General features: G+C 38.9%; 14 protein-coding genes, 1 non-coding gene and 1 pseudogene across 19 annotated transcripts; 7 read left to right on the plus strand and 9 right to left on the minus strand.

Annotated features, from left to right (window-relative positions):
• The first annotated feature begins 13052 nt into the window (after nt 1-13052).
• Nucleotides 13053-15869, plus strand: LOC104592465 (Core-2/I-branching beta-1,6-N-acetylglucosaminyltransferase family protein). The gene is made up of 2 exons (XM_010251848.3): nt 13053-14757; nt 15030-15869. Exon 1 carries the CDS (start codon nt 13505-13507, stop codon nt 14738-14740), a length of 1236 nt encoding a protein of 411 aa, XP_010250150.1. The 5' UTR covers nt 13053-13504; the 3' UTR covers nt 14741-14757; nt 15030-15869.
• A 10036-nt stretch (nt 15870-25905) lies between these two features.
• Nucleotides 25906-30650, plus strand: LOC104592635 (uncharacterized). The gene is made up of 2 exons (XM_010252074.3): nt 25906-26759; nt 27280-30650. Exons 1-2 carry the CDS (start codon nt 25945-25947, stop codon nt 27299-27301), a joined length of 837 nt encoding a protein of 278 aa, XP_010250376.1. The 5' UTR covers nt 25906-25944; the 3' UTR covers nt 27302-30650.
• Nucleotides 30651-41482: 10832 nt separating this feature from the next.
• LOC104592466 (protein LURP-one-related 12-like) lies at nt 41483-42595 on the minus strand. Its single transcript, XM_010251849.3, has 2 exons — nt 42208-42595; nt 41483-42065 (listed from the first exon to the last, which is right to left on the minus strand). Exons 1-2 carry the CDS (start codon nt 42436-42438, stop codon nt 41643-41645), a joined length of 654 nt encoding a protein of 217 aa, XP_010250151.1. The 5' UTR covers nt 42439-42595; the 3' UTR covers nt 41483-41642.
• Nucleotides 42596-52159: 9564 nt separating this feature from the next.
• On the plus strand, nt 52160-53059 carry LOC104592467 (putative calcium-binding protein CML25). The gene has a single exon (XM_010251850.3). It carries the CDS (start codon nt 52237-52239, stop codon nt 52861-52863), a length of 627 nt encoding a protein of 208 aa, XP_010250152.1. The 5' UTR covers nt 52160-52236; the 3' UTR covers nt 52864-53059.
• A 4845-nt stretch (nt 53060-57904) lies between these two features.
• On the minus strand, nt 57905-60295 carry HP6 (histidine phosphotransfer protein 6). The gene is made up of 5 exons (XM_010251852.3): nt 59665-60295; nt 59050-59180; nt 58669-58812; nt 58415-58487; nt 57905-58301 (listed from the first exon to the last, which is right to left on the minus strand). Exons 1-5 carry the CDS (start codon nt 59731-59733, stop codon nt 58248-58250), a joined length of 471 nt encoding a protein of 156 aa, XP_010250154.1. The 5' UTR covers nt 59734-60295; the 3' UTR covers nt 57905-58247.
• Nucleotides 60296-91707: 31412 nt separating this feature from the next.
• On the plus strand, nt 91708-169389 carry LOC104592469 (uncharacterized). The gene is made up of 20 exons (XM_010251853.3): nt 91708-92853; nt 101844-102324; nt 107436-107523; nt 107614-107795; nt 120901-121037; nt 124591-124657; nt 125712-125877; nt 126003-126117; nt 135813-135888; nt 136002-136184; nt 139062-139222; nt 140202-140307; nt 140686-140896; nt 141006-141292; nt 142335-142456; nt 155811-155955; nt 156066-156158; nt 167480-167553; nt 168142-168195; nt 168271-169389. The coding sequence occupies exons 1-20, from the start codon at nt 91850-91852 to the stop codon at nt 168569-168571; spliced, it is 4053 nt and encodes a 1350-aa protein (XP_010250155.1). The 5' UTR covers nt 91708-91849; the 3' UTR covers nt 168572-169389.
• A 187-nt stretch (nt 169390-169576) lies between these two features.
• Nucleotides 169577-171974, minus strand: LOC104592470 (uncharacterized). Of its 2 annotated transcripts, none has more exons than XM_010251854.3 (2): nt 171225-171974; nt 169577-170305 (listed from the first exon to the last, which is right to left on the minus strand). In XM_010251854.3, the coding sequence occupies exons 1-2, from the start codon at nt 171290-171292 to the stop codon at nt 169798-169800; spliced, it is 576 nt and encodes a 191-aa protein (XP_010250156.1). In that variant the 5' UTR covers nt 171293-171974; the 3' UTR covers nt 169577-169797. The 2 variants fall into 2 exon arrangements, with proteins under 2 accessions (XP_010250156.1, XP_088749734.1); XM_088893608.1 differs by having other exon boundaries at nt 169577-170376.
• Nucleotides 171975-172273: 299 nt separating this feature from the next.
• Nucleotides 172274-174642, minus strand: LOC104592471 (palmitoyl-monogalactosyldiacylglycerol delta-7 desaturase, chloroplastic-like). The gene is made up of 5 exons (XM_010251855.3): nt 173804-174642; nt 173530-173670; nt 173300-173440; nt 172758-172864; nt 172274-172679 (listed from the first exon to the last, which is right to left on the minus strand). The coding sequence occupies exons 1-5, from the start codon at nt 174362-174364 to the stop codon at nt 172481-172483; spliced, it is 1149 nt and encodes a 382-aa protein (XP_010250157.2). The 5' UTR covers nt 174365-174642; the 3' UTR covers nt 172274-172480.
• A 5369-nt stretch (nt 174643-180011) lies between these two features.
• Nucleotides 180012-184206, plus strand: LOC104592472 (protein POST-ILLUMINATION CHLOROPHYLL FLUORESCENCE INCREASE, chloroplastic-like). Its single transcript, XM_010251856.2, has 8 exons — nt 180012-180421; nt 181006-181126; nt 182515-182599; nt 182696-182774; nt 182971-183084; nt 183169-183281; nt 183436-183546; nt 183660-184206. Exons 1-8 carry the CDS (start codon nt 180328-180330, stop codon nt 183777-183779), a joined length of 837 nt encoding a protein of 278 aa, XP_010250158.1. The 5' UTR covers nt 180012-180327; the 3' UTR covers nt 183780-184206.
• Nucleotides 184207-188865: 4659 nt separating this feature from the next.
• Nucleotides 188866-190581, minus strand: LOC104592473 (phosphatidylcholine:diacylglycerol cholinephosphotransferase 1-like). Its single transcript, XM_010251858.3, has 2 exons — nt 189938-190581; nt 188866-189835 (listed from the first exon to the last, which is right to left on the minus strand). The coding sequence occupies exons 1-2, from the start codon at nt 190337-190339 to the stop codon at nt 189386-189388; spliced, it is 852 nt and encodes a 283-aa protein (XP_010250160.1). The 5' UTR covers nt 190340-190581; the 3' UTR covers nt 188866-189385.
• Nucleotides 190582-199346: 8765 nt separating this feature from the next.
• Nucleotides 199347-201899, minus strand: LOC104592474 (putative clathrin assembly protein At4g32285 pseudogene; annotated as a pseudogene). Its single transcript, XR_016079886.1, has 2 exons — nt 201683-201899; nt 199347-201559 (listed from the first exon to the last, which is right to left on the minus strand). The product of XR_016079886.1 is annotated as a putative clathrin assembly protein At4g32285 pseudogene (transcript).
• A 7776-nt stretch (nt 201900-209675) lies between these two features.
• Nucleotides 209676-209748, plus strand: TRNAR-CCG (transfer RNA arginine (anticodon CCG)). Its single transcript has one exon. It is a non-coding gene; the product is annotated as a tRNA-Arg (tRNA).
• Nucleotides 209749-211548: 1800 nt separating this feature from the next.
• On the minus strand, nt 211549-213899 carry CBSX4 (Cystathionine beta-synthase (CBS) family protein). Of its 2 annotated transcripts, XM_088893196.1 has the most exons (4): nt 213399-213899; nt 212597-212948; nt 212237-212469; nt 212007-212145 (listed from the first exon to the last, which is right to left on the minus strand). In XM_088893196.1, exons 1-3 carry the CDS (start codon nt 213836-213838, stop codon nt 212257-212259), a joined length of 1005 nt encoding a protein of 334 aa, XP_088749322.1. In that variant the 5' UTR covers nt 213839-213899; the 3' UTR covers nt 212007-212145; nt 212237-212256. The 2 variants fall into 2 exon arrangements, with proteins under 2 accessions (XP_010250162.1, XP_088749322.1); XM_010251860.3 differs by lacking the exon at nt 212237-212469 and having other exon boundaries at nt 211549-212145; nt 213399-213898.
• Nucleotides 213900-214753: 854 nt separating this feature from the next.
• LOC104592477 (protein TOPLESS-like) lies at nt 214754-225360 on the minus strand. 2 transcript variants are annotated; one of them, XM_010251861.3, is made up of 26 exons: nt 225210-225360; nt 224883-225047; nt 224588-224767; nt 224321-224434; nt 224071-224229; nt 223777-223954; nt 223567-223690; nt 222955-223067; nt 221937-222105; nt 221723-221832; nt 221552-221621; nt 221331-221404; nt 221104-221199; nt 220932-221027; nt 220690-220817; nt 220321-220555; nt 219938-220102; nt 219764-219862; nt 219412-219558; nt 217121-217228; nt 216859-217038; nt 216636-216764; nt 216321-216416; nt 215883-216071; nt 215519-215685; nt 214754-215412 (listed from the first exon to the last, which is right to left on the minus strand). In XM_010251861.3, the coding sequence occupies exons 2-26, from the start codon at nt 224960-224962 to the stop codon at nt 215232-215234; spliced, it is 3387 nt and encodes a 1128-aa protein (XP_010250163.1). In that variant the 5' UTR covers nt 224963-225047; nt 225210-225360; the 3' UTR covers nt 214754-215231. The 2 variants fall into 2 exon arrangements, with proteins under 2 accessions (XP_010250163.1, XP_010250164.1); XM_010251862.3 differs by having other exon boundaries at nt 224883-225035; nt 225210-225349.
• A 19803-nt stretch (nt 225361-245163) lies between these two features.
• Nucleotides 245164-247319, plus strand: TMM (Leucine-rich repeat (LRR) family protein). The gene has a single exon (XM_010251863.3). The coding sequence runs from the start codon at nt 245747-245749 to the stop codon at nt 247223-247225; it is 1479 nt and encodes a 492-aa protein (XP_010250165.1). The 5' UTR covers nt 245164-245746; the 3' UTR covers nt 247226-247319.
• Nucleotides 247320-250602: 3283 nt separating this feature from the next.
• Nucleotides 250603-252791, minus strand: LOC104592479 (auxin-responsive protein IAA5-like). The gene is made up of 5 exons (XM_010251864.3): nt 252588-252791; nt 252099-252396; nt 251751-252004; nt 251542-251650; nt 250603-250982 (listed from the first exon to the last, which is right to left on the minus strand). Exons 2-5 carry the CDS (start codon nt 252386-252388, stop codon nt 250928-250930), a joined length of 708 nt encoding a protein of 235 aa, XP_010250166.1. The 5' UTR covers nt 252389-252396; nt 252588-252791; the 3' UTR covers nt 250603-250927.
• Between the last annotated feature and the right edge of the window lie 6272 nt (nt 252792-259063).

Consider the following 259063-nt stretch of genomic DNA (forward strand, 5'->3'; position numbering starts at 1 on the left):
TCTCCCTGGTGGCGAACTGTTTGGTGGTGAGCTCCCTGGTGGCGAACTGCCTGGTGGTGAGCTCCCTGGTGGCGAACTGCCTGGTGGCGAGCTCCCTGGTTCAGCGCAACCCGACTACCCTCTATATGAGGTGATTTCCTCTCCTTTGTAGGCGACAGGAGCCGAGGGACCTGCGAGAACTGAATCAGAGGACCCGGGGGTATTTTCCCGGCGGGGACTCTCCGATGCCTAAGTTAGCATTCTGATTATAGAGAGCTTGGTGTGAAATGAGAGCTTGGAGAGAAATGAGAGAGCTAGAGGGCAGGGGTTACCATCCTCTTCCCCCCCCCCCCTTCCCCCTTTGGGGGGTGAGGTCTTTATATACCGGAGTCCTCGCGGGTTAGGTGGGTGAAAAGCCTCCAAACGGTAAGACTCGTCACATCCCGTCAGAATCGGGGTACGGTGGTGAACTCCTCGAGGTCGTCAGGCTGGCGCTTGTGCCAGGCGGCCAGGTCGGCACCTGGGCCAGGTTGTCAGGGCGGCGCCTGCGTCAGTCGGCAGGTCGGTGTCTGGGCCAGGTTGTCAGGTCGGCGCCTATGTCAGTCGGCGGGTCGGTGTCTAGGCCAGTTTGTCAGATTGGCGCCTGTGTCAGTCGGCGGGTCGGTGTCTAGGCCAGGTTGTCAGGTAGGAGATCTTCCTGCGATACGCCAAACTATTCCTGTACCGAGCTACCCTACAAGGGGCGAGCTGCCCGGGGAAGCTATGACGAGCTGCTTGTGGCGAGCTCTGCCGAGCTGCCTGGCTCCTTGGTGGCGAGCTCCTTGGAGAGCCGCCTAGCTCCTTGGCGAGCTCTTTGGTGAGCTACCGAGCTCCTTGGTGAGCTACCGAGCTTGCGGGGTACGCCGCTATGGTTCATCGGTGGGCATCTTATGGGCGGCTAGGTCGGCCACGACAGATCATGTGCCAGGCCAATCCAGGTCGGCCGGGTCACACAGGCCGCTCCAGGTTGCGCGCAGGCTGCCCGTAGGCCGCGCCAGGTCGCATGCAGGCTGCCCGTAGCCCGCTTGCAGGTCGCGCCAGGCCGGCCAGACCGGTGCCTGGGTGGGATACCAACTTGGTAAGTTGTTGCCTGCGTGTTTGCCTAGTTGTCACGAGGTGCCACGTGTCGCAATTTCACTAGAGGGCCAAATCTGCCCTCATCAATTGCCCCCCACTCCCAAGCTGAGAGTAACTCAGCAAAGGGAGTAGATTTCTTTTGGCCCGTAAGTCGACGAGCTAGTAAGTGTTGATCCAATTCCTTAGGCTTTGGGAGCTGCCTGTATGTGGCGAGCTGCCAGTAAGGCGAGGGGGTCTCCGCCAGTTCAGTAGTGTAGCCCTTAGGCTCTGGAGCAACTTATAGTTCATTTTGCTGATTTGCTCCTGCTAAGGAAGCGACTGGATATTTAGCAATAGTATGGCCCATAGGCTTTGGGAGTGACTCGTAGTCTACTCTTCTTTGACTTTTGCCCGTGCTGGAGAGGCGACCGAGCCTTAAGCAGTAATGTGGCCCGTAGGCTTTGGGAGTGACTTGTAGTCTATTCTTTTTTGACTTTCCCGTGCCGGAGAGGCGACCGGGTCTTAAGCAATAATGTGGCCCATAGGCTTTGGGAGTGACTCGTAGTCTACTCTTTTTTGACTTTTCCCGTGCCGGAGAGGCGACCGGGTCTTAAGCAGTAATGTGGCCCGTAGGCTTTGCCTGTGAGGTGTCGAGCTATGATTGTGCTGCATCAACTTCGTAATGCCGGTCACCGACTCCTACAAGAAGCTACTAGGAGCTCGACCTTCGGGGGCAGCACTACTAACTTTAGGTCGCCAGCTCACACGGGAGCCTTGGAAGGCTCGACCGGTAAGGGCGCCTATGTAGTCTGTTGGCCGTCAACTCCCGCGGAAGCCACGAAGAGCTCATATTTGTAGGGGGGACCTTGCGGAGAGGACTGATGAGGCATTATCTGAATTGAAAGTAAGGTTGGTAGAGCTACTTAGTTTGCTAGCTCCCTGCATAGTCTTTGAGTTCATAAAAAATGTAAACTATAAAGCGATAGCTTCAATTTCTAAAAAGTGAGGACTTAGCTTTGGTAAGATGAGAACTTAGCTTTTGTAGGATGAGAACTAAGCTTTTTGTAGCGTGTTCCCACAGACGGTGCCAATTGATGTAACCGTTTCTGGTCACGTACCGTTTTTTGTGATGTATAATTTTTTTTGGCTAAGTACCTCGTTATTTGACATGGTGGTGACGTGCCTTGGTGATGAACTACTTGGTGGTGAACTCCCTGGTGGAGAACTGCTTGGTGGTGACCTCCCTGGTGGCGAATTGCCTGGTGGCGAGCTCCCTGGTGGCGAACTGCCTGGTAGCGAGCTGCCTGGTGGCGAGCTTCCTGGTGGCGAACTCCCTGGTGGAGAACTGCCGGGTGGTGAGCTCCCTAGTGGTGAATTGCTTGGTGGTGAGCTCCCTGGTGGCGAACTGCCTGGTGGCGAGCTCCCTGGTGGCGAACTGCCTGGTGGCGAGCTGCCTGGTGGCGAACTGCCTAGTGGCGAGCTGCCTAGTGGCAAGCTGCCTAGTGGCGAGCTCCCTGGTGGACTCATCATTTGACCTGTTCCTAGGCGGTCTGCAACTCAGAGGATGCTGGAGCTCCCTGGTTCAGCGCAACCCGACTACCCTCTACATGAGGTGATTTCCTCTCCTTTGTAGGCGGCGGGAGCTGAGGGACCTGCGAGAACTGAATCAGAGGACCCGGGGGTATTTTCCCGACGAGGACTCTTCGATGCCTAAGTTAGCATTCTGATTACAGAGAGCTTGGAGTGAAATGAGAGCTTGGAGAGAAATGAGAGAGCTAGAGGGCAGGGGTTACCATCCTCTTCCCCTCCCCCCCTCCCCCTTAGGGGGGTGAGGTCTTTATATACCGGAGTCCTCGCGGGTTAGGTGGGTGAAAAGCCTCCAAACGGTAAGACTCGTCACATCCGTCAGAACCGGGGTACGGTGGTGAACTCCTCGAGGTCGTCAGGCTGGCGCTTGTGTCAGGCGTCCAGGTCGGCGCCTGGGCCAGGTTGTCAGGGCGGCGCCTGCGTCAGTCGGCAGGTCGATGTCTGGGCCAGATTGTCAGGTCGGCGCCTGTGTCAGTCGGCGGGCTGGTGTCTAGGCCAGTTTGTCAGGTCGGCGCCTGTGTCAGTCGGCAGGTCGGTGTCTAGGCCAGGTTGTCAGGCAGGAGATCTTCCTGCGATACGCCAAACTACTCCTGTACCGAGCTACCCTACAAGGGGCGAGCTGCCCGGGGGAGCTATGCCTTGTTGCTTGTGGCGAGCTCTGCCGAGCTGCCTGGCTCCTTGGTGGCGAGCTCCTTGGAGAGCAGCCTAGCTCCTTGGCGAGCTCCTTGGTGAGCTACCGAGCTCGTGGGGTACGCTGCTATGGTTCATCGGTGGGCGTCTTATGGGCGGCTAGGTCGGCCAGGTCAGATCATGTGCCAGGCCGATCTAGGTCGGCCAGGTCAGATCATGTGCTAGGCCGATCCAGGTCGGCCAGGTCGCGCAGGCCGCGCCAGGTCACGCGCAGGCCGCTCCAGGTCATGCGTAGGCCGCGCGCAGGCCGCGCCAGGTCGCCCGTAGGCCGCGCCAGGTCGCGCGCAGGCCGCGCCAGGTCGTGCGCAGGCTGCGCCAGGTCACGCACAGGCCGCCCATAGCCCGCGTGCAAGTCATGCCAGGCCGGCCAGACCGGTGCCCGAGGGCCAAATCTGCCCTCATTAGTACTTATTCCTCAAATTAAATAAAATGATTATAAAAATATTCGAGATTAAAATATAAGGCCAAATATGTAATGTTTTGTTTGTAAGTATACTTTTATAATATATGAAATATGATGGTATTGATATGTGTATGCATATTTTAATATATTTTGCATATACATTACAAAATTACTATTTTCTTTTTGCATTTTTAAGAAGGAAATATATTAAAAACATATTCATCTTTAGCTGATACTCATGCTTAATCAATTATTCTATTATATTTCATTCTTGACATGCATTTAAAACAAATGAGTCAAATAAAAGACAGAAAAATTTAAGATATGGTACAATGTTGAAAAGAGGATGCCAGAAAAAAATACAAGAAGAAGCCAACCAGTCCATTGTTGCATCAGAAATATCTAATCAAAAGATATAGCCTGTTTGGATGCCCTGTGAAAGAAATTATTTGATTTCACAGTGGCCTTCCTTTGACTAAATCTTGAATATGTAGATTGAAGGTTTGGAGACCCCATAACTTGCTACATATCTTATCTATCAAGCACTAGTAATATTAATTCATCCCTGATTAATTATCTAAAATTAAAAATATGGGTAGAAGTAGTAAGAAATGAATTAAGTATGAACAATTTAGCAATGGATATATAGTATTAAACAGAACAATTTAACAATGGATTATAACCCACTTGATATAGTCAGATGATGATATGATGACAATCGGATCACAGATTCTAGCTAAATATCAGACCAATATGTAATTTAATATTAAAATCCCTTACCTTAGCTCATTAATAAATAATTTATAGAACAAGGCCTTTTAAGAACAATTGTCCAACTCCTCACCCAATGGTTCTCCTCTATGGCTTATTCATAAGTTTTTGGCCCCTTTCAAAAAATTCCTGACTCCGCCCCTGCTGGGTGGTTACAGGAAATAGCCCTTAAAGACTTTTTCTCTTCTTAAATTTAAATGATTTTTTACCAAAAAAAATGTGCATTAGCTTTAACTAGTGCCAAGGAGATAAACTGGAATGACTCTCAGAATTGTTTTAGACAACTTTTATGAATCATGGAAACCATGATATAAGTTAATGGGGGGTTCAAATGTATGACTAATGACAATGAAATTTCCCAATTAAGGGGGACTATCTTAATATGGATCGTTCTGTTTTTCTAAAGCTAAAACTAATGTCCATTAGGGGCGTTTCCCAATGTTGTCGTTTTTGCCAGGATAGCTTAATTTCCAGGACCAAAAAAAGTTCCATGAAGTGTTCTTTTTATCCTGTTCTCAAAATATATTTAGAAAAAGTAGGATTCTCACAAAACAGGGCTGTCAATGGGTCCTGTCTGAGTCAGGTTTAGGCAAGACCCCAACCAAAACTCGGCCCCAAAGTATTAGATATAGAACTGATCTTACTGTTATACAGCCTGATTATTTTGAAAATTGGGATCTTCTGCTAACAAAACATGTTCCAACACCCTATCAACATGATCTAACATGACACATCTCACTATCAGACTAAGAACCATCATAAAAGTGGAACATGCCATGTATGAGATGTGTGGTGTCTGATCATGTTGGTAGGGTATTGGAAGGTGTTTTATTGGTAGGAGATCCAGACTCATTATTTTTATCTTTTCTTTTCTTTCCCTATCTTCTTCCAAACCAAACAAAGTGTTAAAAGCTTTTAAAAATGTAAATTTTAGAGATTTAATCACAAATGAACTATGAAAGAAAACAAGTCATACGTACACACATACATAATCATTGAATGACATGGATAGCCAATATGCATTATTGGATTTTGACACCACTAGCATGACCAAAAATGGGCAAGAATGAATAATATTAATGTGTTTGGTTAGTAAATTTTTGTTATAGGCCTCATTCTTTTTAAAATGAAAAATCAGCTTATGTCACAAAAATTGAGGTAGCCTGTGGCATTAAAAAATAATCACGTCCCATCTTACTCATTTTCATTCTTTAAAGAAACTATATCGCCAGCCTAGGTCTACAAAACAATTGCCATAGATGTATATAAACATCTATGTTGACCATCAGCCATCCATGCAAACTTATATTAATAGACATTGGCCATCAGCCATATGCCAGTAAACATCTATATTGACAGTTTTGCAGGCCTAGACAAACAGTTTATGACCACCAGCACAAAGTTTATCAGAAAAATGAAAATGAGCAACATAGGGCACTTGTCAGTTAAAAAAAAATGTTATTTAGAAAAAACATATTTGATTCATAGCAATGTTTTTTCAATTTGCCCAATTTTGACCATTCTTGTTCATTTTAAAATTTCATCTTAGGTAAAAATAAAAAAGAATAAAAGTTAAATCAAACATGACCCAAATCTCAATAATCAGAATTGGAATTTAAATCCTTGAGAGCATGAATTTTTCTCATTAGGCTTTGAAATGATTTTCCTCTCGAAGAGAATCCACCGGGTAAGACCCATTTCCCCATTCCTAGATTACGATAGACTGAAAGAAAAAGAGCTTAGAAGGGAAAAGGATAGCTACTAAAAGGAAATGGTTCATGGTACGAATTATAGGAATCCTCATAAAATTTGTCCTCACAACACTTGCTGCCCTGCATTGAAAGCATCTCCCTAGACGAAAAGATATAGATAGAAAATGTTTCAAATGCAGACTATAAGTATTGTGAGGACAGTGTGAGTACAAATTTAATAAGGACTGAATCAGTCTGGAATGAATTCCAAAAAGCAGTGTCAGATTTGACATATTCCATCGCTGAACCCGAATACATGTACCTGTTTTGTACCCTAGTGGGGCTCCCATGGCCCCATCCCCGTTCCCACGGGGATTGGGGATTCCTGAATTTGAATGGATTGGGTATGAACCGACAAAAACACACGTCTGAATGATTATGGAGAGAGAGCATACTCTGATCTTCAATATCTTTTATATATATAAAAAAAAAAGTTAGAATAAATCAAGTATTGGTTGTCCTTATTAGCTTGTGTCATGAATACGTTCACATTTTCTTACGAGATATTGCTAATTATCAAGCATTTCAGCTATATATGATCCATTATGTCCAGAATTATATATTTATTATTTAATTAAAAACCAAAAAGCAAATTAAAACATGGATTCCAAATGGGCTTATCATAGAACTGTGGTACTGTTCTGGGGTTGGAATATTTGAATGGCCTAGGAATTGTCTGAATGGCCTTCAGATTTGTCAGATGTAAATAGGCCCAGGTGTGAGCCCACATCATTATCCTTTGCCAGCACATACTCTTGGTCAAAATTTTTTAAGATCTTTGGTCAAAATTTGGCCCATCCCTCTAGACGTTATATTTTAAGTTGGGCAAGCGCATCCAAAATTTGGGTCTCACGCTTGCCTGGCCAATATCCCTATGGAGACAAATTAGGGTCCAAAAGGACTTACGCCATGTTTGCGAGTATTTATTTAAAATAAGAGCTTATTTGGGTTATGTATTTATTGGTATTTAGATAATAAGTTCAAAATAAGTGTTTATTTTAAAAATAAGGGCCTATTTTTTAAGTCTAAATTTTTAGATTTTTTTAAGTATTTATATAATAAGCATTGATTCAATTTTTTTTCTTTCAAAATTATTCTTAGTTGAATTTTAAAATACCACTTGTAAAATTATTCCTAATTGAATTTTACAAAAACACTTTTATGAAAGCACTTCTATTAAAGTATTTTTATGAAAGCATTTATACAAAAGCATTTTTATTAAAGTACTTTTACAAAAACAGTTTTAAGAAAGTACCCTTATAAAAGCACCTTTACAAATTTACAAAATTACTTTTATGAAAGTACTTTCATAAAAGTTTTTTTATAAAGATAATTTATTAAAAGTGCTTTCAAAGGGTATAATTTGAACATTTGAAAGAAAATGAAGGGCAAAATAGTCACAAATACTTATTTAAGTGCTTATTAGAGAAAAAGACTGTCAAACACCCAATATTAAATAAGTGTCTATTTTAAAACATAAGCTCTTGAAAAAATTGGGTGTCAAATGCAAATAAGTGCTTATTCTAATAGGCACTTGTTTCTAATCACTTATTTAATAAGAAGTTATTTTTAACTTAAGCACTCCCAAACATGGACTTAAACTTTTTTCACTTTGCAACCTCTGTTTAAATCTGCAAATTGGGCTGAGTTAGGTCAGATTGAACTCATCTCTAACTTGACCAAATCCAATAACTTGGGTTGGGTTGTGGTTAGCTTAGCCCTGATTTTTCACTTTTTGGATTAAATGTTCTTATTAGACTTGCAAATTGTGATGGTGGGGGGTCAAGGTTAACTAACTTTAGTACAAGGATAAAGCTAGGGTTGTTCATTTATTTTTTTAGACCACTAAATCATTAACAAAAGGAGTTTACATTGGCACCCCACAGCGCCTCACAACACATCCCAATCGTGTATTGAGAACATCTCTCAATGATAAGTACGGAAGATGCGAGTTCGGCTTCAGTCAAGGCAAAGCCTGTTCAAACAGCCTTTACTGCCTTGCATTGAGAATACCTCCCTAGTTGTGTGCTTTATTTTATAGGGAGATATTCTCAATGCAAGGTTGCAAAAGGGTGTTAGAAGAGTGTGGGCACAGGCTTGCCCCAATGGAAGCCAATCTCGGAAGATGCTCCCAGTACATGCTGAGATGTGCATGTGGGGTGCCTGTAAGGTGCTAATGTGAACTCTAACAAAATGGAGGTTAATGTAACCTGCCTTCTCCCAAAATCCAACAATTGAACATACAAGTTCGTATATATATATACGCTGTTTTAAGTTTTTAACTGTGAAGATACCCGAAGGGTTTAGACCCCAAACTAATTGATCATCACTATCTTTAGTTGTGATGTGAATCTCTTTAATTCGGGATACTAAGTCATTGTGCAAATTACTGCTTAATTTTTCTAACGCCTAGGATTTTGAATCTCTGTTTATAATTGCTTCCCCTTTGGTTTTGTTTTTCTTGGTTTTCTTCTATATTTAAGCAACAACATTGCCTCTTTTGAAATTTCATTATTAGAGTTTGAATCTATTCCTCACAGAGCGTGCCTTATAACAATTTTATAGCATGTTTCAGGATGGTTATTAAAATCGAACCAGTAACCGAATCGATCAGGGGTCCGATTACAGGTTCGAATGGTCCAACCGTTTGATCTGAACGATCGGCCCATTTTGACAAAAAAAAATTGAAAAATAGTCAAAACCAATCGAATGGTTTAAACAGTTAACTAACCGATTCAACGGTTTATTGATCAAAACTAACAATTTTAGGGGAAAACGAAACTGATCAAATGACTAGTTCCTGAATTTTCTAGTCCAATCATCCGATCCGATCCGGTTTTAAAAATTATGTGTTTCAATGACATTTACATGCGGACCATTACTTGTAAAACTTTTATTCATGAGAAGATATTTTAGATACACGGCTGAAACATACACATACTGGGAGATCAGCACACTCAGATCCGAACTCGAATATAAACATAGAAATTTCCTTCCTTAATACCTTTATTAAAAAGGAAGTCGGCACATCTATTGCCTTCTCTCAAAGTAAGAGAAAAGGAAAGGCACATGATAGCACTTGTTTTCTTTCCCGAGAATATATGTTAGATTGAGGAAGTTTCTCAAAAAGGATGTCGATCAAATACTGTTTATAGTGATCCTGCTCAACTAATGGACCTGGGGGTGTTCACATCTGCGACTCACAAGGGAGTGCCCCACAACGTCCCACAGTACATCCCCGCTTTGCATTGAGAATATTTCCCGATGATGATATCATCGGGTCTGATATTATCATCAGGAGATGTTTTTAATATACGGTGGGAATGGGCTGTGGGACATTATGGGGCACCCGCTTGTGGGGTGCAGAGACATAATGTCAAACCTTTAGAATTGGCAAAGAGGTTGTACCAGTCTAAACTTTAATTTTCACTCTGCAAATTTTTTGTTATTATAAATTTTGTTATGTAAATAGAACTAACAATTAAGCTGCACACATCCTAGCCTACACTGGGCAAGACTACTACATATTTATCTATGTTCTATTTCCAAAGTAAAAAAAGGAAATGATCATTTTAAATACAAATTTTCTCAAGCAAAAAAAAATTAAATACAAATTTTTTGTTATGTAAATAGAACTAACAATTAAGCTGCCCACATCCTAGCCTACACCGGGCAAGACTACTACATATTTATCTATGTTCTTCTATTTCTCATGTAAAAAAAAGGAAATGACCATTTTAACCTTAAAAATTTATTATTAAAAAGAACATTTTTATCTGATTCAAGTGTTGAAAACTTTCTCCCAATGTGGAAAAGTTATTTACCTACCTAAGATATGGGTATCACTTACCTGGGTAAGCGGTATCAAAAAAAATAAACTTTTCCTAATCCCCACATTAATCTGAAAAAAAAACATAGAATTTTTGTTCAATGGGAACCAAAATCCAATTGACCAGATTTCCCCATCAGAATGGTTATGGCTTTTATTTTTATTTATTTTCTTTTATATTAATATCGTTATATTTCATCTTTTCATCAAAACCTATTGAACGCCGTAGAAGTAATATCTATCAGTAAATGAGTTCATTTTAAGGCAAACAAAACAAAAGTTGGTAGGGTGTGGAATTGCTACAGTAAAGTCCTCCAATTTGCCACGTGTTACACTTCAGCTAATTAGGATAATTGTGCTGATTCATTTTGTGCTTACATCAAATACAAAAACCTCCCCTCAAATTTTTGACAAACCTAAACACCTTCCCATTAGTTGCACTTTAACAAAAACCTCCTTTGAACTTTCAGAAAATTTGACAAAAACCTCCTTTTCGTTATCTGGTTACCAGACGGAAAGTCGTTAATGTTACAAAATTGCCCCCGACTGTAATTGTCAGAGTGTAAACACAACGCTCATTCAACAACCTACGGTGCTATATTATCTCGCAATACATATTATCAAAGCTCTATTCCTGCCTTTGTATATCCATCCAATTAAAACGTGACAACCTTTACTCTCTTCTCTCTCCGCTGATCTCTCTCTCAAAGTCATAATATGCCTGTGTCTGCGTGGTTTTGCAACGGAAAATCCTTCTCAAAGGCATCTTTAAGAGGAGTGAAGAAGTCATCTGCGTCTGCGTCTGCGTCGTTCAAAAAAATACAAATAATAGAATCAAAGCATGAAATAATGCAAAAGAGGAGGAGAGAAGGCGCCTTTGGCTACCCATAGCAAGACAGACAATGTAGTGTTGTAGCAATTCTAAAGTGTGTTTACAATTGTAAACTTCAGCAAAAGTGTTTAGAATGACCGCATATTGTAGCAATTCTAAGAGATGAGAGGCTGTTGCCGAGCCTGCTGTTGTAGAGGATGCTTCATCATTCATTAATGTTTCTTCACCAAGCCAAAACTCAGTGACTTCCATCTGGTTGATGTCAACAAGCCCAAAACCCCTTTTCAGTTTGAAAATTCTCTTTTATCTTCTCTCTCCTCCTCCTTTCTTTCTAAGAATGCATCCCAACTAATGGCATCGTTTGCTTCTTTTGATCACTCATTCAACCCTTCTCTCTCTAGAAGTTATGCCCTATCATGACCGTGACAGAGACCCAATGTTGAGCAAATACAGTAATATATATTTTCAGTTTCCCATTATGTGTTTATTATAGTCTAATCTCTAGAACAGTGATTAGACTCTTCTTATGATTGACAACATAAGTATATGGTTGAGCAACCAAAAAATGAAAACAGAAAAGCTAAGGTAACTTGTTTGAGGGTCAAAGAGAAAATTATGAAACGGGGTTCAATTTTAATTTCCAGGAGAAATAACACTACATCTGCATGTAGTGTTTGAAGATTGACACTGAAAACAACACCCAAGAAAGTATGTTTAGTTATAGCTGAGTTTTCCAGCTCTTCTGGTTTTCAAGTAAGCTCATGTCACAACAACCCAAAATTAATATTTAATTGTCAAAAATTAGAAAATGAATTCGAATTCATCTTGATTATAGACTTGTAGTTAGGTATTTAAATGAGAGAAACAGCGGAAATGCCCATGGTGTTGTAGGAATGGATATACTGTGACTGTGAGATGGGAGAAACTTCAAAGTTCAAACTTCTAAATTTGAAAAATCTCGACTTAATTTGTAGTTTGCACTGAAGTGGTTGTAGGGGCTTTCTGTTAAATATAAAGCACATAATACAACAATAGGATCTACAGTTTTATAACTTGGGCAAAAAAGGGTCGACTGCCGGTCGTTTCAAACTGGGTTGGTTGATAGGGAATAGAGATATGGAAAAAAACTAGAAAAACTGGGATTTTTTTCTTCTATAGTTTTTTTTTTTTTCATTGAATCACAGGTAAAAATATGTTTTTTCCTTCCTCACTATAGAAGAGAGTGATGAGTTGGTGAGAGAGAGAGAGAGCTCGTCGTCATCCCTCTCAATTCAATCCATAGGAGAGAGGACAAAGACTAGCAGGTTTTGTGTAGGGGTGTAACGGTATTTGAAAATCTGATTTTGAATTTCAGATTTGGTATAGTCGAATTTAATTCGGATAATTTGAATATCTAATCGGTCAAATTCGGATATCCTATTCATACCAAATAATTAATCGGATTCGAATTCAGATATGACCTAATTCGATTCGATAAATATCCAAATTCGATCAATTATTTAATTCTTATATATAATATATAAAATTTTTAAATATTTTATATAATTTATATATATAATAATTAAATTATATATTTATATACTTTATATCAATAAAATATTTATTTTATATATTTATTAATTATCTAAAATAATTAATTAGTTGAATTCGAATCGAATATTCGAATATTTAATCGTCTTCGAATTCGAATATTAATTTTCAATATCCATCGGATATCGAATCAAATTCAGATATCGAATTTTTTAATCGAATTCGAATTTAGATATTGCTTGATCCGATTCGAATTCAATCCTAATTTTGTAGTGTGAATGGAGAGAACTAAATTAGGGTTACTTTAGTAATTTTGTATGTAAAGTTAAAATAGGTATTTGAAAAAAATGGCGCATGGTCTAACGATGTTTTGTCTAGAAATGCAACGGAAGGAAGGTTTTTTTTTTTTTAATTTTCTCAAAAGAGAAGTATTTGTTAAAATGAAATTATGGAGAAGATTTTTATGATTTTCAAGAAGTTAAAGGAAGGCTTTTGTATAGGAACCTCTACTGATTCATGCACAGTGGCAGGGAATCAGGTATCCATTCAATTGTGGGTCCCATTGGTTGGCATGCCGAACCGAAACTCATTAAAGTGTCACTTAAATCTCCAAGAGTCATGATTCAGTGGGAGTAATCGCACCAAACACTGTTTACTCTAGTGATTGACGCAGATGATCGCATGCATGACCAGCAAGTGCCCTATAGGGTCTGATACATCCATTTTACCTTCAAGTGTACGGAATAATGGCGTGTTCGTTGTTGATTGGTCACGCAGCCGTAATCGTACACTTGGGTTCGCAGCAGATCCCGTTCTCTTTGCAAAATGGCAAGTTTGCCGAAATAAAATTAGGTCACTAAAGTGGCCCCCACCAAAAGGCGCGATTGGAAAAGTAATTCATTATCCACCAAACCCCACTTTACCCAATACCCACCCCCTCTCTTGTCTCTCACTCTCACTCTCTCTCTCTCTCTCTCTCTCTCTCGTTTGCAGACGGTAGTGACTTAGTGAGGGGTTCCAGCCAAGCATAAGAAAAGATGCTATCTCCGAACCCTTTTTCTCTTTTATGTGCTATTCTTCTCTGCCTACCTCTTGCATTCATCTTCACAGTTACCAGCCCCAGCAGCAGCAGCAACAGCAGCAGCGATGACGCCGGCGCCACCACCACCACCACCAACGGCAATTATATTCGCAAAATCCAGGTAAGGAATATCGTTCCATCCACAAACAACATTGAGCAAAACAAGAATAGCGAAATCAAAAGCACAATTGTCAGCAGACCGCAGCCGCCGCCAGCAGTTATTCCAGAAGACGACGAATCTCTGTTCCGCATCGCCGGCCGAGTAAACCGAAACCCATCACCCACTGGAGCAACAAAGAAATTGGCGTTTATGTTCCTGACTACTTCGGATCTCCCATTCGCTCCACTATGGGAGCGCTTCTTCCTTCCAAATCAAACCCAACAACAGAACAATAGAACGAAGCTCTTCAACATCTACATCCACGCCGACCCATCTTCTCACTACGACCAACCATTTTCCGGCGTCTTCTCCGGGCGCACCATCCCCTCCAAACCCACCCAACGGTTTACCCCATCTCTTGTCTCCGCGGCTCGTCGCCTCCTCGCTCACGCCCTTCTGGACGACCCCTCCAACGCCATGTTCTCTCTCCTCTCCCCCTCCTGCATCCCCCTCCGCTCCTTTGGCTTCACATACAGAACCCTCATAGGATCCGATAAGAGCTTCATCGAGATCCTCAAAGACGAACCGGGCAGCTTCGACCGATACGCTGCGCGTGGACCGGACGCGATGCTCCCCGAAGTACCGTTCGAAAGTTTCCGTATAGGATCGCAGTTCTTCGTCTTGACACGTCGGCACGCCAGGCTTGTGGTGAAGGACAGGCGTCTCTGGTCTAAGTTCAAGCTGTCATGCGTACAGTGGGACACGTGTTACCCCGAGGAAAACTATTTCCCTACCTTACTCAGCATGCAGGACCCACGTGGGTGCGTGCCAGCAACTTTAACTCACGTGAACTGGACGGGCCGTTACGATGGTCACCCTTGGACGTACCAGGCTTCTGAGGTTTCGCCGGACCTGATCCTCTCGCTCAGACAAGCTAGGCCCAGATACGGTGACGATGCCAACTCGACTGCCAATGGCTCCGACTCGTCTGTGTCGAAACGGCACGACCCTTTTCTTTTTGCCCGCAAATTTTCGCCGGATTCTTTACAGCCGTTGATGGAGATAGCCGACGACGTCATCTTCCGAGACTGAAAAAGTGACTGTAACTAGTAAGTTTTGGTTGCAGCCTTGCAGGATTTTTATATATAGAAAAGAAATACAAAAACATGCAAGTGTAATTGTGGAAACCCCTCTCTTTGTCTTTATTCTCTGAGTTCTTTTTAGTTTTTATCAACACTTTTAACTCGGAGTCAACTCGCCTGACATGACCGAACGAATCATCGATTAATTTATAGATTGACCAATATTCTACCAAAAGCACGCGTTTCCTGAGTCGGAACGGTGATTTTATATTTTTCCTGCTTTTAATGGTTTGTTTCAGTTCTGTCTTCTACACGGCTGATGACTGATGACAACTGGATTTGAGTAAAGAGCAATACGGAGTCTGACACGTAGGATACCTGGTCCTCGCAAACTTTCCACGTGTAGAAAAGGCGATCAGACAAGCTTTAAATGAAAGATCAATGGCGGGGATTAATCGTCGGCTGATTACGAGACATCGTACACGACGACCATGCGATGATTCATTGAGACATATGGGCTGTCGGAGTTCCTGGGACCTCAGAGCCCAGACCTCACTTGGGACTTGGGAGAGCCGATGTCGGAGAGCGATTCCACTTTCCACACTTATAACACTTTACGCCATCTTGACCGGTTCGGCCGTGCCGGTTAAAAAAGAAAGAGAATCGGTTCGACCGAGAATAGGAAGCCGGTAATTTTGGCAACAACCGCATTTAAAGCAGAAAGCTAGCGTGTAGTATACCTATATCGTGGAAGATTGATGAGTGGTTAGTGGTGGGTCCAGACCATCCCCTTTATCCCAAGCATCAAATCGGATGGTATGTTGCTATGGTGTACATACATGGTCAAAAAAGCAATCAACCGCACTGGTACCAAAACTAGAATCCTGTCGGTGCGAGGTGGGGCCAAAAGGACTGTAGGGCCCAAAAAGTTATCATGTATTAAGAAGGATGATGTGATGTAAAACTGCAGGATAAAGCAACATCCAATAGGCCCATCGTTTAGCCCAAGACCAGTTTCAGTTTCTTTTAGCTGATTATTATTTTTACATAGATTTTCCCGTTTTTACCTGATAATTATCAGGATCAGCCCGGCCCATGTAACTTAACAAGCCCAAAAAAAAAAAAAAAAATCTCTTTTCAAGATTTATTCTCTCATTAAAGCATTATTGAAAGCCCAATTGTGGTAATGGAGTACGCACTTTTGGAAATTAAATAAAAAAGGATAATTAACAAAATGAAAGCAACCCTTTTGACTTTCGCAAAATGGACGTGGCCCATAAATCCTACTTCGCTCCAACCGTCCAACTCTCTGCTATGGGTTTCTGAATTACCAAAAACCTCTGTCTCTCAGTCTCTCTAAACAAACTACAGCTTTTTATGAAATTTAACAGATTATAAATATTTTCCGTCAATCTACTTTTACAAAAGGTAAAAGTAGTTATGAGGATTAAGAAATAAAAGGGAGAATGACCGATCAGCCCAGATCAAAATTTTATAGCCCCAAAGTACAGGGGAATGCATCTGACCGTGAATTCATGTCAAATTCGTACCTCTCCGAAAATATTTTAAAAGTAAGTACTATTATCATTTATCAATGCATTTGTACTCAATATAGTGGGCCTACCGCCTACAAATCAATTATTTGGGCTGGCCCGTACTTTATGCTAAATTTGTGGTTTATGTCCTATCTCTCAGATGGGCTGAAAGTGATCCATTTTCCTTCCTTCTTCCATTCTTTCCCTACCGACTGAGTCTTAGACTTTGATGCCACCTTGATTCATATTCTAATTGATTATGCAAATTGAATTGTCCACAAGGATTAAATATACCCAGAACTCAATACCTCAGTAGTAAAAGTACTGAGTCCGTATTCCATCTAGTGGCCGTGGTCCATATATTCACTAATAATGTCTATCTCATACTTTAGGGCTATGATTCCCTTACATTGAAACATGTCTCTGATTAAATAAGGGCAACTGGATATGCAAATACCATTAATCTAAAATGTTGCCGTAGTAGTTTTTGTATCAAGCTAAGTGGAAATGGATTCTGCAGATTTCAAATTTTGCCCAAAGAGAAGCATTTCTAAACAACTAATGATTTCCCTCTGAAGGATTTTAAATTCTTTTTTAAGGTCTCGTTTGTTTTTTATGAAGCCAATTATTTGGACAAATGCATTTATTCAATTTTTTAATTTTTCAGGTAAGTAAGACAATGGCCGTTTTAACCGTAAAAATCATTATTAAAAGGAGTAATTTTAGGCCATTGAAAATTTTCATCATGTAGAAAAGCTATTTATTCACCAGAGAGATGGGAGATGGATACCACTTACCCAAGATAAGTGATATCTAGGAAAAATGAATCTTCCATAAACCCTACATGAACCTGAAAAAAGAAGTTACATATATATCTCGGTCAATGAGAATCAAAATCTCATTTCTAGTATTGGGTCTCTAGTGCCACTTTCAATGCCCAAGTTCCACGAATCAAAATGCAGCCTAAAAGAGAAGCAGAAAATTCATACACAATAAATTACATTCACATTTAGGAGGGGAATAACAGTTTTAAAATGGAAAAATAGTTTTTTTTCGGGGGGGGGGGGGCTCCATGAAGATCTCTTATCCCATAAATTCCACAAATCATTTTTTTTTTTGTTTTAAAAAGCTCATTACAACAGCAGAAATTTGGCTCATCATTTCCATTGTAGTTCCTCAAATTCCACTATTGATCTCAGCCTTAATTAATCCTGCCATTATGCTCCATCAAAATCCATGTTCTGTCAAAAGCTTTGGGGATACAATTTATTGCAAAGGCTGTTGCTTCATAAAGCTGATTTCGAAAGCTATAAATGAACTTGTTGGAATTAAACAAAGTGACGAAGGTACAAAATTAACTGCCAGCTGATATATGCTAAACATTTTCAAGTTTCTAAATGATCACGTAGAAATGGATGAAAACAAATAACTAACCAAAGAGCAATGGAATTTTCATCAAGACTGTTCTAAAAAGAGCAAAAAGGTGGATGAAATACTTGAGAGTGAAAATTTTCTTCCCCTCTCACCTCGATACAAAAGGAGTCTAAATGCAGATCTACTAAAACAAAATAGTTATAAAGGGCATCATATTATCTATGACTCTTGGGTACAGGGACATGAGATTCATGGTTGATACATGGTGTGACATGTCGCCTGATGTAGAGCAATCTGGTAGCTCCCTGTTGGATGGCAGCTTGGATGCCGAGTTCACTAGTTTGTTGGGTCGACCTACAAAGAGACAGTGTCAGAGTGCCCAAGCTACTTTACCCAAGGTGGACACTCCGATGCTTAAGGTAGCGAACTAGAGATTTTGGAGATTGATAAAAAGCGAAAGACCTAGAGAGTTGCGAAAGCTAAATTGCACATAACTTCTGAGGTTGGAAGTGAGACCTTTATATAGGAGTTGCTAGCGTGAGTTTCACGCACAATGTCCGAGATCTCCGGGAAGACGTGACTGGCCGATTTGAAGTCCTCAGAGGTAATTGCGCATGTAGACTAGGCTTTTGTGCCTTCCTCCGGAATATTTGTTGTGGGAGTTGACTTCCGGGAGACCCTGGAATGATGGGATGCACACATAGAGGAGGTTGACAAGCACGTCTCGCAAGTTGCTACCTAGACCTTAGTTAGGTCGACAAGTCCTCGAGGAAGGTCTCGCTCATCGCGCCGAGGTCCCTTGGACTGGTAACAACGAGGTACTACAAGTCGGCATTGGATGAGGCGCTTCTAGTCGCCCTATCAAGGTGCTCGAGTTGTGTATGAGGTGCCCTGGACTAATTCCGGGGTGATCTCCTTGACTTGGCGAGATACGCATATGTCCATGTGGCGCTGAAGTGTCAAGCGGCAAAGGTGGATGCCATGTGTCGCTAGGTCAGTAGAGGGCCAAATCTCTCCTCATCAGTTACACCCCACACTTGAGCCGAGGCTAGTTCGGCAAAGGGTGTAGCTTGTTTGAAGATGAGGCCCGAGGTGACCTACTCTAGATGTCGGTCAAGTCAAAGTGTGATAAGTGCGGGTAGGTCATCTATGGATTTTTAGTCGAGGTGCAAGGTGCGTGTACACCGAGGTGTTAAGAGAGAATTTGAGAATTTGGCCAAGTTTCTGATGTGCTTGAAGTAGTAGGTCGAGCAGATAAAGCGAATTGGCCTATTAAAATTTCAGCTAAGTCAAAATGTTTGTCGAGGTGATTAAGGGTGTATTTTAGGCTGAGGTGCTAAGAGTGAATAGGCTTGCCGAGGTGCTAAAAGCGAGTTGGTCTGTTATAAATTCAACTAAGTCAATGTTGCCGAATTCATTCACTCATGCCAACTTGAGGAAGTCATTGGCTTAAGGGGCCTTTGTGCTAAAAAGCATTCTGGCTTCCCTTTCATTTTTAGATGATGTGCTCATAGCATAAGTCAACTTGACCAGGTCGCCAAATCGAGCGGTCGTCAAGTGGGAGTTGTGGCTGGTTGAGATATTGTAGCCTACTACTACCGACCTGCCTGTTATCATGTTGATCATTTAGCCAGTTGCTGGGTGCATGTTGATATTGTGGATGTACAGTGCCAGCTCCAGAAACTTATGGCCGTCAACTCCCAGGGGAGCCATGAAGGGACCTACAGGGGCGATTTTACAATCTGTTGGCCGTCCTCTCCCACGGGAACCATGGAGGGCTCAACCTGTGGGGCGACCTCATAGTCTGTTGGCCATCAACTCTCACAGGAAGCATAGAGGGTTCGACCCGCGGGGGGCAGCCTCATAGTCAGGGTTGGGAGATTTTGTCCGGGTGAGACCACTGGAACCAATACGGGCAAGTCGTTCGGATTCTGCCCCCCTTGTTATGGCATCGTTGATACGTGTGTTGTTATCGGCATTAGACGGTAGGTCGGTGCCACGACTACACTACGTTAGTCCTCAAAATCATTGGTCGTCTACTCCTACAATAGTCACAAGGAGCTCAACTTGCAGGGGCGACTCTACTAACTATAGGTCGCCAACTGGCACAGGAGCCTTGAAGGGCTCGACCCACGAGGGCGACTCCATAGTCTGTTGGCTGCCGACTCCCATGGGAGCTACAGAAGGCACGACTTGTAGAGGCGACCACGCGAACAGAGTTGATGAGGCTCATCCGAGCTGATTACTACTAGGTGAGAATTTAAAATGAGAGTGAGAACCTGGCTTTTAAGTAGCGGTTCCCACAGGCGGCGCCAATTGATGTAGCACGATCTGGTAGCTCCTTGTTGGATGGCAGCTCAAATGCTTGGCTAGCTAGTTCACCAGGTCGACCTGCAAAGAGACAGTATCAAAGTGTCTGAGCTGCTTTATCCGGGGTGGACACTCCGATGCTTAATTCAGCGAAACTGGAGATTTTGGAGAGAGCGAAAGAGCGAAAGAGCTAGAGAATTGTAGGAGCTAAATTGCACATATCTTCTAAGATTGGAAGTGAGACCTTTATATAGGCGTTGGCTAACGTGAGCTTCACGCACAACATCCAAGATCTTCGGGAAGACGTGGTTGGCCAGTCTGAAGTCCATGGAGGTAGTTGCGCACGTAGACTAGGCTTTTGTGCCTTCCTCCAGAACATTCGGTTTGGGAGTTGACATCTGAAAGACCCGGGAATGACGGGATGCACACACATACGAGGTTGGCGAGCACGTCTCGTAAGTAGCCACTTGGACCTCAGTCAGGCTGACAAGTCCTTGAGGGAGGTTGCTCTTCACGCCGAGGTCACTTCGACCGGTACTGACGAGGTACCACAGGTCGGCACTAGACGAAGTACTGCTAGAAACCCTGCCGATGTGCCCGAGCTGTGTATGAGGTGACCTGAACTGATTTCGGGGTGCATCTCCTTGACTTGGTGGGATATGTGTCTATCCGTGTGATGTTAAATTGTTAAGCGGCAAAGGCGGATGCCACATGTCGCCAAGTCAGCGGAGGGCCAAATCACCCCTCATCATCGCCCACACCCAAAAAAACCAATTTCTAAGTGATTTGGTTTTTCCTTTCCCTGAAGCTTTGAAGTTGTATATAACATTTACGTTATTTCCAACAACACATTTATAGTTACTTTAGGCTAAGTTTGGAAGAAGCACAAATACAAATATGTTCTTAATTTGGAAAGAGTATAAATATAAACTTGTAGAGTGCAAAACCTTGTATTTTGTATTATTTTGTATACATTTACATTTGTACTCTTTCCAAACTGAGCCTTAAGGAAAAATCTATGGTGCATCAGTATGCAGCTAAAAATGTGAATCACATCTTTTAACGTTGTTAAAGTCTTAATGGTAAGTATATCTTGTAAAACACTAAAACGTAAATTGTCTGGGTAATCTTTGCATCTACAGCATTTGTTGCCAAGATTCAAGAAAGACTAGTATAGTCGTGGTTTTCTCAATTTATCAATGATTCAAAGAAGACAAAGGCAGTATTCATCATTTTAATAGTTAGCCCACGAACCATTGTCCAGGGGCTTAGCCCCCCGCCCATTTTCTTTCCCTTTTTCTTTTTTTCGCTTTCTTTTTATTTTCTTTCTTTTTCTTTTCCTTTCCTTTCTTTTCTTTTCCTTTCCTCTCCTTTTTTTTTCCTTTTTCTTTCTTTGTTTTTTTTCTATCTTTTTACATAATGTGTGCATGAGGCGCATGAGCTGTATGCCTCTAGCACGCCTCATGAAAAAAGCGTATGAAGTGTAAGCCTCAGAGGTGTCAAGCACCTCTGGCATACGCCTCCGAGTGTTTTGGGACGCCTCACACCTCCAAGCATACACTTCCCATACCTTTTGGTTGTATCATATCCTGAAGTCTCAACCATGTTGATGTTGTTAAGTACATATACTCAACAACGTACTAGATCTTTTATTCCAGAAGGGAGGGGCTTGCTAATTCTAAATAACATAATAAAGTTCTTTACATATTTTTATGTCACTCTGAGCATTTGGGCAGAGAGATAGATAATTTTTTTCTTTTATGAGTTCCTCCCGTCATTAATGAGGTGAGCTTAGGTTATGTTTGGTTTGAAGGAAACGGTAGGAAAACATGTACAAGATTTGTAAAAGTTTCCCTATCTTTCCCTTCCTTTTCCTATTTTTTCCTTCAAACCAAACACAACCTTAATGATTTCTCATTAGACTTGGGTATCAAAAGATACAAGAGTTTCGAACAAAACAAAAACTCTGTTTTCAAATATTTGAATATAGTGGTACCTTTCAAGGAATCTATGTTAACCCTGTATGTGATTCTACTGCAATTGAAATAGGGGAGTAGTCTCTTTTTTCGGATTATTTGTAATGGGCCATACATACATTAAAGGTGGAGCTTTCAATCTTTTGAACATTTTTACCATGAAAAACTGGTGTTTATAGATGATTCTAGAACAAGTTATCCTAGGCAGGATATGAAAAGTGACCAATTAGATTTTTCCATAAGGACATCTTGTAAGTAGAACAATCTTAGCAAACGGCTTGGTGAATTCTTAGATCAGAGTCCCATAAGGACATCTTGTAAGTAAAACAATTTTAAATGTGTAAATTTTGTGTATTGCTTTCATATCCCTTGTTTGTCTTCCCTTCTCTAGATATTGATTTATTTTCTTTTATCAAGCTTGTCATAGCCAAAGAATCCATTTATAAAGAGCCATTCTCTGTTCTTGACACCTGAATACCTAATAATCAGGGCTTAGGGAGGTAGGTGTGCATCCTAGTCTTGATTTGTTTGGGTGAGCAAGGTTTGAAGAAGTGAACTTGTATTGTATGATCTCAACTGTTTCCATGGTTCAAATTATAGATATGATATGGGGTGTATTTGGTGTATTGTATTGGATTTCAGGGTCACAGATATGCTAACACCCCTCCTAAATATGTACAGGCCCAATTTTCCGAAGTTTTTTCTCCAACTGTATCGCCCCTTTGAATCGTGTGTATTGATACTTTGAACCTTGATTATCTCACAGGCCTTGAAAGTTTCTTGGGATATCTGATTTGATGTTAACAGTGAAAGTTAACTTCTTGGATATACCCTTCAACTCTAAATAATCACCCAAACTGATGAATAACTTATTTCATGTCACAAAAAATATTAGATTGTATCCTTTTCCATAAATAATGTAAGGAGACAATGCCCACATGACTCAGATTGAAGCCTATATTATCCTACCTAAGAGATTTCCTAGTCAAAGATCAACTTAACTCTTAACATTTTTTATCAGTAAACATAACTCTAAATTAAATAATAATTCAAACAAGAACTGAATGGACCAATCCATTCCATGGACAGTCATGAAAATGATATAACAACGTAAGAAGAAACACCACAAGCTATGTTGCAAAGGTTCTTTAGACAATGGATACTAAAGCTAACCTGATGCAAATCCTCACACACTCTTATTTCCTGCTCTTCTAACCACCTTATTAATTTACCTTAAAATAATGCTGCCTCAGGAAATTTTAATTGGTCAAACCACTAGAGGCACATTTTGGGCATACCAAGGTACAAACTAAAACTGTAACTTTAATGCATATCTTCTCTGTTTACATGCATGGTGTATATGCATGCTTCCATGATAAAAAGGGCAGCCCAGTGCATGAGGCTCCCGCCAATGCAGGGTCTGCGGAGGGACATGATGTGTATGTTAATATCAATTATATTACTTTTATCAAACACTACTCTTGGAAATGTAGCACCAACTCTAGTCAATAAAGTCAAGAAATGATGAAATTGTAATGAAGTAAAAATATTATACATTGACATGAACTACAAAAGATTTAGAAAATCTATTTTACCTTCTGTAAAGTACTTTGTTTCTATCAACTTTTGATTTTTATGTTCTATTTATTTCCGTGATTATTAGTACCACTGCAGTGCTTAATATGCATTTACTCTGTATACTTTTACAAGGTAAAAGAGAGCTCAGCAGGATTGCTGTTGAGATTGTAACGGCTTGAGTTTAGCCTTGGTAGAAATTAATCTGTACATCAAATTAGGCAAATAAAATTACATAAAGTAGTGGTTTACGGGCCGAAATTTGGAGAGCAAAATAATTTCTTAAGTGAAAGTTCCAAGTGGTGATATCAGAGGTTAAACAATGTTTCCAATGGGTATAAAGTGATGGTGATGGGGGTTACAATTAGGACAGAACAAGCCTAAAATAAGTTGGCTGGTCTGAAGCGCATGACTGTGGAGTAGTATTCATAAAGCAAGGTGCCAACCAGTTGGTCGTAGCGGAGACTTAGGATCGAATCCCGCTTGCACCTGGGTTGAGGGATGGGCTACCCCCGTTGTGTAGCCCTTTAAAAGATATACGAAAAAACGAATAGTATTCATAAAGAATTGGGAGAGAATAACAAGAACAGGGTTAGTAAAGCATAAGCTTATTGGAATCAGCACCAGAAAGGGTCTCTGGATTTGTTGGAATCTCTCCAAACACCCCTCCAACTAACAATTCAAAAAACAATGAACCACAACGAGTCAACACTAGACTCCACACCCCGAATAGATAATAGAAAACCAACAAAAAATTGAGAAACAACAAGAAAGGACTCCAGGTAAAAACTTTCAAACTTTGCTTGATCTCTCTGCTCCTTCAGGCTCTAAATTGGGAATAACTTTACTCTTCAAATTCCCTTTCTTTGCTTTCTTCACCTTCTTCCTAGGTCTGCCCCCAAAAGCCCTCCTTTTAATCTTGCAAATAATTTAGAAACCTGAAAAGTGTGAATGTTCTTTTTATTTCTGAAACGCCTAGCTGCATTAGGCCTCTTATCCTTTCATCATCAGCCCCAGCAACTCCAACTGAAAAGTGTAAATGTTCATTAACTCTTTTATCATCAGCCCCAACAACTCCAACTAAACTCAGAATGCCTTTATCCTTATCCTTTTTTTTTTAACTTAATGTCAGCTTTACCATTCTCAGTCACAGGCCTCTTGTATTTTTCTTCCACTTCTTTAAAGATTTTCCTTGCAAATTCCTCTCCTATGAAATGCAAGCCCAGGATTTTATCCCTCTGCAATGCTTTAGTGTTTACGCCCAGTAGATGACTGGTAAAATTCATGTTACTAGGGCTATGGTGATCTGATTAATGAATAAAAATAATATCTCCCATGAAAATCAACCAACTTCACTATATGAAACAGAAGAAGAGATTATCTGACAACCAAGCTCTTAATCGGAAACAGGCTTCTGGTCTTAATATCCACTCGTTAGTCATTACCGTGAAATTTCCTTTTGTTGTCTTTTCCAATTTCCACATCACTTCGTGGCCATGTTGTTCAGATATGGCAAGCACATGGCAGGACATGGCTTTGGATGTGGAATTTATACTAAAATTTGAAGTATCCCACACAATATAGCACCCTTGTATAGGTATCCAGGTATCAAAGACTTATGGTACATTCCTTCTTTCCTAGAACCTACAATCCAGTTAGGCCATCATGAGAACGTAGCTGCTATATTGCCCTAACAGGGCTTCGTTTACCTAAGATCCTGAGCATCTCTATTTTAACCATAAGAGGAGACTCAGCAAACAATATAAAATGGTTGGAAGTGAAGGATAGTGGTCCATGGAGGTCGGGTCATCTCTTGTCTGAAGCTAGAGATACGGTGTCTTCAATGGATGTAAACTTTTATTGGGTCCCTATAGAGTTAAATTCTATAGCTGACGGGTTAGATAAATTTCATGCTCACTTGGATGTAGTGTATTGTGATAGATCTTGCAGGGTTCCCTGCTCCTTTGATTTGTACATTTTTCTTATGTACTCGTCTTATTTCTTTTGTATAATATAATCAGTTGCTTTCTCTCAAAAAGAAAAAAAGAAAAAAAAAAAAAAAGAAAAAAAGAAGAAGAATGTAGCTGCTATAACCATATCTCGAGGAAGACCACATGAGTTTTGAACACAGGAAAAGTGTAGAACTCTATATGTAGGTTATTCAAAACTATATTCTTATGCAAACTTCCAAAGGAGAGAAGTCATCAAGCTTACCCATCCTGTGGAGAATAAAATCCAAGTGGTCTAGAGACTCCAGCTCGTTATTCCACCCTCATTACTTATCCCTCTCCCTCTTTATCTTTATCTCTAACTCTACTTATTTCTCCTTGTACTTCATCTTATCTTATCCTATCTCAAGGTTGCCACTTGTACCAAAACTCCTGTAACATCCTTAAATACTGTTGAATATATTGAACGAAATATACAATTGACCTAGATTTTACATGGTATCAAAGCTGCAATTATCCCAGGCTCGATCCATGCCTTCCAGCATCCCTTCACAAATCCAAAATCTAGCTGATGCGTCAATGACCACCGATGACCCTAGAAGCCCATATTACCTTCATCATTTTGACAATCCGGGAATGATCCTTGTTACCAATGTTCTCACTGGTGAGAACTATGCTTCTTGGTCTCGTGCCATGAAAATGGCATTATCAGCCAAGAACAAATTGGGCTTCGTAGATGGGAGCATTGAGAAACCAGACAGCACCTATGCAAATTTTGGATCTTGGCTGAGAGCCAACAATATGGTCCTGTCTTGGATCTTAAATGCAATTCATAGAGATTTGGCACCCAGCATTCTTTATGCAGAATCAGCCCTCGATGTTTGGAGTGATCTCAATGAACGTTTTTCACTTCGCAATGGCCCTAGGATTTATCAGTTGCAGAGGTCTATAGCCACACTACAGCAACATTCTCAATCTGTTGCAGTCTACTACAACACCCTCAAAGGACATTGGGATGAGCTCACAACTCACGCACCACCACCATCCTGCACTTGTTCGGGTTCGAAGGAGTTTTCCACCTATCTTCAACAAACCCAACTTATGCAGTTTCATATGGGACTAAATGACACATACTCCAATGTTCGGTCCCAAATATTGTTGATGGATCCACTGCCTTCCATTAGTAAGGCTTGTTCATTAGTTCTGCAAGATGAAGCACATAGACTTGTATACTCTCAATCCAGCATCATTGAAGGAAGTGATTTGATTGCAAAGGCACCTGATGAGAAAACATCCACTGCACCTGAGAGGTATGTTATAAATTAAATGATATCCCCCTCACCTGAAAGGGAATCGTCGTGGAAATAACAACAAGCCACGACAGTAAAGCACAATAGATTTATCAGGAACCTCCAACAATGCCTCTGTTCCTTAGTTAACTCTCGAACAGTACGATAAGCTCATCAAGCTTCTTAATGAGGTTAAGTCTGGTCCCTCCATAGCAAACTTCGCAGGTACTTCTTGCCTTCTCTCACAAGCCTGGTCTAATACCAGCTGGGTCATTGACACTGGAGCCACCGATCACATGGCTTCTACCCAGGAAATTCTCAAGAACACACACACCCCTACAACAACCCTTGCACCCATCACTCTACCTGATGGTATTATTTCCAAAGCAACCTCCATTGGTTCTACTTCCCTTAATGAGCACATGCATCTTGATACTGTTCTTCACTTGCCCAACTTTAAATTTAATTTATTATCAATCAGTAAACTCACATGTGCTCTCAATTGTTCAGTCACTTTCTATCCTAACTATTGCCTTTTCAGGATCTCACAACCAAGACGGTGATTGGACGGGGAAGTGAACGTGGCGGCCTCTACTACCTTGACTGTGATCAGCCTAGCTCCAACCAACATAACCCACTTGCCTCCATGTTCACCAAACATCATGACCCCAAAATTTGGCATCAACGCCTAGGTCACTCTTCTGTGGCTCGTTTAAATAAGTTTTTTCAACTATTTCTTTCTCTACCTAGTATGAATTCGCATTCTCATTGTGATTTTTGCCCTCTTGCAAACCAAACTCGCTTACCATTTAATGCAACTACGATTTTCACTCATGCACCATTCGGACTTATTCATTGTGACAAATGGGGACCTTATTCTGTTCCCTCTCTTTCAGGTGCTCATTATTTTTTTTTTCTATTGTGGATGACTACACCCGTTGCACATGGGTTTTCTTAATGCGCTTCAAATCTGAAACCCTTTCCCTCTTCCATTTTTTTTCTGCCCTTGTTGCCAACCAATTTCACACAACCATCAAGTCCCTTCGTAGTGATAATGGACTTCAGTTCTTTTCTCAGCCCATGTTGGATTTTTTGAATTACCATGGTATCATTCACCATCATAGCTGTGTTGCCACACTACAACAAAATGGAGTGGTTGAACGAAAGCATCGCCACCTCCTCACCGTAGTTCGGGCTCTTCGTTTCCAAGCCAAACTTCCCCTTCAATTTTGGGGGGACTATGTTCTCACTTCAGCCCTCTTAATTAATTACACACCCACGCCACTAATAAATTGGCGAACTCCATATGAGCTACTCCATGAGAACCCACCCCGCATTGACCATCTTCGGGTCATTGGTTGCCTCTGTTATGCTTCCATTGGCCATTTGTCCCATGACAAATTTGGCCCACGAACGTGTCGCTACATCCTCATAGGCTACCCACATGGTCAAAAGGCCTACAAACTCCTTGACCTTGACACCCATAATGTTTTTACTAGTCGTGATGTGGTCTTCCATGAACATATTTTACCCTTTGCACAAGACTCCTCGTTACCGACTGCAAGCGCCCCACCAACCCTTCCCTTACCTGTCCCTAAACAAGCTTCTGATGGTAATGAGAGTTTACTTCGTACTAGCACTTTAAATTCCCCATCAGTTCCTGAACCACTTCAGACCTCATCTGAACCCACTACTATTGTTCTTGACCCTCCTGACCCACCTGTGCGCCGCTCCTCTAGAGACCACTAGGTACCATGCTACCTTGATGACTACTGCTGCCACACTCAGCAAAACTCTAGTCCATCACCATCACACACACCAGGTACACCATATCCCATTTCTCATTATTTGTCTTACTCCCGTGTTCACCCAAAACACATGGCCTTCCTTTCCTCAGTTGATACCCACCTTGAGCCTACATGCTTCTCCGAGGCTATCAAGGATCCACATTGGCGTGATGCCATGGCTTGTGAAATGAAGGCTCTTGAGACCAATAATACTTGGACAATCACTAACTTACCTCCCGACAAACATGCTATTGGGTGCAAGTGGGTATACAAGATAAAATTTAAGGTTGATGGTTCTATCGAGCGCAACAAGGCCCGCTTGGTAGCCAAATGTTTTACCCAAGCTGAAGGTATAGATTACACTAAAACTTTTGCACTTGTTGCAACAAAAATGGGTACAGTACGTTGCCTACTTGCAGCGGCAGCCATTAAGAATTGGCATGCCTTCCAACTTGATGTGCACAATGCTTTCCTACATGGAGATTTAGATGAAGACGTCTATATGCATCTTCCACCTGGTTTTGCACGTAAGGGGGAGCAACGTGTGTGCAAATTAAACAAATCCTTATACGGGCTAATACAAGCCTCCAGGAACTGGTTTGCTAAATTCTCTACTGCCCTCCTTGAGGTAGGCTTCTCCCAATCCAAAGCTGATTACACTCTATTTACTTATCAACATGGATCCTCGTTTACTATTGTTCTTGTCTATGTCGATGATGTTATCTTGGAAGGAAATGATGATTCTCACATATCTTAGCTGAAACAATTCCTTAATTCAAAGTTTCACCTCAAGGACCTTGGTCCCCTCAAGTATTTTCTTGGCATCGAAGTGGCCCAGTCCGTTTACTGGCATCTTTCTTTGCCAACGAAAATATGCACTTGATATACTTCATGATACTGGTCTCCAGGGTGCAAAGGTAGCAGATTTTCCTCTCCAACAACAAAACAAGTTGGACACCGATGATAGCCCCTTCAGGATCCAAGCCCGTTTCGGCGACTCATTGGGCGCTTACAGTATCTCACTATCACACGCCCGGATCTAGGGTTTGTTGTTAATCACCTTAGTCAATTTCTCAGTACTCCACGTACCGCTCATTGGCGTGCTGGTCTGCGCATTTTGCGCTACATCAAAGGAACAGTGGGCACTGGTATTCTATTGTCATCCTCAAGCAAGCTGACTCTTCAGGCTTATACAGATAGTGATTGGGGTGGCTGCACCGCCACTTGACGCTCCGTCACTAGGTACTGCATCTTCCTTGGTTCTAGTCCAATTACATGGAAATTTAAAAGTAGTCATTTGTATCATGTTCTTCAGCAGAAGCGGAATACCGTTCTCTGGCCCACACAGCTTGTGAAGTGCAATGGCTCCATTATTTGCTTCATGACCTCGGCATCTCCCTCCCATCCACCACCATTTTTTTGTGACAATCAGGCTACTATTTCCATGGCAAATAATCCAACCTTCCATGAGCGAACAAAACATATAGCATTGGACTGTCATTTTGTTTGCGAAAAGGTTCAAAATGGTCTTTTTCAGCCAGTCTACATTAATTCTTCCTCTCAAGTAGCTGACATTTTCACCAAAGCATTGGGCAAAGAAGCCTTCCAGCGCCTATGTTGCAAGTTGGTCCAATCTATTTTTGTTCCAGGTCCAACTTGAGGGGGAGTATTACGTGTACATCACTATGTGAAACTAACACAGCTGGAGACTCCAGCTCGTTATTCCACCCTAATTACTTATCCCTCTCCCTCTTTATCTTTATCTCTAACTGTACTTATCTCTCCCTGTACTTCACCTTATCTTATCCTATCTCAAGGTTGCCACTTGTACCAAAACTCCTGTAACATCCATAAATACTGTTGAATATACTGAACGACATACACAATTGACCCAGATTTTACAAATTTAGCTCATGTGTCATCAAACAGCTCAAGGCACATTGAATCAATAGAAGTACCACATTTTTTTTTGGCCATAACTTCTCTTTCACAGATTCCACAGTCATCTGAAAGCAGTGAGTATGGATACCAGATATGTTAGCATACACAACAGTTATGTACAAAGACTTCAACTACTATATTTAAAACGGAGGGAGAATCATTGAAGACACACTCTCAACATAGTTCAAACAGCATGCAAAAGCCATACTTTCACAGGTTCCACAAAATAAAGTAGGCAAGGATTATAATATAGAAGAAAATGAATAGAGTACATCCAGCATACCAAACTGGAAAAATACTAACTGATGGAGGATGATTTGACCCGACCTACTGAGATGATGACACGTGGACCTGACTCAGCACGAGCAACAGCTCAGCAGCCTGGCTTGACCACGACCAAGTAACAAGCCTGTAGAACAGCTCACTACGTCATAGCTCTCTATAGGGGGAGCTCGCTACGACGCGAACTCCAGATCCCCCGAGCTACTAAGAAGGGAATACTCCAAGATTATTTTAGCTCGCGAGCTAGGGAAACCAGCTCGCTCCAGCACCTCAGCAGCCTGTCTGCATTGGATAGTTTACCGTCCCCCTCACCATGGACGGAGTCCCCAGTTTGAATGTGCCTCTTACAGTGGCACCCGCCATTGCTCCGCTCCCTTCTACAGTAGGAGCAACCTCTGCTGAACCCTCGGTTGTGCCCCCAACGGCCAACCCGAACCAACTGGAGGACTTAGTGCAATGCATGCGGGCCATGCAGGCTCAAATGCAATAGTTTCAACTCTACCAACAGCAAGTGCTACATCAGGTTTCCCAGTACCAGTACCAGCAGTAGTTTCCCTCTCTTCCTCAGGCCCAGATGTCTTCCACCTCGGCACCCACCCACGAAACAGGCCAAGCCAACCCGTCGGAGTGAGTGGCCTCGTCGGGAAGAAGCCTCCTAGGTCCAAGATCCGGCCAAGAGCCACGCCTCTTCCCATAAGCAAGAAAGAGAGGCTGGCTGCCCCCTTGGCACCCGCCTCGCAGCCTGTGGGCGAGTCAGGGGCCTCTCACCCAACAAAGCCTGTGTCACCACAACCTTCGCAGTTCGAGCTCCCGTTAGCAGACAACCCGTTCGAAGTCCTGGCAGCGGGCTACAGACAGGGCCCTTCGGTCCAGAGTCGTCACCAGTAGTCCGAGCCTTTCAAGCTCGGCAACACCAAGGCGTCGAGCACCAACGCCGAACCAACAAAGCAGTAGCGAAGGCACCGGTGAGCTCGCCGAACTGCTTCCAGAGCCTCTCCCGAGCTCAAAGTAAAGGAGGAGGTATGCTCGGTTGAAGTGAAAGCTACCCCCCTCCTCTCGGTTTCTTCCCCGTTATCTCTAGAACTCCTTGTTGTCCCCATGCCAAAGGATTTCAAGCTCCCTCCTCTAGACAAGTATGATGGGTCTTTCGATCCAAATGATCATGTGGACGCCTTCCAGTCCCAGATGCACCTGGGACGGGCCAGCGAGTCTTGCATGTGTGTGGCCTTTTCCACTACTTTCAAAGGAGTGGCCCGCACCTGGTACCAAAACCTCGCACCTGGCTCGGTAAGAAGTTGGGCGCAGTTCGTGCAGGTTTCACCTCCCACTTCGTCACCAGCAAGAGATGCCCGCGAACTAAGGAGAGCCTCCTCGACATAGTGCAAAAGGAAGGGGAGTCCATCCAGAGATATATCAAGCGGTTCAGTGACGCTTGCTTGCAGATACCCGACCTGGATCCCGCAGTTCGCCTCACAACAGCCAAGCGAGGTATCACCCATAAGGAGTTCAAGTGGCACATAGTTGTCAACCAACCCAAAACCGTAACCGAGTTCCTTAAGCTCGCGGATCGGTTTATTAGGACTGAGGAGGAGATCAACCAGAAGGGCGAACAGGCCCCAGAAAAAAGAAAGAGGGAGCCTGAACCCCCATCTCAGGGCGATAGCAGAAAGAAGAAGGACATAGCTCGGGGGGCGAGGCCAGTTCAGCCCTCCCGAGCCCCAGCAGCAGAAAGGGACTACACGCCCCTCAACAGAAAATGGGCTGAGATCCTCATGGCGATCAAGGATGCTCCGTACGTGAAGTGGCCACCTCGGCTGAAGGCCGACCCTAGCACCAGGAATAAAAATTTGTATTGTAGTTTTCATAAAGATCACAGTCATAGTACCGAGAGTTGTAAAAGCCTCCGCGATGAGATAGAAGAGCTCATCCGTCGCGGATATTTACGAAATTTCATACAAAATAATAATAATAATAATAAAATCATAATAATAAGGCAGGTCGACAAGGGAAGTAAAGTAGAGACGCTCCCGAGTCCAGCAGGCAAGCGGAACCACCGCAAAAGCAGCCCCCCGAGGAGAGACCGGTTCGGGGAATTGTCCATGTTATAGTTGGAGGCTTGATCGTGGCGGGCTGCACCTCAGCAGCAGCTCGCGTGTCAGCTCACGAGACCGGCATGGAAGGGTAGAACCCTCCGAAGAGGCCAAAGACAGAAGATCCCATCTTCTTCACAGAGGACGATGCACGCGAGGTCCATTACTCCCATGATGACGCGCTCGTCATAAAAGTGAAGATCAATGACTTCGAAGTCATGCGAGTCCTCATCGATTCGGGCAGCTCGGTGGACATCCTCATCAAAGCGGCCTATGACAAACTTCAGCTTCAGGAGAGCGACTTAAAGCCTGCGAACACTCCCCTGGTGGGCTTCAACAGAGAGGAAGTTCGGCCCCTAGGAAGTGTGACAGTACCTGTGAAAGTCGGCACCTGGCCCAGCATTGTGAGGCTCAACCACGACTTCTTGGTAGTCGCGACTCCCTCCCCATATAATGCCATAGTAGGTCGGCCGATTACCCATGCTTTACGGGTTGTGGTGTCCACCTACTACTTGGCCATGAAGTTCCCCACGGGCTTTGGCATCGGGGTAGCGCGAGGCGACCAGCTTGAGTCTCGTAAATGCTACGTCGCAGCCCTCAAGGGAAAAGCCAAGGTGGCCAACAACCTCGAGCTGGAGCGACCTACGGAGCAGAGCGAGGAGCGAGTTGCGCCTACGGAGGAGACCGTCTCTATCCCAACCTTGGCAGAGGACCCTACCCGAACACTTGAGATCGGTGCTTCCATCGAGGAGCCCTTGCGATCCGAACTGGTACGCTTTTTACTTAAGAATTTAGATGTTTTTTCTTGGTCCGCGGCGGAAATGCCCGGCATAGACCCCAGCATCATAACTCATAAGCTTCATACTGATTCTGTAGTCAGGCCCGTTAGACAGAAGAAATGCAACCTATCCCCAGAGCGGTGGAGGGCAGTTGACGAGGAGGTCGGGAGGCTCCTTGCAGCCAATTTTATCAGGGAAGTCCATTACCCGAGTTGGGTGGCCAACCCCATTTTGGTAAAAAAGGCTAATGGTAAATGGCGCATGTGCGTCGACTACGCCGACTTGAACCGAGCTTGCCCAAAGGACGGTTTCCCACTCCCCAGGATTGACCGCTTAGTGGATGCGACCTCGGGGCATGAGTTGCTGAGCTTTCTAGATGCCTACTCAGGCTACAATCAGATCAGGATGGACCCAGCCGATGAAGAAAAAACTGCCTTCATAACTGAGCTCGGCTTGTACTGTTACAAGGTCATGCCCTTCGGATTAAAAAATGGCGGGGTGACCTTCCAAAGACTTGTAAATAAATTGTTTGAGCCATTGATTCGCCAAAAAGTGGAATGTTATGTAGACGACATGGTCGTCAAAACCCAGCTTTCTTGCGACTTAATACAAGACTTGAACTTAGTTTTTGAGATTCTGCGTAAATTCAATATGAAGTTGAAATCGAATAAGTGTGCCTTTGGAGTCACCTCGGGTAAATTCCTAGGGTACATCGTGAACCGGCGCGGTATTGAGGCCAACCGAACAAAATAAAGGCCATCTTAGACATGCAACCACCCCGGAAAATGAAGGAAGTTCAGAGGCTGAATGGTCGAATAGCCGCCCTGAGCCGCTTCATGTCCAAGTCGGCAGATCGCTGCCTGACTTTCTTTAAGGCAATTAAAAGCAAAGGGTTCGAATGGACCCAAGACTGTCAGCTCGCGTTCGACGAGCTCAAAAAATACCTCGCTAGTATACCGGCCCAAAGAGGCCGATGTTTTAAAGCTGTACCTCTCGGCTAGCGACGAACTGGTCATCTCGGTACTAATAAAAGAAGTAGATCAGGTCCAACGACCTATCTACTATGTTAGTAAAGTGCTGCAGGGAGTAGAGACTAGATACCCAGAGATAGAAAAACTGGCCTACGCACTGGTTATCGTAGCTCGAAAGCTCTGCCCGTACTTCCAAGCTCACACTATTATCGTCCTCACCGACAAACCTCTAAGGCAAGTCTTCCAAGCTCACATTGCCCCCTGATTCCCGCATAGGCATTTAATATGAGCAGTCAATCAAGTTTGAGTTTCGGTCAAATCAACCCACCACACTCCATGAACTCCTCGCGCTAAGGAAACACTCTTAGCTTAAGGAGTGGGGGGCAATTGATGGAGGATGATTTGACCCGACTAGACCTGTTCATGGGCCGGGTGGCCCGGCCCGACTCCCGGACGGGCTTGAACAGAATTTTTGGCCCGCGGGCTTAACCTCGGGCTAAAAATCCCGGCCCGCATAAAACTCAAGCCAGGCTCGGGCTTTGCTAAAATAGCCCGGCCCGGCCCGACTTATAGTTAAACTTAAGTAAATCCGGCCCGACCTATAGTTAAACCTAAGTAAAAACCCTATGTGATGTCTATTTGAATAAATTTTTTGATTTGAGATCATTGATTCACTTTTAGACCCATTGTTCATTTAAATAGGGGAAAAAAACATTTAAATTAAAATAGAAAATGTCAAAAAATTTTGAATTTCTTTTATTAGGTCGGGCTTCGGGCTCGGGCTCGAGCTTCGGGCTTTTCCTCAGGGCCGGGCTCGGGCCCAAGTTGTAGGCCCGTTGGTCGGGCCGGGCTTGGGCTCGGGCCTAATAGTTTTCTGTTAATAAAGAGTCAAAGCCCGGCCCGAGCCCGGCCCGGCCCATGAACAGGTCTGGACCCGACCTACTGAGATGATGACACGTGGACCTGACTTAGCACGAGCAACAGCTCAGCAGCCTGGGTTGACCGCGACCAAGTAACAAGCTTGTAGAACAGCTCGCTACGTCATAGCTCTCTATAGGGGGAGCTCGCTACGACGCGAACTCCAGATCCCCCGAGCTACTAAGAAGGGAATACTGCAAGATTATTTCAACTTGCGAGTTAGGGAAACCAGCTCGCTCCAGCACCTGGGCAGAACTGTCCCAAAGACCAACCTTGCTGAGGGTCACCTCGTCAGACTGCGCTACGTCTCTCGACTGACGGCGCAGTCCCTACCCAATTGATAGTCTTCCCCTCGTATCTCAACAGATGGTGGCGTGCCTGTCCCTTCGGAGACGTGTCACTCAGCCGAGCAGGCAGTACGTTGTAATGATCACCTGCGCAGCCCTGGCAGGTAACGGCTGCAACAGGAGCCCAGTGGCGATTATGCCTAATTTAACAAGAACGCCCCTATAAAAGCCCTTAAAGCGGAGAGATAGACTCTCTCTCGGAATAAGATCTGAACTTGCACTCTTACCTACTCACGAGCTAATCTCGAGACGTAGTGATCTAGCGCAATCTACACTCTTAGCCTTTTGCATTCTCTCTTCTTCCTCCCCAACGTTCTAACTTAAGCTTCAGAGTAATCCCGCCGGGAAAATCCCCGGAAATCCTTCTTCTTCTTCTTCTCATGTGTCGTTCGTTGCCAACAAGGAGCCAGTCAGCAGCCAGTTAGGAGTGCCCGGATCGTTCCGCATCACTAACCTCAACTACTATTGGATCTTTTGGAGTGATAAGAAACAATTCATTACTTCTTTTCTTTCACTGCCAAAAATGCTTGCAAGAACAATGTAGTTTAATTCTTTAATTGATACAAAGTTTGGAAAAAGTGATGCCCTTACTTAAAAGGTGGTTTCAAGTAGATTTTATAACCTTTAAAGTTTGAAGTAGAGGAACCCAAGAACTTTGTAGTTTAGAAAAACAAATTCAAGGAACCTCTATTGCTATATAAATCAAATACCTGACTTCCATAGGAGAGAATGTATAAAATCTACATACAGTGGACTTCTATCTTTAATACCAAGAAAAAAAAAGACATCTATCTTTTGTGCAACACACATGTTTCCCTACTTGGCTGTGTAAATAATTCAAGGGTCATTGGTAAAATGCCAGGCTGATGAGCGTGAGATCGTGGTTTCAAGTATGAGAGAGGCCACTTTGTGCAAAATATGGCAAAGGTTAGGTCTGTATCCAGTCAACTAAGCTACTTCTTTTCTTTTGAAAAAACTACTTAGAATCTCCAAGATTGAAATTGAACATTTTTTTATATTGAGAAACAGAGAAAAAGGGCATGAATACCCAAAAATTTAATTCCATTGAGAATCTATGGGAAGCATCATCTTTTTACCAAAATATAGTAGGTGTTTGGCATCGGTGCTAGGAAAACGGTGATGTGTATGTCTGAGTTGTAAACACCATTTTTTGTCTGCCACATAGGCTGTCTTCTAGGAAAACAACACTAGTTTTATTTGCTACCAGTGTTGTGGAACCGTTTCCAGCATTGGTCTATATTATCCAACATCCAAGATGATGCCACATCATTGCACTGCTGGCAGCAACATGCTGTTTCCTGAGAAAACATTTGAATTTGGTGTTTCTTCATGATCACACTTTTCCGATTTCCAAGGCATGGTTTGGAGCAATGTTTTTTTCTGGAAAAATGGTACCAAATAAGAGGTTGTAATCAAATTGCCGATGAACTACAAATAGATAAATGGTTCCAACTAGACTAGAACTTTGAATTATCACAAATAGCAGATCCATTGCTCATAGAGGTGTCAATTGGACTGGATTTGGCCCAATGTGAGTCCATTACAAGTGGACCAGGTCCAATCCAATCCAATGAATATTTTGAACCATTTTGGGCAAGTCCAATTCAATGTGTGGACCATTTAATCTGTTCAAATTCGTTTTAATTTAGATTGGTTTCAACCCAGACCCTGTCCATTGACACCTATGTTCTTATCTTATATCAATGGACTAAATATTGACTTAATCCAATCCAATATAAATTTATTACGGATGGACCATGTCCAATCCCATCTAATAAATATTTTGGATTGGATTTGTCCAACCCAATATGTCTTGTTGGCCCGTCCAATTCATCCAAATTGATTTTGAACTGGATCCCGTCGAAAACCAATATATTGACACCCTTAATTGCTCATATCTCAATGCCATGAAGGTTTCATATAATTTCTAGGTTGTCCAGTAGCAGCTCTATAAGAAGTATGAAAAAAACTTATTTTTCTTTTATTGGAAGAAACTTTAGATGCTTTATAATATGCAACTGAAGTCAAATGCTTGTATCAAGCATATTTATTTTTAATTTATTATTTGTGATATTTGCATGTGAATTATGTATTAAACAATTGGTAAATAAAATGGCAAACTTTTAGGATAGATAGCGTAAATATGGTGAATCAAGACCTCATGTAAATCACAAATCACACAATGGTAAATTGTGTAGCCATGTGGCAGTCATGGTATAGACCTATTAATGGGCCAGGTATCTTGACAGTCCGGCCTGGCCCAATCTAAGTCAGGCTTGGATAGGATTTCAGGCCTGCGGGCTCAGGCTCGGGTTTTGTTAAAAAAGCCCAACTCGAGCCCGAGCCCGACTTGATAATGTATTATGTACTAAAAATATATTTTATATAATATATATATATATATTATTATTCTTCTCTTTGAGATCTTTCATTATAGGTCTTTTAATATAAATAAAATATTTTTAATTGAATAAAAAAGAAAAAGAATTTCAAAATTTTGGTTGGATTCGGTCTCGAGCCTGAGCAAATTCTGTTAATGTAAAGGCAAAGCCAAACCCGAACCCAACTCAGCCTAGCCTGGCCGATGAACAAGTGTAATATAGACTGGTGTATGTAATAATTTATTTAAATATAAGGTTCATGTAAATGAAAATGGTCAAAATCTTATAAACATAATATAATGCTTTATTAATGATATCATATTTAAAATTATCTTGCGCATGCAATACACAAAATCATTGCCTTTTAAAAACACACCATTTTTTAGAACACTTTTCTTGTGATGGTATGATCTAAAACACACCACAGCACAGTACACTTTTTCCAACCAAACAACCCCTAAATTAACAATTTTTGAGAATCAAAATAATGCAATGGCATGTTGTGAAGTTTGAATTACAAGGCAAGAGTGTAAAACTAACCCAAATTTTAGGATACTGGTATGCAATTCCTAAAACTTACTCCCACAGAATGGAGCTCGCATCGTCCGGACAGAAATTTTTCTGTCCCATCCAATGGAAATCGAACACACCGTTATCCTTCCTCTTACATTTCAAACTGACAGAGTCCAGACATAACGGCAGTTTGGACTCCAAAAATTTGTGAAATTCAATTAGCCCGCTCATTTATATTTTCTCTCTTCTTTTCTCCTCCCTCCCTCACCGTCCCTGAATAGCTCCGAACTGCCTCCATGCAGCCCGAATCTCCACGCCGTCAAACCACCGTTGCTTCTCATTCCCTCTCTCTTCTCTTCTCCTCCCTCCCCTCCGCCCCTCACAAACTGAATCTCCACCCCCCACACAATACCATTCAATCTCCACCGCTCACACAATACCACCCCTAACCTTCGTCTCATCTCCGGCAACTGCATAATTCAGCAGTACCCGACCACTCATTTCTCCACTGATGAATCAGACAATCAGAATGCTCAAAATACAAGCAAGAGAACCAGTCAATGTAACAGAGCACGATAGGAACCCAGTTCGAGGATGGGCAATTAAGTACAGACAAGAAACAAATCCAGTCCTATACATTCTCGTTGTTGCATCATCGTTATCTTGTCAACATTATAGAAAAATGTTTTCTGATGTAACTGTTTCTAGTCACGTATCATTTTTTGGTTAAGTATCTCGTCACCTCGTCTGCTCCAAGTGGCGGATGACTCGGAGGCTGAAGTAGAGCTCCCTAGCGTAGCGCAACCCGGCTGCTCCCGAGCTGAAGGTGATCTACTCATCTTTGTAGACGGCAAGAACTGAGAGATTTGCATGAATTGAATCAGAGAGCCCGGGGGTGTATACCCGGCGAGGTCACTCCGATGGCTAAGTCGGCACTTAGTAGTGAGCTAAGAATGATATTAGAGAATGAGAGAGTAAGAGAGCATGGGTTACCACCTCATTTTCTCGCCTCTCCTTGCCCCTGGGGTTCTTTATATACTGAAGTCCTCGTGGGTTTGGTGGAGCAGTTCCTGGATTCCCACTGTGATGGGACCTGCTTTCGTGTTAAGTGGGCATAAAACCACCAACCGGTAAGGTTGCCTTTTTCCGCCTAAATCGGGGAGTGGATGAGTTAATACAGCCGTTACAAGTCACAATTCCATAAAATGCGGGGTACGGTGGTGAGCTCCTCGGGGTTGTCATACGGTGTTCGGTCTGATTAGGAGGCGAGCTGCCTGTGCAGTGCCGAGTTGTCTAAGTTGCCAAGGCTACATGATGGTGAGCTGCCTGTGGCGGATTGCCCGTAAGGTGCCAAGCTGCACGATGGTGAGTTGTCTGTGGCGAACTGCCTGTAAGTGTCAGGCTGTCTGTATGTACCAGGCGTCATAATGTCATTGAAGAGACAAATCCGCCCTCATCATTTTCCAATATTCAAAAATTAAAAAAGAAGAATTCCAAAACCAACCTCTCAGCCGGGTTGCATATGAGACTAGTGACATTGAATCAATGCCTAGCAGTAGTTAAAGTAGAGTTATCATCTAATTCTCAGCCTGAGGTTGTGAATGGATTGCACGAATACACAAGAAAAGGCAAAAAATCAAACCAAACATTTTGTTTATGTGAATTACAATTTTGGCTTCCTGTTGAATTACATTGACCGGTATTGTGTGGGCAAGGGATATTCAAGCTAAGTGGGGGTAATTTGGCGGAGTTCACATCTGCACCCGATAAGGGGGCCATGCCATCTTCATCATCAGGAGAGATGTTCCCAATACAAAGTCGGGATGTGCTGTGGAGCATAAACGTGAACTCAGTTTAGTACTGTGTAGGGGCGGTGGAAAGGGAAAAGAAAAGAGGGGGGATGAAAACGGCAGGATGGACTCTAATCACAACGTTCCACAACACATCCCCACAGTGTATTGCTCGTGATCATTTTTAATACATCATTGGGAATGTTCCCAATACAAGGCAAGGCAGGGATGTGTTGTGGGGCGCGGATGTGAACTCGTTGCCAATATGGACGGCACGCTGCTAATGAGCTGTGGAGACTAATAGCAATCTCCTCTAAATGAGTATAGATGGCTTGATCTCAACTCAGAACCTGGTTAGAACTGTCCAATTCAGCCAGGTTTGGAAACTTATAGATTATCAATGTGACTGTAACCGCAGGAGGCTTACATTGTTCCGGCCAAGCCAGAGGTCCAGGCCGTAAGCCGTGACAAGCTACCAAAGCCAGTCGTCTTCCACGACGACCGCCTCATCCAAAAGCCAACTCCACTCATGACCTTGCTAACTGTACTTTGGATCCCTGTAGCAAATTGGTTCTACACCCTAGGCATAAAGCTGAAATAATCGATGTATTTAATGTATAATTTATACGCAGTTAGAGCCTTTCTGACAATGGTTTCTTCTTGTTTAGTTTTCTCCATTATTGTTCTTAAACTCAATTCATCTCCTCAGTTTCAAATGAAAGGGGGAGAGAGTGACATGTTTGGTTCTCATTGGATGGGACAGAAAAAAATTCTATCCCTAGTGGACAGACGATGAGAACTCCACAGACTGAGTCATGTAAGACCCACATTCTACAAAGTCTCGGTTCAGTGGGACCACTTTGGGCCCTCAAGAATCCCAATCGAACGGTTATGATTTTAAGTGAAAATATACAATTTGTGATGTCATGGGCCGAATCAGTGCAATCACTATTCTATTAATATAACAAAATAAAAGAACAAAAACGAAGAAAAGGGTAAACTTTTAAAAGTAGAGGGAGGTCAAGGACTCCACACATCAAACCGATTAGTAGTTACAACTTACAAGAACAAGAAAAAGAAAAAATCACGGTGAAGCAACCTGCGCCGTTGGATCGACATTTTCTCCATCCAGGAGGTAATCCCCAATAATACCATTGATCTGATCGAGAACGAGAACCAAGCCCATCGCGAATGCAGCATCAAAGCCAGGCTTGAGGCAGAGCCAGAAAACGTCTCTCCCAAGCACCACGTTGGTGTCGGCGTCAACTTTTCTTTTGATCTGCGCCACCACCTCCTTCTCCTTGTTGTTGTTGGAGGTGCGGTAGATTGTGCAGCAACGCTGCCGGAATGAGCCGTCGATCAGGTACTCCTCTCCTGGGTTGTCGAATACCTCTACGTTTACGCTCGACCGTCTGATGATCGACGATCTCCGTACGCTGAAGACGGGCTTCTTCCTGCTTCCCTCCTCCTCTATGAATCCCTCCCATCTTTGATGGAGACTCGGTCTCTGAACAACAGAAAAGGAAACACATTGGTTAGTATCTCTACTTCTGACTAAGGTTTGTGCCACGGCAGGAATTAATTCCGAGTTGACTCGTGTTTGTGTTTGTGTTTCAGACAGACAGACAGAGAGAGAGGGAATGGGGGACCTTTCTTCGGACGGTGAGGAGACAGTTGCCAGACGCGTCCATGAGAACGACTTCGTCTTTATCTCGGACATCGGGACCGTAAGAATCGACGCGGAAGAGAAGCTTGGCTTTGGAATCGTAAACAGAGAAACCGTCGCCGGCGAAGAAAAGAGATGTCTTGAGCACCGTAAGCTGGGTTTCCTCTTGGTAGCAGAAACCCTCTCGAACCAGAACTCCTCCTCTCATTTTCATTGAACAATTTCTATCGTTTCTTTCAAATCTCTTATACCCACGAATAATTAACTCAATCTCCTAGAGTGAAGAAGAAGAAGAAGAAGAAGAAAAGATTGAAACCGAGGACTGGGAGTTGAGAGAGTGCGACTGCCAACTGCGACTTATATGTAGGAATATCGTCACTTGTGGATGTGACGTTGTATTAATACTCGGTGCCCACGCGACACTCTCAGCGCTTTCACAAACCTCTATGTCTCTCTTTCTCCCCTTACCTTCCACGTTTCACTTTCAAGTATCGTAGGGCTACTTTACGCTTCGTCCGGAATAGACGGAATCAAATCGGGACCAACTGATTTCCATCTACAAAAATTATTCCTCGACTGATTACTGATTTTAATACGAGTAAGGGAGTGAATTGATTTTTTCATGCAATTTGATTCGTTGTACACGTGGTTTGATTTGCTGCTTCTCTCGTAAAACAAGCAACTATACGGTAGAGAAAAAAAGTTGTGGTAAAGCCCAAAAAATGTGAAAACTTTAACATAATGAAAAAGTGCAAATTCCTTATTTTCTATTTATTATGGTTAAAGTTAAAAGTGGAACCCCAAGTTTAATTTAATAGAAATTCAAAAGGGTGAAACCAGGGGTTTCAACGGATTTGAAATACCTGCTATGGATGACGGATGAAATCGTATCAGGCATCCTACTTTTTGAGTTATCTGCAGAATGTAGATATTTGTGGATAGGCTTCTGTTTCCAACTTTTCATTTTGGCATGTTGATCCAAAATTACAGTCATACTGTTTTAATTCCTTACATGAGAATGTAGTTGAAATTCCTCCTAGAGCGGAATTCATCACCACCCCCTTTTACCTTTTTTTCGTCTCAAAGCGAAAACCATAATAAAACAACAATTACGGATCAACACTGTGACAACTGGAACAATTTGTGCGCTGTCTTAACGAGGGCAAAACTTGGAACTCGGTTAAGTGGTATGCAGTAAAGAGCCCATGAATCCCGGCCACCGCACCTGTCTTCACTCACAACTCACCGTCCATCAACTAAAAATCCAAAAGTTGTTAAGTGGGGTTTGTTAACGAAAGAGATGGAATCATTAAATTTTAATTTACAAATACTTGTATTGGGTAAATCTATTAAACTACTCCCTTAGTCTTTATTTTTAGGAAATTGACTAACTTAATCCTTATTATTTAGATATTATCTTAAGGTACCTCAAATTTTGTGACAATTGACTAAATTCTCCCATAATCTTAGCATCCATGAGTGTTTTATCATAATCTATTTACATGTGACATCTGGAACTTTTTATTTTTTAAATCCAATGTTTCGTTATCATTTTTGCCTTCCATCATTCTTCAAATTTTTAAAATAAAATTCAACATCTATCTTGCGGACAAGAACACAACCTTAACTAGCTAGCGTTAAGATGGCATCTTTAAAATCTAGTTTTTGGGTGAGAGATGATCCTCTTGTTCATCTGTGTTCAAAGGTATTTGTAGTAACAGAAAATGGAGATGACCTCATGTGGTTTTTGGGTTGCATATAGGGGTGCTCAAATTTGGTTGATAAACTGAAAATCAAACCGAATAAACTAACTCGGTTCAGTTTTTGTTTCTTTTAAAATTTGGTTTTCGCTTTTGGTTCGGTTTGGTTAATCTTTCCAGCCAAATCGAGCCAAAAACCGAATCAGTGGTTGTATTTAATTAAGTATATTAAATATATAACATTATATCCAATACTTTATACTTATTAATTAATAATTATTATCTTTTTAAATGGGTAATGATTAATTGACAATTCCCCATTATGCTTTGGTAGGCTGGGCCTATTCCAGTTTTTAATTAATAATAGTTAATTAAATAGCCTAGAGGCTCTAAACAACTATAGTATTAAAATATAGATTAATTATTAATTATTCATTAATTGTTTGTGAAGAATGAGTATAGTTGCTTTAATAATTAGTCATTCAAATGTTCATTAGTTGTATTAATTGTTCATTAAAACCTAGACTTAAGATTAATAGCTAATAGTTCATTAATCATTAAAACGAACCAAAAACTGAACCGAACTGAACTGAATTCGGTTAGGGTTGGTTTGGTTTGGTTTTAAATTGTAATCCAATTCGGTTCGGTTGGGAGAGGTGGTCAAACCGAATAATCGGTTAGGGTTGGTTTGATTTTAAATTGTAATCTAATTCGGTCCGGTTGGGAGAGGTGGTCAAACCAAATAATCAGTTAGGTCTTTAGTTCTAACCGAATTGAACCGAACCAACCGATTTGTACGTCCCTAGTTGCATATGATTTCGTTAAACATCTGTATCAGTTGGAAAGATTTGCTAACAAAAAAAAATTGTCATGAGAAAAAAATCAGCAAGATGTTATTCAAATGTTACGGATTTTTCCAAATGTTTTATTTTAAATAATCTTTTTCTTCTTTCTATTAACGGATGCTAATGACAAGAGAGGATTTAACCAATTATTATAAAACTCAAAATATTTTAAAACAATTTTTAAATAATAAAGATAAACAAATTAATTTCTTAAAACTTAAAGATACCATAAATCGGAATCATGGTTACTTTAGAAAATTTTTCCTTTTATAAAAGAGTTGAGTCGATAAAGCGAAAAATGAACTTTTGAAAACTCGGACAAGCCTTTGAAGTTTGAACAACTAAAAAAATAATTACCGGCTTTAGAAGGCATAGGAATTTGATTGATAATACCCCAAAAATAAAGGGACAACGTCGGTTGGCCGACAACTTTCCATTGTCTCGCGGCGAAAACCAAACGGCACCTGAAGGTATTGGAGTCCAGAAGGTCTTACGCTGTGAAGAATGGGCTGCATGCAGGCCCAGTCGATACGTGGCCTCTTTACAGCGTCTAGAGGATCTGGACCAAAGTATCGATTCGAATCGTATAGTGCTCTGTGTTTGGGTTCAAAATGGACACCACATATGTTAATTTGGTTCGTAGACGCGATAGGGACGCACTGAGAGTCATTCATCACTCAACTTGTCTACGAACTGTAATGGCTCCAGTTCAATAGAGCTTGTCCAAGGCTCCTCACATCTTGGGGTGGGTTGAAGATTAAGGCTTTCGTTTGGCGTATCTTTCTGTGTGGTCTGTTGATTATTTATAAGTTTGATAGATTGTGATTCGGTTTTTTTTTCGTTTGATTTACAGTAGATTTAACTGTTAAAAGTTGATTTGCCGAAAAGATACACAAAGCTCAAAAATGAGTGCTTTTTAAAATGCTTCAAATAGAACTTTTGTATTTTTTTATTCATCTCCGTGCAAAAAAACACGTCTTAACCACACAGACTTCAGGCTGATCAGATCTTAAATTCAATACGTCTTTCAACTGTCAGAATTACCAAAAGGTGTTCTAAAAAAATTTTCAAACAGCCCCTAAGAATTAATTTCAAATTTGTAGATATTAGACATGCTTTAACGTAAAATATCCGGTTCCCTTGTTGCGGATTCTGACAGGCTTTTGCCCCTTTCGCTCAATTTGTCAAACACTTGCACTAATTGACAGCCGAAATCTAAAGGTTCACAAAGTTTGTGGCCCATAACTCATATAGTCATAAGCCCATATTAAAGGAATGCCTAGCAAAAAAAGACAACTACCGATAAAGAAAAGTATATTAATATTATTTATTTTTATTTGTACTAGTTAGATTAACCAATTTTTTTACGGCCCATTCGATTCACAGGAATAGAGGTTTGGAATCGAAATCAAAATGAGCTATTCCGATTCTAATCATTTGATTTGGTAGAACCGAAATTCTATTTACATTCTTGATGGAATGGCATTCTCCCATTTGAGGAAATAGACATTCTCTCCCCCTCCTTTGCAAATGAAATTCCACTCCAGCTGATTCCCATTTCAATTCCTATCTAAACCAAACAGACTGAAAATAGATCATTCCAATTTCAATTTCAAGAGATTTTGATTTCAATTCTGACTACGAACCAAACGGACCCTTAATTCTAAATATATATAATATAAATATTTTAAATTTTAATCTTCAAAAAATAAATATTTTTTATATTTCCTCTATGCACTATATAATAAACTTTTTAAATAACAAAGTCTAAAATCATGTATACATAAATTGTGGCAGTTGACAAAAAGGAGTGACCCAAAGAGAAAAGAGAGTGGGCACAATGCCTATTGGGAGGAATGGAGGAAAAGTAGAGCACATGGTGAAACGCTTGTCAGAGGAAAGACAGTACCATTATTTGAAGGTTTTCTCCAAAGCTAGAGGCATTCTAAACGTGAAGCAGGCCCACATGGGGTGGTTGTGGGCCAAATATTCCTGATGGGTGGGGTAATGAATGGGCCTTTGCCCACATTAACAAGTATATTTTTGCGACTTCGAGCATGGAACGGTGGTTAGCTTCTTTCTTCCAAAACCTACCCATTTATTTCACATGGAAGAATAATATATTCAACCCACATATACATTTCCTTTCATGTTGCAGGAAAGATATTGTTCTAGCCCAAAGATTTTTGGATCTCTTTTCTCAGGCAACATGATGCCGTTTTCAATAAGAACCCTTTGGGTTGGTGAGTGGTGACGTAGCAGGAAGGAAGCATACATGGGGAAAAGATAGATCACCACCGTTCTCTTTTGGAAGGATTTTCAAAGAGAAGTATATTCAACTTATTGAAATTGTTCTTGTGAAATGATGGCCTATTTATGGGCACAAATGGTAAAATCACAAAAAATAGTAAAAAACCCTAATACCATTCATATTTCCTAAAACAATGTATTTTAATAAAAAGAAGACTTCCTAATCAAATTTTGCTAAAATGGTTAAGCTACGTGACATATTATAAAAGAAAAATGCCCATTATTAATCTAAAGAGTTAAGAGTTATTTTCTTCTTTGTCAATCGTTTTAACATATCATGTCGAAAATAGATGCTCAAATCAAAAGATATGGATGTCTTAGGCTTCAGTCACTTGTTTTGACTACTTTTCTTCTTTCCTTGTCTCCATACATTCTCCCCAAAGTTATAATACAAAGGGCTTTTGCAAGAAAATTAAAAAGGCTTGCCAAATTAATAAAACCGGTCACGCTTTCCAGCAAAAGGGAGAGTTTTTTTATTTTTTATTTCTAATCAAAATGACCTTAACCCAATGAAGCCCGATTTTCTTTTTCTTTTTTTCAATCTTATTCTCCCCTCTCCCTTTTCTCATTGTCTTCATCATGACTCACTATCTTCTATTATCTTCGTACATGTATGTAGACCTGTTCATGGGCCGGGCTGGGTTCGGGCCGGGCTTTATATATGTGTCAATAGAATACACTCAGGCCCAAGCCCGACCCAACCATTGGGCCTAGGTCTTGGGAGGCCCGAGCTCAACCAGAAATTTGAAAACATTTTTTTTTCTTTTTTTATTCAATAAAACTTGTTTTATTTATATTAAAAACCTTCAAAATTCAAAAATAATAAACATCTTACTATTACTTGGAAAAAAAAGAACAAAGAAAAGATATTGTATATATATTTTTTATTAAATAAAATATATTTTTATTATTTAATATATAGTATCAAGTTGGGCTCGGGCCGGCATGGCCTGAAAAAAAGTGGGCCCGATGCTTTAGGCCCGAGACCAAGCCCGCGGGCCTAAAATTATGACCAAGCCCAACTTATAACGGGTCAGGACGAGCCAGCTCATCAGGCTACCCGACCCATGGATAGGTCTACATGTAAGCATCTCTCTCTCTCTCTCTCTCTCTGGTTGAGCTATTGTTCAAGTGCTTTTTTTCTTAATTTTTATGTATTGGCTTCTAGGGCCAAGTTTGGATTATATTAAGATTGAGAACTAAGTTTATATAAAAAATAAATAAAAAAAAAAACTAACGGGATTGAAGATATCGTGATTCGAAGTTTGTATCAACAAGGCTCGTGATTGAGATGTCACAATTTAGGCTAAGAAACTATTTGCTTTATGTTAAATAACAAGAAGGCCCTATCTAATATTTGGTTGTATGTGCAATATTAACAAGATATCTTAACCACTATAGTTAGTAATTTAGAGGTGCAAGGAATCATTCGGTCTGTATAATGTCCAATAGTTGATGATTACAACTTAGAAACCATCTCACACTAAATTGACCAGATGATTGCTTGCAATTTGGAAACATCACTTATAGTTGCAAACATTTATCCCCCAAATAATCTACTTGTAGTTACACCATCAAATGTATCTAAAACCCCATAAACAACATAGTTTTTTATGTTTCTCATATGTGTACAAACCATCCAGTATAGGGCAGACCGGATAGTGTTTTACAAACTTAGAAACCGATGGTGTGCAATCTGACACTCCTTGTTGGTGGATAGCTCAGACGTCGGATTTGGTAGGTTGCTTGGTCGAGCTATAAAGAAAAAGAGAAAAGATCAAAGTACTCAAGCTGCTTTACCCAGTGTGGGCAATCCGATGCTTTAAGTTAGCGAACTGGAGTTTTTAGAAATCTAGAAAGCGAGAGAGAGCTAGAGATCTTGAGTGCTAAATCGCGCGTACCTTATGAGGTTGGAGGTGAGGCCCTTATATAGGTGAGATGTCGTGAACCTCACGAAATGTGTCCAGAATCTCCGGCCTATCTGGTTTGGAGGTGGTTTCATGCTTGGAGGTGGACTCTATGTAAGCAGGTAATGTTTATCCAATCCTGCCCAAAGCGGGCGGGGTGATAACAAGCTCTTCCAACGTGGCATCGTGATCTTAGGGATTTCGAAGGTGATATTCTACTTAAGGGGGAGGTCGCTCGGCACATTAGGCAGGTCGCTAACCAAAGTCAGGTAAGATCGGTGGAAACAGGTCACCTCTTAAACTAACATGAGGTCTTGCCTAGCTGTTTGGAGTTCGGCCTACCGTGGTGGTGCCCAGGTCATCAATGTAGTTGTGATGTGTCTGAAGTGCTCCTAGGGTCTGCTTATGTGGTGTCAAGGTGTCACTCTATTGCTCTACAACGCCACGTGTCATGACATCATTGGAGGACCAAATTACCCCTCATCAACCATCCGACATCACCAAGTCCAGATGGTTTATTGCAGTTTTGAATCATCAACTGCAATTGCAAATATCTATCACTTAAGTGATAAAATAGTATTTACACCTTCAAATTCTTCTAAAGCCCAACAAGCCATAAGGTTACATATGATTTTCACTAGTGTATAGATCATCCACTATGGGGAAGACCGGATGGTGTTTTATAGACTTAGAAACCATCTGATATTACATAGGTAAGATGATTGCTTACAATTTTGATTCATCAATACGTAGGTGATAAAATAATAGATAAATCCTCAAATTCATCTAAAATCTAATATACCACAATGTTGTATATGATTCTCAAAAGTGTACAAGCAATTCGATATGGTGGAGACGGGATGGTGTTTTAGAGACTTAGAAACCATTTAGTATTAAACAGATCAGATGGTTTCTTATAATTTTGAATTATCAATTATAGTTGTAACATTTCTAATAGTATTTATACCATCAAATGCATCTAGAACCTAATAGATTACAAGGTTCTATATGATTCCCATAAGTGTACAATCCATTTGGTATTGAACAAGCTGAATTTTATAGACTTAGACACCATGCAACATTAAACAAACTGGATGGTTTCTTGTAATTTTGAGTTATCAATTGTTGTTGAACATTTATCACCAAGGGATCTAATAGTATTTATACAATTAAATGCATTTAGAATCCAATAAACCACATGGTTCTATATGATTCTGATCAATGTACAATCCATCTGGTATTGAACAGACTAGGTGGTGTTTTACAAACTTTAGCACCCATTAGGTTTGTAAATGGGTGGTGTTTTACAAACTTTTGTTTTGCTTAATCCATTAAGGTTTGTTATGAGCCATTGTTAAACAAGAAAGAGATGGGCACAAATTACGCCTATGGTGATATCTGGTTTAAGGTCCGCAAAAAAGGAAACATCAAGAAATTGGTCATCAGAAAAATCGTCTTCTCCAATTCCAGTGCCAGATTCAATAACATCCAATCCATTATCATTGGTATATAATCTTCCAACTATATCAAAACATGTGCATAATGTATCCATCATTAGGCTTAAAGAGAAAAGAAGGCACTAGAAATAATCATGAGTAGAGTGGCTTGAAACTCGGATCAAATATTGACCAACACTAGTAGTAGCTTCATAGACTTCGGGTATAGCAGCAACTAGAAAAGCAATAGCAGGGAAACGAATGGCACCGGTGGCACTTCCCCCAATGACCCCATCCGCACACACCAGATGAGCAAAGTACTCAGACTTTAATTGTAACAGATCTCCCATTACTTCCTCTGCACCAAGACTCCCTTCCAAATGATCCACGAGGACTTCACCATGAGATACCTGTACGAAGAAAATAGAGAACCTCACAAATGTAAGAGAAAAACTCACATCCAAAAGATGGAGAGGGAAACTCGCACAAGCAAGAGCAAAGGCCATAAGAATGAGAAGACGAAGAGAGTGAAAAGAGGGAGAAAACAAGAGATTGGGTAGAGAGAGGAATATGGTCTTATGGGTGGGTTTTAAATGAAGGACAATTTGGTCCTAAAAAATTAAAAATCTCTCCCGCTCACTATTTTTGCAATTATTTTTAAAACATGACAGAATTTGTCAAATGAACAAAAGCTTGGTCATTTAATATGCAAGAAGCCCTAATTCCATCCCTTAAAAGCTGAACTAATATTAAAAAATGTAATTCTTATTAAATAGGAGAGTATCTTTATTTGGATGGTAAAGAAGGGAAGACAGTACTTTTTAGGCCACCAATGTATGTTGTACAGTAATCCCACTATAAAATGAAGAAAAAGTCAAAAGAAAAACAATGTTGACATATGTAAGATTACCATCTCTTAGTACATTAGTATTTCGCATGCACGCACCAGGGGGGTTAAGTTCCTTTGTCAACCAGCAAATTGATCACAATTTCCACATTCATTTGCCATTATATTTGGGTCCCATGGTAATCTAAGATATAAAAGAATATCAGTTACCTTCCTATAGTATTATACCTGTTCACCAATAATGCTCTCTCCCTCCCGTCTCTCTTTTTATCTGGATAACTTGTATCACATAGGAATTTTGAAAACCCACTTATTTACACAAGTTTTACCTTTAGCCCTATTCGTTTTTTGGGAAGTTATTTATCTAGGTGAATGCACTTACTCGGATAAATGCATTTATCTATGTTCTTTTATTTTCTAAATAAATAAGAAAATGATCGTTTTACCCATAAAAATTCATTATTAAATGGGACAATTTTGTCCCATCCAAATGTAGCGACTTTATCCCGACATGGGAAATTTATTTATCCACCAGATAAATGATACCCACGAAAAATAAATTTTCAATGGACCCATAAATATGATAAAATAACATGGGTATCTTGATCAATGGAAAATAAAATTCCATTGACCAACTTTCCCCTCTCACAATTCAAAAAAAAAAAAAAGAATGGGCCCTTAGGTAAACATACTTAGGAAAGTGAAAATGAATGAGGCCTAAAATGCCACAAGGTTCAGCCAAATCTTACATAGTTTTTCTTCTTCCACTAATTAGAAACTCTTCTGATTTTTTTTTTTTTTAATTTGTGTATGAATCCCGTGGCACTACAAAAAACACGTCAGGCCATATTGTCATTCTCGGTACAATTTAAATATGACCGCTTAACATCCTTGCCGCATATTGGTCGAAAGCCTAGATTTTTTTTTTTTTTTTTTTGAGTATCAGCCTCTCCCACAATCTCTAATCATGGGTATTCGATCTCTTTTCTCTCGTAAGAAGAACAGCAAGTCAGTGCCGAACTCCCCTCCAGAAAACTCGGTTTGTTCGACGTCGCCGCCCGTGGGCTCGTTTATGAACTTCAGAACCCGAATCCAGGAGCTGGAGCATGTGTTCAGGAAATTCGATGTGAATGGGGACGGGAAGATTTCTTGGTCAGAACTAGGTTCCATCATGGGGAGCTTGGGACACCTTGCAACGGAAGAGGAGTTGCAGAAGATGATAAATGAGGTTGATTTGGACGATGATGGGTTTATTGATTTTAACGAGTTTATTGAGTTGAACACGAAGGGGGTTGATTCAGTGAAGGTTATGGAGGATTTGAGGAACGCGTTCCTGGTCTTTGACAAGGATCGAAATGGGTCCATATCACCGGAGGAATTGCAGACAGTGTTGAAGAGTTTAGGGGATGATAAGTTATCGATTGTAGAGTGTAAGGAGATGATTCGTGGGGTGGATTGCGATGATGATGGGTTGATTAATTTCGAAGAGTTCAAGATTATGATGATGGGTTCTGATAGAGGACTGCGTGAGACACAAGGTGCGATGGAATTGGAGCCCATTGACAACTTGGAAACGTCTGATACGTCCAAGTGAAAGACAGGGCAACTTGTCTGATCTGAGTGAGTCTTTTCGTTCTTGTTTTTGTTGATGAAAGATAAATCTGCAAGATATCTTCTGAGATTTAGTTAGAATCGTAATTGTAATTGTTCTCTTACAAGCTTTGTACGTTTACACTACATATATAATAAAACTGAACCACGCAGCTGTGTGTGCGTGACCATTACAGCAACTCTGCATGATCACTGTATCTAATTTATCTTTAATTTCCGGCTATAATTCATCGCAAACAACGACGACGACACCGCCACAAACAGTGAGATGAAGATGAAGAGTGATGAATGATAACGTGTTCATGTAGTTACCCCAAAAGTAGAAATAAAAAAACGTGTTTATCTAATGTCTTTCTCCTGTTTGGCTTACATAAGTCCAGCAGGCCGAGATTCGATCTTTTTTTTCCTTTGGTTCGATTACTCTAAACAAAGAGTAAGGATTTCCTGCCCACAAGAACTCTACCTATGTAACATCACAGCCACACATGGAGAATATCTCATCCTCTTAATAGTATTATGCACGAGAAGATGTTTTCAATGCACGAGGGTAGTGTGTTGTGGGTAGACGTGGGTAGAGTTCTTATGGGTAAGAGACCCGGAGTCCTTAACGAAACAAGCTTCAGGCAGCTCAGGTCTTAATACAAAAGCTCAATGCTTCTTTTGATCGTGAATCAGAACTACTAGAAGATCTTTCCAAAAAGATTTTCCAAATAGTCCCATTTTCTATGATTCGTTTTTGGGTCAAAGCCCAGCCCAAAAGTTTGCTGCTTGTTTCTTATTCAGATCAGGCTTGGGGTTTTATTTAATGGCTGGACCCGGGCTCAAGAATAGGTCCAATGTTTCAACCCAACCCAGCACAGCCCGTGAACAGTCTAATTGCAGTAAGAATAGGAAATTGGGTTTGTTTGGGCCTAGGCCCGTGTCCACTCCGTCCAAACCCAGGCCAGTTAAGGTCTGATGAAGGAGAAAGAAAAGTGCTCTTACGTGTTTAAATTGAAACAGTTATGAATTGTAGAAAATCTCAATTGATACTACAATTAGCACTCCATGTGAGTAATGATAGGCCTAGTAAAGCCTGATCAAGACTTGATTTGAAGGGGACCCAGAAGCACCCAACCCAACTTACAACAGTGGTTGGAGGATTGGAGGCAGGGGATTCAATTAATGTGAGTTCATTATAAATGGATCAGGTCTAATCCAATCCGATGAATATTTTAGATCGGGTTATTTAAATTTGTTTGTTTTAATTTAGATTAGTTCTAACTCAAATCTGGTCCATTGACACCTATGTCCTTATATTCTATCAATAGATCAGACATTGACTCAATCTGGCTCAATCTAATATAAATTAATTATAAATAGACCAGGTCCAGTCCAATCCAATCCAAAAAATATTTTAGACCGTTAAGTCCAGATTGATCCGTCCAATCCGTCTAAATTAATTTTGGTTCAAACGGATCCAACTCGAAACTGTCCATTTATATATACTCTCTTTCTCCATGAAACAAAGCCATAATTTGTATTCAAAGTTTCATCACATGTTGATCAATTGCGTATCTCTCAATTTCATGCCCTTATCAGAAGGAAATGAATCATTTTCCACAAAAGTTGAATAGTTGGTGGGCATGCTGAAAAGTTGCACGTCGTTTTGCTGGTAAATTTTGATTTTGAGTGACTGACGGAGACCGTTCACCTTTATTTTCATGGCTCATGCCACTGTTAGGTCCCATCTCACCACAGTCTACCGCATTATATTTATGTAAAGAGATCCTCCGTCGTAGCCATGGATATAGTTGTTTTACTTTAATTAGTTTCTTTATTTTGTCTTCATATGTTCAAAATTTTTATATAATATCCGGCCGTATCAACCGATATGTATTATATTGAGTTTAAAAAAAGAAAAAGGCCGATACACCCCTACAAACCAACGTATTTTCAACCTTGTTCATATTATAGATGCATCTTCAATGTAATGAAGAATAAGCCATGTAATATTCAAGCAGATGACGAAATACGGATTTCCTATTTGAGTGGGTCACGAAGAGAGTTTTCTACACGATCTACTTCCTTTTCTGCAATGTGGAATCCCAAGGGACTCTTGTTAGCTGAAGTATTATTAATTAGCCATGTGTATTGTGTAAGCAGGAAAAAACGATCGAGGTCTGCCATTTGAATTTTGAAGGACTAGAAATTAAAGCCGGTGTTTTAATGCTCGGATCGGAGTAAAAACCAGAATGCTTTTCGGGTCCTAGTTTTATTGGTTTATTAGGTGATTTGCACCCATCCAACCACCAAAGCTGTCATTTAACCGGGACTCAGAAAGGCCACTGGTCCTAATTTTCATGGTCTGACCATCCGGTCCGGGATGAGTCTTAAAAACAATGATTAAAGCTTCCACCAAAGAAACCAAAGTTCCATATACTTTTATACATGGTTTTGAAAACCAGACCAGACTGGTTGACTCAGGAACTGTTGGGCAATTGGTTCTGTTTTACCATAAAATCACTTTTAGGTCAAAAGCTGCTGATTTGGTCAACAATCCACTGACCCGGGTGGTCAAACCATTGACCCAAACAACAATTTTTAGCCTTTATTTTATTTATTTTTTTAAATCAAAATGGGTCATCTATTTCAACCGGAGGTTGGACCGTTCGGCCCAAGAACAGAACACCAAAACGGCTCCGTATCCAATACAGTTTTTGAAACCTTGCTTCTATATATGACAGATCTATAGTGCTGTCATTTTCTGTTGATTAGTAGTTATTTATAACATATTTTCATAACTTCTAATATAATTTATAACTAATGGTATTCGTATTCTGAATTAAATTTAAAGTTCAATCTAATTAAACCCAATGGATAAGATTCAATTTGAATGCAGATATTAGTGAATCAATTTGTACCATCTCTTGATACAGTCATGAGACATGAATGATCCTTCCTTTTTTGAAGATAAAGAGAAAGAAGCTCAGTTTTGACAGAAGTAGCACTAGCACACTTAAAATGAACTAGCCAACGAAACAAAGCCACAAGTTTTCAATTAAAGATTTTTGGTCTCGTGCATTCTTTCTCCTTGAAACTGGAGCTAATAATAGCATCCTTTGGTCTAAAGATCTAGAAAAGCTGTAGGATGGGTGGTAAGCCTGATCCCACTTTGTTGGGGGAAAGTAAGTGAGTGATCCATCTGATCCTACTTTTGTATCGACGCACTGTTGGATCTCCAGAAATTCGAGCTTAATGAATCAGAAATCTCCTGCTCAGTGCAAGAAAAAATAAATAAAAAAGCTGATATTGGATAATAAGCATAGAATTTAAGAGGCCATGTGGGTAGCATTCAGGAACCCTGATTTCTTGCAGGATTATATTGTAGTGAGAATCCAAGGCATTTGCATGGTTTAGATTCTACGTTTAGCATATAATAATATATTCATATCTATACTATATTCTAAAATGCAGTTGTTCATGTCAGTTTACTCTCTTCTTCTTCTTAATCTCTTCAGACTTTTGTTGTCTGAAATTTTTGAATTTAAAATTAAAAAAAAAAAAAAATCAAACACAGGCTACTTGCAGCCAATTCAGTTTCCTTTTTATTAAGAAACTGAACGTAATCATTCCCTTTTAGTATGGGCATCTTTTAACACCAGCCCATGCATCTCAGTGGTTTCTTCTATTCTATACCATATTCTAAAATGCAGTTGTTCTCCTCAGATTCTTCATAAATTCGTTTTAAAAATAAAAAGTTAAATATGAGGCTGTTTTAGCTCACCCACAACCAATCAGGAACCATCCAGGCAACTGGTTTCATTTTACTCTAAATCTGGTCTGTCCAAAATCCATTGAAGGAATAAATGACCTGTTGATCAGAGCAGTCGAACCATCAACCCATTTAACCCATTTAATGTTTTTTGGGCCTTTATTTTAATTTTTTTTAATTGTTAATTGTTTAGTCAAAATGAACCATCTACTTGAACAGGATGGTCGAACCGTCAACCTGAAAACCAGTAACAGTTCCGGTTCCGGGTCATTCTTTAAAACATTGATTTGAATCAGGATGCAGACGAAAATATGGGATGACGGAAAGGATTTGTGAATGCAGTAACAATGCTAGGGACTATAAATTGATCGAATTCAACTACATCCACATCCATTCTGATTATGAAACATTTGAATCCAAATATGATCCCAAATCAGTATGTCAAATTTGCATCCAGCTTATTGTATTTAGAATAACATTCAAACCAGGGATAATCGGATTGTGATTCGAATCAGTATCGGACTATAGTTATCCATTGATATCCCTAACGTGAATTCGCATGGGCACCCCACAGCACATCACAACCGTGTATTGGGAGCATATCTCTTCATGACAATTGACAAGTACGGAAGATGTTCCCTGTATACGGTGAGATGTGAATGTGGAGCGCGTTTTGGGTGCGCCATATTTGAACTCCCCTAATGTACGCCCTAGTTTTCTGTACTACTGTTTGGATCCAAGGATAAATTTTCCACCATTTCTAACAATTTTTTAATCCACAGACTAACTGGTCGTTCGAAAATCTATCAACTTAGCAATTACATTCTACATTTACTGATTTACACTTCCACCCCTAAAAATCCAAACAAATCCTAGAGTTTTAATTATAAAAACTTGACTCCATTGATGTAAAATAATTGAAATCTCAGTTATTAATTAACAATGGAGCCAAGTTGGGTCACGTATCACGATTAAGTCGTGTTTCTTTTTGTTTTTTTTTTTTTCATGAAAGGACTTGAAATGGATTTCAATTCTTCTCCTACTCAATTCAATGGATTCCATTCCCCTACAGACAAAGTCGCAGTAAAAATTATTGCCCCCCACCACCACCACCCGGGCCTATCTGCATTAATTTCCATTTTCAGTATAGCACAAATTCTCCACGTAGGCCCAAACTAATCAAACCTCTATTTAAACCCGTTCGGGTGGTTCCTTGAGGCCTTATGGCTATGGCTTCGCGCTAGGAGAGAGAGAGAGAGAGAGAGAGAGAGAGAAACAAGTATTGGTGCATTTGATGCTCAATAACTGAGTGCAACGAGTGTTGTAAGGTGAAGCACCAAGGAGTAAAGACTTAAAAAGCCATTAAAGATTACACATGGATCATCATGATGTTAGAAGACAGGTGCAGCTTAAGCCTCGAAGTACTACTTCTCTGCATTCAAACTTACAATACAACAGGCATCAAAGAATAACTCTACAATAAAGAGAAGGCAGAGCGAGGCATTGGGCATGGCCTTTCTCTCTCTCTTCTTCTTCTTCTATTGTAATTAGGCGAAGGTGGATGCAACAAGAAACACGACCGTGCGAACTTCAAGCGTCGTCGAACCTTTGTTTCAGTCCTGTATCGGATACCTAACTGCCGCTGCCATAGCTCGCTGCTGCTCTATCTGCGTCGTCATATGATATATGATAATAATAAAATATCACAACTTTGTCACTCACGAATCATAAAAGGAAAAGCGTTTTTTTCTGTTAAATTATATGATTAAAGCTGTCTTACTTGGAAGAGTTCGTGCAATTTATTTTTGAGATAGCAGTATTCGTGCTCCAACAGCTCCAAAGCTCGCAAGCATCTGATACCCAGATAGCAGAAAAAAAAAAAAACACATTTTTATATAAGTCGATATATATATATATACATGCAAGAACGCATTAACAACGTCTCTCTCCCTCTCCCAATTCATAGAGTGACTGCAAAAAGAGAAAGGGAAGAGGGTACAAGCTAGCTAGCAGCACGAGTTCTTAGAAACTCACCCAGCTCTGTTGTTCTGCTCAGAAGCGGCGCGAAAGGCTACACATACGTTTCTGACCCTCTTAGCTCCTATGCTAGAGCTGCTACCCATAAACTGGTTCAGATGGATTCCTATCTTCTTGTAGTCCGAGAACTCTTTATCCAACCTGTCCATCATCAAACATGCATACCCACATAAGGTGATGTCTCTTCCATAGTGCAGTATCCACTCTCTAATCTACTTCAATTCAATATTATTATAAAGAAGAAGAAGATGAAGAAGAGGAAGAAGGTGGGAGAATTTTGGAGGGATGGAGAAAGATGATACAAAAAGACAATGAAAATAAGTAAATTACGGGATTACCGTAGTTAGTAAGGACAAAGAGAAAAGAATCATTTCTTACAAGAGTTCTCTGAGATTTCTTAGAAGCTTCTCCGATTCGTTGAAGAAAATGGTCACTACCTCATAAACAAAGTTGGGAGAAGTCTCATCTTGAAGCTGCTGTAGCTGCAGGAACTGCTCGTCCAGGACTCCCTGAATCACAATTCAAAATTAATTATCAGCCTGCAGGAACTCCTCTTCTAATTCTAAATCCTAAACTGTTTGGGTGATTATATCTGGTAAATAATCAACTCAGAGAATGCATGTCTGGGTGCCACATGAAATGAAATATTTCAATTTAAGTTTTCTCTTGATAACATCATCTAAGTGTAGTCTGTTTCGATTGCTAAGAAAAAGAAAGAAATGAAGGCATTCTCTCTCAAAAGAAGGAGATGAGGTCATGCACCCGGGATGACCTCATTTTTTAATTTATACTTTGTTTCTTGAAATGACCTCATTTCTGCAACCGGAAATGACACCATTCGGATGACAAAATTATGCTCTCGAATGCAGTGCAAAACCGCTATGAGATTTTAAGTCATCAATCATCATATATATGGCACCCGAACAATGAACATGCTTTAATTATCCAAACGAAATAAGCAAGAAGATCGACACAGAAGCAAAAGATGATAACCTGGTGGAAGAGTAACGCGAGTAGGCGATTCATGTCGGCACGCAAGCGATCCGCGCCCAACCCAAGCATCCACAGCGGTAGACCCGTCTTGGCTAAAAGCTACTTTGATCAAAGACGGAAGAAACAAACAAAAATTTGATGGCAGTTCTTCTTTGTTTCTTCCTCGTCTGTTCTTTCCTTTTCTGGAACTGTGTTTAAGCTCTGAGGGGCGCAGAGAGGAGAGATGGGTTCCAATTTAAAGGGTGGTGATGGGGAGAGTCTGCGACTCTGTTGTGGGTGTGGGTAGGATAGAAAAAAAAAAAAAAAAAGAAAGTGGTAAATTTGGGAGTGAGCGTGCAATGGAGACGAGATCGAGGTGAATGTGGGGTATCTACCAGACCGGCCGCAGAGAGATGGGGTTAGGGACGGGGTGTGACCTGTTGTCACCCGTACTCGGTTACCTCGCGTGCTGTCCCTACTGCAGGTGCGGCGGTCACCTTGGCCCCGACCACTGCCTGCAGCCGGTAATGTCAGCACACAACAAAAACGGCTACTTTTCATCTTTATTTGCTTTGTACATGCTCTCTACCATTACAAACTCTTTGCTCGCTTTTCTTGCACTTTTGACCTTCTCTTTTCCTATTAAAACCTCTCCTTTTGCGACCCTTCTCTCTCTCTATATACCCATCCTTGAACTCTGGGAACCAACTGGGGAGGGATAAGCGCCCGAGAAACTAGGCTTGGTACAGGTGGGTGATGATTCTTGACACGTGGCCATATGGGTGGGGCTTGATTTGTTTTTTCTGGGTCCGGGGTTCTTTCAATGAGGCATGGGGAGCTCCATGGCAGCATCATGAGACCTTTTGACGCATGATGAAATGGAGAGTCAAGTGGTGGGGATGAAATGAAGCACAAAATTATAGGAGCTAGGTATTAATTATGTCTTACAACCATAATTAACCATAGATTATGGACCCAGTGAGAGGTTTTTCATTTTGATACATTAGTGAACTGGGTTTGAACTTTCAAGGTGCCAGCTAATTCATATGTAGAAGTTTCAACTTTTTAATTAATAACTGATCCAACTAGTTATATATATTACTGGCTTATAAGCATATAAGTCACAGCAGGTACCAACCATATTGCATTGGTAGATGTATTATTGAGTCAGGCATGCAGTAAATATGAAGTTTGAATGAGAGAGGGTACCTGAAACTGATTAGTAATTAGCTAGATTGAATTAATGTCATAGTAAGTACTCATATATTCAGAATGCCCATTCAATTGACCCACTAAAAATTGTCCAGATATTATTATCATTTTTTGTGGATTAATTTTTGAATTTTGTTTGGCCATCTGGCCAGATCTAGTTCTTCTTTTGGTAAAATATGAAAGCCATTTAGATCTAAGTTGGTACAAGACTTTTTCCTTTCTTGTGAAAAAGTATGCCTGAATGGGCAGGACTCTTTGCTTGTCTGAATTATGACATGAGAGCCCTGCATCCAAGTATTCCTTCACTGTTGCATTTTTTACCAATACCTCTTAAAAATTAATATATTGGTGCTTATACAAATTAGTAGGAAAATTAAGCCTTAGTCTGTGTTTGGTTTGAGGAAAAAGGTAAAGAAAGGAAGGGAAATATATGAAAACCCATATAAAGTTTGTGAAAGTTTCCTTGCCTTTTCTTTCATTTCCCTATTTTTTTCCTTCCTTGGAGATTAATTTCTTCACTATGTATGTTTCCTGAACGTGCTTTGTGCTAAGCCGGTAGCCAAAAAAGAATGACTTGATGAATAATTTACACAGCTTCTCATAAAAATTACTTTCTGATCAGCTGAGAGTATAGGGATCGAAAAATTCTGGTCCAGGAAAGAGGGAAAACTTAAAAAATGGGATTAGGGGCTTCCTAACCTAAGTATTGTCCTTTTGTGAATTACAGAAGTAAAAAGGGGGAAAAACAAAAAAGAAAAAAAAAAGAAATGTTACTTGTAAAATAAGTATTTTTTTGCGGAGAAATACGCTGCATCTTAATGCAGAATTCTGAATTCTACTGTAGACTTACAAAAATTCAAAATGTCAAATACCCCCATTCTATACATCAATAGCCGCCCATAAATTAACATTAATTCCGAGCTGGCACCTACCCTAACTGCTAGTTGGGCCTAAGAATTCTGACATTGGACTGAACCATTATTCTTCCTTTTTTTTTGTGCTAGTTATTTTGATGTTGTACTTGAGTTTGCAAAAGTACAAAAAGCATGTCCAAATTAATAACCCCTTGTTAATTTTATCACATCTGATTTTATTTCCCCTTTATCTTGTATATACCATCATTACACGATAAAATTATTAAATTAATGGATCATTTTCTGATACATATATTCCCTATTTATATATTAGTGCTTTTTAATGCATAAACACCTCATATCAGAAAAATATATTCATACATACATTTGAATATTTATAGGTTCAAAAGTTAATTAATCTTCTACTTGATTAACATACTCAATATTATTTATTCTATTTTTACTTCCAATCAATAAAAATTGTTGGTGATATCTGAAAGTGTAGCAGTCCACGTGCTATAACCAAAGGTAGAACCTTTCCCCGTTATACTCAACAGACATAATTCCCTCTCCTTCTTTACGGGAGTGGTTTCTCTAAGGGCATGCAATTTTTCCAGTAGAATCCATTTGATAAATCAAACCCTAGACATACATGCTCTTGAGTTGCTTGCAACCAAAGAGTCGAGACTTAGTGGGCCTTTTTTAAATATGAACTGACACAATAACAAATTCAACCTGGAGACTCATTGAAACCCTATCAGTTTACATGATTACTTAATTTCTTCAAGAAATGATGGATTGAGGAAAACATCAAGCATTATATTATTGTGTCATATGTGTGGGCCCACAAATGGGCTTTTCCACCCTTTATTGTACTCCGCCCAACACCCTAATCTTGAGAATGGGTATAATTCTAGTTTTCTTTGTCAAGCAAATATATATATACTAATATATGTATGTCTTTTTGTCCCAACTTGAGAGAGACCTTGACATTCTCGGTTTTTGAGTAAAAAAGAAAGCATGCTTTGGATTGACGTAAGCAGACTCATTAATACAAGGAAACTGTATTTTTGATGTGTTACCCTAAATTAAATAAGCAAATGAGGTTTTGTCTCTATCTATTGTTCCCTGATAATCAACTTTTTTTCTAATTTTCTATATACATCGAGTGATCTAATCTAATCTAAACCTTAGACCAGGAGAATGTATGTGTTCCCATGTCTAAGTCTATCCTTAATTTGGCAATTTATATATCTACCCAGTCTCACTCACTCTGATATTATATTAAATTGACCTCGAATGGCTCACACAGAAAGGAAGAAGAAAGCAAAGCATGCTTTGGTTTGACGTAAGCAGACTGTGGGAGCTGGGCCAGGAATGGTTTGTTTAAAGCAAACACTTTAGAGTTTTGAAGGCGACCATACCCATGCAGCTTATGTGCATAGGCCTAGCTAATGATCATGCTTTGTCCTCCCGTGCTTGCTTACTATAGCCATTAAACACTGATTCCTTCTAAAACCCCCTTTTCCTCTCTTCGAAATTCCAAATTCTGGGTGATAGGCTAATAGTTAATTTTTTCTTTCATGGATCATAAAGTTGAATAAATGGTGTATGTGTGGCAGTTTGTTTTTTCTTCTCTTCATGTAAAATTGTACCATGGCGCTCTCCCTCTCTCTCTCTCTCTCTCTCTCTCTGCATTGAAAAGTTATGAGGTCATTAGGGTAGCGATGTTTTAGTAAGATAGTGACTGACTCATTGCTCGAGACACACTAACGCATGTGTTGTCATTTTTTTTTAATCTTTGACAAGTTTGATTCCCAGGCTTCTTGGTTCTAGCCTTCTAGGGCAGAAACTACAGCCCAAATGGCTCGTCTAGGGATAGGCTTTTTATTCCAGCCATTGAGCCTCATGAGCAGCTCTTATTTGCTTATTGAGGATTCCTAGCTAAGTAGATAGCTAGTTTTTTTAGGTAATAAATGATTGAAGTATATCAACATTAACTGATTATTCTCCTCGTGATAATATATGTAAACTCATTGTTGCATCAACGTGTACTAGTTATTGCATCATGGGTTGTCTTAATTATCACTCAATAAGTTCTTTTACACGTCGCAATCATCAACCAAAGATGAAGGTGCTTCAAGGGGGTTTAGCCGTTTAGGGTTTGATATGACCTTTTGCCCAAAAGAAGCTATTTATTTTGAGGGAAGGCAACAGACTCCCGAGACTTATTGAGTATTAGCCCAAAAGAAGCTATTTATTTTTACTGTAAGCATGTTAAAGAAACTTATTTTAGGGTGTTTGCTAATTTGAAAACAAAATCATATATTTGAAAACACCCCCCTTCAATAAGTTTTGAGGAATTGGTCAATGAAAAAGTTGACCCGCTTTTTTATGTTAGGGTTTCAATAAATGTGGATCCCACGGTAAAACAATTTTCCTTCACATGGACCACCAAATGAATGGAAGGAAAATATTAAAACTAATGAGACAAAATTGTTCAATAAACAAGCTTTGAAAACAAAAAGGTACAAGGATAAAAAATGGTAGTAACAAAGACTTGAGAAATACTTATCAGAATGCAATTACTTATACAAATGTTACCTGAAAAATACTTATCAGGATAAATATATTTACTAGCTAGTTGGTAAGGTTTTCTGCTGGTCGTAGCAAAAACTTGGAATCAAGTTCCACCTGCATCTGAGTTGGAGAATGGGCTACTCCATTGTATAACCCTTTAAAAAATATCAAAAAAAGAGATATTTACTCAAATAAATAACTTACCTAAAAACGAACAAACCTAAGAATAAATTAAACAAAAATTTAGTACTTGGTTAGATATTTACAAGATGTACTATTGGGGTGTGTTTTTGCCCCAAGCATAACCCAGCTCTTTGGTGATTATGACGCTGCCATGTTCCATGCAACCTTTTGATTAAGACTCTCTATTCTAACTAAGAAAACGTGTAGACAACAAAGCCTTGACAGTAGGAAGGTCGCCTTTGCTTATTAGATATTAGCCTGGAGTGAGTAATAAATTATGGCTAGATAAAGACAAACATAGGTGGTATTTACTCCATTGGAAAATGGTAAGTTGGTCGTGAGAGCTGAGAAGCATGATTTAAGGCCGGTTCCTAGCATTCAAGCCAGTCCAAACTGTGCTTTGAAGAATGAATAGTCCCGTTGAACAGTGTAGATGCCGAGGACGGGTCCCATTTGATGGTCCTCTTCAGTCTAGACTACTCTAATAATATTGTTATTTGCCCAACTGCCTTTAATTAATTGCCAATATATATATATATATTAGTTCTAAAAAGAGCGACCTTTTCAAAACTGGACCAATGGGATGGTTTGGAGTTTGAACTGGATGCCATGAGAATATTAATGGCGCCCGACAACAGGTTGAGGTCAAGTAATACCAGATCCTAGCTTTGTCCACCCCAGAATGAAACTGGATTGATTAAATAGCTAGCCTGAAGCCCTGAACCAATTGATCCAGCCAGTCAACCTGCTAAACTGAAACTACATTTATTAAAACTTCTGCATCGATTTTATTTTATAGGCCAATTAACATCTTCTCGTTGGCTCATCTCAGTCTATTGGTTCAAATAGATCTAGAAAAAGGAAAATTTAACTGCTGGTGGTCCAACCGAATTAATTAGAGCAACCCAGAAAAAGCAAATGGGAATCAACTTCTTGGTCCGGGTTTCCATCGCATAGTAATGTGTATATCATGAAAGTGATCAGACTGATACGACAAGCCTTTTTAGGTTTGAGCCCGTGCGCATGGCACATGTCATTACTTTCCATATTAGTTCAAGTGTCAATCCTTTTGATGGACATAATCTTAATCAATTAGACAAAAGCCAACGTTACATCTACGGATGGCAATTTTTTCCATTATTATCCGTTATTTGCCTTTCCTGATGCAGTGGGGTCAGGAATGGAGATTACATTGATAGAGACCGGGTCCGAATGGGATTGATAGTGATACCCGATTAAGGACTGGGATGGAAAGGGGGTGTGCCCACCCCCATCCCCACCCTAACCCTAACCCCGATCCTGATCTCAATTATATATATATATATATATATATAATATATTATTTGTATAATATATTTAAAAGATTTTCTAATTTTAGATTTAAGCAAATTTATTTTCTAAAAAATTTTTAATTTAAAAATTTTAGAAATTTGGATCCCTAATGAACATCTCTATGGGGGATTAGGAATGGAGAGTCATTTTCCTCGCCAGTGGGCATCAAAATCAAATATGGGTATTTATTCTAAAATTAGAAAATATAATTCCTACCTCAAATCCACCCTCATTTCTAATTACATCAAGAAATGGTCGATTCATGACTTGATGCTAATTTAAGAATTGCTTGTTCATCAGTTTTTACAGTAACTACGTAGGCTTTCCCCATCACCCTGCCCATGCAATGCAAACATGTTGCATGTCTCGTGGGGGCTGTTGCCAAGAATAGATTGATATCCCAAAAGACCTGCAGTATAAAGAGAACATATGTGAAATGGATATATGACAAATTCAACACAGTTGTAGTACATTCAACTTTCAAACCTTAAAGTTCCCCAGACGCCTAACCTATAAATAGAAATACTCTTGGATGTGTGTGACTCGTCCTTCCGCAATTGGTGATTCTTAAGCTGTAGCCAACGAGTTAACTTTGGCTGTCGGTCCCCAACAGCTAGCCTAAGCTGTTGAGAGAGTTTTTGGACTCTATACGTTAACCCATTCATGCCCATGTTTAACTTTTTTATGGGGTGCAATTACTCTTTTACCCTACTCATATGGAATTGTGTCGTGTCGAGTTGGAGTGAGCATTATTCCGTTAAAATTGAAAAACCGAATTGAAAATTTTGATTTCGGTTTTTTTTTTTTGATTTTGACTTTTAGAATTAAAAATTCAATTAATCAAACTTTCTATTATTATATATAATATATAATATATAACATAAAATATTTTATATATTAATATATAATAAAATAAAATTTGATTTCATAATATATATTTTATAATATAATACATATATTATAATAGAGTATATATTATTAAAATTCAGTTTAAACCAAGATAACCAAAAATTTTGGTTTTAATTATTTTATTTTTTCTATAATCCAGTTTTGGTTTAATTTTTATTTTTTATTTTAGTTATTAAAATTTCAATTTATTCAATTTGATTTTTAACTGAATAAATCGAATACTCACACTAATGTCGATGCTCAAGAGCCTAGACTATTGACCCCCAACAGTGAACTACCATAGCATGATTGTAATCAACATTTACGAAAAATAAAACCCCCTCCTTCAATTCCCCAAATTGGTGGAAGCATCTATTACACTTAGGATATCTGCTTCAATCCAACCCTTGACCGGGTTTATATAACTGTACAAGTAATCATCAGGGCTGGCAACTCGGGTATAGTTCAGGACAGCCTTTATTAGTCCCATCCTGATGATCATTAATTGGGACAAAATTATAAGCTTAGAACCGTTCTGATTAATAATCCAGTCTGACCAGATCGAAGTGGATATCCCTACATTTTTTATAATATAATTTTAATAAATGACAGTAAAATAATAATTAAGTTATTTATAAATATAAGTCAAGTGTTTTTAATCAAAATTATCTTATACATTATCTCCTAAATTTATATTTTTGCACATAAAATTCTATAAAAATACAAAAAAAAAACTAAGAAACCTTTATATATTAGTAACAAAATAATTGGTTTGGGTTTGAGTTGGTTCAGAACATGGTTTTTAAAATCGAACCGGTGATTAAACCGGTCAAGGGTCCGGTTACCAGTTCAAATGGTCCAACTGTTCATCCCGAACGGTCAACCTGCTCTGACAAAAAATTAAAAAAATTTAAAAAACGGTTTTGAGGAAAAAAGCGGTTTTGAGCGAAAATGGAACCAATCAGGTGACTGATTCTCGATTTTCCGGTCCAACCATCCAATCCGGTCCGATTTTAAAAACCATGGTTCAGAACAAGCAAGACCATTTTAGCCTCCTCCGATACATGGCTACCAATAAAATGTTTATTTTTTCTTTTACCAGCTTTCTTTAGTTACACTTCTTCCTCTCCTTTCTTTTTTAATCTTGAACTTCATTCATTCATTATATTTGTATATCTAGTTCTCTCATTTTTTTTTTCTTTCTCTCCATAATCCAACCACCATGATCATGGAGTTATTGGAAACTCCATTTCACTCCATGATGCCAGTAATATTACTCTAAAGAACCTGGTACAAGCAAAAAGACCTAGTTGAAGCACTAATTAAAGAAACAATGGATTTCAAAGAATTAAAATCTAGCATGAAATCAGATGTCATATGGGCAACAGATCAGAGCAAGGAAGCTAATGTCTTCTTGTGTCGATTCTTAATCTTTCCAATAAATAATGAAGAAAAATCTAAACAATCTAAAAGAATGGCAAGTGGGGAAATCTAAACAATCTAAAAGATTCGGCATATTCCATTTTTGGTAAATCGACCAGATCCCTGATCAAAATAAACAAATCACTTATGAGCTTATGGCTATGACAAAAGTTAAATCACTGAGATAATCAGAAGGTGCATGGCACATGCAATACTTCATGTAGAAGTACTTAGGACTTAATTATCTATCAAAAAGATGCTTATCACTTGATTAAAGCTCAGTTTTGGAAGGAGTATAAATACAAATATATTTTGTATGTATTAACATTGTATATATTTGTATTTATACTCTTTTCAAATTGAGTCTAGGACTCAATTTGTAAAGAGTATAAATGTAAATATATAGAGTGCAAAACCTTATATTTTGTATTATTTTATATATATTTACACTAAATTTGAAAAGATTATAAATATAAAATGCAAAATCTTATATTTTGTATTATTTTGTATGTATTTATATTGTACATATTTGCCTTCTTCTAAATCCAAATCCAGCTAAGAAAAAAAACTGAGAGAGAGAGAGAGGGCAAATGTACTTTCAAGGCCGGAGTCCAAGTATAGTAGCTATCAGGTAGTGATGTTTGTAATATTAATTAAGCTTTTGAGCAAACGAATGTGTCAAAGACTATAGATGAAAAACCGAATTGGTCCATTTTCCGGCGGTCTTGATGATGAATTACCAGGTTTAACCGGAAAAGAAAATACGCCTTTCTAGTTCGAGTCTAGATTAGCGCTGAAGACAAAATCATGTACCCAGACAGGCTAGCCCGCCTAAGGGTGCGTGATTTTTTTGTCTATAGCCCATCCGCTTCTTTCTGGTTTGTACCTAATTCAATGTTTTTTATGTCAATAATTTGAGAATATTTTAATGAAAATTTAGGTATTTTAATTATATTAATTCAAATTTCAAAGTGTGACCGAAACCATCTAATGTTGTTAAGATCAAGTTTGACGTAGGCAAAACCATAGATGTTAATTTAGGAGGTCTTCTCCTACATAAATGGTTTTCCTCGTTGTGGTTTCAAGAAAACTGGGCCCACAAATGGTTTGGAAAGACATTATTTTCTCACAACAAAACACATAAATGGGCCCACAAATGGTTTGGAAGAAAACTGGGCCCACAAATGTATTATTTCAGTTTCTTTTTTATTTTTTATCAAAATGAAACCAGTAAATATATTATTTCAGTTTCTAGTTTCAAAAACATCATTTCTTATATAATGGTAAGATATTATAAACCATACGATATTCAGATAAAGATTTGGGTGCATGAACATCGGTTTAACGTTAATTCTTGTTTTTATTCTTTATTATTCATATAGTGGACCATGTCCATTTAACAGGGTTTTTTTTTCAAGCAAAAGAGTGATTATTAGATTATATTGTGAGTAAAGTTGTACAAGGTAACATATGTTCATAGTAGAGTGTCTTTGATATTTTACAAGCATAATAAGCTAAAAGATGAGCTAAAGTGTTCTTAATTCCAGTATATAAATGAATTTTAAATCCCTAAACTGACTTTGGAGATTCAAGACCCGTCCAAAATGCACTATAAAGGGGTTGGTAAGATCAGTATAAGCTTCAAAAAAAAAAAAAGCAAGTTGTAGGAAGCCATGAAATTTAGTTTTGCGTCCAAGACACCTAATAAGAATCCAAATCAGCCTTGTGGAAATGAAACTAAGGCCCCGACACCCCGTTTGGTTTGTGGAATAGGAGTCTGGAATCAGAATTGTGCAGTCCAAAAAATTCCTTTTCCATGAAACCCATTATAGTAGCACGAGAACGCGGGAAAATTAACAGTTGACGAAGTAAATTTACTGAAATATGGTTGCCATATCGAATATTGATGGATCCATTTTTTTATCTTATCCAATTATAAACAGGAAGGTAATTATTAATTAAATTAAGGTTCTGCGGTGGCAAATTGCTAGAATTCAGTAGAAACTTGAGCCATGGCGTTTCTAGGGTCATGATATAGCCGAATAAAAAAGTGCTTCTTGATTGTTTCCACTTTCCAGTAGGACCAGTACTATTGAATGGATTTTAGCCATAACAATATACTAGTATAGTACATTGTGATCGCTTTCTGCCGACATTAGAGATTTAGGAAAAGGAACGTCGAAACTTCATGGTTCCTTGAGTGCCGGTGGGAAAATACCAAATTATCGATGAATCTATCGGTGGTGGTCTTTATGTTGGAAGGGAATTGGAATTGCAAAGGTTCTGGCTAGCTATAACCAAGTATTAGTACATACGTTTGTGCTTCACTTTGTCAACATTATAGAAGGAAACTTCCTGGTTCTTTCAGTACTACTGGTTGGGAAATCCAAGCCTCCAAGGAATTTTGTAGTCATGTTCTTATATTGAAGTGAACCATATTTATTGAAGAGGGGGAAGGGTTGTAATTGAACACCCAGCCCTTAGCACCCAAAATTACTGCTGAAATTTCTTTATACAGTTTCTAGTACAAGAAAAAAAATATATAAGTTTGTAGTATGGGTTTAATTATGATACCGGAAAGATATCATATTTAAGAAACTTGTGACTAATCAACTGGTATCAGAAATGTAATAATTAATCAGATGGTATTTATCAAAATTCATAGGTGGGCTTTGATTGGTCCAAACTATTTCAGAATTATGTCTTTTCTGCATCATAGATTTTCTCATCCATTATTTTAGGCTGTATTTGGTTTAAAATGTAGGGTTTCCCTATCTTTTTCTTTCAAACCAAACGCAGCCTTCACTACACTGACGTTGTCCTTTTAGACTGGACTGGGCTTGAGATGCTTCATTTAGACTGGACTGGGCTTGGCATTCACACACAATTGAATAGGTGTGCTTTGCTACAATTTGGGCTAGAGCTGTTTCATTTGGACTTTAAGGGACCAAACCAGAACCAAGGTCTGCTATGCTTCAAACCCATCTTTGGAACAACTCAAAAGATTGGAATTGATAAAAGATGCTTGAGATTCAAGCTTGATAATATGAATCTGAACCAAATAAGGGCTTGGATATGGAACTAAACTGCAAGATATGAGTCCGATTTGGACAGAACATTAATTGTATATTCATATAATTGGATATAGTTGTATCCACCTCCACTACTTCGACCCATTTATGCCATGTATCCGTCTCTACTCAAACTCTTCAAATGTTGTATGTAGTTTGCCAATCCAACAGCTTATATATATATATATATATATATGCGTTATTGAGTAATTTAGAAAACATTTTGGATTTGCAATAAACCCGATTCCGTTTTTAGAAACCTACTAGAAGCGACCCATATGAATATGATGCATGGACTAATGTCTTAAAAATGCCCTGTATTTGGTAGGGACCCAGATTTTTTTTCTTAAAAACAGCATTAGCCCATGTATCAAAGCATGAAGCCATAAACCATCTATTTTAATTGATACGAATTGAATAGGGAAGGAAATTGCGATGATATTTAATGGGAAATCTATTCTGCCAAAGACATGATACCGGAAAACGTTTGACCAAGTTGATTGATTACCACTTTTTTATATACCAGTTGATTATTTACAAGTTTTTTCCTGTCATGGTTGAATTTTTATCTATTTATTTATTTTGTTTACTTTCCTTTTGAGAAAGAGAAAGGAAGAGATTGTTGTTAGGAGATTAGGCAAGAGATTCTGAGAGGAAGAAATAAGGGTACAAGTCGGGCGCCCAATTTGAAGATTTTTCAGGGCTCATTGAAATCCCAACTTAAACCCGCCCAAATTGCACTCCTAAGAAAAGATAAATGAATGAAAGTAGTGGTAAAATTAGGTCTACGACCCATAACCTCCTCAAATATGTACAACTGGTTATTGCCTTTAATCACATGTTTATAATTTTATTTCAAAAAATCACAAGTGTCAGAATTTTGGAGGTCCTTTAAGCCCCAATAGGGGTGGCAATTGGGTGGGTATCCTTCTAACCTGCTAATCCTTTGATGACCCATTGAAATAAAATTAAATGGTCTAGGTTCAATTCAAATACATCTTGACCCAACCCAACCTATTCAATTCATGCAACACCTTCAATTTCATGAAAATGCATTGACTATAACTATTAACTTTTATTAATCACGAATCCAAATGATTATCTTCACTTAATTCTCCATATGTGATGTGATTTGAAGCTAGAACTTATGTAAAACACAAACATTCTTACCATCAAGCCACTGTGAGTTGGAAATTGACTATTTGAAAATCGAGACGGGATCTGCTCCTCACATTTAGGCGCCTCACATGCACATCCACCATGCATCGGGAATATCTCCCGTGATTAATAACTTAAAAATACGGGAGATGTTCCCAATGCATGGTAGGATGTGCATGTGAGGCGCCCTCTGTGAGGAGCAGATCCGGTCTCTTGAAAACCCTACAAATTGTAGATTTATGTGGGTCATGCTTGCTTTAATGATCGGCCAAACTCCAGACTAAAGGTTAAAAGAGTTGTAAAGGGAACATACTGCACTTGTTCTTAGTGCTGTATAAGGTTATATTTGTAGGGGTGCAACTTCGGGCTCGGTCTTGGCCCAATTCGAGTTCAAGCCCAAGTTTATCAATCCAGAACCAAACTGCCAACACAATTCAGGTTGAGCTTGGATTCAAGTTGGGTTGTTCCGTATCTGAGCAGGTTGGTCAGATTTAAAAGATTTTATAATTATATTTGTATATATTGAGCTTTAAATCCCAACCCACAAGTATAATGAACGAAAAAGTACGGACAAGTCCAATGCAGATTTCTGAATTCCACTACAGATCTATAAATATTCAAAATGTTAAAAACCCCCACTCTATACACTAATGCCCGCCCATGAATTGGCATTAATTATGAGTTGGCACCCACCCCAACTGTACTTTGGGCCTAAAGATTCTGACCCTGGGCTGAACCGTCATTCTCCCTATAATGAATTAAAAATAGGGTGAAAGACATAAACATACCTTGAAGTTTCAAAAATTGACTTGAACATACTTGAAAAGTTCTTAAATAAATTTAAATGTACCTTTGTTTGGTGACTCCACTAGACTTAGGTGGCATTTGAAACCACTTTTCAGACCTTTGAAGTCTAAAAATGTTGCTTTTCAGACACCACCTATTTTTGGGTTGAGTCTAAAAAGGGATTTAAAATGCATTTTCATATCTACACTTGTAAGAGGTGGGCCAATGACTTAATGCACTCAAATGCATTTCAGATTGCGTTAAAAGACAAAAATGCCTATACTTGTTATGCCCCTCATTCTCCCTCTGGCATTCTCTTTTTCCCCCTCTCTTCTTCTTCTTCACTCGACGATGAACCAATGGTGCAAACTTCTCCCTCCGCCCTTCTCTCTCTCTCCCCCTCTCTGTTCTTCTTCTTCTTCTTCTTCTTCTTCTTCTTCTTCTTCTTCTTCTTCTTCTTCTTCGACGACATTCTCTAAATCCTCTGCTTCACAGATCCACAAATCCATCTCGGTTGGGAAGTTTAAGAATGTCGATGCTGCTCCTAACGACATGATGGCAAAGGCACCACAAATTGGTTACGGCAATATCCCTTCAATGGCAACTTCGACTTTGACCTCTATGATCGAGTTCATATCCCGCGCAAAGGAAAGAGGGAAATCGATCTACACTTCTTCCATGATGAGCCGCTTGTCTCTCCCCTGTCTTCCCACCACTGCCGTTACAACTCTTAGCAATGGCGGTTAACACCCTCTCCCTTGTCTTCCTATACATGCTTTCCAATTTAATTCTTATTTTAATAAATTATTTTTTTTATTATTTTTTTTATATTTTTATTTGTATTAATTATTTTAATTTTTATTATTTATTAAATATTTTAATATTTTTAAGATATTAATTTGCTAGTTATTAAATATTTTTATTACTTCATGGACTTTATTACTATTTTCATTATTATTTTAACTTTTAATAATTTATTTTTACTTTATAAATTTATATGTATTTTCAATTTTATTCTTATTTTAATAAATTATTTTTTATTTTTATAATTTATTCATATTTTAAATATTATTTTGAACTTAATCAATTGTTTTTTATGAAATAATTCTAATTGAACTCAAAATTACCAAATAGTCTATTTTAAGGGTAAAATAATAAAATTAGGGAATTTCATATGCTGAAGGTTTGATCCAACACAAACAACCTTCTTTATTCAAAGCCTCTAAATGGTCGAAAAACATTTGTGTCTCTTTTTAGATTTCAAACACTTTTAATATCTTTTGTACTTTTCATATTTCAGATTTATCAAACGCCACCTTAATTCTCAGTTTGGAATTAGTACAAATACAAATATGTACAGTACAAAGACATACAAAACACAAGATTTTGTACTGTACATATTTGTATCTGACATCATGTCACCATTTTTAAATTTTTAAAAACCCTATTCTGCGTTTTGCGTCTAATTAGGCTATGTTTGGAAACAACGCAAATAAGTGTGAATGCAAATATGTAGAGTGTAAAACGATTCATATAAATTGCAAATTTGGGTTAGTTTTGCACTGACAAATTTACCTTCTTACCAAATAGGCTCTAGCTGTAATGGATGCAAACATGAATTCCAACAAAGATTATGTTTTTTTTTTTTATCAAAAGCTTACTTGAATGCAAATTCACATCTTGTTTATTGATGTACTTTAACTTATATCTTATTATCAATATAAATATGCATTGATCTGTCATTTGTCAATGCATAAATGTAATGTTGCCAAATACAAGCAAAAATTAACCAGAATAAATGTAATTTGCATTGTTTCCAAACGCAGCCTTAATTGTAAAACAATCTGCAGAGTCGACCCTGTTTTGCCTTTTAATGTATTCATCATTATTACCATCCACAATAATGACGTAACAAAGCAAGATTTTTCATGGTTCTTAGTTTCTTCACAACAAGATTAAATTTTTCTAAAATTTACTAATGCTCACTAGATACAGGTCTTCCATCGATCTAAGTCGTGGTTTATTCTCAAATTAATCAAATGGAGACATCAATGGCAACAAAATAATAAAAACTAAGGCAATTATACCTGTGAAGAGTGAAGACAATGAGGCAACTGAACACCAGAACACCACCAAACTCACCTGGCTCGAAAAGAGGCAACGTCGGCACCAATCTATAATTGTCATTTGAGAAGGGATACTGAGCTGTCCGTAGAGTGTCATCTTGTTCCTTGAAGGCGCCCTTGGCCCTCCTTTCTCCGTATCATTGACATGGAGCCTAGGAAATAAGGGGCCCATGATCAGCTTCTCATCTCTCCCCCTTTCGTCTTCCCTGAATCTCTAATCCTTCAACTCAAAACCCACTTGAAGACTAATTCAGGATTAAAAAAAATGACAACAAGATCCCATGTACCGAACTAAGAACAACCATTCCCAATAGCCACAGCCAAAAATCTCACAGACCCAGATGGCAAAAATCAAAAGTCTTTTGATGAAAATATGGGACTTTCACAACGACCTAATCTCAGCCTGCCTAAAGAAAATTTATCTTTTCTCTGAAAAACGAAGATAACAACCAGAAACCATTGAGTTTGGTAGAAATGGAAGAGTATGAACGGTAAATATCTAGAAATAAAGGAAACAAGCGAAAAGAGAGTTAAAGAAAATTGAGGTTCGAGCAGTGAAGATAGGGGTGCAAATGGATCAGATCATGATCCGATCCGAGATCCGACCTTATTTGGTCAAATTTGGATCGCCCTGTTTGGATCTTTGGATCGGATTAGCTCCTCCCTATCCGATTCAATCCGAGATCAGACCCTATTCGGTCAAATTCGGATCGCCCTGTTTGGATCTTTGGATCGGATTAGCTCCTCCCTATCCAATTCGAAAAAAGATCCGATCCGATATATTATATTTATAAATATATATTTTATACTATATTTTTATAAATTTGTTACATTATTTATTTTTATAAAAAACATGTATATATATGATGAAAATAATTTAAAAATTGTATTTTTTGTTTTTTACTTTATTCAAATTAGTATATTTTATTTTTCTTTTAATAATTAATTAATTTTTACTCAGATCGAATCAGATCTGAAGATCCAACTTATCGATAGGATTCAAATTCAAATCTATTCTATCTGATCCGATCAGATCTTCGAATCAGACATGAACAGTGTCGGATCGGATTCATATATACCTTGATTTGAATCCAATCCGATCCATTTGCATCCCTAAGTGAAGAGGGCTGAATTGGTATTCTATAATATAGAGTATCCTCATCTACAAAAAAGGGGATAGGAAAATGTGTTGGACTCGTGGGGTCTAAATGGAAATGGATAGACTAGAACTAGAAGTATGTATTTGGTGATGAACTGATTTGGGTCTGCATACAAAACACAATGGCCAATGGCTTGGCCTTTGGCAAGTGAGTGATTTCATCCCTATTCACATGGATTCATTGCCTATCAAGTCATGATTAAGCTTAATTAGTAATTGCATTTATATATATTATACTAGTGGGCACCCATGCAATGTGCAGGCTTTGCTAAGCAAGAGCTAAACAATAGAAATATATAAAAATATACAATTGTTTTATATTTTAATTTTTTAAATATTTAATAATTATTTATATTTTATATACTACTTTTAATAATCTTTTTTACAATATAAAATCTAAATATGGACCTTAACCTAAACCTGAGTTGATGCCCAAAAGCTAAATTTGTCAAACAAACCTAATTTTCACCCAACTCTAAATATGGACATTAGCTTAAACCCAAATTGATGGCAAACCTAAATTTGCTAACTAAAACCTAACTTGTGCTCAGCTCTAAATATGGACCTTAGTATAACCCCAAATTGATGCCAAAAACCTAAATTTGTCGATCAAACCCCAAATTTTACCCAACTGTAAATATGGACCTTTTTTCTAAATACAAATTGATGCCAAAAACTTAAATTTGCTAACCAAAACCTTACTTCTACCCAATTCTAAATATGGACCTTAGTGTAAACCCAAATTGAAGCCAAAAACCTAAATTTGAAGCTCAATAACTAAAAAAGAAAATAAAATTATTTTCTACTATTTTATATGTAAAGAACTATAAATAAATAAAAGCTATGGTGAACCACTATTACTTCATTTTCCCTTAAAAATGCATTTTTGAACAATAACTCACATAAACCTCATTCTCCTCTCATTTCTTACATTACTCTCTTCAATAAATAATTCTTAAAACTAACTCTCTCTCTCTCTCAACTCTAAACCCTTTATGCTCTCAATAAAATAAATGGATTAGGTCAGGTCAAGCAAGGGCCAATCCATGACCAACTCTAAATATGGACCTTAGCCTCAACCCAAATTGATGCCCAAGGCATAAACTTGCTAATCAAAACCTAACTTGTGCCCAACTCTAAATATGGGACTCCGGATCTCCTACCCATGAGAACTCTGCCCACGCCTACCCCAATACACTACCCCCCGTGAATTGGGAATAGACCTGTTCATGGGCTGGGTGGCCCGACGGGCCGGCCCGGCCCACGGATGTGCTTGAACGTGGTTATAGGCCCGTGGGCTTAAATTTGGGCCAAAAAGCCCGGCCCGCAATAAATTCGAGCTGGGCTTGGGTTTTTTCAAAATAGCTCGGCCCGGCCCAACCTAATATTAGACTTAAAGTGAGTAATGTGATTATGTCCATTTGAATAAATTTTTTGATTTAAGAATGAAAACTGTGTTTTAAAATATAAAAGAAAGGGGAAAAAATCCATCTTGTAGGCCCATTGATAATTTAAATAGGAAAAAAAACTATCTGAATTTTTAATTCTAATTTGAATAGGGAAATTTGTTTTTTTTATTAGGTCGAGCTTCGGGCTCGGGCCCAAGTTATAGGCCCGTTGGTCGAGCCAGGCTTGGGCCTAGCATATTTCCCTTAATGACAAGTGAAAGCCCGGCCCGAGCCCGACCCGGCCCGGCCCATGAACAGGTCTAATTGGGAACATCTCCCCTTACAAAATACTTTGCAGGGGATGAGATGTTCTCCATATGTGACTGCCATAAATGTGGGCAGAGTTCTCGTGGGCAGGAGATCTAGATTCCTAAATATAGACCTTAGCCTACTCCTAAATTGATGGTAAAAACCTAAATTTTCCAACCAAAACCTAATTTGTGCACAACTCTAAATATGAACCTTAGCCTACACCCAAATTGATGCTAATAGTTGAAACTTGTCAACCAAAACCTAACTCCTATCTAACTCTAAATATGAACTTTAGTCTAAACCCAAATTGATGCACGAAACCTAAATTTGAAACTTAATAAAAATTTTATTATTTCTACTATTTTTATGTAAATAACTATAAATATACATATAAACTTTGGTGAATCAATGTTACTTCATTTTTTCCTTAAAAATACATTTTTCAAACCCACAACAACTTACATGAACCTCCTTCACTCATTTCTCAAGCATGTGGTTATTTGTTTTTAAAATAAATGATTAAAAATATTAAAAGTCAAAATATTGAGTCACAATTGTCTTAATAAACTTGGTCATTACTCTTTTCAACAAGATCTCTCTTTCTTTCTCTCTCTCTCTCTCAATAAATCAAATGGATTGGGTGAGGTTAAGGGCCAATCTATGACCACCTATAAACATGTACCTTAGCCTAAACACAAATTGATGATAAAAGCCTAAATTTTTCAATCAAGCTAATTTCTACCCAACTCTAAATATGGACCTTAACCTAAACCCAAGTTGATGCCAAAACCTAAATTTGCCAATTAAAACCTAGCTTCTACCTAACTCTAAATATGGACTTTAGACTATATCTAAATTGATGCCAAAAACTAAAATTTGTCAATCAAAACCTAACTTTTACCCAACTCTAAATATGGAATTTAGCCTAAACCTAAATTTATGCCAAAAATATAAATTTTAAGCTCAATAACTAAAAAATGAAAAGAAAATTATTTTTTTCTACTATTTTATATGTAAAGAAGTAGAAATATATAGAAACTTTGTTAGATTACAATTGCTTCATTTTTCCCTTAAAAAATACATTTTTTGAAGAGTTGCTCACATAACCTCCTCCTCTCATGTTATGCATGTGGTTATCTATTTTTAAATTAAATAATTAAAATATAAAAAGTTAAAAATAAAAACCCTCTTGAGTCATAATTATCTCTAATAAATTAGATAATTACTCACTTCATACTTAAAAAACAAACACACACACACAAATAAAAACCCTCTTGAGTCATAATCTTTCAATTCTCAACCCTTTCTTATTCTCAATAAGGCCTTGTTAGTTTTTTGGATTTTGAAGGGGGGGAGGGGAGTTGGTTAATGGGATTGTGGATCCCATTAATTGATTTTCTCATATTCTTTTTTACAAATTAATGCAGGACCCACGAAAAAGTCACTTTCCTTGGGTATTACTTACTAGGGTAAGTGATAATGGGTAACTTTTCAGCCACTTGGGGGAAAGTTGCCAACACATGATGGGACAAATGGTTATTATTTCACTTAGGAAATAAAATAACATAAGTAAATGTGTTGGGTAAATGGCCAAAAGAAAAAGAAATGAAGCCTAAATTAAATGGATTGGGTGAGGTTAAGAGATAATATATCCATGACCAAATCTAAATATAGACCTTAGCCTAAACACAAATTAACGAAACCTATATTTGCCAACCAAAACCTAATTTGTGCCCAACTCTAAATGTGAACCTTATGCTAAACCCAAATTAATACCAAAAACTCAAAATTTTTAACCAAAACCTAATTAACTTATTTTGAGCCCATGCATTGAATGGGTTTAGTTGCTAGTTATGATAAAGCTCAAATGTGGTTCGCATCTTTTCTCCTTTCTCTATGTTGTCATGTTGCCATTGGCCGAAATGCCTTTGTTGGAAAAAGTCCCCATGCTTCCCCTTTTCCAATGCCACAAGATCCCCATATCCTAAAAATATGGCTCTCAATCCTTAGCACCCAACCATGGACGAAGAGACACTTTTCCCTTCGGCTTAGTTTGGAAGGAGTACAAATACAAAAATGTAGAGTGTAAAACCTTATATTTTGTATTATTTTATATATATTTGTACTATACATATTTGTATGCATACTCTTACCAAATTGAGCCTTTAGGACACAACAAGGACCAAAGTATTAGTATCGGGTGTTGTATTGGACAAGTCAAATATGAATAAAGATATGGATACGCTTTGGTAACGCATGGATACGAACGAAAGATATAGAAACACTTGGATACGCTACGAGAGTGCATACAAATCATATAAATACATTAATAATACTAAACTAAAAGCTGAATTATCTATGAATAAAGTATAAACACATGAGAAATGCATACTTCAATAGGTTATATGAAGAGAAGCATTGCAATAAACAATATCGAGACTCGAACATTCAAACATCATACAATAATTATCACTTTCAATTTTTATAATTATAATTTATAATTTTTATTATTTTTTGTGAATATTTATTAATGTAATATTTTTATATAAATAACAACTCTTTTTTAAATAATAAACATATTTTTAACATATATTGCTTTACATTAATTGTAAAATAAAACATATAAATCATTTAAGGTAGATAAATAAATTATTTATATTTTTTATTATTTCTTGGGGAAAATAAATCTTAAATTATTTGCTTCAGTTTTTATAATTATACGTTTCCATTTTCCATTAATTTTGTTGGGAAAAATTATTTATTTAGTATTTTTATATGGTAACTCTATTTTTTTCAAATAATAACTATGTTTTCATTTTTTAACATATAATTATGTGTAAATTAAAATATATAGATCATCTAAGGTAGATGAAATATATTTTTTTTTATAATTTCTAGTTTTTATTAAATGTTTTGGAAAAGTTAAATCTTAAATTATTTATTTAAGTTTTTATAATTATATTTTAATCTTTTATTAAAAATAAAAAATAATCAAAATATAGTCAATATATAATTTTATCAAACTAGACATGGATATACCTCCATATCGGTACGTATGAGACTATATCTACCGATACAACACAATACAGCCCGATACAGAAATGTATCGTACTATACACACAACTCATGAAATACGCATCCAATCATAATGTGTCCCGTATCCACCATGGATACAGCAGGGCGCATCATATCAATACATTAATCCTTGGGACACAACTTGAACCTTAGCTTCATTAGTTGCACCCCAACACTTCCACAAACTACACCTTCATCTGTTTTGATGCGTTCAACAATCTTAGTTAGCTTTACCGAATCTTGCGTTTCTTTCTCCACTAGAGCAGGACGACCCCATCGGGAACCACCACATTTCTTATGGTGAAGAGCGAGGATGGAGATTACATACCTTGGCATGCATTTTAGAGGGTAGGAGATTAGGATTACCTTGGTAACCACGAGAACATTTGAGAAGTAAACAATTTCCATCACTGAAACCAAACAAGTAAGGAACTGTGATAGTGCCATATTGATATATATTTACAGCTAGGTTTTGCCATCGACACCGTTGATGGTATCGCCATTATTGGCCACCACAATAGGAGCTGAAGAAACTGAACAACCAAAGACATAGTTACCAAACTGTGCTCTCTTATTTAATTGTCTCATTTTTTGTTTTAATCAAGTTTTTTTTTTTAATTTTATTTATTTATGGATAAATTTTTTAAACTATCCTTATGATTTAGTTAATTAACTAAGTATGCCCTTACTGTTTGACTATTATCTAAGACTATCCTTACTATTTTTGACAATTGATTAACACTATCCTTACCGTTAACATCCGTTAATATTCCATTAAAACTTGTACACACGTAACATATAATTTTTTTTTAAAATCCAATTTTATCCTTCATCCCCACCGTCTGTCTTCCTTTCAACAGTGGCAAGCTGAACTGTTGTGTTCTGTTTCAAACCAAGCTGTTGTCTTCCTTTCAACATCTCTGTACACACGATTGGGGTGTTGTTATTGTTTTTCACTGGTTTTGATTTTAGTTTATTTTTGCTATTTCCGTGATAAATACCTTAAAAAGAACACAGAATTACAGTTTCAGCGTCAAATTCGACAACTCTAGGTAAAAGAAGAAACCTTATAAAAAGGTTTTTTTTTGTACCTTTCATTTCTTTACTGAGAAGCCATTCTCTTTGGATGTGAACCTACGTTTTTTTAGAAGCCAAAACACCAGCTCCCCTGTTATCAAAACAGAAGAACTCGAACCTTAGGAGGCTGAGGAAGAGAAAGAACCGACTAGCTTGACGGTGATAGGACAAAGATTTTGAGAGAGAGGAGGAGGGAAGAGATAAGAGAGGAGACACTGGTGAAGGATTGAGCGGTGATGACGAATTGAAGAAGATGAAGAACTGGAGGAGCTTTCAATTTGACATAAGGGCAAAATAGACATTTCAGTCCTTCCATCAATCTTTTAACGGCAATGACAATTTTTCAAAACAGTAAGGCTAGTGTTAGACAATAATCAAACAGTAGGGGTATACTTACTCAATTAGCTAAACTATAAGGGTAGTTCAAGAAATTTACCATTTATTTATTAGGCAAAGCAAAGTATAGGCATCAATGACTTGAAAAGTCCCTAAATATAATTTGTATTTTTTTGTTTCAAAAAATTAATAGGGGTAAAATAATTTATCCTCTCCATCCACCTAAAAAGTAACGAAGGGGTTCACAAGTCCCTTTATCCCCAAAAGTAAGGGGAGATTTAAGGGCAGGTCAAAGTTTATGGCCTTTTTAGAAGACACTCGGGTGGTTTAAGGGATTTACCCTATTAGTTAAATATCTTTCCTCCATATAATATAAATATAGATATATGTATGGAGTCTGAATCTATTCTTCACACCAACCTCACAACATGTTCCAATCGTACATCGGGAACATCTCCCATACTTGTATGTTATTATTCATGGAAGATGTTTCGAATACATCATGGGATGTGGCTGTGAGAATGGTGTGGGAAGCCATCTGTGAAGAGAAAATCCCAATTCACATGCATAAACCCTTTATAGTTATATTTACTTTTTGCACATGTGAGAGAGAGGATTTATTAGTCTTACGGAAATTTTTAAGAGGGTGTTTGGCATGGCTGTGTTTCTATTTTTCAGTGTTTATACTTTAATTATTATGATACAATGCATAATAATTTATTGTTGTTTTAAATACACAATGCCATTAGGCTCCACTAGGCACCACATAGGACACCCAAAGTGAAAACACCCCTCTATTAGGAGAAATAATTTTGTGAAGCTTCCTCCAACACCTCTATGCACCTAATTCTATACAAATGGCAATAGAAGAACTTGATTTTGTCCAATCAAATAGGATTTCTAGAAGGCAAAGCCAAAACATCTATGCGATGCCTAACTGGACACCAAGAACAATTGCAATGGAAACACAACTCAGCCATTCCTAACACTGCCTAGTTGATTAAAAAATATTAAAAAAAAAAAGAAACAAGGCTTTTAAAACCATACCAGACAGGGAACCGTTCTGGGTCCAGTTCCCAGTTCGAACGGTTTGACTATCTGGTCCAAACGGACAGCCCATTGACAAAAAAATTAAAAAAAAAAGCCAAAAAGCATTGTTCAAGTCGACAGTTTGATGGTTTGATCGCCTGAGTCAACGATTTGTTAATCAAATCAACAGTTTTCGGCCAAAAAGTGATTTTGGGGTAAAACGGAACCAGTCAAATAACCGATTCTCAATTTTTCCGGTCTAACCATCTGATCCTATCCGGTTTTGAAAACACAGAAAAACCTGTTCCCGTATCATAGAAGTTTCCCTATCACTAACATTGAATTAAATGGAAGCCAATAGAGAAAAAAGAAGTTGGATCACATACAATGAAATGTATAAATTATTGTACTAAAAGTAATATACATTGATGACAGTCCAAAACAAATTAAGTGATAAAAGGTTGAAAGGAATGTTTGTGACAGTAGTGAATTGGGTAGGAGTGGTAAATGGAAGAAAATATTCCCATTTATTGATTCCTTTCGGAAGTACTAATTTCCTGCTTGAATGAAATTTCCTAGTTGGCTTTAAAAAAAAAAAAGCAAAAAAGGAAAGCCATGTTTTGTCAGTCATTTTCTTTTAATTGTTGTAGAATATGTATTTTGAGAAATACAAATGGTTTCTATAATTTGTAATAAAATAGTCAATTCTCAAATGATTTTTCTTTTTAATTTAATGTTTTACTTCTGTATAAATTTAAAAAATACTTAAAATCTCTTTTAAATTGTTAGTGGGTAGACATCAGATGATATCAAATATAAACCTTGGAACCAAATTCATTTCTCTAAATTTTACTAGATTTCAGGAAATATTTTTGTCAAATATTCAGAAATTATGGAAAGTTAATTTAAACAAATAATTAATGCACTTTCTTTTTGAAAACTAAGGATATATGATTTTGTTATCATGCCGTTTGATTGCTCATTGGTTTACCATTTTATGAATGGCAATGGTTAGGGCATCTAATAAAATGTCTTCATTTTTGTTTTTTTAGTTTTTACCATTTTATCTTCACTTGCACATGTGAATGGCATGTGCTCTTGCAGTAGTAATGAATAGAGTGTTAAGGATCACTCTACTGTTCCTCCAACTCCCAAATAAAATAAAAGAAAAGAAAATTGTTTATTTTTTCTTTTACAAAGATCTGTAATACATCCAAACTTCCCCCCCCACCCCCCACCAAAGAAAAAGAAAAGAAAAGAAAATTTCTGAATCCACCACTGGTCCAGTCTAATTCAAATTAGATGAATGTGATAGCCATGTAGTAGGCTGTGGAACCAATGGCAACAACCTGCACCTCTCATAAATGCTAAGTGAAAAATTGAGTGATTGTAGGACATATACATTTAAGGGATATTATCAAAATTTTATCATGACTTTTTAGTATTTCTCTTAAACTTACAATGACTTTTTAAAACCTCTAAACGAGTCCTTATCTTTTTTTTTTTTAGAAAAAAAACAAAGCATCGTATTAGTGAATTTAAGAGAAATGCAAAAAGATCATAGTGAATTTTAGATAATATTCTTACATTTAATGACCATTGTGAGATGTTATCATTAGTTCCACAGTACCCATATACCCATTATTACTTTTGGCTAATTATCTCCCTTTTATGTAGCAGCATAAAAAAAAAAAAAAGAGAATATCTCATACTTGACTTTTACAGTAAGGCGTACGCTAACCAACGAATATTAATTAAAATACACGGGGTGGGGACCGTTGGGTGTCACTAATTAGTGTACATCAGTACATTCATTCAGGCCTAAGGGACCATTTGATGATAGATGAAGTTGCTGAACCGAAAAACTTTATTACTTTGTCAATTGGTGGATATATATACTAAACGATACAATAATCTTATTCATATTATAAGGCAAAACAATAAGATCAGCCATTTCAGCTATTATCTGGATTGTACAATGTTTTTTATTCAAAAAGCAATACTTTCATATCAGAACGAGTTGCAATTGTTCTTTTGTAATTCATTAGAGAGCTCAAAAACCTGCTACAGCTAGCAACTTGGTCGCCAACGCCAACTTCCTGAAAAGTTTCATGCTAGGTGTCGAGCCTTGAACCAGAAATAAAACTTGACAAGGAAATGAACTAGGTACAACAAAAACCGCCTGCGACCGATTATAATTATTGCCGTCAAGTCGTCAACGATCTTCGAATTTTATTGATTATAATTTGCATTCGATTAATCATCGAATTACATGATTTAACTTAATCTGATTCAATTAAATCCAAATTTGATTATTATTATTATAATTATATAATGCAAATTTTTTAATTCACTAACTATCCTCTTATTATTTATATATTGTTTTAAATATCTTCAAATTTTTTTGATAATTGACTAATTACGCCCCTATTGTTAGGAGGGTTCGGTCACGATCCGTCACAATCCGCTCGCATGCCACACCATGTAATTGTTTTATTTTGAGAAAATGGCAATACTATCTTTTTCGTTACAGGTATTGATTTGTCCTTCAATTCTACCACCTTTCTCTTCTCCCTTCCCTTCCTGCTTTGGCAATAACGTCTGTCGCTGTCACTTGCTCACCCAGCCAATTACGTTTACTTAATAAAGCTTCTCCTGATCGGCGATAGTAGTAACAAACTCGCCCATTCCCTCTTTGTAACACATTTTATTTCAATTTTTTTCGTCTTTTTTTTTTTTTTACTTTTTCGGATTGTGATTTAGATTTGGAATTCTAAGATCTTTCTGGCATCAATGGTGAGAGTTCTACAACTGTTATCCTATTATTTCATTTCATGCTAGTTCATCTATGCGGATCAAAGAGTCCAAACAGTGGATCTTCCAATTGTAGCACCAATGGCCTTCTTGCTTACGGTACTTGCAACAACGTCACCATTGTTGACTCCCGGACCATGAAACTTGTCTCTGTCCTCCCTATGCCCGCTTCTTCTACCTCGCCTGTGCGATTAGAAGTAAACAGGACAAATAGAGGAGAGAAAGAATGTGCGGTGAGATGTAAACAAAGAGAGAAGAGGTGTTTCTACAGCAAAGGTTGATGATCTTATTGTTGTTATGTATTCAATATATATACATTGAGAATTGTGATTCTACATGATTACTAGGAGTTTGATTTATACAAGAATAGCTACAAGTTCGGGCTTATCTAGAATTACAGTCCTATCTTATCTAGGATTTACATAGTTTAAGTCTTATCTTCACAACAACGAGAGTCCGCTTGGACTGGTGCACTAACATGCCCCCTCAAACTCAGCGACAAGGGAACAACGTTGAATTTGCTATGTAATTCTAGAAATCGAGTTCGATGAAACCCTTTGGTGGGGATGGCAACCAACTGATCTGTAGAAGAAAGATGTCGAACTACCAATGCTCCACTGGTGACTCGATCCCTGATGAAGTGATAATCCACCTCCATATGTTTTGTACGGTCATGATAAATTGAATTTGCAACAAGATAGGTTGCTCAAACGTTATCGCACCAAAGCAAGGGTGGGGAGGAAATAGGTATGTGTAATTCTTTTAGCAGAGATGTGAGCCAGATGGCTTCAGCTGTAAGATCAGCGAGAGCACAGAATTCAACCTCTATGCTGGAGTGAGCAATAGTGGCTTGTTTATGAGCCCTCCAACTAATTAAATTTTTGCCAAGAAAACAGCCATTCCTCTAGTTGATTTTCAGTCATCTGGACAACCGGTCCAATCAGCACCACAGTACCCATGAATGGATAGGTTACCGGTGGAAGTGAAAGATAGAGAGTGATCAATTGAGCCTTTTAAATAACGAAGAATGTGTTTAACAAAACTCCAATGAACATCAGTGGTCTATTGAAGGAATTGACATGCTTTGTTCACACTGGATGCAATATCTGGCTTGGTAATGGTAACATACTATAGAGAGCCGACAATGCTACAATACTCAGAGGGATCTTCGAGAAGCTGCCCTTCATACTTGGAAGGGGAAGAATGTGTAGGGAGAGGTGTAGCAATTGGTTTTGAATCTGCAAGATGACACCTATGAAGAATGTCAAGTATGCATTTGCACTATGAGAGTTGCAATCCTGAGGAGGTGGAGTGAACCTCTATGCCAAGAAAGTGATGGAGTGTCCCAAGATATTTGATCGCAAAGGAGGAGGCAAGGTGATTTATGACTAATGAGAGAGTGTATTTGTCATTTCCAATGAGCAACAAGTCATCAACATAAACAAGCAAATATATAAGAATGCCATCGTGACTATAAATAAAGAGAGAAGAATTAGAGTTAGAGGCCATAAAACCGAACTCAACCAATTTGGAGCTTAGCTTAGAGAACCAAGCACGGGGTGCTTGTTTCAAACCATAAAGAGCCTTCTATAGCATACAAACATGAGATGGGTATTGCAAATCCTCAAAGCCTTGATGTTGGTGCATATAAACAGTTTCATGTAAATCACCATGCAAGAAAGCATTACTAACATCAAATTGTCGAATCCACCAGCCCCTATTTAGAGAAATTCTAATAATAGTTATGATAATGGCTGATTTTACAACCGGGCTAAAGGTATCCCCGACATTAATGCTAGGTTGTTGAGAGAACCCCTGAGCGACCAACCTTGCTTTGTAACGTTGAATGGAGCCATCAGAATTTTGCTTAATTTGAAAAACCCACTTGGAGCAAATAACATTCATATGGAACTCATATGGTACGAGAGTCCAAGTACCGTTTTCCATGAGGGCATCAAACTCCTCACACATAGCTCTGCGCCACTCAACTTGTTTATTCACTTGAGAAAAAGATGTTGGTTCACCAAGAAAAAGGAAGGGTGAAATTCAAAATAGCAGTTATTGTCTTTAGCAAACTTTCTGACTAATAGAAGGTTTTTGGTAATATTAGGAACATGAAGAATATTGATAAGATGAACGAGCCTATTATTGATAGAGAAAGAAGAGTCACCGATATGAGAAATAGCCAAACCTATACCATTACCAATACGAATTTGATCAGCCCCAGTATATTCAGATCTGCTCTATAGGTTGTTCAAATCGGCTATGACATGATGAGAGGCTCCAAAGTCCAAATACCATGCTGAATCGGTGGAGGATTGAGAGCTACTTGCTTGAAAAGCATGAGCCGGGATAGATGGTTGTTCACCAGTGAAGAAAACATCAAAGCGATGATAACACTATAGAGCATTGTGATAGAGCTTATTGCAGAGTTGGCATTGCACTGCATTTGGATTGCTATTTTGGTTAATGTATTGGAAGAGATGGCTGTCGATGGAATGTTGGTTGAGGATCTTTTTTGTCGCCTTGGCTCTGATACCATGTGTGATTAGAAGTAAATAGGACAAACAAAGGAGAGAGAGAATGTGCGATGAGATGTAAACAAACGAGAAGAGAGAGAGAATGTGCGGTTAGATGTAAACAAGACAAACAGAGAGAAGAGAGAGATGAGGAAGAGAATGTTTCTATAGTAAAGGTTGATGATCTTATTGTTGTCATGTATTCAATATATACATTGAGAGTTGTAATTGTACATGATTACTAGGAGTTTGATTTATACAAGAATAGTTACAAATTTTGGCTTATCTAGAATTACAGTCCTGTCTTATCTAGGATTTACATAGTTTAAGTCTTATCTTCAACAATGAGAATCCTCTTGGACTGGTGCACTAACATCCCTTATCACTCTCACCCCTTTCGTCACCTCCGTTCATTAGACCTTGCATTCCCTTAGTTGCGACCTCCTCACCCAAGAACCTTCCAATTCTCACCTTCTTATCGTTGTCGATGACTGCCAAGGCCATATTATTGGGTATCCCTCCAAGGGCATCTTGTTGGAGAGGAGGAATGTAGCTCGGTTAAAGTAGTTGGGGGAGACTTTAGCTGAGAAGAAGTTGTTGCATAGGAAACACTTTAGCCCCATTCATCAAATCTTAATCATCGTCGTCGTTGTTGTTGCCATCATGGACTTGAAGAAATCTCATCAGATATGGCAACTGAAAAGATTTGTAGGTGTTCGAGTAGAGTGAGTTTCTAAAACAAATCCCATCAGATTTGTTCGTGTTTTCCCCTTTTTCTTTAAGCTCGTGTAGGCACAACATTTTCTTAGTCTGCAAAGCGAGAATGGCAGCAAGTAGGGGTGGATTCGAGCCAAGCTGAGCCGAATATCTAGCTATTCAAGCTTGGCTCGCTCATAAACTATTAGGCTCGAGCTCAAATTGAATTAGAGACTTGGGCTCGAGCTCGACTCGAGTAAAAAACTCGGAAGTTCGACCTTGGCTCGGCTTGAACTCGGCTACCTTTGATTGCAGGTCTCCCTTAGTTGCTGAAGTGCCGTGTTGAGGTCTCCCTCAGTTGTCGAGGTGCCAAGTCGAGGTCTCCCTTAACTACTGAAGTGCTGAGCTGAGGTTTTCTTAGCAGTTGAGGTGTTGAGTTGAGGTCTCCCTTAGTTGCCAAGGTGCCGAGCTGAGGTCACCCTTAGTGGCCAAGGTTTTGAGCCGAGGTCTCCCTTAGTAACCGAGGTGACATAGGCTTGTGAGCCTCACAAGCCGAGCTTTATTAAGCTCGAGCTTGGCTCAATTAGCAAACGAGCCTATATATTAGGCTTGAGTTCGGCTCAAAGCTCAGTTTAGACCAAGCTGGGCTCATGGCCACCCCTAGTAGCAAGAACAAGTCTGTTCAAGTTTCTTTAACCTGGATTTCGTCCTCGGTCAACTAGTATTCAAGCCATGGCAATTTGGGGCGTCGCTACAACCACTAGAGCTCTTTGGCTTATCCAACCATTTGATTGGTTGAAGAAAATGTTTTTGGAGAAATTTGAGTAAAAAAAGCTCACATAGACCTTTCTTTACTAAAAAACTCTTTGTCTATGGAACACGGATCCTCTCTTCTTTCTCTATGGAACACGTCCACGAGCCGCTGTATATGGAAATACAACGCCTCCCCTTAATTCTTTTCCTGCATTCAGCACGATCCTTTTCATTTTAGGCATTTTTGTGCATTGGGTTTGAAGATGCATAGTTAGCTTCTTCATATCATCCACACTTTGAAGACAAGCGTCGAAGTCTAGATTGTTACATTCCACTTCCCTGGTGGGAAGTTGTTGATGCTACCAACAAAGAACTATCTAGTGGCTAGGAGGAAGATTGAAAGAGGAAAGTAGTTTTTGAAAATTTTGATCATTGGGTTTTATTTTGAAAATTTGAGAAACAGTTAAGGGTAAATTTAACATTTTATTTTTTTGTTAGCACTTGACAACGTAGAACTTGGGGGTACTTTAAGACAATATGTAAATATTAAGGGTAGAACTAGTCAATTAGCAAAACCATAAAGATAGTTTAATAAATTTGTCCAATTATATATTATAAATATGCAATTTATATTATATTACATATATAATAAATTTAATATTTAATATTTATATTATTTTATTAGTTAAAAAGTAGTTATCTTATTTAATTTTTATTTATTTCAAAAAATGACTTAGAGATGGATTAAATTCGAACCCAATCTAGCCCAATGGGATTCGAATTCGATCTGAGTTCTTCAAAATCCAATAATCAGATTGCATCAATTTTCATTAATAGGATTTAGATTCGGATTTTGCTGAATCCGATTCGAATCCAATCCATTTAAAAGTCCTAATTAGGATCATAACCGTCATTAACCACCCTAGCATGCCCTAGATCGCCTCTCCTCTAGTGTCCGATCACATGGAGACGAAGAGGGAAGGTTACAACTCAAAACTTGCAAGCACGTAATTACCACACCACTTATTTCGCTGAACACGTTGGTTATATTACCAATCAGCTACAAAGCACGTCCAGATCATCGAAGGCACGTCACGTTAACGGGCTCCATAACCTTTTTTTTTGTAATTTTGTTCCCTTTTCTGATTGGATTTTTCTTAATTTTGAAATAAAAATACAGACCCGTTAGCTGACGTGTTTGTTTCTGATTGGTTATACAGTAAAATTTTCAGCAAATTAAGTGCAGCAGATGCGGACCGGACCAATTGACTAACATCCAGGAAAAGGCGGGTAATAAGCAAGACACAGAGCAAGTCAGCAGGGTTGCAGCTTGCAGCAGCACGGACAGCTGAGCTGAGTCGTCTTTAGTCTTCCCATCGTAGTCCAACTGGATCTCCCACCTTTCTCTCTTCCCTTCCCTTCCTGCTCCGGCAATAATGTCCGTCGCCGTCACTCGCCTGCCTCAGGACACATGTGGCTACATGCTCCCAGGCCCACCCAGCCGAAACAACGGTGGATCTGCAGACTGTAGCACCAGCGGCCTTCTTGCTTACGGCGCCGGCAGCAGCGTCGCCATCGTCGACTCCCGGACCATGCAACTTGTCTCTGTTCTCCCTATGCCCGCTCCTTCTACCTCCCCTATTGCCCTCGCCCCCTTCGTCACCTCCGTCCGCTGGACCCCGCAACCCCTCCGCCGCGACCTCCTCACCCAGGAACCTTCCAATTCTCACCTCCTCATCGCCGTCGGTGACCGACAAGGCCGTATTGCTATCTGGGACTTCCGTCTCCGGCAGGTCCTCGTCTGGATGGAATTCGATCCTCCTTCATCGTTTTCTTCTTCCGATAAATCTAAACTCGGAATTCAGGATATCTATTGGATTCGTGCCAAAGCTGACTCTTGGATTCTCGCCTCCATTAGTGGTCTCTCTCTTCTTTCTCTATGGAACACGTCTACCGGCCGCTGTATATGGAAATACGACGCCTCCCCTGAATTCTTCTCCTGCATTCAGCGCGATCCTTTTGATTTTAGGCATTTCTGTGCGTTGGGTCTGAAGGGATTTCTTCTATCTGTTATGGTCCATGGAGATGAGGAGGGCGACATAGTAATTAAGGAACTTAAGGTCCCGACTGCTACTGACTTCAGTGAATTGCACAAGGTTGAAAAAGATGGGGGTGCTAATTCGACAACAACTTCTCCTGCGCTTGCAGTGTTTCCTCTATTTCGCGTGAGGTTCTCGTTTTCACCGCATTGGAGGCACATTTTGTTTGTTAGTTTCCCCAAAGAGTTGATAGTATTTGATTTGCAGTACGAGACTTCTTTATCATCTGCTGCTCTGCCTCGCAAATGCGGCAAGTTTCTTGATGTCTTGCCGGATCCAGACAATGATTGGCTTTACTGTGCTCACTTTGATGGGAAGCTCAGCACCTGGAGGCGGAAAGAGTGAGTGCCCACGCTTGGACCTACATTGTCTTGTTTGTTTCCCATTTCAGAATACCAATTACTATAAATGATTTTGCTTCTGATTGAATTATTCTTGTAACTATGAAGTAAGAAGGTTAACTATATTCCCTTATCATCCGACCTTCCCCAATGCCGCCATTCTATAACTTAGGCCGTTTTCTTGTTTGTATGTGGCAAGTCTTGTGATATTGTTCTTCCATTTGAATGGTGTTTCACTTCTAAGTTGAGATATGCAAACTCAAATGTAAGGAAATCTATTTAATAAATATTTAGAACTGATAAACTAAAGATAGGCTGAATGCAAAGTTAGAACAATGGAGAGATGCTCTCAAATCAAAAGGTTGTACATCTGACTAAAATAGAATACATGTATTGCAATTCCGGTGAAAATACTAGTAACAGTGGTTTTGCTATTAAGGTTGGTGATCAGGGAATACCTTGAAGCTCAAACTAACTACTCTGTAATTTGGGTCAATCATCCATAACGGGAGAGAGAGAATAAAGAGGATGTTGCCCATAGAATTAGAGCAGGGTAGTTGGAGTGGAGAGATGCATCAATGTTCGGTGTGACTAACACATACCACCGAGACTAAAATGAATGAGTGTTGAGATGAGGATGAATGGTGTGTACCATGGGGCAGAGTGCTGAGCGATCAAGGACCAATTCAATTATGCTTTGTTCCTATTATGTCTGGTTGGCATGAATCCTGTTTAACTATTCTACTTTATTTTTCAAAAAATTAGTGTAGCTGGAATGAGGATGTTGAGATGGATGAGTGGCAAGACTATAGGAGTAGCTCCACTTATTGGCAAAATGAGGAAAAGTTGACTGAGTTGGTTTGATCATGTCATGTCTATAGACAACTAATGATTGCACCAATCTAAGAAACTTGCTCATGAGGGAAGCTGTGGATATCATTGATATTGCTAAATATCAACAGTCGCCTTTTAACCATGACATGTCATGTCCCAAAATTTGGTTAGCTACATGAATTCTGTCATAGCATGATGTTGACATGCAGCCAACCAGATATAATAGTGAAACAGGACATGACATGACGTGACCAACTCATTAAGTGACCTCTTTGGTTGTCTATAGACAGCTTGTCTTTTATCCATGACATGACATGTCATGTCTGTAGAAACTTTCTCATGAGGGAGCTTTTGCTAAATATCGTTGATATTGCAAACCATGGTTCAGAGAAGATAAGTTGGTCAATTTTCAGTTTTTTTTTGATTGGAAACAATAACTTCATTAATATAACTTAATAATAACTTTCCAGATTTAAGTACAGCTGTCAACCCCTAAGTAGGTGTTGGGCCCCCAGTAATCTTTCTTACAAAACTGCCCAGAACATTCTCTTCCTCACAGTCCCTTGTTTAGCCAATGTGTCAGCTAAACCATTAGCTGATCTCCTTGTCCCTTTGAAGCATGCACGATCTCCCTTGTTATGTTGAGGATTTCCTTTATGGACTGTCTATAAATCCAGGCTCCCAACTTACTAGATTGCAGCCACTCAATCAACAATTTAGAGTCTCCCTCTATCTTACACCTTGAAGCAAGGCCATCACCTCCGCTCTCAATGAGTCCCCCACTCCTATTGGTCCTGAAAACAAAGTCATAATTCTGCCATTTTCATCTCTGAATACTCCTCCTATACCTGAAGGGCCCGGGTTATCTTTAGAACTCCCATCGAAGTTCGATTTCACTCTTTGTTGTGTTGGTGGGGACCACAATTCCTGCACAATAGGTTTCATGGAAGTTGTAGATGCCACTACTTCCCAATTCCTATAAATGTCTTCAACTGAGAAGTCTTTAAACAAATCCAAAGTTTTCAACCATTGAATAGTCATAATAATTATCCTTTCTACAATTGCCTCCTTGGATTTCTCCACTCCTTTAAAGATTCTATTGTTCCTTTCTTCCCAAACTGAGCATAAGATAGCTGCTCTTGTGGCTCTCCACATTAATCTTGCATGTCTCTTCGGTTGCCTAAAAAAGCTTGGGTCAAAAAGGCTTGCCACATCTGGGGGAGGTGTCCACCTACAACCAAAGATAGAAGAGAACCAGGCCCAAATAAAGCACACAAATGAATAAGAAATTAATAGGTGTGTGATCGTCTCACCAGATTCCAAACTTAGGCTACAAACATGGGGTGATAGGCATACATTTGGCCTTTTTCTTCGCAACATATCTAGAGTATTGATTTTTTGGAGAACCACCTCCCAACAAAAAGCCCGAATTTTTGGGGGTACAGGCTGACACCAAATCTCCTTTGAAGGAAAGCTCCTTATAGGGTTTGATGATTGAACGAGGACATAAAAAAAAGAGGAACAAGTGAACATGCCAGATGGGGAAGGTTTCCAAATTCTACTGTCCAAACAAGATTGATCCAGGTAGGTTAACCCTAGAAGGTTTTCATCCACCATTGCCATTTCCAACTCCCTTAGACCTCTCCTCAAACCCAAGTCCCAAGAGTTATCAGTAAAAACTGAAGAGATCACTTTTCTTTTATTTCCAGAAAGTGAATAAATAGAAGGGAACCTTTCATTAAGGGGAATGTCTCCAACCCAAGCATCTTCCCAAAACAACACTTTATTTCCTGCACAAGTATCAAATTTGATGTAAGGAAGGAATGAAGGTAAAATACCATGAATAGCTTTCTAGGGAGAGCATCGGGAAGCCCTGGGGTCGACTCTTGCATCCCAACCATTGTCTGCCAATCCATGAATGCTAATAATCACTCTATGCCAAAGTCTGTCCTGTTCCAATGGCAATCTCCATAACCATTTCCACAATAATGCTGTGTTTCTTAGCCTAATATTTCCTATTCCTAGGCCCCCTTCATCTTTACTTCTAGAAACCACCTCCCACTTCACTAGGTGGTCTTTTGGTGTCTCCTGGCTCCCAAAGGAAGTTCCTCATAATCTTCTCTAGCTGGTTTGCCACTTTCACCGGTATCCTAAAGGTAGATAGGAAGTACACTGGTAAGTTAGCCAAAGTTGACTTTATTAGGGTTATCCTACCTCCCAAAGAAATGTAGTTTCTCTTCCAATTCGCAAGTCTCTTTGTAAATTTCTCAATCGTTGGATACCAGAAACTATCCATATTAGGATTTCTTCCCAAAGGTAGTCCCAAATATTGTAATGGCTAATCCCCTACTTCACACCCCAATAGTCCAGCTAGTCGAATCACCTCTTCACTCCCTAAATTTACTCTTGCCACACAACTCTTGCCCCAATTAATCTTAAGGTTGGAGATCCTCTCAAATTTATGGACTATCCTTTTTAGGTTCATGAGTTCTTCTGTTTTCCCTTCACAAAACAAAATAATATCATCTGCAAATTGTAGGTGTGTAACCACCACTTCATCCCTTCCAACTCTCCAACCTCTAACCACGTTGTTGGCATCTGCCCTTATGATCAACTCACTCAACACATCAGCTACCAGAGTAAAAAGGAAGGGAGATAAAGGATCTCCTTGTTTTAGGCCCCTTTTGGTAGGAAAAAAATCTTTTTCTACTCCATTTACCAGAATTGAAAAATGACATGAAGAAATGCACCCTTCACCCATTTACACCATCTCTCTCCGAAACCTCTACTCTTAAGAATTTCCAACAGAAACTCCCAATCCATCATGTCATAAGCTTTCTCTAAGTCCAACTTGCAAACTAGTCCCTTTTGTTTTTTCCTTCTTCTAAACTCTACACATTCATTGGCAATGAGAATTTGATCTATTATTTGTCTCCCAAACACACAAGCCCCTTGATTTGGAGAAATCAACAAGGGAAGAACATATTTTATTCTTAGGGCTAAAACCTTGGAAATGATTTTGTGCATGCTTCCTATTAGACTTATGGGCCTAAAATCCTTCGGTTGGATTGCATCCACTTTCTTTGGTATCAAAGTGATGAAGGTTTCATTTGCACCTGAGTTAAATTTGCCCCTCTCATAGAGCTCATCAAACACCTCCATCAAGTCACTCTCAATTATTTCCCAACAATCTTGATAGAAAGCCATCGTAAAATCATCAGGTCTTGGGGCTTTAGATCTCTCCATCGAGAAGACTGCATTTTTCACTTCCCGAACCTCAAATTTCCTTTCCAAGGAATCCAACAACTCTCTATTCCCAACCCTCCAGTCCAGGCCCTCTAAGTTTTCTCTTGACCTCCTTGGACCCTCATAGAGTGTTTTGAAGTGATTCACAAAGCTTGGGCTATGTCCTTATCTCTTGTCAATACTTGCCCATTCCATTCCAATTTCAACACTGAGTTTTTCCTCTTTCTACCATTTGCCAACATATGGAAAAAACTGGTATTGCCATCCCCTTCCCTGTACCATTGACATCTAGATTTTTGTCTCCAAGTAACCTCCTCTTTTCTTAGAATGTCTTCCAGGTCCTTCTTTAACCCCCATCTCTCTTTCCTCTCTTCTGAACTCAAACTTCTCTTAGCTTCCTCACCATCTAGCTCCTCTATTCTACTGAGAATTTCCTGTTTTCTTTCTTCAGTCTTTCCAAAACTCTCTTTATTCCACAACTTAATTCTTGCCTTCAGCAATTGCAATTTCTTATAGAATCTATAACCCTTCCATCTGAAATCCACTTGATCTTTCTCCCACCACTCCTTCACCTTTGGCAAGAATTCAGGGTGCAGAAGCCACATATTCTCAAATCTAAAAGGGCAGGGGCCACCCCCCAATCTCTCTTGGGTCAAACTTATTGGGCAATGGTCTGAAACAGGTCTTGGCAGTGCTGTAACTACTAATCCCCGCCAAGCCACTTCCCAATCAGTTGTGAATAGGAATCTGTCTAACTTACAACAAGTGGGAACCTCTTGAAAATTTGACCAAGTATAATTTTCCCTCTGAATAGGTAAATCCCGCAACTCAAAGGTCTCTATGAAGAGGTTAAACTTCCTCATACTCATTGTAACCCGGTGATTTGGGTTGTTTGATTCACTTAAAAATCTTATGACATTGAAGTCTCCTCCCAAACACCAGGGGCCCTCCCATAGACCTCTCACTGCTGCTAACTCCTCCCAAAGTCCCTCCCTTTCCTTATAAGAGGTGGGTCCATACACATTAGTTAAAACCCATTCCCAGTCATCCATCCTCCTCTTCAACTTAATGGACACTGAATACTTCCCAATTAACTCCTCAGTACACTCCATCTCAGCATTTTTCCACAAAGTTATAATTCCCCTTGAAGCTCCCCAAGATTGTGCGTATGCCCAACTTATGTCTCTCACTGACCAAATATTTCTTACTCAATTCCTATCTAACTCAGACAACTTAGATTCTTGAATCAACATAATATCTGGTTTTTCTCTTCTCAACAGATCCTTAATCACTCCTCTTTTTCTTGAGCTTCCTAACCCTCTCTTATTACATTCCAGCTTATCAATTTCGTGGAGACCGTGACAAAATACCCCTTAACCAAACAAACCACTCACCGCTTCTTCTTTTCCTTTTTCAAACACCCCCTTTATCATAATCCATCTAACATTTTAGCTTTTCCCCCTCATTTCTCTGCTTTTTACACCAGCTCCTTTAGACCTAGGCTCCTCTAGCTTCTCTTTCCCCTCTTTCTTTCTATTTGGACCCTTTTTCCTTGTTTTCCCCATTTGTTTTTTTGAACCAGCTTCTGCATTTAATCTACCATCACCCTTTACTTCCTCTCCAACAATAGGATTAGGAGTGTTACCCTCCTCATCCCTTTCAATCTGTTCAGCCATCTCTTTTCCTCCACCTGAATTCTAAACAGTTCCATAATCATCTCCCAAATTCTATCCCCGATTTCCATGTCTACAGTTTCTGAAAATAAATCTCCAATCACCTCTGTTCCCTGCATTTGATCATTTTGATTGGCAGACTGCAAGGTTGGGTTAGTCTCCCCTGTAGGCACAACATACACAGGACTGGAAGAAACATTAGTAGCAACAAAAATCGGGTTCAAAAGAGACTTTTGTAAACAGGTAGGATTTACTGGAGGATTTGGCGACCCTTTAACCCCAATATTTGGGCTAAAGTCAGAGGTGTTACCTTCAGAATCACCCTCTAGATAGTTAGCCGTGGGAACAGGGCAGTTTATAGCTCTACTAAGAGTTTCTGGGTTGACTTTACAGCCCCTACTAATATCCTGTATTTGGTCTTGTTCTGAACATAGATCTCCGCTATTTTTTGTCTTAGATTTTACTTCCCCCGAGGTGGTGCCTAATCTTCCTTCCCCTTTGTCGGACTGGACTGAGAGTCTAGGAAGTGTAGTAGAGAGATCGTCATCAAACAGTAGTTTCAAGCCTTCTTCCGCTTCTTCCCCAAGTCGAGAGTGGCACTTACTTTGAATACTTCCAAGGCTAAAACCTTCAGAATTCTCTCCTTCCATACTGTCCTCTAAAGATCCGCCCTGAATCTAATGTTTCATCTCTGTTCTTTGTTCTATTGTACCTTGGATTCAGCTTCTCTGGACTAGTAGAGTAGGAAACCAGTCTCGGCACCCAAGCAAGCCCCAAACTAGAGCTTCTCATCGAACCTGCAGCTGGAGAATTGTGTTTGGAGAAAGAAATCGCCACCGCAACTTCAGTTTGGGATGATGATACACCCAAACAATGGTCCCCCAAAATTCGACCTCTTGTTATAGTCACGTGATCACTTAAGTGATCACATGACTTCCTTTTTAATGGGCCAGGCCTAATCAGCCCAGCAGCGCCCCATTATCTACTAAAGTCACGTGTCTATTTAGTTTTTCTCGTGACTGGGCCAAACCATTTGAAGGCCCACCAGGAGTTACTTCTCTCCCATTTGTCCCCACCCCTGGTCCTTTGTTTGAATTTGAACCTGCCACACCTCCACCTTTTGATTTCATTAAAGCCTGACCGAAGGTTTTGCACCTGCCCGTTGAAATTCCGACCTGCTGCTTCGAATTACCACACTGAGAGGTAGCTTGATTTACACCTTTCAATTCTCAGTCTTTTCAGTTTCCTTATTCATGAAACTTCCTAATTTTCTCTGTTCTCTCTTTCCAAGGTTTCCTCGAGACCAGATTTTGGCCACGCCAGCTTCATCTTCTCCAGTCCTTCCTTCCTTCCACCATTGAGCTTCCACAGAGGAGGCTATCCAGGCTTTGAACATTTGACCATCTGAGGAAACATCTACAGAATGTGGGATGAGTTCTGGCTTTGCTCCATTCACCTCTATATGCACAGCTCGGAGATCTGAGGCATCCACAGTTGAGAGTTCCCCACCAGACAACTTTGCAATTCTGTTAAAAACCTCATCCGACCATAGATGATAAGGCAGCCCCAGATTTCTCATCTCAATGCTTTCTGTTGGGTTTACTGTTTTCTCATTACAACTTGGGGACCATCTTCCTACCACTGCCATTCCTTGCTTTGTTACTGCCGACACAGCTTCAAAGTCTGGCCAGGGATTTTCACAGAAAATCACAGCCTTCTGCCCATCAATAGGAATAATCTGCAGCATTTCTGATACCTTCAAAATTTGTTGAATCTCTTCACCCAGGGTTTTCCAATCTGTAACATCCTTACTCATGGATAATACTAATTTGTTCTCCCATTCTGTTTTGGCTTTATTGATCCACATTCTCATTGACCCTAATCTTTAATCAATCTGAACATCCTTATCTGTATTGGTTCCCTTATTTTGTGTTTCCTTCCAGTCTGTTAATTCCATCTTCTCTTCAAGATTCTTCTGACCCTCTTCCTTTCTGATTGGAGAACTTCGTCTTTCATATACTAACACCAGAAAATCCTGCATTGCTTGTATTTGTTTTTCCCAACCCGATGCTTCTCTCCCTTCAGGGAAGCAAGTGAACTGTTTCATACCATCTCCATAATATTCGTATATACCCACAAATCTTCCTTTTTTGTTTTCTCTTCTTTCAGCAGCATACCTTCTTCCTTCTTCCACAAGACTACACTTCCATTCTATTGTTCTCAAAGTTCTCTTCGCTCCCTCCAGGAATCCCTGAAGCCAGGATATTGCTTTCTCTTCTAGAATCAGCGAAGCTTTCCACTACCTTCAGGGCAACTCCTCTTCTTGTCCAAACTTCTTCCAAGACAAACTTTTTTGCCTCAATCTTCAGAACTCTTCTCCATCTCCTTACTGGTGCAAACTCCATCCTTATGCTTCACTATTAGGGGAACTGTACTCAGATCCATTCAGCCCCTTGCTTTCAAGATTTGCAAAATCCCCTCTTTTGAAAACATGGTCCCATCAATTTCCCTGAAATCATGTCTATATTTCCAAGGGAGTGAATTGATTTTCTTGGTCCATGAAATGACTAATTGTGAATCTCCTTCAACTTCCAATTCCCTAACTCCAAGCTGTACTGCAAATCTTATTCCTTGTAAGAGCCAATATTTCAGCATGAACCAAGTCTCCAAAGCCAATTGGTCCTGAAAACAAGGTCACTACCACTCTTCAGTTGTATCTAAATACTCCCCCTATGCCTGCTCTTCCTGGATTGCCCAACGAGCTAATTTTCAGTTTTCATTAGCTTTGTTTTTTCGCAGGGCTCTCTAACCTATGGAAAAGCGTGGTTACATGTTAAGTACAGCCAGAATTTTAACTTTTTTTTTTGTTTTTTTGTTTCCATATAACCTTTTATCTTTGTAGATCTTCTTCTAAAGACATTGCATCACTTTCATGGTGCTTGCTTAAAATACATGGTTTTTTAAATCTCAAAGGTGAATATATGCAGCATTGCAACTCTATTTCTGAGAAACTATTTTGGTATTTAATAACTAGAGTACCTGTTCTATATGTTGTATAGAATTTTAATGATAATATTTAAATGAGGTTGCATTTTTCCTAAATTGGAGATATAGTATGATTAATTTATTCTTTTGTGCATCCTTTTTCCTTTTAAAAAACATATCGAGGCACTGGCATATTTTTAATGCCTTTTCCTTCCCTGGACTCAGGGTATACTTATTTGCTTCTTGTTGCAGGGGAGAACAGGCATATACAATGTGTGTGGTGGAAGAACTAATGCCCTCAATTGGCACATCGGTTCCTTCTCCCATTGTTCTTGCCGTCATTCGCTGTCAATCAGTGTCAACACTACAAAATGTTGTTGATCTCTATTCTAATTCACCTCACACTTCACCTTTTTGGGATTATGACACCCATTTAGATCGTTGTAGCAAGTCTATTCTCAATTTTATGGCACATTTGTTATCCATCACTGATGATGGGAAAATATGGAACTGGCTTCTGACTGCTGAAGGGGCTAGAGATGCTCAGAAGCCTATCATGAATCCAGGGCTTATTGATGCTGGTGAAGTGAGAGTTGAAGAAATACATACTAACAGACTAGATACTTCCATCCATGAACCTGTATCAGATGCAAATAAGGAATCAGAGTCTGCACAAAGTAGTTCTGGTCACACGTGCAACTCAACTCATACCGTTGGAGATTTGTCTTTTAAGGTTGGTAAAGAAACTCTTTTCTAGATCAGTTTTGCGTCTTACTTCCATGTCTTTCTCTTTTGGTATTTAAGGGGGAATGAGTAGAAATATCTAACATGTGTAACATGAACATTGTTGAAGCTGATTTTTTTTTGATAAATAAAATTTCATTAAAAGTTCATTATGGGTATAATAAAAACTGTTACAAGCATCCCAATGGGAAGCGTGAGGTGCAGCCTCACCCTTTAAAAGAAAAGAACCGTCACAAATTTACAATTGGGCCCAATACAACTGATCCCCAGTTACTCCTTGTTTGGCTAAGCAATCAGCAAATGAGTTCTCCCTTCCCACCCATTGTATGACTAAATTCATATGTTGTGTCTCCCATTTGAATTTCTTCAATTCATTTCTGTAGCACCATATCACTGAATCTGAATCTCTAAGCCAACCCATCACCACCTTAGAGTCCCCCTCTATCACCAAGCACTCCACCCCTATTTCCCTTGCAATCTGTACACCTTGTAGGACTGCATATAGTTCTGCCCTTATAGAGTCTCCAATTCCCATTGCTCCTGAGTAGAGTGCTCTCAGATTCCCATCCTTGTCTCTGATGGTTCCTCCAATTCTAGAAAGTCCCGGATTGCCTCAACTACTCTCATCAAAATTCAGCTTCATGAATCCTTCCATGGGTGGCGTCCAAGTCAATCGTAGCTTAGTCTTTTGCAATGAACTAGAAGCTACTGCAGACAAATTCCCCCACATGTCATCAAAGGAGAAACTTTTAAACAGATCCACCGTTTGTAGCCAATGTATAGTTCTAGCCAAAACACAGTCCATAATTTGCTGCTTATTTCTCTCCTTCTCTTGGAAGATTATGGCATTTCTTTCTTCCCACAATGTCCAAACCACTACTGCTCTAGCACATCTCTACATCATCCTTCCCCTTTTCTTCGGCCAAGTAAATGTAGATGGATCAAACAACAATTTAATCTCCGTTGGCATATTTCACTTGCATCCAAATAAAGAGAAAATCCACTCCCAAATTTCTGCAGTAAAAGAACATGAAATAAATAAGTGAAAACAAGATTCACCATCAGATTTACACATAGTGCACCAATTTGGGGAAATACAGAAACGGCCTTTTCTTTTGCAAATAGTCAAGAGTGTTGATTTTCCCATATCCACTTCCCAACAGAAAGCCTTGATTTTAGGGGGGATCAGCTGAAATCAAACTTCCTTCTAGGGAAACAACAGAGAGGAAGAGGGCTGGCAAAGAGATTTAAAGAAAGAGGCACAAGAGAAGAGACCTTAGGATTTGGTGACCAAACTCTCCTGTCTGGTTTAGAGGATTCAAAGCAAACAATATCCAAACGTGAGAGAAGCTCTGCCAAACAAGAGGCTTCTTCATCCCTCAGCCCCCTTCGAAACCCAAAATCCCAGTTAAGATTCAAAGGTGAAGTAGAAAGGACTACAAAGCTCGAAATCACCTTATTTTTGTGTAAGGAAATGGAGTATAAAGAAGGAAACAGGTCCTTTAGGGACCGGTCGTCAAGCCAAACATCTTCCCAAAAACGGATTAGGTTTCCTGAACAAACATCATACCTGATAAAATTGAGGAACTGAGGAAGCACATTGTGGATTGCTTTCCAAGGTGTTGCCAAAGTAGTCCGATGTGATACACCAACATCCCAGCCGCTTTCCAATCTCCCATGAATACTATCCACTACTTCAGTCCACAAATGTTCCCGCTCCAGTGGCCACCTCCATAACCATTTTCCTAGAAGAGTTGTATTTTTCTTTCTCAAATTCCCAAGACCTAGTCCATCCTCTTCCTTACTTTTACACACAACACTCCAATTGATTACGTGGTCTTTTCTTGTCTCTCCTAGTTCCCAAAGGAAATCCCTCATAATCTTTTCTAACTTCTTTTCTTCCCTTGGAGGGGTCCTAAAAACGGAGAGGAAGTAGATAGGTAAGTTAGCCAAAGTAGATCTTATCAAGGTAATCCTCCCTCCCAAAGAGATGTTAACTCTTTTTCCAGGTGGCCAATCTCTTACTACATCTTTCTACAACTGAGATCCAGAATCTACTCTCCTTAGGGTTGGCTCCTAGGGTAGGTCCTAAATAGGTCAAAAGCCAAGGGGTAATTTTACACTCTAAGCACTCCGTGACCAAACTTAAGACACTCTCTTCCATATTAATCCTTGCTACACAACTTTTGTCCAAGTTGATTTTCAGATTGGACACCTTTTCGAACCTTTGAACCAGTTCTTTTAGCTTCCTCACACTCCTAGGGTCTCCCCCTTCACAAAAAATTATGATATCGTCTGCAAATTGGAGATGAGACACCAAGACCCTGTTTCTACCCACTCTCCAACCCTTCATCTTCCCCATCTGCCTTAGAGAGTAGCCTACTAAAAACATCCGCCACTAGGGTAAATAGAAAAGGAGAGAGGGGATCTCCTTGCCTTAAACCTCTACAGGCTGGAAAGAAATCTTTCACCACTCCATTAAGAAGGATGGAAAAATGACAAGACCGAACACAACTAAATACCCAATTACACCATCTCTCCCCAAATTCCCTTTGCTGCATTACTTCTAGTAGGAAGTTCCAATCCACCAAGTCATAAGCCTTTTCTAAATCCAACCTGCATACAAATCCTTCCTTCCTAGATCTCTTCATTTCTTCTACACATTCATTAGCTATCAGGATTTGATTCATAATTTGTTTCCCTTGGACGAAGGCTCCTTGGAACTGGCTTATGAGAGGGGAGGATTTCTTTAAGCCTCAAAGACAGGACTTTGGCTAAAATTTTATAGGTACTGGTCACCAGGCTAATGGGTTGGAAATCCTTAGGTTGATTGGCCTCAGATTTAAATTGAACTTTGATGGGAGCTCTCTTGGTAACCCGGGTGTGGCTGGAATAGAGAAATTCAGAGAGAAGGATATTGGCTATCTTCTCAGGACCAATTGGCTTCAGAAATTCTTTGAAGGCTGAACTGATGGCTTTATTGCAAGGCCTCAGGTTAGCTAAGCAATTGAGGTTTAGGATGATTGAGGTGGAAGGAGACTCACAAGTAGTCATTATCCTGGGCTAAATTCAATAGGCATATTCCTTGGTCCCCAAAGTATATTCTAAGGGAAGTGGAAACGATTGCAAAAGAAATAGTGGTTGAATTTAAATGGGTTAGAAGGTGTGCAAACAGTTTAGCTGACTCCCTAGCTAAACAAGGGGCTATGAGGCAAGAACTGTTTTGGGCATCCATGTAATTTGGAATAGCAAAGCGAGTTAAAAAAGTTATACTTATCATTTCTCCATTCCAAATATTTATAAAATCACTTTTCTGCCGATAAAAAAAACACATTGTTGAAGCTGATAATATGTGGGTTTCTAGTCTTCTAGCTCTTCATAATTCATTCTTTTAACAACTTGAGTATTAAAGTGGTATTTAATACTTCAATCCATGATCTCCCAAATCATTTCTCACTACTTCAACTCATGAGCTTTAACATAAAGGGAAGTCAATATGAAACTTATTGGTTTGCATTTGGATTGGTGGATTTGCGGGTGCAGAAATAGAATTGGTCTCCCAAAATTATGTGCTTTGCCACAACTTGGAGAACTACAGAATTAGGGATGTCAGTGGTTTGGGTTAAGTGGTAAAACCCACATTTACTTGACCCTATCAGCTTAGGGTTGGGTCATCCTTTATCGGTTTTTTTGGTTGGATTTGGGATGAGGTGAACCCATGCTAAACCCGACCCTATGACATTGCAGCATTGAGATATTTGTATTATACACTTGGTTGAGTATAGGTGTAATATATTTGTATTATACACTTGGGTCAGGTTCAGTACCCTCTCTTCATTTAGTCAGTTCAGGTAACGTTCAAGTTGGAGTTACTTTGCATTAGGTTTGAGTTGAGCCAAACCCATACTTGACATCCCTATACAGAATGCATGCCTATCTTTGCAGTTTGATCCGGACATAGACCTAAGGGACCTACTGGGTCCCATCTTTTTTATCAGCTCCAGATCTTTCTCTAAAGTAATGAAGCTAGGATTGACTGTTTTTTGTGTCCAGACCCAGCCTGGGCCTGCATCACCATACTGAAACCAACCTGTTGACATCCCTATGCAGAATGCGTGCTATATTTGCAGTTGGATACAGACATAGCCCTAAGAGATCTACTGGATCCAATCTTATTTGTCAGGTCTAAATCTCTCTTCAAAGTAATGAAGCTAGGATTGGCTGTTATTTGTACCAAGGGTGATCATTTCTAGCCCGGCCCAGAAATTTCCAGGCTTGGGCCTAGATTTTGTGTCCAGACTCAGCATGGGCCTGCATCAGGCCCAGAAATTTCTGGGCCAGGCCTGGCCCGCAATATAATACATGTGTCTGTGTGTGTAGACCTCTTCATGGGCTGGGCTTCTTTAGGCTTGGGCTTTGGTCTGGGCCCATTCAAATTTTGGCAAAAGCTAAGCCCAGGTGTATAATATTTTATATTTGAAGTCATAGGCCGAAAGCCTGGACCAGCATGGCCCATGATTACCCCTAATTTGTCAGTCCAACATAATGGCTCCTTTGGATGTTGATTATGCAAACAATGCAGAAGCCTCTAGTGCATAACTTGGGCTCTTTCTTGCGAGGCCCAAACCTACTATGTGTAATTAACATTTAACTTTCAAGTTTCAACTATCCCCAGCTAGAGCTTTATTTATTTTTTTCTCTTTTATATTCCGAAATTTGATCTTTTATGTATTAATGGCTATGATCACCAGTATAGTGGTGAGGACTGAGTACAGGACTACAAGTTTGATCAGATTTTTGTTTTCATTGATTTTATGGTTATTTTTGGTTTTTGAAACACTCATTTTTTTATAGTTTTTGTGTTCTTCCTCCTCCTGGTCAAGATTGCATACAAGTAGTGATGTTTCTGCACCCTTTTTTCATATCACTTGGTTTTCAACTGGTCCACAAATTTTATCACCATGTTTATACTACTATTTTTAACAGTTTTTGCTGTTTTTGTTGTTGGATGAGGAAATTCTTGTGGTAATGAACTATCTACTGACTTGCAATTCTATATTTTTAAGTTGCTTGTTTCTGTTTTTAATTCACTTGTTACAGATCGACTTAGTTGGCCAGCTTCATCTTCTTTCTTCAACAGTCACAACGCTAGCTGTACCTTCCCCTTCTTTAACAGCTACCTTGGCTCGTAAGTCCAGTATATGTAGCTTCTGTATTCTATTCATCTTATGTTTACGACAGATTTCTGTTAGCCTTTAAATTGAATGATTTTGTGAAGGTGGTGGTAACAATCCTGCTGTAGCTGTACCACTGATCGCTTTAGGAACTCAAAGTGGGACAATCGAGGTCATTGATGTTTCTGCCAATGCTGTAGCAGCGAGCTTTTCTGTTCATAATAGTACTATTAGAGGATTAAGATGGCTTGGGAATTCTCGGCTTGTTTCATTTTCATTTGTCCAGGTATATGCTGTTAAACTAAGACTTCTCCAATCATTTTCTTGATAGCATCAATACTTCCATTCAAGGTTTAAAATGTTGATACCAATGAAAGTGTCAGTCACCTAAATATAGTAAATATGTTGGAAACATCATATGGAAATATTGTAAAAATTATAGACATGGTGCAAACTTTGTAAAATGTGCAAAATATAGAATTCTTTTTTATGCAATAATAAAAAAATGCATAGGTAGACTATTTTAAATTATGACCTTGTTCCAAATCATGATATAGTCAAAACTACATGATCGAGTGAGTTCAAGAAAAATTTAAACTCATAGAAAGTGTAAATGATTCTAATAGTTCAACCAAATAATTTATTATACAATAGAAACTACGATTTAACTTCAAGTTTGAAAAGAATTTTGAGCTGGCTCAAAGTGGTAATCATGTCTGTTGGGTGGGCAGTGACACTACTACAAAACATATCTAAAATATTGTCACCAACTTACATCATAATACTATCTCTAGTATTCCATGTAGCACTGATAGTGTTCATTGATGAACATGTTGATTCCAAGGTTCAAAATATCGATATGCCCAATACGCTAGTAGAGGCGTATCGGGCAGTATCGATATCTTTTTTTTTTTATTTTTTATCAAATCTGGTTCAGAGAGGCCGGTTTAAGGTCCGTCCACCCCCTGAACCGGTCGAAATCCCGAAACATCCCCTGGACCCGATACGATACGTATCGGCCGATATGGCCTGATACATATTGAAATTTTGAACCTTGGTTGATTCTAGTAATTTTATGTGTTGCCATGTTGGTACCCATGGAAATGGAAATATGCCATGTATTAGAGTTCAGCCTGCCTGTTAGATTGGTAACAGTCAAGGAAAAGAGAGAAGAGAGAGAGAAAGAGAAAGAGAGAAAGGAGAAGAGTAGAAGAGAGGACAAGGAGGAAAAGGTCTGGTTTGAATGAGAGAAAAGTCAACCCTCCCATTCGGCTGGATCTGTTTTATATTACTAAAAATATTGTGGAAAAGTCACATGTGCCCCTACTTAAGTTAGGGAGATCTAACATAAACTTACACATCAGCACCTAACCATAAGTACAAAGATAAATACCCCTACATACTCGACACTAACACTCCCCCTCAAGCTGGAGAGTATATATCATATAATCCCAGCTTGTTACATATGTAGTCCACTCTACCCCGACTCAATCCTTTAGTAAACAAATCTGCCCACTGGTTCCCTGTGTTGACATATGCAATGTCTATCACTCCACTCGGCACCTCTCTAACAAAGTGACAGTCAACCTCTATGTGCTTGGTTCTCTCATGAAACACTGGATTAGAGGAAATATTAATTGCAGCCTGATTGTCACAGTAGAGCTTCATCGGAGTATCAACAGTGTATCCCATCTTCTATAGAAGGTTCCTTAGCCACACTAATTCACAAGTAGTATGTGCCATAGCTCTATATTCTGCCTCTGCACTGCTTCTTGCCACAACTGTTTGCTTCTTGCTTTTCCATGTCACCAGATTACCCCCAAGAAAAGTGCAATAGCCTGTGGTAGATCTTCTATCAGATACAGAACCGGCCCAATCAGCATCAGTATATTCTTCAAATTCAAGTTTTCCACCACTTCTGTATATCAAATTACGACTAGGAGACCCCTTTAAATACCTTACAATCCTTAGAGCCGCAACCCAATGTGGAACCAGAGGTTTCTGCATGAACTGACTTACCACACTAACTGTGAATGAAATGTTTGGCTGAGTGATGGTTAGGTAGTTCAGTTTACCTACCAGCCGCCAGTATCTACTAGGGTCTTCAAACACTTCACCCATATCACTGCTCAGCTTAGTGTTTGTTTCCATAGGTGTTTCAGCTGGTTTAGCACCTAACAAACCTGTTTCTTCAAGCAAATCAAGAACATATTTCTTCTGACACAAGTTAATACCATGCTTAGACCTTGCTATTTCTATCCCCAAGAAATACTTCAATTTACCAAGGTCCTTTGTTTGAAAATGTTCTTGCAGAAAAGTCTTCAATCTATCAATGCCCATTTTATCATTTCCGGTAGTGACAATATCATCTACATACACCACCAATAGGATCTTCCCTGCGTGAGAGTCATGACTGAAGACTGAATGGTCAACTTGGCACTGTTTCATACCAAACTTCTTTACCACCTCACTAAATCTGCCAAACCATGCTCGAGGAGACTGTTTAAGCCCATAAATGGCCTTCATTAGTCAGCACACCTTACCATCCTCCCCCTGAGCAACAAATCTTGGTGGTTACTCCATATAGACCTCCTCGAGCAGATCACCATGCAAGAAGGCATTCTTGATATCAAGCTAATAGAGAGGCTAATCATACATCACAGTAAGAGAAACCACAACACGAACTGAACCAATCTTAGCAACTGGGGAGAAAGTCCCTATGTAATCAATACCATAGGTTTGGGAATACCCTTTGGCAACCAGTCTAGCTTTCAGCCGCTCTACACTACCATCAGGTAAATACTTAATCGTATAAACCCATTTACAACCAACAGCCTGTTTACTAGGAGAAGAGTGGTGAGTTCCCATGTATGATTATGGGCCAGAGCTGAGAGTTCTTCTTCCATCGCACAACACCATCCTGGAGAGGCAAGGGCTTCCTGAACATCCTTAGGGATAACAACAGAGGATAACAAAGAGATAAACAGGCGATGGGAAGCGAAAAGGTGAGTCAGTGAAACATAATTAGAAATAGGATGAAGGGTACAACTGCGTTTACCTTTCTGCAAGGCAATGGGAAGATCAAGATCAGATACTGGGGTTGGGGCTGGTGTGGGAACAATTGCTGGATCTATCGACGATGATGGAACTGGAGGAGGAGCTGGTACATGTGGGCGATGTGTATACACGTGATGGATAGGTGGTGGCACCGGAGGTAAGGACTTGGTCATAGTTGGAACAAGAGGAACAAAATCCACAACTGGAAGAGTAAGGGGAGGAGGTGATGAAGAGGAAGAAACATCACCGAACCCCAAGAAAAATGGAGTAGACTCAAAGAAGGTAACATCAACACACACAAAGGAACGTCGAGAGCTGGGATGATAACACTTATACCCTTTCTGAGTTCGGGAATAGCCAAGGAAGATGCACTTAATAGATCGTGCATCTAACTTGTCCTTTCCTGGCCCCAGATTATGAATGAAGCAAACACACCTAAAAACCCAAGGAGAAAGAGAAAACGGAGACAAGGTAGGAAACAATGTGGTGAATGGAGAATGACCATCAAGGATAGACGTGGGCATCCGATTAATCAAGAAGCAAGAAGTAAGCACTGCATCACTCCAAAAAGATTTGGGGACATTCATGTGATGCATGAGGGATCGAGCTGTTTTCAAAAGATGACGGTTCTTTCTCTCAGCCACCCCGTTTTGTTGTGGGGTGTAGGTACACGAAGTTTGATGGATAACGCCATGTTGGTCTAGGTATTCTTGAAATGATGAAGAGAAATATTCACAACCATTATCGGAACGAAAAATTTTAATGTGAACACCAAATTGGTTGTGAATCTCAGCATAAAATTTTTGGAAAATGGTAAACAATTCACTCCTTTCTTTCATTAAATAGAGCCACATCATCCTTGAATAATCATCAACAAAAATGACAAAATATTTATATCCATTGTATGACATTACTTTATAAGGACCCTAAACATCTGAATGAACCAAAGAAAAAGGACTCGACATACGATTATCAACTCTAGGACTAAAGGGAACACGATGATGTTTCCCCAACTGACACGACTCACAATCCAAAACAGACAGATGACTCAATGAAGGAACCAAAGACTTTAAAACTTTCAGTGAAGGATGACCAAATCTACAGTGCCACTGGAGAGGAGAAAGAGACGATTGGAGAGCTGTTGACGTACTTCCACCACCATCAAGATAATACAATCCACCAGCTTCATGCCCTCCACCAATCTTCATCCCCTTGAGATCCTGAAAAACACACGAAGAGGGGTAAAAGGTAATGGAGCAATTAAGAGACTTGGTCAATTTACTAACTGACATAAGATTAAAAGGAAATTTAGGGACATACAAAACTGAGGATAAGGATACAGGATCCATGTTAACATTACCAACACCACAAATGGAAGATGTGGAACCATTAGCAAGGGTAACAGATTGTGATGTTGGGTAATGAGAGAGGGAAGAAAACACACCTGGAATTCCAATCATGTGATCGGAGGCTCCAGAATCAATAATCCAGGGATTGGGTGTGGATGCCAAATAAGCCATACCTGAGTGTGCGAGAGTGGCCGTGTTCTGCTGAGATGTGGCCTGAACAAACCTCTCATACTCATCATGGGGAACACTCATCATCTCCTTCCTAGTAACATCTATGGATGTAGAAGGTATCTGATCAGCTGAATGACTCTCCTGTTTGAAGTTACTGTCACTAGTCACGGCATGATTGGCCCAAGTTGAGGGTGGACCATGCAAGTCATAGCAATAATTAATGGTATGTCCATCCATACTATAGTGTGTACACCTCCTCGGACCCGAATTACGTCCACTGCCACGGTCTCTCCCTGAATCTCGACCTCCAGTACGACCACCACCACAGTTATATGTAGGTCCACTACCACCACTCTGGCCATATGCCGGTCCATTGCTGCCACTACGGCCAGACTGAGCTCCCTGAGCTCCACCTCTAACACCACGACCTCTGGATACCGCAAAGGCTGATCTATCAGAAACATTAGGGTTCTCGGTAGATCCAATGGAAATCCTACTAAGTCGAGCAAACACCTCTTCTAAGGAAGGGAGAGCTGACCCTCCTAGTATCTGAGCCCGCACTGGTTCATATTCAGATTTCAGCCCCACCAAAAATCGAGTCACATCAAGTTGTTCCCTCTGTTGTTGTTGAAGTGAGGGGGTGATAAACATCCAATTCATTACTGTAGAGAAGATGGGCCGAATGGCCCATAGGCTGTTTATCCTTTCTTACTGTTTATGTTCCTTTCTGTAATGGGCCTTATTCTGGGCCCATCCTTTCTATGTTATGATCTTTGTAATTTCTTGCCCAACTAAGGGCCTCCTTGTAATTATTCAAATTTAACTTAATAAAATAGTGTTAGGGTGTTAGAGAGAGAGTAAGGTTCGAAACTCTCATACTCTAAACCCTTATTGCCACCATCTTCTTCTTCACCTTCTACTCCATAGAAGAAGTATTTTCTGCTGTTGTTTCGATTTCTTTTGATTTCGACATCTATTCTAAACAGTCCTACACTCTCAAGGACTGTTTTTCTTCTTGGTATCAGAGCAGGCCTGAACTTGGCTTGGGCTCTCATGTGGGTGTAGTCCAGCTGACTACATGAGAGTGTTCTAGGGCTGGAAGCTTCAGTTTGTGCCACCTAATTCTTGGAGGTCATTGGAGGGTGCCCAAGACTCAAATCTCTTGGAGAGTGGTTCAGTGACCAGGAAGAATCAAAGAAAAAGAACAGTTCGGTTTTTGATTTGGAGCTTAAGTCAGAGATTGTAAGTTGTGTTCAGTTATTTCTGGGTTATTTTTCTGTTTTTGGACTATTGAAGTGTCCGAAGTTTCTTTGAAAACTGTACAACTATTTGGCTGTTTTTAATTTGGTTTAACCCAGAGATTTCTGGGTTGTTTTCATTCCTTTTCTGGACTGTCAAACTGCCGAAACATCTTTGGATTCAGTGCTGCGAGTTGTTGCTTCTATTTGGTTGTTTTTGGGCCTTGTACGGACTGTTCCTGAGGTGTTTCTCATCTTTGACAGTGGGGTCTTCTCTACTGCCCACACTGTGTTTGTAAAAATGCCTCTTCATCAATTCAGACTGGTCTTTGCTCCTTTTGGGGTATTTTTTGATGAGTACCTAGAATTTCTGATTAGAAAATGTGCTTCGACTGGGTGCACAGTGCTTGGAGGTTTTCTGATTACTTCTTGAAAGCCGAACCAACCTGTTTAGTGTCTCGTGTAGACAACAAGGTGCTGCTTCAGACTTGGTTCTCATAGCTTCCGGGTGTGGTTTGGCTTTGTGTATTGCTGTTTTGAGGCTGGTTTAACACAGTCCTTGCTTCATCCTCATTCAGTACACTTGTAGAAGTCGGCTGAAATCCTATTTGAAGTGGTTACATGATGGACTCCTCAGAGATTGAAAACAAGAATGTTACTGAATTTGGACAAGTTCAGGGGACTCCTGTTGATTCTTTATTGACTGTGACCACAGTCAAGCTGGATGGAACTAATTATTTGGCATGGTCACAATCGGTAAAGATTTATATATGTAGTAGAGGAAAGTGAAGTTTTATCTCCGAAAGCAAGAAGGCTCCCTCAAAGGATGATCTATCCTATGAGAAGTGGATGCAAGATAATTACACTGTTATTGGGTGGCTTGTGAACTCAATGCAGTCACAGATTAACCAACACTATCTATGGATGAATTCAGCAAAGGAAATCTGGGACAGTGTTGCAGAAACCTATTCTCAAAAACTAAATGTGGCTAGAGCCTATAAATTGAGAAGTGATGTGAAGAATTTAAGGCAGGGGGAGAAACCTTAAGCTGTATACTTCTCAACCCTGAAGTCTCTGTGGCAAGAAATAGACCTAATAGAAGCTGTAACTTGGGACACCACCAATGATGTAGAGACCTACAGGAAACTGGTTGAAAGAAATAGGGTGTTTGAGTTCTTAACCAGACTAAACCCAGAATATGATATCACAAAACAGGATATTTTATCCAAGGAGAGTGTCTCATTGTCACAAGCATATGCATTGGTGAGCAGTGAAGAGAGCAGAAGGATTGTCCAGGTTCAAGGGGCTGGTATTAGTGATCACTTTGCGAATATGGGGGTTAAACCCAAAGGAGTTGCAGGGACTTCTAGTGGCTCTGGGAAGAAAGAGGTTATATGTGAGTACTGCAAGAAGCCAAAGCACACCAAAGACAAGTGCTGGAAATTACATCCTAACTTCCCATTCGGTTTCAGAAAAAGCATGATAGTAAAAGGACAGGGAGTGCAAATGTGGCTACTAGTCCAGATAGTGACAAGTACTATACTGAAGAGATGTCTGCTTGTGCACAGTTGGCAGCAATGAAACAGAATATGAAAAGTTTGGGAAGATGATCAGTCATCTAGAGGGTGTGACTTCTTCCAACCCTTCAGGAAATTCAGCTTCTTCTGCATTTGCTCATTCAGGTATAAGGGCTTCTGCCAATCATGCAACCACTTTAGGTAATCTTAAGATCACTTGGATTATTGATTCAAGTGCTTCTGATCATATGACCAACCTTTCTACCTTGCTTGTTTCATATGATTTGCTTCCTGGACGTGATAAAATCACCTTAGCTGATGGTTCTCTTGCCCCTATTTTTGGCAAGGGAACCATCAAGGCTACAGATTCCTTGTTCCTACCTTCTGCCCTTCATGTACCTAGACTAAATACAAATTTGCTATCTGTAAGTAGTCTAACCAAGTCATTAAACTGTTGTGTAACCTTCTTTTCTTCCTACTGTGTTTTTCAGGATCTGGAGTCTCGGAAGGTGATTGGGAGTGGCCATGAGGCGAACGGAATATACCTGCTTGATACTCCGGGACAATGCCCTGATCATCCTGGGAATGTTGCTTTTGGGTCTGTTTCTTCAGAGTCTATTAGTCGAATTATGTTGTGTCATCTTTCTTTTTCTGCTTTGAGTCATTTATTCCCTGAATTATTCAAGGGAATTAGTTTGTCCAGTCTTCATTGTGAATCTTGTGAGTTGTCAAAGCATTATAGAAACAATTATTCTTTGAGCAATAAAAGATCTTCTTTTCCTTTTAATATTGTGCACTCTAATGTGTGGGGGCCTTACCACTTACCCTTTATGGGTGGCTACAAATATTTTATCTTGTTTATTGATGACTTTTCTCGGTTCACTTGGATATTCCTGATGAAATCCCGTGATGAAGTTCCAAGACTTGTAAGACAATTCCATGAATTTGTTCTAACCCAGTTTGATACCAGGATTAAAATTTTCAAATCTGACAATGCAAAAGAATATTTTGAGAAGAACTTATCCTGTTATCTCTCTGACATGGGGGTTATTCATCAAAGTTCCTGTGTTAGGACCCCAGAACAGAATGGAGTTGCTGAAAGAAAAAATAGGCATATTGTTGAAGTTGCAAGAAGTATTTTGTTTGCCTCACATGTTCCTACAAGGTTTTGGGGTGATGCTGTTCTCACTGGTACCTACCTTATAAACCGTATGCCATCCAAGGTTTTAGGGTTTAAGTCTCCCTTCAATCTCCTTCATCCGGACAAGGACCTTTTTCCTATTCCTCTTCGTGTCTTTGGCTGCACCTGTTATGTACATGTTCCAAGTGTCCAAAGGCATAAATTTGAACCAAAAGACCACAAGTGTATCTTCCTTGGTTATTCCCCCACACAGAAGGGTTACTGTTGTTTTGATCCAAAGACTGGCACTCGGTATGTCTCAACGAATGTCACCTTTGATGAGCTTTTTCCCTTTCATGGTTCCTCTCTGGAAGGACATTGTTCACAGGGGGAGGATTTGTCACAGGTGTTTGCTCTTCCTCTTACTGTCCCAGTTGAGTTTTTTGATGAGTCTGCTTCTCCTTCAAATGAATCAAGGAAGGATCAGTCGTTCCATTCTCCCTGTCCCAGTGTTCTTCCTCCTTTATCTCCTCGTCCTATCCTCAATCCCAAGGTGTATCAAAGGCAAAGATCCAGAAATGAGCAGGTTGTTTCCCCTACAATACATGAGCCTCATGCACTTCCAGTCACAGATGAGACAACAGGTACTGTTTCAGCCCCCTTGGAGCCATCTTTCCCTAACCTTGATATTCTCATTGCTGTTAGGAAAGGAAAACGGAAGTGTGTTGCACATTGCATTTCCAAACACTTTTCTTACAGTCTGCTTTCCCCTTCATACTTTGCCTATCTCTCTTCTGTTGCCTCTAACCCTATTCCTAGGTCTGTGTCAGAAGCTCTTAATATTCTAGAATGGAGGGATGCTATGAGATCTGAAATTGATGCCCTACACAAGAATGACACTTGGGAAGTAGTTGATTTACCTGAAGGGAATGATCCAGTTGGTTGCAAATGGGTCTTTACCATCAAATATCAGGCTGATGGCACCATTGAGAGGTATAAGGCCAGGCTGGTTGCAAAAGGCTATACACAAACATATGGGATTGATTATCTGGAGACCTTTGCACCTGTTGCCAAGATGACATCTGTGAGGGTTCTTCTATCTCTAGCTGCTCACTCTGACTGGCCCCTTTATCAATTGGATGTAAAGAATGCATTTCTGAATGGTGAATTACATGAGGAGGTTTATATGTCTCTTCCTCCAGGGATGTATGGAACAAATATGAAAGGAAAGGTATGCAGGCTGAATCAATCTCTTTATGGACTAAAACAGTCCCCTAGAGCATGGTTTGAGAGATTTAGAACAGCACTTGTTAACTTTGGCTATGTACAGACACAGCCCGATCATACTCTTTTTGTGAAGAGGAGTGGACCTCTGGCAGTATACCTCATTGTGTATGTAGATGATATTGTTGTGATTGGTAATGATGTTTCAGGAATTCATGATCTCAAATCTTTCCTCCATACAGAGTTTGAGATTAAAGATTTGGGGGAATTGAGATACTTCCTTGGCATAGAAGTTGCTAGATCCAAGGATGGGATTCTTATCTCCCAAAGGAAGTATGTTCTTGACTTGCTCTCTGAAACTGGGAAGATGGGTGCTAGACCACTTGCTACTCCTATTGATATGTCATAAACTCTCTGCTTCAGATGGAACGTTGTTAGAAGACAAAGGAGTCTTCCAGAAACTTCTTGGGAAACTTCTGTACATATGCATGACTCGGCCAGATATTGCATATGCTGTCAGTTGCATTAGCCAATTCATGCATGCTCCCCGAGACACTCATATGGCAGCAGCAGAGCGAATCCTGTGTTATTTGAAGGGCTCCCTAGGAAAGGGAATTCTGTTTGCCAAGTATGGTCATATGAAACTTGAAGCCTATATTGATGCTGACTGGGCTGGAAACATTGATGACAGAAGATCTACTTCTGGGTATTGCAGCTTGGTGGCTGGTAATGTTGTTTCTTGGAGAAGCAAGAAACAATCGGTTGTTGCTCGATCTTTAGCAGAAGCAGAATGCAGGGCCATGGCACATGGAGTTTCGGAACTATTGTGGCTAAAATCATTGATGGAGGAACTAGGGGTTGAGCATGACAAGCCAATGATGTTGTACTGTGATAATCAGGCCGCCATCAACATTGCTCACAACCCAGTACAACATGATAGAACTAAGCATATTGAAGTCGATAAACACTTTATTCAAAAAAGGGTCTCTTCGGGTGAAGTATGTCTTCCTTTCATCACATCTGAAGGACAATTAGCAGATTTTCTCACCAAGGGCATTCCCAAGGCAAAACTTCTGCATGATACTGGCAAGCTTGGCATGATTGACATCTATGCTCAGCTTGAGGGGGAATGTAGAGAAGATGGGCCGAATGGCCCATAGGCTGTTTATCCTTTCTTACTGTTTATGTTATTTTCTGTAATGGGCCTTATTCTGGGCCCATCCTTTCTATGTTATGATCTTTGTAATTTCTTGCCCAACTAAGGGCCTCCTTGTAATTATTCAAATTTAACTTAATAAAATAGTGTTAGGGTGTTAGAGAGAATAAGGTTCGAAACTCTCATACTCTAAACCCTTATTGCCACCATCTCCTTCTTCACCTTCTACTCCATAGAAGAAGTATTTTCTGCTGTTGTTTCGATTTCTTTTGATTTCTGCATCTATTCTAAACAGTCCCACACTCTCAAGGACTGTTTTTCTTCTATTACGAATGTTTCTCATACTAGCATAGTACTACTCCTCAAGACTCTGATTACCCTGTTGTAGATTAAAGTATTCCTGATACAACTGATATACTTTGGTTGTATTGTCTTGGCCCGAATACAACTTCTTAGCATGGTCCCACACTTCTTTGGTAGTATCAAGAAACATGAAATTTACACTAATCTTTGGTTCCATACTATTCCATAACCATGTGATAATCTGTACATCTATTTGCTCCCAATCATCATACTCATGAGAATCGGTGGAGCGTTTTTCGTCCCTTGTGTGTTTCACCTTCTTCTTTGCCTTAAGAAAGACTTCTACAGATTTAGCCCAAGGTACATAATTTTCTCCATTCAGCTTAATGGAGGTCATTTGAACATTCAGGTAGTTAGTAGGAACCATCACACTAGTCTTGCTATCACTACTGTCTCCCATTGCTGAATTCGGCACACTAGACCACACTACACACTGATTTCAGCACTTACTATTTGCTGTAAACTGCACTCTTTACACCACAAATCCTACCTCACGACTACCTGAAACTTCACCACACTGTTTGAGGAACACTTCCCCTTCGAATCACACTGAAAACTGCACAAACCCTAGCACACTGATCACCCGAAAATCAGACCACACGAATAAGCCCTCTTCTCTTCATCGATTAGGGGAGGGCTTCTTAGAAACTGCAGCAACCGACCACGAACACCACAACTGGAGGCATAGAAACCTCCAAGGGAAGAGGGTGAACACTCATTTTCAGCCCTTTCCCTTATCTCCAACTGATGGCGAAGAAAGCAAGAGAAAACCCTAGATTGGGTGCGCAGAGAACAGAATTCTAGGCAGATCCGATTTGCTCAGTTTAGCTCTGATACCATATTAGAGTTCGGCCTGCCTGTTAGACTGGTAACAGTCAAGGAAAAGAGAGAAGAGAGAGAGAGAAGAGAGAGAGAGAGAGAGAGAGAGAGAGAAAGGAGAAGAGAGGACAAGGAGGAAAGGTCTGGTTCGAATGAGAGAAAAGTCAACCCTCCCATTCAGCCAGATCTGTTTTATATTACTAAAAATATTTTGGAAAAGTCACATGTGCCCTACTTAAGTTAGGGACATTAGATCTAACATAAACTTACACATCAGCACTTAACCATAAGCACAAAGACATAAATACCCCTACATACTCAACACTAACACCATGGAAATATTAGGAAATATATGGAAATTTTAAGCCATGCTTCTATTTTCATTTAAATTTTGACCCATGTAGTGAAAGCATTTGTGTGGGCTGCTCTAAGGTCATTGCTCACCTATTTAGTATCCCAATTGCCTAGTTCAGGGTCTAGGCAGGCAGTGGGCCAGTGGCTAAGTGTAGATGTGCAGGCATCTCCTTAAGTGGAGGATGCTAAATACTAAGGAGTGAGGTGATTGTACTGTTTACTTGGTGAAAGAAAAATGGGAAACATTCTTTTACATTTTATATCAAATAATTTCTTTAAAGCTTATTTAGATGTACGTGATTGCTTTTCAGGTTTTCCTTTTAATAAAAAAGAGTCAGTATGAGGGGTTGGGATTTGTGAGTCTTATAGAATGTAGACTTGTACATCTTTTTCTTCTCTGTTGTACTTGAAAGTCAAGTCAAAGGAAGATCATGTACATATTCAGTTTTCAGGTTGCTATACTGCATGCATGCTCTTTTTTTTTTCTCTCTTTTCATTATTTGGGAACACATCATTTTTTTCGCAAATAAAATAATCCACTTAATAGGGTATGCACTTTATTCATTTCTTGTTTGTTTTTATCAAATAAAAAAAACCTTATGTATGATTCTGTAAACTAAGGTTTTAGCTTATTTGAATATCTATGACAGTTTTTTTTTTGTTTGATTGGCTGACAATTTTTGAAATTTTAATAAATAAAATATGTTGACTTATGACTGCTTAGGTTGCACCTCAGTTAGAAGGCCAAAATCACATTGGCATTGCTTCTGATGCCTTCGTACTAATTTTGACTTTCCCATTACTTGTATTTATCTTACAAGGATAACTTTTTAATGAAATTTTGTTTGCTTATAAAAAGAAGGATAACTGATAATTTTCCTAACTACTTAATATAATGGTTTATGCATTTCGTTCAGTTCAAAGTATTCATATTGCTCTATGTTTAACAGGTACTTTAGTTTTATAATATGTTATTTCCATAATCTTGTTATTTACTTTATTGAATACTTTTGATTAATTCAGGTGAATGAAAAAGCTGGAGGCTATACTAATAGACTTGTTGTGACCTGTGTTAGAAGTGGTCTTAATCGAGCATTTCGGGTCCTACAAAAGACAGAACGTGCTCCAATAAGAGCTTTAAAGGCGTCTTCCTCTGGAAGGTTGTTTTTGGATCATAACCATGGTATTTATAAATTTATTTGTTGGATAAACTTATAGCTAATAAAATGCAATATTCTCGTTGTATAAGTTTGTGCTCCTAACTTTCTCTCTGGATGTAACATGGATTCCTTCATAGTATAATTTCCTTTTTATGAAAATGGAGCCAATTACCATGTTGTTCATGATGCATTATAAATGGTTCAATCAACTGGAAGGAAATGTTTGTAGCATAGTATTATTGTTCTCACCAAATTGATGATCTTAATGTATATCTAGTACATCAAATGACATCTTCATTTGTTAGGGGATTATTTGGGTTTGGACTCAAATGTTTGTAGCATAGTATTAATGTTCAACTGTTGGAGATATGGAGTGAGTGGGCAATGTTTCTTGTAATTGTGAAGTGGGGGCTTAGTTCTCTGGGTGGATTTTCTAGGCTTGGTTGTTGGGTAGGTGAACTGGGAGGGTGATAACAGATTTGGCTGTTTGGCAAGTTAGGGGATTAAGTATGAGCTTTGATTTGTAACCTTATGGGCACTGTTGTGGGTAGTTTCCAGGTATTTAGAAACTAAGATCAATAACAAATTAGTAAATGACGATTTACTGATTTATTATGCATTTTGATGTTTTTACAAAGTTATCTGATATTTTCTTTTCTTATTTTTAATTCTGATTTATTATAAATTCTAATATATTTATTTCACACTAGTAAATAGAAATACATTTATTCTGATTTTTTAAATATTAAAGTTATAATACATTATGTTTTATTATAAATTTAATAAACTGATTCTCCTTTTTGTAGTATTAAGATTATGATAAATTCTGAATTCTTATAAAAATTAATGAATTTATTATGATGTTTAATACTAAATTTATAATAAATTATGATTTAGTATAAAATTTAATAAATTTATTCTGATTTTTTGTATTAAATGTAGAATATGATTTATTATAAAAGTTAATAAACATTTTCTGATTTTAATAAATATTTTAAAAAATACTAACTAGTTAATATTTTATTACTTGAAAAATATTTTATGTTTTATATTGTAAAGTAATTAATTTATTCTTTTGTTTTATATTTTGTTAATTCTTTTTATAAATATTTTATTTGAAATATTAAATAGAAATTATTAATGGAATTATTTATATTAATATTACTAATGTGCATTAGTCGACATCCTGTCGACATGATAGGAAAAACTATCTTTTTTTTGGTTATTTGGATTGATTTGGTCGACATTTCCGAAATATAGGAAATGTCGACTGAAATAATGTAATTTTTATATTACCACCCATTTTCATGTCGGTGAGCCTCGGCATTGACATATGTCGGGCAACATTAGCGACATTTGGTGACATTTGAAACCATGGCCATGAGTTTTGGTAGACTTATTTACTAGGGATAAGGCTCAGTCTGCTGAATACCTCCTGAGACGTGGATTGGAGCGGATGACACCTGTAGTTTGTGCGGGACATGCCCTGAATCTATCCACCATCTTTTGATTCATTGCCCTTACACCTACCAGGTTTGGCACCATTTCATTAAGCTGTTTCACTTAGTCTGGGTCCCCCCTCCTTTGTGGGTGATTTGATCTCAGGATGGAGGAATAATTGTTTCTCGGACAAAGGCTGTTTTCTGTGGAATAGCTTGCCTTTTGCAGTTTTCTGGGTGGTGTGGAAGGAGTGCAATCAAAGGATTTTTTAGTCTAAGTCCGTTGCAGTGGAGGCTATTATAGGGAAGGTGGAGATATTGGTTTTGAGTTGGACCAGGTGGTCAAAGTTTTTTGTGGGTGTGCCTGCCAGCTAATTTTCCAGTCATTGATGGTCCATTATTATTATTATTTTTTTTGCTATACAAGCTTTCATTGTACATGATCTTTACATAGTTAAAGGCACACTTCTTTTTGTATATGATTGAGGGTTTCTCACCCTCTTCTTCATTATTAATACAGTACACTTCTTACCACTTATCAAAAATTCAAGGCTTGAGTAAGAGGGGAAGATTGGTGTGGAATATTATGCCAGCAATGGTTTTTGGGTGCATTTGGCAGGAGAGGAGACAGGATTTTCAAAAAACAAGGGAGGCTCTGTAGATTCTGTATTAAAAAAAATATTGGGGAAAATGTTCTCTTGGTTATCAATCTATAGATTATTTACAGATAGAAATTGTAATTTTTATTTTATTTTATTTTTTTGTATATGGGAATCTTTTTGTAAAGAAACAGGGGCTGGGTAGCGGACCCCATATAGTTGGGATAAGGTTTGGATGATGATAATGATGATACATCTATACTTTGCCTTTTCTCAAAAAAAAAAAAAAAAGACACTAATGAATGATATTTTGTATTCACATGCTTGTGTTGGAGGTTTTTTTTCACATGATGAAAATTTCAAATCGGCACTTTCTTTGAATGAAGTGCTGATTTTGTTAATAGATCACTTGCCAGTGTTCCTTTGAGGGCAGTTCTTTTTTGTTTACATGCTTTTTCCCAATGTTCATAGAACCAGACCAGGCATAGAACTGGAGAAGGGAGAAAGGTTCACAGGTCAGAGGTTCAACCAGGGTCAAACCGGAGGTTGGACCATGATGATGTGGTATATATGTATATACTATGGGTCATAAAATACTATATATAATATATTTTACAACTTTTTATATAATTAAATATGGGGGATGGATGGTAAATTCTTTAATTTTTAAAGCAAATGACTAGGGTTCAAGCCTTTTAGTTTACATTTTCTTTAAAATATGTGTAATAAAGTATAAATGCAATAAAGAGATAAAATTCTAATGGATGGCTAAGGACATTGAGATAAAATGCAGTTGGATGAAGAGAACTGCTAACTCATTTGCTGATGGGTTAGCCAAGCAAGGGGTGAATAGGGATTCTTTGTTTTGGGCTCATTTCTAATCTTGTTTTATTTGTTTTGCTTGTGGGGGAGTTAAGACAATTTACCTCCCTCTGCTTGTACTTAAATTTCCCTATAGTTCTTTATTGTGTGTGTGTGTGTGTGCACACACACACACACACACAATAAAGAGTCATTCGGACTAGTGGTAATTAAGCATTATATGAAAATAATTGGTCATGGGTCAAGTCTTGTTAAACACATTTTAAAATTTTAATTATTTAATGGATTGGGTGGTTTCATGAAACTGGAACCGGGTCACCAGTTTTCTGGTTAAACCGGCCGGTAATCTGGTTTTCACTGGTTTTTTAACAAATACGGTTACTGGGGGTGTGATTGAACCGGCCAGGGCCCCGGGTCATGGTTCAACTGGTCCGACTGGCTGGTTTGGTCCGGTTTCCTAAACACTGCTGTTTCCTCTAACATGGAAAGAGTATTCTACTATTGAAATGCTGATTTTGTTAATAGATTACTTGCTAGTGTTCTTTCAGGGCAGTTGCTCTTTTTTGTTTACATGCTTTTTCCTCTAACATGGAGAGAGTATTCTGCTATTATATTGAGATTTTATGATGGTTTACTATTTGGTCCACTTTTATGCCTTGAGCTAATTGCATGTATTTTCTTATTTTGTTGCAGGTATCTTGTTATTTTGTTACGTGATGCTCCTGTGGAGGTGTGGGCTATGACTAAGAGTCCTATTATGGTATTTTAACTCCCACTGCTTCTTTTGTCAACTTCTTGTTTCTGTAACTAACCAAACTATCTCAAACTATTGTTGTGATGTCCCCTGGAAGTGGTTTGTGAACTTTCTATTCCCAGGCTTTAGGATAATTACATCTGGGTGCTGTAATAATCTAAGAAAGCTTCTCAACGGTGTCTTCTGGAAGTGTCACATAAATTATGTACCATGGTCGAATTTTGGGCCTCAGAATACTCTTTCCTTTGTAGTCACAGAATTCCTCAAAATAAATAATAAATTCTTTATATTTTATCCTACTGCAGCTTTGAAAATTTTTGGTCCTATTACAACACTTGGCACTCTAACAAACTGCTAGAGATGCCCTAACTTCTAGAGAGCCTAAAAGAAGCCTTGGGTAAAAAGATAAGTATCCTGAAAAAGGTTACACTAAAATCCAAACAACTAAACAATCTACTGTGCAAGTCTGAATCTCCCCACTGCTGGAAAAAGTTGGGATCATCTCAAACACTGAAATTATACATCTAATTTAGCTGCTGGAGGAGAGTTTGGATCTGCTAGCAACAAAACAATGCTAGGCACATCATCATTTTGTGCCACCTGTCCTCAAAACGTGAGAAAATGTACTTCTGCACATTGTTTTTTCTTCTTTTAAAAAATCACGTGTTGAGGGCTGGTGGCACATAACTGCAATGTGCCTAGCGATTTTTGTTACTAGCAGATCCAGATTCCTTGGAGGATGCTATACTATCTTTTGCTTTAATTAAGCCTCATATGGTGATATTTCTTTGTGGGTAATATGCAACAACAGGCATATCCAACACACAAGAATATGCATATTTGCATGCATGCATATCTTGATGCATAAATATATATTTGTTCAGTGTACAAATGCATGTATATCTGAATGCATATTTTCCCTGATCATTCAGGTCTAACGTGCATTCTTCCTATTATCTCAATATTCTTTCTCTGATCTTAGTTGCATCATTTACAATTTATTTTTATTAGACTCATCTTCTCTTTCTGCAAATTTATTATCCTTTATATGCCCATGTAGCTTAGATCATTGGCTCTTCCATTCACTGTATTGGAGTGGACACTTCCAACAGTACCACACCCAGTTCATAATGGACCATCTAAGCAATCATCTATTTCCTCCAAAGAGCACTCTGATGTGGCCTCACCTGCAGCTTCCCCTACACAAGCATCTTCCTCAGATTCTAGTAAGTTTGTTTCGTTTGATGAGCTTGGACTTTATTAAATTCTCTAGTTGGTTTCCAGTTTATTGCACCTATACTTTGCTACAGTTTCACATATCTTGCAACTTAAATGTGACTATTGTTTTCAGAAGCAACAAACTTAGAGGCATCCACTGATGATGCCGCTGAAAGTTTTTCATTTGCACTAGTCAATGGTGCGCTTGGAGTTTTTGAGGTTCATGGGAGAAGAATTCGAGATTTCAGGTAAATTTTTTTTTCCTCTTCAGTGGGGATGAGTTCATCATAAAATTCATATTCTTTGTCATAATTTTATGCTTGTTTTCATAATTATTATTTATATTTTTTATACTATTAACTGGTTGTGTAGAGAACATTGATGTGGGCCCCACAGCTGTGGTCCCACTTTGTCCGTAGGGTAGAATGTATCTAGTCACAGCTGTGGTTATTTTGCTATTCTGTTATTTCTAGTTTCAGTTTTATATTGTTTGTTATTTGTTAGCAGTTATGATGTAAACATCAAGGGCAGATATGTCCTTTCATGTAACTAGCATAACCTATATATATTAACTTAAAGTGGCGGCGGCAGAATATTGACATTCTGTTCTTCTCCTCAAAATCTGTGTTCTATTGCTCTTTCACCACTCTTTCTTCTACTTCTTCTTCACTTTCTCTTCTCATCGAACCTGAAATCTTTTAGTGGTCAAGACTGAATAGCAGTCTTGAAAACCTACAGGTTGAACAAGTTATTTTCATTTTTTTGTTTACTGTTTAATTATACTTATATTTTTCTTATACTATTAATTGTTTGTTCAATCATTTTGTCTAAAAAGGGTTTAAGTTATCACAAACAGATCTTGTATATTTATTTATTTATTATCAAAACAAGCTAGACTATGGAATGTAAAGACATTTATAAGTTCCCATCTACTTTTCCCTTGTGGATTGGAATTGATGAATAGTCAAACATAACGATTACTGATAAAAAAATAGTCAAATACAACGATTACTGATAAAAAATAGTCAAACACAACTATATAAAAAGAAAACTTTTTTTGATAAATGAATGATGATTTTATTAATAAAAGGAAGTATACATTCACCCTAAGAGGAGGCACGAGATTTTACCTCCCCTTGGAGACGAGAACATAACCATACTCTTAACAGGATACAATGGGATCAGCCATAGCATTTTGGCTTTTTTTTTTTTTGATTGGAAATGGTAACTTTCATTAAGGATATCAAATAAACATCTTACACTGTCAACCACTGAGACAAAGAGTGTTGACCCCAAAATAACATCAAGAATTACAGTACAGCCCAAAAGAAGTTTTCCATGAAAGTCCCCTGTTTTGCCAAGTATCTGCCACAGAGTTTGCTGATCTCCTTACCCATTTGAGTGTTACTCCAACTTCCCTTGCCAAGTAGATTATTTCCCTTATTTGCTGTCTAAACATCCATACACCCAACTTCTTTGTTTGCAGCCACCCTATTAACAATTTAGAGTCCCCTTCCACCTCCAAGTTCTGAAATTCTCATTGCTCGGCAAATCTCTGGCCTTGTAGGAAAGCCAAAATTTCAGCTCTCGTAGAGTCTCCCATTCCTATGGGACCAGAGTATAGTGCCACCATTCTGCCCCCCATCCCTAAAGACTCCCCCATTTCCCAAGGGTCCTGGATTACCCATGGAGCTTCCATCAAAATTTAATTTTACCCTTTGTTGTGCTCTAGGTGTCCAAGAAGGCTGAAGGACAGGCTGTCTGGTTGAAGAGTTTGCCACTACTGACCAACCCCTTTGTATATCATCCATTGAAAAGTCTTTAAATAAGTCACTTTCAGCCAATGCATGACTTTAATGGCTATGCAATCAATGATTTGTTCTGTTGGTCTTTGTGCCCCTTGGAATATTTTGTTATTCCTTTCTTCCCATAAAGACCAAAGAATGGCTGCTCTTGTTGCCCTCCACATCACTCTTCCCCTTTTCTTTGATAGTAGGAAGAAACTTGGGTTGAAAAGACTTGTCACATCCGGGGGAGGAGTCCAACTGCAGCCAAATAAGGAAGAAAACCAATTCCACACACAAGAAGCAAAGGGACAAGAAAGTAAAAGATGTGTTACTGTCTCACCATTTCCCAAACAAAGGCAACAAAGATGAGGGGAGAGGCAATGATTCGGCCTTCTTTTTTGTAAATTATCCACAGTATTAATTTTCTGGAGCACCACCTCCAACAAAAGGCTCTTATTTTTGGGGGTACAGGACTACATCAGACTTCCTTTATAAGAAAGGAGCCTCCTGGGTGTGAGGATTGAAGGAGGGCGAAGAAAAAAGAGGCGCAGGTATAGGAGCAAAAGGGGGACTCTGACCAGATCTTGCTGTCTTGACAAGAGAGGTCCAGGAGAGCAGTATTAAGAAGGGAGATTAGTTCATCTATTAAGCCCATTTCATATTCCCTTAACCCTCTCCTTAATCCTAGATCCCAAGAGTTTTCATTAACAAGCACTGAAGAAATCACTCTCCCTTTGTTGAGGGACAAAGAATAAATAGGTGGAAATCTGTCTTTGAGAGGAATGTCCCCAAGCTAGATATCCTCCCAGAAACGTACTTTGTTACCCATTTTGGCTGTTATATTATGTTATCCTATAAAACAAGGTTTGGGGCAAGGTTCAAAATATCGGAATGTATCGGTCGCCTCCCGATATACCCCTATAGTGGGTGTTTTGGGGTGTGGCCTGGTTCGGGGGGTAGGCAGGCCTTAAACCGACCCTTCTAAACCAGTTTGAAAAAAAAACTGAAAAAAAAAGCGATGCTTGATACAGACTGATATGCCCCAATTGGCGTATCGGCCTGTATTGATATTTTGGACCTTGGTTTGGGGCTGGGATTTTTTGTTTTGTATTTTATTAAGATGAATAAATAAAGTAAACTAACAAGTGGATACAAAATAGAGTTCTCCTAGAAGGTGCGGGTTGCTGCCTTAAAAACAAAGTAAAATTACAATTGAGCCCAGAATAAGTGATCCCTGTTCACCCCTTGCTTAGCTAGTAGGTCAGTCATCCCATTTGCTGACCTCTTTTCTCCCACTGAACTCTCACTGTGAGATTAGAAGGAAGCCACTTGAATCTCCTCATTTCTCCCCTAAAAGACCAAGCTACTATCTCCGGTTCTTTTAGCCACCCAGTTACCACTTTAGAGTCACCTTCAATGATCAACCTCCCAAAGTTCAACTCTTTTAGCAACTTGTGCTCCCTGTACAGCAGCTTGCACCTTTGCACTAACCACATCCTCCACTCCAATTGGGCCAGAGAATAAGGCAACAACCTATCCCTCTTCATTCCTAAATACACCCCCAATACCAGAAGGTCCTGGATTGCCAAGGCTGCCACCATCAAAATTGAGCTTTATGAAGCCTTCTTCTGGGGGCTTCCAGCCTACAACAAGTTTGTCCTTAACCGAAGAAGAGTTTGCAACAGATTCCCAGTTTTTCCATATGTCATCAAAGGAGAAAAGTGAGAATAAATCCACAGTTTTGGCCTAGTTAATAGCCCTATTAGCAGACATTCCTAAACGGTAGCTACATCCATTTCTTTATCATTAAAAATCCTGTTATTTCTTTCCTCTCAAACTGTCCATACTAAAGCAGCCCTAACACATCTCCATAAAACTCTACCCCTTCTCTTAGGCCACCTGAAAGTTGTAGGGTTGAAAAGCCCCCTGATTTGCAGAGGTATTGTCCACCTACACCCAAAAGGACCAAAAGATTTTTCCCAAAGATTTACAACAAAAGGGCAAGAAATTAGAAGATGGTAACAGCTCTCTCAATTTGCTTTGCAAAGGAAACACCAGCTTGGGGAGATGCAAAAGTTGGCCTCTTCTTTTGCAAGGTATCCAAAGTGTTTAATTTTCCCAAGAGAGACTTCCCAACAAAGGGCTCCAACCTTAGGGGGAATGGGCTTAAACCAGACTTCCTTCCAAGAGAAAGGTTGAGGGTTAGGGACTGAGCACAACTGGGAGAAAAAAGAGGCACAGGAAAAAAGACCCAGAGAATTGGGAGTCCAGATTCTAGCATCAGGTTTAGAAAAGTCCAAACAAACAAAGTCTAGGGTTTTGAGTAACAAAGCAGCTTGATCAAGTTTAGAGTCTCTTAGATCTCTTCTGAAACCCAAATTTCAACTGAAGCCAGAGGACTGGGAGAAAGAAACAAAAGTTTGAATGGTGTTCGCTTTAAAAAAGGGAGATGGAATACAAAGATGGATAAAGGTCCTTAAGGGTGGAAATACCAATCAAGGTCTCTTCCCAAAAGGGAATCCTATCACCAGTACACACATCATACCTGATAAGGCTGAGAAATTGGGGAAGGATACCACGAATAGCCTTTCACGGGGAGTTTAGAGTAGCCCGCCGAGACACTCCAGAATCCCAACCATTTCCTGCATAACCATGAATACTTCCCACAACCTTATGCCAAAGCTTCTCTCTCTCTCTCTCTAATGGCTATCTCCTTGCTCCTTACTTCTAAACTGGATCCCATCTTACTAGGTGATCTTTCCTTCCTTCACCAAGCTCACAGAAGAACTCCCTCATGATCTTCTCTACTTTCAATACCACCCTTTGTGGCTGTAGAGATAGTTAGTAGCTCTTTAGTGTGTGTGTGTGTGTGTGTGTGTGTGTGTGTTTGGTTCCAGCCCCACACTTATTTTATTTTATTCTTTATTTCTTTTTATTACAGTTGGGCCAATTGGGCCTTGTTTATTTTTGTTTATTTGTCTTTTATTTTAAGTAGGGGTATTAGAGTAACTCCCACCTTTGTAAGGACATAAATATATATAACATCTAGTGGGGTGGCAGATCTATCTAACCAAATCCCTTTTTCTTCTTCTCTTCTCTCTTCTCTCTCTTCCTCTTCTTCTTCTCTTCGAAGCATAGTTGACTTTTTTTTCTTCTTCCTGAATTACATCAGAACAAATTTTGTTCTTTTATTTTATTTTATTCAAGTGTGGCATCTTGAATACTGAGAGGAAGAAAACTAAAAGGTTTGCTAAAATAGACTTAATCAGAGTAATATGACCCCCTAGAGACACATAATTCCTCTTCCAAGCTGACAGTTTCTTGGCACATCTTTCAATAATTGGGCTCTAAAAGCTTCCTTCCTATGGGTTGGCTCCTAAAGGCATACCTAGATATTTCAAAGGCCACCTAGCGGTAGGATAACCTAAGGCTTCTGCAACCTCAGCCATCTCCTCCTCTCCCAAGTTCAATCCCACTACACAACTCCTTCCAAAATTGATCTTTAACTTGGAGACAAATTCAAACAGTTTGATCACCTGCTTCAAATTACTTGCCTTCTGAGGATCAACACTCTCAGAAAAGATAATTGTATCATCACAAAACTGCAAATGTGTAACAACTGTGCTCTCTCTCCCAACCTAGCCTTTAAAAAGTCCCAAGCTATCAGCTCTTATGATAAGACTATTGAACACCTCAGCTACCAAGGTAAATAGGAAAGGAGAAAGGGGATCCCCTTGCCTCAAACCTCTAGTTGCTGGGAAAAAGTCTCTGGCCACTCCATTAACTAGGATTGAATAATGACGTGTCTTCAGACATCCTTTTATCCATCTGCACCATCTCTCTCCAAACCAAAAAATTTCCAAAGTGTTCAAGAGGAAGGACCAATCAACCATATCATAAGCTTTCTCCAAGTCCAATTTACACACAAAACCTTTCTTTTCCCTTTCTTTAAAATTCTCCACACATTCATTAGCTATCAAAACTTGATCTGTGATCTATCTACCTTTAAATGAATGCCCCTTGGGAATGGCTTATCAAACCGGGAAGGACTGGCTTTAATCTTAAAGATTACACTTTGGCCAAGATTTTATAAATACTTGTTACCAGAGGTTAATTGGTTTGAAATCTCTCGATTGATTGGTACCTCCCTTCTTTGGGATCAAAGCTAGGAAAGTTGAATTTATTCCTGGACTAATAAAGTGTTCCCTAGAAAACTCCTCAAAGACTGACCAAAGGTCTGCTTTAATTATCTCCCAACAATCCTGATAAAAATCCATAGTGAAACCATCCGGTCCTGGAGCTTTAGATCTATCCATTGAAAAGACAGCTCCCCTTATCTCCTCCAAATCAAAATCCCTTTCCAACACTCTTGCTAAATCCGGATTCAGTTTTGGCCAATCTAGTCCTTCTAGAGTAGCACCCGCATCCTCTTGTCTTTTAAAAACTGATTTGAAATGAACCACAAAACAATTATGAATCTCTTCTTGATCGAATAGAGTTTCTCCATTTACTTCTAATTTCTCCACAAAATTTTTTCTTCTTCCGTTAGCAAGTGCATGGAGAAATTTAGTATTCCCATCCCCCTCTTTGATCCATAGGTGCCTCGATTTCTGCCTCCAACTGATTTCTTACCTCAACCAAATTTTCTTCTTAATCGAACCGATTTCTGCCTCGATTTCTTCCTCATTTCTTGAACCTTGACTTTCCTTGGCATCCAAATGCTCAATTTGAGAAGTTACCGATGCAATATTAGATGTGTTCCACAAGGGCACTTTTGTCTTTTCTCCTTTTAAGTTGTATGGTCGCCCTAGTATAAATATAAAGGCTGGCGCTGCCAGCCATGGTTTTTGTCTCTCTCAACTTCTTTTCTCTTCTCTCTTCTTCTTCTCTTCTCTTCTTCTTATATTACATCGGCTGAAAACAGTTGCCAATAATTTCCTCTCCTCTATTCGTCCAAAATGATCTTTGTTCCACTCTTTGAATTTGCATTTAAGCCTTTGTAGCTTCCTATGAAATTTTACACCTTTCCACCATACACCTTGCATTTCAGCTCCCCACCATTCGTCTATCTTATGGACAAAGTTAGGGTGTGTAAGCCACATTCTCAAACCTAAAAGGTTTTCGGCCACTTGAAAAGTCTTTAGTTCCAATGCTAATTCGGCAATTGTTAGAAGTAACTCGTAGTAAAGCTCTTGAATGAAAATAAATCTGTCTAGCTTTGAGCAACTAGGGAGGATTTGTAAATTAGACCAGGTGAATAAACTCTACTGGGTGAGAAATTCCTTTAGCTCACACTCCTATAAAATCATTAAGCTTCCTCATAATCGGGGGCAGAACTAGGGGGTGGTAGAGAGGGGGGGCATGGCCCTCCCTATGCCTTGACAATCCCCACAATAGCCATTTCAATCTTACCTATATTTTGGTCCCCCTACCCATGTTTATTAACTTTTGGCCCCCCTATCTGTGTTTATTACTTTTTGGTCCCCCCTCAAGAAAAAATCCTAGCTCTATCCCTACTCATACTAGTAGAGACTATTTAATTGGGATTGTTCATCTTGTTAGTGTCTGACGACATTGAAGTCTCCCCCTAAACACCAAGGTCATTCCACAGACCCCTAATATCAAACAGTTCTTCCCACATTTTACCTCTTTCTTTATATCTATTGGGCCCATAGATATTTGTCAATACCCAAGTAAACTCATCATCCACATTCTTGAATTTTAGGGAAAGTGAGAAATGGCCTATTAGTTCTTCCAAGGGCTCCACCATCTCAGTCCTCCACAATGTTACTATGCCCCCGGAAGCACCCAATGACGGTATAAAGGACCTTCTTATATCTCTAGATGTCCACACACTTCTCACCCATCTTTTATCCATATCTGCAACTTTTGTTTCCGGTAGCAACACTATATCAAGATTCTCCTTTCTAAGTAGATCCTTTATTTATTTATTTTTTGATCAGTCTAAATAGATCCTTTATTACTCGCCTCTTCCTAGCACAGCCCAACCCCCTAACATTCCAGCTAATTATCTTCTTGTCAACTTATATCGAACCACCACTTAGCCTTTTTCCTCTACTTTGGACCTTTCCTTCTTTCCCCCCTTGCACTGAATTCTAGTTCCTCTGCTACATCAGATTTCAACCTTTCTACCTCAGTCAACTTTCTCTTTCTTTGAGCCTCCTTCTCTCCCTTCTTTTTGGAATAAACTTTAACGTCCTAACTCTTTCACCTGAAGGCCCAACTCCCCAACTAATTCCACCAGAGGTTCTCCTCCATGCTCCTTGAGCTCCCCAATTAAGTCCCTTTTCATCTGATCATTTTCCTGTTTATCCGATATCTTTTCTAATGCTTCCCCTATTTCTTCATTCTTAAGCAAGTCCTCAAAGAAATCACACACTAGTTCCCAAATTTTTTCTCCCTGGTGCCCCTAGGCTTCCTCCACCTCCCCTTCTATTCTGACTTCTCCGCCCCTCATACTCTCTTCTTGTACACCTGCCGCTAATGGTTGGGACTGGAGTGTAGTGTCTCTGGTTTGGGGGCTGGGATATACTCATGATTCCTTCTCTCAAAACCCTTCCCTTTTCTTCTCCCTTCTCTATTGATCTGAAGCAAGGTTCAAAGTATTGATACGAATACGATACACCCTGTGTTGGGCGTATTGTATCGTATCTTAGGATCACTGATATGTTGTTTAAAAGGCACTGATGTGATAACCCTGTCAAAGCTTGACATCAAAAAGATAAATAAAAGTGGAATTTTGGTGAAAACAAAACTCTCAATATGCAGATTTGTTTAGTTAAAGGCATTGATGTGATAGCCCTATCAAAGCCTGACACCAAAAAGATAAATAAAAGCGGAGTTTTGGTCAAAGCAAAACTGCATATTGAGAGTATTGATACTTCGAACCTTGATCTGAACTCTCTTCTTCTATTTTCTACTTAAGATTTTAATTAAACAGTGAGGATTATTGCTGTTTTTATTTTACTATACAAAAGGAGAGGAGAGGAATTTTGCTCACTTAATTTAGAAAAATATGGCAGCCAAATGAGGTCAAGATCTTCTATGGATGAATGGACAATTGCAGAGGTGTTAAAAAGGCTTTTATCCATCCTTGATCATAATCATGCAGTACAGTCTGGGTTTTGGCTCTAGAGTCAAATTTTAAAGTGACCCCTAGTGTGAATAGTGACCAACTAAAGATGCCTTCCTCACTTTTTATGCTATTGCACTTGATAGAGATGTGGTGGTCACAGGTTTTCAGGCAGCCATATAACATCATGAACTCCAGAGAAATATCAATCTGTGGGAGATCAGAGACATGACAATGCTGATGCCGAAGTTAGAAAGCAAATCCCACGGTAGTTATGCTTTTGGACCATTCTGAAAGCTTCACATCTCTGTCCTTCTCAAACCTTCTTGCTCAAGTTAGGGGGATTATTTTTATTGTACGGATGTGAGACCCCCAAGCATCCACCTAAATGGCCTTTATGGTTTGGACTACCACTTCAGGGAAGTACCCAAGGATTAGTAGGTATAGAGAGTTATAGAGGCAGATTGGCAGATGCTCTATGCATGTAGTAGCTGAGACTTTCAATCATCTTTTTTATCCATTGCAAATTCTGGACCTTACTCTTAGCTTACTTTGGAGTTTTTTGGCATAAGGTGGTGTTTTCTACAATTAATAAGATTGGCAAAGCACTATGGAATATTATTCATTGTGCTATTGACATGGGGTGGAAGAAATGCTAGAGTTTTTTTTTTTTTCCCTTATTCTTCTTTTTCTTTTTAATCATTGAACCTTACCTATTGAAGCGGTCTTAGAAGTTGGTATGCATAAACACATGGTTTCTTCTTTGATTGCCATAGCCAAGGACTTCGGGGACAGATCTCCTTTTCAAGGATAGCAATTACTGTAGAAATGATTGTTCAGATTGACTGATTATCATATTTTTCAATACATGCACCATTTTATTCTGTGTTACATTAGTGAGAATAAGAGCTTCTCATTTACTTATTTCATAATTTTCATTAAAAATGAATTTCTGCTATATGATTGTTATGAAGTATGTGACGACTTTTTCCTAAGTTAATAATTGATTTTTTACTGTGTCATCTCATGAAACCTGTCTCTTTTTTTCCTTTTCTGGCTTCAGACCAAAGTGGCCATCAACATCATTTGTTTCATCAGATGGATTAGTTACTGCAATGGCCTATCGCCTTCCCCATGTAGTATGTATCAGATGTTTTGGACATTCTTGCATTTAATTGGTATTTTTTTCTTTATAGAAATTGATCCTTCAGTCTTACAAAATTTGTCCTTGTTGAACTGTAAAACTTATCAGGTTATGGGGGACAGGTCAGGGAACATACGATGGTGGGATGTAACAAGTGGCCTTTCTTCATCATTTAACACTCACAGGGAAGGAATCCGAAGAATCAAATTCTCACCTGTTGTTGCTGGAGATCGAAGCAGAGGACGTATTGCTGTACTATTTTATGATAACACATTCTCCATTTTTGATCTTGTAAGCTTAGGATAAACTTGCACTACATTGTTTAATTTTTATTTTGTGCTACTTTTTTCCAATATGTTTTCAAAGCAGAATTCAACAATGGTTAATAATACCGTTGTTTAAACCATTCGGGTTATAAGACAATGTTCATCTTCTCTTCCTCCATCTCCTATGGTTTGCTATATGTAATGGTTTTTTTTATCAGTAATTGGAACTCAATTATTAATATAAGACAGAATATTTACAAACTTTACACACAGTCCACTTTTAGGCTAGACATTCCGGCCTAGCCCCTTTCAATTATATACTTCACATCTGAGCCGAAAACAACTGCTCTTAATCACCCTTTGTTTGGCTAGAGCATCAGGCAAGCCATCTATGTGGTGACCTTGGAATCCACTAGACTGTAACCTCTATGTTCCTAGTTGTCCATTTGATTTACTTAAGATCTTCCTTGTAATAGCACAGCCCTGGTCATTATACTTAAGCCAACTTGTCACCATTATTGAATCACCTTCTAGCATAATCCTTTCCAAGTTCATGTTCATTGCCAACCCAAAATCTTGTAGTACAGCCATTCACTCTGATCTTACAGAGTAATAATTCCTAGGGAAAATTCCCGATTAGTACTCTGTACTTTGGGCCTAGTGTCATTTTGGTCCCCGAACTTTAAAATGCAACAATTCAGTACCCAAACTTTTAAAATGCGACAATCCAATACCTGCCGTTAACTAGCTGTTAACCAGTCGTTAAGTGGCATTTGAAAAAGACACAAATGCCCTTCAAGTGTTATTTAATATTCTTTATCAACCATCTAAACGTTGACAAAAAATTAACAGTTCCAAATCCTTGCCTTTTCCATTCAAGAAAGTTGGGGTCACGTTTGAGTGGGCATTCTGGGACCCCAACTTTCTTGAATAGAAAAGGCAAGGATCTGAGACTTAATTTGTTGTCAATGTTTGGATGGTTGATAAAGAAAATTAGATGACACTTGAAGGGCATTTATGTCTTTTTCAAATGCCTCTTAATGGCTGGTTAAAAGCTAGTTAACAACAGGTACTGGATTGTCATGTTTTCAAAGTTTGGGTACTGAATTGTCACATTTTAAAGTTCGGGGACTAAAGTGACACTAGGTCCAAAGTACAGGGTACTAATCACGAATTTTCCCTAATTCCTATTGGGCTTGAAATGGCACTACAAGTAATGTTTGACAACAAATTTCTGTATACGTCATGTTATTTTGATCCATTCACAGGAGGAATCCTGCAAGCATGCTTCTCTAAGTTGCAAATTCTTTCCTTATGGTTTTAGATCTTGTGATGACCCAAGTGGACTGAAATTTAGAAGTTTATGCTAACATCATTTCTAAATCCGGGCCCTTCATATCTATTATAAAAACAATGAAACCCGACAACGACAATTCCTCAACCTGTAAAGGGATGAGATCATGGCAGTGTTTTAAAATGTATACGAGGCTTACACCTTGAGACTTGCCTTGATGTGAGGCTTTCAAGGAAGAGGAAGCATGTGGACATGCTTGTAATATGCATACTATCATAGATAGGGTAGCCTCCTTTGAAACCCTATCTCTATGTTAGGGTACATATTACAAGCATGCCCAGTTGCCCACACACTTCCTCTTCCTTGAAAGCCTTGATTTCAACAGTTTGCATTGTGAGTTTTGAGGGTTGCAATTTTGTCTGATTACTTTTCTGTGAAAATCTTACGTTTTTTGTTTGAATCCTACAATTAGGTTCATGAATCTTACAATTTATATGATTCATGCAATTAGAATCAATTCAATTAAGAATTAGTTCTCTACTTTGTCATTTCTTTTTTTTTCTTTTAATTACGAAGAAGTCGTTTTAAATCATTTACTAGAAAATGATTTCTTCATGCTATTTAACACCTTTTAGAAACCTTATTGAGTTTATTTTCCATCATATGTAGGTGAAAGAGCCATTCTATATGGATCATTTGACTTTCAAGTTGAACTTAATTATTTCATCTTAGGCCTGAAGTGTAGGAGTGGTAAACTCTATTGTTTTAGATACACAGATGGTAGTATGGATTAAAAATAGGCAAAAATTACTTCTTCTATATATACATTTAGATTTTTAGTATATCTATTTAAATTTTTGGCAAGTTTGTAAAAAAAACAAAAAAATTACTATTTATGATATGATTATGATTTTCAAAACATTTCCTAATATTCTTCATTTCTTATATTTATGTGATCGACCATTAATTTGGTAATGGTTCACTGATCTAACCACTGGGTCACCAAGTGACCTGTGATGTTATCATTAAATTACACTGCAGAAATCATAAAAATCAATAATAGTTGTAATATTAGCATCAGTAAATGGATGAAAGTATTTAAGCATAGTAGATGAAAAAAGTATTATTTTCTATTAATAATGTCTTACTGAAAATTTGTTAGATCCATCCAGGTCAAGGAAAACCATTTCAGACTTGAACAGTTTAGTGATTCAAGTGGATGTGTCAGTAGGTGAAGGCTGAATTTGGCAGCTTTTTAAAATTTTGAAACCTGGAGGATTTTAGACCTGTAAAGGGGACTCAGTGGTGGGTCAACCAATCCTATAGTCCAGGCTAGGCAGCTATCTCTTCAAAATCAGCGAAAGAAATATCCAGGACATATGTTCATCATATTTTATCTTGGTTTATTGATGGGCCATAATTTATATCTAGATTGGGAGGGTTTCCTGCATAAAGTGGAAAATTTATCTATAATAGGCCAAAGCCTAGTAATAGATGTAGCATATTTTGGGGTGTAATGTACACCCAAAGTTGATTCATCTAAATGTATGCTTCTGGTCAATACCTTTTTAATGAAATTTAACTGACTATTATGTTTTTTATTTGCAGGATTCACAAGATCCATTAGCTAATTCCCTTTTACAACCACAATTTCCTGGAACCCTTGTATTGGAGCTTGATTGGTTGTCTTTGCGAACAGATAAAAACGAACCACTTGTATTGTGCATTGCTGGAGCTGATAGTAGCTTTCGCCTTATTGAGGTTAATATGTATGTCCTCACATTCAGTCATTGGTATTTTTATATCTTTCATTTTATTTATTTGATGAAAGAATGAAATTTTATTGATAAAACAAAAGATACAAAACAAAGCAGAGAGGGCACAAAGAGCCCAATATGATGAGGATTATATAAATTGACCCTGATCCCAAAAAACAGCAACCAGGTACTTGTATGAATTAGTACATAAAAAGTTTCTTAATGCATATCCTTTATGTTATAATATGTTTTGAAAAATTTCTGATTAATGGATTTTTAAAGATATATGGTAGCTTAGTATTTATATGCAAACCAAATTGTGTTTTAATGTCCTCGTAGACTAGTGCAGTTACTCTCTTGCCTCAAATTTGTAGCATTATATTTGTAATCTGAAAGTGTAGACTTGTTAATGTTTTCTTATTGGTAACTATAAACCTTTATTAGATAATAAATAAAAAATGTTTTGATTACAAACATGCTAAACATCCCACATATTAAGCCAGCATCTGCCACCTAGTCCTTTATTTATTTTTTTACATAACAAGCTCTTAGGATATTCCCCCAAGAATTCTAAATCCTATGTACCCCTTGTTTGGCCATGGCCTCAGCCAAACAGTTTGCTGATCTATGAACCTGGAAAAAGTTGGTTCTCATTTCCCTTGTTACTGCTCTTATATCTCTCATAATGTCAGGCCCATTAATATTTTCTCTTCTAGTGCCTACTTTCTAATCTGTGATTATCCAAAATCTGATTGAAAGCACTCATGCAGAAACTTTTACATAGCACCTAATATTTAACATTTTCAATATTTTTCAGCTACATATTAATGTGCGTTTATGTAAACTGGTATTTCGTATACATACTTATGACCTGTTTAGCATTACTATTTTCTTCAAATGCCTCTATTCATTTAGATCCTCATATACAAGCTATTTTTCATAGATGGTCTGTTGGGGTTTGGTATGATTCCTGTTCTTTCTTTTGATACAGTAGCGATAAGAGGTCTGGCTTTGGATCCCAGCCTAGAGCCATCAAAGAGAGATTCCGGCCAATGCCCTTGTGCTCTCCCATTCTGCTTCCTACACCACATGCCTTGGTAACTTTTTTTCTGCCTTTCAATGAATTAGTACACCATCTCATCTTATTATACATACGTTTGATAGTTTAATGATCTATGTCCAATGATCAGCCATGTTAACTTTCCAGTCAAGGACTCGGTTGAAGCTAAATAAAAATTAATAGTTGCAATAACTATCTATTAGTCACTCACAGCTATTTAAAGTAGCAGAGTTTGATCTGACCATTTATGGCAGGAGGGGTGATGTAGAACATGCATGTGTTGCTGGTAAAGTGACACATTTGCAGATATGCAAGTATAGAATTTGACATGTTTGATGCAGAATTTGCAGGCTAGAAATGGGCCAACAGATTTGGTCACTAGTTGGGTTGTAATTTGATGTCTTTATAACTGCAGGCACTGAGAATGGTCTTGCAATTGGGCGTAAAGCCATCTTGGTTCAATACATTCAGTATGACTAAAGATAAGGACCCTTATCAAATTCATGGAGCTGTTTCATCCAAAGGTGATCTTCGTGGTTATATGATTGATTCACACCTTCCCAACATTGGTGACTCAGTGGTGCCAGAAATGCTTCTTAAGGTGCTAGAACCATATCGAAAAGACGGTGGGCTTTCTGTGTCTTCTCTGTGCTGTTTATTTGACTCTAGTTTCCTGAAGACTCTGTTCAATTTGCCTTTGGCTTACACACCAATTCTATTTTTCCTTTGTTCAAGGCTGCATTCTTGATGATGAGACAGCTAAGATATATGCTTCTGTGGTCAATAAAGGTTCTGCTGCAAGATTTGCTTTTGCTGCTGCAGTCTTTGGTGAATATTCAGAAGCACTTTTTTGGTTACATTTGCCTCGTGCTCTTCCCCATTTTATGAACAAATCAGCTAAGAGATTTCCTCAGAAAGCTTCTGTATCAACATCAGCTCCAGAGCTTGGAGAGCCATCTACTTTAAGTAGAATAACATCAAGAGGAAGATCAGTGTTAGGAAAGGAAAATAGGGACACGACTGTAAGTATATACTAGCAAGTCATTATTATATGCATACATACATACTAGACCTGTTTCATGGGCTGGGCTCGGGCTTGGCTTTTTCCAAACTTCTAATGGGCCTGGCCTGAAGCCCGAGCCCAAGACAGTGTAAAATTGAGCCTGAAGCTTGGCTCGTGAACAGGTCTAATACCTACATATATGAACTCAGCTTGCAAATCAGTTACTAGACTTGGCAAGAAATACATGCATGCTTTCAGGGAGATTGTCTCCTAGCAAAGAGGTTTAATTCTAATTTCAGCTGGGTAAGGACTGCAATTGGGATGGTAGATGTGTTAGAAAAACAAGGAGTTGATAGGCCTTTTTGTTTTGGGCAAAGCTGTAATCTGATGTAAATTGGTCTGCTGGGATGCTATAATAATTTCTTTTTTTTGAAAAAGGTAAGGTAAATTTATTGATAGAATTCAGAACCATACAAAGGAACTCCCAGAAGGGAGCAAAGGCTGAAAACAGCCTCTCAGCTTACATTACATCTCAAATATACTAACAGATCTTAACTGAGACGCCAAGACCCTAGGCTGGAAGCCTTTCACACCTGCAGTCCAAGACACTAGCTTTCCCACTGCACCAGACACAAGACAGTCCACCTCCTTGAGATACTATAATAATTATACTAAGTTTCTGAATTGTACTAAGCAAGACAGTCCACCTCCAAGACACCCTAGGCTGGGATGCTATAATAATTGTACTAAGTTTCTGAATTAATTTTAATGAAATACTTTTACTGATGAAAAAAGAAATAGTGACTAGTGGTACTTCAGACTCTTCTTTTATAGAAAATAGAACATTGAAGAAAAGAGAAATCATTGGAAAGAGAATGAAGAAAGCTGATAAAAAAAAGAAAGAAATGAAGAAAGGGGAAAGTATACAAGGAGTATACGAGCATCAGAAGCCAAAACTTGGAAAGCTGTGTAACTTTTCCATCTCTTGAGTGCTATCAAGCAGGCATATTTCCTGTACTTGTGTGGTTTTCTATATTCTAAAATAGATGTTTTTCCAACAGAAATATCTTCAACTTAAATCAATGGCCTTTGATCAAGAAGAGTTGTGGGAAAGTGCTAATGAGCGTATTCCATGGCATGAAAAATTAGAAGGAGAAGAGGCAATTCAGAACCATGTACATGAGTGAGTCTCTTCCACCAAATTTTTGTTCTTATGCTATCTCGTGCCTCTCCCTGATTTGTACTCTCTTTGGCTATGATTTAATAAATCTTACTATTCAATGATCAAAAAAATTTTTGTTCTTATGTTTGCTCTCTCAGTGGCACAGACACACTATATAAATGTAGGAAATTTTATGAGTAAATATAACACTTTGAGTTTGATATTATATTGCCATGTTATGAATCCTGTCCTGTCCAGTTAGGAGTCCAATACAGGTGGAACATCCTCTGACATTGTTGACGTTCAGTCCAGGTTTTAAAACTATTTTGGTGATCAAATGAACCATAAGATGTCAAAGGCTAATATCACTATCATTTCTTTAGGAATGGAAGTTCTATCATTTTAGCAATTGAGGATATGGAGGATGTAGGACTACAAATGGTATCTATTTGTCTGAATTTGAATCCAAATTCGTTTTTGTTAAGGGTCACCTAATTTGGTTCATTTATAATTGGATTGAATATGGACCACCCTTATCTGATCTGTTAAGATCTGATTTGGTCTGATAACACACACACACACACACACACACACACACACACTTATATATGCTTAAAAATTATATTGTAGTTATTGGATTGGTTTGAATGTTGTATGTTTACCAAAGAGTCATTGGTTCAAGTTTCATACAAGTTAATTTCAACCCATTCAGTTCATGATATACAATATCAAAGTTACTTTTAGTTCATTTTATTACATATATTATATTCTGATCATTTCTAATTTAATTTATTAATGCTATTCAACATCCAATTTCAATCGTGATCCAATATAAATCTGACGGATGGTATTTGATTCAAATCCGAAAACAAATCAAATTTGGTTCTAAGTATATCCAATTTGACCTGATCTGTTAGCAGCCCTAGGAGGATGGTGTTTAGGTTTTTCTCTTTGGGTTTCTTTAATTGTATTGGGTAGATTTAGAAATTAGCATGTATTACTTGGACATTCTACTGAAGTAGGAAAAGTGTTCCTTAGGCAACTATTGCTCTCCTTGGTGCAGGGGGAGCAGCTATGGGCTGCCTCTAATCAAGTGTTCTAATGTGTTACAGTCTCTTCTGTAAAGCCACATATATATGTATATATATATATATATATATATATATATATATATATATATATCAGAAAAGTCAATAAAATTTACAGGTACTAATAAAAAAAATCCTATTGTCCTTGAGAACAAGTTTCCTGTAAAAAGGAGCCCACCAGGCCACCAGAGGAGGGTGGGAGTGAATTCATGGGTCTCCTGGATCATTATTGAGATTTAACTCCTTATGACAGAGCTTTCAGACAAAATGACCAGTCCTTTTGTTTCTTTTTTTTTGTTTGGACATCCATAGGAAGTTACTGACAAGTAAACTACAAGTTGACTTCTTCCTCCCATGTGACTTTTGGACTTGGTCAAAAAATGGACATTTCATGAACTTAATACATGGAAGCTGTATTTCAAGTGTATTTTGCATGGTATGAATTGGCCATTTCACGCAATTAGAGGAGAGGCACCTCAAACCTACATTAAACCCTCCCATCAGATTATAACTTCTGAGCTTTACTCATTAATCTGCCCAACACATCACCCAAAATAGTGAAAAGGGAAGGACAAAGTAGGTTTATTGTTGAAGATCCTTGTTGATTCTCTTTTGACTGATAGGTAATGGGATACAATATTTAAAGTAAAAATAAGAAGGCATATATATTCAGGCAAGCAGTCCCAAACAAAAGAAAATAACAACAGAGGCAGCAATAAGAAAGCTGCACCTTGCCTTTCTCATGCTATTTAGAAAAGTTTGTAGTAGAAAAGCTTAACAGAAGATCAAAGACTGATAAAGACACATTCCCTCAGTTACATATTGAACATCTCATTCCACATACTAGAGAGGTTGATGTCTTGGAATCCAGCTTGAACATCTTGTTCTGCTCAGTGCTTAGGTTTGCTAATAATCTTGATTATTATGTACAAAGTCAGACAATCTATTGGTGAGAATTCTGTTAGAGTAATTAGCCCATGTTAACTCTGTGTGCTCCCTTTGTATTTTGCATTTTTTATATTAAATATTATGTACGATGTTGTTTCTTCCCATGATGAAAAGAGGGATTGGTTGGAAAGAAGCTTCGACGAGGAAGAAGTTAAAAAGACTATCTTCAGCATGGATGGAGATAGGGCTCCAGGGCCGGATGGCTTCCCTATTCTTTTCTTCCAAAAGTGTTGGAAAATTGTAAAGTCAGATCTTATGGATTTTTTCAGGGATTTCCACTCTTCTGCCATTGTTAACAAAGGTCTAAGCTCTACCTTTCTTTGCCTCATCCCGAAGAAAGGGGGAGTATTGGAAGTTAAAGATTTTAGACCTATAAGTCTGATAGGGAGCATCTATAAAATTTTGGTGAAGGTACAGGCCAACAGACTTAAAGAAGTCCTTGAAGATCTAATTTCCCCAAATCAGTTTGCTTTTGTAAAAGGAAGATAAATTGTGGATAGCATTCTTATTGCAAATGAGTGTGTGGAAGACAGAAAATCTTCTGGGATCCCGGGGGTCCTTGTGAAACTTGATCTGGAAAAGGCGTACAATAAAGTGGATTGGGACTGTATTCTTAATTCCTTAAGGCTAAGAGGCTTTGGTAGAAAATGGATCAGGTGGATTAAGGTTGTATTGGTTCTCCTTGGTTTTCAGTATTGATAAATGGTGAAGCAAAAGGTTATTTCAAGGCTAGTAGGGGTCTAAGACAAGGTTGCCCTCTTTCCCCCTTACTTTTCACTTTGGTGATGGATGTATTTAACTATCTTTTTGATAAGTCCATTCTTCTTAACTTGGTGAAAGGATTTGAAGTGGGTAGGGATAAGATTCACATCTCACACTTACAGTTCGCCGATGACATAATCCTGTTCTTGGATGCCTCCACAACCAACATCACAAACACTAAAATGGTAATCGAATGTTTTCGAGCTTATCACTGGTTTGAGGGTTAATTTTTGCAAAAGTAGTATTGTAGCCCTTAATTCAGTGGAAGTGGAACTTCTAGAAAATTTCAAATCTTTTGTTGGGGTGCAAAGAGGAGAACCTCCCTATTTCCTACCTTGGGATGCCTCTTGGAGGGAATCCAAAATTCCTCAATTTCTGGAGGCTAGTGGTGGAGAATTGTGAGAAGAAACTATTGACTTGGAAAAAGTGTTATCTCTCAAAAGGGGGTAGGCTTACTCTCTTAAAGGCCTCCTTATCAAATTTGCTAGTCTACTTTCTTTCAGTCTTCCAAATTCCGACCAAAGTCAGAAATCAGATTGAGAAGCTTCAAAGGAACTTTCTTTGGGAAGGTGGTGGGGAAAAGAGAAGCCATTTAGTCAACTGGAAACAAGTATGCAGGCCTAAAGAGGAAGGTGGTTTGGGAATTGGACAGCTTAAAGAGAAAAGTTCTTCTCTCTTAGGCAAATGGCTCTGGAGATTTCTGAAAGAGCCCAATGCTCTTTGGACAACTGTCATCTCAAGCAAATGCGGACTAAATGCAAATGGGTGGGATTGCAATCTCCATTTGAATAGGATAAAGTCCACAAATCCTTGGAAAGGTATCTGTTCCATTCATACTTCTTTCTTTCCTTTTATAAGGTATAAAGTGGGAAATGGTTTTAAAATTAAATTCTGGAAAGATCTTTGGTGGGGGGAATCCACTCTGGAAGCTTCTTTCCCTAGGCTTTTTAACCTTACCCTCGACCAAGAAGCCACTATTTCTTCCTGCCTTCCAAACCAAACTGCCGAAAACTCCTTAAACCTCCACCTCAGAAGACCCCTAAGGGACTCGGAGATTTCTGATTTAATAGCCCTGATTCAGACCCTCAAAGAAGCCTACATCTCCCCCTCTTATTCTGACACCCGAATCTGGACCCTACACCCAAATGGTGAATTCTCTTCTGTAGGTGTTCAAGACTGCTATCAGTCTTGATCACTAAGAAACTTCAGGTTCGAAGAGAAGAGAAAGTGAAGAAGAAAGAAGAGAAAGAGTGGTGAGAGAGCAGTAGAACACAGGCTTTGAGGAGAAGAACAGAATCTCAATATTCTGCCGCCGCCACTTCAATTTAATATTTATATGTTATGCTAGTTACATGAAAGGACACATCTGCCCTTGGTGTTTACATCATAACACATAACAATATAAAACTGAAAAGTAAATAACAACTAGAATAACAGAATAATAGATTGACCATTAGCTATGACTAGATACATTCTACCCTACGGATAGAGTGGGACCACAGCTGTGGGGCCCACATCAGTGTTCTCTACACTCCCCCTCAAGTTGGGATTAAATGTTCATCATTCCCAACTTGGATAGATCCGCTTCTAGCTTCTTTCTTGATACGGCTTTAGTGAGGATGTCTGCTAGTTGCATACTGGATGTGATGTAAGGGAGGCATACTTCTTGAGATGAGACCCTCTCTCGTACAAAATAGCGATCAACTTCAATGTGTTTGGTTCTGTCATGCTGCACTGGATTATGTGCTATATTAATGTCTGCTTGATTATCACAATACAGCATCAGGGGCTTCTCATACTCAATACCCAACTCCTCAAGTAGAGATCTTAGCTATAGGATTTCAGCCACTCAATTGGCCATGGACCTGTATTCTGCTTCAGCACTAGACCGGGAGACAACACTTTGTTTCTTACTTCTCCAGGAGACAAGGTTTCCTCCCACAAGGGCACAATATCCTGAGGTAGACCTTCTGTCATCAACACTCCCAGCCCAATCTGCATCCGTATAGACCTCCACCTTCATGTGGTTGTTGTTCTTGAACAGTATACCCCTACCCGGGCATCTCTTCAAGTAGGCTAAGATTCTTTCTGCCGCAAGATGTGTGGTTCTAGGAGAATGCATGTATTGGCTGACAACACTAACAACATAAGTAATATCTAGCCGAGTGAGGCAGAGATATAGGAACTTTCCTACCAATCGTTGGAACATAACTTTGTCTACAAGAAGCTCCCCACTCTCTGCACTAATCCTGTGGTTCTGTTCAATTGGTGTATCTGCAGGCTTGACACCTAACTTTCCAGTTTCTGCCAGCAGGTCTAGGACATATTTCCTCTGAGAGATAAAGATCCCCTGTCTGGATCTAGCAACCTCAATACCCAAAAAATACCGGAGTACACCAAGGTCTTTCACCTCAAATTCTTGATGAAGGAGTTGTTTAAGGGACTCAATCTCATGGCTATCATTCCCTGTGACCACAATATCATCAACATATACTGCCAGTAGTGTCAAGGAGGACTCCACTCTCTTGATGAATAGTGTATGATCTGACTGGGCCTGTACATAGCCAAACTTCACAAGGGCTAGTCTAAATCTATCGAACCAAGCCCTAGGTGACTGTTTCAAACCATACAAAGCCTTGTTGAGCCGGCAGACCTTCTTACCTGTTTCTGCATCATAGAATCCAGGAGGCAAACGCATGTAAACTTCTTCCTGCAGATCTCCATTCAGAAAAGCATTTTTCACGTCCATTTGGTATAAAGGCCAAGTGTGACTTGCTGCAAGGGATAATAGGACTCAAATAGTAGTCATCTTGGCTACCGGGGCAAAGGTCTCCAAATAATCTATGCCATAAGTCTGTGTAAACCCTCTTGCAACTAACCGAGCTTTATACCTCTCAATGAATCCATCTGCATTATGCTTCACCGTAAATACCCATCTGCATCCAACTGGTTTCTTTTCTTTGGGCAGATCAACTACCTCCCAGGTGTTGTTTTTCAACAGGGCATCCATCTCAACTTGCATTGCATCTTTCCATTCCGGGACGGATAGGGCTTCTTGCACTGTTCTTGGAATAGGGACATTGGAAATGGAACTAAGATAGGACCTGTAGGTAGGAGATAGGCGATCATAGGATAAAAAATGGGAAATACAGTGGGCTGTAGATGTGATACAATGTCGTTTCCCTTTACGGACTGCAATCAGAAGGTCAAGGTCATCTGTAGGAGGTGAAATGGCAACAATAGAGGAAGTCTCTGTGGGCCCTGGGACTGTAGTACCTGGACCTGGAGCTGCAGATGAGATTGGAGCTGGCTTGGACTGCTGATGATTAGGATCAACCTGCCTGCACCGCCTGTGATAGACCCTCAACTCCTGATTCCTCTGACCACCCTCACCATTGCAGCTCTCCCTCAACTCCTGATCCCTCTGACCACCCTCACCATTGCAGTTCTCATCACCCAATGGAATAGGTAAAGGAATTGCCCCACTCTCACTGCTCTCCCTCTGAAGACAAGGACTCAAACCCCCACTCTCACTGCTCTCCCCCTGAGGGGAAACCCGAGGATAATAGGGTGTCCCCTCAAAGAAAGTGACATCCATGGAGACAAACTTCCTCCCTGAGACAGGATCATAGCAGCAATAACCCTTTTGAGTTTGTGCATAACCAAGGAAGATGCATTTGGAGGCTTTGGGTTCGAACTTGGAGTGATGGGGTCCGAGAAGCTGAACAAAACAGGTATAACCGAATGTCTTAAGGGGAATAGAAAACAAGTCCTCACGTGGGTGTAGAAGGGAAAAAGGAGATCTCATATCAAGGACCCTGGAAGGAACCCGATTAATAAGATATACCGCCGTGAGGATAGCATCACCCCAGAAGCGGATAGGAACATTGGAAGTAAACATGAGACTTCTAGCCACTTCCAAAATGTGCCTATTCTTCCTTTCGGCAACTCCATTCTGCTGAGGTGTATGAGGGCAAGAGCTCTAGTGGATAACCCCATGATGAAGAAGATAAGATGTCAATGATTTAGCAAAGTATTCCTTTGCGTTATCAGATCTGAGAACTTTGATCTTGGCATCAAATTGGGTTAGGATCATTTGGTGAAAGTTTTGGGTCAGGGAAGGTACCTCATCTCGTGAATGCATGAGATAAACCCAAGAAAAACGGGTATGGTCATCAACAAATAACAAGAAGTATCTGTACCCACCCATGGAAGGGATATGATAAGGCCCCCAAACGTCAGTATGCACAATATCAAAAGAATTATCACTCCTTTTATTACTCAATAAATAAGGCTTTCTACAATGCTTAGCAAACTCACAACTTTCACACTATAACCGAGACAACTCAATAGACTCAAAATAAAGCTGGAAACAGACTCTTTAAAGACCGAAAAGACAAATGACCTAATCAGTTATGCCAAAGCATAACCGGACTCACACTTTGAGAAACAAAAGACATCTTCTCTACTGACTCTTCCTGACGGAACCTCTCCCCGAGCAGATAGATCCCATTCGTCTCACGGCCAGTCCCAATCACATTCTTCGTCTCCAAGTCCTGAAAAACACATCGGTCAGGGAAGAAGGTTACTGAGCAGTTCATATGCTTGGTAATACTACTGACTGAAAGAAGGTTAGTATCAAGCTTAGGAACATGCAAGATAGATGACAGGGAAATAGTATCTGATAACTTGATGTCACCCTTCCCAGAAATAGGAACTAGGGAGCCATCAACAATAGATACTTTATCCCTACTAGAAGACAAATGGTAAGTGGTAAACAGTGAAGGCAAGCTAGTCATGTGATCGGATGCACCTGAATCTATTACCCAACAAGGTTCAGTAGTACCTGGAGCTGAGGCATGGTAGGATGAAGCTCGAGTACCTGAATGTGCGAAGGCAGAGGTGGCAGGGGCTGATGGTGACTGCGGTGGCTGAGCTGAATTTCCAACTTCCTTTTCTAACTGTATTAGGGCAGCCCAAACTGCAGCTAAGGTCTCTAAAGATGTTCCTTTTGTGCCAGATGAGGATGCTGAATCAGTGTTCACGGTTACATGAGCAGTGCCCTTCTTGCTTCTCAACTTCGTAGGAACCAAGTGAGGATGCAGTTTCCAACATGTTTCTTTTGTATGTTTGGGCTTCTTACAATGTTCACATACCACATCCTTCTTGTCTTCCTTCCTCCTGTCCTTCTCTGAATCACCCCCTAATTTGGGTGTGACCGCTACAAAGGCTGGTGTGGGGGGCTGAGGTTGTGTCATAACTTTCCTTCTGGTCTCTTCACTGTGTACGAATGAGTATGCCTGAGAGAGTCACATTGTCTCTAGTCAAAATCTGTTGCCGCACAATATCATACTCTGAATTTAGGCCTGCCAGAAACTCAAATACCCGGTTTGTCTCAACCTGCTTTCTATATATCTGTGCATCTTTGGGACTCTCCCACTCAAGAGTCTCTAAGTGATCAATCTCACGCCACAGGGACTGCAAGGTAGAGAAATATACTGAAACCGATCTCTCTTCTTGTTTAAGATTTTTCACTTCACATTTCAATTCATATGCTCTGGCAACATTAAGGGGTTGGGAATAAGTTTCTTTCATAACATCCCATATCTCCTTAGTTGTCTTTGCCCACAAGTAATTCCGGCTAATATGAGGCTGCATAGAATTACACAGCCATGCCATAACCAAGTAGTTTTCTTGGATCCACTTGGTATATGTCGAGTCTCCCTTGGGAGGTTCTTTCATATCTCCCAAGAGGTACCCTAATTTACCTCTTCCCCCAATAGCCATCATGGCTGATTGGGCCCATTCCAAATAGTTTGATCCATCAAACTTTACGGTTGTAATCTGACCACCCATCTCAGAAACATTACCATAACTGATGTTCTCAAGGCTGCCTTCTGCCTAATTTTTAAACTCCATTTCTGTCAAGTCTCAAAACAGCACTTGGACTACCAATCACAATCAAAAACAGTATAGGCCTGATCTGTATTCACAGTGTATGTGCACAAAACTGGGATAATTCTGATCTGAAACCAACTAGCCAACACAACAGTAGCTGTCCGTAGAGCTCTAACCCCTTAAGACTCTGAAAAACAGCTTAGAAGTAGGTCTGATATGCTTGGCAGAGTTAGGGTTTTAATCAGTCCTTAAAGTGAACAATTCAGTTGCACAATCCAATCAGTACCGTATAGATAGACTTGCAGTAGGGTTAATAAGAAACCATAGAATCTGATCAATGCTAACAATAAACTTGAGGGCAGCTCTAGGTAAATCACAAGGTTCAGTCTAACACTAGGGCTTGCTGCAAGATCACTTTCAAACCCTAGAGTAGAGAGAAACAAAGTTGAGACAGTTCGGCCTAGGGTTTGCTGTAAAACCCTAGTGAATCAAAGAGAGAAAACCCTAGAATGGTTCGGCCTCCCCCTCCAGATAGGTCCAACCTATCTTCTCTGATAGAACTTCTCTTAGAAAGTAAATAACTTACAAGGAAAAAATGTTCGCTGCCTTCTAGGGTTACCCAAACCCTAGTCTTCTCTGATCCTTCCTGACCACCAACACTCTGCAACCCTAACAAGCTTCCAATAGCTGCTAGCACTTCTGGCGATCTCCAAGAATCAGTCTGCGAACTCCTCCTTTTCAGCTTCCAGTCCTAGGAGATTCTCATGTAGTCGGCTGGTATTAGGCTCACATGAGAAACCCTAACCTGGCTCTGATACCATGTAGGTGTTCAAGACTGCTATCAGTCTTGATCACTAAGAAACTTCAGGTTCGAAGAGAAGAGAAAGTGAAGAAGAAAGAGGAGAAAGAGTGGTGAGAGAGCAGTAGAACACAGGCTTTGAGGAGAACAGAATCTCAATATTCTGCCGCCGCCACTTCAATTTAATATTTATATGTTATGCTAGTTACATGAAAGGACACATCTGCCCTTGGTGTTTACATCATAACACATAACAATATAAAACTGAAAAGTAAATAACAACTAGAATAACAGAATAATAGATTGACCATCAGCTATGACTAGATACATTCTACCCTACGGACAGAGTGGAACCACAGCTGTGGGGCCTACATCAGTGTTCTCTACATCTTCTAAGTCTATGTTCAAGGCTTTGACCGCTGATGATCAGCATTCCTTCTTTCCTTATAAGAAAATATGGTGTAGCCACATCCCTTCAAGAATTTTCTTCTTTGTTTGGGAAGCTTGTCTCCAGAAAGTAAATACTTGTGATCTCCTACAGAAAAAGCTTTTGGGAAGACATTCCATATCTCCTCATGTTTGTATTCTATGCTTCAGCGAAGGTGAATCTGCAGATCACATCCTTCTTCACTGTAGGTTCACCCAAAAGATATGGTCCCACTTCTTGAAAATGGCAGGTTATAGCTGGGCTTTTCCAAAACACATTATGGACACATTGCATCAATGGCAAGGAACATGGTTAAGTAAAAGGGGTAAAGTCTTTTGGCAATCAGTGCTACATGCAGTGTTGTGAGGTGTCTGGGATGAAAGAAACAATCGCATCTTTGACAATAAAAGCAGAACCCTGGAGGAATTAATCTCAGATATTACTTACCTTTGCAACCTCTGGACGGTGAATTCAGATCTGTTCAAAGGACTTTCAGTCAATGATGTTAATAGAGATGTTTACCCCTTTCTGTTTCTCCCTCATCCCTAGCAAGCATCCTTGAGGCACCTTGTCCCCATCAGTGAAGGAGTGATGACCCTTAACTTCGATGGTAGTGCCTTAGGTAACCCTGGATTAGCTGGTATTGGAGGTACAGTACGGGACGAAAGGGGCAATATATGCTGGACTTTTAGTGGTCCAATTGGCTTGGCTGACTCCACAAAGGCTGAAGTGATGGCTGCTCTCACCGGAATCAGGATAATAAAAAATTTGGGAATTCAGAATTTGATCATTGCAGGTGATTCAGCAAATACGATAAAATGGTTAGGAGACAAAGAGGGGGGGGGGGTCCTTGGAGACTGAATCATTATCTGACAGAGGCTTGGGATTCTTTGGACTGTTTAAATGTTAATTTAGTTTGGATTCCTAGGGAACACAATCATACTGCAGATGGCCTAGCTAAATTTGGTGTGTATTTGGAGCATTTGTATAGTGACAAGCTTCCTCTTTTGTAACTTGTAGGGGTTCTTCCCCTGCTTTGTATATCTTCCCATGTTCCCTCTCTTTATCTTAATGAATTCTGGTTAAATTTTCTAAAAAAAAAGGCTGTGTCGATCCTCTGTATTTTCTTTTTCATCTCATACAAGAACCTCTTGTTATCAGTCACAAAAAAGGTGGTAATTTTCACAATTTGATCATGATATGCACTCCCATGATACTGGAGGAGTCTGGCATATATTGGCAGAAAAAGTTTCAAGTTTCTAAATTTACAATGGACAATAATTTCATGTAAAGAGGAAATATTAAAATGCAGTGTTGTAAACCAAGTCCTTTTGAAATGGTTGCCATCCCACCTATCTGAATGCTTTGTTGGATGAGTGGTTTTGTTTAGTTTAAACAGCCATAATTAATTGTTTAGGAGTCGCTATGCCATCCTTTTTACTTTGTAGTTGCTTTTTATTTGTTAATGAATAGTGATTTTCTACATGGGTTTGCTCTTTGATCCCTTGAGCTTTTACTTGTCAAATGAAAGAAAAAGAAAGGTGGATGTTATTGTGTCTGTGAAATGTTGTCCCCTAGTAAGCTTATGAGAGACTTCCTTTGGGAACCAGGGGTTAGAAGAAAGACCACTTAGTTAAATGGGAACAGATTTGTAGGTCTAAAGAGAAGGGCAGGCCTGGGTTAGCCAACATAGTCTAGAAGAACATAGCTTTCCTAGGAAATTGACTGTGGAGGTTTCCTTTAGAAAGAGAGAGGCTTTGACACATGGTAATTGCAAGCATACATGGATGATCTGAGAATGGATGGGATGCAAAGGTAGCTCCCAATGCAACTTCTACCTCTCCTTGGAAAGCAATACACGAGATATATCCTTTTTTATTAACCATATTTGGTTTGATGTGGGAAATGCGCTAAGGAGTCTTATTTTAGGAGGACCTTTGAGTAGGTGAAAATCCACTTAAGGTCCAATTTCCTTTACTCTATGCACTCTCCAAGCACAAGGATGAACCCATTGCTAAATTTGTGGTTTTCTCCTCTTTGGGTTTAAATTGGGATTTTGGGTTTAGAAGGGGTCTTCAGGAGATGGAGTGTGAATCTCTCATCCTTCTCTTGGCCAAGCTTGATTCAGTTTTTTTTTTGACCAAAGCATAGAGGACACTAGGGTTTGGTCAATATCTTTGGATGGCTTGTTAACTTGTTCTTCTTTCTTTAATATTTTAATACAACCTCATTTATCAAAAAAAAAAAAAAAATTGGTGAAAGAAATTTTGAGTAGGCCAATCCCTCCTAAAATTCAGGCCCTTTGTTGGGAGACTTTCCTTGGGAGGATAAACACCTATGATGTATTGCAGAAAAGGAGGCCAAACAAATGCCTTTCCCCTCATATGTGCATCCTTTGCAAAGGAAGTGGTGAATCCATTTCCCATGTCTGTTTTTCCTGCCCTTTTGTGCTTTGTATATGGGAGCATCTTTGTTCTCTCCTTGGGGGCAAGTGGTTTTCCCCTTTGGATGTGGTGGGTCTCTTTGATCCCAACTTCTTGAAATAGCCAAAGAAAAGAGGAAGGATTTTGTGGAGAGCAGTAAGGGCAGCTTTGATTTGGATCATATGGGAAGAAAGGAATGGAAGGATTTTCAATGAGAAGAGCCAATCCGAAATGGAAGTCCTGGAAAAAATAAAAATAAAAGTTGCACATTGGGTGAAGACTTTGGAAGACTTTCAAGTCTTCTCATTGAATGACATTTTGAGAAATTGGAAGGAAATGACACTTTCGGATCAAGTAAAGGAAAGAACAATCATGGATTGGAGACCTCTGGTGGCCAACTTTATAAAGCTTAACGTTGATGGAAGCTTTATAGGCAACCAAGGTGTGGCTAGGTTAGGACTAGGAGGGGTTTTCTGTGATTCCGAGGGCAAGGTACTAACTTTATTTTCAGGACCCGCTGAGCATGGTGATTCATTGGCAGAAAAATTGTTGGCCTTATTCCGAGGTGTAAAGTTTGCAAAGAAGCCTGGATTCCATTAGTTGGAGGAAGTGGTCTTTTCCTTGACAAAATGTAATATCCAAATCCCTTGGATCCATAGAGGCACCTTTCGGGAGATTGAAAGTATAATAAGGGAGCTAACTGTCACCTTTAAATGGGTGAGGAGAACTACTAATGGGATGGTGGATACTCTAGCTAAACAAAGGACTTTTAGACATCAAGTGTTTTGGGCAAAATTGTAATATTTTGTTTGATATAGGGTGGAGAATTTTCCCAGCTTGATGTTTCTTTATATTTTCCTCAATAAAATTTCTTTTTGCTGATAAAAGAAAAATGTTGTACCCTAGTAATCTTTTGAGTTTTTGCCACTCCAATCTGTTGCTTTACTATGGATTTTAAATTTTTAATCACTTCAAAGCACTTGCAAGTTGATTAATCAATTTTAATGACCTAGTGTTACGTGATGATCAGGCTTGTTTCTGTTGGAAACTTAGAAGCTGCTGTTAGCTTACTTCTTTCCACTCCTCCTGAAAGCTCTTATTTCTATGTCAATGCTCTACGTGCGGTTGCTCTTTCCTCTGCTGTGTCAAGGTCTCTGCATGAACTTGCTGTTAAGGTGAATATGGATAGCTTATTGATGTTTCAGTGTTAACATCTGAAATGTGATTTAGTCTCTCTACCTATCTACATGTATTTCAGAGATGCTTAAACTGTAGTATCATCTAGGTTGTTGCAGCCAATATGGTGAGGACTGACAAGTCGCTATCTGGCACACACTTGCTCTGTGCCGTTGGAAGGTACCAGGAGGCTTGTTCTCAGGTGAGTTCCCTTTAAGCAAATTTTCATCTAAACTTCATTTACAGTGTTTATTTTTGTTGTTTGTGGTCAATTATATACCATAACTGCTATAAATTTGCAATATTTTTATTTCAATGGGTTCTGCTTCATGTTTTATTCAGAAGTCATTACGAATTTTATTTATACACTAATCTAGAAATGAGTTTGTTTGTGCTTGTATACATCTAAGTACTGAACTGAGACTATTAAAATTATTTATGAAAAAAAAAAGACTATTAAAATGTCAAACAATGAAAGTGTCTTAAGTAGCACAATGTTGTCAGATAAGTTTGTGCTTTCCTTGATCATGCGAAGAATAAAAATTGTTTATTATGGTAACTTGGCTCAAGTAGGGAGTTTCTCTACTCAACTTGCCACATTTCTTCTATGTAAAGGGATGACATGTCTAATCCAAGCCATCTACCAAGTAGTGGACCCTTTGGGTTGCACACCTACTCAATCCAGCAATCCACTTCATCCTGTATGCAGTGTTGCATGGAGACCCCACCTTTGGAGGGGATTTGTGAGTTTATGACTCATTCTATGAGTTAACTCATCTCATGTCTGATTCTACAAAATGCATGTCAGACGTGGCTACAATGTGAACCAGGCAGATTTACCAAATTGCCCACGCATTGACTCTCCAAAATTATGAGTGCTCACTTTAAATGCCTCTATGTAACAAAAGTCCAACCATTTATACTGTCTAATAGGGGATGCTAATATTTGTATTTTCCCAAACTGTCTAAGGACAAGATTGTCCTTACAAAATAAATAAAAGAAAAGAGCTGTACACCAATGTACATGCCTACTAGATTACAAGAAAGAAAAGGTAAAATTACATAACTACCCTCCATCTTCTCTTCACACTTAACTAAGTGAAATTTGGATTCATCCTTCCATCCCTTCCATAAGAAGTCTCTCATCTTCTCAATTGTTCTTGCTACCCCATCTAGAACTGGTAATAAAGAAAGTAGGTATGTTGGCACCGATGATAGCACACTTCGGTTCAAATTTCCCTCCTTTTGAGAGGTCTCTTGTTTTCCACAAAGCCAGCTTTCTCTCTATCCTCTCCATCACCAGCTCCCAAATCTTCTTTGAAATACACCTTTCTCCTAGAGGCATTCCCAATTACTTTGTGGGCAGCTTACTGGTTTTGCACCCAAAATAATCTGCCAGAAACTGTAGATCTCTTCCTTCTCCCACTGTAATCAGATCACTTCTGTCGATATCAATTTTTTTTTTTTAAGAAAGGTAAAGTATAGTAAGTTGTATTGATATCAAAAGCATGGCCCTTTGTACAATGAGAAATTGTACATAACATCCAATTAGGGACCCCCAAGAAAGTCCATCCTAAAAAAGGAAGAAGAAAAGGTATCCCCAATCCCAAGGTGGTTTGGGGATAAGACATTTAAAGTCCTTCAGCCTAGCCTTACTGGTAGTTTGCTTTGGAGGTTTGCTGCTGAGTCAGATAAACTTTGGAGGAAGGTAATAGCCAAGAAATATGGACTAGACAGTAATGGGTGGGATGCTGGATTACCCTCCGGCTTTTGGGTGCAGCATGTGGAAAGGAATTTGAAGGAATTTTTAAAGCTTCCACACTTTTCAGAAGGTGTATTAGATATAAAATTGGAGATGGTAGAAGGCTCAGGTTCTGGTTAGATCCCTGGACTGGTGAGAGCACTCTTAAAGAGCTATTTCCTGCACTGTACAATGTGGCAACAGACAAGGAGGCGTTGGCAGCTGACTCTTTTGTGTTGATTGACAATAGCATTTGCTGGACTCCATCCTCTAGAAGGGTCTTTAATGATTTGGAGATTCAGATGGTAGAAAATATCCTCACTCTACTCCAAAACCAGGCTTTAAATTTACAAACTCAGGACACAAGAGTGTAGAAGTGGAACAAGTCAGGAGAGATCTCAGTCAATCCTTTTACAGCTTTCTAGTGGGAGAAAATGAATTCTCCTTTCCTATCCAGGCCATTTGGGGGACAGCAGCACCCTCAAAAGTCAAGTATTTTGTATGGGTATCAGCTTTAGAGAAATGTCTTTCCAAATAAATGTTGATGAAGAGAGGTTTTATCTGCAATGACCTGAGGTGCTTTCTTTGAAATGTGGAGCTGTAGTCTGTTAGACATCTGTTCTTACATTGCAAGTTTGTTTTAGAAATTTGGAGTTACTCTTCTTGAAGGCCCTGAACCAAGTTGGTGCATGCCTGTCTCAGTGAAAGCTCTATTTGAGGAACGGCACATATCTGGGTTGACCAATAAAGGGAAAGTTTGCTGATCCTCCATTCCTTTGGCAATTCTGTGGGCTGTGGGTCTAGAAAGGAACAACAGGACTTTTGAACACAAAGCTTCCTCTGAAGCTGACATCATCAATACAGCTATAGGGGTTATTAAGAGTTGGTTGTCTATACATACTGATTTTAAAGAGGATACTTCTGGTAGTACCTTTTTGAGGATGGCCTTTTTTTTGAGTCCTGCATGGCAGCTTTTTGTACAGCTTCTCATTGTACAAAGCACTTTTTTTTCTTTAATAGAACTATACTTTTCCTTTTCTCAAAAAAAAAAAAAAATCTAAATACATTATGGACAGACATCCAACTCTTCAAGAACCCTACTGCTCCATTAATCATCATTGATTCTGAAGCCATCTTCTGCTCAAAAATTCTGCAATTTCTTTCCAGCCAGATGGCACACAAAATTTCAGCCAGAATAGAGGACCAAAGACCTTCCCTTTCTAGACATACCCTGGACCTGCCAGCCTTTTAACAGGTCTTGCACCAACCAAGGGGTGCACCAATGCAAGTTTATAGCATCGAGAAAATTGTTTCAGATTGAAGCACTGAAACTATAGTGCAGAAATAAATGACTGGACGTCTCCACCTCATGGTTACAGAAAACACAAAGCAGGTCAGGGACATTGAAGCCCTTCTTCACCAGCATGATCTTTGTCAAACATTTATCCAAAATAGCCTTCCAAAGGAAGAATTTAACTTTGGAGGGAGCTTCTATCCCCCAAATGGATTTTCTAGGGAATGGATCTCTTGACTCTCCAACAAGACACAAATAGGACTTACAGAGAACTCTCCAGAATTTATCCACTTCCAACATCTTGTATCTCGAACTTGCAAGTTCAACTGTTGATTTTGAAGGATGGGTTACCAAATCCAGTTCCCAATCATTGAACCCTCTCCTGAAGGAAGGTAACCATATAATCCTATTGTTCTCCACCACAAAAGAATTTGCCATTGAGGCTGACCTGTCCACAACCATAGTAAAAAGAGTCGGGAAAACATCTTTTAGAGCACTACCCCATGCCAAGGGTCCAACCAAAAAAACATAGCCTCCTCCTATCCATCACTTTGAGCTTTAAACCTTCAGTGAACTTACCAAAAGCTCTACAAATGCCTTTCCACACTGTACACCCATAGAAAAGATTGGAATCCATCATGCCCCACCCATTGCTTCTTGAGCTATACTTCTCAATAACCTTTCTCCACAAGCTGTTTGTCTTGGCCAAAAACATCCAGAACCATCTTCCCAACAAAGCAATATTGAACAACTTAACCTTCCTGATTCCAAGTCCTCCCCGGCTTAAAGGTTTACATTCCTGCTCCCAGTTAACCAGGTCATGCTTGTTTGAGTCCTTCCATCCAGCCCAGAGGAAGTTCCTCATTTTCTCCTCTATTTTATCAGCCACACCAGAAGGAATTGAGAAGATGGATAAGAAGTAGGATGGAAGGCTATCCAATACACTTTTGATTAAATTCACCTTACCTCGTTTGGATAGGTAATGAGCCTTCCAGGAAGCCAGATTTGAATCTAATCTTTCAAGGACAGGATCCCACAAAGATTTGGAAATGCACTTTGCACCAAGAGGAAGATCCAAATATTTGGAAGGGATTCTTCCCACCTTACAGCCTAGTACATCAGCCAAGTCTTGCACATTTGGCACTTCCCCTACTGCCATCTTTTCACTTTTAGAAAGATTAACCTTCAGGCTTGATACCACTTCAAACCAGAAAAGTGTTTTAAGTTACTTACCTGTTCCACCTTGGAATCACAAAAATAGAGTGTATCATCTGTGAACTGCAAGACAGGCACCTTCATTCCATTGTTGCTAATCTCAAAACCCTCTAAATATTCTCAATCCGAGGCTTTTTCCACCATCCTTCTCAAACCTTCCATTACAATGAGGAAGAGTGATGGAGACAAAGGGTCACCCTGCCTTAGTCCTCTTGAAAGTTTGATTTGTCATTTAGAGTCATAAATCAATATTGAAACGCTGGGTGTTGTAATGCATACCTTCATCCAATTCCTCCATTTGGATCCAAAGTGCATCCTTGCCAACATATAGTCTAGAAAGGCTCAATTCACATGCCTTTTCCAGATCAATTTTACAAATTAGACCTCTCTTGTTATGAGCACCCGCACCACACGGCAGCAATTGAGGCAGCAGCGCGCACACGACAGGCACCGTACGGCAGCAGCACCATGAGCCGCGCGCAGCACCGCGCGCACGCACCGCGCGGCAGCGGCACCACGCGCAGCACCGCGCGGCGGCGGCACCATGAGCCGCGCGCACGCACACCAGCAGCAGCAGCAGAGCAGGGCCCACACAACAGCTCATAGGGTGGGCCCACCCTTAGCCAGACATGACAAGAGAACGCGCCTTATCCCTTATCCCTTATCCCATTCTCTCTTATCTTATCCCCTATCCTTAGAAGGAATTGTAGTACCATTAAAAGTAAGTAGTCTAATTAGAAGTGGGAGTTTAAGTCCGTTTAGGACTAACCTAGCTGAATCCAACAAGGAACCCTCCTCTTGTAATCTCCTATTTAAGGAGACGCTATTATTGAATGAGGATATCGAATATTCAGTCAAGAAAGAGAGTAAAGGAGAGTTCGGTGATCTCTTGGACAAATCACCCCTGAGACAGTCAAAATAGGGCCTGTACACAAGGCCAAGGGCAAGGAAAGATCTGAGGTTCCTGCGGTGGAGCGACCCGTGACGCGATCCTACGCTCGGGCCCATAACATCTTGGTATCAGAGCCAACCGTCATGGGGGAACAGGAGCCGCTGTCTTTCAGAGTCCATGAACTGGAGCATAGGCTCGCAGAAACCAGTATGGAGGTCCGAGAGGTCAAAGATGACGTCCGGGAGCTGCGTCGCCTGTTAGAAGCGTTCCTCTCCAACAAAGAGAAAAACTCGGAGGGACTAGCCTCTACCGGCAGTCGCCGCACGGACGGGACAGAATCAGCCAACGAACATCAAGCCACAGCACCGATGACTGCAGTTGTCCCCAAGTACATCCGGCTTGAATTTCCATCTTACGACGGCACCGGAGACCCATTAGGTTGGTTGTACCGCTACGAGCAGTTCTTCCGCAACCAATGCACGGATGATAGAGACAAGGTCAGCCTAGCAGCCTTCTACCTTACGGAAGAGGCACAACTCTGGTTCTACCGCGTGGAGCAAGAAGAACCCGGGCTCAGCTGGGAGTAGTTCAGGTCCTATTGCCTCCTCAGTTTGGACCCCCGATGACGAGCAACCCGCTAGGTGAGCTAATCAATCTCAAGCAAATGGGAACCGTGGCTGAATATCAACGCCAGTTCCAAACCTTGCTTGCCAGAGCGGCCACGGTTAGACCGGATCAGCAAGTGGACATGTTCACAGCAGGGCTGATAGAACCCTTAAGGGTAGACGTAGAGATGCAGCACCCCCGAAATCTGGTTACGGCAATGAACCTCGCCCGCGCCTTTGAACGGAAGATGCAGCTTACTCAGGGACCCTTTAGCATTAGATGGCCAGCCACGACTTGGGCGCCGTCAAGGCCAGCGGGAGTGTCTACCCCTGCGCCCAACAGGAAGCAAAGGACCCACACCGGTAACCCCTCCAGAACAGTATCACAGACAGGGAGCAGCAGGGTGTCACCCCCCATCTGGCGTCTGTCCCGAGCCGAGATGGCATAACGGCGCGCGAAGGGGCAGTGCTTCAATTGCGATGATCTATACTCCGCAGGGCATAGATGCAAGAAACTATTCTGCCTTCTAGTAGACGAGACTGAAGAGGATGAGGAAGAGCCGTCACCAACTGAACCCGAGATCTCACTTCACGCAATCACAGGGATCAGAACCTCCCAGACGATGCAACTAAGGGCACTAGTGACGGGGAAACCCGTGCACATTCTGGTAGACTCCAGAAGCACCCACAATTTCATCAGCAATCAGGCGGCCCGCAAGTTAGAGTTGCCCATGGAAGTCAGGCCACAACTACAGGTAGTTGTGGCGAACGGGGAAAGAGTCCACAGCCCCGGTATCTGCAAGAACACCAGAATTCAGGTTGAAAAAGAATCCTTCCAAGCAGATTTATTTGTACTGTCCTTGGACGAATTTGACATCGTCCTAGGCGTCAAATGGCTGATCACGCTAGGCCCAATCCTGTGGGACTTCGCCGCCCTGATCATGACCTTCCAATTAGATGGCAAACCGGTTACTTGGCAGGGAACCCGGACAAGGACCAAGACACAACTGCATGCACTCCAGGGGGAGAATTCGCGCACAATGGATGTGGAGAGACTTCTCACTGATTACTCGGTCGTCTTCCAAGAACCCAAGGGCCTCCCACCTCCTAGAGCCTGCGACCACCAGATCCCTCTAATTGTAGGGTCAGACCCGGTCATTGTTCGGCCCTATCGCTACCCCCACCGACAGAAAGATGAGTTAGAGAAGCAATGCACAGATATGCTACAGCAAGGGATCATTCGGCCCAGCCACTCCCCTTTTTCCTCCCCAGTTCTGTTGGTGCCCAAACAGGATGGGACTTGGAGATTTTGTGTAGACTATAGGGAACTCAACAGCCAAACTGTCAAGGACAAGTTTCCGATCCCCATCGTAGACGAATTATTGGACGAACTCCACGACGCACAATTCTTCTCAAAATTAGACCTCAGGTCAGGCTATTTCCAGGTCAGGATGTCTTCCGCAGATGTAGAAAAGACAGCCTTCAGGATGCATCATGGCCATTTCGAGTTCCTAGTTATGCCATTCGGCCTCTGCAACGCCCCTTCCACATTCCAGGCCCTGATGAATGAAGTCTTCCACTCCCACCTCCGTAAATATGTACTGGTCTTCTTCGACAACATCTTGGTCTATAGCAAGACGTGGGTGGAACACATTCAACACCTACGGGTCGTGCTCGAGCTCCTAAAGCAGCATCGACTCTTCCTTAAAAGATCCAAGTGTTCCTTTGGGGAACACCAAGTCCTTTACCTTGGACATGTAATCAGCGGGCAAGGTGTAACTGTGGATAGCTCCAAGATTCAGGCCATTAAGGACTGGCCCCGACCACAGTCCGCCAAGGCCCTCCGTGGGTTCCTAGGGCTAACAGGGTACTACCAAAAGTTCGTACAGAATTGCGGCCTGTTAGCAGCCTCGCTTACCAACCTGCTCAAGAAAAATGCCTTCCACTGGGACAACACAGCCGATGCAGCCTTTGTAGGCCTAAGGGAAGCCCTCTCTTCCACACCAGTCCTCCAGCTACCAAACTTTGATCTTGAGTTCACAGTCGAGTGTGATGCTTCTGGCACAGGCATAGGAGCCATCCTTCAACAGCAAGGGCACCCGATAGCCTTCTTCAGCCGCAAGCTAGCTGACCGCCATCTCAAATTACCTGCCTATGAACGCGAGCTCATTGGCCTAGCCAAGGCAGTACAACACTGGAGGCCGTACTTGTGGGGCAGACCCTTCGTCGTCAAAACAGACCACTATAGCCTCAAATACTTGCTGGAACAACGACTGACCACCTCCCCACAACAACATTGGGTCAGCAAGCTTCTGGGGTTCGACTTCCGAGTGGACTATAAGGCAGGAGCCCTGAACCGTGCAGCAGATGCCCTGTCCCGACGAGAAGAAGATAGTATGCTCCTCCATGCGATCTCCCAACCACGAGCCACCCTGCTAGAAGACATTCGGAACACACTGCCACAGTCATCAAAATGGAACAACCTAGTCCAACAAATACAGTCGGGGTCTGCTAACCCGAACTGGTCTCTCCACGATGGGCTGGTATTTTACAAAAAGAAGATCTACCTACCCGCCGATTGCCCCCTCATTCCCTCCATCATCGCCAGCATACACCACTCGACACATGAGGGCATTCAAAAAACGCTGCATCGCATTCATGCTGACTTTCACTAGCAAGCTATGAGGGCCTCGGTACGGGACTTTATCCAGAACTGTGCAGTGTGCCAACAGCAAAAATGGGAAAATCTGCACCCCGCAGGCCTGCTCCAACCCCTCTCCCTCCCAACACAGATCTGGGCCGATATTGCCATGGATTTCATCGAAGGGCTGCCCAAAGTCGGGGGGAAGTCAGTCCTGTTCGTGGTAGTGGACCGGTTCTCCAAATATGCTCACTTCCTCCCTTTATCCCATCCTTATACCGCAGTCTCGGTCGCCCATACCTTCTTCACCCACATTTTTCGCCTACATGGACTCCCTGAATCCATCGTCAGCGACCGGGACCCGATCTTCACAAGCACATTCTGGAAGGAGCTCTTTAGATTACAAGGCACAGCCCCCGCCTTCTCTTCAGCCTACCATCCACAGTCAGACGGCCAAACAGAGGTGGTGAACCGGACAATTGAGATGTACCTTCGCTGCTTTGTGGGTGACTAGCCGCGCCGCTGGGTGGAGTACCTCCCATGGGCTGAATACTGCTACAATACATCCTATCACTCCTCCCTTGGAATGACTCCCTTCAGAGTTGTGTACGGTCGAGATCCTCCACGCCTTCTGTCCTACGAGCCGGGCTCAACGCGGCTGGAAGAAGTGGACCGCAGCCTCCAAACTCGTGATGCCCTCCTGGCCGAAGTCTCCTTGCGCTTACAGCAGGCACAGGCACGTATGAAACACGCCTACGATCAGCAGCACCGTGAAGTCACCTTCAAACCAGGGCAGTACGTTTGGCTGAAACTCCGACCATACAGGCAGCTGTCCCTCAGGCGTCGGGGGCCCCCTAAGCTGGCCCCCAAATTCTACGGGCCCTTCAAGATTCTAAGGAAGATAGGAAAGGTAGCTTATCAACTCGAGCTCCCGGAGCACAGCAGGATCCACGACATCTTCCATGTATCCCTCTTAAAGCTTTATGTTGGCACTCCTCCCGACCATGTGCCTCCCCTACCCCCTTTGCAGGAGGGCAGACCTATCCTCCAGCCCCGTGCCCTCATCCGGTCTCGCATCCATCAAGGCACCTTCGAGGTTTTAGTCGAATGGGAGGGACTACCCCCAGCAGAGGCGACTTGGATTCCCTGGACCGACCTCCACGACGCTTATCCAGACCTCGAGCTTGAGGACAAGCTCGTAGTCCAGGAGGGGAGTGATGTTATGAGCACCCGCACCACACGGCAGCAGTTGAGGCAGCAGCGCGCACACGACAGGCACCGCACGGCAGCAGCACCATGAGCCGCGCGCAGCACCACGCGCACGCACCGCGCGGCAGCGGCGCCACGCGCCGCGCACAGGCACACCAGCAGCAGCAGCAGAGCGGGGCCCACACGACAGCTCATAGGGTGGGCCCACCCTTAGCCGGACACGACAAGAGAACGCGCCTTATCCCTTATCCCTTATCCCTTATCCCATTCTCTCTTATCTTATCCCCTATCCTTAGAAGGAATTGTAGTACCATTAAAAGTAAGTAGTCTAATTAGAAGTAGGAGTTTAAGTCCGTTTAGGACTAACCTAGCCGAATCCAACAAGGAACCCTCCTCTTGTAATCTCCTATTTAAGGAGACGCTATTATTGAATGAGGATATCGAATATTCAGTCAAGAAAGAGAGTAAAGGAGAGTTCGGTGATCTCTTGGACAAATCACCCCTGAGATAGTCAAAATAGGGCCTGTACGCAAGGCTAAGGGCAAGGAAAGATCTGAGGTTCCTGCGGTGGAGCGACCCGTGACGCGATCCTACGCTCGGGCCCATAACATCTCTCCCCACTTCTCTTTCTTGAATCAATGATTTTGTTTGCAATTAGGACTCTATCATGGATATGTTTATTGTGGACAAAAGCTCCTTGGTAATCAGAGATAAGAGTGTCCATCACTACATGTAGTCTTGATGCTAAAATCTTGGCCCAGATCTTAGACACTGCCAATTAGGCTGATGGGGCAAAAATCCTTCAATTTGCTGCCCCACCTTTTTTGGGAATTAATGAGATGAAGGAAGCATTTAGACTTCTCTCCAAAGCTGCTTAACTGTGAAATTCTTCCAGGACCTTGAGCAAGTCTGACTTGATTAAACCCCAGAATTTCTTGTAGAATAAAATTGTAAAACCATTTGGAACAGGTGCCTTCTCCCCTTCCAATTCATCAATAGCATTATTGACCTACTCCTATGAAAAGGGCTTTTCTAGCTCAACTGCCTGCTGTTCTGTTAGCATTGCAAAATTAAGACCATCTAACTTGGGTCTGAACTGACAGGGGTCCTTATACAGTTGCTTGTAGAAGCTCACAATGGCTCTTTCAATCTCTCTTTAATCTTCTACCAGCCTCTCATCAACCTGCAACTTTTTAATGGAATTAACCCTTCTTTTGGCATTAGCTATTTTATGAAAAAAAGTTGTTGTTATCCCCAAGCTTTAACCAAGTGACTCTTGACTTTTACTGCCATTTCACCTCTTCTTGAAACACTAGAGAGTCATATTCTTTCTTTGCCAGCACCCTCTTCCTTTTGAGACCTTCCTTCAAATCTTCTCCTTCCTCCTTTTAAGTCCAGATCTGTAATAATTTTTAAGCACTCTTCCTGTCTTTTGAAGATCTTTCCTTTTTCTGTTCTTTTTTTTTCCCTTTTAACCATTTGAGTTTTTTTGGTAAAAACATGACTACCAGACCCTCCTTATGTCAATATTAATTCTTAAACCCAAGGCTTCTTCGAACCAGATAAGAATCATGCAAATTGTCTCCATTTTATCAATGAAATAGTTCTATGAATTATGTGAATAATATTAAAAATCACGATACTTAATTATCTAATAAAACATTATTTATGTGAGTCATGCCCATGTATCCTACAGCATTACTCCTGGACATGTGTTAGATTCTGATTCCTGTGTTTGTGTCCATGCAGCATTGCCTGTATGTCACTTTTTATAGTTCTTTAACAATTGTGGCCATTGAGAATATAAATATTTTAATATTAAGCCATCTCACAAACTGGGATTTATTATTATTTTTTGTGTGTTATTGCTGCCATTGTGGATTACCTATATAGTTGGTTTCTAATTAATCTTATCTCTTTCTGCAGCTACAAGATGCTGGATTCTGGACAGATGCAGCAACTTTAGCTGCTACCCATTTACAGGGATCTGATTATGCAAGGTTTATTTCTGCTTTTTTCTCAATTTATACTGATAAGTTGTTCTATGTAACAATCTTCTTTTCAAGTTTTCTGTTGTTGGTTTGCAACTTCTATGTGCATTGGAAATTTGAAAATGTTGTCACCTGAATGGAAGCGCAATATATGCATCCATTTCAATTTATAAACACTGTGATTATATGCTGTACAAAGCCCATCAGGCTTGGAAGATACTTTCCAGGAAAAAGAAATTTAGGTATCCCCTTTCATCATGAAGTAGTTTTCAGTTGAATAACAATGAGAAGATTCTAAGATTTTGGCTGCAAAGTTTGGCATGTTTAAGTCTTAGAAGTAACCAGTTGGGCATTCAGAAGAATCAGTAGATATATTATAAATTATATACATGTAATTAAACATTTTCTTATATTGGTTGTTCATGCTTTAGCAAATAGGGTTTTCAATCTTATCTATTGGACATTGAGGTCAGCAAACTCCTTTCTGGATAAAATTGTCAATTGCAATCTCAGCATATTACACCAAATGCATAAGATTGATTTAATCCTTTGACAATGGGTAAGAGTGTGACTATTTGATATATTTTGATCTTACAGGGTGTTGCAGAGATGGGCTGATCATGTCCTTCATGCAGAGCATAACATCTGGAGGTAATGCATTATGAAGTTTTCAGCTGTGCCATTGTAACTATAAAGCTAAACTGCTACTCTAATCTAAATATGCAGGGCTTTGATACTGTATGTTGCAGCTGGTGCATTACAAGAGGCATTAGCTGTACTTCGTGATGCACAGCAGCCAGACACAGCTGCTATGTTCTTACTCGCTTGCCATGAAATTAACAGAGAAATTGCTTCCAAATCAGAAAATCCAGATGATCTCTTAAGGTCATCAGTTGAAAACCAAAAGTCGGTTTTGCCTTACCTGGATCCTGAGCATGAAGATGTAATTGCAGTTGGTGAATATTTTGGGCAGTACCAGAGGAAACTGGTTCATCTTTGCATGGATTCACAACCAGCTTTTGACTAGCAGGATTAGGTTGAGATTACATTGGTTCAGCTAAAAGATTCCACCAGAGTAGAGCTAACATCTATAATTCCAAACACGTCAATTAGTTCAAAGATTCCTTCTAACATCAAGGATTTCTTGGTTACTGGCTTGTTGGTACCAGCTAAAGGCCTCATAGTTAATGGAGAATGGGAACAGCATCAACTCAATTGATTTTCATTTTGATTATTTAATGTTCTTTATGTATCCAAACTGGAGAAACCAGAAAATCAGTCCTTGGATGCACTTGGGGAGAATAACATCCCAACCAAATTATGTCACTTGCCAGCTACAGAGTCCCAGATGCAGTAATATCATTGATCAGTTATCGATTCATGATTTAGAGGTTGGGAACGATGTATTGCAGGTATTCATCAAAGGAGATAATTGCCCGTGCAGTTTTGTAGTTGTTAAGTCTGAGTTTCCTAGTTAACATGTTTTCTGGTTTTGCAAGAGGTATTACTGGTATATGTACCCTGATGACCCTAAGGATGTTGCTGGAGAAGTTTTGGACAGGGCAAGATGATCAATTTATGGCTGTTAATTTTTTTATTTTATTTTTATTTTTATTTTTTCTGTTTGAAAGTTAAAACGGTTGATTATTTATATCAATCGTACTGGTGGTCCGGTTACATCCAATGGCTTTGTTGGTGGGTTTTGTAAGTTTTTCTATTCTGTAAAGATCACCAATGTACAATTCATTTCATATTATTTGAATGTTTATTTGTTCGTTGAAATAATGAGTTTTGATGTAAACTGACGATAATAATGAGAACGTGGGTTTCTATCTCATGTTGAAATTCCTTTTCTTTTATGAGTTGGTTAAACCATTCTTCGTTTTAGGTCTACAGCAACTGCAGAATGGCCTTGCCCACCTAAACGTCCTCACATGTCACATTTCCATGTTCAGATGATTAGCATCCACCACTGACACTGATTAGCGCTCAATTAAGAGATTAAACAGGCCAAAACTCAGAACAATCAGATCAACGCCACATTGTATTTTGGCAATTCTTTATTTTTTCGGTCATTTTTGCAACCATTTATTTGAACAGTGAAAAAGTAACCAAATCATGATATCCGGTCATGACGACCGAAATAAATACCATATTCTAAAGTGCAGTTGTCCGCATGGGCTTACTCTCTTTTGCTTCCTAACCCCTTGCTTGTTTTGAATTGAATAAAAAAACTAAAAACAAAAGGGTAAATTACAAAGACCTCCCATGTACTGGATGAACGGGGGAATTGATATGGATTTCAACGACATCAACATCCCATAAGATCCAATCTTGAGTTGCAGTTTTGTGAGGGATGTCGTGAGTGATGGAATTCCTCCAAGGAGGAACACCGCCATTTGTATGCAAGAAGTTGCCGTAGCGAGTCTTGAGCTTAACTTGAAACCCTCCCCTGATGGGCTCCCACTTGACGGAGGAATCCAGCTTTCTGGGTGTAGTCTGAAGAACCTTCTTCCCGGTCATTCCAAGAAGGAAGGCCTCATTAGAGGCAGTGAGATTTCTATCATAGCAGCTCTTGAGACGAACATAGTTCCCCCCTTCAATGAATTCAACACCCCACTTGGCGTTCCAAGACGAACCATTGCGGTCTTGGGACACCGATTCTTTGTCTTCCTCGACGAAGAGGTACTTCTCGTGGTGGCTCCGGAGACAAACAGCCTTGGCTTTGTGGAAAATTTCCATTGCTCCACTCTTAATCAAACTAACCATTTCAAGATTGCAATGTAGAAGAGGCATACCAAATGGGATCAAAGAAAGAGCAGAGATACACTCCTCAAAATAGGATAGAGAGAATTGATCAGAATCAGAAATAACAATATATATATAAAATCTGTATCTAGGCTTCATTGCCTGAATCAAATCAGTCAGTGAATAGGTTAAATAGGTTTTAAGAGAAAAAGGGCAAAAAAAAATAGAAAAAATTTAGTGGAGTATTTTGATAATTTAACTCATTCCATTATCTGACTTAATGGTCAAGGGGTCTTTGTCTCACAGTCATAGTACAAGGGGGTCTTTGTCACAGAACAAAGTACAGGGGGTCTTTGTAATTTTACCCAAGGAAAAAACAGGAGCTAATTACAACCGAATCTGAATATAATAGGATTCAGTTCTCAAGACCGTGCTCACACGGGTGGTACATTCCCTTACAGCCTTGCATCGGTAATATCTCCCATTGAAAAAAAAAAAGCATTTTAAGTATGGAGATATTCTCAATGTATGGTTGTAAAAGACAGAATGGTGTGATCACGGTCTTGTCCGGTTTCCTTTAATAGGGGCATCTCTTAACAGCAGCCCGTGCATCACCCGGATCTCTTCTAGTTCACCCTAAAGATAAACCACCTAAACAAGCACTGAATATTTCTACTGCTCTTGCATGGTGTACATGCAAACATGTAGGTGATTTACCTGGTCTAATCACTTTATGTAGGAGCGAGCATTGTTTGGTTAAAACTGAAAAACCGTACCAAAATTTTCGGTTTTGATTTATTTGATTTTTTTTATTTAATTAATTCGATTTTAAAAAATTTAGATTTCGGTTTCAGTTTCGATTTTCAGGATTGAAAATTCAGTTAAACAAAAAAACCGAATAACAGAAATTTATTATATACATAATAAATTACCAGTAACAGAGCCAAGGAAAGACTTTCCGGTTCCTGGAAATCTGGATTCTGGAGTTCGCGAGACACATTGATGAGAGAGACGGAAGAAAGCTTCTCCTTTCACATCGTCGATGAGAGAAGTCGTCCAGGACGTTATAGTGGAGCTGCCTCGAAGGAAGGAGGAGGGTGAGAGGGTGAGTGGCCGACGTAAAGAAATCGGAAGCCGAAGTCCTCGAAGACAAACTCCGCCGGTGGAGAGTCGGGTGAAAAGAAGGTTGACGAGAGGCTCTACAAGTAGGGAGAAGGCAGTTGGGTCTACGCGGAAGAGTAAGCGGAAGACGCGGTCTTAGATCTCCTTCTGGGGGTTAGGGTTGATAAGGTAGCCCCTGTTCCTGTTGAAGGGACGGCGGAGGGAGACGGAGGTTAGGTCCTCGCAAGCTTGGAGATGGTCGGCGATGAGCCATTTAATGGAGGTGGTCGGGTAGCCAGGACAATTAGGAACCACCACCAATGGGTCTCTCGCTATCTCGACCTTGCAGTTGCAGAGACCTGAATTCATCACCATCATGTTTGACATCTCTCCCAAGTCCCAACAACTTGTTTCAGTCCGTTCCCGACTTTGCTAATTGCAACGAGAAGACAAATAATCATACTGTAGTTTCGGTATGTCATTAAAGCATTTGATCTGGATTTTAAGCTTGTGGAATTGGACCAAACAAGAGATCAGATCATGCTGGGGGTGGTGAATAATCATCTTAATTGGCTTTGACAACCTGCACTTTTTGGATCACTGAGCAGAGAAGATATGGAACCGAGTTTTGCTTATGCCCAGATTTCTCAGAATTCAAATGATGCTGACACTCAGTAAGTGAAGGCTTATACTGGACCCAAACATTGTAATCCAGAAACACTTAAACCAAGTTCCAACTTTATTTCTAATCCGGAATGGGATTTTGTCAAACTGAATCCAGAAAGAAATTCAAGCACCTGGACCAAGAAATCCAGGAAATAGGCATTGGAGGATGGATTTCTTCAGTATTTGGCTTGCTCACTTATGATAGGAAAAAGAGTAAAATTCATACGTTTTTCTTTACTTCATTATTATTTTTCTTTTCATTACATGATCAACAACTCCTTATAACCAACTTGGGGAGCAGAGATGCGCAAACACAGTGAAACAAAATCAAAGTTCTGTCCCCTGAAGGAGATTCATCCAATGTCGCGGTGAACCAGGTCATAGAAACATGCAAAGCTCGGCCTCATATGATCACATTACTTCAATTGTTAAAAGACATTCTTTGCTTCTGACTCTCAGTTGGCACCTTCACATCTTTTGCTAATCCAATAGCTTGCAGAAGTCTCACCGTATACCAAGTAATGTCGAGCTGCCACCACTCTAGTCCATGTCTGGCAGAGTACTCAAAGGCATGGTGGTTGTTGTGCCATCCCTCTCCAAATGCTAGCAAGGCCACCCACCTGCACACATCCAAGCTCACAAATGAGAAGGAACTCAAATGAATTGAGAATGAACAAAGTTGGTTGACGATCCAGTACCAATTGTTCCTCGATAAATCTCCAGTGTTCCAAGCCTGCTGTCCCCAAACATGGCAAGCTGAATTCACTAGCCAGGTGATGTGATAAACCCACACAATCCTCGCACCCTGCATTATTTGCTGAAGTTATCTGGAGGAAATATCTTCACATTTTGAACTTTAACAGTTAAACCAACAATGTCTAATCCTAACTAGTGGACGATAGACAGATCCACAAACTCACATGCTGAATCAGTGGAGGAGGACACCCTCAGCCCATGGTCTGAAAACTCAATTTAAGGTTCAAAATGGAGCTGGCCCCCCAATTTGAATGGTCTGGACTAATAATACAAGAGATAAAGGACTCGAGGCACACCATGAATGAGATGGGACCAGGCCAACAGGGCCTTGATTCACTAAACAGTAGAAATAAGCAATCTTTTCAAGGTATGACGTTTGAGTATGACCAGGGAAGATAAAGGTTTTCAAAGTTAGAATTGCTCTTTTCATACAAGATGGGCTTAAGTGCTGAATAAACAGAAAGAAAGGTGGTGATATCCTTACCATGCCCCAGACTAGGTAGGGAAATCCGCCCACTGCATATAAGACAGCCCCCAGTGCAATCGGATGAGCGATATACGTCCTCTGAAGGAACCTGTAGAAGGGTTGCTTCTGCAAATCCCCAACGTTATTGGGTTCTCCGCACTGCAGAATACTTCTTAGAATTAGCAGACCCATCAAATCATATGTTATATTGGAAAGAAACAGAGATATTGAAAGAGAGAATCTCTTACCCTCTCAACAACAGACCTGGTGTCGAAGAGCCAGCTCATGTGACTGAACCAAAACCCTTCAATGGGACTATGCGGGTCTCTATCTGAATCACAGAACTGGTGGTGGTACCTGTGCGTGCTCACCCAATCCATTGGGTTCCCCTGCGACTCATGAAAATACATTAACTAGGGAAAAGAAAGGCATAACCGCATAACTCGTTTTTCAAAGCAGAAGAGAAGAGCTTAAAAATGAAATAGGTAGTCACTGAATATGCTCGGAGCGTCACTCTCTCACCTGGAGGGCCTGAACTCCGCAATAGGCAAAGAAATATTCAAGCCATTTAGGAAGCTTAAAGCTCCTGTGGGAAAGGTTTCTGTGGAAAGAAAGAGTGATTCCGAATAATCCAGTCACCACATAGAGCGCCACAGCCACCCAGAACGCTCCCCAATTGAAAGTGAAAGGCGCAAATAAGCACAGAACATGCATCGCCAACACTACCCCTGCCGTGGCCACATCCAGGGAATTCCACTTCCTTCCAAAGTAGACCCTCCTCCTCTGCTTCACCACCACATCAGACAACAGAATCCTCCCAAATTTATCCTCAGCCGCAGCCGCTGCCGCAACCAGTAATGGCCTCGTTCCTCTGTGTCTCCGGCGGTGGCTGGTAATGTCGGAGACGAAGAGGGTCCTCCTCCTCCTGCCCCCCACATTCTCCCCTCCAGATACTTTGAAGGCATGGAGACGTAGAGCCCCACCAAAAGCACATACTGAAGATGGTCTGGGCAGCGCAGTTGGAGGGACGGAGGGAGAAGAGAGATTGAATCTGACATTGGATGATGCTGCTAAGAGAGCCATGAACGGCTATAAGTACGGTTGTATCGGTGAGTAGATTGAATTAAAAAAATAAAATAAAATAATGGGTTTTACTGTTTTAGGAACGGATTCATGGCTAGGCTGGAGGGGGGGTCTCTTTCCAAAAACCCCATTTCATCCCAGACGTGTGAGAGTGGGAGTGGGAGAGAGAGAGAGAGAGAGGAGGACGAGCAGAGCGGAGCGAGCGAGATACGTTTATTTCATGGCAGAGCTGGAGACTGGAGGTGAGAAAACAACACCAACGTGGCGCTAGTGGTGATAAGGTGGTGCCACTTGACTTCGGCCCATGAAATCAATCAAAAAGATAAATATGAGGAGTGGAGTGAATAAGAAGTGGGCCATGAGCCCATGACGCATCAAAAACGTAGAAAAATGGAGAGAGAGAGAGAGAGAGAGAGAGAGAGAGAGCAGAGAGCAAGTGCCCATTTGAATGGATTCATGTGGTGTGGGCCGGAATATTGGGTTGATGATAACATCGGATCAGTAGCCAAGTCCAAACCACAATCAAAAAAGGAAACCTAAAAAGCAAAACAAGAAGATGAGAGAAACGTAGAATTTCAATAAACACATGGAATGGAATGGAAAGGAAAGTAGGTTTTCTTTGGTTTCAAACATTATTTAAATGCTTAGGCCGGTTTCAGCCTTTCAGCAGCTGAGTTTGGTATTTTTGCATTCACTTTCTATATATGGTCTTCAGAAAGTAGAAAATTACGGCAAGTTCAATTCAAAAAGAAATAAAATAAAATGAAAATTTCTGTGGTCATTCTAGATTTTTTTGGGAGGACTGGGACATGTGAATCAGGGTGCACATATGTTGTTCACACCATGAACATCCGTTGTTGGAGACAGATAAAAATTTGTTTTATGTTTAGCTGAAACTAGTAATAGTACGTGCTATCCTCATATCCAAGTAAATATTATATATAACGGAAAAGTGTATATATCGCGGATCTGAATCTTACTTCAATATTACACAATCCTCATCCTAAAATACCAATACCTGCCTGTGTATTGACATCAATTTCGAGTGCACCTATCCAATAGTATTGTGAGGTTAAGAATTCTTAAGGTGTGCTGAACGGTCATTCTCCCTTATATATAGTATTTGGATTTAAAATTTGGGAACTGTACCGACATTATGATAGGTATGTGATTTATATAGTATAGATAAATATATGAAATGAGATTGAGCTTTTTCAATAAGTGAATATAAAAGTATGTTGATAGTTAGGGCATTTAATAAGCACAAAAACTCTTGATGGAAATATTTGCCACATCAAGTTAGATTAGAACAAATAATAGAGGAAGATCTATTTATGAGTAAAGTATATATGCATTGTATAAGGCAATTTTAGATAATAATAATAATTTCAATGTTTTTATTAGAATCCATAGAACTTCAAATCTTACTATCTTCATATATATCAATGTTTGTAATTTGTAATCGACTTGCATAGATTTCTGAGACGGTTTCAATCCAATCTTTGCTGCAAAAATAAAAAAATAAAATAAAATTATTGACTTTATCAGCAACCCAATCACTTGAATGGTTGAAGTATTTAACTATTTGCCCTGGTCAACAAGTCATGATCTAATATCAATTCTCTTTTTATTTTGTTTTTTTTTTATTTTTAGTCATTCCATCATAATAACAATAATTCTCATTTATTGTATATATATTTTTTAATATGATGAATATGTAATATTAGAGAGACACCCAAATTTTCTACAAAATATGATTTTTTTGTATTTTTCATTTTTACTATTTGATTTATGACATCATAACTTGACTTATTTGATCTAGAGAATAATGTAATGCAATTCCGGTTAGTTTTTAAAGCATTGGTCTTTTATTAATGTTTTTTTATCTTATCATTGAATCGGCCATTTGACCACCACACTGCTTGCCATTTGAACTGGTTGACCCATCACCTGACCAAGATTCTAGGTCCATTTCACCACCACACTTCTTGCCTACAAAAAAAAAAAAAAATCATTGAGTTAATCAACAAATGGTGACCTAACAAATTGAATCATTGGACCATTTGAACTGATCAACAAGGTCACACATTAGATATTAAGGGCTTGTTCGATTGATCTGACGTTTGACCTCTGGAAGTGCAATAATTAATTACATTAAGAGGTATATTGGTATTGGCGAACTTTCCTTTCTTCTGAACTCTTAATGTAGAGAATATTGTTCTGAATTCTGAATTATGAATTTTGAAAAATGTCAAATGTCCAATTTAACTCCATATAAGAGAATTTTTATTTATCTATATAATTCAATAAAGAAACAATATTAAAAATTATTATAATAAATATTACCTAATATTAATTATTATTAGTAATTAATTAATAATAAATTAATGATTAATTCATTAATTATTAATCACTAATTAATAATTAATTAATGCTTATTATTAATAATTAATATTTATTACTAACAATTAATTAACTATTATTAATAATAGTTGATTAATTAATTAATAATAAGTAATAATAATTAATTATTATTATGGTTAATTAATAACTATTATTAATAATTAATTAACTACTATTAATAATGATTGATTAATAATTAATTATTACTTAATTATGAATTATTATTATTATTAATTAATGAAATATTATTAATAATTAATAATTAATGAAACTGTATGATGATAATTAATATTGTAATTAATTAATTTCTATTATAATATTACTATAACATATTATAATGAATATTATAATATTAACCATTAATTTATAATGTTGGTAACATTATATGATTATATTATAATATTAGTATTACGAATATTCTATTAATATTATATCATTACTATTCATAATTTATAATACTATTTAATATAAATAATTATTGGTTTCATTATAATATTATAATTGGTAAATAATATTCTAAATAATTAGTTATAATAATTAATATAAGTAATTATTAATAGCACTATAAGATGATAATGAATAATATAGTTAATGAACTATTATTATAATAATAATATAATATGAATATTATAGTATATTATGGGGAAAATAAAATATAGGTGGTGGGTCCGATGGGTCTTCACTTGAGATGTTCTAAGTTAATTGAGCATTAGGGGGGCAATATGGGTAAAATCTATCTTTTCCCTACAAATTTTCTATCTTTTCTAAAATATTTTTATTTTTATTTTTTAATTATGATAATCATGAAAATGCAGGTTCGAGTATGAGCTGCCACTTTGGGTAACAACCTTTTCAATCTGCTTCTTTAGTAGAATCTATCATTGAAACATTTTTAGCTGCACAAATATCCTAATCCTATTCAGGTATTAAACCTAGTCCAAGCGCCTAATCTACCATTGAAACATTTCATAGCCTGAAACTTTATCTCTTAAGGCTGTGTTTGGTTGCAGTACAAATTTATTGGCACTAATGCAAAACTATGGTAGTGCAAATGATTTAGATATAAGCTTTGGTTTATTTTGTTTCAAAATTTACCCTACCTTGTTTGGTTGCAATAAAAATAAAATAAAATAAATTCCAAAATAAAATAAAGTAAAACCCAAAACAAAATTAAACCAAAATTTGCATTTTTTTTTATTTGCACTCCTATACATTTATACTAATGCAAATAAAATTGCACTGCAACCAAACACAACCTAATCAACAAGTGGAAGGAGAGATGATCTTCTAGTTGGATCACTAGCTAGGTGAGGTCCCAATGGGTGAAGAATCTTGGTTGTGTTTTTGTAATAAGTTAATTGGATGGATTTGATTATATGATACCTTTGAACTTATTAGTAGTAGTCAGCACCAATGAATGAACCAAGGAGGATTATATGGGAATTGGCCTTTTAGTGCCTCCGAAATTACATTTTTCTTTTGTTTCGCTTATATCTGTGACCAGTGACCACATTCAATAAATATTGACAGCTACTTTAGAATTTTGTTTAAATCATTTTAAGGGTAGGTTGAGGATATTTTGTGACAGGTTGACAGGTGTCACAAAATTTCAGTATTTGGTAATGCGTGTTTTTTTGAACAAAAACAACCAAAAGCAAAAATACTTGTGCATGAAGTCGTTTTGGATTATTTAACTCTTTTACTTTACACTTTGAGCCAAATCATAATGCATAAAGTACAAATGTATATATGTTACATAACAAAATTTGTGTCGCATGGCATAACCATAGGTTATGAGACAACTGGTGGAATTTATCATGTCATATATGATAAAGCAACAACTGTGATAAAACCCCTCCCTTAGATCCCGCATTGGTGGGTTCCTCCCTTTCTGTGATAAAGCAACCAAACACAAACACTTCAAACTCTTAATTTTAAAAATAATATTCACCAAATTGCAAAAGCACAAAATAAAAAGTATAAAACATATTTCGTGCTTCTATGTTTTGAAAAAGCGAAACTTATCCAAACATAACCTTATTTTTTAAGATTGATTTTACCTTATAATCACATTAATTACTAGAATTATCTGAATAACTATTTATATGTATTCTCGTAGATTAGTGTAGAGACATGTAAGGTGTAAGTTGATATTTATATAAAAGTTAACTTTCATGACCTGAATCAAAATCAAGACGAGTACCGCTTTTTATAATAATATAGATAGCAATAGCGGTTATTAATGACATCATGGTAACAAATCAGATCAGGTGGTATTCATCAAATTTCGCCATGAGTTTGAATATTGGTCAAAGCTCTTCCTTTCTGGCATTATGGCCTCATTCACGTCTTGGTAAATGGTTTATTTGGGTAAACACACTTAATTAACACTTTTCAGATAAGAGTACTTACTAATCTTCTTTTATTCCTTGTGTAATAGACTTTTTAGTTTGGGCTTGGTTTTGTCTCTGTATTGAACCCAAGCCCAGCCCTCATATAAAACCCAGTAAAGCCTGGGATCATGTTTGGGCCCGACCAAAATTTTGAATTTTTTTTTATTTAATAAACATTATTTTATTATATTAAAAGACCTCAAAACCCAAAAATTATGAAAGATCTCACTACTAGTTGAAAAAGATGAGAGAAACAAAGAAAAGACATTATATATATATATATATATATATATATAATATTATCAAATCATGCTCAGGCCTATGCTTTTTTGAAAAAACCTAAGTCCAGTCTAAAAAAGGTCCGACTTAGTGTTTTGGGCCCAAACCTGAACTCAAGATTGTGGGCCTAAAATCATGTCCAAGCCCGACTTAAAATGGATTAGGCCAACCAAATTAGGCTACTCGACCCATGAAACTAAAGATGTAAAGTGACCAATTTATTCAAAAAAGTGTCTGAAAGGACTATTATTGCATCAAGTATTAGTCATTTTTGACACGCAAAAATAAATAAATTACCCGAGAAATGTATTATTTTTCAGTTAAATGAGTCGCTTAAGAATCCTTTTTTTCCTGTAATACCCACTGATACCAAACAATAAAAATAGATATATTTAATTTCCTTTGTAATTACCAACTTATCCACCCCCACTTCAAGAAAAAAAAAGAACGGGGCCTATGCATCTCCTGCTTACAAACTCTTCCCACATGACACTACAGCCGCGCATTGGGAATCTCCTCATAAATAACAAGAAAATATTCTATTTAGATGGCTGTAGTGTCATGTGGGAAGAGATAATCGGTAAGAGATTAGGAGTGCAAAAAATCCATATATTGATTTTTTATATCAGATATTTTTTAATCTCACCCTGATATTTTCTCTTTATGAGGAGATTTTTTTTCATTGGTTTTTGTGGTTAAATCTCGTTTCCTCTACGTTCCTCTTTCTATTATTGGATTAGTTGCAGTTGCAGGCCTGCAGTTCAGTTCAGTGACTTCATTCTCTCTCTCTAACCCGCACTTCTGTTCTCTAGGTTGAAGTCATTTGGCTGGAAAAGCAACAAAAAAGCCAAAACATCTAGCGATTTCTACGCAACAGAACTGGCTTCCATGGCGTTGTCCACTTCTTCAATCTTGTCTTCTCCGTCGCAACGTAGCTCTGTTTCTAGCTTCAACGTCGGTCCATCTGTTTCCCACATTTATGGTGCGCGCCCCTTGTTTTACTTCCTCCTCTTCATTTTTCTATTGCACCGAAGCCAAGAAGCAGAATTGGTAGATACTAGATAAATTCGAATTCGTTCTTGCTACTTCAATTTTACTAGCCTGTTTGGTATGATATGATTTAGTAGAAAACAGGGTTTTAATTATTCATGCCCTGTTCTTATCACGCTTCCCAGAATTCATGCTTCTAGACCATTAATGTATGATAATATGAATTTTGTATAAGGGGATTTAGTTTTGTTGGTGTTATTGTCATATGAAGATAGACATTGTATCATTGCATGTTCTTCATTCAAACAACATGGTAGTAACCATCGATTAGGATCTTGCCATAAAAGTTCTCCTCAAGGATTCAATTTCGCAATTTCGCTCTGAAAGTGTATTTTCCAAACTTGATCCTGATACAAGTTGATTTTACAAGCGTGAAACTCATATTTTTTTATATCATCTAAATGGTTGATTCTATCCCAGATATAGGTACTGGAAAAAAAAAAAATTCTTAGATCAAGGCGCATAATGCAAGAAAAATTATTGTTCTGTTACGGAACTTAACAAGTTCTCAAGCAGGTAGTTATTTCATTGGGGCTCCTTTGCGAGGGTATCATCCAGAGAAGCGGAGGGCCAACAAGACCAAATTGAAAATAAGCGCTGCTGCTGTTGCAACAACTGCCACAGAGGAAATCAATGAGTATGTCTCTGCCTCTAATGGCTTAATAATGCTTGGCTTGGGACCCCCATATGTATTCTTGAATAAGGAACTTGTATGGCATGACCCTTGCACTCTTGCCAGTACTGGGTTTACTAGAAGGTATTCCAGTCTTTCATTTCCTGTCCATGTAACCTTCTTCAATTATGGAAGGTCATTCTTGCCATTGATGTTAGCATGCAGTCAGGTTGGGAACTTGGGATTCACTGTCTATGGTTTTAACCATGGAGACTTTCTATATCCAAAATTGGTCCAGTTGGATGATTGTGAACCGTTATTTGTCTATTTGGACCACTTTTGTTTTTAAATCCTTTCCCATGTTGTCCTAACTGTCGGAAGGATAAATTGGATGAGTGCGACTATCTGATTTATGATCATCTCAGCTACTGCATAGTTCAAATTCAAGATGATAACTCAAAAGAGGTGCAAACTGCCAAACTCATGCAAAGTAAGATTATGGTTAGCATATGCAACCAAGCTGCTAGGCAGAGACCTTTTTCTAATGTTTTGAATTTGCAATATCTCATAGGCCAAAAGATTACCCAAACAGAAATGTAACCATCATCTCTTACATGATGGCCCTTTTTGTTATCCAATCAAGTCATTTTTTCATAGAGCATTAATTTATTAGGACCCTTCAACAGGATTCTCAACCACAGACAAAAGAACCTTGTTCTGAAGTAGAAAAATGCCAATGAGTTAAATATTTCATTTATCAATATTAAGTATTGTGAGACATGTAATTCTTTTATAAAAACTAATGGACAAATCTATTATTCCAGAAAGAACGATTCCAGAAAGATTTTGCCAATCAAAACCCCCCGTGAATTTTGATGAAAACCCCCCGTGAACGATTCCAGAAAGAACGATGCCAGTTGATTGGTTACAAGTTATTCCAGTATCATCTTTCTGGCATCATATTCAAACCCGAAAACTACATATGCTATCATTCTTCAAAAATCACAGACACAATGCAGTTGCCTATGATATTTTACCATGGATATATAACCTGTTTATCATGCAGGGAGGGATGCTTGTCTTCTTTTTCCTTACATTATCTAGTTAGTCATACAGTTTGTGTTCTGGATCTTCCCATGGCCTGTACTTGAAGCTTGCACCCTTATCCCTCCCTAAGAAATTTAGCATAACAATCTCAAGAGAAATCCTCAGATTTTGCTGACTGTTGCTTCTGTGAATCTGATAGTAATAATTCTTTTTGGTAGGCAAAGCAGCCCAGCAGTTAGTCATTAGTACTGAAGGCTGGATTTATGTCTGGGGAACAAACCTACCCAGACTCTACCAAATGGCCAGCTAGCATCTTCAATCTGAAACATTGCTTGATCTAACAACTTCTAAAATTCCTTGTTCAGGTATTCACTTCCTACATGGGCAGAATTTGACCTAGGAACAGCTCCTGTCTTCTGGAAAACTACGAATGGTCTTCCACCCTTGTCTGTATGTTGGGCACTGCTTCTGAGTTTAAGATGCTTGTGTTTTGCTTTGTTGAATTCTTCCACTGAATCTGTTCTTTGATGGTTTGACCTTTGACAGGGAGAGAAACTAACACTCTTCTACAATCCGGCAGCAAACAAAATTAGTGAAAATGAAGAGTTTGGTATTGCATTTAATGGTAATTTCCTTCATCATAATAAACTTCTAAATTTTGCTACGAATTGTTCAGTGCATTATGAAGTTCGATATCCAGCTCAACAGAAAAGTGGCCTGTGGAAACTACTTGATCAGAAGTTCCATCCCTTTTAATAAAATATTTTTATATTCTTAATTTTCAAACATTTTTCTGTTTGATTTATCAATTTGTTTTCCAGGGGGGTTTAATCAGCCCATTATGTGTGGTGGTGAGCCCAGGGTAATGCTTAGGAAAATTCGGGGAAAAGCTGATCCACCAATATACACAATCAGGATATTTGTTCCTAAGCATGGTTAGTGAGGTTTCATCAATGCTTATACATGCTACTTGGCGCTCATTTAGTTTCTTATGGGCTAACTTTTTGCATCTTTGGCAGCTGTCAATTTGATCTTCTCATTCACTAATGGTGTTGAATGGGATGGTCCCTATAGATTACAATTTCAAGTTCCTAAGCGATGGCGAAACAAGCCAATAGACTTCTTCAATGAGGTATCATGAATACTGAAACCTATGATGCAGGCAGCCTTGGGCTATATTTATACAAGTTACAACATTTACCAGTTTTAGAATTGGTTGAACATTTCTCTTGAACTGAGCATTCAATCCTATTAATAAAAGTATAACAACCATTTCCTACATGCAGGGTCTGGCAGAAGAATTGAGCAAGGAAGGTGCCTGTGAAAGAGCAATCTATCCAGATTCAAATACTATCATTACTCGCTGCTCCATGATTGGTAATTTGTCTGTTGAAGGGGTAAGTATGTAGGTTTCTCTTATTCTTTTCGTTTTCTGTCTTTCAAAATCCCAAGTTATTTGAGTACAGAACTGTAAGACAACATTTGTTGATACAATGGCATACTGCTGCAGGGCGACCGCTGCAATCTTGACCTTGTTCCAGGATGCACCGATCCAAGCTCATCCTTATTTAACCCACTTGCTAATGTAGATGATGGATCATGTGAAATAGATCTTGACTCTGATGAATAGCATATTCAATAGTGTACTTTCCACCCTTTTCATGCATACCAAAGAGAGAGAAAAAAATGATACAATTATATGATTATATCCATGTACTGTAACAGGGTTTTACCTTGCATTTCTATGATACATGGTTAGAACTGAGAAGCATAGGGCTCGTGCCTTGTGACATTCCCTAGGAACATGCTCAGGAGTCATGAGTGAAGACTGCAGGCATGAGGAGATAAGTCTGAAAATCACCAAGAAATGTGAATCCAAGGTAGTGTACGAAGCTATAGGTCCAGCTGTCCAGGTACATTCTTTTTATCCAACTGGGTATTTAACTGTATAACTAAACCATTAAATGCCTCAGGTCCTAAAGCAGCTTATTCTGTACTCGGTGCTTAAAAAGTACTGGTGATTTGGTGAAAAATGGAGGAATCAGCTTTATTTCACACTTTTATGTTTCAGTTTTGCTTCAATTTATGTGTTACATTATAAGGCAATCTGCATGTCATCATAACTCACGAGGCAAATAGCTACTTGCTGGCTAATTGATACGGTACATACTGCTAGTGTGGACTCTCTCTTTCATGGGGCATATCCATAAGTTGGAATAGTCAAGAAAGCATTCTCTAACCTGGATGTACACAAAGTCTCCCTATTTATGCATTCTATGCAGGTATAGGCTTTAGGGAGGTCATTGATTATGCCCAACACGAGAACACAGAGTTTAAGTAGCTACTCTAAGGGGGCGTCTTATATGATTATATCAGCTGAATTGGCCAAACTGAATTGCTTATCAATTTATCTTTTAACAAATACGCAGTTAAGTAGGGCAGAACTTCCTTAATCGATGAATGGTTTGTTTGGGTTACTATTTTCAGGGAGAAATGATCTAAAGTTTTATTAGTGATCGTTATCGCTGGTCTGACTGTCTGAGTGGTCTCTACTCTAGATTGCAAGATTATTTTCGCATGGGAATTCTAGATGTAATTGGATGTTACTTGAAAAAAAAAAGACAGAACATTAGATAAGAATGGTAATTAACTCGCAAAAATGAACGCAAATTTTATTGTTTTATTTGATCCATCCAATGGTTTGAATTTGGCTACGTCATTTGATACAAATAAAATGAAAATCATGATGGTGGAATGGCCCGTATGTAGATAACCCTAAGGCCCGTTCGCTTTTTGGTAAGTTACTTACCCAGGTAAGTGTATTTACCCATGTTCTTTTATTTCTAAGGTAAATAAGGCAATGACCATTTTACCCATAGAAATCCATTATTAAAAGGGGTATTTTTGCCCCATTCAAATATTGACAACTTTTTCCCTACGTGGGAATGTTATTTACCCACTTAGGAGATAGATATCACTTTCCTGTGTAAGAGATACCCAAGAAAATAAACTTTCCATGGTCCTCACATAAAACTGAAAAAGAACATGAGATTCTTAGACAATGGGAATCAAAATCCCATTGACCAACTTTCCCCCTCTCCAAATCCAAAAAAAGAACGCCCCCTAAATAGGAGACGGGATGGGCTCTCCATAGAGCATGCCCCACAGCCCATCCCTCCCCGTGAACTGGGAACATCTCCTCACGACAAGCATGAGGGGGATGGGCTATGGGGCACCCATGGGGCATGCTTAGTGGGGAGTCCATGGAAATGAAATTTGACCCATCTCAGTGGGGCCTCGCTCTGCCCTGCCTCAGTTGGGTTTTTTGACAACAGATCAGGGTTTGGGATGGGTTTGAAACACTGGGATTGGGGACGGGTTCTAGGTACGTTTCAACAAAATAAAAAATAAATTTTTAAGTATACAATAGGAACGATCGAGTTGTGGCGGAGCAAATTCAGGGATCTCCATTCCCCGCGAGAAGGGAGATAGGATTGGGATTTCTAGCCCTGTCCGGGGATGGATGGGGCGGGGCATTTGAGGTCGAGTGGATTAAATTTAGGTTCAAAGATTAAAATATTGATATGCTTGATAACCAAAGTTGGCTATCGGTGATCCAATGTTCCATTTTTTTTTCATTTTATAAGGATTATAGGGATGGGATCTATATATATCCCTCATTCCACCCCAAAGTTTTAAAACTTTTAAATGATGTATGTATTGGTATAGGCATGTGTATCTAGGTGCATCAAATCACATGGATGTTTTGATATAGGCTATTTTTGGTTTGACAGAAAATAAGAGAAACAAAAAGTTGAGAGAATGTTCTTAAGCAATTTGGAAGTTAGAACCTTTTAGGATGTGTTTGTTAAAAACTAATTCAAAATTTCCACCACCACCCTCCTACATGAGAGATCACATCTCCGCCCACAACACCCCACAACACATCACCGCCGTGTATTGGGAACATCTCCCAATGATAGTATCAGTTCAGATGATGTCATCATTGAGAGATGTTCTTAATACACGGCGGGGATGTGCTGTGGGGCAATGTGGGGAGGCTCATTGTGGGGCGGAGATGTGAACTCCCTACATGAATCTCTTTCATATAAAGTGGGGGATCACATCATCTTGTTTCTTACCACACTCCCAAACAAATGACCTTCCTCATCCTACTACCTCCTTTCTTTTTCATTTAAGGTGAGGGCACATGTCATTTTACTTCTCACCATGGTTTTTAAAAACGAACCGGTCAGGAGTCCAGTTACCGGTTCGAACGGTCCGACCGTTTGACTCGATGGCCGACCTGTTCTGAAAAAAAAATTAAAAAATTAAAAAATTAGAAAACAGTCAAAACCATTCGAACGGTTCAAACGGTTAACTAGCCGGTTCAGCAGTTTGCTGACCAAAATCAACGATTTTAGGGAGGAAATGCGGTTTTGGAGGAAAACAGAACTGGTTAAGTGACCAATTCCCGGTTTTTCCGGTCCGACCATCTGATCCAATCCAGTTTTGAAAACAATGCTTCTCACAAATATATAACACAAGATAAACCAAATGTAAAAACAAACTAAGAATTACACTGACTATTTGTACTCCCATACATTTGGGAAGAGTGCAAATTCAAATATGTTCAGTGTAAAACTTTGTATATGATATTTCTAAACCTTTAATTGCACTGTTTATATATATATTTATACTCTTCCCAAATTGAGCCTTAGAAATTAGTAGAGGAAAAATGATTAGCACTGTTAGAAATTAGGATAATTCTATGGTCACTGAAGTCAATAGCAATATGAGGAAGTACAGAAGGTTTTAGGTCCAAATGCTAACATAATAGAAGTTTGAAAATATAATGAGAGATTGGCTCGTCTTGGTTGACAAATCTCTCAGGTAAGATTGAAAGGACAAGGAATTAAAAGACAAATGATATCAAGTTAATGATAAGAAAACCAAGTTTAGTTTTTTAACCCCAATCCTTACTTTGGGGCGGCCACCTCCCCAAAATCCAAAGTACAAAAGGACTCCCTCAATCACTCAACCCCACCCAAATACATCAACAAAAGAAAAGAAACACTAATTGTACATGCAGTCATGCAGATAGGGATTAGAAAGATCTCTTGGAACTTGGTTCTACGAATTGAAGGTCAAATGTACTTCCTCATCTATATCGTTGTTAGCAAGAAAGTAAGGACATTGATTTCCCTCATTTATTAGCCAAGAAAAGAAGGTATCCCTTGTTTTTTATGGCAAGATGGGAATTAATGAGGTTAGGCTCCTTAGTCCTTAGGGGCCCTAAGTGAGGTGCATTGACAGTAACATGAAAGACTAGCACTTAATAGCCGAATTGAACTATCAAATATAATAGGACCCACTAATTAGGTATATAATGAATATAGAATTAAAAAAAAAAATGGATATAGAAAAGAAAACCATTCCAGACGTGTATTAACGACACTCACAAACTCAAAATTATAAAAGATCAACACTTAAATTATTAAATACTTTATTAAAATTTATCTTTTTTCTGGGGTAAATTCCACTTTGAGGCTAGTTTCACCTTAGTATCCTAACTTTAAAATATACCAAAGTACAACGATTTCATCCCATGTCTCTGCTACTGTTACAACAGTCTTTTGCAATTTTGTATTAGAAATATCTCCCTATGAAATAAAACATACAGGTATGTAGATATTTTAAATGCAAGGCAGTAAATATGCTCTGTCCTGAATCAAGCCTATCTCGTCAGAGATCTTGTCAACCGACCATCAGTTGATAAAAAAGCTTAGTTAATTTGGGTAGAGACTTAAATCAAACAGTTGCTATTGACTTATTATTGCCTACATAGACCCATATGAGATAAAAGAGATGGAAAGGTTGACAAAAAACATTGAGACTGATCCGTGGGTATGGCTGTCTTGGTTGGCAAGCATGGCTGTGTGAGATACCCAACAAAACCCATTAACATTTTCTTCTAAGAGAAAATTCCATTTTGTATCCTGAACTTTGGGTAGTGTCAAGTTAGTACTTGAACTTTCAAACGTGTCACTGCAGTATCTAAACTTTCAAAAGGTGTCAAGTTAGTCCCTGCCATTAACCAACTGTTAGTTATATGTTGAAAATGTCAAAAACAACCGTTCAAAAGAAGACATTGTTCATTGTCTTCTACCTTTAGACTGAACTAGTTTTCCTCAAAGAAAAAGAGAGAAAAAAAAACATGAAATATGATAGAGGAAAATAATAACTGAAAGCAAAGAAATTACTAGATAAGAATATGTTTTAGATTTAAAGGTAGAAGACAATAACTTTATTAGTCTAGAATCTAATACCTCAAATGGTTCAGTCTCAAGTTAGAAGACAATGAACAGTGTCTTTTTTTTAGGATAGTTTTGATATTTTTGATAGATAACTAAGAGTTGATTAACAGCAGGGACAAACTTAAGATTGAGTGGGTGGGATACCATCTTCTGTATCGTCCAAGAGAATACACCAAAGAGGGCTGCAGTCTCTCCGTACTGGCAGGCTTGAGTGATACTAAACAGATCTACTTGCCCGAGTGGGTCTCACTGTACTACTCCAAATTTTAAGGTTTTCAGAGTTCAGACCCAATTTTTGTACTTTGGGGCTTAAAAGTGTTTTTTGGATTTTATGTTATTATGTTTTCAAAAGCAAATTCTTACCAAACATGAATGAAAACATAAAAGCTGAATGAACCATTTGAGGTATGAAACCCTTTTCTGGTTTACCATTTGAGGTATGAAACCCTTTTGGGGCTTAAAAGCTGAATGAAAACATAAAAGCAAAAGCTTATCCAAAGGAGCAGTATGAAACCCTTTTGAATGCCAGATACTGTAACTCATCCTGAAGACACATAGTTACGTACGTGCGAATAACGTAGAAAGAGGAAGAGAAGAAACATGAATGAAAAAGTCAATAACAGCATCTGAATTGTAATAGGTTCGCAGCATAAGCAATGATCTTCACTATTAACCAACGCGTGCCAGCTACAGAGAATCCCAAATCCAGAAGAAGTGGAAAATAAAGCAAAGACAGCTTTTAGTCTAATTAGTCTGTAATTCGGTACAGATTCTGTTCTCACTGTTGATGGGAAGAAATCAGAAGAAAAGTTAGAAAGGATTACTGACATATCAGCGATTGCTTATCTATCTTTATCCCACCGGACTGTGTTTTTTTTTTTTCTTCTTTCCTTTTTCGTTTAGAATGAATCGGGTTAAATTAAAGTAAGATCTGGTGGGTAGTTGCAGCTGCTCTTCTTCTTTTCTTGTCCTCCTCGTAGTTTCCGGCTAAAGAATCGAACAACCAGCCCGCACCGACCCCGACAACCAAGTCGATCGTGTAGTGGCCCCGGGTCCCTAACAATCTCACCGCTTGTAACACGTTCAAGGTGTCGAACAAGCATGCCAACTCTCGCCGCTGCATTCGTCGCATATCCAAAGAAGCAATCACCGATCCCGCCACGTGACCGGAGAAGAACAGGAAGAAGGAAACATTCCCTACCGGAAAATCCACGCCTGAACCTAAGAATCCCTCAGGCAATGGCAGCTGGGTCGAGTAGCCCAGTATTCCTCTGCACGTGAACATGAATAGCGCTGATATGGTCGCTCTTGGTCGGCCTTCTACGAGCCATGACCACAGTATATACATCGTTTGCATTCCCACGAACACCTAACCATCAGATTTCATTGGCATAGATAAATTAACGAATTTGGATTTTGGAAAAATAACGTCAAAACTCGAAAGAAAAAGGAAAACAGATAACTGGGTTACCGTATTAAGAGCGGCCAAGGCGGTGTTGAGGGCAGGACGAGCAGCTAAAACTCGGTGAAGGGGACGAGTTAAGAGGAAACCCAGATCGAAAGGTGGAGAGGAAGGAGGAATCATGAAGAGGGTGTACTCAACGCCCATGAAGAAGAGAAGAGAAACCGCGAATATGCAGGGGATGGGATGGTACCTCACCACATTCACCGCGTCCTCCATCGACCAACTCAGGAAGAAGACCTTCCTATTTTGTCCCACCATCGCTGCTGCTTTGAACGGTTTCTTCATCATCTTGGTGTCACCCTTATTGTGGCTGTGGAGGTTGCCGACGGTGACGCCGTTGATGGATTTCCGGTCTCTACTCTTCCTGAGGTTGGTGTAGCTATGAAAACGACTCCCCTCTGCATCCATCGTCGTTGCAGCAAACGAAAATCGCCATAGACAAAATGCCAGAGAGCGTTATATATATGATGAGAGAGGGATGGCGGAAATACCAATCACATACAGGCGCGGAAGTGATGGGTGACAATAGATTTGAATGTATTGCCACGGATTTGCCATTTTCCTTGTGCTTATGGGCTGGAATCTGGACTTAGCTTTGGAGGCCCACTAATCCACATGCACCGAGCACCACTGGATTAGATCAATCACGAAAGTAGCATCAAAGGCGCCTTTTGTTAATTGGACATGGGAGTACAATAGTGTAATAGGATAAATACATCAACACGCAAATCAAGATGAGTCGGTATAAATCAGTTGGGATTTGGGAAGGTTTTTCCAAGGTAGAGGGGTCAAAGCGATGGAATGTGCTTTGGTGATGAAAACGTGTCCGTTGACGAAGGGGTAAATGAAAACGTGTTTTTTTGTGGCAAATGAATGTCCATTGTCCAGGGGGTTAATTGTCAATGACCCTCTAAGTAAGAGGATCTTTGTAATTGTCCCCGTAAAATCGGAGGCACCCTGAATGGGCCAGGTTTTCTCCGATCTTAACAGGGATGGAGAAGATATTTTTTCTCCTGAATTATTGACGGGGTTTGTATATAATTTCTTGAATTTAGCTTTAAGGCGAGGATGAGGAGGGGGTTCCGCACCAGCCACCAAGTTGCTATTCCTACTTATGAGCTGAGCTACTCAAAGAAGAGAGATTATTCACTTAGTCCCAAAAGGACAAAATCCAAAGACGGTCCATCATTTTAGGGAAAACATTTCTTTGGATCATGTCACATGTGAACCCCAATGAAATGTGAATAGACAAATGTTAAATAAAATTTAGTTGATGTGATTTCTTGAAATTGTTGCAAATGTTGGCATGTACACATTTTATTGAGGGATTTTGATTGCATCAATTTAGGCTAGAATTTGTAATGCAATCGTCTAAATTCTAGTAAATAGAGTTAAACCTTTTAAAAAAATAGTCTTGCCAAAATGGCAAATACCTGAAAACATTTTAGTTGCTCAGGAGCTCTTTAATAATGTGAGAAGGAAATAAAATGAAAATTAGGATTAAAGACTTGCAAAATTTACATAGAGAAAACTTATGATAGACTTGAGTGAAAGTTCATAGAAAATTCTCACTAAATTTGGATTTAATGACAAATGGATCAAGTGGATTGTGGAGTGCATCTCTTTAATATCTTTTTAGACTCTGATAATGGCTTTCCATCAAGGACCTTTACCCCAGACAAGGGGACCCCTTATCCCTCTATCTTTTTGTCCTATGCAAGCAAGCATTAATAAGGCTTGTTTGCCACGAAACCACTAATGATCAAAGATCAATATATTAATATGATACATCTCATATGGAGCATATTGTATCCATATCACTGATCGTGGAACACATGAATACATCAATATACACAAGGTTTTTGAGGTATAAAACTTTGGGATGATAGAATTCATCGCTTTATAAAATAAAAAATGAACAAAACAAATTGGGGTATTTGTCTTCTTTTTTTTTTGTTGTTTCAGAGTATTCGTCATATCATTAAGCATTAATACCCACTTGTTAGCATTGGAAACATTGATATTTTGATCCACTCCAATAATTAAAAAAAAGTCTAGATTGCATAGGTGCAGGGGTGCTCTGGTTCCTACCCTAAACTTTATTGATGACTACCTAATTTTTATAAGGGCTTCAATTAATTTACCAAATCAAGTTAAACTAAGTTGAGGGAGTGGAAACAAAACTATTTTTCTCTAGCAAGATAAAATCTTGAAATTCCTGATGAGATTTGTTTATTTTCCAAAGAAAATCTTAAAAGTATAGATAAACTTCAAAAAACATTTATTTGGGGTAAAAGTGGTAAAAAAAGCCTTTGCCGTTAATAAAATGGGAAAAACTATATGTCCCTTGAAAGGGAATGTGGGAGAAGTCAAAATGTTGGGGAGGAGTTATTCAACTTCTTTACAGAACCTCTCCCCCTCCAAAAATTCCCACCATAGAAACAAACCAGAATAGTATTTTAGTCTGCTTTCAAAAGAATAACATGTTGTTTGAGTCTTTAGACTATCTTAATCCTCAAGATTGGCGTTAACATGGAAAAAATATTGAAGTAAAGGAAATTCCATATTCATTCAAAAACTGGGGACCCTTTCATTTTGAAGAACAAATTGAGTAAGAGATTTTGCTTTCTTGGAGGCTTGCTGGGAGGTATAAGGAAGAAACTAAGGAAGGCTAAGCCTCTGCCTAAAAAAGGCAAACATTGGGGGTGGCAAAAAGCTACAAAACTTTCGTTAAGTTTAACCCAAATTTACTTGGGCAAGATTAGAAGTGCTCAAAACTTAATGTTAGTGGTTTATCAGTTCCAAAAGAAAAATCCAGGATGGGTTCATTATCTAAATTTAAAGATGGGGATAGTTTTCTGAGAGGGCTTGCGGGAGTTGGCCCTAAACAACTCCCTTTAAGCAGCGAAAGAGTCCTTAAGGAAGGAGAAGCCTGAAATTGTATTTTTTTTAGTGAAATGAAGTGCAGCCTAATGAAATGTTGGAAACATCTCAAAATGCTAAATAATTGAAATTGTTGGAGGATTGATTCTAGATGTCTCTCTGGAGGCCTGGCTTTGTTCTGGAGTGATCAGTTAAAAGTTGTTGATATATTGGCAACAGATATCTACTTAATCCATATAAGAATTGTGGAGGATACAGGTAGAAGTTGGTGTTGCTCATTGGTATATGGGGAGCCTGAAAGAGCAAAGAAGTTTTTTTTTTTAGGGAGCCATGGTTATGTATAGGAGATTTCAATTTGATCTTCAATTTGGATGATAAAATTGGAGGAAGAAAACCAAAACTAAGAGAGATCAGAAGAAATAAAGAGTTGTTGAGATGTTGGAAAGTGAAAGAATCCCAAATTGTGGACCAAAGTACACTTGGTTAAACAATAGAGAGAGTCAGGATAACATCAAGGCAAAATTAGATAAGGGAGTTTGTAATGTGGTGGAAAGAGATTTTCCTGCATGCAATAGTTATGTCTTTGTCTTCTTATGGTTCAGATCACTTGCCAATTTGTTTGAACACAGATCCTATAAGGAAAGATCTCAAGAAACTTTTCAGAGATGTGGATGATGCATGAAAAATGTGAAGAGATAATTAAAGAAAACTGGATGGAGACTAAAAATCAAGAATGGAGCAAAGATAAATGTAATCACATGAGGAATGTCTTAAGGAAGTGGAGCAAGGAGGAGTTTGGTAAGATCCATGAGCAAATAGAAAACTTTAAGAAACAACTAGCAAAGGAGAAAGCAAAAGCTAGATCAAATTTCAACTATAATAGAATTAAACAGTTGGGAGGGGGGAGCTTGATAAGGTCTTAAAAAAAAGAGCAAGTATATTGGGCCTAAGGATTTAGAATCAATTGGTTGACTCATGGGGACAAGAACACAAGATTTTTCCATAATGCAACCATAAGAATGAGGGCAAGGAATATGATTCTAAAGATCAAGAATAGAGAAGGGAAGTGGATTGAAGGTAACTAGTGTGCTTACAAATTACTTCTAGGAAATCCTATCCTCATATAACCCTTTAGAAATTTTGGCCCCAGAGGAGACTTAGGCAAGGAGATCCTTTGTCCCCTTACATCTTTCTAATCCACTTTGGTGTTCTCTCTGCTATCTTAAACAATATGATAGAAAGGAAAGAGCCATCAGGAATCAAGATTTGTAGACAGGCACCAGTGATATCTTATCTTTTCTTTGCAAATGACAATTATCTGTTCTCAAAAGCAAACCTTGTGGAAGGAAACAAATTGTTAGAAGCCTTACCAATCTATGGAAAGGCATCGAGTTCAATAGGTAAATTTTGAGAAATCTGATTTTTTTTTTAGTTCTAACATGCATAGTAGGCTTCAGAAGATCATGACTCAAGCACTTAGAATTAAAAAAAAAAAAAAAAGTCTCAATCCTTTTCTATACTTTGAAGCCTTTCCAAGTATATAGTGAGGAGAAAATGCCAAATTTTCAACTATCTAAATGAGAGAGTTGAAAATAAGAGCAAGAGTTGGAGGGGAGTGTTGTTGTCTCAGGCTAGTAAGGATGTGCTCATAAAGGCAGTGCTCACAGCAATGCCTACACACTACATGTCATGCTTCTTGGTGCCTTTCAAAATATGTAAAGAGATAGCCAAGACTCAAAGGAAACTTTGGTGGGGGATTCGGATAGTGGTAAAAAGGTTAGATGGATCCCTTGGGCTCAGATCTGTAGAAATAAATCAAATGGGGGATTGAACTTCATAGATCCCCCACCTTTTCAATATTGCTTTATTGGCTAAACTAGCGTGGAAACTTTGTATGGATTCAACTAGCTTGTGGGCCTCCTTGTAGAAGGCAAAGTATTTTCCCAATTTTCATTTTCTTCAAGCAAAGCAGGGAAGCAATGCTTCCTAGGGTTGGAAGAGTATAATGGAATGAAGGAAATTACTGGAGAAAGGGATCTTTTGGAAGATTAACACAAGGGAGAAAGTTGCTGCTTGGAGGGATCCTTGGATTCGGGGCATTGAAGCTTTCATACCAATAGGTCTTAGACCATGTTAAAATAATGTGTGGGTGGGGGACTTTATAAACCAGGAAACAAGAAGTTGGGATGTGGAGAAAATTAGAAGTTCCTTTTTCTACTTTAGAAGAGGAAAAAAATCCTAAAAATAGATCTATCAAGGAATCAATGGGAGGATGAATTAATTTGGATTCATAACCCAAAAGGGAGGTTTACAGCAAAATCAGCTTATTGGGCAGCAGTTCAGGAGTGGAATTCATAAGACTGTAGTAGAAATAGGTATGGAAGAGAAAGAGTGCTATGGAGTATTCACTGGAAGATCCCTATTGAACCAAAAATCAAAAACTTTTTGTGGAAATGTTGTCTTAATGGCATTCCAATGAGGAAGAATATGTTTAGAAGAAAGTTAACTAGCTCATCTTTATGTCCAAGGTGTAATGTAGAAGAAGAGACCATCTCTCGTGCATTACTCCTTTGTGATAAAACAAGATGTATCTGGTTTGGTGTTGGATGTGGGTTTAAACCTTCAAAAGATGTTTCAAGGGATTGGTTCTATCAAATTTTAAAATACTATGGAAAACAACCTTAAATTTACTGGCCCAAATTTTTACCTCTCTATGGGAGATATGAAAGGATAGAAACTTATTCATCAATAGCAAATTTGATTGGACATATATACAGAGACTCGGTTTGAATTCAGATTCTCTTGATTCTTTAGATTTATATATTTGATCTTAGTTTCATTGATTATCCTTAAAATAATAAGAATAAAGCTAATTGTAATTGGGTATCTAGAGAAGCGATAATTAAAAGAGTCCAGAGAGTAGACTCTTAGTTAACCTGAATCTAAAGGTTATGGATGGTATTGACCAAGATTCCAACTCATGGAATTGGTCTCTATTGCCTATACCAATTAAAATTTAGCAAATCATGTGATATCTATAAGGCGACTGATTGAAAATTGATGTAACATGCCATAAAATATTAAAAAATGCACCATAGTTGCACTCAAAATAGAATTAGAGCAAATCCATCGCTAAGGTGGGGCAAAAAAAAACCTACTATAGCTTTAATTTTCATTGGGAATTTGGAAAGCAAGAAAAGAAATGAGGTGACATTCAAGTGCAAACAAATAAATCTACCCCAAATTATTGAGAAGACTTGGCACATGATGGAATATCTCTAACAAATAAAAGTCTAGAGTGCAACAAATTAAGAAGTGGAAGAAGCCGGATTTGGCTCAAGTAGAGGGCTCCAACTTTGGTCCTTCAAGGAAAAGATGGCAAATCTATTTTTGGGTGCATTAGATGAAATAGAGAAATATGAATAGTAGACACTACCATCCTGGGCGGTGATGGAAGCTCATGGATATGGCAAAAAGAAACAGTGCATCTTCGGTTTTTGTTTTTAAAGAATTGAAAACAAGCATATTTATATTATGGACCTCATAGTAGAATATCAAAGAATAGGACAAGAGAAAATCGAATACAAGCAGATTTATATTTAATGAGAGGCCAACCACCAACCAAGCTGCTGATTGGCTAGCAACGCAACCACTCTTTAATAATTATATTTGTCTAAGGCTGTATTTGGTTTGAAAGACAAGATATTCCCTACTAGTCCCTACCTTTTTTTAAGTCTACTCCAATTCATTTGGCATTCTTTTTTATTTTAAGGACTTATTTGGTTAAAATGTCTCCATGATAAGTATATAAAATATAGTAGGCATGTTACTTAAAATAAACTTGGATCTAAATAAGTGGTGATCATTTCTAACCCCACCCTACCACAACTGAAAATTAATCTCTTGGCTACAGCCAGTTTCCAAAATTCGAAATAAAAAACCAACACACCATAATAATGTTTCTGCATTTTGTGGCAGAAATTAATTGCGAAGCAATGATCATCTGCAGAAGATAAGAAATGATCAGAAACCACTTGATTGAGGTACCCAAAATCTCCACCTCATGTCTCAACCGCAAAGGACAGATGAGCCTGAAAAGCTTGGGACTCGGACAAATGAGTTTAAGCCCCTGTTTGGGAGTGTCTATTTCACAAATAAGTGTTTAATACTTGGTGGAAAAGACATTTATTTTAAACAGAGGTAGTACAGATATTTTTAGAACAATGCGATGGGCCAAGCCGGGCCAGGTAGGAATTAAATGCTTATTGAACAAGCATTTAAAAATAAGTTCAAAACTTTGTTTTCTTAAAAATGGACTTATTTTGTATAAAGTGTTTATTGGTGTAGTCCCTACTTAAAAATAACTATTTATTCGAATAAGCACTCTCGAACGGGGCTTTAAACCATTTGAGTTCGGTAGCTTACTGCGATCCAGAAAGTTCAATGGGCCACTGGTATACTGGTTTGACCAACATGTCCAATCCGTCCGAGCGAACCGGATATGTATTGTTGGTTGTTGCTTTTTTCCTATCAGATTCACGTTGAATTTTATTAAAAAGGCGTGAATACACCACCATACTCTGTTGGGAAGGTTGTGTCTTCTCACACGAGAAACATTGAATCAGGAGAAAGTTGATAAAAAGAAATGGAAAAGAGGTAGGTCAATCGGATTACGGATGATGATTCATTTCCCGGTTCCCCCCCTTCAATTCTCCCACGATGCTTTCAGCTGGCCATTGTCGGTTGATTTCGATAGGTAGTGTTTGGTAAACTGTGTCTAACTGGTGGCCACCACCGTGGTTGGTGGTCGGATAGACTGTCAGATAGTTGCCATATGCCATGTATATATCTAACACCAACATTTTGTTGATGGAACAATTACTGAATTTCATTTCGCAACAAACAAGGAAAGAAAAGAACACAGAAATGGACGTTAACTTATGGCGAAGTATCTGTGGTCAGAAACTCAGAATGCAAATATATATATATCAATGTCCCAACCACCTATAATAGCTAAGCTACCACCGCTGTTCTAACTTCTAAGTACATGTGGTCTCAATTTTCAACAGTACTTCTGATGAGGATTCCAACAAACGTATATACATTCTTCACTGGTCTGATATCTCTAAGTTTAATTACATCCTGTTGGAATAAGAGTTTTGTCTCAATGCTTGAATGATCCCTCAACTCTGTTTAAACTTTAAACTGTTATATTGTTACTTTTTGAAGAGATGAGATTCTGCCCTCACAAAATTTGTCATCACACGGTCCTTACAAGTTACAACACTTGCACTGTGCATTTGGGAACATCTCTGTATTTGTATTTTTTTTTTCTAAATCCACATTTGTTCTTCAGAAAATTGGTCATACCCACCTCATTTGGGAACATCTCTATTTTTTTCCAAAGGTATTCCCAATGAAGGGCCAATTTAGTGAGATAAAGTAGTAAAATTTTATTTTCAAGCTTACAAATGCCACGTAAATGGCAGAACAATTTAACGTTTTATGTTGGAAACAAATAGACCATTCTTTTGACGCTTCTGTGAGCAATTAATTGTCAAGGCATTTGATTAATTGATTCTGGTAGGCGGGTCGGATCGGGTCATTGATCAGGTGGCAAGATGTTTTAACCCAAGAATCTCCCACGTGTGGCAAGATGCTTGGGTTTGGGAGTTGGGACCAAAAACGAACCTGATGTTTCCTACTCAATACTCATGTTAGACACCACTTTCTAAGCTAAGAGGAAAGCCTCAAAATACATTGGCACACGTGACACACCTGGACGGTTAACTTAATTGGGAATGCAAGTGGCCCTTATCTGATGGACGGTTCGGATTGGTCGTATCATCCGCCACATGGGAATAATAGGGCGGTAGGGCCAGTCAGTGAGTGCTATGTTATTTTGGTCGTCACTCGTCAAGGTATGAATGAAGTATTTACTTTATGAAAAGATCCACAATCCTACGAGAGGGAGTGTTTTTTCACTTTTTACAAATTAAAAAAAAAAAAAAATAGACTAACACCAACATAATTCAATCAATCCCTAAACTCAACTACTTGTTCTAATTATCAAAAAAATTCCCTTCCTGTTCCACCACTACCGTGCTCTATCACAGTTCATAGAAGACAGAACCATCAACCATGTTCGAGAAAAACGATAAAATCAGTTGACCTTTTAAAAAACTAGCTGTAGATCCAGGGTGTCCCAAGCCCAACCAGATGGCCACGCATAGGTTTCAACATCAGAGGTCAAGTTCCTAACAAAAACCCAACAAAACGCCAAAACCACCGCAGAAGATTATTGGTTCTAAATGGGCCAAGAAGTAGCCAACCCCAACAAGTGAAATGGGTCACCAAACCCAAACATACCATCCCTGTCCCTGAACACCCACAAACTTGGAATTTGCAATTGCAACAACTAAAAGTTGTTGTCATTTTGGAATCAGGACATGCTGCTGCAGATAATTTAGCAACTATGACCCAATTACATAGGCGGAGTAGTTTTGGGCACATTCAATAAGGTTCCTAAAGATGTTAAAAGATAATTTTAATATTACAGAAGAACAAGTAAAGAACTATAATGGATACATGATTAATATTGATTAAACCCTAGAAAAGAGCCCCATGTAAAGCCAACCCACATTACTCTCTTTCTCAGATTCAGAGAAAGAAACTGTGAAGCAGTTTCAAGAGCATTATGGCATACAAATGATTATTCTCATACATGGGTCAAACAAAATCAGTAAGGTGTGTGGTTGTAGTATCCACCTGGTCCCATACCAGTGGCAGGAGGCATTCCATACTGTGGCATCCCATATGGCATCATTGCAGGTGGACCTTGGGTGTAGAAACCAGTCCCATTGATCTTGGCCAAACTCACTTGGCCCTGCATCCCCTCCCTGGCATACTGCTGCCATAGCTGCTGTTCCTGAGTTAGTAAGTGCTGTTTCTTCTCGAGATCTGCCATCTGCACGTAAGCCGGTGGTGGAATACTTAGCGATGCCGCGAACGGGTCCTGCCCAACTGTCTGGACCGTCCCATCTGGAGCAGGAAGGGCCAGCACTGGCGTTGCACTCTTGCCTGGCCCCGGCATTGGCAATGCCACACTGCTTGCACTGCCTCCGGTCAATTGTGCAGTTCTCATGTGCTGTCTCACAGCCCCCTGATCATACATGCCGTTCAGGAGCAATGGGTCAAACCCCCCGCCCAATGTGGCTTTCTGCTTTGATAGGTTGCTTGCTGTTTCCACCAGAGCCAACTCCCAATCCGCCTTTCCAGCCTCGGCAGCAGGAGTCTGCCACGCTGAGGTTACTTCAGGCTGCCCAGATGCACCTCCATCAGATGGGAATGCCTCCCAAGAGTTATTGCCATTTCCATTAGGCCCTCCACAAAACAAAGCCAGCGCCAACCTGTTTGACTGATCTTCAGCAGAAGCACCATCATCCCTTAAATCCACCAAGTCCGCTGTTACCTGCTGTTGCTGTGGTTTGGGCTCTGGTTCAGGTGGTGGTGGTGCTGGAGTGCAATTTTCCGGCGCAGGGAGAGCCTTTATCTCATTCATATCCTGTTCCGGCTCTTGCGCTGGCGTTTTCTCCTCACGGGGTCTCTCAGGGCTCTTCGGCCTTCTTGCTCTGTCCCTCATGAACTCCTCCAATGTCTCCAAAAGCTTGTCGGTAATCCTCTGCACTTCGGGATACTCCGATGACCTTGCCACTCCTACGTCCTTACACCAATTATAAAACGCCACAAGCTCATCAATCTGCTTGGCTGCAGTAGCATATGCTTCAAAAGATTTCACACATTCAGGGTATTCCATGTCAAAGAATTTATCAAGCAACACAGCCAATATCTCGCATATATCCGCATAAAGCTGGAAACTTTCCTTGACAACAGGGTACAGCGCAACGAGCACCATTCTACTGTTCTTGGCCGTGCCGGTGGGTCGACAGGCCAAGAACCTATCGAGAAGCCGCTGCAGCTGATGCATCCTGCCCAAAACTCTTTCGGGCTTCATGTCCCTAAGCGGCGTCACTGGCTTCCTTTCCTCCCGTCCTTGTGATTCATTTAAATCCCCATAAGACCTAGACCGCCGTGGCGGTCCACCGTAGTTTCCATAACCAGGTTCATCTCTGAATTCTCCATACTCGTACTCATAAGACCGCGGTGGCGGCCTCCACCGGTCGTCTCTGTCCCCAAGCCTATCATCCCTGCCGTGGCCACTGCCACCACCTCGCTGTTTCCTCTCATGCATCATACACTCAAGTCGCTGATCAAGATAGAGCGCATAGGTCCGAACAAAGGCAGAGTGATCCCATGAATTCGAATGCGCCTCATCGCGAAAATCAGACATATTAAGAAGACGAGTTCCCCTGCGAGTCGCGTAAAGGATCTCCTGTTGAAACACCGGATCTCCCTCGTTTAACAGCCGGTGAACGAGAATCAATGCCTTGAGCGCCACAATCCAATCCCGTGTTTTACCTAGCCGCCTCGACACGGTAGCAACACAGGCATTGACGTACCCTCTCGAATACGAAGTCAGAGTCAAGATCTCTCTGATATACTTCTCGTCGGTAGGATCGTAATCGTGACTCGTCGCCTTCACGATCGCCACCTCCAAGTCCGGAGCGGTATTACCGGCGACCTTTGCCAATCCAATGCTGGTCTGGTCCTTAACGGCTCCGATCGCCTTTCTGATGCTTGGCGCCATGCCCACCACCTCCAAGAATTACTTCTGTACTCAAGCTTCTTAAAATCGAAATAGAAAATAGTCATAGACCATCAAATGGAAACTAGTCCACTAGTTCCGCCTATTTCTTTGAACTCTTTGAATCAGAACAAATATCAACCAATCTGAGTTAATTGACTGACCTCAAAAGCAGCGAGAAAGAACGAAGAGACCGACGACGAGCGCACAAGCAAATCAGAACAGGATCAGGTCACCGACAACGACTGCAGACAAGAGTGGTTACAACCTCAGTAGATCAATCATAGCAATTGCAGCGTTGTTTCGCGAGTGATAGATAACATAGCGGCGTGTGTGATTGATAACATTGGTGGTGCTCCGAAGCGGAAATGGAGCCAACACATAAAATAAAACTACAGAACTGGCTTTAACTTTTTAAGTGGAACACATAAAAATAAAATCCAGTGGATGTGTTTAAATCTGGAACATCAAGATTTCGGAGCATTCCGATTTCCGAAATCCGAATCAAAGTTAGCTAGCTTTAGCGAAAGTGTCGGGGGCGTGTCGGAAATCAGGTTTGTACTAACTAGTCCAAACCGGAACTACTCCGAGTCTCCGACATTTTGAAGAGAGAGAGAGTTTTAACTGGGATGCAGTCCGTGTTATTTTATTACCATACAACGCGTGCATTGCACGGGGAGATTAGAATATTAATCGTTTGCTATTTGTAGAATGTTTAAAAGAAGAAGGCGAGTTGAGGACTTTTGGAATTGGGGGGGACCTGTAATCCACTCGGAGCCTCGGACCACTCAGTCCACTCCTGCTATATAATATATTTTAAGGGTGGGAAAAGATCTAGAGCCCAGTCAAAGGACCGTAATACGGAACATCAGGGTGTTGTCGTATTTTCTGTAAAACTTGAGGAACTTTCAGCCGTCAGATCTACAGTGTGTTGATTGGATTTCACAGGCTCTACGGTCACTGCTTTGATTGATTTTCTTCATTAATGGTGGAGATGACAGGTGTACAGGTGAGCTGAAAGAGAATGGGAAGCAATTGCAGTCTGCAGAGCTGACATTGCTAGACCGAATTTATGGTAATAGACGTACGGACGCGTGATGGAACATAATTTGGTATACAGTCGAGTGTCGACTTTTTTGCGAACGCGAAAAACGAAGATCTCTGCCGGTGCCGATGCCAATGAGTTTGAGCGGTTGAGCCTTTGAGGCTTGAGTTGGATCATTGGATGAGGTTGAGAAGTCGACAGTAATCATCATCCCATTTTGATTCATTGGTCATGGAGGATAGTGGTGAAATCGCCCGTAGACCGTAGTAGACCTGGAGTTCGGATCGGGTCGGGTCTACGTCGGGCTCACGGATGTTCGGGTCGTTTGGATCGAGTCCGCTTTTCGGGTTGGACCAGTAAAGGGTGGCCCCTAACCTTAAGTATTCAAGTTAAAATTGATCCACGCGTCAATGTCTCAATCATCTGGGTCAGCTAGTATTTGACCAAGTCAGTATTTTTTTGCCAAAAAAGATGGATTTAACAGTCTAGTTCAAATGGGTTGATGGTTTAACTGTCCAAATGAACGTCTGTTTGAAGGTCACCCTACGAGCTACGACTTAACCTAACCCAGATCAACACCAGCCTTCTTTCAACTTCGGGTAACTAGAGAGGGGACCCTTGATCCATTTAGAAAGGACTAACAGAAGGATACGTTCTACACACATATTTCTAATGTGAAAATACAAATATTGTTAAAGATTATTATTTTTTATAATCTTAATGTACAAAGATTATTACAACTTCAAAGAATAATTGATTACATGATAATTATTATAATCCATAATTATTTATACTATACAACAAAAATAACAAAATGTAGAAAGTGGATAATCACTTTTGTTAAATTAAAAAAATAATAATAATAATAATAATAATGTTATAATAAAGTAAAAATAAAATGCAACAATGGGTTGGGCAAGCACTATTTGTCTTTTTACTTTTTACTTTTTGCAACTACAAAGGCAAAAATGGTGTCAGTTGACATTAAATAAGAATGACAATATACACAATGAAAGATAAGGTACTATAGGTATATTATCTTAGTATGTGTTGGAGGTTGAGGCTTAGTTTTTTAATGAAAAAGTTTAGATAGTGGTGGAAATGACACAAAAAAAAAGGTTTCATACTTAGAAGCAATATAGTAACGATTACACAAACAAAATAAAAATGTTGTTTATATGGGGAATTAGCAATATTATAGCGACGATTACCCATTGTCACCCTCTTTCTCTGGGAAATTAGCAAAATGTTATTTCTTTTCTTACAACCATTTAGATCAAAAGTTGACAATATGTATAAAAATAAAAATCAATAACAATAACAATAATAAAAAATTTTACCAAAATCTAAAATATCACAAAGGGTATTGACAAAATAATAATTTGTCAACTTGTTCATAGTCCTAAATATTGGGCTCAAGGAGAAAGAGAAAGTAATTTAGTAAAACAAATAGATAACAATTCATTTGATTTAATAAATAAATGAATGAATAAATAAAACTTTATTGTGATAGGACAGGTACAAAATAAATAAATAAATTATTTATTTATTTTAAAAAAATAATAAATATTGATACAAGCTATCCTAAACCAAACTTAACAAAATAAATTATTTTGTTAAATAAATAAATTATTTAATTTAACAAAATAAATAAATAAATGAAGTTTATTTATTATTGTGACAAGATTGATACAAGCTATCCTAAACCAAACTTAACCTATTGATAGCTCTAAATGTTGGGCTCTGGTTTAGCTAGTAATAACAATTTATTAGCAAATTATTTCTAAATAAATTAAGTAAATAATTTTTTATAGAAAAACAATTTATTTAATTTAATAAAATGAATAAATAAAAGTTTATTGGAACAAGACTGGTATAGGCTATCCCAAACCAGACTTGACCCACTAACAATCCTAAATATTGGATTTGAGGGGGAGAGAGAGAGAGAGAGAGAATTGAGACGAAAAGAATAAAGTAAGAGAGAAGAAATAAATGATTTACATTGTTTTATTTCATATAGTGAAATGAGCGTAAATAGTGATTATTTTTAAATAAATAAATAATTTAGTAAATTAAATAAATACAATTTTATAGATAATAATTTATTTAATTTAATAAATGGAGAAGGAGGTATTGGGGGAGGCAACCCGGCAGAGCAAGAGGCAACAGTCTATAACAAAAAATCCTTTTATTTTAATAGTAAAAAAGTTAGAACTGAAAATCCAATTTTGTTTTCAAAAAAAGCTGGGAGGGCTTTGGAAAAACAAGGAGGAACTTTATTGTCGTTTGGAAAAATTTTAGCATGCAGAAATTGGCGATCCTTCAAAAGGAAAAAAAAATTAAAAATAAAATAAAAAGGGTTGAGTTTCAATAATGGAGGAATACTATTTAAAATGGGTCTTTTTTATAATAGCCTAAGGCCGAGTGGGTTTCCTTGGGGTCTACTGTTGAAAGAACTAGAAAAGCATAGGGAGAAAAGGGTGGAAGTTTCAGAAATGTGTAAAGGGTATTGAGTCTATCAATTGAAAAAGGTGAGGGAGGCTGCCTAGAATTAGCCCCCAAAGTAGTCATGTTAATTTTGAGTTGGAACTGCCAGGGGTTAGGCTCTCCCTTGACAGTTCGGAGTCTCAAGAGAGCCTGCATGAAAACTAAGCCAAATATAATCTTCTTAATGGAAACAAAATGCTTAGTAGCTCAATGTAGGAAAAAACTGCCAGGGTTTAATGATTGGGAGTGCTGGGGGTGGATGCAGAGGGTCTAGCAGGGGGAATGATAATCCTATGGGAAAATGAGGTTAAATTACAAATCAAGCAGGCATGTGCAAGAATAATTACAGCAGATGTGGAAGATGAAGCCGAGGGAAGGTGGAGAATATCTTTTGTCTATGGGGAACCAAATAAGCAAAAAAAAAGATAACGTTAGGAACCTATGGGAAAGACTGGCTCAATTGTGTGATGGTCCTTGGGTCAACGTAGGAGACATGAATTTGGTCTTCAATAAAGAAGATAAGGAAGGGAGAAATAAAATATCAGAAAGTCATTTGAGAAGGAATAGGGAGCTGCTGAGAACTTTAGGCTGCAAAATCATCCAAAGCCATGGTCCAAGATTCACTTGGAATAACAGAAGAGAGGGGTCAGAAAATGTGAGAGAGAGGATTGATCTAGCTATGGTAAATGGTGAGTGGTTGGATTTGTCTCAGGAGGCTAGGCTCCAACACTTACCAACTGGGGGGGTAAGATCATATACCAATTATGCTAGACACTAACCCAGTTTAGTGTAGAAGGAACAAACCTTTCGGATTTGAAAATATTTGGGCGATCCAAGAGGACTGCCCAAGATTAGTAACAAAGGTTTGGTCCTAGATCAGCAATAGTAGTGGCCAAAAGGAAGTAGTGGAAAAAAACAACAAATTAAGAACTAACCTAAGGAAGTGGAACAGGGCAGTATTTGGGAAAGTGTAGAAAAGAATTAAGTCCATTCAAGTCGAGTTAAAAAAGGAGCAAAATGCCCCAAGCAGTTCCTATACTTCGTCAAGAGTCGGTCAGCTTGAGAAGGATTTGGATGAGGAATTGAAAAGAGAAGAAATGTTTTGGGCTCAAAAATCTAGGCAGAATTGGCTAAACCTTGGAGATAAGAATACAAAATTTTTCCACCATTCAACTTTAAGGAGAAGAGCTAGAAATAGGATAGCGGCTTTGAAGGATGAAGGGAATAATTGGATATATCAGGCTAGGACCAAATTAGAGATCATCTAGTGGGGAATTTTGTGAAGATTTTCGAATCTGTCAACCCAAATGCAGAGGAGCAACTTCTTAATGTTAATACCAAACCTAGTAAGTGATGAAGACAACCAATGGATGCAAAGAGAGATAGAAGAGGAGGAAATAGTGGAGGATTTGATCCAAATGAACCCTCACAAAGCTCTTGGGCCGGATGATTTTCCAAACTCTTTTTATCAATAGTTCTGGAAGGAGGTAGGACCCACCTTTACAAAAGTAGTCAAAGATTTCTTTCAGAAAGGAGAACTTCACAAAGAGATAAATAAAACGACCATTGTGTTAATCCCTAAGTGTAGGTCTCCAGAAACGATCATTGTGTTAATCCATAAGTCTTTGCAACACACTGTATAAAACAATAGCTAAGATAATATAAACAGACTTAAGCCATTTCTACCAAATATTATAAGCCAAAATCAAAATGCTTTTGTCCCGGGTAGATCCATTCTGGATAATGTGCTAATCTCCCATGAACTCATCCACTTTATGAAAATTACCAAAAAAAGAAGAACTTCATGGTTCTAAAGTTGGATACGAATAAGGCTTATGATAAGGTAGAATGGCCTTTTCCGAAGACAGTGATGCAAAGGATGGGATTTGGTCAAATCTTTATTGGGTGGGTTGTGTAGTGTGTCTCTTAAGTCTCCTACCAGCTGATTATTAATGGCAACTTGAGTCAGACTTTCTATCCAGCCAGGGGTCTTAGGCAAGGAGATCCTCTATCCCCGTATTTATTCCTCTTAGTCTCTGAAGTGTTATCTTTGGCTATTCATAATGCTCATTCTCTTCGTAGACTTTCAGAAGTTAAAATTAACAGAAATTGTCCTGCCATCACACATCCATTCTTTGCAGATGATTCCTATGTTTTCACAGAAGCAAACATTGAGTAAGGAGGTCTGATCCTGGAAATCCTCCACCAATATGGCCAAGCTTCAGGACAACAGGTGAATCTCTCTAAATCTGAAATTTTTTTAGTCCCAAAATGCATCATAGATTCCAAAAAATGATATTCAGGGTGATGGGGGTTAAAAAGGTTGTTTCTCCTTCAAACTACCTAGGTTTACCTAAAAGTCAAAAAAACGGTGCTTTAATTATAATTGTGAAAGATTGGAGACCAAATCAAAGAGTTGGAAGGCCAAATTTTCTTTCTCCTACAGGTAAGGAAGTGCTGATTAAAGCAGTGCTAATGGCAGTCCCAGCTTATACAATATCAGCCTTCCTCATTCCTATAGGAATTTGTGAAAAAATTAGGAGAATTCAAAGACAATTCTTGTGGGGGGAGAGTAGCATGCAAAAAAAGGTCAACTGGGTGAGCTGGAGCAATATCTGTAAAAGCAAATTCTCAAGAGGGCTGGGTTTCAAAGACCCTCATCTTTTTAACTTAGCTCATCTGTCTAAGCTTGCCTGGAGGGTGTGTACTAATAAGGATAGTCTATGGTGCAAACTTATAATGGGAAGATACTTAGGGGACAATAATTTTTGGAGCTTTAAAGCTCCCAAATTCTGCTCTTGGGGATTTAGAAGCTTATTGGTAGGGAGAGAAGTGCTAAGGGAAAGGGTTTCCTGGAGTGTGGCCACTGGAGAGGATCTGTCACTGTGGGAGGACGCATGGATAAATGAGCTTCCTCATTACAAACCAATGGGTCCTCAACCCAAAGATAGTGAGAAGTTTAAAGTAGCTGACTTGCTAAATTCATAAATCTCGGACTGGGATTATAGAAAATTAAATGATTTGTTTGACCCTTATACCATTGGAATGATAAGAAAATTTGAAAGACCTAGAAGGGGAGGGAAGGATATTTTAATGTGGAAGCCAGATCCAAAAGGTAAGTTCTCAATAAAATCAATTTATCAGTGTTTAGCCAACAAGGAACAACCATCTTCTCAAAGATTAACCCAAAGCCCCTCTAGAAACAAGCCATGGAAGAAAATATGGGCCCTTAAAATCCCCTAGAAGATAAAACACTTCTTATGGAATGTTGCCATAATAGTATAGCAGTAAAACAAGTTCTAGTGAGGAGGCAGATATGAACTGAAGACCTTTGTCCAATTTGTGGCAAAGAGCCTGAATCTGTTATGCATGTCCTGTTTATGTGTGATCATGCTATATTGTGTGGGAAAAGATGCTCTGGAACTATCTGCTATTGTGCTATGGAATATTTGGAAAGCTAGAAATGGCTTCATTTTTGAGTCTGTATCCCCGAGCCCTTTTAATGCTCTTAGAGTTGTTCGTAGGTTGAGGATGGAAGTGAAGAGAGCTTCCTCTCCAAAATCAATCGACTGTTCTCTGCATAAAAAGTTGGTGGACAAGCCTTTCTTGCAAAGATGGCTGGTGTGTGAGGGGTGTATTGCTATGACTGATGGAAGCTTTGGAGCAGGCTGTAGTGCTTTTGGTTTTTGTGTTTCTGTTAACAAAAAACACTTATTTTTTTGCTAAATGTGGACCTTGTAAAGTGTTGTCTGCTCTCTATGCAGAGGCCACAACAGTTCAAGAGTGTGTTTTGTTCCTTTATGGTTTGGGCCTAAGCTCTATTAATATTTTTCTGTGACTCCTCTACTCTTGTGTCTGTGGTTACCAGGAGATCTTTTAATTATGAGCTTGTTATCTGGTCGATCCTTCACAGCCTATTTGCTTTATTTGACTTCTCTTTGAAGGTAATTTTGGCAAAGAGGGCTTCCATTGGAGCAGCACATAGGCTGGCTGCCATAGGAAAGAATGGTTCTCAGGAGTTCTGGAAGCATCCCCCGCCTTGGATGCTCCCGCCTTTTAGTGTTGAAGATGTGGCTCAGATGCTTGACTTTGCGGAGAGGACCTCTGATCCTCCTTAGTTTTCTGTGGTTTTGTGTTCTGTGTTCTTTGTTCTTTTCTTTTCTTTCTGTTGTTGTGTTGTTTGTTTTCTACCAAAAAAAAGAAAAAGAGAAAAACTCAATTACTATCAAGAATCAATTACCATATTTTTCCTTATTTTTTATTAATAAATTTAAATTTAAATATAGAGGGGTAATTTTATCAGAGAAGTACGGGTACATCTGATGTAGAATTCTGAATTCCAGCCCACCCTACTATTAACCCTCTCCCCCCTATAAACCACATCCTGCCTATGAATTTGGCATCAATTCATGGTCAAGATGCATTCCCCTTGTACTATGGGGTTATAAAATTTTGATATGGGCTGATTGGTCATTCTCCCAAATTTTATCCTTAGGAAATTCCATAAATATACTTGAGGTAATTTGTGCTTTAAAGTAGTATAAATGTATTTACACTATAGATATTTATATTTTTTTTCTTTTCAAAGGATCCTTAATAATTATTTAGTTAAAAAAGTCAATCAAGATCGCGTGGCCTAATGGACAAGGCGCTCGCCTCCGGAGCGGGAGATTGTGGGTTCGAGTCCCACCGTGATCGCGTTTTGTTTGTCACCCTTTCACCGCCAATGCCAAATCAGCGAGAGAAAATAAAAAAATACAGCATTTTCGCAGCAAGGATGAGACCCAAGCCGAGAGAGAGAGAGATCCTAAACGCATCCCACAGAATTTTTTTTTACTCCTTCGATTGAAAATGGAAGCTGAACTTTTTTGCTTTTCTGTTCTATTTCCACCGTTCGTCGCTCACCGGTTTGTATATTCATTCATGGTAGCTAGTAAGGCGCTAGATAGCCCCAGCCTAGAGGCCACTGTTGTTACATGGATTGCTGACACCAATGATGGTCCACTACAAGTTTCAAATGGAGCGTAGCCCAGCAGAAATGTATCCCCATGACTGTGTGTGGTCTCTGGTCTTCACGTTTGCCGTGAGTGTTTTTTTTTTTACTATCTATGGCTCTGTTGGAGCCACCTGCTTTCTCTCTGCTATTGAAAATTTCGACTACTTTCTTGTCCTGTTTTTTGTTTGTTAACCACATTCACAATAGAAGTATAGAACAGAGATTATCAAGAAATTGTGTTGAGACACAAGTAGGAAGAAGAAATTGATATGTGGAAGAGAGATATCTGCATTACATCTCTCCTAAGTCGTAACGGGTCAAGAAACTCTATTCTAAGAGCTATATCAAATCAAAACACTAGTATTATAGTGCTAGAGCTCTCTCAGTGGATAACCCAAAAGCTCAGACATCAAATTTTCAAAATGTACAGGGGTAGTAGGAACTATGGAGGCCGTCTTAAATCTTATTTTCCACTTCTTATTTCAATAATCTTTATCTATCATTTATTTAATTGACAAAGAAAAAAAATATTCTTTCAAGAACCAAACACCTATCCTCTCTCTCTCTCTCTCTCTCTCAACCAAAATTCAACATAGACAAATGATTGCAAGTGAACAACATAATTTATTAGCGTCTGTTGCATCGTTGCCGTTATGCTGTAATTTGCAATAAAAACTATTTGCTCCATTAATTCCACTTCCTTTACCTTGAATAAGCCATAAGGTATGGCATGGTTTTCTCAATTGAAACTTAACGAATCTTATAAATCATAATTGGATACGTTGGTATCGATCCGCGAATCTGTAATCTCTAGAGGTGGGAAAAAGGCAAACATTGATGTGCTAAATCTGATTGAGCTGTTGATTAAGGCTCAATCAAAATTGATTGAATGCAGTTGCTATTTTTTTATCATGTTTCTTATGTTCCTCCCTCAAATGTAGAATTATATATGTAGATCAACCCCATTCCAATATATTGTGTGTTTTGTTGGTATTGCGCATACTCCTATAATTGATCAACAATTCCATTAATCCCTATAAATTAAATCAATACAACTGACCCACCAACTCTGCTCGCCGGTCTTCGTCCTGATTGGAATCACTCAGCCAACTTTTTTTTCTTTTATTTTCCTCAGATTCTTCGATTATAATCGTGAAAATGTCAAAGTCCAAATTCCCTTTCTATAGTTCTTTTTATTTCTGTGTTCATAGTTCTCTTAATTTCTGTGTTCTTGCTGCTGCAGTTGTAGTTTATCTCGAGACTACAGGCAAGCAAAGGGTGGTCCAGAAGTTGAAATCAAGAGAACCCAGATAAGAAATAAAGCCCGAATCCCATGCATGAGAACCCAGATAAGAAATCAAGACCCAATCCCATGCATGTGGGAATCAAGACTGTCCAATTAGAATTTGGATCTAGCTTATGCTAGCCAATTAGACCAACTTTCTATTTGGAGCAGCTGAAGGTTTAAACTGGAATGCATACATGTCAGAATGTGCAGCAGGTGGAAGATGAAGAATTTGTTTTTAAATTCAAAACACTACAACTGAACATCGTCCCATTATAACTCTGAAAATTTTCACTGCACTGCATTCCTTGCTTCCAGACTTGCCTGAGAAACATGAAATTCCAGACAACTCACAACCTACTCAGGAGTCGGTATGTACATGTTAACATGTTAGCCTGTACTGCAGAGGTCTGAAACATCAGAGCAGGCACCCAAAGACACCAAAACACCTTCAGTCGGCATGTACAGACACTCATGTCGCTCCAAATTCGGACAACAGTGACTCCCTTATCACTCGAATCATGTCTGTCAGTGATACAACTCCTGTAAGCAAACCCTGTTGGTCTACAACCCACACTCGGTGCACATGTGCACCAACAACCTTGTCAATGACTTCAGAAAGGCTTGAATTGGCGTAGCAAGTTACCAGTTCTCTTGCTGAATGGCCTAAATCACCCGCAAGATTACTGGGGGCTATTGATATATGCTCTATGAACTCTATAACACCAATAGACAGCCATGACTGCAGTAAAGCAATTGGGCATCCCCTCAGATCGCTTGCAGAGAACGTTCCTATGAGTTTCCTACCTTTTCCCTGCAATACAGTTATACAGGCAAATGGCAAGTCAGTGCTGGAGAAGTAGAACACGTGAAGCAGAACTTAATTCTATGAGTTGTAAAATCACCTAGGATAGTGAAGCAATGTTCAACCAATATCAATGTGGTTATCTAGGTAGTTTCTTTCTTTTTCTCCTTTATTTGGTGTATCAGTTGTGACAGAACCCATGACTTCAGTGTTGTCACCATGGGCACTTTGATTAAACTTGAATACGATGAAAGATTGAAGAAGAAAATGTATAATTGAGCTACTCCAACGGTACATACTATTAACCAACTTCCACAGACAGAACCAAAGTTTCTGTAATATATATGATATAGAATTTCCATTTCAAATGCAGATTGAATAGACTAAATGAATAAAATCCAAGCCTAATCCAGAAAGAAAAAGAATCACTTAGTATAAGAAGCAGCTTGAGAACACATACATCGATAAGCTGGGTGTGATCTTCTTCAGTAGCATCTGATGCTTCAACAATTGGAACAGCACTAAGGGAGGCAGTCCTCATGCATTTAATAGCTTCTATGACTTTTGCCCGGTTGGTTACAGCAAAAACATTTTCAGCAATGACCTTCAATTCCCCAACACTGGGTGATAAGATATTTCCCATCTCAGAGCTGTGCATCCTCAAAAAACTCAAGACATCCATTTGGGTGAGCATCCGATAGCTACATGCTGATTCTTTCAGCTCTGCTCCGGAAATGTTCTCCGAATGACCCTCCACTGGAACCAAAGCACGGTGGATACCTTTGCTCAGCACTTCCATACAATCTATAATGCTGCATTTCAGGAAAAAGAAGAATAAAACACAGGGTGATCCAACATTCATCGAAGGAGGTTGGCATAAGTGTCCACGGAATTAGTTGGGTAGTACACGAATAATGCGTTTTCTACTTTCAAAGAGGATCAGAGATGTCTAAGTAGTCATGAAATTTTAGACAACTAACTTTGTTGAACAATAAACAGCACTCCTGAAGTGAGATATTTTTTTCTCTTCTACAAATTTCCCCAAAATGTCTAATATCCGAAAGTGGTGTTTGGTTTCAGGAATCAAATATGCAGGCAGGTTCTCTGTGTTACCACTCTTTCTTCGAAGAACAAAATAACCCAGGATCAGAGGAATCTAGTATTTGGGTTGCAATAAGGATCATGAGAAACATATACATGAACATGAATATGAAAAGTATGGATTAAGGAGGGAAATGGAGATAAAGAAAGAAAGAACCTGCCTGGTGTTGGGGTTGAGAGTCCATAGACTGAGACCTTCTATACAGTGGCCGATGATGGAAGAGACGGGGACCGACATGCGCTTATCCAAGTCGGCGCCGTCACCGTTCTCAGCGATGTGGGCCAGGATGTCGAACACGGTGACCATGCCGATGTAGTGCTTGCGTGGAGCACCGGTTTGCTTGTCGGACTCGAGGATCATGGAGCCACCGGCGCCGATCCATTGGCCAGGGGGCGCAGCGACGGGGACAGCCACCACATGGTTGGCAATCAAGGCGTTCATGGTGTGGGTGAGGGAAGCCGTGTAGGGGACCTCGACGAGCCTCCTTTTCTCGACCATGAGATCCTTCACCTTCTTCTCCCTCCACCACCATTGACCATGACCACCTTCGACAGACTGTTGGTGTTGGGTGTTGTTCTTCAACTCCATCGCTGCTTGCATTGTCGCTGCTGGCTGACACTAATAAATATAAGTCTAGAGGCTTAGAGAGCTTAGACACAGAGTCCCCCACCCACATTTATACTAATTTTGGAGGAGGTTATGACGTTATGTAATGGAGCGTGTACGTGTCGAAGCAAAGCAACATGGCAGAGTCGTAGTTCTGCCACCTCACGATTAAGCTTAAAAGACGGGACAATTCGGTGTGCTACACATCACAGTCCCATGACCGTCGACTCTAGCCGTCTGATTGGGTGGGCCCAATTTTAAGTGAACAACAAACAAGGCACAAGCTCAACTCAATACCCCGAGTATGATTAAGGGATTGTTTATGTTGTCATTTGTGCGGGAAGCGGTTGTAGGGGCCCAGTTGTGATTTGGGCTTCTATCTGTTTAGGAAAACATAATAAGTAAAAGAGAAAGGTATGTCTAGTTGATATACGAGAACCCACTATAATACTATAATTCTGATGGTTAAGCGTGGGACGATGGAGAGTTGTTGTCACTGGCAGCTTTTCTTGTCCAGACAGGCGAGGGTCGTGGCAATTTTGGAGTTGATTTCTTTGGCATTACTCCCACGTCCCAAAAGCCCAGAAATCAAAGACAAAAACAAAAGCCCATATGACTATATGATCACTACTCAACTCAGTACTCACAAATCTAAAATCCTTTGGAAGTCTGGACCTCGTAGTGGGGAGCATTTTTCTGTTCTTCAATTTGTGGTTCAACCGTTCAACATTTTGGTTGGAAATCAGACTCCTTTGCTTTCCCAAATCCTACACATTTCATTGAGACATTCATATCTACGTACTGTGGTCCAAGTGAAGCGACCCTAATTCTCTACATCCACTAACACATTTCATTTGACATTCAGATCTGCCGTTACCATATGTTTTTCTGTTTCACCGTTCAAAGGATAGTAAGCAATCTAACCAAATGGCGTGTATGCTTGAATCTGGAAAGAATAACACTTTAGAATAAAGTACATCAGAAAAACTCCCATGATTCCAATTTTCAACCCCTGATTTTTGCTTTGCATTGATTGAACTTCACCTCCCACCCAAACAAATACCCACCCCCTCCCCAAAAACAACAAATAAAATAAAATAAATCGAAGACAAAATGCCTCTCATACATTTACACCATCCATCATTTTTTTTCTCTCTCTCTCTCACTTGATCACAACGCACGGGAGGGGACTGATTCCTATCCAAGTGTAGCCAGAGATCAAAGATGTCGCCTTCAAATGTTCCCATGTATCCTGTATGCTGAGAGATTACGTACGTCATGCAGCTACCCCTTTGGATAAAATGCCCCCCCCCCAAGCCACAAGGATGAGTGAAATGAGATGCAAGCGTCAAGCGGTAATTCGTCGTCACTGTGATATCCTTCACCATCACCTCGATGGTTGATCTGAACCAGCCATTCCTGAACCATTCTCTGGAGGTGGTGCGGCGCCCCATTTTCCTTCCGATTCTAGTGGTTCAAGTACATGAACTCCACCATCGCTCAGTCCAACGGCAAACTGATTGGGTTCAGACGGATGAGCCGCGATAACAAGTGGGCACACCCTCAAGCTGCATCAAGTAAAACATCCCATGTATAGAGAGAGAGTTACTGGGGGAGCAAACTTGCAATGTAGATAGAGTCATCATCCATTCATCAGTGACAGAGATAAAATACCTTGGATTAGAAGGCAGATAAGCAGTAGGATTAATCCGACACCTCAATCTGAGTGTTGTAGAAGTGAAAACACCTATACTTCCATCTTCAAAGCTTGTGTAAATGGACTGGCTATCGCAGGAATATGTAGCATGTGTGATTTGACCATTTGGTTCTCGGGCAAACCACTGATGGAAAACAAAGTTTTAATAGTAAGATCACTAATACCCCCTATGGTAAGCACAACCTCAGAAATTCTTGCAATGTAGCAACCAGGAATGATAGAGACCGTGCATGAACACAAGTCAACCAAGCATCATGAGAAAATTTATCACAAAAAAGAAATTACATAAACCCTAAAAAACTGCATGCACTTTCACCTTACCTGCTTAAGGCACTCTAGTTTAGACACATCATATATCGCTATTTGTGTCTCATGGACAGTCAGTAAATGAATCTGATCTTGGTGAAATTGGACACGTGTCTCTGCAAGAGGAGCTGGCACTCTCCCTGTTGGGATCTGCAAGAATTTACTACCCTGCTTCTCCCATTTATCCGTACTCCAAATACAGAGCTGGAAAACAATTAGAGGGGGTGTTAGTGGATAACTCCATAATGGAATTTGCAATTTCTTTAAGGGCAGCAAATTACTGAACCCATGTCTTATTTTCCCCCATTCTATCATCCTTTTTATCCAAATAAAGAAACAGCCACCAAAGAAACCATGTGTTGCTATATTTTTGAGCATTCATACTTTATATAGAATTACAGATGGCATAGATAGGAAGGTATATAGAACTTGCAGGATGTGAATATTGCATACCTGAGCATCAGCTCCTGAAGATACAAGCACATTTAGAACGTTAGAGAAGGCAAGGCCTGTTATTCTTTTCTGATGGCCTTTGAGCTTACTTTTAACCTGTTGAAAACATACACAACAGAATCTCAGTTTTGCTATTACATCTTTAATTAACAAAACCTAGTCAACAGAATCTCAGTTTTAATAATGGATATGGGCATTAAATAGAACAGACTGGCAAAACAGAATTCATGTAGCCAACTACATATAGTTGGGATGAGGCTTGGATGGTGATGATTAAGTAACAAAATCTAGGATTCAGTATAAGAATATCTTAACCTCATCAACCCGGACATTGTAAATTTGAATTGAGGAGTCTTCCATGCCTATAGCAATGATGTTATTGTCCTGCGGATGGAAGGCAAGAAATGTAGCTGCCGGTGGTGGGGGCATGAATGTTGTCATTGTCTAAAGCACAAAAAAAAGGTAAATCAGTATGCACTGTTGGTTGTTTTAGTCTTGAAACCCAAAGAAAAGTGCATGCCTATGACATGCTATTTACCTTGAATGTCATCATGTTGAATAAAGAAATCTTCCCTCCTGAAGCTGACATAACATAAGAATCATTCTTTGAAAGTGCAAAGCATGGAACAGCATCTTCAGGGTTCGTGTCATTTATTTCATTTGTCATTAATATTCCACTTGCAGGTTGCCACAGTTGCGGTGGTACAGTAGCAGTTGCCTACAATTGGTAAATAATTTAGTTAGAGATCATGGGACCTGAGAAGATAAATCGAAAATAAGAACCCATAACCAAGACACACCTTCCCTATGTTTCGCTCATTCCGTTGCCATTTCCAAAGCTTGTGTACTGCATTTGATGCTAATGCCAGTATAGCAACTCCTGAATTTGTATAAATCAATCTGGAAATCTGCAACAATTGACAATATTTATGAGCAGAAGAGGAAAATAAAAATACCATGTAGCCAATCAAAACCTATAGAAAGATCAATGGAAGACAATATAGTTGACTCAGTAATAGAAGAATACTGAATTTCCCAAGACATGTTAATGGTAATTGAATCTTCAAGTTACATGGCAAAGCATGCCAAACAAATCTATTGAAAAAAAAGAGACTTAGAAAATAAATCACTCAAGCAACACAATCCAAGAATAATTTTTGGCTATTGATCAAGAGCCCTATGATGCAGGGACCAAATGAGTGGTCAGTGGTTTGTGTTGCACAGTATTTGACTTGTATGCATCTCAATGGGAGTTGATCATCTCCATCAATTTTTCCTCAAAATGGATTGGAACTGCCTAGTGTCCAACAAAATTTATCAAGTTCACACGTCTATGTCCTTGTAAAGCTCCTAATGTTTACCAAATATCACTAGCTAATCTCATATTTACAGAAAACCATATAATATGTCACAATTGCACAAAATGAACCAAACTCTATCTTTAAATCCCATCTAAGAGAAATGCCAACAAACATTATGGTGGTTATTCTTGGCTAATAAGCAATTCTTATATAATTAGAATCCAGTGAAATAAATGAAATAGTAATCAATGTGTATTTCAATAATTTTTTAAATAGGGTACCAATATAATGTCCAAATAAGGTTCGTGGCTAAATGGTAATACAGATACTTCCACAAAGGAACTGTACTCACTTTAGTTGAACATAGGAAAACCCCCCAAGTCAAAGAAGGAGCTTATTGGCCTCCAAAAGATATACTTTGATGTATGACTTGAATGAAAAAGAATGAAGAGGAAGCAGCTCATGGAAAGCTTTTATCAGCAGGTCTACTGGATGCCCCACTATCAAACAGCTTGAGACCAGATTTAGAAAGAGGGAAAGCCAAAGCACTTAGAGGTAAAGCAGCTTGTGTAGTGCCATCATTTAGGGTTACTGAGTGAGTTTGCACACCATGTACAATGCAGCAAATATTGTATTTAGCAATTTGATACCCACAACAAGCCAGCATGAAGTTCGTCGGAGCCATGAAGGCAGAGCAAGTCAAGGTACTACTAAGTCACTGCAACATGTTAGGTTGCTTTAACAGAGCACAGTAGTGCACCCTCCCACTATAGCCTAATGTAGTAGATCAGTCCTTCCCAAATTCTACTCTTCTTTTTCAAGAAAACTAATCCCAAATTAAATTTGATGATTGCATTGCCATATTAGATTGCGCGCTCTTACACTCGTACAAGTAATGAAAAACACACCAGAAAAAAAGAAAAGGAAAAAATATGAATTTAATTGACGCTGGAACATTCAACAAAGAATGAGGAAGATAGCTACACAATTAAAGTACCAGCATCCTCACCATTACTGTCCTTGTGCCAAGGCTGAAGGCTTTGTAGGAAACAAAGGGGGAGATGCAAAGGATTTGGTGGATTCAGGTGTCAATAAACAATTTTAGGGCATATAGTTTCAGGGAATAAGCATCGAATGCATTCATCAATGATTGAATCAAATATAACCATTTTAGCTGCTGCAGGCTATTGCATGCTTCTTTCAGATACACTTGTATCTAAATCCATGTGTAGCATCCTCATGTCATTGATGCCTAAGCTAATCAAATAACCTACCAAATTTTCACCACATAAAAGTTGCAGAAAAACCTAAATTTATACTGTGCAGTTTTCTTCCTCTTATTATCTGTTTGTTTGTTCGGAAGGAGGTCGGGGGGACATCAGGGGGTTGTGAGTTGTAGAACAGCTCTAATGTCATCCACCTCCAAGCTGACAACTATGCATGTAAATAAAAAATCAGTGAATCCTCCAAATATGTACTCACAGCATGTGTTTGTACATAAAATAAAAGGAGATTAGCTGATATTTTGATTAATATCAAGTAGACGGATCATCAAAAAAGTAGTTGACATGAAGGTTAAACTAAAATGCTGCAGAAGTCATATAGCAACAGGTCACACAAGGAACCAACAAGGTGGATTGGCATCATGCTGAAATTTGAATGAACCAACAAGGAACGTAGACTTGCTAATCTTAAATGTTGGTCTCCATGACACTTGCATGTGAAGATCCAGAGAAGTTGGAAACCCTAGTCAGTAACTTCTAAGGGCCTGTAAAACAGAGTATCCATACCTTCGCTGCTGACAAATTATCAGAGAGCCTCAGGGAGCGGCAATGAGATGGTTCACTGATTTCAGTCAGTTTCCAAATCTTAGACTTCTCTATTGATTCGTCCACAATCCTTGGCTTCACATCTGCCAAACTTCTGCCCTCGCCATTCTGACAAAAATTCAGTATGAGTTACAAGTGGATGCACAAATACTGTGGAATACCCCAACTAACATATCGGCTCAAAAATAGCAAAACCAGAACTGTATAAAGCAATAAATGGAGTGGTTCAACCACAAAAGAATACAAAATAATACATGAATAAGCACTTTATAAGGTAGATGGCCATCCCGTGAAAAAGATTTTAAATACTAACCAGCCCAACCATCGCCGTTACTGGAGCACTTCGATCAGCAACCCCCATACTTGTTCCAGTTGTAGCAGTTACAGCAGAAAATGGGTTAAGTGTGGGCCCCTGCATGACAAATCATCACCTACATTTAACAGACGTGCCCTTGCACAGGTTAAAAGATTCTAAAGATAAGTATACCTTCATAGCAGATCCAGAAGCAACTCTAGAAGCATCAAATGGACGACTTTCTATTGCATGTATCAATCGAAGCCCATCTGCATTTGCAAGAATTTTGACCCCATTGTCGTTCGTTGAAACAGCCAATAGTATACCTTCCTTGCTGAACCGGATATAAGGAGATGGCTAGAAAATATTTGAAACAAAATAGATTAGCAAAAAAACATAAATAAATTCAAATAACCACAACATGAAATCTATGCCATTATAATAAAAATGTAATGATAACTATGCTATTATTATAAAAAAAAAAAAATAGTAATGAAAGCTATTCTACTACTGGTAATCTGCTCTTAAACAAAAGTCAAACTAAGTAGACCACATAATGAAGCATATTCTATTACCGGTAATCCACCATCTGCTTCAGTAGTTGTCAAGAGGTTTACATTGTCCATGTCCCAAAATTTTATTACAGACTCATCACCAGCCGCTAGGAATCGATTTTTAGTGGTATCAAACTGCACAACACCCACAGAACGTTTTCCACAACCATGATATGTTCGTTTCACAGCTCCCTCACTCTCATTCCATTCCACAATATACGATTCCCCATCCTTACTGGTCCCGCATGAAAACAATCTGAAAGCAGTATCATACAGACAGATGCTTCAGTTAAACATCATAAAATTTAAGAACTCAGTCTGTCATCATTGTGATGAGAAATGGAATCATTACAATGAATAATTGAAGGAAATACAAAGCACCATGTATACCTTGTCCCATCGGCACTATATGCCATCCTGGTACAATAATGACCTGGTGCATCATAGTCAACTCTTGACCCCAAGTTATCATACAACCATGCTTTGATCTTCCCATCTAATGCCGTTGAGAAGATAAACTGAGAGAAGAGAGACAGAGAAGAAATGAAGAAAAGGATTGACATCAATAAAATGATCAACAAAATAAGCAAGTAGACCAAGAGGGTTGATTTACTATCAGAAGTTGGCATTACCTGTATATTTTCCTTATAATGTGGGCATACAGAGTAGACAGGTGCTTCATGACCTTCAAAAGTGTACTGCTTGGTACCAGATACTGCATCCCATACCTGCACGCAACCCACAGTTAAACATAGAGACCCCAAGCTTCAAATCCAATCAGAAAAGATGTTTAACAAACCAAACCTTTATAAGCTTGTCATCTCCACAAGTTACAAAGCACAATTGCTTGTTTGGGTGAGAGAAAGCAAGATCATTAACACCACCATTATGAGCATCTATCTGAATAAGAAGAAAGGATATGAAACAAATTCAGCAAATAATAGGTACGGAGTAAAGAAAAGCTAGGGAAGGTTATTCAGAAATAATAAGAACCGTTATGAAAAAAATTATGATATTTTGATTGATCAAACCTCTAGGTGGTGCCGTAGATCATCACCTCCATGGTAAGAAAACACGTGAACAATGTGCTTTGAGTATGCAACACCTGAGGTGGACCCACAGGATTAAACAAGTGGACAGACGAGCATTTCTTAAATAATTATCTAATATTCAAACTTTCTATTCTCAAGCATCTAGTGTATGACGAAGACAGATATTTATTTTAAAAATAAAATCTTCTTTTAAAACATACCAAAAAGGCTTCCATCAGGGCTCCACGTAACACGGTTGACAGATATTGGTGTTTCCTTTACCAGAGCCGCCTAATCACATAACAGACAGATTAACCTCAAGATTGAGATTCTAAGGAGGTCAAATACAATTTTCTTGTTTACTAGGTTTTATTTGGCACAGGGAGTCATACCTGCAGAGGCACTGAACATGCTGAAGGGTCCCAAACCTTGAAGCTTCTAAGCGCAAGCCTATCCCTGCTAGCAACCTCCCACACCATGACATCACCAACATGTGTTCCGACTGATAGAATGCCACACATCAATCAAAAGCCAGACCAAAAATGCATCCTCCTAGAAGAAAAACCAAAGGAGATAGATGTTCCAAATGGACTATATCTAACTAACCAAGAAGTAAGGTTTGATGCACTGGATGGAAATCCAAGCTTCTGACAGCAGAACCTTGATTCAAAGTCATTACAACAATCTTGGGCAAGTCATCAGAAGAGTACAAGCTCTGGGAATGGCTCTGGCTGGCATATGTGACAGGCATGATATTAACAGGTAGGTTATTCACCTGCAAGGAAAATCAGGAAAAAAAAAAAAACAGAATTAGCAACTCCCAATTAACAGTCACAATAATAGTAATAAATACAGAAACAGTAGTAGTAAGAATAACAAGAATTGATAACTCATTAGTAATAAAAGCAAAAGAAAGCATGCACAAGTTACTAGAAATGATCATTAAGTCTTAGTTTATTCCTCTTTTTAATTCAATAAATTAGTTAAGCTAAAATTCTAGACACCAAAACAGAAAAATTAATAATATTACTTAATATGGTGGCAATTATTTGGGCAGGAACCTTTTATTTAGAAGGATCATAATATTTGGTGTAGGAAAATATATTCTACCTCCTAAGCCTTGAAAGAAACTTAAATCATTGCAATCTTTAGTTTTCACTGTCCTTAGAAATAATCATAATTTGCAACTCGTTAAGAATGAATGGGAATTACCTGACAATAATAAATAACAAAGTCATAATTGGTAACCCACAAATCATGTCTTTTAATGAATTAATGAACTACAAGTGCTGCACAAACTCTTGCACATTGCAAAGATTACTATAGCTAACTGCATTTATGTGTTTGCAATTTCTTGGTCAAGAAACGTTCTAGGACTAAAACATCCCTAAGCAGGAAATATTTGTAAATAACCATAATTGGTCCTATTGTTAAAAGGACTTTTAAATCCTTTGTAAATCATCTTCCACAAAAGTCCTTTTTTTTGGATAATTTCCACAAAAGTTCATTCAATTATGACTTTTGAACTTTTTTCACAAGCAAACTATGTAACCATTGGTAAAGGGGGAAAATTAACCACCAAAAGCAACCCAATTTCTAGAAATTCAAATATGTGTATTTGTACCTCATCTGACATCCCCAGAGGCCTTGATCTCTTCAAAACATGTTCAGAATCTGCTGTTTGGTAATCCATGGCTGGGTTGTTGGTAGTAGGAGTCCGAGGACGCTTTAAAATGGCTGTTGCCATGAGAGACAAATGTAAATGCAATAAAATACATTAGTCAACAGATAAATGCTAGAATTTAAAATAAAGGGAATAAAAGGAAAATGCATAGTTTATATATATATATATATATATATATATATATATATATATATTGGAGGAATGAAAAAACCAACTATGTTAGCAACTTAGCACACAAGCTAACATCTCATTCAGAAAACCTGTAATGTATCATACTATCATTAACATTCACTTGTTCCCACATAAACAACAATTCTTCATATGTAATTAAAAAATTTACGTTTATTTTGTGGCACAAAATTTTCTTCAACTATATGTTTAATGAATTAATATATAATATTTAAGTAAAAGTTAATTTCATTATTAACCGTGTAACTTTAAAATCTTAAGACTTTTAAGATACAAGGATTTCCGGAATGTTTGTGGACATTTCTATGTCATAGAACATACATCCAAACAACATCTTAGAAAGAAGTCCTTAAACATCAATACCTGCATTATTAGGAGCAGTTAAGCCCATAGGCCCAGCAGAAACTGCAGGATGAGGTACAGGAGATGGATTAGCCATCCATCCTGCAAGAGATGATTGAAGGGATGCGGGTGCAGGCTGAAATGGCTGAACAACACCACAAGTCAAATTTCTAAAACTTAACTGCCTACTCCTCTGCTAAAAAGAGCTGTGGTTCTTCTAATTTTACTTACACCATGAGTAGCCAGTGCTGGAAAACCCCCTGCTTTTGGAATGGCCCCCATAAGTGGATTAGTGACAGGGGATGGAGCTCGAGCACCATTGGGTTGTCCACAAGTATGGTCCACAAAGAGGGTTTTTATATCAGGATTAGGCCTTGGATTCTTACAAAGCTGGTGTTGCCAATTTAAACTGCAATTCAATATACAAAGAGTGGAACAGAAGAAAAAACCATTTAGTTCCCAGAAAGTAGTCAAATAAACAAGCATAAGAAAGAGGAAGGCATTATTATTTCCATCATGATTTACCTCTGATTGATTAGTGTCCTTAGTCTTGAATTCTTCAGGGTAGGAAACTGAAGCTTATCACGGAAAAGGGGGTTCGCTTCAATCAACTTTTTGAGCTCCGCAAGCATAATTGCCCTAGCAGACTTGGTATCTCCATACTTAGATAGCTGCTCGTTCTCCCTGCAAGTAATAATGCCCGCATGATACTCACAATAGAAAAAACAAAACAAAAGAAGAAAATTAAAAAAGCAATGAAAAAATAGAAACATACCTGAAGTTCTCCAAAGTCAGAAGCTGCGTTATTTCCTTGAATAGTTCGTCGTTAAAAGCAGCGAACACTTTCAAGTCCTTCACAAGAATTTCTACAGCTTTAGGACGGTCATGCCTACAAAATAGAACAGAAGAAAACACATAAATATGGACACAATTCCTCCTCAAATCCTTGAAAGGAGAAAAAGAAACACAGTCCAACTCAAATGAGTATAGAATTAGTATAAGAAAATTAAATAAAATTAAATTCTTCAAATTCACCACCTACTTGTCTAGGGCTTCGAGGTATTTCTGCTTTCGGATCTCAAAGAAGATCTTCATCGAATATCTATTATCATCTACCTTGGTGAATCCAGAGAGATACCTCTCGACCTCGTCCCATTCCCCGTTAGTTACGGCGTCCTCAAAATACTTCATATTGAAGAAAAAACCCGACTCCTGCTCCAATCTTCATAGCACAGAGACAAACCCGACCAGACATCAGCAAACAATCCAAAAATTGTAAATTCAAGCTTCCAAAACCAGAGAAATAGCCAAAAGGGAAAATAATTTCTGCTCCCTACTTGTGGACAGTTTCCTTGAATTTCTCTTCTTCGAGAAACTGAAGTATAAGAAACACAAGCTCTCTGCTAAGAGAAGACATCTTCCCGTCCTCCGACACCGCCGGAAAGATCGAAACCCTCGCAGATCGGTCCAATTCCAGTAAACACCAACTTCTAAAAGAAACCCTACAGAGCACGAAATTATCAAAATAGGGTTTCCGGTTTGAAAAACTTAGTCCTCAGAAACCAATCAACCGACCAACTCTGCAACAACCAGACCAGAAGAGGAAAAAAAACAAAAGATAAAATCAAATTAAACAAAAAGAAAATCAACAACAAATTATATACCCCCTCTTCAATTTATTGGGAGAGAAGGTCCAGATCGGCCGAAGATTTGTAGAATAGGAGCAGCAGGACGACGACGAACGGTCGTTTTGTTAGTCTTTTCTTCCCACTTTCTCTCTCTTCAAGACTTTTCTCCCTATCTCTTCTCTTATACAAACGGATTTGAGGGAGGAAAGATAGAAAGCGAGATGGCTGTGCATAAAAAAAAAGTGATAACCCAGACTTCTTATGATAAGTAAATTGTCCTATCATAAGCCATCTCACTTATGTAGGGTTATTAATATGCCGGAGTAGTTATCTCAGACGGGATTTTCGATATTTCGGAAGGAAATAATAGTGTGTGAGGAATATTTACCATTTTCAGTGCATCGCCCCTATATTGAGTCGTTTTCATCGATCTGAACCGTTAAACCAGATATAGAAATAGGCGGTGATGATGAAATCACATCCAACGGCCAGGGAGGCGACTGCAAATGAACTCGATCCCATGCAGTCACGACTCTCTCATGGATTCCGAAATGAATCTCTGAGAAGAAGAAATGCAAGGAAAGATTCAGTATCTCCCAAGGTGCACCATCAAACGTACATCTGCGACCAAAAGAGCAGAATTCCTGAAGCAGGTGGCGTCGATTGGTAAAGATTTACGTAACGAAGTTACGTATTATGGTATGCCGGGAGTACGATATCGATTTTAGGAAAAAGAGACAGAAGAGGGAAGGAAAAGGAAAAGAATAAAAAAAAGAAAGCAAAGGGAAAGGTGGGGAAATGGGAAGTAGGGTGGGTGACTTAAAAGTGTGGTAGGGCTGACGTCAGCTCAGGTAAGGTAGGGGCGGGTTGCTGCTTTGCTGGAGTTCGAGGAAGGAACTTATTAGAGACCGGAGTGGGACTCTTCCATTAATGTGGGACCCGGCCCGCGGAGGTTTTCTCAATTGGAAGAGCTGCAACAGGACACTGGTTACTGGGTCCCACCTCTTTGTCGATCCTGGCTTATCGGAATATGGGGAGATTGATCACATGGGATCATTACTCATTCTCTTGTTATGCGAGCGCGAGCGCATGAGAGAGAGAGAGAGAGAGAGAGCGCTTTTTGTTTTGGGTAATCTAGAAATAGAACGTGCAGAAGATTCTTAGGACTTGTCATTCACGGTGTTCTCACACGCAACGGGTGCCCATGACAATTGACAAATCCAAAAGCTGAATGAAATCATGTAACGATCGCACTCGCGCGAGTAGAGAAAGTAATCTCACGCGCTTCAACTTTTGTCAACTAATTTTGAGTTTTGACTTGGCTTCTCTGTCTCTGGCTCTTTTCTCTATCTCTACACTCTCTCTCTCTCTCTATCTCTCTCTATCCGTGTCTGAACTCTGAAGTCTGAACTGTCTTGGGTACGGGCCAGGCCAAAGCTTGCACACTGGGCCGATGGGCTCCCGGACAGATAGCACATGGGTTGAATAGCTGGGGGACCGGGAACTATAACTGGGTGGGCCCCACCTTCGTAGAGGCAAGGCAAGGCAAGGCAAGGCAAGGTCAAGGCAACGTTCGGTTGCACATTCTGAACACGTAATTATGATTTGCCCAGTAAACATCCATCTTAGGAGGCATTAAATGATGGGTCTCCATCATAAAACACGTGGCAAATTAAAAAGGCATAATGGCCATAATAATAGAGATTAGAGATTGGAGATTAGGAGGGCCCACGTTTTCCTGGAGACTGGAGAGGGATTGTCACTGAGGGATGCTAAGCTGTACCATGTACCTCCTTGAATCCTTCCCCCTTTAACTGTCTATGGTTTCACGGTTTCATCTCATCTCATATCATCGTGACGTCGTCGTTTCAGAGGATTTTTCAAAAAATCGGGTCATGCAGGGGTTGTCCTAGACAAGCTGTTCCATCCATGCCACATGGAGAGTTGACGTGGCAAAGTTAATGGATTGAAATCGGGAGAATGCAACAGCCAACGACACCTAATGAATGGTGAGGGGGTGGAAAGTTGGTGTTAGTTAGAGAAGAAGTGAAAGCACGACGGTTCCGGACTCGAGAGGGTCCATTCTCTGATCGACACCTGACAATAGCCAGACCAGATGCATTTAAGTAATGGAATGTATGGACTTTCACTTGCAATCTATTAGTGATTTCATTAATGGAGGAATTCATCCCTCCAACCAACAAGAAAGAAAGCTCGTATTAAGTCAATAAATGACACACCAAGGTCACTGTTCTATATATATATATATATATATATATATATATATATTTCATTTTAATGTAATTAAGTCGGTGTTATAGATTTTCATCTTTCTCAGTAATCCAATAGCAAATTCAATTATATCAGTGACAGGTAAATAATATTTTAAAGACAATGTTTTTATATACGTCTCAGAACATTTCAATAAGTTTGGGATTCTACATAGAGAGAATGTCTCAGGCTCTCATAGTTGAAGCAGAGTGACAGGGATGGTCCATCAATTCTTCTTTTCATTAGTTTGCCGTCCAAGATACTGCAACGAACAATGTGGCAGAAATTAATGCCAATTTGACCTTTGATGCTCAGGCTTTTAGCTATACAAATTTGGTGCATCCATATTCCATGATTTGCATTTTTATCTTATGCTGCAAAATTTGTACTTTTTTTTGTCTTTATTTGCATTTGTATATTGCAAGTTTTTGCATCTAAAAAGCTGATGCAAAATTTGCATCACCTGCCTCATATACCTTGCTCCTCTCAAACCACATCATTTTGCCTAACACGTACCTTGCTCCTCTCAAACAAATAATCTTCATCTTGTCTCCATCCTCTTTCACATGAAGTGCTTCATTTTCTCACAAACAAATAAAATAAAAGTGAAAATTGAAACAGTACTACATCAGAATTTGCACTCAACCCATTTATTCCCATGCACGCTATTATAAATGAAATCCACACTACAAACAAACTGACCCTTAATATATCATAGTCCAGGTTACCTAAAATAATGGCAAATGTAATACTTAGCAAAGTAAACTTACATATGCAAGACCAGATCAGCTACCAATATATTGATCTCAATACTTCTTCTAGCGTGATCTATAAGTGTGCATCTCAAACATGATTGTCATCCCCGGTGTAAAACCCCATCAATATATAACAATATACTGTGGAACATCTTTGAGACGCAGCTAGATCATGTTGGAAGTAATTTTATGTTTGTAGCAGATCCAAATGTGTTATATGTATATGTTTTTAAAAAGACACCCTAAATTGTGCATTTCATTAAAAAATGATCAAATCGAAACTGACCCAATCTGGTTGGGTCAGGATTATTGAACCAAAGTAGATTGAAAATATTAGAAAATTGACCAACTCGGGTTGGTTGGTTTACTGAACAGTCCTAACTGAAATTAATAATTTTTATTAATTTATAGACTCAGCCTAATTGTCTACTAAACTTCAAGCTGCAAAGTAGCACTGTAGAAAGGTTAATGAATACTTCTACATGTCAACACATAGATGGTAAGAGAAAAAGTGTCGATCTCCATTTTTGTTTATGAGAAAGTTTCTGCCTTATAACCTCTTATTAACATATGACAAAGCAAGAGCTTTTCTAAGTACTAAAAAGTTGGAACTTCAGAAAGGTCCAATATGTGGTAGAGATGACATGGATTGTGCACTTCACACATTACCAATTCAAAGGAACTCTCAATTGAGAACTTAATCATATTGAGGTGACATAAGGGTCTTTCATATGGTGGCTAACTTTCATATGTTCTTTCTAAAGGGTTTCACATGCTTGTAAACATACCATTTTTGTTTCAACATGAAAGAAGTTCTAAATTCCAAGTTCCAATCCAAAGGTCCTTGCCACTTAGTCAAGAAAAATTTTGTGGTTTTGTCTTTGGTAGGGTCATTGATTTAGACTATGTTTGGATAAGCTTCTACTTCTGAGCTGTGATGAAAAGTGTTTTGGTAAGTCTTTCTTTTAAAAATATATGTGATTAATGTCAAAAGACTTCTAAGCCAAAAACACAAAGCCCACTTTGTGCTTTGGGGCTTTAAGTACCACAAATCCTGATACTTATCCAAACACAACCTTAACGTTGTAGATTGAAAAATAAAATATAATAAAGCATAAATGAACATCTCTATGTTTTATCTTTAATTCTTTATATTTGACTTGTAGAAGGGACTTCATAGATTGGTGTTAATTAGAAGGGCCCTATATTTGATAGGGGACCGATTTTTTAAAAATGCAGCAATCCATGTATTGCAAAAAGTGCATTAATGGTTGACATGCCCCCATAAATAAGGTCCCAAACTCAAATTCATAGGGAATAAGGCATATAAGAAAAGATGGATGAACTATAAATGTGGTACATGGTCGGATGCACTAGTTAAAATGCCCTACATGTATTAATCAATGAAGTAGTTGATCAAGGGAAAGATTAAGAAAAACATTTATGAAGGTAGTTGAACTTGGGAATTCTAAAGTTGACAAAATTTTGAAAAAGACATCACACTACATTCCATTTTTTCCATTGTATTTTAAGTACTTATTAACTAGTGGAATCATACAATAAGTGTAAAATAAGCATTTATTTGCGTTTGGAGAAAAAGGGGCGAATAAGTGATTATATTCAAAATAAGTACTTAAAAAAACAACCCAGGGATTGCTTATTTTATACACTTATTCCAACTTCTTGGGAAAAAACTGTACCTATCATTTTTTCAAAATCTCGTCGTGTCTTCTCCATTTGAGCTCCAGCACAAACCAGCGGCAGCAACGTGCAACTCTAGGCTGAGAAATCATTCCAGGTATGTGAATCCCCTATCTTTTTCTCCATTTTTTGCTCAGTTTTGTGCCATATATAAATATTTATTGGTTAAGTGACTCGGCAAACACTATAACCCAAATAATACTTAAAATAACTCTAACTGGTTTGGAATAATAAGTACTTATGAAATAACTACTTATTTTTTAAACCACTTTTTCACCAAACATAGCTTTAATGCTTATTTCATGTACTTATATGACTGGTTTTTTATGTTTAAAAAAAATAAAAAATGACAAAACTCTGTGAGGGTCATGATGATTCATGAATCACAATTAGGGATGTCAATTTATACCCTATTCAGTGGGTACTTGCCCCAAAAGGGAGTTAATAATATTTTGTATTTATATAAAGAATAATTGGTTGTAATTGGAAACTTTAATGTTTATTCACGTTATTTTACATGTTTATTGATTACATATAGCAAGAAATAATAAGAAATTAGATTCAAGTTTTAAATTCGACATGCCAATCCGACCTACGCTCCACCCTCAAATGCGAGAGCTAGGGTTGAGGAGGGTTTTTCTTTTGCATTTTTCATGTTGGGGGGGGGGGGGGGGTTGGATTTTGGGGTTTAGTGAGACAAATAGAATCTAGAATTTACAAAACCCACCCATTGCCATCCCTAATCAAATCACAATAGAGAGAGAGGTAGATATAGTCCTTTTCTAATTATATTAGGTTGTTGAGAAGTCATTATGATTTCATGGAAGATTCTAAACCAAACAAGCACATCTCCAAGTGTGGAAGTCATTATGTTTATCATTCTCAATATAAAAAATTTTGTAACCATGAAATCCTATGATTTAATCATATATTTTTCCACATTTTATTAAAAAAATTATGTTTTTGTATAAACTCTAAGATAAACAAAATAAACATAGAAAACATTACCCAATATTTTAATAAAATAAAAAAATTATAAAAATGCTCAAATTTTTAAAATATTCTTAAATTTCATTTCAGACGATTTTGATTCTGAAGACTAAACAAGTGGTGGCTGGATTCTATCCTCTTCTTTGATTAAAGGAAGTTCGATTAAGGAAGTGATCAGTAATGGTTTTTGCCACTTTCATTCCCCATTTCTCTTTAATATCTCACTATATCTTCTTCTACTTTTGAGTTTTGAGAGGAACAGTAGTATTATTATTCCTATCAGTCTCCCTCTTAATTAGTATCATATATCAATTAAGTAATAAATGAACTACCTCTTTCGAAAAGCTAATTCTTCCATCATTTATTTTTGCCACTGAAAGAGATGAAGATGGCAGAAAAAGCTCGAGTTAAAATGGATGACATCTAGCTCCATCCCTCAGCATTGAGTATTGATTTTTAACATATAGGACAGACAATTGGGACCCACCTTTAATGGGCTCCATCCAAACCGTTTTATATTATTATTTTATATTATAAAAATCAGCATGATTGACATATTATTAGCCATCTGATTTTCAGAGTGTGTGATGGATTGTTTTTCTACAGCCCAAACTAATCAAGTGGGACCAGTCCAAAGATGACTTTTGCTGTTTCTTGATGGTTTGACGTTCCGATTAAAAGTACTCCACTTCAACCTAGCTTTTGCAATTTGCAATGTATGACTATTGGTAAGGTATACGTTTGGCATCGATGCTCAGAAAACTGTGTTGCTGATGTGTGGGTTGGAAATACCACTGTTTTCAAAATCAGATTTGATCGGACGGTTGGACTGGAAAAATTGAGAATCGGTTATCTGATTGGTTTTGTTTTCCTCTAAAACCGTTTTTTCCCTTAAAACCGTTTGATTTTGGTCAGCAAACCGTTGAACCGGCCGGTTAATCGTTCGAACCGGTAACGGACCCCTGACCGGTTCTGACCGGTTCGGTCATCGGTTCGTTTTTAAAAATCATGGGAAATACTGTTTTTTTAGAAAATGGTGTCTTGTTTTATTTGAAAATGTTGCTATTAGGTAGGATGCTTCTTAGAACAACAACAATGTTTTTTGTTTGGTATCAATGCTCCAGGAAATGTTTTCAGCACTGATACTTACTATCCAGTGCCACGTCATGTCTCTGTCACTACCATCTCATGTCCCTGTTGGCAATAATGAGTTGCAGCTCCAAGAAACACTAAATTCAGCATTGCTCCAAGCCACGCCTTCCTGATTTCCAAGGCATGCTTTGGAGAACTATTTTTTATGAAAAAACAGTTTCAAACAAACAGGCATTCCCTGGAGCACCGTTTTCTCTGATGTAACGCTGATGTATCACTATTTTTTGGAGCAACGATATCGATGCCAAACAGACGCAAGGTGGGACCAATGTGATTGCCAATATTAGCGCAAATCACTCACCACTTCTATTGTAATTTCATTTGCATAGGCTGTTTGTTTTTTGTAATCATAATTTGTGGAACTCGGATTCAGTCCTCACAAGATTGTGTCCATACAGTCCTCATAGCTACTTAAAAAATTTATATACCCCATGAAAAAAATGTACAATAATAGAGGTATTCTCAATACACGGTTGTAGTAAGTGGCCGCGAGGACTGAATCCAATTTCTGGTTTGTGAGTTATTTGATACAAAATTTGTATCGTCTTGTTTGCACTCATTGATAGTGCAAATTTTGTTTCTCAAAACTTTTTTAGCAAAATAAACTGATACAGAATTCACATCATCTTTCACTACTCTTAATCTCTCTCTCTCTCATCTAGATTTCTATCTACCTCACTGTTAAACAAATAATCCTCCTACTTCCAATTTTCTTTTGCATATATGATAAGATGGGATAACATCAACGGCATCATCTTCCTATTTTACTTCTCACCAACAAATAAAACAAAATCAAATCTAATGCAAAAGCAAACCGGAATTTACACTTGGTTTATTTGCACTCCAATAAGCACAGATGCATGAGAATGCAAAATTCAGAATATTCTTGAAATCGAGTACCCAACTTACATCACATGTTCTTGTCATGGTTATCAATTGTTGGGAGCTTCAAACACTTTGTGAAGAAACAAAATGAACATAATAATTCACATTCAACATGCGCATGATGTGTGAATGTACTTTGGTAGGAGACAATTGGCCAACTCTTATTGGTGTACCGCTAGATTCAAAATGAGAAGCTATTATTTAGCAGTCCCCACTTCCTTACTCCTTTGTGTTGGATTTTTGTAACATGACAACAAAGTATGAATATTTGTATTAGGAAAGTGGGATGGAAGATGTTTTTGTATTGTGGTGGATGCTGCCTTCGCCTAGCTTTTAAGACATTGCCTCACAAGGAAGTGGTTTAAAGTAATAGATGGGACCCCTTCAACCTACATCTGAGCTAGCTCAAATACAAGGTACAAATTCACATCTAATTGGTTCATGTTGGATTCTCATACCTGTATGTTTGGTTATAATCAGATCAAATTTGGATATTGTTTGATCTAATCTGTTATTAAGATCTGATCAAATTATGTACGCATGTATAAAATATTATTTTAGTATTAAACATTGTTTGAATTGATTTGGATTTGGGGTTAATATGAATTTATTTTATTTATAATAATTGTTTTTATTGTATATTTAATTTATAAATTTATGCTCGTTTTTTATAAGATTTATCGATGCCTTAATTGAATCGAATATCCAATGTGGACAAATTGAATTCAAATCTATGTTTTACATATCTGCTAGATAACGGATTGAGTTCAGATCTCTTGAATCTTTATCAAATCAGATTTGAATATACCCCTATCCGAATTATATGATCTGTTTGAAGTCCTATTAAAAGGTTTGTGATGGCGTTCTTAGGTGGAGATTGCATGTTGTTTTTGAAGGGTTTAAATGGTTAGATTGGATTTTTTTTTGGGCAACTTCTCACTTATGCGATTTATTACCAAATGCAACTAGTATTTTCTACCCACAAACTTTTTTCCACTTCCCTACCCACAGGACACTATAGGCGTGCATTGAGAATATCTCGCTTTTCATTCATGGGGAGATGTTCTCAATACAGGTGGTAATGTCTTGTAGTAAGAATGTGGGAAAAGTTTGTGGGCTGGAGATCTAGGGAAGTCTGTCCACATAAGGAGGAAGGCATCATGAGTCATGACCCTCACTGAAATCCTTCACCTTGCTCGTTTCTAAATTACCAAGATGTATACTTCACTTGTGAAGGGAGTTGACCCAAAGAAGTTTTTTGGAAGGGCGTAGTTTATATGAAACTATTTTGGTTCAGCTGCTTTGAAGAAGTTTTTTGGAAGCTATTTTGGTCCTCTTGCCTGGTTGGTTTACATTGTGATAACATAAGATATGTACCTTCTCCCAAAGATGGTGTCAAGTAAAGAGAAATAGGATTGCTTTTTTTTTAATCTATTCAAAAAGTGGAAGGTCAAAATGGTCATTCCATTAAATGGGGAATGACACTCTGTCAAGAATGGGAATCGGAATTCCGTTCAATCGGAATTGGAATGGGAATGAGCATTCCAATTCTAATTCAAGACCCCTACTCCAAGGAAACAAATGAATCCTTTATAGGCTTTCCAACTAGGCCCCACCTCACAAAGTCAAAAGGCTTCCCAAATGGACCTTTAGACTAGTCATTTGAAAAAAAAGGGGTTGTTCTGGGAGCCAAGAGGACCACAGGAAAGCGCTCTGCAACACTAAAATAAAATGACATTTTACCGCAAGCAATGATCACATACATCTTTTGGAGTGTAGATTAGTTGCACTTTGATGGTTGTGTTAGGGATTTAGGGGCAGTTTAACGAAAAAATAAAAATAATAATATGGGGCATTATTATTGATTAAACAGCCCCTGGCACAGATATCAAGTGCCAAAACTTTACTTGCACTACTCAAGTACAAGTGGGGCTTATAAAAAAGGGAGATTTCCCCCAGCCCTTTGTCATCGTATTCAACTATTAGCAGTTAAATTTATTTTAATTACTACAATTAAAGGACACCCACACATTTACATGATTGGATGCATGTAGCATTGGGTTCAACTATATGTTCTTTTATGAATTTTGTGGCAAATTTATCTCAACTATTGTAATAATTGATCCCTTTCATTCATTATGGCTGTGTTTGGTTGCAATGTAAATAAATTTATATTGATACAAAACTATGCTAGTGCAAATGATTTGAGTGTGTAAAATTTTGATCTATTTTTGTTTTAAATTTTAATTTATATTGTTTGATTGCGGTACAAATGAAACTAAACAAGATTTGAAATAGAATAAAGTAAAACCCAAAACAAAATTAAACAAGAAATTACATTTTTTTTTTCATTTACATGCCCATACATTTGCACTAGTGCAAATAAAATTGCACAGCAACCAAACACATCTTAAGACTCGAAAGCTTTCTTCCACCAATAGGGATGCAAAGCTGCAAATGGACCGGATTGGATTCAAATCTGATCTGATAATACAAATTATAGATCCATAGGTCCAATTAGATCTCACAAACATTGATTCGAATCCATGAAGGATGTTAGATATCCAAATATGATCCAATCCAATTTAATTTTTGAAAATTTTAATAAATTATTAAGCAAAAAACATGAATAGTTTTTCAACTATTTTCAAAAATGCAATTTAAACATATTTATAAATAAATAGACATATACAATTCTTTCAAATCAGATAAGGGGTGATCCAAATTCGATCAATTTTTTGATCAAATCTTATCATTTGATCCAATCCAATATGAACATCCAACAATGAGACATCTAAATCCAATAAAATAGAATTTGATTTCGGATCATATTGGATGATGATCCAATCCATTTGCACCCATATCCACCAATCCACAATAAAGATACAATTGCCTACATCACTAAATAGGTGTAATACATACTTATCTAGTTAATCAACATGCTTCATTAGATCATTGGTCAGTTATGATATTTCAAAAGATTTTTTGGTAAAATTTATCATCTATCATGCTACAATTAAACATACAAACCTCGTAAAGAATAAAATTATGTTGAAACAAGATTTAGGTCAATGCAACAAATCATAATAATTTTTAATTTCAGTTTTTTTTTTTTTCAAATAAAAAGTACGTTTTCAAAGAATACACAAGATATTTGATGTTGTTTTCAATAATGTCTTTTTCATATTTATATTTTACCCTATTTATAAACCCCAAATGAACATGCAATTACATGTGCCCCTCAACTAGTATATATAAAAAAGATAATTTAATGCCCTTGTTTCTTTATCTAATTTTCTGGTATATCCATTTTTTACGTTCCAAGTTTAGCCATTGGTTCAGACTTTCATATACCCATAATACCCCTTTTATTATAGGCAATTTTCCATCTTATCCTTATATGAACGGGCTGGACAAAGTCTAAACGGTGAGCCAAACCAAACTGGCTGGACCATCAGGCAAAGGAACAATAAGTGCTCAATCGAATCCAGCTCGATGCAAATGTGCATTTATGCACTAAGGCTATATTTGGTTCATTTCTTTGGGTCTCATTCTTTCAATTCTTATTTATTTTGGGCAAGAATGGACAAGAATGAATAACATTAGAACATTTTATTATAAAATTCTTGTCATAGGCATCATTCTTTCTAGAATGAAAAGTTATCCCATGTAGGTAACTTGCAACATGAAAAATAATTATGCCCCATGTTGCTCATTTTTCATTTTTCAAAGTTGTCTGACTATCATAAAAACTTATACTCGATTGACATGACCACAAGACATCTGTTGGGAAACATTTATGCCAACAATTTTTGAAACCTAGGCAATCGGTTTATGATTGATCGCATAAACCTTCTCTAAAGAATGAAAATAAGCAACATGGAACACAATTATTTGATGTTTATATTATATTTTGGGACTTTCTTAATAATATTATGTTTATTGAGTATTACAATTTGATAAGATTGATAGAAATTTTGTACTTCTTCATGTTATTATTTTATATTTAATTTTACAATTTTTAAATTTCATTTCTATTTAAAAGTCCCAAGCTCTTTTCTTCATTTGCACAATTTTCTACTTAATTCAGAAATTAGTTTTAAATATGTGCTAATTGCTTTGTTTAAATTATATTTTATATCTTCCCAGGGTTGAAAGTGATGTAAGGTTGGTTTGACAACCAAACCTGGATTCCAAATGCAAAAGCTTTTCTAGTGTCTTTTTTGGTTTTTCATATTTTGTGTTTTATATCTTCCCAGATGATTGGTTTATGTTTTGCATGTTTCCGCTATATTTCTGTTAATGAGTATTGCATATTTGTCCATTCTAAAATTTTATTATCGAAAAAAAAAAGTGAGAGTTGAATCAAACATGGCCTAAATATGCCATCACCTACTCCACTGACATTTTTTTTTTCTTGATCAAGTTTTTATGTTCCAATAATACCTTTTTTTTTTTCCCTACCTTTGCCTTTGAACTCTTCCATTATTGTTGTGAACACTGCTGAAATGAAATACATGCATGCCTGGATGGATCGTTGTTTTCCTTCTAAACAAAAAATAATTTCTTTATTTGCTTTCTTCGTCTCATGTTTTGACTTCAATTAAATAACCATTCTAGAACCTTCTCCTCTCCCACTAAATTCGTTATAAGCAATTTCTTTACATATTAAGAATAATCACTTTTTTGCTCGTTTCATTAATAACAAATTAAGCATTAATTTCTTTGCAACTTTGTTTCTCATTGTAAGATTCTTTTTCTATCTCATTAAAGAACCAGCATTGAGTTTGTAAAGCAAGCAAACCAGGACTCCGTGAATGTCTTTATCAAAATAATCGATTGATGAGTGCAACTGTTAAGGATATGATCGAGGTTAATTTATACTTTGAATTAGAAAACAACAACAATTGAAACAATATGATTCTAGGGCTAGAGAGAGAGAGATTATACAAATGGTTTAATTTCCATGTAATGACATGATCAATTCCTCTAAGATAAGATGAGGACAAAAAGGATTTAGAGGAGATATTTTTTACACTCAAATGTACAAGTATCTGGGTTTCATTGTCCGGTTCTAAAACTAGAGCTGCAGAATGTGAAAAGTTGTAGGGTTTGTAGGCCACAAATTTTACAATTTAAAGAAACCCAAAATCAATGTGGAAGTGGGTATCTTGGAAACTTTTCAATTTTGATTCCTTTTTCCACCCCGGCTAAAATAATCCGTCAACTAAAACACAGTCTGAACCTCTGAAGTATTTTTCTCAGGAGTGCTGCTGTGCTAGTTCACAAAAGGAAAAGGCGATTTTCATAGAAAAAATTCCGGAATCCATGTCTTAATGCCATAGAAGTTGCCCTCGTTTGATTGAGAATCTTGATCAGTTTTGTCTCTGAGCATTAAGAGACCCAACCATGTTAAATCTGTGATGGATGGTGTTGATGTGACCATTTTAGGCCCAATTTCTTTTTTCTTTTTTTTGTTTTTTCTGATTTCAAATGATCAGACCATGGCAGCTGGCTGCTAATTGAAAACCTCAAATTTGTCAATTACGTGTACCCGTGATATCCAACTTCTAGCAAAATGAAAATGACTGGAATCACTGTAGTGAATGAGTGGCCATTAGACAAGAGCTAGCACTCTCACATGATAACCCTAGCTTTTTTATTTTTTATCATCAGTTGTCATTCATTTGGACTAGAAGATACAAAAAGTTTGATGTAACTTGGTTATGTGCAAGGTTGAAAGTGCAATCTGCAAAAAATTGCGTATGTCAATATTCTTAAATTAATTTTTCTTCTTTTAGATTTCAAAAATTGATTCAGGACATCTCTAGGAAGGTTATTAACCTTTAAAAGTGTTCAAAATGTGCTGATTCTTAGTATTTAGTGTATCAGTGGGTTCAAAAAGTGACACATACCATACAATATGCATCCATAGGTATTAGTACTTTGAACTTTGGTTGTCTCATAGCTTTCAATCCACCGATTGCTAGTTGCTAGACTCTCTAGGGTTATCAGGATTTGGGTTGATAATGGCGTATATGGTTTTTGAACTGCTGTGATCTAGACGATTGGATTGTTTGGCTTGGGAATCGTTTAGGCAATCGGTTTTGTTTTACTCCAAATCTAATCTTTAGTCAAAAATCGTTGAGTCAGTTAATGACCCATTGATCTGAATGGTTGAACTATTGATCCGTTCAACGATTTTTGGCCGTTTTTTATTTTTAATTATTTTTTAAACTTGTTGTCAAAACGGGCCATTCGCTGAATTAGACGGTCGAACTGTGAACTCAAAAATCAACGGCCAGAACGATTCCATTCCCAGGTCATTTTTTAAAACCATGATTTTCATCAATTAATCATTTGAAGCAGATTTTCATAGATGTATAGAATTAGGGCCCCGTTTGCTTGGCGGTAAGTTTGGGTAAGTGTTATCTCGTAGGTAAGTGTATTTGTCTATATTCTTTTGCCATATGGATAAGTGAGTAAATTTTTTAAAGGATCCCATACTGTTTCATTAGTGAAGTATAGGTCCCATAGAAACAAAACTTTCCCCTGTCTAAGTCATTTATCCGTGGAACCCGCACTGTCATTGACTAAGACCTAGGTGTCACTGTGTAGGGAATTGTTTGATATGGCTGTAGTTGTTGAATTGAACAAATTGATAGCAACGCATGAGTTGGAATCATTCATTGATGGAGAATTGAAAGGGAGCAAGGATTCCGATTTTCCACCGCAATTCTCTACTAAGGCTGTGTTTGGTTGCGTGCAATTTTATTTGCACTAATACAAATGTATAGGAGTTTAAATGAAAAAAAAAATGTAAATTTTAATTTAACTTTGTTTAGGTTTTATTTTATTCTGCTTCATGTCTTAATTTAATTTGTACTGCAATCAAACAAAATAAGCTAAAATTTAATAAGGCTGCTGCTTTTGTTTTTGTTAACTGAAATATTTTGTTTTGAGGTAAATTGCCCGATGCTACCCATTTTATGTGGAAATAATACAATTCTCCTTGCCATTTACCTCGGCTCTATTTCGAAGGAGTATAAATCTAAATATGTAGAGCGCAAAATTTTATATTTTATATATATTTGTATTATACATATTTATATTTTTACTTTTTCCAAACTGATTTCTAGAACAAATTAGAAACCACATAATGCAAAGTTTTTTTACACTAAAAGGGCCATAAATGCTAACTGAAATATTTTGGTCTGAAAAATTTATGACCATTTTATAGAGGGTAAGGCTGTAAATGGATTGAATCGAAATTCAGTATATATTATATATTATAATATAATTATATAACTAATATATAATATATGATATTTCGTAACTAATGTATTGGATCGGATTTATCAAATCAGACCGGGGGTATATTTGAATTTGATCAGATAATTTAACGGCTCCGATTTCCTGATTTGATTTGTTAGTATTAGAAAGGATATTCGAATCCAGCTTATCGGATTGAATCCGAATTGGAATAGGATCAGATCCAACTTATTTGCGGCCCTAGTGGAGAACACACTTACTGTGACCGTGGTCACAACAATCACTTGCAACCCATAAAACATGGACAGGTCAGCAATGGAAATAAATTAGAAACATCCTGTAAACTGTTTTTCATTTACATTGCTACGTGGCCCTGTTTCATTGGGCGTTGCAAGGGAGTGTTATTAACATGACCGCAGCCATACCTTTTTTATTATTTTTACTTTTGCTTTTATTCGACGTTTTTTTAAGGCTTAGTTTGGAAAGAGTACATGTAAAGTGTAAAACCTTGTATTTTGTATGTATTTGTACTGTACATACATATTTGTATTTATACTCTTCCCAAACTCAGCCAAGAGTCATGAGAGCATTATTTCTATTAATTCTAGGCCAACCCAATCAGATGGTTGTAGAGGTGTAATTTGCCCACTTTTGTGGGCCGCTTGCACTGTAGCGGGACGTGCTTGCTTGGCCTGGAACCCCTTAAAAAGGAAGTTCTGCACAGCATTAGGCACAAGTTAGGCTGGGTTGTGGGTAGTACAATTTTTTTAGAAAATTTGAAAAAATAATAAAAAATTAAAATAAATTAACAAGATAAACAATAAATTAAAAAATTTATATATATAAAATACATTATTATATATTATTAAATATATATATATATAATATTAATATATATGGGCTATGTTAGGCCACCATCCAAACCATGCCAGGCCGGCATGTGGGCCGCATTGGGCCGGCCTGGGCCGGCCCACTGTACAGCTCTAGGTAGTTGCACAATGTTTCTGATCAGTTTAGTGATTCGAGGGTTGGGTCATTGGTGTATTAATTGGATTGTCCGAGCATTACCGTAGAATCAAATCTCGCAACCAGCACTTTAGAAAAAAGAAAAATAGGGGGTTGAAGGGAAAAAGAAAAAAAATATTGCTGATTTACCAAAAAAGGGAAAATAACCAATTAATAAATATCAGAATTATATAACCCTATATTACAGGGCGAATACATCCTGACGGTGAATTGATATCAAATTCACGAATAACATTTAGTTTAGTTTATAGGGGGGAGAGGACTAATAGTAGGGAGCTGGAATTCAGAATTCTGCATGGGATGTATCCGTATTTCTCAGTTTACTGATTCCGAAACATTCTCTTTCTGGTAGGCTCACGTATTTTATGACAGATGAGATGAATGATAATACCCGATGTCTTGTCAGTATCAAAAAATCATTTAATATATTAATTTCTGCTGTCCCATTCCTGTATCCGGAAAGCGGCAACTACAGACTGAGCTATCACCATTTTTTTTATTTGAGCTTTCTTTACTAGTTTAAGTTATTGGTTAAATAAAGACTAATCAGCTTTTTTTGGTAAGCAAGACTAATCAGCTTAGACAAGGCAACATGTACCGAAGCTGACTTTAGAAAATAAAATGGATCAAGGTTGATCCACCTCTTGTCAATTATTTGAATTAGTTGTTGAAATTAAGAAATAAAATGGATGTTTCTTTGTGGGTTCCAAATCCCAGAGGACCTAACTGATGAAACCATGAAAAGTGCATAATGGGTCTAGAAAAATGGATATGGGCATAGGTAATGAAAAACAATTTGAAGGCCCATAATTTAACCATAGAGGCATAGATATGGAGAGTAAATCAGCCTCCACCAGATTGCCCCCCACAACGTCCCACAGCACATCTCTGCTGTGTATTGTGAACATCTCGGGCTGGGTGGGGGGCTGATTTGAACTCATAGATATGGCACTGAACATAAAGAAGGAAAATATGGCTTAATTTATGGGCAGAAATTCAAGGGCCGGGTATAGAATGGAACGGTTCGTATCCAAAGATCTTTAGCTTGAACCAAACCCATTCCGCCAAGTTAACTTAATTTTTTAGCTTCATGGAGCTACACAAAGGGGTAGTCCATTCCCCATCCCCTTAAACCTCCTTGGTGGCACTAGGATTTGGTCCCAGCTCTCCATTACAACAAGTCACAGATCCAACCAACTGAGCCACCATTAGTTAGTATGCCAAATTAACATATAAAATCCTAGAATGAAAACTATAGTAATTGAGCAGGAAAAACTGGATATATTTAAACATAATGTGAGTTAGAAAAGGTCATTAACCAATGTTGGCCGGCCCTAGCTCTTTAGGATTTGGGGAGGAGTGGAATGGATGTGGGCCTTATCTTTGGCATATTTTAGCACAAAGTGGCTTTTTTCAGACTTGAGCCCACTTATATGTTCTCACACTTGACTAGGGATGGTAATTTCCACCCTACCCCATAGATACTCACCCCTATCCTCACTGGAAGGGCTGTTTTTCTTTTTCTTTTTTTTTTTTTTTTAAAAAAAAAAAACTGGATTTTGGAGCAAGGATGGGTTTTAGGGTTTCACGACCTATATGGGTACGAATAAAGTACAATATTAGCCTAAACTCAACCCTCCTGAGCCATATATTGAATTTACTAAAATACCCTCATTGTTTACAATTAAATTACCAATATACTAGGAGATATATGTATGTTTTAAATTGGAAACCCTAAACCTTCCTCACTCAGTAACTCTCACTCTTCACCCAATATCCCTTGTTCTAACCTCAGTAGTTGGCCATTGTTCCTCCACCATTAGACTTTCTTGTCCTATGTTGAAGCTTGTTATGTTGGTTTGTGTCTCAGATTTTATGGATTATGAACTTAAGCATTACGTGTTGGACGTTGACTTTGTTGTTGTAGTTTATGTGTTTTATACATGTTTCAATTAAATAATTAAAAATTTTGATGCTTTTCATGTTATTTAACTTGTTTAGAAGTGGTTTCTGGACCTGGCCCATCCACCTTCAAATGTAGAAAGGGTACGGTCAAGGATGATTTGGATTTTGAAAATCCAACCTATTACGGGTTTTGGGAAAGGTATAAGTTGAAAGGTTCGGGGAAACAGGAAGATTCTAGAATTTATAAAACCCTCTCCGAATTCACCCTTTTTTCATCCCTACTTAACAATCCAAGATTTTAAAACACAAGGCGCAATATGTTTGTCCAACTTGATACCATATCTGGACTTGGACCAGGATAGATACATTGGATCACCACAAGATATATAAAATGGAAACATATTTCTCCAACTGGATCTTGTCCATGGATCTGTTAGAACACAAGGCCAATAATCTGGAGCCCGCAAGAAGTTTCCTTCAATTAGCAACAAAAATAATTAAAATAAAAATTTACTTGCAAAACTTACTCTTAGGCTTCGTTTGGTTTCATTGACAATAAGAGAGAAACTGAAGGAACATTGATTGTGTTTACTTCCCGAGTCCACATTAGCTAAGACCCCCTTCAGTAAAACTTGCTAATGAATAGACTGTGTAGGGTAAAAAAATGGGCCTTCTTGGGCCTCCAAGAATTCTTGTATAAAGAAGGCTCATATGCAGCCAGAAAGAAAACATAGGTTGAAGTACTGATAAATGATTTTGAGGCCCATAATTTAATAATGGATATGGCACTATCAAAGCAGAATGGTGGAACAGAATTCATTTAACCCACCGGCCAATCCCATATGGTTGGGTCAAGGTTTAGTGGAATTGAGTTGAATTAACATCTTATGCTTTGATCTTGAAACCCAAACAGTAGATGAACATGTTAAATAAGTTGTGAAACAATTCTCCCATATATCCTGTGGATGTTTTTTTAGGTCTCAAAGACTGAAATGGATTCTTTTGTGGTATATTGAGAGGAGTTATAAGATAGAAAAGGTGCACATACTAAAGTGATGTCTAGAATTGGCAGAGGTAGCCCTTACTTTGGATAAAGTTGTTGTGGAATGGGATGCACTGTTGATCATTGGAGCTCTTTAGGGTTATTGGATCAATGTCTTTATCCTTGCAGTGGAAACCATTTTGGCTTCTAAAGACTCTCTTTTGTGGACGTTTTTTTTACAGCATTTTATATATAATGTAGATACTTGTCTTGGCTTTAGTGTACACACACTCTCTCTTTCATATTTCTTTTCCCATGTGTTATTTTATTTATAAAAGCTACATATTGGGATCAGCCAATTACTCATAAAAAATATTTGGATATTGGGATCAATCAAAATGCCAAATGAATCAGACTATATATGCCATAGTATTCGAACCTAAGGATGACAATTTCTACCTTACCTGATGAGTACCCACCTCATTGGAGTATGTTTTTTTGTTTGAAAAATGGATTTTGGAACAGAGATGGATTCTGGAATTTTACAACCCAAGTAGGTGCAGTTATGGATAGGGTACAGTATAAGATTAAACCTGACCTTCCATCATTATCATCATCCATTCCTTGTCACAACTAAAATACCCCTAGTGGGCTGCTTACAATAGACCTGTATGTATTATGTGTTGAATTTAATATTTTGAGTTTATGTGAAGGACAATTGATAATTTTTGTGTTTTCTACATGTTTCATTTAAATAATTAAAAATTTTGGTTTGTTCATATTATTTTGATTTTTTATTATTTATACATAACAGGAAATTAGATGTGGGATTTAAACCTGATCCATCCCACCCTAAAATGTGGAGAGTGTAGAACCTGGGAGGGTTTTACATTTTCATGTGCGAAGCAGGTTTTCATTCTGAAAATACAATCTGCTATATGATTTGGAGGTTTGGAGAAGAAGAGAGGATCTGAAATTTACAAAAGTCTCCCCTAACCCTTCCCATTGCTACCCTTAGCACTCCCGACTCCTTGGGTGAAGAATTTTCACTCCTTGAATTCACAAAGGTACTGATGGTGATGGCCACGTATCCAGCATTATATTTTTAAAACTTGATTTCAGGCGGAGTACGTCTCTATCATTTGAATGCTTTAATTTGAAGGATGCTTCCGTCTTAAATTTTAAGCATCCAAGATAAGCTCAGATCAGATCAAGCTTTCTACTCAGACATTTCCCCAATCTCAATACCCACTGGATTGGCCCAACTAGTCTACCGACAGTGATGACATAAAAATCAAGCTCAGCTCATCAGCAGATAATGAACACAGAACAGAGGGGAATTTTCCCGTGAAATCAATTAATTACAACAAAAATCCAGAGTCCAAACCCATCTATTTATTTCTAGCCCTCTCCCTCCCCGTGATCAACCTTTATGAACTTCCTTAAATGACACATCCATGCACCAACGACCAACCCAACATGGCCCCATCTCTCATTAACTTCTCCTATTCTTTCTTTAACGCCTCCATCGTTCAAATATTTGCTTCAACTCAAGCAACCACACCTCTCCCAATCACTCACACAGTCTCTCCCTCTCTCTCTCTCTCTCTCTCTCTCTCTCTCTCAGAGTCGAAATGAGGCTCCTTCCCTCACTACCAGCAGCGGTTGTCCTAACCCTCATGTGGGTTCCTCTTGCAATGCCCTTCACGGTGATAATGTCAGATTCCGGCGTTCCATCGGCCCTCGTCGACGCCCCACAGACAGGCTTCTCCATGAACAAGAACGGATCAGCCCGGACCAATCCCCAGGAGCAGCAAGCGGTTTACGAGATCATGAAAGCCACCGGCAACGGATGGGCGACAGAGATTCCCGACGTGTGCCGTGGCAGGTGGCACGGGATCGAGTGCATGCCGGACAAGGATGAAGTGTTCCATGTAGTGTCGCTCTCTTTCGGAGCACTCTCCGACGACACCGCCTTCCCTACCTGCGACCAGACACAGTCCTTCATCTCACCTTCCATTACCAAGCTCCCATACATCAGAACTCTCTTCTTCTACCGTTGTTTCAGTTATAATCCCCAGCCCATCCCTTCTTTCCTCGGTCAGCTGGGCCCCACCCTCCAGTCTCTGGTGCTTAGGGACAATGGCCACGTGGGGCCCATTCCGGCTGAGTTGGGTAATCTGACCCGCTTGAGGGTCCTCGATCTCCACCGAAACAATCTCAACGGTTCGATACCGGTTTCACTTGGCCGGATCGCCGGTCTAAGGTCGTTGGATTTGAGTGAGAACAGACTAACCGGCCCAATACCTAGCCTGAGCTTCCCCGTTTTGAATGTGTTGGACCTGAGCCAGAATCACCTCATGGGCCCAATCCCTTCTAGCCTTGGAAATTGTCCTTCGCTCATTAAAATGGATATGAGCCGAAACCGGCTCTCCGGCCCAATACCCATATCCATCGGTGCCCTCAAGAGCCTGATTCTCATGGATCTCAGCTACAATCGCTTGTCGGGTCCCCTCCCAATCTCAATCCGGAGCTTAAATTCTCTCCAAGCTTTGATTCTCAAGGGGAATCCAATGGACTCGACGACCATTCCCGGTGATGGGTTCGAGGGGTTGAAGGGTCTAATGATACTGGTTCTATCCGACATGGGTCTGGAGGGACCCATACCCGACGCGCTAGGCCGGTTGCCGAGCTTAAGGGTTGTTCATCTGGACCGGAACAATATTAACGGTTCAATCCCTCTGAGCTTCCAAGACATGAAGGATCTCAGCGAGCTGAGACTAAACGATAACCGGTTGACCGGACCGGTACCATTCAGCAGAGAAACAGTATGGAGGATGGGGAGGAAGCTGAGGCTTTACAACAATTCGGGTCTCTGCATTGACCCACGAACCGGTATTGAAGTGGGTTCGGACGTTTCATTCCTTTCGGGCATCAGCCTCTGTGAGATGCCCAAATCAACACCGACAAGAACAACTCAGCATCTTACCTCCATTAGTGGAGACACACAGAGACCAGTTTGGAGTTCAAATTCAACATCCTCTGCAACTAAGGAAGCCACTTTTCTTCTTCTGCACATAACGACCTTGCTTTTCTTCCTTTCTTTATTGTGAGATGTTGGCCACATGGATTGTCAAATTTTGTATTGTAAATCTTATAAAAACAAAGACTAAAAGAGACGTTCTTCACCATCCCATCAACTCTTTCTACAGTTGTATTTCCCCCAAAAGCTTCATACAAACAAGCTCAAATGCCAAATTAAGAGAAGGCATATCCAAACAGCGGAATTCCAATTAAACAGATATATAATTTTATCCCATTCCCATCAACTAAGAGTGTTAATGGACCAGTTTTGGACTGGATCCTGTCCAGTCTAAAATCAATTTAGACAGATTAGATGGACAAAAAAGACAGTGGATTGGATCAATTCGATCCAAAATATTTATTAGATTGGACTGGACCTGGTCTGTCCATAATAAATTTATATTGAATTTGGTTGGATTAAGCCAATAACCAGTCCATTAATATAATAAGAATATAAGTGTAAATGGACCAGGTTTAAGTTGAAACAATCTAAATTAAAATGAATTTAAACAAATTGAATGGTCCAAACATTAAATTAGACTTGTCCAAAATGATCCAAATATTCATTAGATTTGATAGGACCTGATCCATTTGTAATAACAAATGGACTCACATTGGACTGGATCGACAAATACCTGTCCAATTCCAATTCCACAATCTAAGTCAAGATGTGATCGAATTGCCTTCTGAGGTGTGAATGGGCCAAAAGATAAAATTCCCACAAGAACCCAAATAAAAAAAATCCCGTCATGACTGATGTGAATAAAGAAGAAAAGTGGGCATCTGCTGCCTGCCTTTGAAGTCTTCGATGCTGGGGACTTGGTGGTCGTAATGCTTTCCATGTGTCGAGGTTTCTTGGAAGTTTTTGTTGTCTGAGTTCTCCAATGGGAACAAAGGTTCCTTCTCTCTTTTGGTTGAATCTCTTTTCGAAATTCTCAGAACAGGCCCACCCTAGTGGGAGACGCATTCATATTTTGTAGACCCAGAAAGGCAGAAGGTTTATTTGATGTAGCAAACTCTTTATTATCTGCTTTAATTAGTCACATCTCCCTATAGAAGATCAACATTAACACAGCTAGTTCTAATTTGATATTTTAGTCCTGTCAGCTTCATTTGAAGCAATGGAATTAATCCACCCAAGAACAATAAATTGATGCTTTGGATGATTCTTGCCTTCTTAGTTAGGATCTGGTCGGACCCAAATTTAGATGCCTACACAAAGATTGTCTGCAATTAATTTAAATTGTTGTTTTCTCTGGTTTGATGAAGCAGCTGGTGACTGCTTTGAAGACTTATCTTACAGCCACTAATGACAAAAAGGGAGGAAGAGAAGAAAGGAACAAAAAAAATTTCAGTCCTCTGCAGCCTCCTCTGGATGAATCAGCAATGATCGAGTTGGTATCGACCATTATGGTACAGGGATGTCATATGAGTATACCAGTCAGTCAGTCCTCGTGATGAATGTTATTCTTGACTCCATACATGTTAGCTTTGGAAAAGATAAAAAGGATGAACTGAAAAGTTGGAATAATGGAGAGAGATGCTTTCTTTACCGTAGAAAGGTTTAAAATGAGTTGGGCTAAAGCCTGTAACTCTGAAGACATGATGGGGTTCTTTTATTTTCTTTTAAGAAATTAAAAAATGAATAAAGAAAAGTTTAAGTGGAATAGGTAAAGTTAACTATCAAGGGCCCGTTTGGGAGAGCTTCTATGTTGAACGAACCATTTTGGAGAAAGTACTTAAGATAGCTTCGTTGGAAAGTCGATTTTTTATTCATGTTATAATTAACCCTATTTTCAGTTTTCTTGTTTTTTTTTTACTAAACCATCACTTAACGGCTTTTTGAATTTCTCACATTGAATGAATCACTTTGGACTATTCATTTCATATGGTTGAATCATTGACCCAAAGAAAAAACGGTTCAACCTTTGAACCGACCAAAATTGTCAAAGAACCATATCTGAATGGCCAATTGAAATAAACTGGCCCGAATAGGTACCATATAATGGGTGAGGGACAAAATTCTTACATGGGATTATGGGAAAGTAGATTTATTCAACCAAAAAGCATAATTGATATGAATTTAGTATCATGTGTGTGTATATATGTAGTGGCCGACATGCCACTAGATGTTGGAATTGGAGGAGCCCTTTTTACCAATTAATTTATTTCTTTACACTGATCTCATATGTCAAAACAGGTATTCAGTTAATGCAAGAGAAAAGATCAAGGGGTCAAGTAGTTATTTAACAAAAAACAAAATACATTCATTACTTATTTCTTAATAAAAGAGTAATTAACTAAAACCTATCAGCACTTAATTACTTTTGAATACCTCCAAGGAACCCCTGTCATATACATTCCATTAACTGATAAGGAAAAAAAAAATACAACGTTACTGTTCTACCCAGCAGACACTATACGAATCGGACATGGTTATTTTAATATATTCAAAATATCCTAAATAGTAATTGTTATACAAATGAACAAAATACCACTGGACCTTATATATGTTTGTTAAGCATCAGAACATACCAATGCTAGGTGTTGGTGCGTTAAATGGACAGTCTTGTGCGTTCAAAGGGGTGGAAGCGGGATTTTTTCTTGGATGCCAAAAGTTAATAGATATGGATGGGACAAGAAAGTGGGATAAATGGAAATTATGATAATTTTTAAGGCACTATTAAGTGTGTATGTGGGAATTTTTTTTTTTATAATGACGATAGTAAATAATATGTGTTCTAAAATTTTTTATATTATTCTTATAATTTTATGTCTATAAAAATTATTGTTGTTTGGCATACTTATTTTTGTTTATTATGATAGATATACAATATTAGAGATATGTCCAAATATTTTTTATAATTGTTTTAATCTTTTTTAATGAAAATTAATACCTTAAATATAATACTTATTGAAAGTAATTTGAACGAGGAGGAAAGTAGTTATTCAAATTATATTTTTGTTCTTATAATTAGGGAGCAACCAAATTCAAAGAGAGAGGGAGAGAGATGGCTCCTCTCCACCACCCACGCATGCAAATGAATGTACATCATTGCTTCCTTATTTTTATGAGATGGTTAGCATATGTTAAGGGTATTTTTGTCACATTAAAAGCAGATGAAATGACATCAAGTGAGTAAGAGTCATTTTTGTCATTTGAAAATTTCTATTTATGAGACCATAAAAAACCATAACATAAAGGAAGTATATAATCTACACAAAACTTGATGTCAGGAGAAGCTTTAGACATTATGACAATAAAGTTAGGGGAGGTTTCAAATAATTTCTCAAAAAGAATTTTCATGGAGCTAAAATTGATGATATATATTAAAACCTAAAGAAAAAAAAAAAATTAGAGTATCAGCATTTAGTGGGCCAGGTTCCTTCTAGAAAAGCCTCCATGAGTTTGAAAATACTCGCTTCATTAAAAAAGCATGGATAAATCATAATTGTTAGTCATAAAGTATGACAACTAAAGTGAATACAAAGCCAATGCAAAGCAAACAAAAAGATAATAAAAAAGAAAAAGTTGTACACCAAAACCCCCCATCATTCTCTTTTTGACGAACATGTCCTACAAACTTTTGAGGAATTATTTCTCTCTCTGCTCAGACTAAACTTACTTATGTAATAAGTAATTTGTACATCATCTCCATTCATGCTCACAACCATATATGTGCTCCTCTCAACAACTAAACCGAGTCAATGCTTGATGACATACGACTCGATTAACCTCCGCTCCTTTTTATCAGCTTCATACGCTGCACCGACCCGATGAATGTTCTGCCACATCATCATTTCCAACTTGTTAGTGCACACGATGTAAAAGGGCAAAGAAAAACAATGCATTATGCAACCCTACAAGTGCTGTTAATGGATCGGATCGTTCGTGCAAAGCAACCCGATCCATCATTTCATGGTCCCACCTATGATACCGACCTGATCCACTCATCATTTCTTTAGGACCATCCAGAAGAATTGGTTGCTTGGATCGTTATGATCAAGCAATCAAGTCAACTTTAGAAATCAGTGATTCCACTTCTACTGACTGTCTTGCAGAGTGGCCGGTTCAAACACAAATCGATTAGGGAATCTCTTTTGACCCGACCCGGGAAACCATCTAATTTAACGATTATCGGGTCTCAAGTCTCATAAACTGGTAAACATAGTTACTGCTTACTAAGGTTTCCAAACCCCGATTAAGAAAAAGTCGACCCGGACCCATTCCAACAGTCTGAATTCTGTCACAAAGGCATCTTAGGTGGGACTAGTCACTAAATTTCGCAACCAAAGGTGTACCAAATCAGTACTACAATTTTCTTTTTGAAATGGAAATACGTACTCCCATGGCGCATCTCCCACAAGCAGCCAGTCTCCTTCTCTGTCTTGATAAACCAGTGTGTAACTAGTAGGCTCTGGGCCACTTTTCGCTCCCTGCACACTGCTCTGGTCTGTGTAAACACAAACCCCAAAGTGAATCAAACACCCATTAGACCTTGCTCGCAGAGAAAAGAAGAGAACGTTTACAGAATAACAGATATCCCTACTTACACTTCCCGAACATGCTGATTACTGCACTGGTAAGGGTCTGATAAGAGCTGTAGAGACTGAGATCAATTTTCCTTCCTATAGCCAAACCTTCCATCTTCACCTTGACGTACTTGGAATTGGGTCCACGGCAAGCGTTCTCGTCTCTATGAATCCGTTCGTCGGCGACTCCTCCACCTTGATGCTGATGGTGAAGCTTCTTCCTCCAGGAGTTGATGGGTGGCCACCCCACAATAGAATTTGCCTCCTCTTCAACCCTGTTGATCACCAATCACCATTAACTATTCCTTTTCATCGCCCCATAACGTAAACCAAGGCAACGAGATTAGGAGTATGTATAAGAAGGCTTACTTGTTGTCCAAGAAGCAAGAGGAGCCTCTATCCCGGCCTTTATAATCGTCGTCGTCGTTTGGCTTGTCGTTCCACGACAGCAGAGGCAGTGTTCGAATTTCTGGGTTAGACTTGTCAAAGGTGTCATCGAAGCTACGTTTGTTATTCTGGTTGATTCCGGAACGGCCACCGTGGCTCCATATTTCAGTACCCACAAGCTGGTTTGGTCCGTAACCGCCGTAAGCGTATTTCTTTAAGTCGAAGTCGGCGGTGGGATGGCTTGGGAGAGCGAGACCCAGCTGAAGCTCCATATCGACCACTCCACAAATAGAACAAGAGAAACAAACAAGGATTACAGAAATAAATAAAATAACAAGAAGAGAACAAAGAGGAGAGATTGGTTTAAGAAATTGGAGTCCTGGATCCTAGTCTGGGATTTTTATAAGGAGAGAGAGAGAGAGAGAGAGAGAGAGAAGTTTGGTAAGGAGGAGGGAGGGAAACGGGACATACCGACAAGAGGGTTAAGAGAGGCGGGACTGTGCGGTCCTGCACAGTGCTACTCCCTCGCTACCTGTCCGTATCACTGCTCGACTTTTTGCCGACCCCGCTGCGATGCTGTCTCCGTGCTCATCGCTTTCGGAGCCGACAACGTCCTTTTCTAGTTTTTAGTTCCAGCACTTAAAATACTCACTTAGACTTTTTCTTTAGCAGTCTCTCTGGTCATACCACCCACCTAGACCAGAGGTCCAGAAGCGGGAGGAGAGCTCCATTGTATTTTCACTTTTATAAACCATGGTATTTTGTACAAGGCTTTTAACGGACCATCCGTTTTGAAGTTTGGGTCAACCATCAGCGTTTCAGCTTAGCTTAGTGGGGCCCGCGGTAGGGCCCTCTGAGTCAGAGCCCAGAGGTGGACGACTGTGGACACTGGCTGTGGCACCCAGGAATAGGATTCCTTTTGCTTCCATTTGATTAGAACTTAGAATCGAAGCGTGGCGTGGCGTTTGTAAAAATTGAAGTTTCATTTCTAAAACGTAGAAAAGTTTCCTGTTTTTTATTTTCTAGATATTATATCCAAATACAAAATTTGCTTTTATAATTTTTAGAGCCCATGTAATCATAGTTTTGAAAACGCGACCGGATCGGACCGGACAGTAGGACCAGTTGACCTGAGTCAGGCAGCGGTTGAATTGTCAATTCAGATAATAATTTTTAGCTTTTTTTGTTTTAATTATTATTTTTTTTAATTAGAATAAGCCATCCTTCGAATCAAACAGTCAGACTATTTAAGTTGAAAACTGGTGGCCAAAACAATTCCATGTTCTATCCGATTTTGAAAACTTTTGCATGTAATAATATTAAAATATAAAAGTATTTTGATCATTATAAATTAATGCCAACTCTCTTCAAATTAAACATATTTATCACTTTTTTGATTAAAAGTTAATGGTAAGGGGATACAAACTTTGAAAAGCAAAACATTTGGAATATCAGCCCGTTTAAACATTATCAAACACTACTCTGGCTGATTCATCGTGATGAGCTCCATTACCAACACCATTAGCCTTGATTAACGGAGACTAATGATAGCACTTAACTATTAACGTTGAAAGGTTGTCGTACCCGATTTTTACCATTAATTTCTTTATAATGGTACAAACAGCAATCAATAACTCAAATTATAATGTTCAATTTCCCATTTGCTTATTAATTCTTTTTTTTTTGTTGACACGTGTGAAACGACAACAATAATCATTAATAATAATAATAATATAGGAAATATAAAATAAAAGTATTACTAAAATATAATAAAATTTTTACTAGCATAACAAAAATAAGAAGAGTACTTAAAATTTTTTATCATTTTTAATTATTATAAAATTTTTATTCATATATTATTTATTATTATAATAGTTAATTATTATTATTTCAATAATAACAAAATTAATTAGTAAATCAATTAATATTAATTTTATATTTTAATAATATTAGAATATTGATTATCATATTGAAATATTTTATTAATTACATTAATAAAATATGGACTATCATTGTGAAATGGATGAATGAGAGTTATTGAAAGGTGTCTTACATTAAAGAGATGAGTCACAAAGCATTAAAGCTGTATTTGATGAATTGATGAGAATGGTCAATTTCATGTGAATCTTATGTGAACATATGATATTTGCTATTTTACTACTAATAGCTCTCAACCTTTGAGTGAGGGAGAGAAATAAATAATCAATAAGAGATAAAAAGAGGGGATTCGGGTGTGAAGAGAGGGGATGGTGATTGGTGGATGGTGGTGGCTGGTGGGAGACAAGACGCAAGGAGTGTGCAAATATAACCAAACAGCGTTCACGTTTGGTAATTGCCTTGTTTGGGATTATTTGGTTGTAAGCAGTACGCCGCGTGTAGTAGTTGCTGAGTCCTCACTTACAAGTTTTAAGTATGTAACTCATTACTATCAAAATAATGAGTTGGGTTGTTTCTTTAAGGCCTTTGGAAGTTATTTATTCGGTTAAAGTGTTTTGTGGCTAATATTTATTTGGGTAAATGTATTTATCTATGTTCTTTTATTTTTTAAATTAATAAAATAATAACTGTTTGGCCATAAAAAACCATTATTAAAAGGAGAAATTTTGTCCTATCCAAGTATTAACAACTTTCCCCTTATGTGGAAATATAAGTGATACCTAGGGAAAATAAATTTTCCATGAACCTTACATAAATCTGAAAAAATAACATTGGTATCTTGAGAGGGGAAATAAATTTCCCATTGACCAATTTTCCCCCTCCCAAAATCAGAAAAACAAGCAAGCCCTAAATGAATCACTTAACCTGTTGGCACTTTGTGAGAGGAACAAGAATTAATGTAAATGGAATTGTAGGACTTTTTAAGTCATATGGAGCCATAGCTCCGCCTGCCACCCCTGCCTCCACCCATGCTATAGGGTATGTCTAATTGATCTAAGTAAGAGAGAAACAAAAAGTTGAGGGGAGCTTTCTTGGCTCAGTTTGGAAAGAGTATAAATGCAAATGCAAATATGTATGGTACAAATACATACAAAATAATATAAAATATAAGGTTTTGCACTCTATGTATTTGCATTTATACTCCTTCCAAATACTCATGCTGTTCTACAACATAAATGCTTTTCTCTTCATTTGTGTTTAAAATCACCACATAAGAAAACAAAATTGAAACAGATTTTCTTTGAGAAGCAAAATCAAGTTGGATTTATTTCCCAAAAAAAAAATCACGTTTTTGAAACCATCAAAACAATGGTTTCTAAAATAAATTAAATTTTGGAGCATAGATATGATATGATTTATAAAACATTATATCAATCAGTTAAATGAAACTATGTTCTTTTAAATCTAAACTTCAATAACCAGCTCTTGGCTTCAGCTTTTGAAACAAAAAACATATTCAACCAAGAACATATATTTTATGTTTGGGTAAATTGTTAAAATCTCCTCTAAATTTTGGTAATTGCAATCACCTTTCCTGAATTTGTTGACATAGTTACAAGTATACCCCCTATGTAAGAATCATCTAACAAGAGGCATAAAAATGTCTAAAACACCCATGTAAATACTTATGACCAAAACGTTTATTTTCCTAATTTCCTTTTCATATCAATCACTACCTCAAATCTTTTCGATCTCTTTTATTTTTTTTAAATTGATTTATTTTCCAAATTTGCTTATTATATCAATTGCTTAAAGATAAAAGTACAACTTTAAACTCTTTTTTTTGTTATTGTTCATAAAATTTATAGTGTTTTTTCTATAGAAATCAGCTTCATTGGTAATTGCATGGGTATTTTGGACATTTTTACATATCTTATTAGAGGATCTTAACTGTGGTAATCAAATTGCAACTGTGTGAAAAAGTTCAAAAAAATTAATTATAATTACTAAATTTCAATGGAAATTTCAGCAATTTACCCTTTAAATTTTATCAGATGATTTTGATTTCAGCAATCACAATAAGAAAAGCAACCCTGGAGGCTAGAAAACCCTGTTCATCCGTTAATACTCGGAATTCCGGATTCAAATTAAACTTCAACTGCTGGATTCATATCGGACGTGGACTTGGATCCGATAATCAATGCGTAATCGTATCAATGACCCGAATTCAATTCAAATTTAGACAAACCAAACGCGTACGTACAGATTGAATGACGCCTCTTGAGGTACCACGATTTAACACGGGATTCCAACTAAAAGCCATTCCGGGTCGTGGTCACTCAGTACGACTGGTCCCGCCCCGTTGGCCCTATCAATTCCCACTTGATCGAACCCGTCAATGGTGGGTGGATACCCACTCAACCCTACTTTTAGTTGCAGTGAGCCACTGAGCCAGGAGCAGGACCACCCCGGGGTAGAATATATAGATTGCCTCGCCGTCTCTTTCAACGGCCACTCACATCATTCACAAACAATTTCGGTCTCAGTAGAAGTTACCTCCATGATTTAACACTCCCAACTCAAATTCCATCTGCATATGTGTACATAGTTGATTTGACTCGGATCCGAGTTGACCCATTAGGTTTAACTTCCCAAGTAAAAGCCAGAGAAAAGAATTAGGGATAATAGTATATAAGGACAACTTTTGGGGTTTAATATCAATAAAAATAATATTTTTAATTTTTTTAAAATATGTTAATTTTTTAAAAATAATATCAATAAAGGGCAAAAACACTGTTTATCATCTTCTTCTTGTCATTTGTTCATCATCGCCACCGCCCGCCGCTGGCCGGAGGCAGAGGTGGCGGTGGCGGCGTTGGTGGTCATTTCTCTGCCCAATGCCGCTACCTCCGCCCATCTCCACCTCTACCTCCAGCAAAGTTGTCAGAGATGGGTGGAGACAGAGGTGGTAGAGGCGAAGATAGACGGTGGCGCTAGTGAATAAATGGCAAGAAGAAGATAATGAACAGTATTTTTGCCCTTTATTGATATTACTTTTAAAAAAGTTAATCTATTTTTATGTTTTTTTTAAATATTACTTTTATTGATATTAAACCCCAAAAATTGCCCTTATATGCTATTATCCCAAACAATTATCAACATTCAACAGTCAACAGTTTCAACATCAAAGCTTAGGGACCTCCACCCACCCACATTTGTCTAGACGGAGTGGCTCCTGTCTCATTAGTGATGTATGGGAATGGACCAGTTCAGGGGTCTTATGTGCACTAGTTGGGGCATAGAGATAGGTTCCCTGGTCAAAAAAGCTATTTATGCTCTCATCACTAAAGGGGTACCTGACCCAAGAATCGTTGGCAAGTCCCATTAAAGAAGGGCCTGTTCGGTGGTGGTTGTGACTAATAATCTCTATGTCGGATTAGGGTTCCCCATTTTCATTGAAGATTAAGCAACTAATGAGATTGAAATTGAGACTGAGAGAACCACGCTGCCGTTCCCAGGACACTAACCTAACATCCCACACTCCCCTATTCAATCGAATAAGACTCCTCTAAGGCCTAAGCCACATTCCTATGCTCAATGTTTGGGGGCATGCGTGTGTACTGTGTTCGCGTGAATGGTACGTGGGCGAGAGGCGAGGGGGGCCTTGTGCCGTGGCATCTCTCTGCAGACTGCCTTTTTTCATTCCAGAGGAGGAAGCATCCATCAAACACCTGGTCCTGGTGGAGAATCTGTCGACTGGTTAATGATTCGTACCCAGCACCAAGGTGTGGCCGTGTGCCGTGTGGGAAACCCTTATTCATACTTCCAACCTGTCAGCCATCTCAATAAAAGAACTTCGATTCAGTTCTCACAAAACCGTGATCATACCGTCCTCACAGTCATTTGCAATTGTGTATTAAGAATATTTAGTACTTATATGTTTTTATTCAGTAGAGATATTCTTAATACACAGCCGCAATGGCTATAAGGATGGTGTAATCACGGTTTTGTGAGGATTGAATCTCTTCTCCTCAATGAAATGGTACACGGATGGATGCTAGCATAACGGAAGGGTCTTATGGTGCCCACACCACTAATAAATTATGAGCTAGCTCTATCTGTTATCCACACGCCTACCCACAAGACATTACAGCTTTACATGGGGAACATTACAGCTTTAGCAGAAGATGTTCTTGATGTGCAGCTGTAGTGTCCTGTGGGTAGAGTGTGATAGCAGATCCGGATTGGAATATTATACGCTGTTCGCTTAGGCATTAGACTTGGTAAGTCTCTAAAAACAAGGTTGCTCTGCAAGTGTTGAATATGTTGAAGATAAGGGATCAATTTCCTTCCCAAGTCAGATGGTTAGAGAGAACCAACTGGGGGTAGCTCAGTTAGTATATATGCTGGCAGATTTGTCCTAGCCAAGATGTGGATTCGAATCCTGCTATTATCGTGCGACTTTGGAAAGAAAGTTATGCATGTAGATACAAAATAGTGTGATGCTGAGATTTTCAAAAAAATAAATAATAGCCTCTATAGAGGACTTAGGAAAATACCATCTTTAGAATATTATTTGTCTTCACTCAATATACTTAATACAATTCAATAATAATTGAATTTGTTTCACTTTTATTATCATTTATAGATACACTGTTACAGATATAGAGTAGAACAAACTTTGGAAATATAAAATATAGAGATAAGATCTTAGCTTTATCATCAACTTCATTGGGTTGGTTCTGCTTTACATGGGATTAAATGCATGGGTTACATGGAACATGATCCTTATCTCTAACACCCCTCTCAATTGGTGGGTGTACATGGGGCAACTCACATGCAGCTTGCAACGTAATCGAGAGATTAGGATGCCAAGTGGTTTGGTGAAGACGTCAACCACCACACTTGATTATGACACACAGGATTTCTTAGTCATTCTCTACCCACAGTGAATTGGAACCACACATATGAATTGAGAGATGTGGCTGCAATTCAGGACGGATAGAGAGTGAGTAGAAAAAGTTAGTAGGAAATCTGGGCTCTGATCATGAGTGGAGATATACTTGATA

Source organism: Nelumbo nucifera, chromosome 8, assembly GCF_055504915.1.
Source record: "Nelumbo nucifera cultivar China Antique chromosome 8, China Antique-T2T, whole genome shotgun sequence".
NCBI classification, from domain to species: Eukaryota; Viridiplantae; Streptophyta; class Magnoliopsida; order Proteales; family Nelumbonaceae; genus Nelumbo; species Nelumbo nucifera.

Bases quoted from the DNA above. Each gene is read 5' to 3' on its own strand.
- LOC104592471 (XM_010251855.3), bottom strand. From the start codon at position 174,364: ATGGCTCTCTTAGCAGCATCATCCAATGTCAGATTCAATCTCTCTTCT. The intron at 173,441-173,529 runs GTAAGAGATTCT...AGTATTCTGCAG, and splicing joins CCAGGTCTGTTGTTGAGAGG to TGCGGAGAACCCAATAACGT. The intron at 172,865-173,299 runs GTAAGGATATCA...CAAATAATGCAG, and splicing joins CCTACCTAGTCTGGGGCATG to GGTGCGAGGATTGTGTGGGT.
- TMM (XM_010251863.3), top strand. From the start codon at position 245,747: ATGAGGCTCCTTCCCTCACTACCAGCAGCGGTTGTCCTAACCCTCATG.
- LOC104592477 (XM_010251861.3), bottom strand. From the start codon at position 224,962: ATGTCTTCTCTTAGCAGAGAGCTTGTGTTTCTTATACTTCAGTTTCTC. The intron at 224,768-224,882 runs GTAGGGAGCAGA...TGTGCTATGAAG, and splicing joins TTCAAGGAAACTGTCCACAA to ATTGGAGCAGGAGTCGGGTT. The intron at 221,028-221,103 runs GTTTGGTTTGTT...GGTTGCGTGCAG, and splicing joins GAGATGACAAGCTTATAAAG to GTATGGGATGCAGTATCTGG.
- LOC104592479 (XM_010251864.3), bottom strand. From the start codon at position 252,388: ATGGAGCTTCAGCTGGGTCTCGCTCTCCCAAGCCATCCCACCGCCGAC. The intron at 252,005-252,098 runs GTAAGCCTTCTT...GGTGATCAACAG, and splicing joins TCTTGCTTCTTGGACAACAA to GGTTGAAGAGGAGGCAAATT. The intron at 250,983-251,541 runs GTACGTATTTCC...ATGATGTGGCAG, and splicing joins GTGGGAGATGCGCCATGGGA to AACATTCATCGGGTCGGTGC.
- LOC104592472 (XM_010251856.2), top strand. From the start codon at position 180,328: ATGGCGTTGTCCACTTCTTCAATCTTGTCTTCTCCGTCGCAACGTAGC. The intron at 180,422-181,005 runs GTGCGCGCCCCT...GTTCTCAAGCAG, and splicing joins ATCTGTTTCCCACATTTATG to GTAGTTATTTCATTGGGGCT. The intron at 183,282-183,435 runs GTATCATGAATA...TCCTACATGCAG, and splicing joins CAATAGACTTCTTCAATGAG to GGTCTGGCAGAAGAATTGAG.
- LOC104592467 (XM_010251850.3), top strand. From the start codon at position 52,237: ATGGGTATTCGATCTCTTTTCTCTCGTAAGAAGAACAGCAAGTCAGTG.
- LOC104592473 (XM_010251858.3), bottom strand. From the start codon at position 190,339: ATGGATGCAGAGGGGAGTCGTTTTCATAGCTACACCAACCTCAGGAAG. The intron at 189,836-189,937 runs GTAACCCAGTTA...TCTGATGGTTAG, and splicing joins CCTTGGCCGCTCTTAATACG to GTGTTCGTGGGAATGCAAAC.
- LOC104592470 (XM_010251854.3), bottom strand. From the start codon at position 171,292: ATGTGTCTCGCGAACTCCAGAATCCAGATTTCCAGGAACCGGAAAGTC. The intron at 170,306-171,224 runs GTAATTTATTAT...TGAAATGGTTAG, and splicing joins TTTCCTTGGCTCTGTTACTG to TTTGATTAAGAGTGGAGCAA.
- HP6 (XM_010251852.3), bottom strand. From the start codon at position 59,733: ATGCTTGGGTTGGGCGCGGATCGCTTGCGTGCCGACATGAATCGCCTA. The intron at 58,813-59,049 runs GTAAGAAATGAT...GATGATGGACAG, and splicing joins AGAAATCTCAGAGAACTCTT to GTTGGATAAAGAGTTCTCGG. The intron at 58,488-58,668 runs GTGAGTTTCTAA...TCTGGGTATCAG, and splicing joins GAGCAGAACAACAGAGCTGG to ATGCTTGCGAGCTTTGGAGC.
- LOC104592466 (XM_010251849.3), bottom strand. From the start codon at position 42,438: ATGAAAATGAGAGGAGGAGTTCTGGTTCGAGAGGGTTTCTGCTACCAA. The intron at 42,066-42,207 runs GTCCCCCATTCC...TCTGTTGTTCAG, and splicing joins TCCTCACCGTCCGAAGAAAG to AGACCGAGTCTCCATCAAAG.
- LOC104592635 (XM_010252074.3), top strand. From the start codon at position 25,945: ATGGTATCAAAGCTGCAATTATCCCAGGCTCGATCCATGCCTTCCAGC. The intron at 26,760-27,279 runs GTATGTTATAAA...TTGCCTTTTCAG, and splicing joins ACATCCACTGCACCTGAGAG to GATCTCACAACCAAGACGGT.
- CBSX4 (XM_010251860.3), bottom strand. From the start codon at position 213,838: ATGCAAGCAGCGATGGAGTTGAAGAACAACACCCAACACCAACAGTCT. The intron at 212,949-213,398 runs GCAGGTTCTTTC...CCTGAAATGCAG, and splicing joins ACTCTCAACCCCAACACCAG to CATTATAGATTGTATGGAAG. The intron at 212,146-212,596 runs GTATGTGTTCTC...ACTGTATTGCAG, and splicing joins ATCACACCCAGCTTATCGAT to GGAAAAGGTAGGAAACTCAT.
- LOC104592469 (XM_010251853.3), top strand. From the start codon at position 91,850: ATGTCCGTCGCCGTCACTCGCCTGCCTCAGGACACATGTGGCTACATG. The intron at 142,457-155,810 runs GTGAGTCTCTTC...CGTGATGATCAG, and splicing joins ATTCAGAACCATGTACATGA to GCTTGTTTCTGTTGGAAACT. The intron at 167,554-168,141 runs GTTTATTTCTGC...TTGATCTTACAG, and splicing joins CAGGGATCTGATTATGCAAG to GGTGTTGCAGAGATGGGCTG.
- LOC104592465 (XM_010251848.3), top strand. From the start codon at position 13,505: ATGCTATCTCCGAACCCTTTTTCTCTTTTATGTGCTATTCTTCTCTGC.